General features: G+C 44.4%; 1 protein-coding gene across 4 annotated transcripts; it reads left to right on the top strand.

The window, feature by feature from the left end:
• Positions 1–11765: 11765 nt before the first annotated feature.
• ITGA7 (integrin subunit alpha 7) lies at positions 11766–220098 on the top strand. Of its 4 annotated transcripts, XM_033936974.1 has the most exons (26): positions 11767–12356; positions 120048–120175; positions 125376–125455; positions 127320–127575; positions 130518–130649; positions 149191–149398; positions 151463–151656; positions 158833–158921; positions 159759–159886; positions 165347–165442; positions 166161–166222; positions 167191–167360; positions 172656–172805; positions 177640–177755; positions 183959–184142; positions 186770–186853; positions 187912–187991; positions 189784–189861; positions 190472–190574; positions 190670–190852; positions 207745–207846; positions 208211–208324; positions 208535–208633; positions 210124–210249; positions 211142–211254; positions 218384–218523. In XM_033936974.1, the coding sequence occupies exons 1-25, from the start codon at positions 12181–12183 to the stop codon at positions 211250–211252; spliced, it is 3249 nt and encodes a 1082-aa protein (XP_033792865.1). In that variant the 5' UTR covers positions 11767–12180; the 3' UTR covers positions 211253–211254; positions 218384–218523. The 4 variants fall into 4 exon arrangements, with proteins under 4 accessions (XP_033792866.1, XP_033792865.1, XP_033792863.1 ...); XM_033936972.1 differs by lacking the exon at positions 211142–211254 and having other exon boundaries at positions 11768–12356; positions 218384–220097; XM_033936973.1 differs by lacking the exons at positions 130518–130649; positions 211142–211254 and adding an exon at positions 131065–131184 and having other exon boundaries at positions 11768–12356; positions 218384–220097.
• Positions 220099–230515: the final 10417 nt, after the last annotated feature.

A 230515-nucleotide genomic window follows, 5' to 3' on the forward strand; every position in this document is an offset into this window, starting at 1 on the left:
AAGTTCTGTCTGGGAGATCTTCATCCGGCAGGGCTTAGAGATTCCTGCCAGTTCAGGTATTCGTATTTTGAGTTTGAGGAGATGGTGGGGGGGGGAGGATTGGTGCAGATAGAAAATGTCATGCCCACCCACTTTGGGCTGAGGCCCAATCAAAATTGGCCCACCTTTGCTGAGGTCATGTAAGCCAGAATTCATCTAAGCTGGGTAGTTAGTGACAATGTGCTGGAGTGGCTGTCACAGGCCCCATCCCCCATGTGCTCAGTTTTGCATGCGTGGGGGGCTGGTAGGGATGGGGGTGGCAGCAGCTGCTTCAGGACATCGCTGCTAACTACCCAGTTTGGATTAATTCTGGCCAGGAGGTCTTCATCTGGTGGGGCTTGAGGATTTCCCCCCCTTCCCATCTCAGGTATGTGCATTTTGAGTTGGGGAAGGTGCATAGAAAATTTTATGCCCACCAACTTTCGGATCAGGCCTACCTAAAATTAGCCACTGCATACTTCTCCTTTCACTATCTCAGGTCCAACTATTTTGGTCTTTTGAGTGCTTGTTCGCCAAACATTTTGGAAATTAACTATTCCTACCTCTCCCAAACCAGTTTATTCTCTGTTTTATTCCACTGTATTATTATTTGAGATCTTAATGTTAACCGAGTTGAGCTCCATATTGGTTGATGACCCCGTTTATAAAACTAAGTTTTAGTTTAGTCATTTTCTGATTATTACATGTATTGCTTTTGTGTTTTAAATCGCCATGCTCTGAAAAGTCAGGTGGTATGGTAAATTGAGAATAAATCATAAACTGTAACTAGTTTATAAACCTAAATTAGGCAGAGCAATAATACAGGTAGTTGAATATGTAACTCACCTCAAGCTCAGAGTTGGAAAATATAAATAGCATTATTTATTTTAAATTTCTTATTTGCAATGCTTAAAGGAGATGAATGTGGTCCAGATGCTGTGGCATCCCTTCCTGCTGTTCTCATACTCTCGACTGGTAATTTCTATGCAAAAATTGGAAGATGTCCAGATGGACTGAGGTGTTCTGCCAACTGTGGAACTTCTCAAAGCCAGTAGAGTACTGGAGCAGATAAAAATAGCTGGGTAGGAAAATGTTACTACACTCTGGATCTTGTCTAAATGTATGTCACTCCATGGTCAATACTAGTGTTGCAGCTCAGAGGGTTAAGGTTCATTTTCCATGTTTTGTCATAGTCCATTCTTGGCAATACATAGCACTACACATGCTAGGGAAGAGGGGTGTTTTCTGGTTAAACTACAAAGCATACGAGAGGTACTAAATAAATCCAAATTACGAATAGACATGGTGCTGGATGCAAGGGAGCGCACAGTTCCTGCAGTCCCAACCTCTTCCAGCAGGAGACACTCTAGGGCAGTGGTTCTCAACCCTGTCCTGGGAGACCCCCCAGCCTGTCGGGTTTCTAGGATATCCCTAATGAATATGCATCAGACATATTTGCATGCCTGTCTCCTTCATTATACGCAAATATTCATTTCCTGAGAAACCGACTGGCTGAGGGTAACCCAGGACAGGGTTAAGAACCACTGCTGTAGGGAATGGTGCTAGAGCCCTAGCTGTCAGGGATCTCACAGTAGAGAATGACATGGTGACAAAATTCATCACCGTTCCCGTCCTCGCGGATAACCGTGGGAAACCATCTTCATGTCATTCTTTAAAGAGAGAGGGAAGAATCAGAGCATAATTGGGCACAACCACTGACCCGCAAGCTTTGCTTTGAAGAATGCTGGTGTAGAAGGACTGAGGTTGAAATAGACACTACAGAATGACAGTCTCTGGTATCCAAAGCAGATATTGTGATGTCATAATGCCTCATTCCACCAGTGCCTAAGAGCCAATCACATCAGTGATGTCACAATGGCTTCATTATCCTTGGCTCACATAAGAATCAGAGTATGAATGGATTTGCTTTGAAGAATGCTGGTGTAGAAAGACCGAGGTTGAAATAGACATTAGAAAATGACATGGGATTATTTCCCGCGGTTATCCGCGGGGACGGGAACAGTGATGAATTTTGTCACCGTGTCATTCTCTATCTCACAGTTCCTGCAGTTTCAACTTCTCCCGGCAGAACCACTGTTGGGAAGAGCAGGGGGTGAGGAGAGGCTTGAAGTATGTTTTATTGAAAGGAAATATAAATCCCCAGGATTTCATTCTGTGTCTCTGGTAGGAAAAGAAGCTAGCTAAGAATATCCTTGTATGTTTGTAACATCCCCCAGAGAGGACAGTTGTGGAAACAGTTTAAAATAGTTCAGTCTTTGTAGTGTAACTGACTTGCTCTGATGCCACAAGTTTGCCGGGGCTGTCTCCAGATACAGAATCGTAAAGTGTTTCAAGAACTACCAGCAGGGCTGGATGGGTCTGGCTAATTTAATCTCTTTTATGAACCTTCGGCGCTTCACTGGGACTCATCTTAGGCTGGTGTATGTTGCATGCAGAACGAGCTATGAGGTCAGCCCTGTCGTCGGGCAGATGCTCCTGTCAGTCTAACTGTCCGGTGAGCGCCGTTCCCCTCTCTTTCCTCACTAACGAGGCCTGACTACACTTTAATGCATATCTGATGTCAGCTGGAGTGCTGCAGCTGGTGTTGCTCTCGATGTGGAGAATAACACAACCTAGGCGCATTGCACTTCTTGACCCCCCCCCCTCCAAATGTAACACTCAGGCCAATGTCTTGTTTCCACGGTGCACTAACGATTAGTGCATGATAAATTCCACCAGGCCATTATATTCCAGTGGGCTGCATGGCATTTAGCACACACCCTAATTGTTAGCATGCACTAAATCCGTTACTGTGCCTTGCTAAAAGCTTCATTGGTACATGTAGAACATTTTAACAGTGAATGCATAGGGTTACAGCTTTCCAACACATATTAAACAATATGAAATCTCTTTGATACACTTTTTCTTTCATTGTTGTTGTTATTATTAATTATATTTGCCCCTTGTCCATCTGTGTTGTCCTGGGCATCTGGGACATGGAATAGCCACGTTATGCAGTTCCAAACAGCTTTTATTTTCTAGTATTTTTATTCATTAATAAGCTGTATAGCAATAAAAAGAATCACACAATGCAGCTTTGATAGGTACATTATAGAAGTGGAAACACACCGAACAGCCTCCTCTTAGCACACACATTTGTACCGTATTTTCACGCAAATAACACGCACCCGTATAAAACGCGCACACGGATATAGCGCGCAGAAATCACGATGATTTGCACAAAAACTTTGATATACCGCGCTCACGGGTATACCGCGCATGCTGCCCGACGCTCCTTTCGCCCGCCCTGACTTTCCGTGCGCTGTCCCGACTCTCCTTAACCCCCCCTGACTTCCGTGCACTGTCCCCCCTTGAAGGTCTGTCCCCATCCTGAAAGCCTGATGCCCCCCCCCCCGACGTCCGATACATCCCTCCCCCCCCCGAAGGACCGCCGACTCCCCAACAATATCGGGCCAGGAGGGAGCCCAAATCCTCCTGGCCACGGCGACCCCCTAACCCCACCCCGCACTACATTACGGGCAGGATCCCAGGCCCTCCTGCCCTCGACGCCAAACCCACCACCCCCCCAAGAACCTCCGACCGCCCCCCAGCCGACCCGCGATCCCCCTGGCGACCCCCACGACCCCCCCACCCCCCTTCCCCGTACCTTTGGTAGTTGGGCCAGAAGGGAGCCCAAACCCTCCTGGCCACGGCGACCCCCTAACCCCACCCCGCACTACATTACGGGCAGGAGGGATCCCAGGCCCTCCTGCCCTCGACGCAAACCCCCCTCCCCCCCAAGAACCTCCGACCGCCCCCCAGCCGACCCGCGATCCCCCTGGCGACCCCCACGACCCCCCCACCCCCCTTCCCCGTACCTTTAGTAGTTGGCCGGACAGACGGGAGCCAAACCCGCCTGTCCGGCAGGCAGCCAACGAAGGAATGAGGCCGGATTGGCCCATCCATCCTAAAGCTCCGCCTACTGGTGGGGCCTAAGGCGCGTGGGCCAATCAGAATAGGCCCTGGAGCCTTAGGTCCCACCTGGGGGCGCGGCCTGAGGCACATGGTCAGGTTGGGCCCATGTGCCTCAGGCCGCGCCCCCAGGTGGGACCTAAGGCTCCAGGGCCTATTCTGATTGGCCCACGCGCCTTAGGCCCCACCAGTAGGCGGAGCTTTAGGATGGATGGGCCAATCCGGCCTCATTCCTTCGTTGGCTGCCTGCCGGACAGGCGGGTTTGGCTCCCGTCTGTCCGGCCAACTACTAAAGGTACGGGGAAGGGGGGTGGGGGGGGTCGTGGGGGTCGCCAGGGGGATCGCGGGGCGGCTGGGGGGCGGTCGGAGGTTCTTGGGGGGGAGGGGGTTTGCGTCGAGGGCAGGAGGGCCTGGGATCCCTCCTGCCCGTAATGTAGTGCGGGGTGGGGTTAGGGGGTCGCCGTGGCCAGGAGGGTTTGGGCTCCCTTCTGGCCCAACTACCAAAGGTATGGGGAAGGGGGGTGGGGGGGTCGTGGGGGTCGCCAGGGGGATCGCGGGTCGGCTGGGAGGCGGTCGGAGGTTCTGAGGGGGGTTTGCGTCGAGGGCAGGAGGGCCTGGGATCCCTCCTGCCCGTAATGTAGTGCGGGGTGGGGTTTTTAGGGGGTCGCCGTGGCCAGGAGGGTTTGGGCTCCCTTCTGGCCCGATATTGTCGGGAAGTCGGCGGTCGTTCGGGGTGGGGGTGCGAGTGGTCCTGCCGGGGGGGGGGGATGTATCGGACGTCGGGGAGTCGGCCGGGCAAGAGGGCTTGGGCTCCCTCTTGCTCCGATCGTGGATGCGGGTGCGGATGGGAGCGCGTGCGAGCGGTCGTTCGGGGTGGGGGTGCGAGTGGTCCTGCCGGGGGGGGGGGGGGATGTATCGGACGTCGGGGAGTCGGCCGGGCAAGAGGGCTTGGGCTCCCTCTTGCTCCGATCGTGGATGCGGGTGCGGATGGGAGCGCGTGCGAGCGGTCGTTCGGGGTGGGGGTGCGAGCGGTCCTGCTGGGGGGGTGAATCGGGCGTCGGGCGGGGTGGGAACTATGTTTTAAAACTTTGGTATACCGCGCTCACGCATATAACGCGCGAGGGGTATGCGCGGTAGGTAAAAACGCGTATAACGCGCGCGTTATATGCGTGAAAATACGGTACTCCTCTAAAATGACTGCCAAAATCCTCTTCCCTCCTTGTATCCTTGACCACATCAAGATGCAGCAAGTAACCTGAGTCCCACATAATATCAAAGTTGACTAGTGACGGTCCAGAACCAGATCATGTATTCAATATTCTACTTCTTGTAACATGGTTCCCAAATTAGACTGAATTGCTTTCCCAGAAATGAATCAAAATGGTCAATCTTTTGGCACTCTGTCATGACCAATGTAACTATAGCAGATCTCCAATATGAAACCAACATGTTAAGACGTCCAAGTTGTAGATTCTTTTGCTCATCAGCATTGAGTGTTTTAGAAATCATCCCCCCCCCCCAAGTAAAGGATGATTAACAATGAAAAAACATCAAATAAGCTTTTTGGATTTACCACCAGCTTTTCCCAGACCACCCTTAATTTTGGTCTGAACAGACCTTTGTTGTATTTCCCTGGCCACCTGAAATTGGTGCTCTTATGAATTATACCCACCACTAGCCCAGGTACCCACTATGTAATGGCACCTGAGCCCCTTCCCATTTTACATGCCTGGTGGTGACAGCTGTCATCTGTCACTGTGCTAAAATGGAAGAATTATGAGCGGTACAGTATTTGCTCTTCCATGTTGTCTTGTGAATATGATAGATTTTTGCAATTTAAAAATGTTTAAACTTGTCATGTATGCTTTTTACATTACCTTTTGATTTGTAGGAATTGGCTGAGATAATGCTTGTAACTGTTTGTTTGAGATGGGGTTTCCTGAGGCACTTTTTTGTGAGTTGTGATCCATGTTATGGCCCTGTGGAGGGAGGGGGAACAGGGATTTGTATGCTGCTTTTTTGTGGCTTTCATATGCTGGGTGGTGGGCACTGGAGGTTTGGGTGACTTGCCCAGGGTCATGGGGAGCAGTGCTGGGATTTGATCTCATGACCTCTGGGCCCCCTTTTACAAAGCCATGGATTTATAAGATATGTTGAAACTGAGGTGGGATATTTGATATTCCTAGTCCTGACAGATATCAATTCAATAAATGTTTCGGCAACCTTCCATTTTTTAGTTCATTTTCTGCTGCTGCTGCCACCCCAGTCTTAGAGCCAACACATACACACACAAACACAGGCAGAGAGACACAGGCACACAGAAAGACTTTATACACACACAAATATACTCACAATCACACATATAGACACCCAGAGACACACATATTGATACACATAGGCATACAAACACACATGATTTGGGATGCAACTGTCAAACGCAGGACATATGTATACAATACACACACATGGCCACATATCCCACACATGTACAGCCTTTAATAATTCTAGCTGACTGCTCTACATGTTACCACAGATCCAGACCTGCTAGAAATTTTTCAAGGCATTACATAGAGTGCTCATTTGAATACCAATGAACTAATTGTAATGCATTTGCATAGTATTTTTGGTGGCTGTTACCATGAATGGTAAAAGCCACACATAACCCTTTTGTGTACTGGGGGGCTGAAATAACTTGCATGCTAAACTGGCTACAACCAGTCTAAATCAATCCTTATTGGCACGGTAAGCTTTAAGCCTTGGGGCTTTAGTGATTCAGATGTGTATTCCATCTTCTTTGTCATCAATTCCACTGTAAAACGTAATGACTGAAATCCTATAGCCTTCTTAAAAGTTGCTATGCATAGCGCCACCTAGCGCCTGAACTTTGTAATTTGCTATTCACTGCTATCTGTACTACCATCTAGAGGTCAAAATGCACAATTCTTGTTGCTATAGGACAGTAGCACCCTGTCTTTGAACTGCAAAATCCAACCTTTGAGATATGTTTATTAAAGTTTCATTATCTGCTCTACAATCAAGGCCCATAGAGTGGACCACAAAAGTGTTCTGTAATAATATGTGCAAATTTTGCTCTTAGCTTTTTTAAAAATATTAAGGATTTGTTTGATTGTCAATCTTCTTATAGTAGGGAGATTTGGAGTAGATACAATTTTTAGATGTCATATGTAAGTCTGTGTTTACTTATTGTGTATGTTGGCAAGTAAACTGGCTAAGTTCTTAGGCGGTATAAAAATGTTTTAAATAAATAAATCTGTTGACAATGAATATCTAATGGTTTAATATATTATCAAACTTGGTTTTATTTTATTATTCTTTACAAACCAACAGAATATTTGGATGCCACTCCGATTTAAACTGTCCTATACCTCGCTTCCCTAGGACAGACACACAAGACAGACAACCCCCCCTACCCATTACACACAGAGGAATTATAAAGTACTCCATGAGCTATGTTCTGCTTGCATTCCCCACTTGCCTTTTGTAAATTTTTCTGTGAAACTTAGTGATTGAACCAGTGGTTGCTGAGTCAGTGACACTTAGGGCTAGATTCACTAAGCCAATTGATCAACTTCTGACCACTTAGCGACCCCTTTATGACCCGATTTCCCTCCGACCTGATTCACTAACCTCTGTCCCGATCATCTTCTGATCTGTTCATGCAAATGAGGGGGAACGGCATTCAAATATAGGCAGAAAGCGATTCACCAAAATAAAAAAGCAACACCGACTGGGCTGACTGATCTAAAAATAAGCGACTGCTGAGGACCAGTCCCTGAGATCTTTTCCGACTGGCCTGCCTTCTGCCGCTCTGCTCTCTGCCCTGCTTCTCTGCTCCCCCAATCTCCTGTTCTCGCCCTGAATCTCTCCTGCTGCCCCAACTCTCCTGCCCTTCCCCACAGTGCAAACCCTTGGTTTTAACCCGCGGGCTTAAAACGAGTTAAAACCCTGGGCACACGAAAAAGTTAAACCCAGTTTAAAAAAAGTAAAATTTAGCTCTGCCAGGCTCAGAGGGCCAGTGCATGCGTAGGCCAGTGCATGCGCAGACCATCTACAGATGGTCTGTGCATGCATTGGGATTGCCATAGAACGATCCAGGCAGGCAGTTGGGGTGTGTGATTCCAATTGCGTGATTCATGAATCAGCACCCCCCCCCCCGGATCGGATCCCTCACGGATCGGATCCAATCCGTACCCTTAGTGAATCTAGCCCTTAATGATTGACCCATGTAGTTTGATACTGATTGCTTTGTACCCCCAACCAGTGGTGGAGAGAAACATGGTCCAATTGCTACCATGGGACAGTGAACCCCCTTAGTTAAACTGTGAAATGTCCCATCTGAAATCTATTGATAGTAATCACATGTGTTATGTCCGTATGAATCTGTGAAAGTGTATGCTTGGGTGTGTGTTTGTATATATGTACAGTGGAACCTCGGTTTGCGAGTGTTTTGCAAGACGAGCAAAACACTCAGCAAACTTTTGACTCGCAAACCGAGCACTGCCCCGATAAACAAGCACTTACAGTCCAGGAAGCGCCGCTTCGGGGGATTCCTCTTCCGTCTTCCAGCCAGCCTTCCATGTCGGGTGCCTTCCGCAAGTTGGAGGACCTCTGTCTGGGCCTGCGCGGCCGGGTGCCGTCCCGCCTGCGTGTTGCATGTGATGCGCACAGCGTCAATCATTGGCATTGTGCTTGTTGTGCGCGGCGTGCGGGTGGGGGGGCGCTCAGCTGCGTGGGATCGGGTGGGGGCTCTCCAGCATGCGAGGGGCATCTGACGTGGACGGCGGATGGAAGAGGCATCGTTCTGAAGCGGCACTGTGGGGTTCTTCTTTGGATGATGGACGGAGGAGACGGCGCTGCAGCACCTGGCACCCGACGGGTACAGACCCCGGGTTCTGGAACGAATCGTTACTGTTGCCACTATTTTCTATGGGGAACTTTGCTTTGATAAACAAGCAGTTTGGATTACGAGCATGCTCCTGGAACGGATTATGCTCGTAATCCAAGGTACCACTGTATACAGTATGTGTATGTGTTCCTCTGTGCATTTGTAATGTGTATGAGTGCCAAAGGACTAATAATCCTGCTTAACACTTGTGAAACACACTTAAATCATCCAAAAAACAGGCTGATGTTTGAGCCAAAAAAGCATATATGTATTTTGAGATTATTATTAGGATCTCAAGTGTTTGCTGCTATATTGCCAATAGAACAAATCACGGCATATAACAAACTTGTGGTTGTTTTTGTTTCCAAATGGCCGGGTTAAACTCCAGCTAAGTACCATAATGTTAATGATATTATTAATGCACTAGTATAGTAAAATACATAAAAAAGAAATGAAAAATGAAATGTTAAAATAAGAGATTAAAGGACCGGTGATAGTTCGCAAGTTTGTTATATGCCGTGATTTGTTTGATTGGCAATATAGTAGAGATCCTAATAATAATCTCAAAATACATATATGCTTTTTTGGCTCAAACACCAGCCTGTTTTTTTGGATGATTTGAGTGCCAAAGGAGCCAGCTGTTCAAAATGATTGGGGGTGCTAAACCCAATAGAAATGACCTCTCCCTAGGCACAGTCAAAGAGCTGGCTCCTACACTATGTGTGTAGACTGCTGACTGCTTTAAAGGAGCATTAAAAGCCTTTCTTTTCAAAGATGCTTTCGAACAATAAATATTTCCTTATTTTGTCACTTCTCTGACAACCGCTATTGTCCTTGATACACTGCTTCTATGTGAGCTGATTGATTACAATTTTCCAAAACCTATCCTCTCGTTTTTTCCCCTTTGCATGTTTACTTTAAACTTTTACTGCAGTTCCAACCTCCTTTTGTATCCGTGAGTCCGTTATTGTCCAAGTCATTTGCTGTTTTTGTTTTTAACTTGCATCTCATTTTTATGTACAATGCTTAGAACCTGTGATCGGTGTTCAATCAAAAATTTTAATAAACTTGAAACTTAGTTCAAAGCGCCCCACCCTCTTCCTCTCCAGGTCAGACAGACAGAATACCCCCCCAAATATGGGCAGAGATGGTTACAACTAATTCCATAAGCCCAAGTTCCACATTCAAGCACCACTTGAGTGCCTAAATGTGCCGAATGCCAGCACTTTCATGGGAAAATGTACACTAGGTCTATACTTGGTGCAGCTGCCAAAATCAGGTTATGCCAGGATTCTAGAAAGGAATCAGGATGCCCAGATGCCATTATAGAATAGGATCTCTGCACAGGGAATCAGTGTGCCTAAAAGGAGATGCATTGCTGGGAGTATATGTTTGCAGAACTAAAAGGGTAGCATTTTTGTTGGGGGGGGGGGTGTTTATCTCATTCTGTAAAATACTGGATTAGAGACAAACATCAGACCTCTCCAGTGTAAGAGGATTGAACAATATCCGGTGATGGGACTAAATCGCGCAAGACAACGGCGCACCGACAACTGAGCGCAAGGTTGACGGCGCGCCGAAGAAAAGTACTATTTTAAAGGGCTCCGATGGGGGTTGTGGGGGGGAACCCCCCACTTTACTTAACAGACATTGCGCTGGCATTGTGGGGGGTTTGGGGGGTTGTAACCCCCCACATTATACTTAAAACTGAACATTTTCCCTAAAAAACAGGCAAAAAGTTTGGTTTCAAGTATAATGAGGGGAGTTACAACCCCCCAAGCCCCCCACAATGCCAGCACGATGTCTGTTAAGTAAAATAGGGGGGGTTCCCCAACAACACCCCCGTCAGAACCCTTTAAAATAGTGCTTTTCTTCGGCACGCTGTCAACCTTGCACTCAGTTGTCTGCGCGCTGTTGTCTCGCGCGATTTTGTCTATGAACCCAATATCCAATAGTTGCTATTGTAATTTTATTAGGGGAAGGGGGCATAAAGGGCTCTTCAAGCTTTGCTTGTAGCACCTCTTTAGCCAATGTAAAACTCCCAAATACATGAAATCTCAGGCCAAGAGTGTGTATTCTATAAGCATAAGCAACTTTTTCTGTAGTTAGGAAGAATTTGAAGTTTTACTGGAGATGTTTTGCTCTTTTCAAGAAAATCATAAACTGTCTTTTCCAGGTTTACCTGTAGGGCTCATGAGCTGCAAATTCAGGTTCTCTTACAGACCTTCCAGGAAGGGGTTAAAATTAGATCATTTGCTTATAGCAGGCTTTTGAGTTCTAGGTATGTATTAGTTCTAATCAGGTAGATACTGAAGAGTGTGGGGTTGTTCAGGCTCCATCCCTCTTACTCATTGTCCCTGCCTAAGCTGATGGATGATTACATATTCTGTACCAGTATTTAATGGTATTATAGAGTTAAAAAAAAAAAACCCCCAAAAGGTAACGGGTTGGGGTCAGCAGGGTGAGGGTTCCACCTTCCTCTTAAGCTGCAGTGAGGCAAATGGAAACAAGTTTAAGAAGGTTCCAGGTTGGGGACCTCAGAGAGAACATCACCATTGGTTTCCCCCTAATTCCAGTTTGCAGTAGTTTAAAGTTGAGCCCAGGCTGCCATCATTTTAAAACTTTTGTCACATCAGTAAAATAGTCTCGCCTAGATTTGCGGATATAAATAAAAAAGGAGGTTTGAATGTATGCTTGTTTGAAGGCTATTCTGGTCCCGACTCCCTAATCCAGCCCTCCTCCCACCCCGTTTGTTTCTCTCCCTCCTTGAAAGCTCGCAGAGGGCCCAGGAGTTGCCAGCACTGCGGGTCTGCCTTGCCCTGCTGGCCAGAAGATGCTGGATCCCCCCGGCCCCGCCCCACCCGCGAGACCGAACAGCAAAAAGCGAAAGAAGCCCCGAGAAACGTGCAATGAATTATGCATTTTATAGAGCATCACAGAGATGTTGGGAAAAAAACCCCCCATAAATACTGTAGCGCGTGCGCGCAATTGCTGGCCCAGGTATTATGGGTTGAGCCGTTATTTTCTGCCTTAGGCACAGCAGCTCGTGTCTACTGGGACGTCCAGCGACCTTGGGGATCCAGTCGAGGGGGGAGGGGGGGGAGCCTCCGCTCCGGCCACGCGCAGAGAAAGGGTGTGGGATTCCTGTGCACCTGCCCGCCCCCTCCCTCGCGTAGATCCTGTGCGGGAAAGGGGGCGTGGGAGCCCTCTGAGCGCAGCCTGTCCTTGGCAGCCCAGGCACTGCGAGGGGGACGGAGCCCGGCGGGCTGCAGTGGGCGATCGCGATGGCCGGGCCACGGCTCCAGCACCTCCTGCTCGCGCTGCTGCTGCTGCCGCCGCCCCGGAGCTCGGCCTTTAACCTGGATGTCACGGACACCCTGCTGAGGGACGGCGAGAAGGGCAGCCTCTTCGGCTTCTCCGTGGCTCTGCACCGGCAGCTCCGACCCTACCCCTTCAGCTGGTGAGTCCGCGCTCAGTCTCCCTCCGCCCTTTCGGGTGCTCCGCCGAGGCACTTCCCCCCCCCCCCGGTCTCTGCTCAGGCACTCTCTTTTTACCCCTCCCCCCTCTCCCATGCTGTCTCTTATGCAGCAAATATTTGAGCCCTGCTTATAGTCTCTTAAGTACGGAAGTGCCCGGCTGGGGTGACAGCACCGGTGCAGTGGATGCTTGAGCCCACCCACCACACTGAGGAAACTTCTTAATTTCTGTCCAGTCTATTTATACGCCGATCGTGTTGGTTCCTATGCTTCCATAGCCTTAATTTATAAATTTATAGTCCTTTTTTTTGGGGGGGAGGGAGGGGTGTGTGTGTGGAGATTGTAGGGGTCTGTTGGAGTCCTGAAGACTTAGGAAAAGACGCTGTAGTACTGTTTCCCCCCTCCCCTTCCCCCTCCATATGAATATTTGTACTTCAGACAACCTTCACCTTTAGTTTCTTTGATCCATGCTGTTTACTCAGAAGCAGGGAATGGCTGCTATGTAGACAGGAGTGCTCAAACTGAAAGTCTGGACCTTAAGTGTTTTTTGGGATGAAAAGCCTCAGGGGAGAAATTCCAAAGTGCAAGTTGAACAGCTGGACAGTAGTTTGTGAATGCTTTTAATCATACACATGAGATATATATATATATATATAATCTTTATAGTCCAAATCAACTGTCGTGTTCATAGCTTATATATGGGGATCTTGATAGGGATCTTATCTGTAGCTGTTCTGAAGCAAGACCTGTCCCTAAAAAAAAACCAACTGTATGTGCCTCCTAATACGGAGGGTGGAGAGGGGTCGAAACTTTTCAAATCATGACCCATGTCAGAGCTCCCACTAAATCATAAGCTCCCAATTAAACAACAAACCCTTATAGTCCAAATCAAATGCCATGTTCACAGCTTATATACGCTATATATTCTGTTTCCCAGGGTGGGACTGAATGACTATAAATGAAGTGTAGCAAACAACTGTGCCTTTCTCTTGCTTCTGCTGGGAATGAGGGGCCCTCTCATCACTCACTCTGCTCTCATTAGTGGGGGTGAGAGGGGGGGCATCTTGCATGATATGTGCAGAAATAAAGCGAGTGGAAATTTATCTCCCTGGATCGTATGGTATCTTTTTTTAGCACTAGTTTCTTAGTGTCACAAGGAGGTGCCATTTTCAGTTCAGGGGGTGCATATGCCTCCCTGAAACTTCTGCAGTACTATAACCATTGTAGGGTGTCAGGTCAAAAGCGCGCCGGGACAAAGGCGCGCCCAGACAATTGAGCGCAGCGCGCGCCGCCGCACCGCTCTAAATTACTGTTTTTAGCGCTCTGACGGGGGGGGCGTGGGGGGAACCCCCCACTTTACTTAATAGACATCGCGGGGCGTTGTGGGGGGGTTGTAACCACCCACATTTTACTGAAAACTTAACTTTTTCCCTGTTTTTAGGGAAAAAGTTCAGTTTACAGTAAAATGTGGAGGGTTACAACCCCCCAAACCCCCATAATGCCGTCGTGATGTCTATTAAGTAAACTGGGGGGTTCCCCAACAAAACCCCCCGTCGGAGCCCCTAAAAACTGTAATTTAGAGCGGTGTGGCGGCGCGCGCTGCGCTCAATTGTCAGCGCGCGCTTTTGTCTTTCGCGCCGTTGTCTATGAACCCCATTGTAGTGGTTATAGGTTTACTGTCACAGTAGTCTGTACAATAGGAGAGTGTGGCATAGTGGTTAGAGCTACAACCTCAGCGTCCTGAGGTGGTGGATTCAAACCCTACACTGCTCCTTGTGACCCTGGGCAAGTCACTTAATACTCCACTGCTTCGGGTGCATTAGAGCAGGGGTGTCAAAGTCCCTCCTCAAGGGCCGCAATCCAGTCGGGTTTTCAGGATTTCCCCAATGAATATGCATGAGATCTATTTGCATGCACTGCTTTCATTGTATGCTAATAGATCTCAGGCATATTCATTGGGGAAATCCTGAAAACCTGACTGGATTGTGGCCCTCGAGGAGGGACTTTGACACCCCTGCATTAGAGAGCCCACCGGGACAGACAGGGACAATGCTTGAAGTACCTGCATGTAAACCATTTTGAGTGTGGTTGTAAAACTACAAAAAGGCAGTATACAAATCCCTATCCCTATTGTTGCTATACTGGGCAGATCGAAACATTTAAGTACCTCACGGGACGTGTCGAAGTGGAAGATGATATTTTCTTTCTCAAGGGACCCTCGGCCACAAGAGGGCACCCGCTCAAACTCAGGGGCGGAAAATTTCATGGCGACACCAGAAAGTATTTCTTCACAGAAAGAGTGGTTGATCATTGGAACAAGCTTCCAGTGCAGGTGATCGAGGCAGACAGTGTGCCAGACTTTAAGAATAAATGGGATACCCATGTGGGATCCCTACGAGGGTCAAGATAAGGAAATTGGGTCATTAGGGCATAGACAGGGGGTGGGTAAGCAGAGTGGGCAGACTTGATGGGCTGTAGCCCTTTTCTGCCGTCATCTTCTATGTTTCTATGTTTCTTCCTACATACAGAGAATTCTTCCCCTAACACAGGGGTAGGCAATTCCGGTCCTCGAGAGCCGGAGCCAGGTCAGGTTTTCAGGATATCCACAATGAATATATATGAGATGGATTTGCATGCACTGCCTCCTTGAGATACAAATCTATCTCATGCATATTTATTGTGGATATCCTGAAAATCTGACCTGGTTCCGGCTCTCGAGGACCGGAATTGCCTACCCCTGACCTAGGCAGAGTGTGCCCTGTTGATTTTTAGATAGTAAGAGGGTTCATGGCGGAGAGTCACTTGAACACTTCCCCAAAGGAGACCCTCCTTGTCATGAGGACTCCCAGCTGCTATCCGAGTTTCCTGTGAAATTGTCTGTTTCGAAGGATCCATCAATAGTAAGGAGGAGGAAGGAAATTCTTTGTCGTATTTCCCGTTTCCCTGTGCTTTGTCCTTCTCCATAAACCGTGTCCAGCCTCTGAAGCAAATTATAGATTATATTGCCTTCACCCCGCTTAGCAGAGGTGGGATGCTCAAGGACTCCCTTCATGTCTGCTGATCTTATACAATGATGTGGCAGAGTGCCTCCTATAGGTCACCATGATACCGTCCAGTATGGGAGGCTATAATTAGGTGTGTCTTTGGAACAGGGAAAATAAATTTAGATCAGTGTCAGCAGTTTATTTTCTAACAGTAAGGGAAATAAACTCAAAAGCAATAGAAAGCCAGGAATGCAAGAGAAAACTCATTTTACCATCCTAAGCATTCGGCTGCTTCTCTCCCATGCCTTCCTGGAGGCAGAGCTGCAACCTCTTCATTACATTGCTGTGCTTAGTTATCTCTGACCGCCAATCACTGCCTGGGGTTCCAGGCTCCCACGAGTCTCTGGCTGACACAGACCACCTGGCCCACCCTGTCACAGTAGCTTTTTTCAGCCTACCAGTGACTGCTGAATAGAAATAGGTGATGAAACATTAGCTCTCTGAGCCCCTGAGATAAAAAACAAGCCAAGTCCACTTTGTTACAATGGGAGAGGTTGGCCATCTAAGTTGTGAGGTAAAAAGAACAAACAATGCCTGAATCGGCTTATTGACCGCGTAATCAGAAGTTCAACGCGGTTTACAAAAAGTTATAAAAGTAAACATGTTACATGAAATAAGATGATTCGTTAAACAGTCAAATATTTAGAAAAAAGATAGGTATTCAATTGTTTTCTAAAATGGCCATAACCATAGGTAGTAACCAACAATATTTGGAATTCGTTGTCATGAAGAGCTGCCTGAGATGCCAAAGTATGATTTAGAAATTTCTTACTCCTGCAACCCTGGACAGATGGAAAATTAAACAAAGGATGAATTCTTCTACTATGTCTGTATGATGCTAAAGAAAATCTATTGACTAAGTAAGAAGGAGCTGTACCATAAACAGCCTTGTAACAGAAACAGCCTAGTTTAAACAATACCCGGGCCTCCATTGGCAGCCAATGCAATTTGCAATAAAAGGGTGTAACGTGATCAAATTTCTTAAGGCCATAATCATTCTGACCGCTGTATTCTGTATTATTGTAAGACTTGCTAATTCTTTCTTGGTGACTGTCAGTAGTAACGATTGAACCAGTAATCTAAAAGCAGTAAATTCAAAATAAGACCTAACTGTTTGTAATTTCCATAAGGTGAAGTGGCATTTATGCACTACAGCATCTATCTGAGCATTCATTGTAAGATGCTGGTCTAAAATAACTCCCAAAATTTTAATCGTTGGATGAATTATATACTGAGTTGAATTTATACTCATAGAAGGTTCAGAAGAAATATTACTAGCAGTCGCCACGAAAAACTTTGTTTTGCCAGAGTTTAGTTTGAGTTTAAATTTTTGCATCCAGGAATCCATCTGTTTCATTACGATTTTAACTTTGGTAATCTGGGATAGGGCTGAAGTAAAAGGTATGACAATAGTAATGTCGTCAGCGTAACTAAACAGTTCTACATCCAGGTTGCTCAAACATGAGCCCAGTGATGAAAGATAAACATTGAATAGTGTAGGTGAAAGTGGAGAACCCTGAGGAACACCGCATGGGTTATTCCAGATTGAAGAGAGGTGGGTCCTAAACCTAACTTGGTACAATCTGGACTCCAGAAAACCTTTGAACCAGGAGTAAATATTTCTTTGAAGGCCCAGAGTATCCAAACAAATTAATAAAGTAGGATAATCTGCTAAATCAAAGGTGCTGCTAAGATCGAATTGAAGCACTAGTGCGCTTTTGCCTTTACTTAGAAGGCTTGTTAAATAATCCAGTAATGCAGCTATCACCGTTTCGGTGCTGAAGTAGGATCTAAATCCTGATTGTGAATCATGGAGTAGAGTGTGTTGCTCAAGATGTTTGGTCAATTGGATATGAACCAGACCTTCCATGATTTTAACAAAAAAGGGAATAGATGCTATTGGTCTGTAATTGGTAAGCAGAGAAATAGATTCCTTCATATTTTTAATTATCGGGTAATTATTATATTACCAGCATCTGAAAGAAATTTTCCTATATCCAGGGAGTCGGTAATCCATTCAAATAACTTCAATTTAAAATTTGAGGGAGTAACAACCATCAAATCTGGAGGGCAGGAATCATGGCAGCAGTATGATCGCGCATATTTATGGAATAATTTGGAAAAATCGTGCCAATCTGTTTTATCAAGCGCAAGTTGGATGCACACCTTGCAAATCATATCGGGGGATACGGGAAATCCGGGTCTCCAACAGAAAGCACCTAACTGGGCCTCCGCGTGTGCGGATCGCCGGACTAGATGGACCTAGGTCTGATCCGGTGAAGGCGTTTCTTATGTTCTTATGTTCTAAAAGTAGACCAACACAGGTCAGCATGAACCTCTTCTTCATCATCAAAATTAAGGTTTAAGTCCACATTCAAAGGTAATACCTTGGAACTAAAGAAATTGGCTAAATCATCTGCGGATGGGAGAGGTGACCAAGAAGATTGCTTCTTTTGTGTTACATTGAATGTATTATTGACTAATTGAAATAGTTTTTTAACATTACAAGTAGTAGCACCAGCTTTAGCTGAATAATAAGTTTTTCGTTTGTCCCTTAACATAAGTTTATAATTTTTAACTTCTAGTCTCAATTTTACTTTATCCTCGGCTAGTTTAGATTTTATACATTTTTTCTCGAGGCGTCTTACAGAATGCTTCATTTCCAATAGTTCAATATCATACCACTTTTTAGCATCATCTGAATGTCTTTTTATGGAGTGCTTAGGGGCAATTTCATCTAAGATGGTGTTACAGTTGTTGTTCCGTTTAGATGGACATTCAGATGTGTTGTTTTCTAAGAATGAATCTGTGCGTTTCCAAAATTTGATGGGGTCAGGAGATTTTCTAACTAAAATTTTTTGTTTTTGTTGTGTCAAGATTGGGTTTGATTGCACAGGCCAATCTAGAAGAAAGTAGTATATGTAGTGGTCGGACCAAGGGGTCTGTGACCAACATCCTCCTCGTAATTCAATTTTAGTTGAGTAATCTGTTTTAGTAGTTATGGATATAGATAAAGATTTGCAAAAGTGCACATGGTCTGCTTTTGCTCTGAAGGGCTTGTAGGTTGCCTGCTCGTGACTAGAGAATGACACGGGGACAAAATTTTTCTGTCCCCGCGCGTTCTTTTCCTATCCCTGCCCCATTCCTGCAAGCTCTGTCCTCATCTGCACAAGCCTCGAACGCTTTAAAATCATAAGTGTTTGAGGCTTGTGCGGTTAAGGCAGAGCTTACAGGAATGGGACAGGGACAGTGACAAAACTCACGGGGACGGGACAGAGAAATTGAGTTCCTGCGGGGACAAATTTGTCCCCTTGTCATTCTCTACTCATGACCCAGTGGAATGAAGTATATATTAGGCTCCTGCTCTGGATTGAGGGCCCATGCAGAAAGCTATATAGTAGAGCTGCTAACCGCAAGGTGAGCTTTCCACAAAATATTGACCGTAGTACGCAGTACTCAAAAAGCATGCAGATTACTGCCATGTTAAAAATAGCAAAAAATATATGAAATAATCACTCAATTGTGAATAATAAGAACATAAGCACATAAGCAGTGCTTCCATCCTGCCCAGCAGTCCGCTCCCGCGGCGGCCCAAACAGGTCACGACCTGTCTGAATCACCAGAAGGGGCTCCCTTGCCACCTTGGTTTCTCATTGAAGTCCTGTCTTCCCATCGTAGTCCTAACCCTCCGGTCTTGCACATGCACGACCTGTTGGGTTTCTATACTTATTACCTGGTTAGCTTTCTATACCTGTGTTACATCCCAGCACCTCTCTCAGTATCCCACGATCCCTTTATCCCTCAGGAATCCGTCCAATCCCTGTTTGAATCCCTGTACCGTACTCTGCCTGATCACTTCCTCCGGTAGCGCATTCCAAGTGTCCACGACCCTTTGGGTGAAAAAAAACTTCCTTGCATTTGTTTTGAACCTATCTCCCTTCAGTTTCTCCGAATGCCCCCTCGCACTTGTTGTCCCCTTCAGTCTGAAGAATCTGTCCCTATCCACCCTCTCTATGCCCCTCATGATCTTGAAGGTCTCTATCCGATGCTTGTGAGTATATACAACTGTTAATGAAATTATATGCTCAGAGAAATGGAGGTGATAACAGGGAAACCCCAACACTACCACCTCACCGCCCAATCATCGCATAATTCACAAAACTAGTTGTAAGACTTGTCGCTGTTAGGAGTATTTACTTCAGTGCTCCAAACTACTACTTTTTCAAAATAATAAACAATGTGTTATAGGTCTGAAACTCAAACTTATCTTTAGTTTGCGGGTTCCGACGAACGTTTCATTCCTGCCTCAGGGAACCGAAGGAGAATTTACAGAAAATCTCAAAACGTATGGGCACGATGACACTAAAAATACGAAATGTTAAAATGTAAATGCTTTATTCAAATTCAATCAAACTTATAAATATAACTGGTTAAAATTTTTTTGTAAAAATCAAGGCTACGAATGGCACTTACCAAACATACAAATAGCTTCTACCATATCAGCTCCTCATAGTGTGTAAGCGATCATACTGACACCGTAAAGTTTTTAAAGATCCCGTGCGTCATTACGTAGTAGTGCAGGGGACTATCAGCCAATTAGGGGACCACTCAACAATACGTGATAGCTTTAAAAAACTATCGCAAAAAGATGAAAAAATGCCCCAAAATGCATCATAGAGAAGCATTATAAAAATGCATAATAAATTGCTAAATAACTGCATTATAAAAATGCTCGCCACTCAATCTCACTATTTAAACCTTTTGGGTGAAGTGTATCTAACCTAAAAATCCAGCTCTGTTCTTTAACATAGAGCCTCGCTTTCAAATTACCCCCGCGGGGTAATCTGAGAACTTCCAAAATAGAATAACGATAACACTTGATGATTTTCATTTAACCAACGCTGGGTGAGAGGAGCTTCAAGTACCTGTGTGGAAATTCTAGATATGTGTTCTCCAATACGGACACGAATGCTCCTAACAGTGTGTCCTACATATAAGGGTTTGCATGGACACTGAATCACATATACAATACCACTTGTGCTACAATCTGTGGATGTTATCAATTTACGGCGATGTACCCATCCCGGTACAGCCATATCTTATAAAGCTGCACTGTATTGACATACTTTGCATGATAAACACGGAGAATGCACACCCGTTATTGGTTAAAAATAGCAGCAGTAATTTGCAGCCGATTGAAAAATGTGGATAAAGGAGAGCCAGTTGATATTGTGTATTTAGATTTTCAAAAGGCATTTGACAGAGTACTTCATGAAAGACTTCTGAGGAATTTAGAGTCATGGGATAGGAGGTACATGTTCTATTATGGATTAAGAACTTGTTGAATGACAGAAAACAGAGAGTAGGTTTAAATGGTCAATCTTGTCAGTGGAGAAGAGCAAATAGTGGGGTTCCCCAGGGGTCTTTGCTGGGATGGCTGCTTTTTAACATATTTATCAATGATCGCAGGGGTGTCCAACCTGCGGCCCCCTGAAGTATTTTGTGCGGCCCCAGTCGAGGGCGATGCAGTGTTTTCCTCTGCTGCCCCCAGGTGTTTACCGTCTTGCCAGCTCCCTTCTCTGTTCTTGCTGCAGCGTTTGCGCGGTCCCAGAAAATTTTTTTTCGGCCAATGCAGTCCAGGGAAGCCAAAAGGTTGGACACCCCTGATAGAGATAGGAATAACTAGTGAGATAATTAAATTGGCTGATGACACAAAGTTGTTAAAAGTTGTTAAATCACAAGAGGATTGTGAAAAATTGCAAGAGGACCTTGTGAGACTGGGAGTCAAAATGGCAGATGATGTTTAATGTGAGCAAATGCAAAATGATGTGTGTGGGAAAGAGGAACCCAAACTATAGCTATGTGATGTCACTGCCAGGAATAGGATCTAGGTGTCATCGTTGAGGATTCGTTGAAACCCTCAGCTCAATGTGCAGTGGCTGCTAAGAAAGCAAATAGAATGTTAGGAATTCAGGAAAGGAATGGAAAACAAAGATGAAAATGTTATCGTAATGCCTTTGTATCACTCTATGGTACGTCCACACCTCAAATACTGTGTGCAGTTCTGGTTGCCATATCTGAAAAAAATATATAGCAGAATTAGAAAAGGTACAGAGAAGGGTAATGAAAATGATAAAAAGGCTGGGACGATTTCCCTTTGAGGAAAGGCTAAAGCAGCTAGGGCTCTTCAGCTTGGAGAAGAGAGGGCTCAAGGGTGATATCATAGAGGTCTATAAAATACTGAGTGGAAAGAGTAGATGTGAATTGCTTGTTTACTCTTTCCCAAAAATACTAGGACTAGGGGGCATATGATGAAGCTGCTAAGTAGTAGATTTAGAACAAATTGGAGAAAATGTTTCTTCATACAACGTCTAATTAAACTCTGGAATTTGTTGCTGGAGAATGTGGTGAAACCAGTTAGCTTAGCAGGGTTTAATGAAGGTTTGGATAATTTCCAAAAAGAGAAGTCCAAAGGCCATTATTGAGATGACTTGGGGGACATCCACTGCTTATTCCTAGGATGTGGTAAGAGCGGTTAACTTGGAAGGTTTGGATAAATTCATGGAGGAAAAGTCTATAGTTTGCTATTGAGAGACATGGGGGAAGCCACTGTTTGCCCTGGTATTGGTAGCATAAAATTTTGCTTCTATTTGGCTTTTGGCCAGTTACTTGTGACCTGGATTAGCCACTGTGGAAACAGGATACTGGGCTGATCCAGTATGTCTATTCTTATATTCTTACGAAGTTGTTTGACCTTACAACACCCTCCTGTCTTGCCATCTTATTTCTATCAATACAGATGTGTGAAGATAGATGAGAGTGTCTGAGTTTAGCTGTTTGTACTCGGAACCAGTGGCAACAGGTGTACAAAGCCCTTCTCTGTGCTGCTGGAAGCCCACATTTAGCTGTGTTTGAATTAGTTTCCAGTAAGCTATTGGAGAGAGCAGAAGAGATCCTTTAGGAGCATTTTTCCAGAGGGAGTGGTTGTGGTGGAGAGGGACTCACTTTTTTTTCAGTGCTGTAACATTTTCCACACCTCAAGAGTGGCTTCTCTTTTGCACCCTGAATGCATATTTAGGAGCCAGATGGTTTTGATTTATTGAACTTGACATACCACAGATTTTCTCCAATTTTGTGTCTGTGGGGAAAATGCTTAATTCATCTGGCCCTTAGAATCAGAAGCGTAGCCAGGTTTTGATATCGGGGGAGCAGACCTTTTGTAAAATAGGTGTCGGTGTGAAGCTGAAGAGCTGACCCGTTTTGGCGTTATTTTATTCCAAATCCATTTGGGGCAGCAGCCGCTCCCCTTGCACTCCACATAGCTATGCCTCTGCTTTGAATCTCACCCAGGCCTAGCAGTTCATGCCATTGGCTCTCTCTCTTTCTCCTTCTCCTGCTGGCTTTCTCACATCTTCGGTTAGCTTTCTCTCACTCATTTTCCCTGGCATCTATTTTCTCTCTACCTCACTGGGTCTCATGTCCTTTTACTCACCTAAGTCTGCATGTCTCTTCCATCTCACTCCTTTCCTATTCTTGCTCTTCCCAAAACTTTGGGCCGATCCTATTTCACAGGTTCTGCCTCCCCTTCTCATTAGCAGTTTCTGACCTGTAACATCTTAGAAGAGTCCTTGAAACCCCCACTACACCTTTGTAAAACCACTGTGTACTATTTTCCCCAAAGCCCCTCTTGAGAGCAGGGGCTGTTATTGCTCTTTCTTTTGTTCCCCTTGATCATCTGCTTAGTGATGTTGCAGTCGGTGTCTATGACATCACAATCTCCCAAAGGAAAGATGGCTGCAGTATCAACAGCATGGGAATGAATGCTCAGAGTGATGATGGTACTGGGCTCAAAATGTGCTCCTCCCTCTAACTGTGGAACATCAAATGCCAGGATATAAAATGGTTAAATGCCACAAGACTAAAGCAGAATAAATACTGATAGCGTAGCTTCAGTTCTTAGTATAGCAGATGCCCTGCAAGTTTTGCATTTCTAATAACCAGTAGAAATTATCTCCTTATTTATGCATTAAAAAATCAGCTCTTGTGGGATGCTTGCCCTCTCTGCTCTTAACCAGGCTGGTTCTAGCAGGTGCTCTGTAGCCTTGGTTTGTTGTGACTTGCTGGTCATAGATTCTCCTCTTTCTTAAGGCACCGCCTTTGCTGTGGTTTTTTTTTTTCAGGCGAGGGAGGGAATACGTTGTAAATTATTCAGAAGGTATCACAGTCCAAGTGGAGAAGCCCGATCAATATCTGTGTGGTCCACTGGGGCCCGGGTGTCTTCCCTTACCCTGTTCTTCCTTCACCCTTCCTGTCAAGGGAGCACACTAATCTTTTTTTTTTGTGTGTGTGTGTGTAAATTTTCTTTTATTAAGAATAAAAGAATACAAAGAAGTAAACCACAATCTGAATACAAAGAACTAGGAACAAATCAAAACACAAGACAAGAGGGTCTACCACGTGGTTTTTGCGCGGAGACAAAAGATACTCATCAAAAGCCAAGAACAACCCACCCCCCAAACCCCCCCCCCAACCCCACCCCTCACCCCCCAAGCACTCCAGTGTCAGAAATTCAGAAGAGCACTTCGGGCACCCGGAGACAAATTGTCCCAGACCCCGGAGCCCAAATCGCTCGGAATTTCCTCCATTGACCAGGGCCACTTTTCTTAGTATCCAAATATTCATACTTCAACAAAGTAAACAGTTCATTTTTCCACATTGTGAGGGTATGCACCTCAGCCTGCCTCCATAACAAGAGGATACATTTACGAGATAGCAAAAAAGCCTTCTTCAGCAACAGGGAATTACCCCTAGAAAGTCCCAAAGAGGTAAAGTGATAAAAAAGGACGCTAATCTTATTTAAAATTGTACTGCAGTAATAAGCAGTTTGTAGGGTACGTCCCAGCTCTTTTTCTGATTAATGTTTTTTTATTTATGGGGGCTCCCTGACACCATTTGGTTGGTATGATATGTGTGCACTGATGAAAGTGCTTTTAATAGAGTAGAATAGAGGGCTAATCAAGAATTTAGCAACTAATATTTAATGATGCTGCTGGTATCCAATCTTAGTTTTTAAGCAGTGTTTTCAATACTGTTCCATGTTGCAGACTATTGGAATTGAGAAGAAGAGGGTTGCAGTAGTTTAAAGATTGTGCCTGAGGTAGATCTGATTGTGAAACATGCATGTTGGCTACGGGTCTGACTATCAATGTACAAACTAAAATATATGGTTAATTGCATTCTTTGAAATTATTCGTTTATATATGAAAGAAGATGCATCTACTCAAAAAAGTGGGCCAATGAGGAAGCATAGCGGCGTCAACTCAAAATGTTATGTTAATCAGGTTTTCTATTTTGCCTTTACCTATTCAGTTCAAGGTCGGATTACAGTACTCCCCCCGGTCATTCGCTGTTGGTGATTCGCAGTCCTGGTCATTCGCGATATTTTCTGACCGCAAATGACCGGGACCGCGAGAGGCTGCAACCGCAAATGACCGGGCAGAAGAGGGCAGCGGAGAGGCAGGAGAGCAGCCGGAGCGCCTGCGAGTGTAGGAAATCACTCGCGATATGCTCCGACCACCTCTTCCTGCACTAAAGTCGGGCCTCACCAATCAGGAGCTGCTTTGACACGCAGCTCCTTATAGTAATGTAATGTAATGTAATTTATTTCTTATATACCGCTACATCCGTTAGGTTCTAAGCGGTTTACAGAAAATATACATTAAGATTAGAAATAAGAAAGGTACTTGAAAAATTCCCTTACTGTCCCGAAGGCTCACAATCTAACTAAAGTACCTGGAGGGTAATAGAGAAGTGAAAAGTAGAGTTAGAGGAAAAATAAAAATAAAATAAACATTTTAACAAGACAGCATTGATCTAAATACTTTGTGCAGGAAGAGGCAGTCGGAGCATACCGCGAGTGACTTCCTTCACTCGCAGGCGCTCCGGCTGCTCTCACCTGCCTCTCCGGCTGCCTTCTCCGGTCTCCCCCGCTGAAAACCATATTCGCGGTTTTTCAAGATTCGCAGTGGTTCCTGGGATGGAACCCCTGTGAATATCCGGGGAGTACTGTATATTACAAGAGGTTGGATCAGTTACCCAGGAAGTTACAATGGAGAGTTTAGTTTGAGATGGACATTCAATAGAGTTGCTAGTACAGGTAGATCAGTACCGTTATTAATATAGTTATGTCATAGTTACAAAATGAAGAACTATATTTTGAGTGCTGTTTCTGAAGATTCCTTAGTAAAAAGATAAAAAGTTTAAAAATGATTTAAAAAAAAAAATGTTTTAAGAGCAGATTTTTAAAATCTAAGTAGATTGTTTCCAGTAAAGAAGTTTATCCCAGGACAAGCAGGCAGTATATTCTTTACGCATGGGTGACGTCACCGACGGAGCCCTCGGTACGGACCTTCTTAACTAGAAGTTTCTAGTTGGCCGCACCGCGCGTGCGCGAGTGCCTTCCCGCCCGACAGAGGAGTGCGTGGTCCCCAGTTTCTTCGTTTCCGCGGAGCGAAGAAGACGTGCGTTTTTCAACTCCGATTGAAATCCTCTTTTTGCCTTCCCGCTCGCGTTCTTTTTTCGTTTTATTTACCTTCGGGTACTTTTTTCTTTCATTTCCAAAAAAAAAAAAAAAAAAAATTTTCTTTTTGTTTCGTTTTTTGTTCTTGCCCCGGCGGGGCCTGTTGTCACGATCCAGGCCTCGGGGTTTGATTTTGCGGAGGCCGTGTTCCCATTCATGCCCCCGCAGCCCGGTTTTAAGAAGTGCCAGCGGTGTGCACGCCCGATCTCCCTCACTGACCCACACAATTGGTGTTTACAGTGCTTGGGACCGGAGCATCGGGCGGACTCCTGCACCCGCTGTGCCACTCTTAAAAAACGCACTTTGAAGAATCGCCAAATCCAGCAAAGTCTGCTGTTCGGCACCGGCCCGACTATGGACTCGACTTCTTCAACTGCGGCACCGTCGAAGTCGGCACCGACCACCTCGACACCGCCTGAAATTACATCGGCGCCACCGGCGCCAGGTAAGCCGGCTAAGAAGCCTTCCACCCTTGAGCGCCCTCCCACCTCGGTGGCGACACCGGCTCTTTCGGCTCCACGCCGAACTAAAAAGCGCTCCGCTCCGATATCGGTGAGTGCCTCGTCATCGGCCTCCTCATCGCCGGAGCGTAGAGCGGCACCCATGGAACCAAAGCAGAAAAAAGTGGTTCCGGTGCCACCCCTGGATGACCGCATTGCGGCCATCCTCCAGGATAAGTTGCAGGAACAACTCCAACAGCAACTTAAGCAGCTCTTGCCCTCTATCCTGGCACCGCTGCTTTCGGTACCAGACCGGCCCGAGCCCCACACCGTCCAACCGGTATCCACGCCATCGGTACCTATGGACTCCTCCATGCCCATTCTCTCGGCACCGCATATCCATGCCCATGCCGAGGCCGTCGCCCTGACGACAACCGATCCTCCTCGGGACCGAGCGGAACACCGGTCTTCCCGCGAACCTGACCGGCACCGTTCTTCCCGGGACCGAGACAGACACAGGTCTTCATCCCCCGGTACCGTCTCGGTACGTTCAGGCAAGTCTCGGTCTAAAACTCATCATACCGAGCCTTCCACTCCAGTCTCTCGGCACGCACACACCGATGTCAGAGACCCGGACCTCTGGGAAGAATCTCCCCTCGGTACCGAGGAGGATGCATCGTCGTCGGACGAAGAGCCCTCGGCCCCCGATACCACATCTAAGCCTGAGCAATCTTCTTTTTCAAAATTCCTCAGGGAGTTATCGGGGGCCTTATCTTTGCCTCTGGAATCTGACTCCAAGAAGTCACAAGCTTTCCTGGAGGCATTAGATTTCGATCAACCTCCTAAGGAGTTCCTGAAGTTACCCGTGCATGACATCCTACGGGAAACTTTTTATAAAAATTGGGAAAATCCACTAACTGTCCCTGGGGCACCCCGTAAACTGGATAGCCTTTACAGGGTTATTCCAATCCCGGGATTTGATAAACCCCAGCTGCCCCATGAATCTCTCCTGGTTGAGTCCACTTTAAAAAAGACTCAAGGCTCCAGTGTATATGCCTCTAACCCTCCTGGCAGAGAGGGCAAAACTATGGACAAGTTTGGCAAGCGGCTCTACCAGAATGCCATGCTTGCCAACAGGGCAAACAATTACTCTTTCCATTTTTCATTCTACCTGAAACATCTGGTAATGCAACTCTCCGCCATGCAAAAGTACATGCCGGAGCACAAGGTCCCACTATTCCAGCAGCACATCTCCAGCCTGCTTCAACTAAGAAAATTTATGGTGCGCTCTATCTATGACTCCTTTGAGCTCACCTCCCGTGCATCTGCCATCGCTGTGGCCATGCGCCGCCTGGCCTGGCTCAGGGTCTCTGATCTGGATGTCAACCATCAGGACCGACTAGCCAACGCCCCATGTATGGGAGACGAATTGTTCGGAGAGTCTCTGGATACCACCACACAAAAACTCTCCGCCCATGAGACCAGATGGGATACTCTCATTAAACCAAAGAAGAAGGCCCCTCCAGCTCGGCCTTACAAACCACAGTCTTCATACCAGCGCAGGTTCTCCGCTAGGCCGCTTAACCCACCTTCACAGCAACCTAGGCGGGCTCGCCAACACCAACACAACCAGGCTCGTGCACAGTCTAATCAACCTGCCAAGCCTCTTCCTCCTGCCAAACCTTCTCAGCCCTTTTGACTCCTCTCTCCAGGGCTTAGCCAGTCTTCCACCCTCATTGCCTCTTCCTCAACCAATCGGAGGCAGGCTCCACATTTTTCTCAGCCGTTGGGAGGTCATCACATCAGACCAGTGGGTCCTCAACATCATCCGCCACGGCTACTCTCTCAACTTCCAGACTCTTCCACCAGACAATCCTCCCGTAGAGTCTGCTTCTCTTCCAACTCAAACCCCCCTCCTCCTGAGGGAGGTCCAATCCCTCCTTCTCCTCAATGCCATCGAAGAAGTACCTCTGGAACAAAGAGGCCGGGGATTCTACTCCCGTTACTTTCTGGTTCCGAAAAAGACAGGAGACCTACGTCCCATTCTCGATCTCAGGGACCTCAACAAATGTCTTGTCAAGGAGAAGTTCAGAATGCTCTCCCTTGCCACGCTTTACCCTCATCTCTCTCAGAACGACTGGCTATGTTCCCTGGACCTCAAAGAGGCCTACACTCACATACCAATCAATCCAGCTTCACGTCGCTACCTACGATTCCAGGTGCACCATCGCCATTATCAGTACAAAGTGCTACCTTTTGGCCTCGCTTCATCACCCAGGGTGTTCACCAAATGCCTCATTGTGGCGGCGGCCTTCCTCAGGTCTCACAACCTCCAGGTGTTTCCCTACTTGGACGATTGGTTGGTGAAAGCACCTACCTCTCCGCTTGTGCTACAAGCCACTCATCATACCATCTCTCTCCTCCACCTTCTGGGGTTCGAGATCAACTACCCCAAGTCGCATCTGCTTCCCACACAGCGCCTTCAGTTTTTGGAGCAGTTCTCGACACCACACTAATGAGGGCGTTTCTCCCCTCCGACCGTCAGCGGAACCTGCTCCGCCTGTGTCGTCAGGTGCTCCTTCATCACTCCATTTCTGCCAGACAGATGATGGTCCTCCTGGGCCACATGGCCTCGACGGTGCATGTGCTTCCCCTGGCACGACTCCACCTCAGGACACCTCAATGGACTCTGGCCAACCAATGGTCACAGACCTCGAATCTTCTTTCTCATCCCATCTCTGTGACATCGTCTCTTCAGCAATCTCTACAATGGTGGTTGAACTCCTCAAATCTTTCCAGGGGCCTTCTTTTTCATCTGCCCCCGCATTCCATGACCATCACCACGGATGCCTCCCCTTATGCATGGGGAGCTCACCTGGGAGACCTACGCACCCAAGGTCTTTGGACCCCACAGGAGCGTCAACATCACATCAATTTCCTAGAACTTCGAGCCATGTTCTACGCTCTCAAGGCCTTCCAGCACCTTCTTTTCCCTCAGGTTCTGCTCCTGTGCACGGACAACCAAGTCGCCATGTACTACATAAACAAACAGGGGGGCACGGGATCTCGCCTCCTTTGTCAGGAGGCTCTTCGCATTTGGACCTGGGCCACGACCCGCAGTCTCTTCCTCAAGGCTGTCTATATCCAGGGCGAGCAGAACTCCCTGGCAGACAATCTCAGTCGCATCCTGCAACCCCACGAGTGGACTTTGGATCCTCCCACGCTCCTCTCCATTTTTGCTCGCTGGGGCACGCCCCAAGTGGACCTGTTTGCAGCCCCTCACAACCATCAGCTGCCCCAGTTCTGCTCCAGACTCTTCTCTCCTCACCGTCTGGCACCGGATGCATTCCTTCTCGATTGGACGGATCGGTTCCTCTATGCCTTTCCTCCTCTACCTCTGATGTTGCGGACCTTATCCAAACTCCGCAGGGACAGAGCCACCATGATCCTCATAGCTCCCCGGTGGCCTCGTCAACACTGGTTCTCCCTCCTGCTCCAGCTCAGCTCCAGGGAGCCCATTCCTCTACCTGTGTTTCCTACTCTACTTACGCAGCAGCATCAGTCTCTACTGCATCCCAATCTGTCTTCGCTCCACCTGACAGCTTGGTTTCTCTCGGGCTGACCTCTCCAGGAAATCTATCCCAGCCTGTCCGTCTCATTTTGGACGCCTCCAGGAAACCTGCCACCCTCCAATGTTACCATCAGAAGTGGACCAGGTTCTCCTCTTGGTGCCTCCGTCATCATCTCAATCCCACCTCTTTAGCGGTGGAACCTGTTCTGGACTACTTACTCTCCTTGTCCAACGCAGGCCTCAAGTCTACCTCAATCAGAGTCCACCTCAGTGCCATCACAGCATTTCATGAGCCTATCCTGGGAAAACCCCTCACGGCTCACCCTCTGGTTTCCCGATTCATGAGGGGCCTCTTCAACATCAAACCACCTCTGAAGCCTCCTCCCGTCGTCTGGGACCTGAATGTGGTTTTGTCTGCCCTCATGAAACCTCCTTTTGAGCCACTTGCCACAACTTCGCTCAAATTTCTGACTTGGAAGGTACTTTTCCTCATTGCCATCACCTCTGCCAGGAGGGTTAGTGAGCTTCATGCACTGGTTGCCGATCCACCATTCACTATTTTTCACCATGACAAGGTGGTTCTGCGCACCCATCCAAAGTTCCTCCCCAAGGTGGTCTCAGCTTTTCACCTCAACCAGTCCATTGTGTTGCCAGTTTTCTTCCCGAAACCTCATTCACATCCCGGGGAACAGGCATTGCACAGTCTTGATTGCAAGCGTGCCCTGGCTTACTATCTTGATCGTACAAGGGCTCACCGCTTGTCCCCTCAGCTCTTCCTGACCTTCGACCCGAATCGCTTGGGTCGACCGGTCTCTAAACGGACGCTATCCAACTGGCTTGCAGCTTGCATCGCGTTCTGTTATGCTCGGGCCGGTCTGTCACTAGACGGTGCTGTCACGGCCCACAGGGTGAGAGCTATGGCCGCTTCTGTTGCTTTCCTCCGTTCCACACCCATTGAGGAAATCTGCAAGGCGGCCACCTGGTCCTCAGTTCACACGTTCACTACTCACTACTGTCTGGATGCTTTCTCCAGACGGGATGGGCACTTCGGCCAATCTGTACTTCAGAATTTATTTTCCTGATGGCCAACCATCCCTCCTCCCTCTTTGTTAGCTTGGAGGTCACCCATGAGTAAAGAATATACTGCCTGCTTGTCCTGGGATAAAGCACAGTTACTTACCGTAACAGGTGTTATCCAGGGACAGCAGGCAGATATTCTTACGTCCCACCCACCTCCCCGGGTTGGCTTCTTAGCTGGCTTATACTAACTGGGGACCACGCACTCCTCCGTCGGGCGGGAAGGCACTCGCGCACGCGCGGTGCGGCCAACTAGAAACTTCTAGTTAAGAAGGTCCGTACCGAGGGCTCCGTCGGTGACGTCACCCATGCGTAAAGAATATCTGCCTGCTGTCCCTGGATAACACCTGTTACGGTAAGTAACTGTGCTATTTCTGGCTTATTATGGACTATGATTAAATAACAGCCAGTTGTGGAAGACTGAGACCAAGGGCTCCTTTTACAAAGGTGCGTTAGGGCTTTAACGCGCGGAATAGTGCACGCTGAATTGTCACGCGCGCTAGACCTTAACGCCAGCATTGAGCTGGCGTTAGTTCTAGAAGCGTAGCGCGGGTTTAGCATGCGCTAAAATCCTGTGTGCACTAAAAATGCTAGTGCAGCTTAGTAAAAGGAGCCCCAAGTTTAAAGAGATAACCAGAGTTTATGCATGCAAGCTTTAGAAATCCAATGAGCAATACATGAAGGGGGAGCGGTGAGGTTCTGATGTACATTAAACAGGAAATCTCAGGTGTGATCTGATCTGATCTGAAGGTTGAAAAACTGGACCAGGGCCTAGACTAGGGGGTAACAAATGGGGAGGGGGGTTCAGAGAAAGCTTCCTTTCTTTCTCACCTCTGTACTTCACTCTCCCCATCCTTGGGCTACCACAGTTACCTACACTTGATTTCCCTTCCACCGTGTCCTCGAAACCCCCACTTCACCTTTGTAAAACCACTGTGTATTGTTTTCCCCAAAGCCCCTCTTTTGTTCTTGAGAGCAGGGGCTATTATTGCTTGATCATCTGCTTAGTGATGTCAGTGTCTTTGACATCACAATCTTCCAGCAGTCCAGTAGCAGGAGATACATGTACTGTACCTCATTTCCAAATGTGCCCTCACAGGTTGGAATTAAGACAGTGAGGTTAGGTTCTGCCAGTATTTTAGAAAAGGATCTGCCAAGTTAGAGCTCTTGTTATTAACTTACAAGTGTGTTCATTCTGCTGCCCCTCAATATCTCTCCTCTCTTCTTTCTCCTTATACACCTCCCAGAGAACTCTGTTCCTCAGATCAGCTGCTCTTAGCTGCACCCTTCTCCTCCACTGCCAATTCCAGACTTTGTTCCTTTCATCTAGCTGCCCCTTATGCCTGGAATAAACTACCTGAGTTTGTCCACCACACCTCTTCCCTTACCTTGTTTAAAAGGTGACTGAAAACCCACCTTTTTGATACAGCCTGAAGCACTTACCCCATCCTTGAGCTCCCCTGCACAGGGCCATCTTCAGTTGTCATCTGGTGTAATCCCCGTAGCATGTGTATCATACAGAACAGAAAATTGGGACAATTTTTTTTTTTTTTTTTAAATAACACATGTGTACTGTTCCTGTAGCTGATTATTGATCCAGTAGTTTGTAAATTGATTCTGAAAACTACTGTGTACGTATCCTTGTAACCTGTTCTGGGTTCCTGAGGAGGATAGGCTTTAAAATTAACTAATTAGATTTAAGTTGTTGGAAAGTGCCTGGTGTAATGGCTGCTAAAGTGAAAGAAGCAGTGGCAGTGACTGTGGCCGTTCTAGCAGACCCTTCATGTGTGCAACACTGGCCTAACGGAGGAGCAGCGATTTTACCTGCTCATCACATATGTCGGTGTTTCTTCCTCCTGCATGGTTCAGTGCAATGTGACTTTGGCCTGCATAAGCTGTGTGCTCTACAAAGCACACGTGGTTCAAACTTCTCACTGACCTGTGCGGGAGGAGAGAGTCTTAGCGGTCAGTCAGAAAATGGGGGAGAAAATAGCTTGCCTGAAATTGGAGTGACAAAAGAATGATGAGCCATTATTTTGCGATGCCATTCGTCACCCCGTGCTACCCTGTAGCGACACCTATACCTGGCACATAAAGGCCAATTAATCTAACTGTTAGTGATATCCAATGACCTTCACTTTTTTTTCCAGCAGAGGTCATATAAGAAAAACATTTTCAGTATAGAACTCGGGCCATTGTAGGATAATGCGCCTGGTGCCCTGGGCAAAGGAGTGAGGGGACCATTACAAGCAATGATGCAGCTGACCTGGGTGGCCAGCAGGGGGAGTGTTGCTTTCAGTGAGGCAACTGGCAGAGAGGCACTCGGGGTAATTCTTGTTAATTAAAAGTCTGCTTCTCTTCCACACATCCTCTCTAACTCTCCTAAAACGCTCTCTCCCTTCCCAGCTTGTCTATCCTGCTCATTCTCCTCCTATTCCATCTCAGTCAGACTCAACCTCTTTCCAGTAAGCATGCATTAGTCTGTTTCCACGCCCAGGTCCTTTAATCCAGCTGCTTCCCAATTTATTAAGTTCTCATTACCACTTTCAAAACACGGGTATCCTGCCCTATTGCAGCACTGCACAGCTGTCGGTGAATCTGAGCCACAAGATGGGCACACTTATTAAAAGCTATGCTATGTTGGAAAAAAACAAAATAGCTTTTCTGGAAGCAGTATTGACAGCAGCAGGTTTCTGCAGAAGGTGGGCAGAATGTCTACCAGTTAGGGGGGTGGGGAAGAAAGTCAGGGAGCCATATTTAAGGTCAATGGAATTGCTAGTAGCTCTTGTGTCTTTGTATGAAGAACACTATGAAATACATAATTCCAAAATTAGAGTGCTACTAATGAATAAATTATCTCTCTTGATGTAGTAGAAAAAGTATGTCTCAGGAAGAGACTACATAGGCTGGCTGTAGTAAATAATTATAAACTCCATTTGACAGATAGTAGATCCAGGGCCTGCTCAACTACTGGACTAAGTGAGGGGCTAGCCCAAGGCAAAATCTGTTACTTGAGCTCCTGTGCCCGAGCTGCTGAACGTCTTTGGCTTAAATCCCACACGCTTGCTGACTTCATCCATTACAAATTCATGCTGATGTCCTTCCAATCTACCCTCTCGCTTGCCAAACAGGACTACTATAACCGTTTAACTAACTCTCTTAGTGCCAACCCTCGCCGTCTCTTTGCCATGCTCAACTCTCTACTCAAAGTGCCCCCGCCTCCCATCCCCTCTTCGCTCTCCCCGTAGCCGATGGCAGAGTTCTTCCGCAACAAGATTCACAAGATCCACCTTGAATTCTTAACATGTTGCCTCTCCCACCGCCCTTTCCGACTGTCCACTCTGTCGACATCCCTCTGACAACCCTTACGACCCTTTCTTCCTTTTCTGAAGTTACGGAAGAGGAAACTGCTCACCTTCTCTCCTCCTCCAAACCTACCACCTGTTCCTCTGATCTGATTCCTACCTGCCTACTCTGATCCATTGCTCCCGTTGTGATCCTTCCCATCTGTCACATCCTCAACCTTTCGTTCTCCACTGCTACAATGCTGTAGTTACACCCCCCTTAAAAAGCTCTCGCTAGACCTTACGTCCCCTTCCAACTACCACCTTATCTCCCTCCTCCCCTTCCTATCCAAACTACTCAAACGTGCCGTTCACTGCCATTGCCTGGACTTCCTTTCTTCTCATAATATTTTTGACCTGCTTCATTGGGGCTTTTGCCCTCTCCACTCTACGGAAACTGCCCTTGCTAAAGTCTCTAACGACCTGTTCCTGGCCAAATCCAATGGACTCTACTCTATCTTCATTCTTCTTGATTTGTCTGCTGCATTTGACACTGTTGATCGCCGCCTCCTTCTCAACACGTTGTCCTTGCTGGGATTCCAGGGCTCTGCTCTCTCCTGGTTTTATTCCTCTCTCTCTCGTCGTACCTTCAGCGTATGTTACGATGGATCCTCCTCCGCCACCATCCCACTGTCTATTGGTGTACCCCAAGGCTCTGTCCTGGGCCCTCTCCTCTTTTCCCTATATACCCTCTTTCTTGATACGCTGATCTCCTCTCATGGTTTTCAAAATCACCTCTATGCTGATGACTCCCAGATCTACCTCTCTATGCCGGATATCTCTGCGGAAGTTCAGGCCCGAATTTCAGCCTGCTTGTCTGACATTGTCGCTTGGATGTCTCGCCGCCATCTCAAACTGAACTCCTTATCTTCCCCCCAAACCCGCCTCCCCCCTCTCACTGTTCTCTATCTCTGTGGATAACACTATCCTCTTTCCTGTCTCATCGGCTCGCAACCTTGGGGTGATCTTCGACTCCTCTCTCTCCTTCTCTGCTCAGATCCAACAGACCGCCAAATCCTGTCACTTCCTCCTCTATAACATTACCAAAATCTGTCCTCTGCTCTCTACACCAGGGGTGTCAAAGTCCCTCCTCGAGGGCCACAATCCAGTCGGGTTTTCAGGATTTCCCCAATGAATATGCATGAGATCTATTTGCCTGTACCGCTTTCATTGTATGCTAATAGATCTGATGCATATTCATTGGGGAAATCCTGAAAACCGACTGGATTGCGGCCCTCGAGGAGGGACTTTGACACCCCTGCTCTACACACATGACCAAAACCCTTGTCCATGCTCTCATCACCTTGCGCGTAGACTACTACAACGTACTTTTCTCGGGTCTCCCGCGCACCTGTCTCTCGCCTTTTCAGTCCATTGAAAATGCTGCTAGATAGGCATATGAGTAGGCTCTTTATGATTATGACTGGGATAGCCATGCAGGTGATCACTAAAAACTGGAAAAATTGGGACAGGCTCCATTTTACCTTTTGGTGAGAATTTTTAAGTAGGTAGGTATAAATATGAGAAAATTAATTCAGAAACATCGGGCCATAATAAGCAGTTTAAATTAACATGGGGTCCATTGACAAAATTTGTTCATAATGATTAGTTGAATTATTCCTTTAACTTCCCTTTGAGATTGCATATCCAGGATGGGTAGGAGGGAGGAAGGGGGGAGGGGTTATATACTTAACAAGTGTTGTCTGGGATTTAAATTTCATGTATAATTTAAAGCAGTGTTTTTCAACCTTTTTACACCCGTGGACCGGCAGAAATAAAAGAATTATTTTGTGGACCGGCAAACTACTAAGACTGAAAATAAAAAAACACATTTCTGCCCCGTCTCCGCAAGCTCGATTGCAAACCATCTGATCCCATCTGCACAAGCCTCAGTTATGATTTTATATTGAACGTATTCCAGCACCTCCCCTCTTTTCCCCATCTTAATCCAGCAGATACCTTCCACACCCTACTCCCTCCATTCCTTATTCAGCATCTTCTCCTTGTCTTCCTATTCTCCCTTCACCATGTCCAGCATATCCCCTCGGTCTCCCTACTCCCTCTACCCATGTCCAACATCTTACTTCTGTCTTTATACTCCACCCTCCTGTTCAGCATTTTCCATGTCTCTCTGCCCCCTGCAAGGTCCAGCATCTGTCTTTGTGTCCCTATTCTTCCAACTCCCACCTAGTTCCAATAACTATCCTCCCCCAAGGGGATCCACCATCTCCCTTCTGTCACACCAATCCCCCCCCCCCGGGTCTACCATCCCCTTCCCACAACACGTGGAAATCCAGCATCTCTTATTCCCTCCTTTGGCTGCTGGCCCCAGAGTGACTCCAGTGTCACAATGGCTGGTCTCACCATAACTGACATTAAATCAGAAGCAGCCTGGTTCTTAACTCGCATCAGTTTACTTACAGTTCCCTTGCCCAGAACTCTGGAAGCAACTTGAAAGGCTTATTCTTCATTCACAGTTAAGCCCAATAATGCTGCTGTCTGCCTCCCCTGCTCGCTGGGACTTGCCTCAGACAAGCGCTGAACTGCAATGGCAGGGGAGCCACCCATTCCATGGGGCTTAGGGATGTCTCTCCCAAACTCGATTGCTATCAGCCCTGCCTTCAATTGTGGTCCCGCTAAATCAGACGGCTAGAACGAAGACAGAAGCCATGGGACCTTTCCTTTTGCCTGCATTGCTATTTGCTATAAGCTCTGCCGGTCTCAATCCTGCCCCTCAAACACAGGAAGTCACTTCTGAGGGGGGCGGGATCAGGATCGGCAGAGCCTATAGCGATGCAGGCAAGAGGAAAAGTCCCGCAGCTTCTGTGTTTCTTTTAGGTATTCGTTGTAGCAGTACCGCAGCTGAACCTAACGCCAGCTCTGGAAGGGAAAGGGGAAGAGATCCCGACAGCCGGCCCTCTGCGGACATAGAAACATAGAAGATGACGGCAGAAAAGGGCTACAGCCCATCAAGTCTGCCCACTCTGCTTACCCACCCCCTGTCTATGCCCTAATGACCCAATTTCCTTATCTTGACCCTCGTAGGGATCCCACATGGGTATCCCATTTATTCTTAAAGTCTGGCACGCTGTCTGCGGACTGGCAAGATTATTCTGTGGACCGGCACCGGTCCGCAGACCGGCGGTTGAAGAACAGTGATTTAAAGCATTTCTTTTTGTTCTCAAACAAGGGTGGGAGGGAGGGAGAGGATAATTATTTTGTATTAATTTCTGATTGATTGTAAGTGCTACTTTGATGATAATTGTATGTATAATTTGAAAGCACAATTCTAGATTTGGAAATCAATAAAGATTAAAAAAAAAAAAAAAAAAAGACTAGGGGACAATGAAGTTGCAGGGAAATATTTTTAAAACCAAATGAGGAAATATTTTTTTCACTCGGAGAATAGTTAAGCTCTAGAATGAGTTGCTAGAGGATGTGGTAAGAGCAATTAATGTAGCTGGTTTTAAAAAAAGATTAGCCTCCGTGAAGACAGGATACTGGGTTAGATGGACCATTGGCCTGACACAGTAAGGCTATTCTTATGCTCCTTTTTATCTATCAAAAAAATGTCAAAAATATCTATCTGGTACAAAATAACCGAAAACATAATGGACTAGGATCAAATTTAGCACAATTTAACACTTCTTCTTCAGGGGTCCCATGAAACGGTGGTTTCAAAGGACATGCAACAAATTTGCCTGATCTATGTGCTATTGCGTGTCCTTTGAAACCACCATTTCATGGGACCCCTGAAGAAGACGTGTTTATCGAAACACAGACCGTGTTGGGTCCCATATTCTGTAAAAAGTGGTATATTTGTAGGCAACAAATTGTTTGGTGCAATAAACTTGCCTGCATCTTGTACATCTGTCTTCAGTCCCTTTTTCGTCCCTGAACCCTATGTCTTAATGGTTGCTATGTACAGTGATTCGCAGTGATTTAACCCTACACTTTGCTACTCATTATTGTGGGCACTGCTACATAGTAATGGAGAAGCATGGCAATACTTGTTGCCTTGGGGAAGTGGCACCCTTTAGTTTAAATGTGAAATGCATTCTTGAAATCTGTTGACAGTGGTTTCATTTTATTGTTCTTTCAAAATCAAAAGAATGTCTGGGTCTCTTCCATGTCAGAATTATATACTGAGATAGCACAAACAAGCATAGACATAGAATGAATAGTATTTGATACCCATGTGAATCGGTTATTTTGATACTCTGATCCTCTATCTGGTGTTAGGCTGGCATTCTCAGCATTTCTCACTTTATGCTCATTGGTTGGTTACCAAGGCAGAGTCTCTGAGGGCCTGATGCTCAAAAGGGTATCATAACTAAAGCACGCCGATAAACCTGCGGTGACATTTGCACCTCTGCCGCTTCTGTCAGTTTCAGGCCTTCAGGTTTGCGCTGTAAATGGGGGTTGGGGGGTTGGGGGTAACCCCCCCCAGTACACTTAGAAGTCCTAGCACTCTCGGTGGGGTGGGGTTGGGAGTAGAGAGTTGCGCGGGGACAGAAATCCTGGCCATCCCCGTCAGGATCCTCTTCATTCCCACCACCCATCCCTGCAAGGAATTACCTCCATCCCCGCCCGTCCCCATAAAAAGCATCAATTACTTCTGACGGGATCATCAGTTCCACAGTTTCTTTTGTGTTTGCGCTGCTGTTTTCCTTGTGGAATCTCTTTGGTGGAACCCTTTTTTTGTTTTCCGTTCAGGTAATTAACTTATAAACCTCCCTCTTTTACTAAGGCTGACGTGTCCATTATATTATATGGACAAACCCTGCTTCCAAAGCCTTCCATCCCCGTAGGAGTCCCGTGGGTTAGGGGGTATTCCCGCGGGACCTGTGGGATTCCCGCGATCCCCGTTCCCGTGCAGACCTCTAGTTGGGAGGAACCCCCCACTACACTGAAAACTCACTTAAAACTCAAGGACTTCTAAGTGTAGGGGGGGTTCCCCCCACACACCCCTCAAAGCGCAAACCTGGGCTGAAACCAGCAGAAGCGGCAGCGCACATTAGTCCTGCGTGCAAATGTCACCACGGGATTGTCGGCGCACCAATGTCTGGCGTGTTTTTGACGGGTCACCACTGAAAAGTTTACCGTGGAAGTAAGACTGGTTATAGCCAGTCATACTTGCAAGGCAGATCAGCCTCCGGACATGTGGCTCTGCCCCCCAGTCCTGCCCCATTCTGCTCCAGCCCTGCCTCCCAAACCTCCTTGCGCTCGGAGCCGTGTCTGGAGGGCATGTGTACGACAGCATCGCTTCACACCCGCACGTGCTGAGGCCCTCCAGATGTGGCCCCGAACTTGAAAACCCAGACAAACTGAGCACCCTGTATATGCACAGCAGGGAACGGCCACCTTTTAGCGATCAAACTTTTCTGGCAGTTCTGGAGCTGTTGGTGGTTTGAATAGTTGCTGTTTATGTGTGTGTTATGTGCGTGTGTGTCCCACGCACAACAGCTGCATCCAAATCACAAGAAAACCCCCCCCAAAAAGAAAAAAAAAAAAGATTTCTGAATGCTCTGCTATCACAGCCTTACACACAAGAGCTGCACTAGAGAATGACACGGTGACAAAATTCATCACCGTTCCGTCCCCGCGGATAACCGCGGGAAACCATCTTCATGTCATTCTTTAAAGAGAGAGGGGAGAATCAGAGTATGAATGGCCACAACCACTGACCCACAAGCTTTGCTCTGAAGAATGCTGGTGTAGAAGGACTGAAGTTGAAATAGACACTACAGATATTGTGATGTCATAATGCCTCATTCCAGCAGTGCCTAAGAGCCAATCATATCATTGATGTCACAATGGCTTCATTATCCTTGGCTCACATAAGAATCAGAGTATGAATGGCTTTGCTTTGAAGAATGCTGGTGTAGAAGGACCAAGGTTGAAATAGATACTAGAAAATGACATGGGATTATTTCCCGCGGGGACGGGAACGGTGATGAATTTTGTCACCGTGTCATTCTCTAAGCTGCACCTACCGCTCAGCTCTTGTGAGCAAGCGCCAGGCCGGATCACCGAGGTACTCGGCAGAAATAACGTGCCTATAATTTGCATGCTATTTGCCCTGAGCATAGCCCTGCAAAAGAAAATCACCCCTAACCCTGTGTTTTCCACCGGGTTGCTGGAGCTCTGTGCATCCTGCAATGAGAGTAGGGAATTCCCGATCAATGTGGAACTAGGACCATCTTATTAAATTGGTATGCCAGTGGTGATGTTGGACCATGTCTGTGTTCCTGGCTGTGAATTTTCCCTGCTGTTGCCTCTGTTTTCTCAGAGTGGATTCTATTTTCCAGGCAGGAGTAGAACTCCATAAAGCAATCATTTTCATAGGAGCTGTGACAGCAGTGGACAGTTATTGTGTGGTGAATAGTGTTGTAATTTCTGAGCCTGACTCAGTTTTACTGTGCAATGACCTTATATGAAGAAAAGGCATTTTTTGTATCAGTAAACCGAACAGCTACAGCAGAGCTTCTCAAACCTTTCCTGGAGATCCTACAGCTAGTCACAGTTTTGGGATAGTCTCAGTGAATATGCATGAGATAAATATGTGCAGTATATGGAAATGCATCTCACGCATGTTCATTGTGGATATCCTGGAAGCCCACATGGCCCCAGAAGTTTGGAAGCCTGGAGCTAGGAACTCTGAAGCACAGGCTCCCTCAATTTGTTTCCCTTGACCCTGAAGAAAGGTTTCACTTTGAAACATGCATGTCGGGAGAGGTGAAGGACGGACACACTATAAAGGCTAAGAGTGCTGTTCGGTTGATATAAAAATAATAGATATAAAAAAAAGTAGAAAGAAAGTTTAAAACTGGTTAATTAATAAAGACTGGGGATCTTTTCCAGATAAGCCCCGCCAAAAAGTTAACCCCCGCCACAGTTTTAGCTAACACCATGCTAAGTGAATACTTGGGGAAAGTGATATACAAGGGGGGGCTCTGCCCCCCCTTGAGCCCCCCTGAGTCATTATTCAAATCATGTGAATAATTTCCTCGGAGGGCTTCAATAGTTTAATAATTTATAAGGTGGCGTGGCTTAAGTTTTCGCCCGTGCACTTTTTGCATTAGTGGCGGGGCTTATCTGGAAAAGACCCAAGATTGGACCGACGAAGAGTAATACAACCGGTAGCGTTGTGCCCGGCTGTGGTTTGAAGGTCCACACAATTAAGAATAAGAACACTAAAGAATGGTTCTCTGCATTTATACTTTGGCACTATCCAGATCATGCCAGAGTGATCCAGGAATAGAATAAGGAATTGCTTAGTGGGAGATATTCCTGACCTAGGAACCCTGCACATTCACCCAATCAGCACACATAAACCACTTTAGAAGGTTCAACAAAATGTTTTATTTTGAGACATCTTCCTGAGCCTATTCCCTCATAGGCTCAGGAAAGGCAAAGATATGCTTTTAAATTTTATATCTCATGTCTAATGCAGCAGCCTGTACACTTTAGGCAGTTAGCCATATCACATTCAGTCCAGCAAACCTCAGCTTTTGGCCAATTTCCCCAGTTCTCTCAGGTTTAAAGCACCATAAGTCTGTTTCTTACTTCACTTGTTAAATAGTCCAAATAGAAGAACATTTAGGAGAAAAAAAACCCTTTTCTCTAAGAACGGTCTCAACTCGCTTCAGCTCAGCTGCCACACCCCAAACAGTCACCTTTAAACAAGCAGGTTTCAGTTTACAGAGGTCTTGAATTAGAAGCTCACCTCTCTAGTGTTTTCCTGGACGGGTTGTCGGCTAGCTTTCTCACTCCAGTCCTCCCCAGGACTTGAATGCAGCCACAGCTAGGAAATGTTTCTCTCCTTCGGGATCCTGACACTCTGGGACCTCTCTGAATGATTCTCCTCTGTGGTAGATAAACTCCTCTTCTGAGTCAGCAGGGTTACCTTGTTAAGGTGGCTCAGCATTGAGCTGTAAAGCCCAGTGCAGTCTGGGACATGTTCGCTCAGTTTTGGGTTAGCAGTCCCTGCTGGATGGAGGTGGAATGGTAGCATTAGTAGAAGATAACCCCTTACTCTTCAACACCTAGGGCTCCTTTTACTAAGGTGTGCTAGCGATTTTAGCACACGCAGGATATTACCGTGCACTATGCGGCTAGAACTAACGCCAGCTCAATGCTGGCGTTAGCATCTAGTAAGCGCAGTAATGTAGCGCGCGCTATTCCACGCGTTAATGCCCTAACGCAGCTTCGTAAAAGGAGCCCCTAGTGTGTGGCAATGTTCAGTTAAGTAACTGGGTAACTGTCTGGAAAACATTAGAATAGCAAAGCAGCTGTCCTAACTTTATTTGTGAAAGTATCTGGTAGAGGTCTGACTTTAGCTGGAACCTGTGTAAATTCTGGTGGCTCCTTTATGCCCAAATATTAAGTTCTGGTATCCAGCTACAGATTGATACTGAGTATCTGGGCTGCAGGCTAAATATTGGGGTGGGGGCAGATAAGTGGTGCCCAAGACATAGAGGGTGACTAGAATTGCACAAGGTCAGATGGAGTGTCAGCGGGATTTGAACCCTGTCTTCCCTGGTTTTCAGCCCACTGCTATTTCTCCACCACTGTGGGGCTTTACCTGAAAATCTCTTCCTCACAAGATCACATTTACTGCAGGAGGCTGCTTCAGCGCACAGAACACTAAAAACCCAAGTGAGAAGACGTAGGGTAGAGCTTTCGTCTTTTCATTGTTGTATTTCAAAAACCTGGTATTTTTGCTCTCTTTCTATCTGAATTGAAATCTGATGGATTTTTTTTTAAAATTTTCTTCACATCTGGCTATCAGGGCACTTTGACAACTGGCCAGATTCCCCTTTCTCTCTCCAAAGACAAAACACAAATGAAAATGTTCACATTCCTTAGCAATCCTGAACAAGAACAGCAGGTGGGAATACATCCAAATCCTGGGGGCTGGGTAGCTAAGGGGCATCTTTCCCTGTGCCAGCCAAGCAAAGGAATGCTTGATGTTTGGGGCCATCAGTGTGGGAGGAAGAGTTGGCAGCACAGAAACAAAGGCTTCTCTGATAAGAAGGATAAGCTCTGTGGGGAAGGGACCTCCGTTGCATGTGTACCAGGGTGACTTGTGTTTATTGATCAAAATATCCTTGAAAGCACTGATTTGGTCACTTGCTGTAGTGCTGTGCAGACTGAGCGCTGTAGAAAAACAGAAGGCGAAAGAAGGAAGAGTGCCTCAAATGAACCCAGTGCAAGCTTCACTTGTTGTTGGCTTTTGAGGACAAATGTCTCCTGGTCTCCTCTTTCTCTTCACTGCCCTGCCTTAGGGAGCTCCTGGTCCAAATAGTGTGATTGCCGTAAAAGTCGACTAGAATGTACAGAAATAAAGATTAATAAATAAAAACTTAAAAAATGATACCATCAGTGGCATAGCGAGGGTGAGAGATGCCCCTCCCCAGCCCTCTGTTTCGCCCCACCCCCTTCCACTCCTTCCCCGCCCCCTCCTTCCACGCATGCATGCGCCCCTTACCTTTCCCTGTACCTCTTTAACATTTCTGGCACAAGAAGCAGCTCCAACCTGCTTGCTCACACCAGCGTCGGCTTTTCCTCTGATGTCACTTCCTAAGCACGCATCCAGGAAATGACAGAGGAAGCACCGATGCTGGCGTGAGCAGTAGGTTAGGGTTGCTGCTCACGCCATGAACATTTAAGAGGTATGATCTGGAAATTGGAATGACGAGTGAGGTGGTTAAATTTGCAGATGACATTAAACTGCTCAAAGTTGTTAAAACGCATGTGGATTGTGAAAAATTGCAGGCGGACCGTAGGAAATTGGAAGACTGGGTGTCCAAGTAGCAGATGAAATTTAATGTGGACAAATGCAAAGTGATGCATATTGGGAAGAAAAACCTGAATCACAGTTACTAGATGCTAGTGTCTGTTCCCCTCTCTCCCCTTCCCGCTTCCATCCAGCGTCTGCTCCTCCCTCTCTCTCTACTTCCCTTCGGCGTCTTCTCCTCTCTTTCTCCTCTCCACTCCTTCCAGCATCTGTTCCCCTCTCTCTCTCCTCCCCACTTCCATGTGGCGTCTGCTCTATCCTCTCTATTTCCCTTCAACGTCTGTTCCTCTCTCCCCTCCCCTTCAGCGCCATCGACCTCTTCCCCTCATTGGGCCATCTCCCTCCCTTTCCCTTTGTGGCATTTAGACCGTTCTAAAACAGGTCTAATTTCAAAAGTATAAGTTCTGTCCAGGATGTCTTGCAAAATGTTTGATTTTTGCTGCAAGACGTCCATGTGTAACCCGCCCTTGAGACCACCTAGAGCCCCCCCATAACATGCCTCCACCACACCCATCTCATGCTCTGAACATAGAGGCAGGAACACCTTGCTAGACATACAGAAAAATGGTTTTGATCACCAGCACTTGGAGGTTAACGCCCAAGGAAAGGAGCTGGATGTCATTGTAGACAATACAATGAAACCTGCCCAATGTGTGGTGGCAGCCAAAAAAGCAAACAGGATGCTGGGAATTATTTAAAAAAGGGATGGTTAACAAAACTAAGAATGTCATAATGCTCCTGTATCGCTCCATGGTGTGACCTTATTTGGAGTATTGCGTTCAATTCTGGTCTCCTTATCTCAAGAAAGATATAGTGGTGCTAGAAAAGGTTCAAAGAAGAGCGACCAAGATGGTAAAGGGGATGGAACGCCTCTCGTAAGAGGAAAGACTAAAAAGGTTAGGGTTTTTCAGCTTGCAAAAGAGATGGCTGAGGGGAGATATGATTGAAGTCTACAAAATCCTGAGTGGAGTAGAATGGGTACAAGTGGGTTGTTTTTCACTCTGTCAAAAATTACAAAGACTAGGGGGACACTCGAAGTTACAGGGAAATACTTTTAAAACCAGGAGGAAATTTTTTTTCACTCAGAGAATAGTTAAGCTCTGGAACGTGTTGCCAGAGGATGTTGTAAGAGTGGATAGCATAGCTGGTTTTAAGAAAGGTTTGGACAAGTTACTGGATGAAAACTCCATAGTCTGTTATTGAGAACGACATGGGGGAAGCCACTGCTTGCCCTGGATCGGTAGCATGTAACATTGCTACACCTTGGGTTTAGGCCAGGTACCAGTGACCTGGATTGGCCATCATGAGAACAGGCTACTAGGCTTGATGGACCATTGGTCTGACCCAGTAAGGCTATTCTTCTGTTCTTATGTTAAGGGAAGGAGCATGTGTGGTAGTGGGGGTAGGATGGAGTAGACAGGTACACTTAATCAGCATGGTAGTTGACCACCCTGGTTTTCAGCCAATCAAAAAAAAATGTAAGCCCCTCTGCCCCCCCACCCCTTTACTATGCCACTGGATACCATTTCATGAGACTAACTTAATATATATTTTGTCATATCATCCAAATCTCAGGCGGTGGGAAAGACATCTTACAGTGGAACTTAGCAAGTAAAATGGATAATTACTGGATTGTGGGTTCAATATTGCCTTGATAATGAATGTGACTGGTGAGCAGACTGGATGGACCATGCAGGTCTTTATCAGCCCTCATTTACTATGTTACTAACCCTCCCCCCTTTTACGAAGTCACGTTAGGCCTCTCCTGCTTCATTAAATCGTTTTGAATATCGGGTGGTTTAACTTTAAAAGTCTTACAGTCTTGGCTTGTTTTAAAGTTTTCTTTGAGTATCTTGATCCTGAAAATTCTTCCCCCCCTCCCCCCTCCCCCATAGAGGTGTTATCCTAGTCTGCTTTGTGCCATCTGATCTTCTGCCTATGTGACTTGAGTCTTGTCTGTAACCACTGCATATTTGAACAATATAGTATTCTGTTTCATATGGTTTGTATTGAATACTGTATTCTGGTGGTTATTTTAGAAGCTCTCTTGTTTTGGAAGTCTAAAAACTGGCATGTAGACACCCTTATTTTACGTATGTCCAAATCCCAATTTTTACAAAAGCAGGATATAGATGTTTAAAACTCCAGTATGTCCATATGGCAAGGGGACGTAGTCTAGATATGTTTTGGGTAAAACTGGGGAGGGCTTAGCATAGTAGAACCCTGGAATATTCATATTCATACTGAAGCTCGTGTATCAAAATATCATCATAAAAACTTATAAAACGTAGCTCATGTATTGTAACACCATAACTGAAGCTCATGTACTATGTAACATCATTATATAAGCTCCTAAATTATACAAAATGTATAATAACATCATTACTGAAGCTCATGCATAGAAACGCCATCGAAGAAGCTCATGTAAACCACTCTGAATTGACTATTCAGTCATTAGTAGCAGTATAGAAGCTTTCAGTAAACAATAATCAAATTTAAATCACTATTCAACTGAATGCAAATAAAGTATTTGAGGCCAAATCAAATCAAATACGAATATTTGGTACAGTCCTAGGCCAGATGTCATAGACAAGACTCAGTTCATATAGATAGAAAATCAGATGACAACAAAGCAGACCAAGCAATGACTTTCATAATCATGATACATAAAGGAAATTAAAATAATCCTGGAACATAAACTTTTAAACTTACAATAATCCAGGCTTCCAAAAACATTAGAGCCATAAAATACTACCACTGGAGATTATGTGAAGCATGTAAGCACTATGAACTAAGATTTTCCCGTCCTGATGAAGAGATAGCGAAATGCGTTGGCAAGGAGATAGAAACCATACATACATAAAAAAGCAAAATTTGGCTTTATATATAAAAAAGTATTTATAAGTATTTATAAGATAAATTATTTATTCATTGAATATAATAAAGATATAAGAAAAAAGTAAAAAGAAAAAAGGAAAGAAAATCGTTAAAACGCCATATATGCTAGGCTGGGAGTAATGAGGATCTCACCACCATGAGTTTAATAATTTATAAGGTGGCGTGGCTTAAGTTTTCGCCCGTGCACTTTTTGCATTACTCGGGTGGCTATCTGAAAATCCCTGGATGCCTGAGTATTGATGTGTCTATAGTGATATTCTTTATCATCTGTGGAAGTAATATATTCCTAGGCTAAGCAGCATAATATTTGTTTTTACTACTTGGGATCTAGCTAGGTACTTGGAAGATACTGGGCTTGGTGGACCTTTGGTCTGTCCCAGTATGGGAATTCTTATGTACTGAATATGAAGTATTTTCTTTAAAGAAATAGGCAGGTCATTTCATACCTGAATTGCTTTGTAGGAAAAGGACTTGATTTCCAACATTCTTTTGAAACAGATTTGAAAGAGGAAAATAGTAAGGAATAGTGATCCCTTAACCAGGTGGCCTAGACTTCCAAATCATTTGATGGGCCACTGGAGGGATCATGTAAGAGGAAATTACACAGAAGCAGGGATCAGTTGCATCACTCCAGCGCTACAACAGGCTTAGGTAGGGAGATCAGGCCTGCACAATTTATTATAGACTTCTGGGTCATTTGGGGAGCATCCATTCATCTTTGTTCAAGGGGTACCATTAAAAATGATCAAATATAAACCTGATGATGAGCAATTTGGCAGTCTTACAAAGAAAAAATGCTTAACCTTCAAGAAGTAATAATTGACTATTCATATGGCAAACCTGACTGCAGGGCTTTAAGATACGTGACTCGGAGACATTTTTTGAAACAGGTAATGTTATTTGTAGAATATGCAGGAGTTAATGGAGGGTAAAGTTCAGGCAAACAAATGGAGTGAATAGAAACTGGATTATTTATATCCCATGTCTGTCGTAAAACCCACATGAACGCTGTCACAACGCTTTGAAATCTGAACTGTGAACTTTGGAAATCAGCTAACATTTAAAACAACAGAAATAATTTATTCACCAAAATAAATCAACACTGATGAAGTAAAAGATTTAATTGATAATGTCCTACTAACGGCCGTATTCTATAAACAGCGCCCTATTTAGGGGCTTCTAGGCACCTTAATTGCGACTGCCTAGCGATGCCTAAGTTCGGGAATCTGTGCCAAACTTAATTTTTTTTAAATTGGCTTCATCAGCATGGTAATTGACTACCCTGGTTTTCAGCCAATCAAAAAAAAAAAAAAAAATTAAGCAATTTAAGTTCAGTATCGAACTCTTAGGATGCTTAGCGATGACTAAGTAGAGGCACCAGCCAGTGCCTATGGATGCCTAACGATGCCTATGTTAAAAAGTACACATCCAATATTTGGCAAATATCTTTCTCTATTTATATGAGGAACTAAACAATTCACCATCTATTTACTATATCCTCATTATATATTATCAAGGAATTTCTTTAACATCAACGATCTTCCAAAGTCTTCTGATATATTATGATTTACTTGAATGTTATATTGTAATCCTTTCAAATGTCACTTTTCATTTCTCTTTATCAAGGAATTTCTTTAACATCAACGATCTTCCAAAGTCTTCTGATATATTATGATTTACTTGAATGTTATATTGTTAATCCTTTCAAATGTCACTTTTCATTTCTCTTTATCAAGGAATTTCTTTAACATCAACGATCTTCCAAAGTCTTCTGATATATTATGATTTACTTGAATGTTATATTGTTAATCCTTTCAAATGCCACTTTTCATTTCTCTTCTTCATACAGTCTTATATTCTGGTTATGGGATATGACCTCAGTGGCTACTTCTGTACAGAATAAATCTGTTGAAAGTACAGAATTTCAGTGTAGCTAGCCTCCTCATTGGTCTTATACCCCTGCCTACCACTCAAATCTATTTCTTTATCATATAAAGTGCTTTTAGTAGTCATAAATAACTTAATATATAACTTAGCTTTAAAGTGCTTGCAGTATTAAAACGGGACTCCGACAAGGACCCACGTTTCGCTAGGCTTTTTCAAGGAGATACCCTAGGAAATATAACAAAAGACAATCAAATAGTTAGAATATCAAATATTCAACAAGCGTATCTCTACTCTAGCTTCTCTTACCATCAAACAGACTCGCAGCCAGTCTCTGTTTCATTCTAACATGGCGGCGGCGTCCTACTAGCTACTTTAAATATCCTGAGATCATGTGACTTTTTGAACCAATTATAACAGGACACCCAAATAAGCCCTGGAATAACTTTGTTTATAAAACTTAGGTCAGAGACAGCCATTCAACCTCACTATTTAGTCCAGCCGGACTAACAGTGTTTAGATCAAAGATCCATCTTTGCTCATAATAATTCAGAAATTAAAAAGTAGACATGGTTATGGATGGAGAATAGGCATGTTTGACTTAAGCATTGTTAGGCATCCGACAAAGACGCCGCCAAGCTGGCCTAATGGAGCGGCACCTATGTCCAGGAGGCTTAGTGGACAACTTAGTTCATTTAGGCACCGCTAGGCGTGATTCTATAAATGGTGCCATTTTTTTGATTGACAACTCTGCCACTCAGCATCATTTATAGAATCTGGCCCCAGTGTCAAGCTAAATTCGTCCATAATATCTGTACCGGAAATCCATGATCACTTAGAGAAATATATAAAAATTCCAGGCAGCTGGAGGAGTAAACATTATGCCTTTGAATTCACTGACTTCCAAAGTCTGTACATGGCGCCTTACTTTGTGCACGCAAATCAGTGTGCAAAGCCGATTTGCATGCCCAGCTTAATTGTGAAAGCCTCATTGCAATTAAACCCTGTAATTGACACTAACTGAAAGTTGCACGCACAACTTGGTGCATTCTATAAAGTGTCGTGCACCAGTTTTAGTTCACAAATCCAAAAAGTGGGTGTGGCTAGGGGGAGGGGTGTGGGCATATTGTGGACATTCCTAGAATTTATGTGTACAGTTATGGAATATGACCGATGCACACACAGGTTAGGTGCAGGGTTTTAGATTTGGTTTACCTTGGCCTAAATGGGTGCGCCTAAAAGTTGGGACATGCACTGGCACTTAGCATAATTCTATAGAATCACGCTAAGAGCCGTTTTAGTCTGCATTGATTTTTTTTTAAAGCCAATTCAATATTATGCACAATTCTTAGAAAAGGTCAGTATCACTTGTACTATTCTGTGAAGTGTATCTTCAAACACCAACATTCATAACCTTTTCATATGTATACTATCGCCAGATCCTCAGAGACAACATACTAGGCTCAAAACTTTCATTTGCTTGGTGATTAGCTTGTCAATTTGTCACTGGATCATTATTTTTTTCTGAGATTCTTAACTTAAAATTATTTATGAATAAATATAATTTTTTTCCAAAATACTTAGCTTTGTGGTCATTTAAGGGATTGATACAGCGCCGACATGTTTCACTTCGCGTTTTCTCAAGGCTCAAATCCCTACGATAAAAAGCATATAGATTATACCCCTGCATTCGTTTAAAACTGACATACAAAGCATTTAAATAACCTCATATATACATTGGTTTATAGAACCTTGCAGCTTACCTATACCTTATACACCACCGATTCCGACCACTTTGTTCAATGAAAGATGGCGTCTTTGTCTCTAGAAGTCATATTTAAATTACCCATGGTTCAATCAGCTGAGACACATGTGCTTACGTCATCAGCGTCGGTGCCGGGGATGATTAACACTATTGGCCGAAGGCTCACCGCACATCCCCCGATTACAGTAGCGATACCCATTCTAGTTCTTCATTTAACCCATTCGGGGAAACAGTATTTAGTGTGTAAATTCACCTTTGTTCCTTGTAATTTAATCTCTCTTCCTCATTACCACCCTCCCTTCCAGCTTCTGTAGTGTCTATAATCCTCTCAACGTTGTTGGTCAATGGTATTTTGCTTCTGTTCCCAATGTTGTACAATGGGGGCTTGAATCGAGCTCGTTTTTATGCAGGACATATGTTCATTTAACCTAAGATGAATAGGGCGTTTAGTATGCCCTACATATACTAGTTTGCAAGGACACATAAGTTTAAGTTTTAAGTTTAAGTTTATTAGGATTTTATATACCGCCTATCAAGGTTTTCTAAGCGGTTTTACAATCAGTATATATACAACTCTTGCTGATTTGCAATTAGTATTAGATCTCAATATTGTGTATCTGGATTTTCAAAAGGCATTTGACAAAATACCCCATGAAAGACGCCTGAGGAAATTAGAAAGTCATGGGATAGGAGATAATGTCTTCTTGTGGATTAAGAACTGGTTAAAAGAGAAAACGGAGGGTAGGGTAAATGACCATTATTCTCAATGAAAAGATGAAATAATGGGGTTCCTCAAGGATCTGTGCTGGGACTGCTGCTTCTTAACATATTTATAAATTATCTCAAGATGGGAATAACTAGTGAGGTAATTAAATTTTCTGATGACACATATAGCTATTCTAAGTTGTTAAATTGCAAGAAGTCCTTAGGAGACTGGGCATCAAAATGGTAGCTCAGTGTGCGGTGGCAGTGGCTAAGAAAGGAAATAGAATGTTAGGAATTATCAGGAAAGGAATGGAAAACAAAAAAATGAGAGTGTTAAAATGCCTTTGTACCACTTCGTGGTGTGGCCATACCTCAGGAGTAATAAACTAAGGGCTCCTTTTACAAAGGTACGTTAGGGCCTTAACGTGTGGACTAGCGTGCTAAATTGCTGCACGCGCTAGACCTTAACGCCAGCCATTGATCTGGCGTTCTAGAAGTGTAGCATGGGTTTAGCGCGCACTAAATCCTGCGTGCGCTAAAAACGCTAGCGCACCTTAGTAAAAGAAGCCCTAAGTGGTGTATGATCTGTCTCAAATGTATTACTAATGCTTGTGCTTTGTGCTAAAGAGAGCTTCCTCCTGGACTCTAGAGTTCAAAAGATGTTACACGTACAGGCATGTATAGGTATGCTTGAAAATTCCTTTTAACCAGGCTTGTGGCTCCCAAAATGATGTAAAATATTCCTGTATCCCTCTGCTACATTTTCTTGGTACTTTTCTCCTTCTATATGATTCACAGATAAATTGTTTGGGACTGACACTTCTGTGATTATTATAGTCAAAGTACAAAACAACCAAAAAGCATAAGGGGCCTTCAAGTTCTGAGCAGCCAAACTTCCATTTATTTAAGGACCTGACACGGCCCGTGTTCTGGCGTATCTGCCTGCGTCAGGGGTCATTCAATGCACTCAAAGTCACTTAATATTTAATTCACTTGCAAGGCTGCCAAAAATCAACGTAAACCACCAGGAAATTCAGATAAGTGAAATATATTCACATTACAATCCAGAGAGTGTTTCTCAGAAAGGGCGGTATGGGACAGCAAATGTCTATAATGGTCCCGACGGCAACCAGCACGGTGTTGATTTACCTGGCTGTTGTGAAGTTGTGGGTCTGAGCACTTCACTAAATTAATTTATTATAATTCTGAATATTATATAGGGCTCCTTTTACTAAGCTGCAATAGTGGTTTTAGCGCGCGCAGAATTGCCACGCGCGCTAGAAGCTAATGCCAGCATTGAGCTGGCGTTAGTTCTAGCCGCGTAGTGCGGGTTTAGCACATGCTACAATTCTGCGCGCGCTAAAAACGCTATCGCAGCTTAGTAAAAGGAGCCCTTTGTGTGTCTGTGATTTGAATATGAATTTATACATAATATCACAGATAAAGATTAAAGGTTAGTCCTACAAATATGGAGTTCATTCAATGTAATCCATGCAAAGAATAATGGAAAGATAGCCAAAGAGATAACACAAAATATTGACTCTCTCAACAGTCAGTATTCAAAGTATAGCAAGGACACGGTCTGTGTTTCAGCATATTTGCCTGCATCAGGGGTCTACATAAAAACACATACATGTAAATCATATCAATGGACAGGTACAATATAAAATAAAAATATATAAACAACTTAAACGAAACATGTGTGTTAACTATTTGCCTATCTTTTCATTGTTCTTTGTATGGATTACATTGAATGACCCCAGATACGGATCTTTGTTGGGTCCTTCAATAAACGGAAGTTTGACTTCTCAGAACTTGAAGGCCCCTTTTGCTGCTTTTTTGTACCTCTGTGATTATTGCAATTCTGGTGGCTCTCACTTTTACCACTATGCTTGGTTTCCTAAAACTAGCTTGTAATGGGGATGTCCCATGTAGTCCTAACTTGACAAAGTTTCCAACCCAATGAGATGTGCCACCATGTTGTGCCTTTCTGTATAGACATTTTCTGGCATTGGAACTTCACAAAAAGAAAAATCTACACTTGCTATAAAGCATTTCATCCATAATCCACAGTCCAGGCTGCAACTATCTATCATTTCATAGATTTCAATTCACCTTTCCTTAACCATTGATGTGTCTGGTTTTCATTAATAAATGTTTCCAAGAGTAACATTTTGTACTTCCTGCTGTACTTATGCATTTGCCACTGTGAGGATTTTTTTTTTTTTCATTTGCTGATCTAATTCCTTGAAGAGATGTTTCTCTTTCTTCACAAGTTCTGTTTCAGTTAGAGAATGGCATGGGGACAAATTTTTCCCTGCCCCTGTGGGATCTATCTCCATTCCCATCCAACTCTTGTGAGTTCTGTCCCTGGTACTGACCCCATCCCTGCAATCTCTGTCCTCATCTGCACAAGCCTCAAACACTTATGATTTTAAAGTGTTCGACTCTTGTGCAGATGAGAACAGAGCTTGCAGGGGTGGGGAAGGGACAGAATGGAGATAGATCCTGCAGGGAAGGGGACAAATTTGTCCCCATGTCATTCTCTATGTGTTGCTTCTTTTCCTGTGTATACGAGTGCATTCTCACTCATTCCTTCTACTTGCTAGAACACTTGTCCTATTGCAGTGGTGTCAAAGTCCCTTCTCGAGGGCCACAATCCAATCGGGTTTTCAGGATTTCCCCAATGAATATGCATGAGATCTATTAGCATACAATGAAAGCAGTGCATGCAAATAGATCTCATGCATATTCATTGGGGAAATCCTGAAAATCTGACTGGATTCCAGCCCTCGAGGACCGGAGTTGGCCACCCCTGTTCTAGAAGCTAGTCAAGCACAGTGTATTGCTTTAATCCAATAAGAAGGTTTTGTTTTTGTTTTTTGCTTTTATTTATTAATATTAATGTGAATATAATGGATGGATTGTCCATCTGTTTTTCTTCTCCTGAAGCATCCTCGGATTTGTAGTTCTTTTTATCAGAAGAAGAAGTGCAACATAAAACCCTCCAGGGTCTCCGAGGTACAGGATGAGCTTGTACATATTAGGCATATGAAGGCAGATGGATGCTGTCCCACAGGAATCGGGAACCAGAACTGCATTAGATCTGACCCTCATAACCTAGAGCATGATGAGCAGTATTTACTGAAAACTTAGCTGGGTCCCCTTGATTGCAACAGGCAGCAGAGCTGATGTAGAGGTTTAGGTACTCTAGGTGAATTATCAGTGTTGACTGTGCCTCCAATCAATTACGTTTTGGGCTCCTAGCACTCCCTGAGATTTTGGTAATGAAACTCAGCAACTATAATCACCCGAATACTACCTTCTCTTAGAATGATCCTGTGAAAATTAGTAATTGGACTTCATAATTTTAAATATAAAACTTTGTACCACGTGAGTGAAATTTCCAAAAACTGGTTATTTGAAAATTGCTGTCAATCCCTTTGGGCAAAAGTAGATACTGATGGTTCTTTAAGTGTTCCATTATGGTTTTATGTTAATTGCATCTGTTTTTGCAACTCACCTCCCCATTAGAAAGAAAAGTTAAGTTGGTCTTGACAAACAGTCAGTAGTAATTTTCTGATAAAAGTTTCAGGTTAGGGCAAAGGGCCACCTTCATCTTCCACTCTAGCTGCACTGTGGTAAAGGAAGTATGTTCTCAAAGGATCCAGATTGGTGACCTTAAAGATTCCTAGTGACGAAGGACCAGTGCAATGGTATCAGGCACTGTAGACAAACCTTCAGCCTTGGGCCTTTCTTTAGTTAACTTTCAGGCCTTAGGCCCTTCACAAAGTTTTAATGAAACTTAACCGTCACGATTACATTAACATCACCATTCCCAGAATAATATTTTCAACATGCATAATTTGATGTCATATTTTTAAATACAGTATATACAACCAAATTAGTAGAAAATATAGAATTTCAGTTTTCAAGACTGATTAATTTTTTTTTTTTCATTTCATTATAATTCCATACAAACTGCGGTGTAAAAGTAGAGGGTTCAAAACAAACTACAAATGTACTCACTCAGCTGCCCCTTACTATTTCTCTTCACTTATCTCACCCTATGATCCTCCCTCCCCCCCCCAATGAGCTCCGCTCAGCTGATAAGTCCCTCCTATCTGTGCCCTTCTCTTCAACTGCCAGCTCCAGACTCCGTCCTTTCTACCTTGCTGCGCCATATGCTTGGAACAAGCTGCCCAAATCCCTATGGCGGGCTCCGTCTCTGGCAGTGTTCAAGGCCTGTTTAAAAGCCCACCTCTTTGAGAGTGCTTTTGACTCCTACCTCCTCTCACCTTGGATTCTGCATCCCCAACCCTCTATGTCATGTCTTGTTTGTCCAAGTTAGATTGTAAGCTCTTCTGAGCAGGGATCGTCTATAAATGTCAAAATGTACAGTGCTGTGTACTTTACGGTCTGTATCCCACAAATGTCAGGATGGTTAGGATAAGCTGGAATTAGCTTTGATGGTAACTCTGGTAGTGGGAACCTAAAGATGTACCAGGCCCACTTCTACGGTCTATGGCTCAGAAATGTTAAAGAAAAAAAGACAATTTAACCCTGAATGCTTAATACATGTGACTACTGGGCAGACTGGATGGACTGTTCAGGGCTTTATCAGCTGTATTACTATATTACTATATTAAATAGGTTCAGCAGAAGAGGCAAGGAAGGAGTCCAATCAGCCAAGGAAAACTGTCTTTATTCAAAAATACAAGTTCCAACAAGGATCCTAGTTTCGGCGTTCAAGCGATGCCTTCCTCAGGGGTCACAACTGGCATAGAAATTCGTGACGCGCACTTGGGAGAGCTTTTTCCTGAGCTTGCCACATTGATTCCCAAGTCCGCGTCACAAATCTTTTTGCCAGTTGTGTCCCCTGAGGAAGGTGTTGCTTGGACACCGAAACTAGGAACCTTGTTGGGACTTGTATTTTTGAATAAAGACAGTTTTCCTTGGCTGATTGGACTCCTTCCTTGCCTCTTCTGTTGTACTGTTTATAGTTTTGAGGCAAAATGTTTTCTTCTTTCTTTTTGCTGTATGTTCAATAGGTGACACTTGCAGGCATAAGGACTATTGGTGTGGTGTACAGTTGGGCCCAGTAGATTTTGGAGGGCTCACCATACAATATAAGGTGGTTATGGTGAGATGTGTACTTGGACCTTTTTATGTGAAATTCACCACAGTGCCCCTTAAGGTACGCTACTACTCTGCTGAGATAGACGTACAGAGAACAAACTTATCTGAGAAATGGACATTTTTAAAACAAAAAGACAGTTTTCTATTTTGAAATGGTCATATTTGCTACTGGATTTTTGTGCATGTTCCATAAAATGTCCAAACTCAAGATTTGGACATCGTATTGAAATTGCCCCTCAATCTCATTTGGAACATGACATGTCTCCTGATTTTTAAATGGTATTTATGGAAATATGATCCCTAGTGGTAGTACTGTGAGACTACCACTAGGGGTGCTATTTTGTCACAAGGCCCCGGCAAGAACACATGTGTCAAGGGGCAAATAACATTACTCAGAGCCTTATTACAACTTAATAACTATACCCATAAATGGGCTATTGTAAAATGACCCACCTTTCCTCTAGGTAAAAAGTACATATTCATGACTCTTTGAGTTTATGTGGCTGTCAGGATCTGTTGTTTTGCTTTGACTTCAGCTGCCCTTTGCCCTTTCCCCTTTCCCCTCCTCACTGAAGCTGCTGTTCTAGGCATCTTCCTAGTTAGCCTAATGGTTAAATTAGCTCTGCACAAATGAAAATGTTTTAGAGAAGGGATGTTTTATCTGAGGCTGAACCCTTCAATATTGCTTAAGCTTACCGCTGGCTTCCTCTCTCACAGCCCATCACATCACCTCCACCATAGGCCTGAACCTTGGCAGTAGGGATGGAAAGAAGACCTGATCCAAGCCTCTGCAGTGTCACCTTGCCCTTCTCCCATTAGTGATCGTGTCTGTCTTGCTGCTTGAATTATCAGTATTTTAGGAAAGTGAACAGGGATCAAGTTCTGGATTTCTGATTGTGTGGCTTTCTATGCATATTGATAATTTTAGCAACAGAGAAGCAGAAAAAAATTGATGGAGAAAAAAAGACCACATGGTCCATGAAGTCTGCCTATCCAGTCTATGCCATCTATTATCCTTTCTTCTCCCTTAGGGATCTATGTATTTGTCCCAAGCTTTCTTGAATTCAGATCCTGTCATGGGGTGCAGGGGGAACAGAGGGGATATGTGGCCCCCCCCCCTTTGCATTTCTTAGCCACTCACTTCTGCCTGCTACTGCTATTATTCCCTTCCACTCAAGCATTCTGTTGAGTAATGCAAAAACAACTTTTCGTTTCTAATGGGGAAGGTGAGTAGCAAAAACAGCTGCAATTAACATAAAACCATAATGGAACACTTAGAGAACCATCAGCATCTACTTTTGCCCACAGGGATTGACAGCAATTTTCCAATAACAGGTTTTTGGAAAATTCCCTCATTGTGGAGCAAAGTTTTATATTTAAAATTATGAAGTCCAATTATTAATTTTCGCAGGATCGTCCCAGGAGAGGTGGTGTTTGGGTGATCATAATTGTTGAGTTTCATTACCAAAATCTCAGGGTGTGCTAAGGGCCCACCTTAATAATTTTTTAATTTTTATTTATTTAATCATTTATATACCACTTATATCCTAAGTGGTTTACATTCAGGTAATTTATCATATTTCCCTATCTGTCCCGGTGGGCTCAAATTCTATCTAGTGTTCCTGGGGCAATGAGGAGATTAAGTGACTTGTCCAGGGTCACAAGGAACAGTGAGGGATTTGAACCCACAACCTCAGGGTTCTAAGGCTGTAGTTCTAACCACTGTGCCACACAAAACTGATAATTCACCTAGAGTACCTAAACCTCTGCCCCAGCCCTGCTTTGCCTGTTCCAATCAAGCGGGTATAGACTATACCCCAGCTTTCAGCAGATGCTGCTCATCAAGCCCTAGAATGTGAGGGTCAAATCTAATGCAGCTCTGGTTCCTGATTCCTGCGGGACAGCATCCATCTGCCTCCATATGTACGAGTTCATCCTCTACCTTGGAGAGCCTGGAGGGATTTATGTTGCACTTCTCTACACTACTGTCCATTGCAATTTCCATGTAGAAATCTTACGCCTGAGTCTGTCCTCTTTCACCTTTATCCTATGCCCCTCATCCCAGAGCTTCCTTTCAGATGAAACAGAATTGCCTCCTGTCCATTTGTGCCACAAAGATATCTGTACCATATTTCCCCTCTCCCACCTTTCTTCCGAAGTATACCCATTGAGATCAATAAGTCTGTCCCCATATCCTTTATGATGAAAACCACTGACCATTTTTGTAGCCACCCTCTGAACCGACTCCATCCTGTTTATATTTTTTTGGAGGTGCAATCTTCAGAAGTTTATGCAGTGTTCTAAATGGGGTCTCACCAATGACTTATACAGAGGCACTATCACCAATGTTTTCCTCCTCCTCCTAAGCATCCAAGCATCCTTCTGGTCTTTGCTGTTGGCTTTTCTACCTGTTTGGCCACCTTAAGATTGTCAGATACAATCAACCCCAAATCCTGCTCTTCCTTTATACGCAGGGGTACTTCATCCCCTATAAACTTTTCTCTGGAGCAGTGTCCCGCAAACCTTTCAGCCCAGTGCCCCAGCTGGAAGGCAACTGGAAGTGCGCGCATGCATGATGTCATCATGTCGACGTCTACGCATGTGTGGAAGCTCTCCGGCCGTGACCCTGAACCTATCATTTCTCCAGTGGGGGATCCAGGAGGAGGAGAGGTGCAGGGAGAGGAGGACAGACGCCAGCAAGGAGGAGAGTCATCGCTGCTGGCTGATTGCCTGCAGGACATGCCTCTTTGCCATTAGTCATGTCCTGTAAGTAGTAGGCCGATGCCAGTGCACCTCCTCCTTACTGGTGCCTTGTCGGGACACACCTGGAATGTGCTGCGGTACACAATTTGCGATACACTGCTCTAGAGCATTGGAGCCCGTGAGGGGAGGGTGAAAAGCTCAGTGCATTGGTATCCAGAGAGAGATTCCTTTCCCTAATCTTAGTGCCACAGAATCTGTAACCCCCTAATAGGGCAAAGAGAGAGAGTGCAGTGGATCATGTGCATGGCATCTACTGACTCACCTGCAGGGGAAAGGGCTGAATAATAGTAAAGTCATGAAGTGGGAATCACCATGAAATCTCCTTCCCGGATCATACTGTCCCAGCTAGGGTTTAATTTCATCCCTTGGCTATTGCCTCTCATGGCTATTACTGTATTACATGCAGACTGGCATCTTGTACCAGCCAAGGAAACAGCTGTTAGTGTCATTGTGCTGTGCTGAAAGGAGGGGGGTGAATTTCCCCCCACAGTGGTGTTATACCAGCATCCTGCTGCAGGAGAAGCCTAAACAGCAGGCCGAGAGCCAGGGAAGTCAGGGTTGAAATTATTTTATATTTTATTTATTACAATGGCTCTGGAAAGCAGTTTACAAATTTTAGGAGGCGAGGACAGAGAGCAAGGTCTGAAAGTACAGCAGAGGAAGGATGAGGAAAGACAAAGGGACATGGAAAGTATAAACGGAGATGAAGACGAGTGAGAAAGGAACAGGGGGTTAGTTCAAGTTTCAAGTTTCAAGTTTATTTGGATTTGATTAATCGCTTTATCTTATTTCAAAGCGATGTACAAAGTAAAATTACAAATTAAAATAATACAGATTAAGAATGTGGACAAAACAGACAAAACTTATTTAACATTACTAGAAACAATTATGGTAAAGGAGGGAATGAAGTTACATTTTCATAAAAAGAAGGGTAAAACATTTAGGGAAAGTACATAAGGCTGGGGGGAAAACCTATTCTTGAAGTTATTTAATCGTGAAATTATTGTTGACTTATAAAGGCATCAATAAATAAAAAAGATTTCAGATTACTTTTAAATTTTTCTAGGTTAGATTCTTGTCTTAGATAGTAAGGTAATGAATTCCAGGTTTGTGGTGCGGTAACAGAGAAAATGTATTGACGTCGTGTATTTATAATTTTAAGAGATGGAATTGTTAACAGATGTTGATCAGTTGATCTGAGAGTCCTATTCGTTATGTATGGGATTAGAAGATTATAGATAAAGGCTGGAGTTTTAAAAGATAAAGATTTGAAAGTAAGTAGGCTAAGTTTATAGATGATTCTATGAGCAACGGGAAGCCAATGAGCTTCCTTAAGGAGTGGAGTTACGTGATCAAATTTTTTTGCTTTGAAGATAAGCTTAACGGCAGTGTTTTGTATTATCTGTAAGCGTTTAATTTAGTTATTAGTTAGTTATACACAGTGCATTTTTTTCTAGCAAAGAAAGGTGCCAGTTCCTAAATACCAGTCCCTATTCAATAGTAGCCAGGCCCCCTGCAACTAGCCATGGAATCCATGAAAAGGCAGCACCGAAGCCCTGATTGGTGCACCTAGCCAATCTACAAGTAGATGCCTAACTTAATATTTTTTAATTGGCTTGATTGGCGCTGATAATTGAAAGCACCATTTAAAAAAACCCAATTATTTAGCCAGTAGGCATCTACACTGAGGTGCCCTACTGGCAGGTAGGCATGGTTAGGGGTGGATTGAGTTAGGCAATTCCGGTCCTTGAGATCTGGAGCCAGGTCAGGTTTTCAGGATATCCACAGTGAATATGTAAGAAATGGATTTGCATGTGCTGCCTCCTTGAGATGCAAATCTATCTCATGAATATTCATTGTGGATATCCTGAAAACCTGACCTGGCTCCGGCTCTCGAGGACTGGAATGGCCTACCCCTGAGTTAGGCGCTAGTATTTTAGGCCAAGAAACCCCTGGCTTAATATACCGGCAACTAAGTCACCTAGGTGCCGCTAGATTCTACAAATGGTGCCTAACTTTGATTGACATGCAGTAGATGCTGCTTTTTTATACACCGTTATACCCTGAGTTCTTTTATTAATACTTGGGGACTAAGGGTCATTTTTTATCAAGCAGTGGAAAAGGTGCTGGTATTCTGTACTTCTGAATACCCCCTCCTCAAAAAAAGCCCTGGTAAGTTGAAAAACCATGATGAGTTTATTTTTTTCCCTTGAATCCTGCTGTTCCTTTTGCCCATGTGTAAGTCACTCTGTGCTCCATTGGCTGAGGTACAGACTTAGAATGTAAAGAGAGCCGTATCCGAGGCATTGTATTTTAGAGGGCACCAGAATGCAATGGACCAAAGTCCATTCCACAAGGAGTCCCAACAGAAGAGAAACCCACGATAACAACAGGAAACAAGCAAAAAGTAGGATGGGACAAAGAGTGGGATGGGACAACAGACTTTCTGCAATAGAAGGAGCCAAAAGGATTATGTAAAATGAACAGTTATTATATCCATCCACAATAGTCGTGACAGCACTGTGTTTCGGCGTAAAATATGCCTTCCTCAGGGATCACATAAGCTACAATAAATACCAAACAGACAATAAGATTATGAATAAACGGACACTACATAAAAACATTATAAAAAATGAAATTAGAAAACACATAGCGAAACCTGAGCAAAAATGTAACAAATAGAATCAACACCACTCATGGAAAAGAGCCTTTGTGGATCTATAAGAGCAAAAAGACATTTTCCTGAGTGAAAATCAAAATAACACACAGATCACCTCATTATTATGTATATGAACAGGATGACATTCCCATAAATTGATATCATGTTGCACTAGTTTGAGACCAAAAGGCTCTTTTTAATGAGCGATATTGATTCTGTTCTCTGCTCCTCCCTTCCCCAATACCTCTGTTAAAGATGGTAATACGCACCCTGAACACACTCTAGGATGTTACAGAGGAGGTTTATAACAGGGCATTGCAATTTATGTGTTTATATGTTCATTCCTTCAGCTTATTCTTATGCAAAAAATGAACATATAAACTCGGAGTGGTTAAATGTTTGTGTTTATTAGTATAATCTTCGAGTAAATATAGCATATAGTTAATAGACCATCTAAGAAGGAATGGAGTACTTTTCACAGGCAGCATGCCTGTTCTAGAGGAATACTGTACTTATACACAGGGCTGGCTCAGCCTATGAACCAGGTGGGACACTGGTGATAAAGGGAGCCAAAATCCCAGTTTCGCCTACCTTCAGATTCCTAAATAATACAAAACAGGCCTATATACCAATTAAATTGGCTTCTGCTTACAATTACAAAACCCAAATATATAAGAAGCCTAATGTTCAATTTCTAATATTTTCTTAACAACCAGTCCATTTTTATAAATAACACACATTTATAAATGTGAAAACAAACCACACTAAGCACCTAAATGTACACTTTCACATATTCTGCATAAAAAACTCAGGGGGAAAATTCCCTGATGAGACTGAAAACCTGGAATGGATTTAAACTCTCAGCCACTGCTCCTTTTAGAGTATTATTTTCAGTTCTTTCAAAGTCTCAATATTGTTTGCTGTATTCCACATCAAAAACTGAATTCTCAACAGCTGCAAGTGATGACTTCTGGTTCCTCCACCGCCAACTATGATCTTCTACATCAGTTTTACCCAGCCAGCCCGACACTGCACTGTGTTTCACTGAACGAGCGTCTTCAGGAGCCGCGACTGCTTCAAGTTTTCATTGCACTATTATTCCATCTATGTAATAAATATCAATTTACCATTTTTACTTAATACATCCCTCTAACACATCAACCAATTTATTCATAAACAAAACATATATTATATTTACCATATCATCCTGTGTTTTATCATACAGCGACAAAAGCATGAGCCTCAAAGTTTCCACTTCATCTTCCCACTAAGGACCAAAGACCAATCTAAACCATAAAACTGCCCTGGGATGTATTAAGTGACTCCTTGCATTGATGCATCTTGTATATATCTTGCCTTGTTAACATTTATTGTACTTTTATATGCTAAAATCAATAAAAACTTTTGAACTTTAAAAAAAATGGTAAATTGATATTTATTACATATTACATATGGACAAGGGAGATGCATTTTATTTCAAAAGGCATGTATGATTGGTCATAAATGTATTTTTCAATATTGGTTACAGAAAGAACATCCTAGTTTTTGGCATTGAAGGAACCATCTTCATCGTTTACTTTTATTTGAGGTTTGGGAGGTTCGTAGATTTCCTAGACAAACTCGTCTCTTTATGAAAATATGGAACCCCTATATTCAAAATCTTTCCTCTAGAGCATGAAGTATGATTCTTAATGTTTTACATTGAAGCTTTGTAAACATTCATTGGATCCCAATACCTGGCAATTTGTGTCACTTTCCATTTGGGAGGGGGGGAGGGAATGGGGGTGGGGGTGTAGGGGTAGGATGGAATAGGTCAAATGGAAATATTTTTTGGAGGGAAGATAGTAATATGTATGGAAATATCTGAATTGTGAAATATTGGTAATGGAATTTCTTTGTCTATTGTATGTTTGCTTAATTCCTTCAATAGAAACATAGAGTATGATGGCAGAAAAGGGCCGACGGCCCAACAAGTCTGCCCACTCAAGAACCCTCCCTCCTCCCTCCCTCCTTCGGGAATCCATCTTTTAAGCATTCCTCTGGAGCAACCCCACCTGTCTGTCCCATCGTCCCTTGAAGTCAATGTTATAAATTGGAAATAAAAAGAATGGGGGGAAGGGAACAAGGGGAGGTGTAGGGGTGGGATGAAATAGGTCATATGGAAATATATTTTGGAGGAATGATAGAAATATGTATGGAAATATCATAATTGTGAATCTAATTGTAATGAATATCTCTTTGTATTATATTATTGTATACTAGTCTTTAAGCCCGTTACATTAACGGGTGCTAGAACATATGTGTGTGTGTCTGTCTTTTTTTCTCTCTCTCTCCTTAGCCGCTTTCTTTCTTTCTGCCTTTATTTTTCCTTGGCTGTCCATCACCACCCCTTGCCTGCTCCCCCTGTCCATTTTCCCTTCCTTTTCCCTCCACTGTGTCCACCACCACCCCTTCACTGCTCTCCTTATGCAGCAGCAGCCCTTCTCCCTTTGTTTTACCTCCCCCCTGTCCAGCAGCACCTCTTTCCTTCTCCGTCTGTCCAACATTAGTCCTCCGTTCCTTTTTCTTCACCTCCCCTGTCCATCAGCATCTCTTTCCTTCTCCCCCTGTCCAGCAGTAGGCATCCCTTCCTTTTTTATCCTCCCTCCTCCTTCTTATCCCTATGATACTCTTACCTTGCTCTGCCCCTGATCAAAGGTTCCCGACAGCTGCCCAGTTGCACCCATTGGAAAAGTTCCCACTGCCGCATCCCGCACCCCTCCTGACGCGGCTTCCGCTGTCCTTTCTGTCTGTCTCTGTCCCTGGCCTCCTTTGCCTGTCTGTCTTTCTGTGTATCTCCCTGACTCTGTGTCTTTCTTCTTTCCTTTCTGTCTCCTTTCCTCCCTCTGTCTGTCTGTCCAAAGCAGCATTCCATCCCCCTCCATTTCCCTCCCCCCACAACAGTTCCCTGTGCACCTGCCCCTGTGTCTTTCTTATTTTCTTTGTGTTTCCCTTCCTCTCTCTGTCTGTCCAAAGCAGCATTCCATCCCCCTCCATTTCCCTCCCCCCACACTAATTCCCTGAGCACCTGCCCCTTTGTATTTCTTATTTTCTTTGTGTTTCCCTTCCTCTCTCTGTCTGTCTGTCCGTCCAAAGCAGCATTCCCTTCCCCTCCATTTCCCTCCCCCCCCACCAGTTCCCTGTGCAGCAGCATTAGCGTTTCCTCTACCCCCCCCCTTTCCCTTCCCGCGGGCCGGACTACAAAGGTGGTGATTCCAGCAGCGCTTGCATCAGTCTCCACACGCTGCTTCGGGCCCTTCTACTGCCCTGATTTACTCTGGCACGTCCCTGATGACATCATCAGAGACGCGGCAGAGCAAATCAGGGCAGTAGAAGGGCCCGAAGCAGCGTGTGGAGACTGATGAACACGCTGCTGGAATCGCCATTCGGGCCCGCGGGAAAAGAAGGGGGTGGGCGGCAAAGGAGAAACGGAGATCGGCGGCGGCAGGAGAAACGGAGAACGTCGTCTGGCTGCGGTCCGGCTTGTGGAGGCGATAGGCTGGTGACGTATTAGCGCGCATGCGCACTCCTTAGGCCACAGACCTACAGCGCACGGAACACGCAAATAGGAATGCGCATGCGCGAGTTAGCCTTTTATTATATAGGATTTATTTAGTTCCTTCAATAAAATGTTATAAATTAAGCACGCAAATGGGGCTTTACATTTAGACGATCTGTTATAGAATGAGGGTGTGTGTGCCAAAAAAACAAACCAACCCAAAATGGTACACCAGAATAATGCAGCATATTAAACAGAAGAGTATTGGCAGTATTAGGGAAATATATGTACATATTTTAACACTTAACTCCAAGCCAGCCTTCTCCCCAGTCCAGCATTTCCCTTTTGGCCATGTGCACAGTGGTGTTCAGCAGCTTTATAACAGAAACCCTAGGGTTACCAGCTATCAGAAAAGGGATTTGCCTAGCAATTTTTTTGTGTGTCAGATTGTCCAGGGTATTCTTTTCAAATCTGCTGGCCTTTAGTTTACTGTTGAGTTACAAAACTTGCTTGGAAAATGTATTATCTTTACCTAATGGTTAGAGCTGCAGGCAGAGAACCAGGGTTCAAATCCCACTTAACCCTTCACTGCCTAGGTACAAAAATTACCCTCCCCCCTTTTACAAAACCATAGTATGGTTTTTAGCTTTTTTTTTTTTTTTTTTTTACTATGAATTATGTTATACCCCTTTGTTATTTTTAAATTTAATTATTAGATGTACACCGCCTTGAAGCTTGATTTGGCGGTATAACAAACTTAATAAACTTGAAATTTGAAACTTAGCAGGGTATCAGCTCCAACACTCACAGAATTCCTACGAGCGTCAGAGCTGATATCTCTGTGGCTGGCACTATAAAACCGCACTATAGTTTTGTAAAAAAAGGGAGGGGAATAAATTGTAAGTCCTCCAGGAAAACACCTACTGTACCTGAATGTAACTTGTCTTGAGCTGCTACTGAGAAAAGCATGAGCAAAATCCAGTACCAGGCAATGTTGTAAAGAAATACAAAGCCCTACAAAAGTCACTCAGGATCTATAAAACAATTTTTCCATACCATAATAATAGCACTAACATCCAGGGGTCACATAACAGGGGCTTGCCGGGGGGAAGGCAGCACCATAAATATTGCACTGTGTAGCAGAACATCAATATTCCTTTCTGGAAAACTAAACAAGCCAGATTAGTATGGATCGATCCTGCACAGACATTCAGCGTTAAGAGAATACCTGGTCTTTCTAAGACACGAACACAGATAGACCCTCACTAAGTATAGAATAAGTAACCACACACATAAAAATAGAAATAAGTAGACATAAATCGAATTGAAACTACTCTGCATTGAGTGCAACACCAAAGAAATGGAAACAGTGATGCACATTATACTCTACTTTGCAAAATATAAAGACAGCAGATATAAATTTCAAAAACCTGCAAATTTTACTCACTGAGGGGGCTTTTTACTAAAGATTAGCTCATGTTATCTGCCACAGGACCCATTTTATTCCTATGGGCCTTGCTGCAGATAACATGAGCTAATCTTTAACAAAATTTAAAACAAGAATGGAAAATAATGTGATCCCTTGTTTGTGTTAATTTAATACATTTGTTTAACTATTTTTTTCAACCAACTAAAAGGTTTTGGCCTTCAAAAACTAGCCAAAAAACATACTAAATTAAATCCATTAAAACCTATTACCTTATTTTCTGTTGTTTAATTTTTATTTATTAACTTTAAAGTGGCCTAATAAGGCTACTATAGTACTTTACCCAAATTAAAATTCTTTTCTACCATTGCTGTCACGTCATGTAATTTTTCTAATTGTGTAGGTCCCAATCTCTGGTTACTGTTTTTCTGCCTTCTCTTAACTCTCCAGGGACTCCTGTTCAATTGCCATTTATCTCTCATATGTCATCTTCATCTCTTCCACTATAGCCATCTGAAATATTGGTCTTTCCCTTTTAGCTTTCCTTCATTTTTGTGTCTCTCTCTCTCAATGGCATACTAAGGGTGGGGCTGCTCATTTGTATGTCTCTCTTTTTAACCTTTCTACCCCAGCTTACTCACTCGCCAGCACCTCTGCTAGACCTACTTCTTGGGCAGAAATGGTTGCAACAATAAATAGAGACCAAACGCTGGATTATTACCTTATATACAGTGCTATTGGTCAGGGCAGGATTAATTCTTCAGTGGGCCCCCTAGACCTGCCCCTCCAACCCTCTTATGTCCCCCCAGCTCCAGAAATCTAAGTAGCACCTTCTCCTTACTTCATTATTCAGTGCACCTGAATATGCAGTCCTCGAAAGGCCATGAGCAGTAGTTCTTTTGAGTGGGCAGACGTATTGGGCCGACAGCCCTTTTCTGCCGTCATATTCTATGTTTCTATGTGTCTCTTAACGCAAAATCCCAGCATCAGAGGAATGGCTTCTGGGTCAGCTGCGGGCAGCATGTGGGAACCAATGCCCACAGCCTTTTGAAGACTGCGAGTTCAGCTGCGCTGAATAATGAAGGCGGCAGGAGGAGGCAATACTTGGATGCCTGAAGCTGGACACAGAGGCAGGCACACTGACATCATCAGAGCAGGCAGCATTCTGGGTCCCCCCTGAACTCTTTGGGCCCGAGGCACGTGCCTACTTGGCCTTCCCTTTAATCCTGCCATGCTACTGGCTTTGCCATCCCACCTCTCCTGCACAGGAAGTCTATAAAAGGGAGTGGAACCAGCAGAATTAGGAGTGGTGCATGCAAGATAACAGCCCTGTGCATGTTTTTTTCTATTTGTTGTTTGCCACTGCCATCACAAACCCGGGAAGTCAGTGGCCCAGCAGGTTGGGGTTGGAAGGCTGGAGATTTTTTGGCCAGTCCTGGTTTTGAACTCACATCCCATAATAGTGTGGGATTTGTAGTGACTGATCTTGTCCATTGAAATCAGTTCTGCAAGTCCCATAATGCACCAGGATGGAGGTATTCAGAAGCAGAGAATTTATCATTCCCGTGGGATCTCAATATCTCCATCCTGTCCCCATGAGTTTTGTCCCTGTCCCATTCCTGAAAGCTCTGCCTTAACCACACAAGCCTCAAACACATGATTTTAAAGTGTTTGAGGCTTGTGCAGATGAGGACAGAGCTTGCAGGAGTGGGACAGGAACAGATTGCGAGGACAGGATGGGGAGATAGTTCCCGTGGGAATGGGTACAAATTTGTCCCAGTGTCATTCTTTACTTAGAAGTCCAGCAGTGGATAACTTGGTATCTTTGGGGGTTTGGAGGAGGATTAACCAATTATAATATCTTCAAAGATTCAGTCCTTTTAAAAGGACCACCCAAAAGATATTACAGTATATAAGTTTTTTTAGGCAACTGAAGAATAGTCCCTTGTTTGAATATGAGACTCAAACAATGAATTTTTGTTGGCACATAAATCTTCACATACCCTTGGAAACAGGGCAGGGGCCTTAGTCCAGCGTTCAGCCTTGTATCTTCCACACTCCCCAACAAAATTTTCAGGCTCTGAGACTTTCCTCTCAGATTTTCTTAATTAAACTCAACAATCATGATTGCTCCAGTCAATGCCATTCCTAGCAGAACATTGTCATAAATCTGCATGATTGTACATCAGTCTTTTAAATATTAAATGTTTCCATCTCTGTCTATATTTGGGTAAATGACTATCTGAAAACTGCTCACCCTTCCCATGGGTAAAAGTATATAATGAGGATCCTTTGGGTTTGGTTCAGGATCAATTGTTATCTGTAGCTGTAAAAATGGTTTTAGGAAACTGGAAAACTTTGTGGCCTGGGTGTACATTTCTGTTTCAAAGTAGTAGCAGTTAAAACCATTAGAATAGGTAAATGATTAAAAATTTGGAGCCTGCTGGTCTTTTACATAGTGCCTTTTCTCAGAGCTGCCAAATTACCCACTTCTAGTGGGGAGATCTTAGACCAGTCCTGGATTTCAGGTAACCTTATCTTGATACATTATGGGACCTTCAGCACTGTTTTCATTAGGTAGAATCAGGGACTTTAAGTTTCACACTGCATTTGAGATGTGGATTAAGAACTAGGGCTAGCCAAAAATCTCCCTTCTGGAACTGGGTAGCTTTTTGATCTATTTCCAAGTCAATGGTTGCATATAGGTGAAATCCTGCTTTGTATTTTTTCTTTGCTGTTGCATTATCTATCATAATAAAACTCTAAGCGCGCATGCGCACTTCAAACGCCGTGATCCCTGCCTCCGTGATCCGTGCTTCCGTGGCGCTGCATGTGCTGTAGGACCCTGTGGCGGTTTCTCTATGGCCAATGGCTTCCCGCCTCCCATACCCCAGCCACCCTGTGCCTCGACGAACGGCGCACAGAAAGGGACTAGTGGCGTTTCCCCAGCCCAAGGCTGGACCAGTAGCTCAAGCAGCCGCGGGTCATTTGCTAGGCCGGCCCACTTCGATAATGCGAGGCGGGCCGGCCTAGCAAAAGCCCCAAGGCTGTCCAGGCTAGCGGATGCTGGACAGGGGGAGCAGGTAAGGGAGAAGGGGTATTACTGGACTGGGGGGAGGTAAAAGGGGAGCAGGGAAAGGGTGCTGCTTGACAGGGGGAGATAAAAGTAAGGGAGAAGGGCTACTGCTTAACGGGGAGCAGGGAAGGGGTGCTGCTGGACAGGGGGGATGTAAAAGGAAGGGAGAAGGGCTACTACTGGACAGGGGGAGCAGGGAATGGGTGCTGCTGGACAGGGGAGAGGTAAAAGTAAGGGAGAAGGGCTGCTAGCACCCGTTAATGTAACGGGCTAAAAAACTAGTAATTTATATGAATAATGAAACCTGGTCTAAAAAAGGAGCTTACTGAAGAAGCCTGTGAGGTCTCTAAAACTAAATTTTGTTTTCTTTTACTTTGTTATGATCAGCTTAAGGCAGGGGTTCTCAATCCACTTCTCAGGACACACCTATCCAGTCAGATTTTCAAGCTATCCATAATGAATATTCATGAGTTAAATTTGCATGTCTTACCTCCACTGTATGTAAATCTATTTCATACATATTAATTGTGAGTATCCTGGAAACCTGACTAGCTAGTTGCGTCCCGAGGACTGGATTGGCTTAAAGTCATAGTACGAGGGTCATTTCATAAATAATGCACACTATTTTTTTAAATTTACATGTTTTATTTTTTTCAAGTATTTCTTTACAATCCTTCAATATAGTCTCCCTGCTTTGCAATGACCGAGTCCCAACATCCGGGAAGCTTCATTATTCCATCCAAGACACTGTTTTTTGTTCAGTTGCCGAATGGCTCGGGTACCGGCAGAAGAAAGCTCTTCCAGAGATGCAAAACAATGTCCACGCATAGGTTGTTTCAACTTTGGAAAAAGGTCAAAGTCTGGTGGATTCATGTCTGGACTGTAGGGAGTATGAGGTAACACCTCCCAGCCGTATTCGTATTAATTTCAAAATCTAGTAAAATCTTACTTTGCTAAAGGAACAGGGGAAACCCCACCAGAACGGGAAGGAAATCACAGACTGAGCACCCATTAATCCAAACTTATTAACTCTGGGGGTGCTGACGTCAAATGTACTACTGACAGGCATAGTATTATGGAGTCACAGATGTTCTGTTTGCTGCCTCAGTCCAGAACACTTTCAACAGACATGTCATATATTCAACAGAAAGCTAAACCTTAGCCGACAAATACACACCCAGAAAGTCCTTATAATTTTCTGAAATATACTTTATAGATTAAATAAAGTAGATGTACTCACAGTTGGTAGATTTTAAATATTGCAGCTGGAGGTGACAATTCAAAGAACAGAAGTTTTGTGACCGAGGTGAGAGAATAGTTAGATAGTAAGGTATTCCTACCGTGTTTCCCCAAAAATAAGACAGTGTCATATTAATTTTGGGTCCAAAAAAGGCATTAGGGCTTATTTTCAGAGGATGTCTTATTTTTTTTTTCATGTACAACAATCATCTTTCCCTTCTTTTCCTCCACCCAAATTCTTCTTCTTTCCTTTCTCCTGCCCCCCATGTGTAGCATCTTTCCTCCCATCCCTCCCCTCCCCCTGTGTAGCAGAACCCCACCGACCCTCCCACCCTGAGACTGAAATATCTCTCCGAGGCCTCCAAAAATAGCAGCGGTGGCAGCTCTCTGAATGGGCTATTTCGGGGCCTTCCCTCTGCATCGATCTTAACTAGGGCTCATTTTGTGGGTAGGGCTTATATTAGGAGCATCTTTAAAAATCATGCTAAGGCTTATTTTTGGGATAGGTCTTATTTTCAGGGAAACAGGGTAGTAGTTAGCATTTTCTTTGTCAAAGAAGTATTCCTCAAAAGTGGTCAGAATGATACAGTTCACTGGTTAAAATGCTACCTATTAGTAGTTGTAGTAGTAATAGTATCAAGTTATCCTAGTATGTCTAGAGTTGTAGTAATCGGTCCATGGCATAACAAATGCATGGACTATATTGTTTTGCGATATAAGCTGAAAACCAGGACTGGCCAAAAAGTCTCCAGCATGGAACTGGTTAACTTAGCATCTCTGTGGAGTTGAAGTATCATGTGGATTATTATAGTATGTTATATCTAGCAAAACATGTGTGATAGTGACATTCCATTGTAAAACAGAAGAAAATAGAGTTGCATTTTGCTTATTTCTAATGTGTGATTTACTTCTTAGAGTTTTTCCAAGGTACTCTTGGTGTGGTGCTCCCCCTCCCCTCCCATGGACTTGCAGCATGGTGTGAACTTTCCCCCAACTCATGTCCTACAGGTTCTCAATCTCATCAAAAGACCACAAAGAGACCATCCTCTGTACTCAATTCAGATTTTTGCTTAATCTTGGCAGGAAAATGCTGGTTGGTCTTCTTGACACCTGTAAAACTATCACACACTATAAAGATGCACTTTTCTTGCCCTGCTATGCCACCTTCAAAGGAAGGGATTTTTTTTTTGCACAATGGTGGAATCATGGAATGTTTTGCCAGCAGGTGGAATTATAACTGTGGCACTAAATCAGTTCAACAGCAAATTGGACACATTGTTAGAAGAAAAGCTGTTGGTGGCTCAGATTATAGTGCTTCACGCCTGGTGAAGTGTGAATCCAGTGATTGTGACCTGATCACTATCTATGGAATCGGGATGGAATTTTTTCACTAGTGTAGAACTGTCGACAGATTCTCAAAGTTCTGCCTTTCTTTGCCCTGGATTTTCATCACTTGGGTGAGGGCAGATGTTAGGCCATCAGAAGCTGGGCAGGTTTGATGGACTTCCTGGTCTTCTTTCAATCTCACTAACAATGGAACATTATCACTTGTGAGCATATGCGCCAGCTCTGTGGGTGCTAGAGCACCCCCAATATTCTTTCCAGCACTGCCCAGAGATCAGTGAGTCCAGTGGTATGGCCCTTTAATGGCAGTGCACAATCTGTACTGCATAGCCTGTGTTTACCTGACCCAGGGGAATGGCACACCCTGGGTTTTGAGCCTCAGTGGTTCTGCACTGTGGCAGAACTCTGAATGTGTGCAAATGCCATGTCGGGGGAATTCCAGGAATTTGCCTATCCACAGTGGGAGTTAAAAGCTGGGAGCTGAAGAGAATGCAGCTTTTGTCTGCAGCAGTCCTACGTAGCGCACAAGGCACCAGTGTTTTCATCCCACTTCTGGCAAAGGATTAACTGGGAAAAGCGTTTGCCCATGTCTGTCTACCTGATGTCTGCCTGAGTATGTGCTGGGGCGTCTGTCTACCTGTCTGTAGCCTGGCATCTCTCTGCTTGTGTATTTCAATCACTAATTCTCTCTCTTTTGTGGATAAGTCCATGTGCCCACAGTATTTTATTTGCTTTTAACACTGAAGCTTTTAGCTGGTTGTATGTAACACTGTGTACAGGAAGGATCTTGGATGATCAAAAAAACAGGTCGTCCAAGTACCGATCAAACATGATTTTAGACTTATCTAAAATCAGCTTAGGCCTTTTCCTTGCCTCTGTGCACCCAGAGTGAAAAGGGGCGTTTTTGGAGGAGTGGGTAAGGCGAGATGTGGACCGACATACACTTAGTCATCCGGCAGCCTTAATTGAAAAGTTTGACAGGTTGCCTGGATGGAACTTACACATTTTGACTTAGACCAAGTCAAAACAGGTATAAGTTCTGGATCGGACCACTGAGCTGATCGCGGCTGCCATGATCAGCTCAGTGGCCCAGGCAACCTGTCTCCCAATATCTGTAATGATTATGGCAGGAGGGATGCCCAGTCCCTCCTGACCGAAGCTGGCATGATTCTCCCTCTTAACCTGGTTTCGCTGGCAGGCCGGATGGCTCCTTCCTGCGTCCGGCCGGCTGGCCTGCCTTTGAAGAAATGGCGGGGCTTACCCCCTTCCCAGTGCATCTTGGAATGCATCAGGGAGGGGCTATTGGCCAGATCCCACATGGACTAATGCATCTGGCCAATCGGAGTCGTAGGCCACTCCCAGTGCATCCCAGAGTGCACTGAGAGAAGGGCCTAACTTTCCGGTTGGCTCAGGTGCCTAAAACCCCTCCTAGGGCCTTAGACCAAAAGGGGACATAGACAGGTTTGTTTTTGTTTTTTTTATTATGCCCCTCCACGTATATAAAATCAAACATTGACAAACCCAACACATATGCCAGCAAATGTGATATCTGTGTTGATGCGATTTGTATGCATTATTTTGTATCTAAAGGTGTAACTTGCCCTGGATAAGGGCGAGGATAAACAAACAAATCTACCATATGTAAAACACATGCACTACCTAGTTCTTTCTATGTTACTTCAACATATCTTTAAGATTTCATGTTAAAAGTCCGAGTAAAGAGATGTGCTTTTAGCAGTTTTCTGAACATTTCCTAAGACATATGCAAAGTATTCCATAATTCGTACAGACAGGTATTTATAGTATATGCCTGGTTTTATATTTCTTTGGTTTCTGGACAAGATCCTTGTATGCTTGAATCCCACAGATCTTTCTGGGGTTCCCACCTTAATCCCATTTTCATGCATCCTGTACAGACATCTGACATTCCTGATCTCTACTCCCATCTCCATACTCGCACCCAAATTCTTCAACATGTCCCTCCTTCACCCATCCCTGCACACATTTGAAACCCTTAATCCCAACCCTCGTACACTTCAGATCCCCAGTCCAACCCCAGGAAGGCAGCATGTTTTCAGATGTACGTCTTGAAACTCTTTTTCTCCTTGAGTCCTTGTTTTCTTCAGGAAGGAGAGAGGAGGCACTGATTTAATATGGCAACACTTTCAGATGAGAAATGTGTCTCCCTTGGATTTCAGGATCAGAGCTCTTGTCCTGCTACTGCTTGTGGCAGAACACTGAACCTATCCCTGTCCCATCCTTGTTTGGGTCTGACCCTTCCAATCAGCCAAATACCCCCAAGTCCCATCCTCTTCTAATGAGTGAGACTCTTACATAAAGATTTCACCAGCCCTCCTTTTTTGGTCATGTAGATTGGCTGAGTTATTTGAAGAGAATTCCAGTTTATTTTTACCAGCTCTACTTCTGTCTCCAAGTATAAGGCTAGCTCTCTCTCCCTCCCTCCCTTCTCTCTGAGCAGCAGTTTCATTATGGAAGAATAATACTGGAGGGCTGAAAGCTCCATCAGTTCCTCCCTTCCCCAGCAGGAGGCACTGTAGATAAGGTGCAGGAATGCTGGTTCTAAAAGTTGGAGGGAGAGGCTTACAATTCCTGCAATTTCAACATCTTCCAGCAGGAGGCACTGTAGGAAAAGTTGCAGGAATGCTGGTTGTAAAGGGGAGGGCTCCAGCAGTTCCAGTCTCCCCTAGCAGGAAGCATTGTGGGGAATGATGCAGGTGCGCTGACAGCTCCTGCAACCATCTTTCACATAGCCATGCTTTCCTGTACAATGTTATATTGCTTCCATAATCTGTTAATACTTCTATTTGTGTATTAAATAAACATGCTTAGAATAAGCTTCCAGATGGATTTTGTAAACGTTAGAAGAGGGTGTCCTGGCTCCTTTCCTTTGCTAGATTGCTGTTTTCAGTGAACGAGTGCCCCAAGCATCTTATTACACCTAGAACTCAATATTTGATCCAACCAGTAATTGTTACAGAATGCTAGAACTAAATGAAAGATCCTTTTCATGCACAGGAAACTACAGGGAGTGTGGTGTTGAAACACTGTGTGAGGGAGCTCAGTGCTCATGCAATGCCAGCCTCTCCCAGCAGGAGGTGCTGTAGGAAGTGTTTCTCAGCTAGTGTGTCATGTAGTGCTGTTTTGATGAAGTTCAGATCTGACCTGCTGTACTATGGAAACAATCACGATTGCCGCATGTTTAGATCTAGAGCAGCAAATGGGTTCTGCTCTCAGCAGCTTGAAGCAACAACTAGCGATGACCTTTAAATCTGCAGGTCCTCCTTCCCCTGACGAAATAACAGAAATGAATCAAAAACTCAACCAAATCTCAACCAAATCAGCCTCTGGCTTCAGCATAATAAACTATTACTGAACATTCTTAAAACTACTAGTGTCCTTTTCTCGCCTTCTCCGAATGAACAGTAATGTCTACCCATCAGTATCGACTCCTCCCCAATTCAAACGGATAGCAAACTTAAACTCCTTGGAGTCATCCTAGACAGGGATCTTACCTTTCATCAACAAGTTAGTGCAGTTATGCAGAAATGTTTCCATAAGCTTAGGCTCATCTGTTCTATTTCCTCTTTTCTTGATCACTCCTCCATTAATATCCTGATTCACTCCCTAGCAATTTCAACCATAGATTACTGTAATGCCCTTTATCAAAGCATAACCCAGAAAGAAATTTGCCGTCAACAACTCTTGCAAAACACTGCTGTTAAATTAATCTATCATGCAAAAAAAAATTTGACCATGTCACCCCTCTCCTCCGTAAAGCACATTGGCTACCTGTTACTCATCGTGTTTCCTATAAAATACTCCTCCTCACTTTTAAAACAAAAAACTCTAACCAACCGGCATTCATAGATAAACTTTTGATCCCTTACTCATCATCAAGGGCCCTCCGATCAAATAATCAAAATTTATTCTCTATACTGTCAATACGGGAATTGTTTTACGACACTACTCGCAAATCCATCTTTTCAGTTACAGCCCCCTCTCTGTGGAATTCTCTTCCACTAGATATTCAATTAGAGAACTCATTCGGAAAATTTAAAACCAAACTTAAAACTTTCCTCTTTAAAGATGTTTTTACTCTTTAGCATCAGCCTCTGCCTTTTAGTTCCCTGATTCATGTGTAGCTTTGAAACATCTAATACTTCTTTTGAAGTGATTCCCCCCTAATGTCTTTACCACTCCTCACTTACCGTCCTTTTTTATTAATTTTACTTTGTTGTAATTTAAACAACCTCTCCCTCCCCTACTTTCCTTCCGTTTCATGTAATCTGAATTTGTCCAGTATTTTTAATATTTGATAAATTATTGTTTTACTTTATTTTAACAATTTCCTATAATTTTTTTATAATGTATACTGTCTAGATATGTATTTTGATAGACGGTATATCAAAAATAAATAAACTTGAGAAACTTGTCATGCATGTCTCTCTCCCTTTAAGATACAGTATGAGCCCTGAAATATGGAATTAACAGGTAGCATGGAGAAAAGGACTGTGGGTAATGTTTTGTGCAATACACACATTGTACACAGTTCTTCCTTGAAGTCATTCCAGCCTCTGGTGGGGTATTATTGCTTCCTTGGCTTTTCTTTTGGCCATATGTAATCTCCTATGTTCATGCTGCCTGCATTGCAGAGGTTGTTGTATCTTACAGCAATTTTGAAAATACAGGATACCTTAGGTGGCCTTGAAAAAGTTGGAGGCCTCAGTTCCTGCCATCTCTGGATCTCCCAGCAGGGGATGCTGTAGGAAATGGTGTAGAAGTGTTTGTTCTGACTGGGGCTGGCATAACCATTAGGCAGACTACTTAGTTGTAGCATCCTCCAAGAGACAGCACAGAACAGCTGCATTCAGAGCAAAAAGAACAGATCCCGAGAGGCATACAGGATCATCGGCAGAGAGACTGGGAAATCTCAAATAGCCCATTTACCTGGGTAAATGATAATTTGCAAATTGCGTTCATTACATGTATATTCAAAATACAAACACAGCTTAATAATTTAAAGGTGATGCATTTAATTGCAATTTTGTTCCGAGAGGGTTGACGTTGGGCTGATCCTGATTGTTCACTTTAATTATTAAATTCTTAGGGCTTGAAAGATAATTGAAGGAGGTGCAAAGCTAAAAGTTTGCCTAGGGCACCTAATATTGTATTGACCGTCACTCTGGGGGAGCTCACAGTTCTGAAGTCTCACTCTCTTGTAGAAGGAGGCGCTTTACAGCATGGTGCAGGACAGCTGCCTATTGGGGTATTATTATTTTTCCCTGTCTGCACTTGTGGGGGTGCTGGATTTTCTTCCTGGATGCAGCACAGCCATTGGGTTTACTGTCCAGGAGAGTGGTGAGCTGGAGCACTTGCACTTCACTTTTTGCTGCAGTCTCCCAGCCCTGAGCTCAGGCTTTTTCTCTGCAAGATTTATGGACTCGTAATCATTAAACGGCTGCCTGGCTGGCATCCTGCTGCCATCAAATGCAGATGTTTGAAGAACATTTTGCTTCTCACACACTTTGAGAGGGTTTTTCTTTTCCCTCCGTACCATCTCTTCTCATCTTTTATTTAAGCAATTCCCCTAAAAGTCACATACCACAGCCAGATCTGAGCTGCATGTGTAGCTCTGTCCTTGGGCACACTTGAGGAGAGTGTGGCACAGTGGTTAAATCTATAGCCTCAGCACCCTGGGGTTGTGGGTTCAAACCCACATTGCTCCTTGTGACTCTGGGCAAGTCACTTAATCCTCACATTGCCCCAGGTACATTAGATAGATTGTGGGCCCACCAGGACAGACAGGGAAAATGCTTGAGTACCTGAATAAACTCATGTAAATCATTCTGAGCTCTTCTGGGAGAACAGTATAAAAAATTGAATAAATAAATTCATATGAGATTTCCATGTGGTTCTCTCTGTGCACATCAAAACCGTGGAACCCTCACACCAGAACCCTAAAAAGGCCAAGAAGAGAATGTCCACAGCTTGTTTGGCCTTTAACAGGAAAATGCTAGTTGACATTTAAGACCCTTATAAAGCTATTACACCCTATAACAGAGGTCTCCAAAGTCCCTCCTCGAGGGCCGAATCCAGTCAGATTTTCCCCAATGAATATACATTGAAAGCAGTACATGCACATAGATCTCATGCATATTCATTGGGGAAATCCCGAAAACCTGACTGGATTCGGCCCTCGAGGAGGTACTTTGGAGACCTCTGTCCTATAAAGAGGAAGAGTTTTCCTATAATACTACACCACCTTCAAAGGAAAGGATTTTCTACACAGCGTGGTGGAATTATGGCATTTTGGGGGACACATTTCTAAAGGAAAAGATATCGGTGTGTAGGGTCAAGAGCTCCCCTGTAAGGAAAAGCATGCAAACCCTGAGGTTCTTACCTAATCACAGACTGTAGGGGTTAGGGAAGAATTTTCCAGGGTGCTGTTGAACTGGCTATAGATTTCATGTAGAGAGAGCTATTAGAAACATAGAAAAAAAGCAGCAGAAAAGGGCTATAGCCCACCAAGTCTGCCCATTCCAAGTATCCCCTCCCCTGAATTTACTCCCTTAAAGATCCCATGTGAGTATCCCATTTTCTCTTAAAATCCGTCACGCTGCTGGCCTTTATCACCTGGAGTGGGAGTCTGTTCCAATGATCCACTACTCTTTCGGTGAAGAAGTACTTCCTGGAGTCGCCATGAAACTTCCCTCCCCTGATTTTCAGCGGATGCCCTCTGGTGGTCGAGGGTCCCATGAGCCAGAAGATATCATCTTCTGACTCGATGCGTCCCGTGATGTACTTATATGTTTCAATCATATCTCCCCGTTCTCTTCTTTCTTCAAGTGAGTACAGCCGCAATTTTTTAAATCTTTCTTCATACGTTAGATCCTTGAGCCCCAAGACCATCCTGGTGGCCGTTCGCTGAACTCATGGGACCCTCGACCACCAGAGGGCATCCGCTGAAGATCAGGGGTGGGAAGTTTCATGGCGACTCCAGGAAGTACTTCTTCACCGAAAGAGTAGTGGATCATTGGAACAGACTCCCACTCCAGGTGATAAAGGCCAGCAGCGTGACGGATTTTAAGAGAAAATGGGATACTCACGTGGGATCTTTAAGGGAGTAAATTCAGGGGAGGGGATACTTGGAATGGGCAGACTTGGTGGGCTATAGCCCTTTTCTGCTGCTTTTTTCTATGTTTCTAGCATATGACCTTGACCCAGTTCTCTGGTCACCCAATCAAAAAATTCAATCAGGTTCGTTTGGCATGATTTACCTTTAGTAAAGCCATGTTGCTTCGGATCCTGTAACCCATTAGATTATAGGAAGTTCACTATTCTTTCTTTCAGCAACACTTCCATTATTTTTCCAACCACCGAAGTGAGGCTTACCGGCCTATAGTTTCCCGCTTCATCCCTGTGACCACTTTTGTGACTAGGGACCACATCCGCTCTTCTCCTGTCTCCAGGAACCACTCCCATCTCCAGAGATTTGTTGAACAAGTCTTTAATAGAACCTACCAGAACCTCTCTGAGCTCCTTCAGTATCCTGGGATGGACCCCTTCTGGTCCCATTGTTTGTACACCTTCAGTTTTTCAAGTTGTTCATAAAAACTTTCCTCCGTGAACGGCACAGAATCTACTCCATTTTCTTGTGGAACTTTGCCAGACAATCTCAGTCCTTCTCCAGGTTTTTCTTCCGTGAACACAGAGCAGAAGTATTTGTTTAACACATTTGCTTTTCCTCATCACTTTCCACATATCGGTTCCTAGCATCTTTTAGTTTATCAATTCCATTTTTCATATTCCTCCTTTCACTGATATATCTGAAAAAAGTTTTGTCTCCCTTTTTGACATTTTTAGCCATTTGCTCTTCCGCCTGCGCTTTCGCTAGGCGTATCTCTCCTGGTGATGCAGGATCGTTGAATCACCAAGGGGTACTACCAAGAGGTTCTGCATCGCCTTCGTAATGCTGTGAGACCTGTGAGCAGCGGACAATTGGCAGCTCCATCACGATAATGCACCTGCCCAATCTTCACATTTGATATGGAGTTTCCTGGTCAAACACAACATACCTGTGATTCCTCAGGCTCCCTACTCTCCCGACATGGCTCCGTGTGACTTCTGGCTTTTCCCAAAGCTGAAAATGCCCCTGAAAAGGACCAGATTTCAGTCAAGAGAGAAGACATCATGCAGAATGTGATGGACCAGTTGCGAGCAATCTCAAAAGAGGCGTTCCAGCACTGCTTCCGACAGTGGCAGAACCGTTGGAAGAAGTATGTGGCAGCCCAAGGGGACTACTTTAAAGGAGATTAGTATAAGATTGTTGTATCTGAATATGAGTATTTTTTATGAATAAAGATCTGATACTTTTTGAACAGCCCTCGTATATTTTAATTATTATTTTTTTTTAATCTTAATTAATTTTCAAAATGAATACAAAGTGCCAGGAATTATACAGACATTAATAATCAACGTAAGCATTTAAATTCCATCAATAACAATGCAGAAAAAAATATCCCTCCCCTCCCATCCAACAGTTTAATCAAGAAATAAACCAAAAAGATTTTCTCTCCCCCCCCCCGCCCCGTCGTGGATATGGATAGAAATAAATAAAATAAAAGACAACTATATTGAAGTAACAAAGGATATCAACGGGCCCCAAACCAAATTTAAAGAATTGCTATGCCCCAACATATCAGCATTCATCTTTTCATATATGTAACCTAAACATAAACTGGCCCACCAAAAAGGAAAATTGAGGCGGTCGCACTTTTTCCAATTGCGGGTTATCATTTGCATAGCTATCCCTTTCATAATTAGGAAAAGCCTGCATTTGTAGCGATCCATTGGAGGCTTTATATGCAGCAATGTTCCACATATAATTGCCTCATACATCACAGGGATTGTTGATTCCAGTATGAGGTTAATCTGTCCCCATATTGACTTCCAGAAGTTGAGTATCAAAGGACAATAGAACAACAGATGATCCAGTGTCCCAATGTCTAAATTTTGAAGTATTGTCTGAAGTTGTTCTGTTAAGTTGAAGGCTAATTCATGCTGCTGATCAGTTATGGCTCTCCTTGAAAGAGGCAGTTGTTGGTACTTTAAAACATTATCGGGGTCTAAGCATCATACAACTTCGACAATGCATTCTTTCACAACTTCTACATCACTGAATGACTTCCCTTTTTACCCGAGTATGTAAGCTACTTTATAAGTTACTTCAGTGGCTTTATTTCCAGGTCTTATTGCTGCTTGAAATAATTGTGTTTGCTTTTCATCTTTAATTTCTGCATTACAACCTTTCATGCCTCTTCCTCTAATTTAAAACAGTTGTGGTTCTTAAGAGTGTTATAATGATGATGAGCATTGACTTTCTTTAATGTGGATATTGCAGTATCACAAAGGAAGCAAATCCATCTTTAGCAGAAACAAGATAATATTGCAATCTCCAATCCTCATTTTTAAAAAAATCTGTTTTCTTCCTTCAGCGTTCTCTTGGTTTTCTTTGACATGAGGGGCTGTTAAGCAGACAGAATTTAAAAAAATACTGTTGAGCTGTGCAACTATTCACAAATTCCACTTCAAACAGAATCATAGTGCACCATTGTCAAGAGCTGAGAATGGACCGGAATACTCGGTTCCCATATACTCTCTCCAGCCAGCCTTGTGTGGTGGTCAGGGGAAGTTAGAACTAAATCATCAGCATTGCAGCCGTCAATGTAGCCCTTATGTTCTAATTGTGCTCGCCAGCCTGGGATTATTTCATTGGAATGTATTTTATTCTTTGGTATTTTAGATACGTTCATTTTAAAAATAAAAAAGATGAACAAAAATGTATTAATAAAAAATAAAAGAATTTGTTCTGTAAAATTTGGATTCAGTCAAAAGGCTGTACTTAAGGACCTAGAAGGCCACATGTGGCCTTAAGGCCGCAGGTTCCCCACCCCTGAGATAGTGGATGCTGGGACGGGCCATTTGGCCTTTATCTGCCATTACGTTTCTATGTTACAACCATCCTTGGGACCAGTGCAGAAATCTTGCATTAGAGCTGCATACTGATATGTTGTGGCGGGCTTCTAAAAGCAAAATGTAGCCCACTCTCTCATGAGTGATACCTAACGTGACCATTTATTTTTTTACTCAAAACAGAACAGGACACCCTGACTCCGGACCCCCGGAACCTTTTTTTAAATCCCGACGGCTGCCTCCTGTCCTGATGTCTTCTGGCAGCGGCAGAGCGGCGCACAAGGCAGGTGTGAGCTTTTCGCATGCCTGCCTGGTCACTGAATAGCTGCTGTCAGTTCTCACGGGACTCACGAGAACTGATGGCAGCCATTCAGTGAGCGGCATGGGACCAGGCAGGTGTGCCACTGCCAGAAGACATCAGGACAGGAGGCAGCCACCAGGATTAAAAATGGTACCGGGGAGGCGGGGGTGGGTGGGAGGGGCTGTATTCGCTACGGTACTTGTTTCTTCAGCGGGCCCCCGAAAATGGGAGATTTCGGCATCCTAAAGCTGTACTTGGAGACAACGGGACAGGCTACCTAAACACAGGATGGTCCCGTTCAAAACGGGACATATGATCACGTTAGTGATGCCCTGTCTTTCTAAAAATATGTAATCATGTGTAAACCCAGGTAAGTATTAAGCTGCAGAAGGCAATATTCTCTCCCCCAGAACCAGGGGAAAATTATAATTTAAAAGAGATTGGAATATACAGAGGAATCAATATATGTTACAACTTCTAGATACAGAAACCACATCAGTATGAAGTGCATTACTACATTTGACTAGTCAAGTACACCCTACTGGCCAGTGCTACAGACTGAGTTACATTAATTTATTAGTTGCATAAAGTATTAAATTCAACTCTAACAAATAACATAAGCAATTTTTTCTTTTCAGCTAGTCACTGCTCAAATTATAGTTAAAATGTTTTTTCCTCTTGGACTGTTCCTGAGCATAGTCATAATAAACTGGTAACCTTGCAAAATAAAATTAAAAAAAAAAAAAAGTCCCAGAGTACAGTACTTATCTTCCTGCTCTCTTACATTTTTTTCCAGCTCTTCTCCTTTCTTGACTTTGATTCCCCTGACCTTCGCCCTAAACTTAGTTTAATAAAATTAAAAAGAGGGAAACTTCCCTTCCTGTTCACCGACAGATCCAGTTAAATAATAGACTTATCCCAATGTTCACTATATGGATGCTTTATCTATCGGTGAACAACTCCTCCATCTATCCCCCCTTGAAACACTTTACACTTATGCTGATGACATCCTTGTCATCCTCGAGACCGACTCGAACCTCACTAACCTCTCCGAGAACATATCCTCATGTATAACGAACCTCCAATCCTGGGCCCTCACTGTACAAATGAAATTAAACGAGTCCAAAACAAAACTACTTTGGCTCGGTCCAATATTAGACCATTTACCCACCTCCATTCCATTGTCCTCTGGCCCCACACTTCAAGCAAAGTTCTGGGCATCCTCATGGACTCCTCACTATCCTTCAATGACCATCTCCACTCCTTGGTAAAAAAATGCTTCTTTAGCCTTCATATGCTGAGGGAAGTGAGATCCTGTTTCCATCAAAAACACTTTGCCGTCCTTGTACAATCCATCATCCTTTCCAGATTAGACTATTGCAAATCTATCTACTTAAGCCTAACTAAGAAAAGCCTCCACAGACTCCAGCAGATTCAGAATGCCGCGGCTAAGCTTATTTTCGCAAAAAGTAAATTTGATCACGTCTCACCACTTCTGTCCAAGCTTCACTGGCTTCCAGTAATCTCCAGGGTCCACTTCAAGTGTGCCCTGCCTAACTTTCAAGATCCTTCACGGCATCCTTCCTCCCGTTATTCCACTGTCTTAGAATTCCTCTAATCCTAATTCCACCAGATCCTTCCCTTCTATAAAAGGGACATCCCTTCCCTTCTAGAAAACTAGGGACATCCCTCCCCTTTAGAATCACTGAGCTCTGAAACAACCTTACATCCCCTCTCCGAAACTCAAGCTCCCTCCAACTCTTCCGAAAACATCTGAAAACTTGGCTTTTCTCAAAAATGTAACACTTCCCCCCTCTCTGGTACCCTAATACCCTCTTTATCTTCTTTACACTTAATCCTATAACCCTCCTTTGGAGTTCCTTTCTATCTTAGCCCTGTAAACCGTGCCGAGCTCTACGATTGCGGAGAAGATGCGGTATACAAACCTAAGGTTTAGTTTAGTTTAGTATAAGGAGACTATCTCCCTTTTCTATGAAACCGCACTAGTAGTTTCTAGCGCAGGGAGCCACGCTAAATGGTCTGTGCTGCTCCCGACTCTCATTGAGTTCCTATGAGCATCAGGATCAGTACAGGCCATTCAGCGTGGCTCCCCGCGCTAGAAACCGCTAGCATGGTTTCGTAGAAGAGGGGGTATGTGAAAAGAGGGTTTTTAAAAAAATTATAGGAGGGTTCTAATGGGGTGGTTATAAGAACAGTGTATTAGGTAAATAATAAGTGTGTATTTAAAAAAAATGTATAATACATACATGTTATAATTTACGTATAATATAAGAATTTGATGCAATTTATGACACAGTTGAGTGGCTTTATTACACTAGTCAACAAAAAAAGTTTTTCTTTGCTACTGAGAACTTAAGAAGTGTTCTTAGTTAATTCAATGATGATTTCAGATCTGTAATTGAAATTCAGCTAGCACATCAGGTTTCTGAGAAACACGTTACTGATTTTTTAGACAGTTTGCCATATTGGCACAGTATTGCGAGTATGAATTGTGTCCCACCAAACTTGTGTTAAGGAGTTTACTCTGAAAACAAACACGAAGACAATAAAGAGACCTTGCACGCATTTGACTTGCCACCGTTACAGCATATATTTACTCCTTTCTTAACTCACACAAAAGTGATGTCCGCATGTTCATAAATGTTTAAGACACTTGCTTTTACTCTTATACTGTACATTTGTCTCTCTTTGCAAGAACCAACAATAGTCTCCCATTATACTGGGATTGAACTTTCCCTGATATCTGCTTTCCATCACCTTGATATCTTTATGAAATCTTTCCCCATGCTCATCACTGACATCACCAAGATTGGGTAGGAAGAAGTCGAGGTGAGAATGTAGGAAGTTCATTTATGGCACCCATTAGCTGATATGCTATAAGCATGTTCTCCACAAGCTCAGTGTAATTCTCTGATCTGTGATTACCAAGAAAATTCTGAACAACTAGCACGAATGCTTCCCATGCTGTTGATTCAGCTGGATTCAGCTTCTGTTTGAATGCATCATCAAGGATCAGTTCACGGATTTTGGGTCCAATAAAAACACCTTTGATTTTGGCTTCACTTTTCTTGAAACCAATCGTACTTCTTAGGTGCTGATTGTGCAGTAAATTGTCTTCAGACATAACAGAAATGATCAGGATGGTTAACACAACCTCATCTGTTCATAATTATAATATCTTAGACAAAAACAAACAAAATATAAAAATTCACAGGTAGGAAAAGCAGCACAATCACTTTTTAGTATAAACTTTCAAATTACTGGTATATGTGATTGATGAGCTGTCCTAAAATGCAATATTGTATTACAGAAACAGTAAAATACCGACGCTTCACGGTAGCATTATTGACAAAAATGATATAAACAGAAACTGACGCATAACTTAAAAACAGGATGTGATAAACAAAAACTGTTTTCAGATTTAGTCAGCACGTGGTCCTTGTTAAGGTACAGGTGACAGTGTTATACATAGAATCTGGGGATAACATGTATGGTGCTGTATACATTTCTCGTAGCTCTATATAAATGACTAGTAATAATAGTAATAATCATAGCAAGTCACTCAGATCTTATGATTTAAAAAATTAAATTTTTTTAAGCATTTTGCAATATATATTACAAATGGCAATAAAGAAAACAAAAGAGAAAAAAAATTCAAGGAAACCAAAGAAATCAAGTTTCAAGTTTATTGTATTTTGATTAAACGCTTAATCCAAATTCTAAGCGATTTACAAATTACTAAAATTACAGTTTTGAGGGAAAAATACATTAAAAGACAAGATACGTAAGGAAAAATATGGGGAAGAGTTACAATATGTTTAAAAAGTAAGGAACAAATAAGGGAAGCACAAAAGGGGAAAGGGAAAGACTTAAAGCTTCAATAAAGCTTATGAATAAATAATATACTGTGATAAAAATTAGATGGTTAATTAGCAAAAGCATCGTTAAAGAGAAAACTCTTTAGTTTACCTTTGAATTTTTCTATATTGGATTCTTCCCTTAAATAGATAGGGAGAGAATTCCAAAGTTGGGGAGCTGATACAGAGAAAATTACCTGCCGACGGGTGCTTATGATTTTTAGAGATGGGATTGATAATAAATGTTGTTCTGTGGATCTTAATGTTCGGTTGGTGGAGTATGGAATCAACATTTACATACTGGAAAAGAGTTTAAATAAGAAGAAAAACGTCATCATACTAGTCCCTAGTCAAGGATTTATCTTTTTGCCAAATTATCCAAAGAGAAATGACTAAAGGAATATAGAACAATAAAAAGAAACAAAATAATCCATCAGACACACTTTATTGGACAGTCACGGCTTCACTACTGCTAGAACAGAGACTTGAGTACCTATATATATAACAACTAATTTGGTTGTATCACAGAAAAGTGGTGTACCAAATATGAGTACCGTATTTCCCCATGTATAGGCAGCGACCTATACATCGATTTTGCAAACCAGCTTAGTGGGTGTGGCTTGCTTAAATGGGGCGGCCTATACATCATCATCCCCCCCTTAAATATCTCTCTCGCTGGTAAATACCTCCTAGACGGCTGCCAGCTGCCTCCTTCAATCACGCTGTGCAGGGTAGGAGCGATATTTGCAATCTCAAGGCTCGCCCCGCACTGCTTCCTGATTGGCTTCCTTCATGAGAAATCAGGAAGTAGTGAGGGGCGAGGCTTGAGATCGCAAACATCGCTACTGCCCTGCACAATGTGATTGGAGGAGGCAGCCGGCAACCGTCCTGGAGGTATTTACTGGTGAGGGAAGTATTTAAGGGGAGGATGATGATGGATAGGCCGCCCCATTGTATAGGCTGATGTAGGTTTTAAAAATCTTAAATAAGCCACGGCTAGTAACATGGGGCAGCTTATCTTAGAGTTTTTAAACATACATCAGCATGACCTGCGGCTTATACATGGGGAAATATGGTACATGTATTTATTTTATTTATAGTATTTATATCCCGCTTACAATAGGGTAACAAACATACATAAAATTAGCAGAGACAGCACAAACAGTATAAAAGCAACCACAAACAGGAAAATTCTCTATCATCAGCTAGCCAGTGCATCAGGTGTATGCCAAGCAAATACTGTGCAGTTCTAGTCACCGTATCTCAAAAAAGGTATAGCAGAATTAGAAAAGGTACAGAGAAGGGCGACTAAAATGGTAAAAGGGATGGGATGATTTTCCTATGAGAAAAGGCTAAAGTGGCTAGGGCTCTTCAGCTTGGAGAAGAGCTTGCTCAGGGGCGATATGATAAAGGTCTATAAAATAATGAGTGGAGTGGAAAAGGTAGATGTGAATCGCTTGTTTACTCTTTCCAAAAATACTAGGACTAGGGGGCATGCAATGAAGCTACTAAGTATTAGATTTAAAACAAACCAGAGAAAATATTTCTTCGCACAATGTGTAATTAAACTCTAGAATTCGTTGCTGGAAAATGTGGTAAAAATAGTTAGCTTAGCAGGGTTTAAAAAAGGTTTAGATAATTTCCTAAAAGAGAAGTCCATAAGTCATTATTGAGATGGCTTGGGGAAATCCATTGGTTATTCCTAGGATAAGCAGCATAAAAATATGTTGTGCTACTTGGTATCTAGCTAGGTACTTGGGACCTGGGTTTGCCACTGTTGGAAACAGGATACCGGGCTTGATGGACCTTTGGTCTGTCCCAGTATGGCAATTCTTATGCTCTTCTAATAGGGTGGGGCTACATACCCATCCTAAGATTTGCCTCAGGTAGTGATGGATTTATACTTTAATCATTCAGTCATTCTTCCTACATTCTTTCCACATCAAATGAAGAATCTCATGCTGTGGATTGCTAGAGAGTTGTCATCTTCTGAATGGAGTGGATCAAAGCTGTTAATTTCACCTAGCTTTTTGCTTTCTTGACTGCCAGAGGGCTAGATCTTGTAGTGACAGAGGCTATTACATTTCTTACTGTTCTACCTTAGAGGCAAGGGAAGCGGGGGTAGGGATTGGGACTTTTATACCACCTATTTTTGTTTTTCCAACCACATTCAAAGCAGTTTGTTTTCAAATACTTCAAGCATTTCCCCCGTCTGTCCCAGAGGGCTCACAATCTGTCTAATGTATCTATGGCAGTGGAGGATTAATTGACTTGCCTAGGTCTTGTCAGTGACACCTGAAAACTTGGCTATTTTCAAAAATGTTAATTTCCGCTTCCCCCTACCACCAACTCCCACTGTACTTCCCTTTTAATTTTTGTAAACTGTGTTGAGCCCTTAGACTTTGCCATTTGAGAAACACACAAAGATATGTTAGCCTTCCCTTCCTTTAAGGGAATTAAATCTGCTGGGAAACTCAGTCGATCTTTTGTTTTCAGGTTTGTAGAGATCTAAAATGAACTTCCTGACTCCATTAGGCTTTTAGGCCAGCTGCAATTATTTCATAAATTCCTGAAAACTTTGTTGTTCTCGCAATCTCTTTAGTTTTTAATTAGTTCTTCCTTCTCCTATGTTTTCTGCTATGTACTCTAGTCTTAATTACATGTGAACCAAGTCGAGCTCCACTGGGAGATGACCCGGTATATAAACCAAAGATTAGATTAGATTTATAGAGAAGATGGGGTATATAAGCTTGGAGGGGCATAATCAAAAGAAATGTCTAAGTCCATTTTGGCCTAAGTCGCCCAAAGTCAGACACGGGAAAAGGTCCATTTTCGAAAAATACATCCAGCATATTTTTTTTCTTTGAAAATCATCCAACTGTGCATCCAGCTGTCTGATTGCCCAGACCGTTAAGTTGTCCATCTTTATACCCCATTTTCGTCCAAAAACTAGGCCAAGTCACAAACGCCTAGAAAAAGACCTTTTGGGCGTGGGAGGGGCCAGAAAAATGATGGACTGGACACTCAGACATGGCACCAGAGTAGTGGGATACCTTACAGGGAACTGCTATGAACCTCACAATAAGGGTGCCACATAAACATCTCACTACAGCTACCTTATAGGTCATGGTGAAAACATAAGAACATAAGAATTGCTTCTGTTGGGTCAGACCAGTGGTCCATCGTGCCCAGCAGTCCGCTCACGCGGCGGCCCCCAGGTCAAAGACCAGTACTCTAAATGAAACCAGCCTCATCTGCGTATGTTCCAGTTTAGAAGGAACTTGTCCAACTTTGTCTTGAATCCCTGGAGGGTGTTTTCCCCTATAACAGACTCTGGAAGAGTGTTCCAGTTTTCTACCACTCTCTGGGTGAAGAACTTCCTTATGTTTGTACGGAATCTATCCCCCCAAAACACCCTAGAACCTACTAGACCCACCTATCTACCATCCCAGTAGCCTTTATGGCTGCAGGAGCCACTTATATGGCAGTACAAAAGGAATTGGGGAGGTTTTAGGGGGGTGCACAGTTTTCACCATGAATGTAGTGATTAGAGTGGCTTATGGGCCTGAGTCCTCCACTCCATGGTTCACTAACTCACCCCCAAGTCCACTTAAGCCATCTCTGGCATCTCTACTAGGCTTTCCTATGCCAGGCTGCCAGGTGCTGATGTTCTGGAGACAGATATGTAAAGTTGTTATGATTTTTATGGGGGTGGGGGGGGTCAGTGATCTCTGGGGGAGTGTGTTGGGGTCTGTACTTTGTCCCTACAGTAGTTATCTGGTCACTTTGGATACCTTCTTGTGACTTAGACCTGGTTTTAGATGGCCTAAGTCACTACGTCCAAGTTCCGTCTAGGCATTGTTGTAAAACTTTTGGTTACACATGCAGTACAACTAAGTCTAGGACGGCCCACATCCCGCCCAAATCCCACCCTCACCACTCCTCCTATAACGCCCTTTTTAGCTCTGGTCAGCAGCACTGTGAAGGCCTAAGTCATTTTTAAATATGTCTAATACCCAGTTCGATTATCGGAACTTGGACGACTTTTGTTACTGATCGTCCAAGTGCTGATTTAAACCGGTTTTTAGACGTTTTTCTGTTTCGATTATGAGCCCCTTAAGGTTTAGTTTAATTAATTTAGTTTAGTTTATACACGCACGGGTATTTAATTATAGCAATAACATTGTAAATGGATTCAAATAAAGATACTTTATAGTGGTGAATGGAAGTATTTTTTTACAGCTTAATAAAAAGTACAATATTCAAATTATAATGTGAAATATTTGACAAAATGAATACAATACAACTAACGCAAAACGTGATTATAAACAACAATTTTAGTTTCACCTCCTGGAGCAAGAACATATAAATTCTTGGGTGAACCCACCCTTGAGCAAGCAACATAGAGTTGTGGGCCACGAGACCCCCAGAACATATCACCCCAGGTAGTGAGGGATCTGCATACCAAGTTTCGTTCAAATCGGTCAAGCCGTTTTTGAATTACTGTGAGAATAGCAGCTTTTTACATTTTTTCCATTGACATGAATGGGTGAAATCTGATTTTCTGTTTGTAGCTCCGCCCATGTGTGCAGGTGGGCCGCGAGACCCCCAGAACATATCACCCCAGGTAGTGAGGGATCTGCATACCAAGTTTCGTTCAAATCGGTCAAGCCGTTTTTGAATTACAGTGAGAATGGCAGCTTTTTACATATTTTCCATTGACATGAATGGGTGAAATCTGATTTTCTGTTTGTAGCTCTGCCCACGTGTGCAGGTGGGCCGCGAGAACCCCAGAACATATCAGCCCAGGTAGTGAGGGACCTGCATACAAAGTTTCGTTCAAATCGGTCAAGCCGTTTTTGAATTACAGTGAGAATGGCAGCTTTTTACATTTTTTCCATTGACATGAATGGGTGAAATCAGATGTTCTGTTTGTAGCTCCGCCCACGTGTGCAGTTGGGCCGCGAGACCCCCAGAACATATCACCCCAGGTAGTGAAGGATCAGCATACCAAGTTTCGTTCAAATCGGTCAAGCCGGTTTTGATTTACTGTGCGAATGGCAGCTGTTTACATTTTTTCCATTGACATGAATGGGTGAAATCTGATTTTCTGTTTGTAGCTCCGCCCACGTGTGCAGGTGGGCCGCGAGACCCCCAGAACATATCACCCCAGGTAGTTGGAATTGCTGTGAGAATGGCAGCTTTTTAAATTTTTTCCATTGACATGAATGGGTGAAATCTGATTTTCTGTTTGTAGCTATGCCCACGTGTGCAGGTGGGCCGCGAGACCCCCAGAACATATCATCCCAGGTAGTGAGGGATCTGCATACCAAGGTTCGTTCAAATCGGTCAAGCCGTTTTTGAATTACTGTGAGAATGGCAGCTTTTTACTTTTTTTCCATTGACATGAATGGGTGAAATCTGATGTTCTGTTTGAAGCTCCGCCCACATGTGCAGGTGGGCCGCAAGACCCCCAGAACATATCATCCCAGGTAGTGAGGGATCTTCATACCAAGTTTCGTTCAAATCGGTCAAGCCGTTTTTGCGTGATCGCGACACATACACACATACATACACACATACCTCCGATTTTATATATATAGATTCTTGAGTAATATGTTGTACTTTTATAATTTGCATATTGTAATTCACCGATTGTCCAGCTCTCTTCGGTGTGAACCGGCTAGAAGTCGTCTGATTATGGCGGTATAGAAGAATAAAGTTATGTTATGTTATGTTATGTTATAAGAAAAAATTAAAAAGGGTTTTTTTGTTGTTGTTTTTTTGCAAATGACTGTATGATCCAAAATCGGCAGTTTTTGCTGATTCATCTGATACAGACTGAATGTGCAAGAGGCTCGGTATTCTGAGGCTTTTTTCCCCCATATTAAAATTATAGAAATACTGATAAACTTGTTTTTGTAATAATAGTTTAAACATTTTATTGAAGGAACAAAAGAAAATACATTCAGATAATATATAAAGACTAGTGTTTAAGCCCGTTACATTAATGGGTGCTAGAATAGATGTGTAGACTTGGGCATTTCTTTCTTTCTGTATGTCTTTCTTTCTCTCTCCCTGCCCCCTTTCTTTTTTTCTGTCTCTTTCCCTGGCCCCCTGTCTTTCTGTCTCTCTCCTTGGCTGCTGTCTGTCTATCTTTCTTTCTGTCTCTCTCCTTGGCTGCTGTCTGTCTATCTTTCTTTATCCCAGGACAAGCAGGCAGCATATTCTTAACGCATGGGTGACGTCACCGACGGAGCCCCGGTACGGACATTTTTAACTAGAAAGTTCTAGTTGGCCGCACCGCGCATGCGCGAGTGCCTTCCCGCCCGACGGAGGAGAACGTGGTCCCCAGTTTCTTCGTTTCCGCAGAGCGAAGAAGACGCATGTGTTTTCAATGGCCGTTGAAAAACTACTTTTTGCCTTCCCGCTCGCGTATTTTCTCACTTTTTTCCTTTTTTCTTATCGGATTCCCTTTATTTTTGTTTTAAAAAAAAAAAAACTCGTCGAGTTTTCTTTATTTTTTCAGGCCAGCCCCGGCGGGGCCTGTTGCCACCATACAGGCCTCCGGATTCAATTTTGCGGAGGCTGTGTTTCCCTTCATGCCCCCTCAACCGGGTTTTAAGAAGTGCCAGCGGTGTGCACGCCCGATCTCCCTCACCGACCCACACAATTGGTGCCTCCAGTGCTTGGGTCCAGAGCATCGGGCTGACACCTGCACCCGCTGTGCTACGCTTAAAAAGTGTACTTTGAAAAATCGGCAGATCCAGCAAAATATTTTGTTTGGTACCGGATCTGCCATAGAATCGGCTGCGACGTCGACGGCACCACAAAAGTCGGCACTGACGACATCGACACCACCGGACCCTTCCTCGGGGTCGTTGGGCCCAGGTAAGCCGGCTAAGAAGCCTCCTTCTTCCCTTGAGCGCCTTCCGGCCACGGTTGCGACACCGGCCCTCCCAGCGCTGCACTGGTCCCGCAAACGCTCCGCTCCGATCTCGGTGAGTGCCTCATCATCGGCCTCCTCATCGCCGGAGCGTAGAGCGGCACCTACGGTACCGAAGAAGAAAAAAGCGGTACCGGTGCCTCCCCTGGACGACCACATCGCGGTCATACTCCAAACACAGTTACAGGAGCAGCTGCAACAACAGCTCCAACAACTGTTGCCGGCGTTGCTGGCACCGCACCTTCCGGTACAGGACCGGTCCGAGCCTCACACTGTCCCATCGGTGTCGACCCCCTCGGTACCGATTAATACTTCCATGCCGGTGCTCTTGGCACAAACACCTACAGTACGTACCCGTGATACTGCCAATCCTGTCCGGTCCCAGGAACGACGTCGGTCTTCCTCACCCGGTACCGCCTCTGTGCGCTCAGGCAAATCTCTTTCAAAGACCCGCCATGCCGAACCCTCCACACCGATGTCCAAACGTACGCACCCCGACGTTAGGGACCCAGATTTGTGGGAAGACTCCCCTCACGGTACCGAGGAGGACGCTTCATCAACCGATGAAGAACCCTCCATGACCGACACCGTCTCCAAACCAGAGCAATCCTCTTTCTCCAAATTCCTTAGGGAGATGTCAGCAGCTCTTTCCATTCCCTTGGAGTCCGACTCTAAAAAGTCTCAGGCTTTCCTCGATGCCCTAGACTTTGAGCAACCTCCCAAAGAATTTTTGAAGTTGCCCGTCCACGACATCTTACGGGAAACTTTCTATAAAAACTGGGAAGCTCCCCTCACGGTTCCTGGAGCCCCTCATAAATTGGATAGCTTGTACCGGGTTATTCCAATCCCAGGGTTTGATAAACCTCAATTGCCCCATGAGTCCCTCCTGGTGGAATCTACTTTGAAAAAATCTCAGGGTTCCAGTGTATATGCCTCCACCCCTCCTGGCAGAGAGGGAAAAACCATGGATAAATTTGGTAAGCGCCTTTTCCAAAATGCCATGTTAGCCAATAGAGCCAACAACTACACCTTCCACTTCTCCTTCTACATGAAGCATCTGGTGCAACAGCTCTCCTCTTTACAGAAATACCTTCCTGAACGTAAGGTCCCTCTTTTCCAGCAACATATTTCCAGCCTCCTCCAACTCAGGAAATTCATGGTTCGCTCCATGTACGACTCATTTGAGCTCACCTCTCGCGCATCTGCCCTGGCGGTGGCCATGCGACGTTTAGCATGGCTGAGAGTCTCTGACCTGGACATTAACCACCAGGACCGCCTGGCTAACGCACCTTGTCTGGGTGATGAACTCTTCGGAGAGTCCCTGGACTCAACAACCCAGAAACTCTCAGCACATGAGACCAGGTGGGACACTCTGATTAAACCTAAAAAGAAGACTCCACCTGCTCGCACCTACAGACAGCAGTCTTCATACCAGAACAGGTTCTCGGCCAGACCTCTCAACCCGCCTCAACAGCAGCCTCGCCGACCTCGTCAACAGCATCAATCTCAGGCTCGCTCACAGTCTCACCAACTTGCCAAGCCTCTCCCTCCGTCAAAACCATCTCAGCCCTTTTAACTTTTTCCTCCAGGGCATAGCCAGTCTCCCATCATCATTGCCTCTTCCTCAGCCTATCGGAGGTCGCCTCCAAATCTTCCTCAGCCGTTGGGAGGTCATCACATCAGACCAATGGGTCCTCAACATTATTCGCCACGGCTACTCTCTCAACTTCCAGACTCTTCCACCAGACAATCCTCCCGTAGAGTCTGCTTCTCACTCTTCCCAAACCCCCTCCTCCTGAGGGAGGTCCAATCCCTCCTTCTTCTCAATGCCATCGAAGAGGTGCCTCCGGACCAAAGGGGTCAGGGATTCTACTCCCGCTACTTCCTGGTTCCCAAGAAGACAGGAGACCTTCGTCCCATCCTCGATCTCAGGGACCTCAACAAGTGTCTGGTCAAGGAGAAGTTCAGAATGCTCTCCCTTGCCACGCTTTACCCTCTTCTCTCTCAACACGACTGGCTATGTTCCCTGGACCTCAAAGAGGCCTACACTCACATCCCAATCAATCCGACTTCATGTCGCTACCTACTGTTTCAGATACAGCACCGTCACTATCAGTACAAGGTGCTACCTTTTGGCCTCGCTTCATCGCCCAGGGTGTTCACCAAGTGCCTTATTGTGGTGGCGGCCTTCCTCAGGTCTCACAACCTCCAGGTGTTCCCCTACTTGGACGATTGGTTGGTGAAAGCACCTACGTCTCCACTGGTGCTACAAGCCACTCATCACACCATCTCTTTCCTCCATCTCCTGGGGTTCGAGATCAACTACCCCAAGTCACATCTGCTTCCCACACAGCGACTTCAGTTCATTGGAGCAGTTCTCGACACCACACTAATGAGGGCGTTTCTCCCCTCCGACAGTCAACGGACCCTGCTCCATCTCTGTCGTCAGGTGCTCCTTCATCACTCCATTCCTGCCCGACAGATGATGGTCCTCCTGGGCCACATGGCCTCGACGGTCCAGGTGCTTCCTCTGGCGCGACTCCACCTCAGGACACCTCAATGGACTCTTGCCAACCAATGGTCACAGACCACGGATCTTCTTTCTCATCCCATCTCTGTGACATCGTCTCTTCAGCAATCTCTTCAATGGTGGTTGCACTCCTCAAATCTTTCCAGGGGTCTACTCTTTCATCTACCCCCTCACTCCATGATCATAACCACGGATGCCTCCCCCTATGCGTGGGGAGCTCACCTGGGAGATCTACGCACCCAGGGACTCTGGACCCCTCAGGAGCGTCAACATCACATCAATTTCCTGGAACTCAGAGCCATGTTCTATGCTCTCAGGGCCTTCCAGCACCTCCTCTGCCCTCAGGTCCTTCTCCTGTGCACAGACAATCAAGTCGCCATGTACTACATAAACAAGCAAGGCGGCACCGGATCTCGCCTCCTTTGTCAGGAGGCTCTCAGCATCTGGACCTGGGCCACAGCCCGCAATCTCTTCCTCAAGGCTGTCTATATCCAGGGCGAACAGAACTCCCTGGCCGACAATCTCAGCCGCATCCTTCAACCTCACGAGTGGACTCTGGACCCTTCAACACTCCACTCCATCTTTGCTCGCTGGGGCACTCCGCAGGTGGACCTCTTTGCAGCGCCTCACAACCATCAGCTACCCCAGTTCTGTTCCAGACTCTTCTCTCCTCATCATCTGACCCCAGATGCATTCCTGCTCGACTGGACGGATCGGTTCCTCTATGCCTTTCCTCCACTACCTCTGATGTTGCGGACGTTATCCAAACTCCGCAGGGACAGGGCCACCATGATTCTCATCGCTCCTCGGTGGCCTCGCCAACACTGGTTCTCCCTCCTGCTTCAGCTCAGCTCCAGGGAGCCCATTCCTCTTCCTGTGTTTCCTACTCTACTTACGCAGCAACGTCAGTCTCTACTGCATCCCAATCTGTCTTCGCTCCACCTGACAGCTTGGTTTCTCTCGGGCTGACCTCTCCAGAGAATCTGTCTCAGCCTGTCCGTCGCATTTTGAATGCCTCCAGGAAACCGGCCACCCTCCAATGTTACCATCAGAAGTGGACCAGGTTCTCCTCTTAGTGTCTACTGCATCATCACGATCCCACCTCATTAGCGGTGGAAACTGTACTGGACTATTTGCTCTCTCTGTCCGACACTGGCCTCAAGTCTACCTCAATCAGAGTCCACCTCAGTGCCATCACTGCCTTTCGTGAGCCTATCCTCGGAAAACCTCTCACGGCTCATCCACTGGTTTCCCGGTTCATGAGAGGCCTCTTCAATGTCAAACCACCTCTGAAGCCTCCTCCTGTCGTCTGGGACCTGAATGTGGTTTTATCAGCCCTCATGAAACCCCCTTTTGAGCCTCTTGCCACAACTTCACTCAAACTTCTAACATGGAAGGTGCTTTTCCTCATTGCCATCACCTCTGCCAGGAGGGTTAGTGAGCTGCAAGCACTGGTCGCCGATCCACCGTTCACTGTTTTTCACCATGACAAGGTGGTTCTGCGTACCCATCCTACATTCCTTCCCAAGGTGGTCTTGGCTTTTCACCTCAACCAGTCCATTGTGTTGCCTGTCTTTTTCCCTAAACCCCATTCTCATCCTGGGGAACAGGCGTTGCACACGCTGGATTGTAAGCGTGCCCTTGCATACTACCTTGACCGTACCAGGGCTCACCGCTCGTCCCCTCAGCTCTTTCTGACCTTCGATCCTAACCGTCTAGGTCGTCCTGTCTCTAAATGGACGCTTTCCAATTGGCTTGCTGCCTGTATTGCGTTCTGTTATGCTCGGGCCGGTCTCTCACTGGAAGGTGCTGTCACGGCCCACAGGGTCAGAGCTATGGCTGCTTCTGTGGCTTTCCTCCGTTCCACGCCCATCGAGGAAATCTGCAAGGCTGCCACTTGGTCCTCAGTTCACACGTTCACTACTCACTACTGTCTGGATGCCTTCTCCAGACGGGATGGACACTTCGGCCAATCTGTGTTACAAAATTTATTTTCCTAATGGCCAACCATCCCTCCTCCCTCTCTGTTAGCTTGGAGGTCACCCATGCGTTAAGAATATGCTGCCTGCTTGTCTTGGGATAAAGCACAGTTACTTACCGTAACAGGTGTTATCCAGGGACAGCAGGCAGATATTCTTACGTCCCACCCTCCTCCCCGGGTTGGCTTCTTAGCTGGCTTATCTTAACTGGGGACCACGCTCTCCTCCGTCGGGCGGGAAGGCACTCGCGCATGCGCGGTGCGGCCAACTAGAACTTTCTAGTTAAAAAGGTCCGTACCGGGGCTCCGTCGGTGACGTCACCCATGCGTTAAGAATATCTGCCTGCTGTCCCTGGATAACACCTGTTACGGTAAGTAACTGTGCTTTCTGTCTCTCTCCCTGGCCGCTGTCTCTCTGTCTTTCTTTCTCTCTCCTTGGCCGCTGTCTATCTGTCTTTCTTTCTTTCTGTCTCTCTCCTTGGCCTCTGTCTGTCTTTCTTTCTTTCTCTCTCCTTGGCCGCTGTCTGTCTGTCTTTCTTTCTTTCTGTCTCTCTCCTTGGCCGCTGACTGTTACACGCAAAAGGCCACAGGCTCCTTCTGCGCATGTGGAGACACGGAGCGACGGATTACGGACACAGGGATCACGGAGTTTGAAGTGCACATGCACGCTAAGGGTTTTATTATGATAGATATTCCTTACAAATGAAATAAAAAAAAAAAAATTCCATTCAGTATAATACATATTATCAAATATTATCATTCCTTCAAACATTTTATATTATAAACCATAATCCCTCATTATCACTCCCCCCTCTCTGTGATAAACAAGGATTGGCTCTGCTCACTAGTGGCCATGTCTGGGTGGCCAGTCCATCACTTTTCTGGCCCCCTCCCACATCTAAAAAGTCTTGTTCTAGGCATTTGGGACTTGAATGATTTTTTGGACAAGAATGTAGTATAAAGGTAGATGTACTAACAATCTGGACAATCAAACAGCTGGACTTAGAAGTAGAAGATTTTCGGGAAAAAACCCCAAAAAATTTGGGATGTATTTTTTGAGAATGGACTTTGGACGCTGCCTACTTTGGGCGACTAGCACCCTGGGCCCAAAACGGACTTAGATGTTTGTTTTGATTAAGCCCCTCCACGTCTATCGTTCTATGTTTGCCATGCTATGCTTGTACCGTATACAGTATATAATACTATGGTTGTCATGCTATGTTAGCCACACTTGTAATGTTATGTTTGTCATGCAATGTGTGCTATGTTATATTTTTGTCATACAGTGCTCGTAATGCTATGTCTCACCAAACCATGTTTGTCATGTTATATTTTATCATGCTTTGCTAACTATGTTTTGCCATCCCTGTCAGACAGTGTCCTGCCATGCCATGTTTGCCATCACCTTGTATAAATACACTTTAATATGTTTATAACTTCTAACCCGTTCAGAGCTCTTCTGGGAGAACAAGCTAAATAAATGAAATGGAGCCATGTGAGCTATGTGTGTAGCCTCGTGGTACCTATTTCCTAACCGCTGTAACTTGGTACTCCAGCGCTCCAATGCTTCTCTCTACAGAGTTAATTTCCCTCAAAGTTGCCCCTTTCATATGTGTCGCATTGTGTTTTCTTCTCCTTCTTGAGGTGGGAGCAATGTCTCATGTTTAAACGTGAAGTCCCCAGCCTGTTGTTATTAGTTAACCTGTTCTTGAAACTCTGAATTGTACAATAATCATAGCTACCTGGTCTCTACATGAAAAGGCAGCGTATGGCACCACATTTCCAGGTTGTATCCTGTATGTGCGCTCTGCTCCATCTGCGTGTGAGAGATACGCTTCTGTCATGCAGTAATATCCACAATGCATTGCTTATGACATCACAGTTCTTTTCATGGTAATGAATTGTGGAACCAGTGACATCACTGTAGATCCTTTCATGTTGAGTGATGATAGGAAAGGATGGCCTTAGGTAAAACAAGTTAGACTGTGTCTGCCTGCTGTAGGTTGCAGAGTTTTTGCTTTCTTGGGAACAGAGTGGAATCTCAAAACTTCAAAGAGAAGTTTTACTGTTTAAATTAAATGTCAATATTTATTCGAGGAAGGGTAGAACATGTTCTAACAGTTTTGTGGCTAGTACCCTGCTCCCTCCCCATCCTCAGCAGCAGCAACAGATGACTTATATGGTAAGATATGAGGCCCAAGGCTGCAGCATTGGCCCAAAGTTTCAATTGCTGAAAAAGGGAAATTATTCTATAAGACAGGATTTATGGCTGCCCATTGCCTGCTGTGTGACACATGCTTCAGCTGGGTGAAGAGAAGGCATGGACTTCTAAATAGGAACTGACTCTGCAAGTGCTGTGGGTGCTTGAACATCCCCAGTATTGAGCAAACTCTTTTGATTGTGTTCAGTGGGTTTAGCACCCTCAATCATTCTCAAAAGTTGGCTCCTATGGTATGCTGTATTTCAGAGAGGCTGCCTTTCTGTTGGTACATTGTCCAGGCCTCTAGAGCTGCCTTTTGGATAGCATAAGGCACAAGATGAATCTGGTCAGCCATTTCTTCATGATGCTAAATAAACTGGAACCACATACACGGCTTCTTGATTCAGTCTATACCTGAATTGTTCATTCCTAGGCATTTAATAGTAGCAGGCATGAAACTGCTGAAGTGTGTTTGTGTCTGGTATGTTTGTGTCTGAACCGGCAACTCGCCAATCTGCTGACTTCAACCACAGACTACAAAACTTTCAAAAAAGAAATAAAAACCTTACTCTTCAAAAAACACATAAAACCAATTATAACTTTACCAACAAATTTCCAAACTCCACCGACACCTACATCCTACGACTTAGCAAATTCTTACCATATAAGCTTTGCATTAAGATCATAACAATTCTTATGTAATCCGCCTTGAACCCCAAGGTAAAGGCGGATAGAAGTCACTTATGTAATGTAATGTAATATTTTTGGCTTGGGTATATAGTTAATGTGGTTGTGTCTGTAGCAAGGTATATTGCCTTACAATGGCAGAATGGGGGGGGGGGGGGAGGAAAGAGAGGGAGAAACATGTTGGGGCCAATATTCAGACCATGGGAGTTAGCTGGGTTGATTCCTATGGTTGGCACTGAGCCCGGATATTTCTGGTGACCGGTGTTGAATATCTGGTTTATTTTTGGATGGCTAAGTCGATATTCAGTGCTGGACAGCTGAGTTTATAGCGGCCAAAGATTGAACATCTATGTGTGCATCTTGATTTGGATGCTAAACTTAGCCAGCTAGTGCCGCTTTAAATTATGCAGATAGCTGGCCTAGTCATGCAACAAAACCAGCTGTCCACTATATGTTATGCACTAATATTCAGCAGCCATCTTGTGCTGAATATTAACGCTAAGCTGGCTAAAAGTTATTTAACTGTCCAGGAGAGAGGAGAGATACCGAGGAGCTGCAGAGGAGTTTGAACTGTATGTGGAAGCGAATAGGGAGCCAATGGAGTGCCTTGACGAGTGGGGTAGCGTGAGCATTGGCAGAACAGTGGCAGAATATAAGCTGTGCAGCAGATTTCTGAACAGACTGAAAGGAAGAGAAGATGGCTCAGGGGAAGACCTGTGAGAAGCAGGTTACAGTAGTATAAGCAAGAGATGAGAATGTGGATAAGGGTTTTGGAAGTGTGAATAAACAGGAAAAGTCAGATTTTGATGATATTATAGAGAAAGAAATGATAGGCTTTAGCGGTCTGTTGGATCTGTGCAGAGGAGAGAGATGAGTTAAAGATGACCCCAGGGTTGCGAGCTGACAAAACAGGGAGGATAAGAGTGTTATTCATAGGAAGAGAGAATGGGGGAAGAGGGGAGGTCAGTTTAGGACAGTGGTCTCAATCTTGCCCATCAGGTACTATTTTGAGGCCCTCGGTATGTTTATCATAATCACAAAAGTAAAATAAAACGGTTTCTTGATCATATGTCTCTATAGCTATAAATTACAATATTATTATTAAGGCAGCCAAAAGGAAAGATTTATAAACTATGAAGAGTTTTACCTCATGCAAAATTGTAATTTCTTTAAAAAGACATTAACTGGTTTTTTTTCTGAGGCCCTCCAAGTATCGACAAATCCAAAATGTGGCCCTGCAAAGGGTTGGAATTTGAGACCACTGGTTTAGGAGGAAAGATAAGAAGCTCAGTCTTGGTCATATTTAGCTTTAAATGGCGGAAAGATATTCAAGCAGCGATGTCGGACAGGCAGGATGAGACTCGTGTCTGGATACCTATAGCAATGTCAGGTGTAGAGATGTAAATCTGTGAGTCATCAGCATAGAGGTGATATTGAAATCCATGGGTCCAGTGAGGGTTTTTTAAGGAAGGCATCAGGAAAATTTGCAGTGAAAAGTGAAAGACTGAGGATGTGATAGATAGTTAGGATGACAGTAAGAGAGAGAGAGCACTAAGTGGATGGGTGGGAATAGGGTCAGAAGAAAAAGTAGGAAGCTTAGTGGTGGAAAGAAAATGTACAGTTTCCTCTTCGGTAATTTCAGAAAAGGAGGAAAAAGCAGCAGGCTTTCAAGGGATGTTGACAGAATAGACTGGGGGAGGTGGAGGTGAGCCAGTAGAGAACTCAAATCTAATCTTTTGAACCTTGTTGAAGTACTCAGCCATAGTGAAGGGGAGGTAGAAGATGAGGGCATTTTGAGTAGGGGGTTCAGTGTGGCAAAGAGTTGGCGGGGGTTGGATCCAAGAAAATTGGTCAAATGGGTATAGTAGTCTTTGTTTGCAAGTGAAAGAGCAGACTGGAAGGAGATCAGCAGGAATTTGAAATGCATGAAGTCAGCATGAATATGCGACTTTAGCCAGAGATGTTCAGCAGATTGAGCACAGAAGCATAAGTAGCAGATTTTAGAGTTCAGCCAGGGCTGAGGCTTGGTATGACTCACAGAATGTGAGATGGGAGGAGTGAGGGTATCTAGAGCAGAAGAAATAATAGTATTATAGGAAGAGGCAGCCTTGTCGACAGACTTTCAAAACATAGTGTTTGAGAGGAGGGATAATGAGACAGTGATGGAGAGAGTGCAAGGATGAATAGCCTGAAGATCCCTCAATGTATTGGTTGAGATTGGGCAGGTCTGGGGAGGGTGATTAGTTGTGAAGGTTATCGGATGATGGTCATAGAGGGAAAGAACTGAGGAGGAGAAATTGGGGATTGAGTAGTTGGAGAAGTAGGAGAAGATCAAAGGAGTGGCCACTCTGGTGTGTAGGGGTGATGGAGCACATTTGAAGTCTGACTGACTGAGGATATTAAAGCAAGGAACCTAGAGGGGTTATTAGCATGAATGTTGAAATCACCAAGAACGAGAGAAGGAGATGAAGGTTTGAGAGAGAAGGAAAGCCAGGAGTCAAAATCAGTGAAAAAGGAAGAAATATGCTTATCAGGAGATTGATAAATGGCCGCTACTCAGAGAAGTAGGGGAGCGAATAAGTGGATGGAGTGGACTTCGAAGGAAGAAAAGCAGTGAGACTGAGGCCGAAGGAGAGGCTGAAACGTATAAGAAGGTGAGAGTAACAGCCCAACACCACCTCCACAACCAACTGGGTGAGGCTTATTGGAGAAGAGGTAAACTCCATGACATAGGGCAACAACTGAAGCGAGATTTTCAGGGGAGAGCCATGTCTCATTAGTGCAAGCAGATGGAGAGAACAAGAGATAAAGAGGTCCTGGATGTAAGCAAGCTTGATGGAAACAGAGTGGACATTCCACAGGATGCATGAGAAAGGCAGAAAAGAATGGGGGGGGGGGGAGGGAGGAGAGGAACAGAGATAAGGTTGGAGACATTGTGGTGTGACCTGCATGGGTAGATAGAGGATTGATTAGGAGGACCAGGATTGGAATTGATGTCCCCAGCAGAAGGAGATGTAAGAGGTGCACTCAGACAGAATAAGGATGGTTGAATGGGAGGAAGAACATAATAGCCATACCGCCCCTACCCTTTCTTCCCCTAGAGGTCTGGCATCTTTCTTTCCTCCCCATCCCCGCGGCCCATCATCTCTTACCCTGCCCATGCTATTCCTCCCCACCCCCAGCCCCCACTACAGGATCCGGTGCGTACTCACCGTTCTTCCCAGCAGCGCTGCTCTAACTCTTTTGGGTGCAGGCAGCGTGAGTGAAGTAAACACGTTGCATCCGGTGTCCTGGAAGTTTCCTCTCTGCTACTGATTCCCGCCTTTGTGGGGACAAGAAGCAGTAGCAGAGGAAAAGCTTCCGGGTTGCTGAAGGCAGCATATTTACTTCACTCACACTGCTGGCGGCCGAAGAGTTAGAGCAGCGCTCCTTGGAGAATGGTGAGCCAGCACTGGACCTCACTGGTGGGGAGCAGCAGGAGACTTCAGATAGGTGCGCAGGCCTTCCAAGTTTATTTAAAATTTTCTGTCCCGCCCTATGGAGAACCTTCAGGGCGGCTTACAATCTAAAACAAATTATAATAGCAATACATTGTAAACCGTAATAAACCAACATAATATATAAAATTAAGGTTCAGGGGACAGAAATACAAAAATGTTTGCCACATGTCCAGTTTCCCCGGACAAAAATAGCAAAATAGAAAAGCCGCGACTCCCTATAGTCCTCAAAAAGAGGACATGTAGCCCTATATACACTGCCTCTGTTAGGTGGAGATCTCTTTCTTGTATATTCATTATGGATACCTGAAAACCTAACTAGCAAAGGGTTGCTCCAGGACTGACTTCTGAAATTTGTGGGTATGACTATTTAGCCCAGTCTCGGCTCTATTAAGTTATTAGTATTCTGATTCAGTTCTTGCATTTCCCTGGTACATAGCTAATCTCTGGTGGTGGGAAGGAGGGGGGGGGGGGATGACAGGATAGAGGTTGTACAGAACTGGACCCCCCTTCTTTTCATCCATCATGATCTCTCTGCCTGTGGATGCAGCTTCAACTCCATGCAAGGTCCTGCCCAGAATACAAAGAAGGATATTAGAGAGCAAAGCTGCCTGAATTGGGAAAAGAAATAGAAATCTCTTAAGCTTGTGCTGTTATGATTCTCAGAGTCATAAAAGTTATAATTAATGGAACAAGCCTAGAAAAGTGTGCAGGGTTCAAGGGTCAAGAGTTATTCTCTCTGTGTATGGTTGTGTTTGTGTCTCTTTGTTTTGTATCTCTTTACATTGTGCTTTCTCACCTCTCCATTTTTTCCATGTGTCCCTCTTCCTCAATTGCCCTAAATATCTGTCTCTCACTCTTCAGTTTTTCTCTTTCATACAATCTCTCTTCCCTTCTGCGCCAAGAAACCTATAGAATTAGTAGATAATGCAGTAAAAAAGAGAGATTTGAAAAGGACAGAAGTAACAGAGAAAATTGCAGGGCTTTTCTTCTCTCTTATTTATATTCTGGAAACTTTATTGGTATGCTAGAGTAATATATGCTATTGACAGTGTCCCTGCGTTTCCTTCAGAAAAGCTGCATGACACCTGGGAACAACTGCTCGCAGGAATTGCCTCGTTGTCGTTTAAATAAAATCGTTACAGTGGTTGCTGGCAGGTCAGTGTCTGCCCTTCTCTCCCCTCCCTTCTCATGCAGGGGCAGCTGTTTATTAGACAGCTCCAATTAGGACTGACGCGGCCAGGATTATATTGTGGCAATTAGTGTCTTCCTTCAAGCACCAGGGGCTAGCACAGAGCTGGCAAATGGCAAACCTCCATCTATCACACCCTGTGTGACCTCCAGTGTTCTCCCATCTGCCACACCCTAACAGACCTCCAGGGGGAGAGTGTGGCGCAGTGGTTAAAGCTACAGCCTCAGCACCATGAGGATGTGGGTTGAAACCCACGCTGCTCCTTGTGACCCAGGGCAAGTCACTTAATCCCCCCATTGCCCCAGGTACATTAGATAGATTGTGAGTCCATCGGGACAGACGGGGGGAAATGCTTGAGTACCTGAATAAATTAATGTAAACCAGTGGTTCCCAAACCTGTCCTGGGGGACCCCCAGCCAGTCAGGTTTTCAAGATATCCCTAATGAATATGCATGAGAGAGATTTGCATACCTGTCACTTCCATTATATGCAAATCTCTCTCATGCATATTCATTAGGAATATCTTGAAAACCTGACTGGCTGGGGGTCCCCCAGGACAGGTTTGGGAACCACTGATGTAAACCGTTCTGAACTCCCTTGGGTATAGAAAATTAAATAAATAAATAAATAAATAAATATACCCTCCCCTCCCCCCACTGATCATACCCAGGGCAGACCTCCATCAAACTCCCACTAACCACACCCTAGCAGACCTCCAGCATACCCCCCTACTGACCACACCCTTGTGACTTCTTCCAGCATACTCCCATCAGCCACACACTGTCAGAACCTCAACGTGTTCCTTTTGGCCATGCCTTGCCAGGCTCCAGATGTGAGGCTAATTGGTCTCTGTGGCAGCTTTCCCCGGGCTAATTCTTCAGTTTCATCCTAGTATAGCCTTCTGTCGCTGATGTCACTGGGGCAAGGGATTTGCTTCTTGCAGATGTCTATAACTATGATGGGCATTCTGTTTTCAGTTCCAAATAGTATAGCCTCAGGTTTCTCACAGCCTCCTTGCTCTTGACACATGCCTTTCCTCGCTGTCCTCTGACACCTCTCTGTCTGGGTGCTACTTTGTCTCTTTTCTTTCATATCTCTTTTTTTTCTCTCATTCCTTTCCCCTTCTCTCTTTCTCCTCTCTTGCTAGTGCTTTGCAGCTGTCCCTTTCTATCTTCCCATCAGAGTTGCTCCCAGAGGATCCCCAGTATAGTGTTCTCAGCAGGAAATAGGACCCCCCCCTTCAAACCCCTAACCCCTGCCTTGGCCGCAGTGATGGAAAAATCTCTGGCCAAATTCTGGTAAGAGTGGTGAGAAAGACAGCCCCGCTGACTAAACTCTAAAGGGTTCGGATGAAGGAATTTCAGTGGCTGACCATCCCCCCATCCCTGTCATTCCTCCCTTCATTTTTGCTTTGAATATCTCAACTAGAAAGTTCATGGTATTTAAGCTTACTGTGTGACACATTATTTGGTGTGAGTTTTGATGCCAGACATAACTGTCAGTCACATCACTGGAGGAAGTCTAGCGGTGTGTACTAGAAAGTCAGTGCTGGGAGGGGGACCAGCAGGATGGGGAGCAAGAGAGATCCAGGTTCATGGAGTAATCCATGACCTGACTTCAAAGAGAGTGATGCTTTGTGGCACAGTGTCGGGGACACTGATAGGTAAATCTGCTTACTAGAGGCAGTTTTGAGAATAGTTCAAGTTTTAACAGGCACAGAGCAGAGAAAAGCAATTGGATCAGTATTTAAAGGATTCAATTAATCAGTGAATTCAAATATTTATTATTGGTTTTATCTTGCTCTCAACTTGCCATTTTTGGGGGGTTTGGGGAAGGGGACAGTGGCTTGGGGTGCCTGGTGAAGGAGGGAGGGCAATTTTCTCTCATGCCGCGTTTGTTGGGGGTCATCGGGGAGGGCCATCATCGGCGGTGGGGGACTTTTTTCACTTTTTTTTTACAAGACAGATATTTTGTGTGTGTAACACATGCAAAATATCTGTGCCATTGACAATAACTAGGCAGACCTATCAGTAACACAGGTCTAGTAATCAGTTTTTCCAATCGCTAAAACATCTTTTTTTTATTGGGGGGATAAATAGCCAAGCATTCATTATCAAAAATTTTAGACTCTACAGCTATTAACATACTAATACACTCACTTGTAATCTCCAGTCTCAACTACTGTAATGCTCTCTACAAGGCATTACACAGAAAGAGCTCCGTCGCCTCCAAATCATTCAAAACACATAAATAAAAATCATCACCAACTCTAAAAAAATACGATCATGTTACCCCATTATTGAAAAGGGTACACTGGTTACCAATAGGACACAGGATAACATATAAAATTCTTCTTTTGACATTTAAAACGTGTACTACTAACTGTCCTGAATTCATAAATAGACTTTTGATCCCCTATAATCCCTCAAGAGCCCTACGTTCTTCTTCAACTCACCTTCTATCAGTTCCCTCTCTTAACCATATATATATATTACGTACATCTATCTTCTCGGTTACTGCCCCATCTCTTTGGAAAGCTGCTCCACTGAATCTAAGAGAAGAACCATCAGTGGATTGGTTCAAATCTAAATTAAAAACTTTTTTATTTAGAGACACATTTAATGCTTGAGTGTCCTTTTCAGGACGTCATAGGAATTTTTAACTCTTTGAGCATAATTTTAAAGTTTCAAGTTTATTAGGATTTTATATACCGCCTATCAAGGTTATCTAAGCAGTTTTACAATCAGGTACTCAAGCATTTTCCCTCTCTGTCCCGGTGGGCTCACAATCTATCTAACGTACCAGGGGCTATGGAGGACTGAGTGACTTGCCCAGGGTCACAAGGAACAGCGCGGGGTTTGAACCCACAACTCCAGGGTGCTGAGGCTGTAGATCCAACCACTGCACCACACACTCCTCCACCAAACACTATTTGCTCCCTTTCCTTCTGTTATTTTTCCCCTTTTATGTTCTTTCCTATTCTTATATTGTAATTCTTCCCTTTATTACCCTATTGTAACAGTAAGTCTCCATTGGTTGTATTTTATTGTTCATCGCCTTGAAACTTTGTTTAAGCAATTAATCAAATTTTTCATAAAACTTGAAACTATCAATCACTTGGCTACTTTGCCTAGGGTTTTAGCTAATTTGCATGGCTGGATTGGAAAATGGGTGATCGAGGGGAAAAATATGCAGTGGGCTGTTTTCTGCATTGTGTCGGTAAAAGTGATTGTCACTAAAGCTGTGAAAACAGGTTTAGCGACGATCACTGTCTTTAGTACATAGTTCTCAGACTGGGAGAAAGTGACTAGCAGTGTGCCCCAGGGCTCGGTACTTGGGCCCATCTTATTTAATATTTTCATCAATGACCTAGAAGAAGGAACATCCAGTGAGATCATCCAGTTTGCAGACGACACAAAGCTATGCCAGGCAATCAGATCGCAGAAGGATAGCGAGGAACTCTAGAGTGACTTGTGTCAGTTAGAGAAATGGCAGATGAAGTTTAATGTGGAAAAGTGCAAAGTAATGGATTTAATCAGAAAGAACAAGGAACACGAGTATAGAATGTCAGGTGCAACTCTGGGTAAGAGCGAACAAGAAGAGGACCTGGGTGTACTGATAGATAGGACCCTGAAACCGTCAGCACAATGCACGGCAGCGGCAAAGAAAGCAAATAGAATGTTAGGCATGATAAAGAAAGGAATCACGAGTAGATCAGAGAAAGCTACAATGCCGCTTTATAGGGCGATGGTCAGACCACACTTGGAATACTGTGTCCAATATTGGTCTCCCAACCTACAGAAGGATATAAAACTGCTGGAGAGGGTGCAGAGACGAGCCAAGAAGCTAATAAAAGGTATGGAGAACTTGGAATATGAGGAACGACTTAAGAGACTGGGATTGTTCTCTCTTGAGAAAAGGAGACTGCGAAGGGATATGATCGATACTTTCAAAAATACTGAAAGGAATCGACAAAATAGAGCAGGAAAAAAAAATTTTTTTACAATGTCCAATGTGTCACAGACAAGAGGACATGGACTGAAGCTAAGGGGGGACAAGTCCAGGACAAATATCAGGAAGTTCTGCTTCACGCAACGAGTGGTGGACACCTGGAATGTTCTCCCTGGAATGCTCTCCCAGAGGAGGTTATTGCGGAATCCACCGTTCTAGGATTTAAAAGCAAACTAGATGCACATCTCCTTACGAGAGGCATAGAGGGATATGGGTGACTAAAATTACGCCAGGTGTACACCTGGCTGGGCTTCCGCATGTGCGGATCGCAGTACTTGATGGACCGAAGGTCTGATCCGGAGATGGCACATTGTACATTTTGCAGGCATTCAGAAGAATTTTTCCAGACTACGTATAGTTCAGGACACTGCCATTCGTTTAATTTTTGACCTGAAAAAGTATGACCGTGTCAACCCTTTTTTTTTCGTGAACTTAATTGGTTGCCCATCGAGGCTTGCATTAAATTTAAATTTGGCTGTATTTGTTATAAAGTTCTAACCGGTTTGGCACCTAATCATTTACTAAATTAATTTTCTATTACTAAGGGCTCCTTTTACTAAGGTGCACTAGGGCTTTAATGCGCGGAATAGCGCGGGCTACTTTGCCCCGTGAGCTAGACCTTAATACCAGCATTGAGCTGGTGTTAGTTCTAGAAGCGCAGCGTGCGGTAATTTCCTGCGTGCGCTAAAAACACTAGTACACTGTAGTAAAAGGAGCCCTAAGTCAATGTGTTCCTGAAGTTCCCATTCTTTTTTCCCTTTTCTTGGACTTTTTTTATGACATTGTGCCCTTCTACATCAGTAAATATCACTGGTTGATTTTGACATATTGCTTGCCTTTTTTCTTGTTTGCTTGTTGTATATTGAGGAAAGTTTCTTCTTTCGTTTCACTTTTCCATCAGTTGAGGTTGCCAGTTTTAAAAATATCAACGCCTTTTCTTCTTTCAAGCAGCTTCCTGGGATAAAGATTTAAAGTATTATCACAAGAGAATCTGACTCAATTTAACATTATAACAAGAATTTATTTAATCAATATTACTGCATTTAAATCACAATATAATCATAAAATTCATAAAACATTGAAAACAGTAACAATTTTACGAAAATCAAGGATTTAATATATAACATTCAATCTTCCAATTTTGTCAACAATCAGTGAAGGAATTAAAAAAAAAAAAAAAGAATGTTCAAGATAAAGTAAAAACTTCAAAGTCCAGATGTTCTCAATCCCAATCCGTGAACAACTAGTCCATAAGATGCAAGTGCAGATGTTTCATAAGTGCTTCACAAAGTGACCAATTCAAAGTCCACATATTTGAATCCAACTTCAAATATGAACAGATACTCCAAAACAGATACAACTCCCCATGATATTCAGCTCTATGTCCCACCAACGTTTTAGGAAGCAATTGAAAACTTATTTTCTAAATTTTAGGATACTGATTCTTAATTTTGTTAACCGCATAGAACTTAACGATTATGCGGTATTAAAAAAATTGATTTTTTAATGTTATGTTTAAGTTATTCTACTCTTTGCATTCTTTTTCTGTGAATGTGTATAATGTAATTGCAAGTGATACAGTTATGATCTTGCATAGTAGTTTATGTAGTAAACAGAGTGCTCTAAAATAAATGCTTTTGATACAAAAGTTTAGCACAAATTTAAGTCTGTAAATTTGGGATGATAAGCAGTGACGTAGCAAGGCTGAAAGGTGCTGTGGGGTGGTGGCGCCCCTCCCCTGCCTTCATATCCATCCAAATTCCTTCCCCAATCCCTCCTGCCAGGTGCCCCCCCTCCGCTCCTTCCCCGATCCTGCCTGCCACGCGCGCCCCCTTTCCCTTCCCTTGAAATTGTTGCTCATGACGGTCAAAAAAGTGCTCCTCATGACTCCATTGGCTCTCCCTCTGATATCACTTCCTTTGTGCAGCGCCCGGAAGTGACATCAGTGGGAGAGCTGATGGGGTCGCGAAGAACAGGTTGTTGACCGCAGTGAACAATTTATTTATTTATTTAAAAAAATGTATATATCGCATATATACGTATACGTGTCTGGACAACATCATAAACATCCTCCCAATATAAAATACAGTATCAGTAAATCAAAGCAAAACAACATTCACTAATTAAAGAAACAAAAAAACGTCAGATCAAATTATTAATTTTATAGGTATGGGGAAGAGATGGGGTGCGTGTGTGGAGGGGAGGAATGGGAAGAGGCCAGGATGGGGGACGCAGAGAGGAGGAAGGGAACTGGTGCCCACACCAACATGGCACACAGGGTGGACCACCCCCTTACTCCCCCCTTACTATGTCACTGATGTTAACCTCTTTAGTACAGTACCCCCCCAAAAAAAAAATTCACAGGGGTTACATTCGCGGAGTGACCGCGAATGTTGAAAAACGGTGAATATCGCACCCCCCCTCCTCCTCTCTTGTTTCGGCTCGAGCTGCGCCGCTTACCTGGTCACCTTAGTTGGCAACGTTTCACCTTCCCCGTTGCCAGTTCCTGTGCACTCAACCTTCTCCTCCTGCACAACCCCGCATGGGAAGCGCATTCCAGGTTTCCGTGAGAAGAGGGTGATGTCGGGTGTGATGCGAGCACCATGTTGGTGGTGGGAGGAGGGAATTTGTAGTTCTGCTTTCCCCTCTCACTGCATTGTGGGGGGGTGCACGGGAGATGTGTGGCCAGGGAAAACAGAGAGCTTCTCCATTGGTCAGTCATTCGCATTATTTTCTGACCGGAAGAGGCGGTCGGAAAATACCGTGAATGACTGTGTCCGCGAATCGCCAACTGTGAATTTGCAGGGGTGTACTGTAATTAGTTTGTCTGTAGAGAGATGGCATCAGCTGTCATTCGAAATATCTGCAAAGTCAGGCATTGTAAAAGCACTCTGACTTTAGTTTCAGTTTTCATTAGCTGAGGTTCATACGTGTGGAAGCCATTTTGCTTGGCGGTAAAATACAGTCTTACATTATTTAAATTATTATAAATATTCTGGCTTGGATACTATTTAGATTATTCTAAAGCAGTGTATCTCAAAGTGTGTGCCTCCTGAGATTTTAGGTGTGTCATGGCACTCTGGGGAGGAGGAGAGGCACCGGCTGACTGATTACAGGACATGCTTCTTGCGGTGAGAGTCACATCCTGTAGGCAATCAGCCAGTGCCTCTTCAGCCTTCTTCCCTGCTGGCACCCCCTACTGGCGTCTTGGGGCCTGTCTGAAGTGCCTTCATGCATGCTCGTACATCGAAATGATGATGTCACACATGCGCGTGACATCATCACGGCGACACCCATGCACTTCCATGCGCCTTGAGCTGCGGTCACTACCTTTAGTGTGCCGCAGCTCGAGAAAGTTTGCAGGACACTATTCTAAAGAATGTCCAGGCTTCGTAGGGTATGATGAAGATGCAGCATTTTAATCAAACTTGTAGTATGCAGAAGCTAGATTCTTTTTTTTTATTATTATTTATTTATACAAATTTAACAATTTTAATATCATGATTCTATAAGAAAGGAATCATTATTTTTTTTTATATACGTTCTCACAAAGTTCCTGTCTCAGAGGATGTTAAACTACATCTGCATTGACTTGGGAACCTAAATATGTCAGACTTGTTGAGAAGTGTTTCTTAAAATGATTCTCCCAGCCTGTGCTTGCAGTTCCTAGGATTGGAGAGTAAATCTCCTGTGGGTTTAGCAGAGGGCTGCCAACTGAAAGCTCTGACAATCCCTAGTGGGCCTCATTGGTTCACATTCACACAACCAAACTTAAGCTTTGCCTGAAACCAGGTGATAAGTTTCAGCAGCAGATTCAGTTTAGCCCAGCGGTCTCAAACTCAAACCCTTTGCAGGGCCATGTTTTGGAGTTGTAGGTACTTGAAGGGCTGCATGAAAATTAGTTTCTTATTAAAGAAATGACAACTTTGCATGAGGTAAAATTTGTTATAGTTTTTTAAATCTTTCCTTAATTGCTTCTGATAATTTCAGCTATACACAGCTGAAAGAAGTGCAACATATAGGAAAGCGCTTGTGTGAGGTTACAGCAGTGAGGCGGACAACATTCCAGAACGATGGTAACATACCGAGGGCCTCAAAATAGTACCTGGCGGGCCGCGAGTTTGATACCACTGGTTTAGACAGTTTCGGGGGCAGTTTTGGTTTGGGCTGAAACTAAAAAAGAGCCATTTTGGTCAGCCTCTAATTTGAACTATACAGGGCACCTTAATATGAAGATAAATTTGCATGCGTTGCCTCTGTTGTATGCAAATCTGCCTCATGCATATTCATTGACGGTATCCTGAAAATATGACTTGGCTTGGTGTGTCTTGAGGACTGGTTGAGACCCACTGGCCTAATCCTTTGTATGGCTCAGGATTGCCGGTATCAGGTAGCTGTCAAGATCTCTTCAGACAACTGCTTGGTCTGATTCTGACACTTAGGGGCAGACAGTGGTGTAGTAAGGGGTGGGGAGGGTCAGTCCACCCTGGGAACCATGTTGGAGGTGCCGGCACCCTTTCTCCTCCCTGCTTCCCGCCTTGTCCCATCTTACCCCTTAGCACGTGCGTGCACAACTTCCCTTCCCCGTACCTCTAGTTGTTCACCACTGCAAGCAACAAGAGCTTCAACATGCTCCTCACAACCGTACCATGTCTTCTGTTGATGTCACTTCCGTCATAGGAAGTGACATGAGAGGTAGAGCCGATGAAGTCGTTTGGAGCACGTTGAAGTTCTCGTTGCTCACGGCAGTGAACAACTAGAGGTATGGAGGAAGGGAAGAGGGGGGGCGCAGCAGGAGGTTATCGGGGAAGGAGGGGGAGCAGAGATGTAGGCAGGAGAGGGGTGCCATCACCCCGGGTTCCTCTCACCCTTGCAACACTACTGGGGGGGCAGATGCACAAAATTCTTGATGCTGTTCCTTCACAGTAAAACACCAGTTTGTTTTTAGTGATCATAAAAACAATAAGATTTGCCGCTGCTGGGTCAGACCAGTGGTCCATCGTGTCCAGCAGTCCGCTCACGCGGCAGCCCTTAGGTCAAAGACCAGTGCCCTATTTGAGTCTATCCTTACTTGCGTAAGTTCTGTTCCAGTAGGAACTTGTCCAACTTTGTCTCGAATCCCTGGAGGGTGTTTTCCCCTATAACAGCCTCCGGGAGAGTGTTCCAATTTTCCACCACTCTCTGGGTGAAGAAGAACTTCCTTATGTTTGTACGGAATCTTTTCCCTTCTAACTTTAGCGAGTGCCCTCTCATTCTCTTCACCTTGGACCAGGTGAACAGTCTCTCTCTACTAAGTCAATTTCCTTCAATATCTTGAATGTTTCGATCATGTCCCCTCTTAGTCTTCTCTTCTCAAGGGAGAAGAGGCCCAGTTTCTCGTTGTACGGCAACTCCCCCATTCCCTTAACCGTTTTTGTCACTCTTCTCTTTCGAGTAGTACTATGTCCTTTTTCATGTACATAAGAACATAAGAAACGCCTTCACCGGATCAGACCGAGGTCCATCTAGTCCGGTGCTCTGCACATGCGGCGGCCCATTTAGGTACTCCTTTTTGGAGACCCGACTTTACCGTATCCCTCAATATGATATGCAAGAAGGTGTGTATCCAACTTGCGTTTGAATCCCAGTACAGTAGTCTCCGCCACAACCTCCTCCGGGAGTGCATTCCAAGCACCCACCACTCGCTGTGTGAAACAGAACTTCCTGACATTTGTCCTGAACCTGCTGCCACTCAGTTTCAGGCTATGACCTCTTGTCCGTGTCACATCCGAAAAGGTTAGCAATGCTGCTTCTTGGTCTATTTTATCAAATCCTTTTAATATTTTAAAAGTCTCTATCAAATCCCCTCTGTCTTCTCTTCTCGAGGGTAAACAGTCCCAGTTTCCTCAGTCGTTCTTTGTAGCTCAAATGCTCCATTCCTTTGACAAGTGGCTCGCCTCTGCACTTTCTCCAGTATTGGTCGCAGTATTCCAGGTGGGGTCATACCATGGCCCAGTACAGCTGCATGATAACCTTCTCCGATCTGTTTGTTGATCCCCTTCTTAATCATTCCTAGCATTCTCTTTGCCCTTTTTACCGCTGCCGCACATTGCACGAACGGTTTCAGTGACTTGTCTACAAGTACTACCAAGTCTCTTTCCTGCGGCCTCTCTCCAAGTATAGCACCCGAAATCCTGTATTTGTGCTCAACGCTAGCAGCATGCAAATTATATGCACATTGCACACTTTTACTGCTGAGCATTGGTCACTAAAGGCATCAGAATTTCCTGGGGCATGCTCACAAAAGCTATGTGGTAGGCACAACTCTTACATGCACATCCAGGGAACCCCGAACCCACCCTAAAAAAAAAAAAAATCTCTGATGGAATTAATTGGGCCAATGGGGCATTGAGGACTTCATGAATGAGTCAAGGTTGAAGGAGGACGCTTTGAACACAAACTGTGAATTAACTAAGGACAAAACCCATCATAAATGCAAGGGTTCTCAAACCAGTTCTCGGGATACACCCAGCTAGTCTGGTTGTTGGGATACCCTAATGAATATGGATGAGAGAGATCTGCATGCACTGCTTATGTTGTATGCAAATTTCTCTCATGCGTAGGTTTCCTTAAGAGATTCAGGTGGCAAAGCTTCCACAGACAAATAAAGATATAGCTCTTTGCCGGCATTTATGCCACCTGAAATCTGGTGTAAATGCTGGCGCCCAGTGGCATGTGATAAGGGCTTTCAGAGGATTCAGTGAATCCCCAGCTCTACATGAGACATCCGGGTTTTACTTCTGTTGAAAGCAATAGCAGTAAGGAGGACAGATTGAGACGTTACTTCCACTGAAAGCAATGGAAGTAAAACCCGGATGTCTTAATCTATTCTCCTTTTTTTGGAGCTATATGGTAACCCTAGCTCTATAGCCCTGCTTTTTTTTTTTTTATTTTTTTGTTTACTTTTTTGCCTGATACAGATTGATTTGTTGAGTAGGTAGTCTGTTCAACCAGTCAAACTGTATCAAACAAAAAGTAAAAAAAGTAAACCAGAACTCTTGGGCTCTGAACCCCCCTGAGGCCTTGGGTTATCCAAATCCACTGAAGGCCCTGACAGTACTGATCTGAATTTGATTGGCTGAGCAGTATCTGCCAGTTGCCTGCTCAACCAATAAAATTCAAAGCAGTGCCAGCAGTGCTTTTAGAGGGCGGGGTGAATCCCATGAAGGCCCTGACCACATGCCATTGCCAGCGCCCAACTCGGCATTAGAATGGTACTCTTTTACATCAACGTATGCATTTTTGGGGAACAGCTCTACCATGGCACAGTAGTGAATTTGAGTGTTCGGTGTTATAGAATAGCATGCAAGAAGATGCATGTACACATTCCAGTTACTTCCAATTAAAGGCAATAATTGATTGACATTTATTTATTTATTTATTGGGATTTACTGCCTTGTCATGAAGAGATTCACCTAAAGTGGTATACAATACATTGAATGATAAATACTCTTAAGTATTTTTTCCAATCTGTCCCAGCAGGCCCACAATCTGACTGTGGTACCTAGGGCAAGTTGATGCTCATTAGCTAATTAATTTGCGTGCACATCTTTGATCCACATGGAAATTTTGGCACAGATTTTTCAGTACTACTACTTACCAATTTTTATAACACTGCTAGACATATGCAGCACTGTGCATTAAATTATAAGAGACAGCCCTGCTCAATATATCTTACAATCTCATTAAAACAGACAACAGGACAAATAGGGGTTAGGGAATTTCTCAGAGAGGGAATGATAAAACAGACTTTACGAGTTAGTAGGAGTTAAAAGCAGCCTTGAAAAATTGGGCTTTTCTGTTGGGAGTAAGAATAGAAGGTTTAACATTTTCTCGATCTAAACCTTTGGACTTGGCATTCATAGCTGCTAGGCTATGGCGTATGTTAAATATACCTACTTTGAGAGATGTGAGAGAACGTATAGGAATAGGAAAAATATAGACTTTTGGCCCTTTTAACTAACCAACAGGCAAAATTTAATGACATATGGGAGAGTTATATTGAATTGGAAAAATAAGCTTTATGAAAAAACCAGGTCTCTTGGGGGGGGATGAGATAGGGAATGGGAATGTTCTAATTGTAGCATTGATAAGGTGTATTATTCTTATTAGTTTATTAACTTTACAAAGTATATTCAATGCTAATTGTGTTCTGCACTGAGTTTATTGTATTAAAATTATTAAATAAAGAATTATTAAATAAAGAATTTTAAAAAATTGGGCTTTTAGCCTAGATTTGAAAACTGCCAGAGACAGAGGTTGACATACTGGCTCGGGCAGTCTGTTCTATGCATATAGTGTAGCAAGATAGAAGGGAGGAAGTCGGCAGGAGAGGAGAAGGGTACAAATAAGAGAGACTTACCCAATGAACTGAATTCCTAGGGAGGAGTATAAGGAGAGATGAGAGATATTAAACTAAACTAAACCTTAGGTTTATATACCGCATCATCTCCACAGATGTTGTGGAGCTCGGCACATTTTACAAGAACTTAAAATATAGGAAGAGAAGGAAAAAAAAAGGTTTACATGAACTGAGGAGCTGCATAGTGAATAAGAGGAGTTTGAACTGTATGCGGAAATGGATAGGGAGTCAATGAAGTGGCTTGAGGAGAGGGGTAATGTGAGCATAGCGACATTGGCAAAATATGAGCCGTGCAGCAGAATCTTGAATGGATTGAAGGGGAGAGAGATGGTTTAGTGGAAGACCTGTGAGAAGGGAGTTGCAGTAATCTAGGCGAGAGGTGATGAGTGTGGATAATGCCATATATAGAATCTAGAAAATAGTACATTTCAGACTCTTTACCTTAGGGATTGGGCAAGTTGGGTCTCGCCTTCGGGATGATCTGCAAGCACAGGGCAGCTTCTGCTGTGCATGAAATTGAAAGCTCCCCACTGTGCCCCCTCCATACACATATATTCGACTGTCCAGCTGAGCTGCTGGTTTTGCTGTCAGGACGAGGTTTCCAGAGAACTAAGACACATTTTGGTGTTCTGAAAAAACAAATGTGTCTTTATGTGAGTGAAATCTGTCTAGGCAGGGGCAGCAGAACCCGGTTGGAGAGACCAAACAAATCAATCTCCAGCCCTGCTCCCCCTTCTCTAGTTGCCCGAGGGGTGTGTTGGTCAGTTTTTGGTTATGTACAGTCCGCCCAATATTCGGGAGAGGCAGGAGGTGGCCACCTCGCCAATGATATTCGGCAGCACTTAACTAGACAGTGTCACCGAATATCGGCACAATCCATCCCTGCGCTATCCAGTTAGTGCCAGAGCTGGCCGTGCCTGGAACCTAGGAGGAGCCTGTATGCTTTGATATTCAAACTACTTCCATGCAGTAAAATTCAGGTTCATAGACAAAATTGTGCGAGACAACGGCGCGCCGACAACTGAGTGCAAGCTTGATGGCGCGCCGAAGAAAAGCACTATTTTAAAGGGTTCCGACAGGGGGTGTTGGTGGGGAACCCCCCCTATTTTAATTAACAGACATCGCGCTGGTGTTGTGGGGGGTTTGGGGGGTTGTAAACCCCCTCATTATACTTGAAACCAAACTTTTTGCCTGTTTTTTAGGGAAAAAGATCAGTTTTAAGTATAATGTAGGGGGTTACAACCCCCCAAACCCCCCACAACGCCAGCGCAATGTCTGTGCCACACCCCCCGTCGGAGCCCTTTAAAATAGTGCTTTTCTTTGGTGCGCCGTCAACCTTGCGCTCAGTTGTCTGCGCGCCGTTGTCTCGCGCGATTTAGTCCCGTCACCAAAATTCAGACAGCAAAAAGGCTCTCTTAGCTTTAGCTGCTGAGCTAACTGGGCACTGGTCTAAATATTGGCCGGTACCTGGTTAACTTCCAGGTAGCAGCATCGGGGACCTGTGGTATGGGACCTGCATAAGCTCCAGTGGTCAGCCCATGTTGCATTAGCCTGGATATTCAGTGCAGATGCTTGGACGTAGCCAGGCATTGAATATCCTGGGCTAATTTTGCCAATGGTGAGCGGTGTTTAAAAAAAGGCGCTACAGGCTGAACATTGACCAAAGTAACGTTTTAGTTTATAGACCTGACTAGTGTACTGTTCTCTCTGTGATAATGTCCTTGTAAGTCATGCTTTATCGGAGCTAAATGTGTTTACAATTTTCCAGGATTTTGGTGGGTGCCCCCCAGGCTTTGGCCATGGACGATCAGGGAGCAAATCGGACGGGGGGCTTGTTCGCCTGCCCCCTCAACAGCGAGAGCCATGACTGTTACCGGCTGCTGATCGACAACGGAGGTAACAATAGGCGGGAAGAGGAGGGTCAGAGGTCACTAGTGATTAACCAATTTGAATCTGCACAGTGGGACAAAAGGCCATGGGGTCACTGAGCTCTCATGTCTAGGCTGATCAGGTGTCTGGTTTTATCAGGACTTTAATTGGTTTTAAGAAATAGTCCTGGGGCGGCCTAGTTTGATCCCCGGACAAAACTTCTTTGTCACCAGTCAGCCAGGGTTGGCGATTATAGCACAGTCAGTGCTCTCAGTACCTGGGTCGAGAAGGGGGTATGGTAAGAGCCACTCTACAACAGTCACACCTAGTAGTGCTTGGATTTGGATCAATGATTGAAGAGTTTGAGAAGGGGCTCCAGCGCATGGCTTCTGGCCAAGCACTGGCGTGGGGGAAGAGGCTACTGTATAAAATGGAGTTAAACCCCCCTGAGGGGAGGGGTGTAACTGAAGACTCCTGATGCCAGAATCTCAGCCCTGGTTCCAGATGAGCAGGAGGAAGCTGCCAGGTGAAAAAAAAAAACCTGTCCTATGCCCTACTTATGCGAGAAGAGGGCTTACCGATTGTCTTGATTTTCCAATTTGACTGAATTTCATTTGTACTGTCATCCAAACAGGTAGATCCAAAATTACAAAAAGAGACGGGAGGAGTTGGGGGAGTTACAGATAGGTAGAGCATCATCCCCTCCCCTTTCTTCTTTGTCCTTCTCCTTTTGTGATTTCTTCCCCTCTCCCCCTCCTGTTTGCTCCTTCTCCAAATAGCATCTTCTCCTTCTACCACCCATTTCTCTCTGTTTCTGCCAAAATTTTCTCCATTTTCTATCACCATTAAATTAATCTGTTTTCCCCCTAATGTTCATTTTGGTTTTATACCCCCCCACACACACACACACTGTTAAGGTTTCCTTCAGTTTCTTATAGAGCCGTACCAAAGATCATATTATTCGGCCAAATACAAATAATGAAAAATATTATTTATCTGAATACGAATACCGAATATGATTGATGAGCATTGAGCTTTAACATAACAAATAATAAAAGAATCAATGTGAAATCAGAGATCAAGTATTTATTTCAGGAGGATACAGCACAGCAGAGCTCTGGATTATTTGTATTGAGCTGAATAGTGAATCTCTTCATAAAGGCGGTTAATAAATCCCAATAAATAAATACAACTATTGTATTCGGGGCTGAATCGGATCAAATATGAATATTCAGTGCAGCCCTAATTTCCTCCCTTTGTGGCCCCCAGGTTCTTCTCCATGTCTAACCCTCCAGCCATGCCCTCCCTTAATTTTCTTCTGGTTGTCCTAAAAGGTTCATTTGTAGGAAGTGGCGTAGCGAGGATGAGAGGTGCCTGGGGCGGTAGTGCCTCTCCCTCGCCCTCTTCTCCATCTTCTGCCCCCCCCCGCCACATGCGCAAACTCCCTCCCTTTCTCGTACCTCTTTTAACTTCCCCGGTGCAAGCAGCATCACCAACTCGCCGCCCTTTCCGGTGTCGGCTCTCCCTCTTGATGTCACTTCCTAGGTGTGGGGCACGGAAGTGACATCAGAGGGAGAGCCGACGCTGGTGCGAACAGTAGGTCGGAGTTGCTGTTCATGCCGGGGAAGAGCTAGAGTTATGGTGGGGGAGAGGGGGGCAGAGAGCAGGAGGAGTCCGTTTCCCCCACCAAGACATTGCCCAAGGTGGATCGCCCCCCCCTCCTACTACGCTACTGTTTGCAGGTTAGGACCAAGGCAGCTTCCTATCTCTAGAGCAGGGGTGTCCAACCTGCGGCCCCGTGAAGTATTTTGGGTGGCTGCGGTCGAGGGCGATGCAGTGTTTTCCTCTGCTGCCCCCAGGTCTTTACCGTCTTGCCGGCTCTCTCCTCCATCTTGCTGCAACGTTTGTGCATTTCTGTGGCCCCAGAAAATTTTTTTTCGGCCAGTGCAGCCCAGGGAAGCCAAAAGGTTGGACACCCCTGCTCTAGAGGCTTATGGGATGGTAAAATGGGCTGGAGTGAGCTTTGACGGAGACTCCAGTAGATGGAACCTAAGCACACTACCGGGCAGGGCTCTGGGTTTCTGGTCCAGAAATATCTAAGAAAAAGGACCATTTAAACTAAATAATTAATTTATGGAGCATGTGTGGTTGGGCAGACTGGATGGACCACTCGGGTCTTTATCTGCCGTCATTACTATGTTATATTTTTGGATGCCTCTTTTGTTATATATTTCATTTCATTAAAAAGAGGAAAAGGACAAAAGGCTGTCAGATCTCGGAAACACATTTTTTCTTGGTTTTACCTGCAGGCGACAGTTCATGTTTTCTTGCCAATGTATTTATTTATTTGCTATATTGTCCGTGCAACAAGGCACGATCCAAGCAATATATAAATTCAAAGCAAATGCTTGAATTAAACAGCAATAACCTAATCTAAACATAAAAATCCTAACAATATAAATAGTATAGTAATAAATAAATTAGTTTAAGACCTTTAACCTTTAGCTGGGAAGACCTATGTGTGTCACTCTATTGACTTCCTGTTACCAGAGAAAGCAAAATTGTGCTCCGTTGACAGTAGTGCAGGGGAGCCGTACAACCTACCCTGTCCCCACTGAGAAGCTAAGAATTTGGAGGCCCATGGGAAAATACTATGCATGCCTAAAAAGCTCTGAGAAAGCTTCCACACCCTTATGAAATGGAGCCATGTGAACCATCTGTGTGCCTAGTTGTACCTCTTATTTCCCAGCAACCCCCATGAGATCTATCTCAGGACCCCGAAGAGCCTCTCTATAGAACCAGCTCTATTAGTAGAGTATTCTTTATGTTTCATATACAATGATGATTTCATTTTTACTTTGGGTTGGAATAGGATATCTCCCTACTGCAAGATTTGTTCCTTTTTTTCCCTCCTTTTCCCAGTGCTGTATTTTCAGACATCTTTGCCTTTTTATTTAACCCCTCCCCCCCTTTTACAAAACTGCACAAGCGTTTTTTAGCACCAGCGGGTGCGCTTAATGCTCTGTACTGCTGTATGAGCATTGGGAGCAGTGCGGAGCATTCAGCGTGCCGGCTGGCGCTAAAAACTGCTTTTGCGGTTTTGTAAAGGGGGGTAAGTTAGTCTTGAATTTGTAATGTAGAATTGCATAAATAAATAGTTTAAAAATATAGTCACCCTAGATCAAGGCCTAGTAGGTCTGTCTATAATTCCAAGCCTGAGTCACATGAGTCAAATCTTCAGGTGCAGGTAGAGAAAGCACAGCACAGGCCCAGTGTACTTTCTGCTGCATCTCAGGCACCTTCTGACTGACATTTGGGGAAATGCATTCTGGGTGTCCCACAGCAGGAAGCCTATGGCATCTTTCCATCCCTCAAGTACCTGAAGTAGCAAAGGCACAGCAGTGAAAATTCATGGCCTGGGTATAGAGGACGGGCATTCAGTGGCAATCAATCAGACAGACCAGGAGGAGAAAATAGTATGTCCCTGATGAAGACCACGAGATGGGGGCATGAGTTGACAACTTATTCAAGGAGGAAAATATTCCTTTTCCTTTCCTTACTCCGCACACTGCCTCACACCCCCCTTCCCCCCACTCAATCCCTCTCAAACTTTCTTCTAGTTTTCCCTTGCTGATCTCATTCCTAAGTCCCCTTTCTTTTCTGTCATGTATTTTTTTCTCCCACTTTTATTTCTCTTTATCTTACCTAATATTTACTAAACTCTTCCATTCCCTCCCCAATATATATATCTCTTTTTCTCATTCATACTGCAGTTAAGCTCATTTTGGGGAAACAAAAGTATGATCATGTTTCCCCTTTGTTGATAAAGCTTCACTGGCTCCCAGTTCGCTTTAGGATCCAGTTTAAATGCACATGCATAATCTTCAAGCTTCTCTGTGGAATATTTGATTCTTTTGTCCCCTTATGTTGGAATACCCTTAGACTTTGCTATTTGAGAAACACACAAAGATATAAGTTAGCCTTCCCTTCTTTTAAGGGAATTAAATCTGCTGGGAAGCTCAGTCGATCTTTTGTTTTCGAGTTTGTAGAGATCTGGAATGAACTTCCTGACTCCATTAGGATTTTAGGCCAGCTGCAATTATTTCATAAATTCCTGAAAACTTTGTTGTTCTCGCAATTTTTAAATGGTTTAACTACAGCCTCAACTAAATGATAATATTATAGTTATTTTTCTTATGCTTTTCTTATGTACTTTAGTTTTTAATTAGTTTTTTCTTCTCCTATATTTTCTGCTAAGTACTCTAGTCTTAATTACATGTGAACCGAGTTGAGCTCCACTGGGAGATGACCCGGTATATAAACCAAAGATTAGATTAGATTCACAGCCATCTTTCCTGGTTCTAGGACTCGTATATCCTGTCTTCTCCTCTTTCACTGTTTTTCCCATCTCACTCATACTGCCTTCATCTCCTTTTTTTTTTTTTCTAATCTATCACATCTACCTTTTAAGCTGCCCTCCAAGTACTGTATTATGTTTCCTCATTCTGATTCTCTCTCCTTTATTCTTTCTTTGTAAAACCCCCTAGTGGTGATGTGGTACAATTACATCACAATTAAATGTATGAGATGTTATAATCATAGATGTTTCAATAGATTTCCCCTTCATTTCATATCAACAGAGGCTAAACATTTAAATATTTGTATTTATTTGTTGCAACTTAAAAAAACCCAATAACAATTGAGGGTGAAATAAAACTAAAAGGTATGTTCAACAATTGTTGTTATCAGATGTTGTTTAAACAAGGTAAATTAAATTTAAATATAAATGAATAGCAAAACTAATTTACCATTCATGTGTGGTCAAATTTACATTGATTATACCATTTTAGTTATTGATAATAATCAAATCCCAAACAACTATGGGCACTTCTTGAAAAGCACATTTCTGCTAGTAATGCACTGATTTATTAGCAGAAATGGTGTAAAACTGCCCTTCCTGTGGCTAACCACATTTATTTTCCAAAATCATAACACCATCCATGTGTTCCATTTCCTCATCTGGCATTAACCCTGAATCCCATTCCCTCCCTGACACTGCATTAATAACTCAACTATGGACAAGACTCAGGTCTCATTCTGCAACATCAGCTCCCCACACCTCTCCTACTCCCTAAATCTATCCCTGATGGAGCAAGGACAGTTAAAGTCATATATATTTGAATTTCCTCTGGTGTTGACTCAGCTTTTGTCTCTTTTTCTTCTGCAGTGGATGACAGTAAGGAGAGCAAGGAGAATCAATGGTTGGGAGTCACTGTGAAGAGCCAGGGGGCCGGTGGCAAGATTGTGGTCAGTTTGGGCACTGGGGCTTTTGGGCAGAGAGAGGTGCAGGAGCTTGATCTGTGCAGGGTTTTGATTGCAAGGGGGCTTGGAATTGTAGTTGTCTGGAAGATCAGCAGCAGAGCTGATGGGTGGGCTGGGTTTTATTTTTTGATTCTATATTATGTTTGTTTATTTATTTTAATTAATTTTCTATCCCATTCTCCCCAAAGAGATCAGAACGGATTACAGGTTGATGTACATAATATACAGTTAAATCCAACATGAAAACCACCAATGTAAACCAAAATGACACTGAAGATAATTTGTTATATATGTAAGGGAACGAGCCTCAGGTTATGGAGTTTCACCCATTCCGGGTTTTCTCAAAGAGACAAGGAATTCTTTTCTCTTACTCCTGCTTACATCACCGGCTCAGGACCGGCAGGAGTATGTTTACAGTCCAGAGAAGCGTTGCTAGAGAGACTTTTCCCTGACGCAGCGTGGGTGTAATTGTATCCCGCAAAACGCGGGCCGCGTTGGATGACTGAAAGTAATAAGCAACGGCCTTGGTTTTCTAGAGCAGGAGCTAAGCACTTTAAGATCTAAGAATTGGAAATGAACTGAAGCAGTTTACAGCACAAATGCACTTTTCAATACAGCACAGCACTTTAAAGCATCAGTGCACTTTAAGATAAGTACACTTCTCCGTCCGGATTCGCGTGGGATAGGGGCAGAGCCGGACTGTGAATGGCGAAAAATTGCTATGAGTTCCTGTAGTCTCTCAAGACTATGACGGGAACTCCCTACAGCTATTTCCTAATGGCGATCTGCACGGGGCAGGAGCGTAGGAAGATCGCTCTTGCCCCGAAAACCCGCTAGACCACCAGGTAAGGCCGGGATGCCGGGGGGAAGACTTAACGATGTTTTTTTTTTCTTTTTTCCCCCTCCCCAAAAAAATCGCGAATATGTGAAATCGTGATTGCCGAAACCGCGAATGGGGAGGGGGAAGTGTACAACTTCTTTTTCTGTCGGTTCTGAGTTCTGAAATGAACTGTGAGGTCCCTTAGTATTAAGTATCTAAACAGTTGATCTTAGTATAAATTAAGGGCTCCTTTTACGAAGGTGCGCTAGCATTTTTAGCGCACACTGAAGATTAGCGCACGCTAACCCATCGCGCTACACAGAAAATACTAACACAAGCTCTATGAAGGCGTTAGCGTGTAGCTCCTAAGAGATCAAACTAGATGAATTAGATGAATTTTAATCTAAGAGATGAAAGAGTTATGAATTAAAGGAATAAATTAATTGTTGGAGTTAAGGTAGGGAGGATGGGTTCAAGCCGGTGATGTAAGCAGGAGTAAGAGAAAAGAATTCCTTGTCTCTTTGACAACCCGGAATGGATGAAAACCCGGAATGGATGAAACTCCATAACCTGAGGCTCGTTCCCTTACATATATAAAAAATTATCTTCAGTGTCATTTTGGTTTCCATTGATGGTTTTTATGTTGGATTTAATCAATAGGTAGCCACCAGGTTTTCTTTAATTTATTGTTGCATAATATACAGTTAACAGGTTATAATTTGCCATAGTTGCAGTACAAGTTTTTTTGATACAAGTTTTTATCCTAATTCGATACATACTAGGGATCTAATGCCAATATACGTAGCATGCAGTTTATTTTCATTTGTTTGTATCATATTGTCTGTTTGCAGTTCTGATTTTGTGCATTGAGTTTGAGAACTGCCTAAACTTTTGTAATTGTGCAGGATAAACTTTTTTTTTTTTTTTTAAATAAATAAATAATTATTAAAATAAATAAATGGCGGCAGGGGAAAAAGAATTGTTGCCTGGCATTGCAAGTTACATTGTGGCCTGCTTCTCTTCTTTCAGACCTGTGCCCATCTATATGAAGCACGGCAAAGAGTGCGTCAGTTCTCAGAGACCCGGGATGTCATCGGCCGCTGTTACGTCCTGAGTGAGGACCTGCAAATCAATGACGAGCTGGATGGGGGAGAGTGGAAGTTTTGTGAGGGTCGACCTCAGGGACACGAGCGCTTCGGCTTCTGCCAACAGGGAATGTCTGCTGGCTTTACCTCCGACAGTCACTACATCATGTTTGGGGCTCCTGGAACATACAACTGGAAAGGTGGGCCCTGCTAATATGGGGGGACAAAGGAGGTGGGTAGCGGGTGTCACAGCAGCAGAATGTGACTTTTGAGAAGGCATGAAGACAGGTACGGCAGATGATATCTGCTCTGTTTTTCATTCCCCTACAATCTAGGGAGATGAAAGCAGTGATGGCGGGAAGAGGTCTCATGGAATCTCTGGTTAAATAATGTTTCTAAACCAGCCACCCATACATAGGGCTACTATATTTGTGAGGACAAAAAAGAGGATATGTTCTGCCCACACCCCACCCCTGTCCCACCCCATCCCACCACGCCCCTGTCCCAACCCCACCATGCCCTCAACACATAGTGCACAGTCACCTTGCCCTGCCTCCCACACAGCCATCAACTGTCCTATTCACTCTTTCTCCTTCTCCCTACCAGAGGAGAAAAAGAGTGACTTGCAGCCTGCTTCCTCCTCCTGTTCCTGCCTAGAGAATTGGTTACTCTTGGGAACCACGGAAGGCTGTAGATAACCCTGCAGTTCATGAGCAATTGCCTCTAGACTAGAGAATGACACGGGGACAGAATTTGTCCCCGTCCCTGTGGTTAACTGTGGGAAACTATTCCTGTGTCATTCTTAAGGAGAGGGAAGAATCAGAGTATGAATGGGCACAGCCACTGACCCTCAAGCCTTGCATTGAAGAATGCTGGTGTAGAAGGCACTAAAGAATGACAGTCTCTGATATCTAGAGCAGATATTGTGATGTCATGATGCCTCATTCCACCAATGCCTAAGAGCCAACCTTATCAGTGATGTCACGATGGCTTCATTGTCCTATACTTGGCTCATATAAGAATCAGAGTATGAATGGGCACAGCCACTGACCCTAAAGCCTTGGATTGAAGAATGTTGGTGTAGAAGGACTGAGGTTGAGATGGACACTAAAGAATGACAAGAGATGGTTTCCCATGGTTATCCACAGGGAAAGGGACATGGACATGGACAAATTCTGTCCCCATGTCATTCTCTACTCTAAGCTGCTAGGCAGACATGAGAGGAGGAAGCAGCCCAATAGGCAGCTGTTCACTCTCCTCCTTTTGTAGTGTGACTTCAGCAGGGAAGAAGGAAAGAGAGTTAACAGTGCAGCTTCTGTGTATGACAGTATGTCTGCTTGGGGTTGGACTCAGTCTGGGGACTTATCAGCTCTGTCATTGGTCACGGGGTGAGCAGGCACATCTCCAGGTACTGGTAGTCTCTTCTAGCCCAGCATATGTTCCCTCTTTCTTTCCTCCCCATCCTCATAGCCTTTTATCTCCCTGTCCCTTCTCTTTTCTCTCCTGTGCTCTCTCCCATAGTTCAACATTCTTCCTCTCTTCCCTCACTCCCATTGTCTGGCATCACTTCCTTCTGGATCCAACATCTTCTTTTTTCTCCCCTCTCCATCTCCTATGTATCTCTCCCTTCCTCTCATTCACTCCCATGTCCAACATCTCTCTTTCTCTTCCTCCCTTGTGCCCTGGGTCCAACATCTCTCTTCCCACATCTCCCATGCATCATCTGTCCCTCCCTTCCTTCCACCATCTTATCCAATATTTCTTCCTCTCTCCCCCATGCACCATCTCTCCCTCCCCTCCACCATCTTAGGCAATATTTCTCCCACTCTCTTCCATGCACCATCTCTCCCTTCCCCCCTCTACCATGTTATCCAATATCTCTCCCTCCCCTCCCCCATGTCCAACATTTTTTCTCTCTCCAAGCAGCATCTCTCCTTCCGCTCCACCCCATTGCTGCCTTTCCCTTTCTTCACAGCCCCCTTCCTCACCCCATATCAAGCATCTCTCCTTCCTTCGCTCATTGTCCCATTCCTATAAACTTTCCTCTTGCTTGTCAGTGGGTCAGCAGCAGCTGGCAGTGATTCTCACAAGCTGCCTGCCACTAACCCAGAAGCCTCCTCTCTGCCGCAAAGAAACAGAAAATTTCTGGGAGGGGGGAGCAGTGGAACATGGCAGAGGGGAGGCTTCCATGTTAGTGGCAGGCAGCCTAAGAGAATCACTGCCGGCCTACCACTAACCCATTGAAGAGAGCGTTGCAGGAGCTTAGCCTATTTCTCTACAACTGACGGAATGCCTGACAGTTACAGAAAAGGAGGACATGACCAGGGAAATCCAGACATATGGTAACCCTACCCATACAGCAATGAGCTCCTGTTCTATTTTTCTGTGAGCACAGATCAGTGGTGCCTTTGTAACATGCCACCAATGAACTTTAGTTTCTGTAATGTGATGATAATAGAATTCCATCTGAAGTAGAGTTACCAGACATCTGGGAAAACCCGAACAAGTCTTCTTTTTAGAGGACTGTTCGGGTACCCGGAGGAATTTCCAAAACCCAGCAATTTGTCCAGTTTTGGAAGTCCCCAACCTCAGGGCTGCATCTAGAGGGTGCCTGCGCATGTGCAGACATTGGCGTGATAACGTCATACACATGCACCCATGCGTGTGACATCATCGCGTCGATGTATGCGCAGACGCGGCCCCAAGCTCGGGGAGGTTCGTGTGGGGGTGGGGGTGGAACGGGGAGGCAGAACGGGGGAGGGGGGGGGCAGGTGTCCACTTTTTTTCATAGAGGGAATCTGTCAACCCTAAATCTGAAGTGATGCTGAAGATGTAGCAAAGGTCTGGAGCAGTGACCTTAACAAGTGAAAGCAGGTATGGGTGTGCCTCTTGCCACAATATCTTGCTTGTCTCTGAATCTGGTGGGCTGGGGGGAGAGGCAGGTGAAACAGAGTGTATGATCACTTTTCAGGTGCGTGCCTGTGCCAGTGTGGTGTCTTGGTAAGTGCCTGGCCAGGCTGTATGAGAAGAGGTGATCAGTCGCACCCAGTTGAGCTGCATGGTCACAAGAGGCCTGCCCAAGGCACTGATCCTCCAGCCTTCCTTTGCATCTGGCCACGAGTTATTACCTTGTTTGTTGCAGGGAACGTGAGAGTGGAGGTCTTTAACCAGACCTCTTTGGAGTTGGTGAATTACGACGATGGGCCGTACGAAGCTGGGGGCGAGAAGGAGCAGGACCCTTCGCTTATTCCGGTCCCTTCCAACAGTTACTTCGGTACGGTACTACTGAGGAGCAGGCTGAGAGGGAGTCTCCTGGGCTTGAGCGTGTGGGATGGTACGGTTGCTGAAGGGATTCTGACTGCAGGCAGCAACCTGATCTCAAAAAGATGAGAGTAGAAAGAGCCCATTTAATATAAACCAATTGTTAACGACTGAAACTCAGGAATCGATTTTGATTTGGGAACTTTTTTTTAATCTTAAAATGTTATTAGTTAACCTTCTGTTGTGCAATTTTACAAAAGAATATTGTAGAGGTAATTGGTTCATTTTTCAAAAATCTGCCTGAGAGCCCTTCAGCACCCCACCTCCCTTCCTCTTCCCTGGCTCCCTCCGCCTGCAGTTCTTTTTCCCTTTGCTTTCTAACTTTCTCCCTTTTCTTTGTCTCTTTCCTTTTGCTCTGGAATGTACAGGAATTTTGTTTGTGACAAACATTAATAAGTCAGACCATGACCAGCTGGTCTATAAAACTCCGGAGCCCACGGAAAGGGTGGCGGGACATGCAGGAGACGTGGCACAGAATAGCTACTTAGGTTTGTAACCGGTGCCGTGTGCGGTGCCAGGCAGTGTGCGGCTGTCTGTTCCCCATGCCTCCCCCACGCTCCTCACGTCAGTGCTGGAAGCCCCTTTTCCTCCCCTCTCACCCCCCAGTCTGTGTTGGTGCCTCCCCTCTGGTGAAGGACAATTTGTCACGAAAGCTTCAGATCACTGCACAGGTCTGTCATCACTGCATCTTCGGACATGGCAAGCAGAATGACTGCTGAATAGAAATTGCACATTGATCTCTTGCAGTAGGGATGAAAGTATGGGTGGGGGTGGGGTGGGGAGGGAGGGAGGGGAGGGGAAATGGGAGTCTGGTTAGGATGATTCAAAATGAAGCCAGAGAAAAAGACTAAGATTAAAAATCTGCATAGAGCTCACACCTCTGGTAGTTCAGTGTGAGTTGCACAGGCACAGTAGGTATTTTTCTGTCCCAGAAGCAGTGGCATAGCCAGAAGTCCATTTTTTGGAGGGGGGGTCCCAAAGGTGGACTGAAGGGGACCAGGTATTCTCTCCCCCATCCGCCTCCCTCCTGCTGCCATCCCCACTTTAAAATATACCTTTGCTGGCAGGGATGGCAAGCTCAACCAGCCAAATTTGTCTTTTATGTGAGTTCTGTCTGTGCTTCCAAAGTTCTCAAATTAGCAGCGCACTTCAGCCACTGATGTTGGGAACACCCGTGCTTGCTCAGATCAATTATTGAACTTGTATAGGAGATGTCTTTGGCTGGCAGGGCTTAACATCCCCACCAGCTATTAAAGCAGAGGGGTTCTGAACCAAAGTTAAGAGGATCCAAGCCACCAAACACCCCCCCTTCTTTGGCTACACTATTGCCCAGAGGGATTATAGTCTTTTTATACCTCGGGCAATGGAGGGTTAAGTGACCTACCCAGTGCCACAAGCAGTGTCAGTGGATTTGAACCAGACTTCCTGGCTCTCAGCTCAGTCTAGGACAATTCATTGCGGGCCGTTTTAGTGCGATGAACTGGCTGCAGTGATCGTCTCGTTCTGAGTCTGGGTCTTTAAGATTCATCATTTGGGGGGAGGGCGATGCCCCTACACCCCACCAAATTATACCCTTCCCTTCTCCTTCCCCTTCCGAGCCCCCTTCAGCCATCAGCACCTTGGTGCCCTGGCCCAGCTTGTCCTCTCCCATCACCTCAGCTCATCAAACAGGCACCTTGGACTTTGGGCCTTTTGTTTCAGGCACCTTCTGTCCACCTTTCTGTTCTGCTTTGCTCCTCTGGTGCAGGGTAGGATGGGGCCGGGCGCTCAACAGACCCTTTGCACCATCCTGCTCTATTGCTGCCAGTGTGGTATGCCACAGTGCACCCTCCTCAGCGGCACTGGTACTGCCAACCCCACCCACCAGTGACTCTGGGACTCATAGTGATTAGGGCTTTGTGCAGTCCCAGTGCTGCGTCTCCTCAGCTTTGCGCTGCCAGACTTCCATCGCTGCCCAGTTGTCATTCCCTCCCAGGACAGGACCGAGTGACCGTCAGGCCTCTGGAACTGTGAAATAGGACAATTCGGCGTGGCCATTTCAGCACAGTTGTGCTAAAACATCCCACGATGAATTATCCCATTCCGCTCAACCTGCTCTGTGGTACTGCAGCAGGAAGTGGGCAGAGTGGAAGAACCTTGCAGTCCTTGTTTGAGGCAAGGGGTGGGGGAGGCAGTTCTGAATAGACCACAGGGTTGCCAGTGCATATGGACACTTTTAATACACACATGTACCTGGTAGGCGGGTTTCAAAGAGAAACTGCCCATCACTAGCTCCTGTGTACGTTTGCAGCTCTTGTGTGTGTAGGTGACCAATCAGGCTAAAATGGCTAGGGGTCTGCAGCCCAAAAAGTTTTGTTTTAGTTTGCTTTCTGTGTCATTTATAGGAGTTTTTTTCCCCTTAGTTCAGAGGCAATGCAAATAGTGTGCTCTATGGTATGCACTATAATCACTAGTGTGTGCACATGTGAAAAGTGTCCAATATTTACAACATAGGGAAAAAAAAAGCTAGTTCTGGGAGGTGTTTCGGCCCCCCCCCCCCCCCCCATTCATTTCTGGCTGAAAAATACATGAAGTGATGTGGGAAATGTCATTTTGAATGAATGCAAAACAAAAAAAAATCCAAAATAGCACCAAAAGATTCCACAAAAGAAATGAAACAGCAAAACAACAAAAAGATTGTGGAACAGAAGATTGGGTGTACCAGTTTGTAGTTTAATACGCGTCCAAATAGCTTAAAAACAACCCACAAAGGATGTATGTAGTCGCAAGTGGCCCATGAGATAAAAACCAAATAATGTATAAAATACAGATGAACCAACACGGGCCATGTTTCAGCAAAATAAAAATGTCTTTGTCAGGGGTCTTATGAGGCCTTGGCTGTATTAAATATAAAATGAATGCACATCCCTAAAAATAGCACCTGTGATTTTGGAAATCATTAAGTAGATAAGGTATTTTCTGTTCTGTCATAACCCCAATATCCTTCCCCTTATCCAGCAACTCCTCTGTTCGTATGTGCAGTGTGAAAACCAGTATGTTTTAGCTTGGTAGGGAGAGCATCTTTCAGACAGGCCAGGCAGTGAGTTCTCCTCCCTATGTCTCTATGGGTATTCAACTCTAGGGGTGTGTAAAGCCTAGGTACTGGGGCACAATGGTGGCAGTATTGTAGGGATTACTGGGTCATGGTTAAGTTGCCCATGTTTGTGGGATGCAGTGATGCCCTCCCTTGCAGATGTGTGCTCAGAATGCAGTGTGACCACCTCGTGGAATTTTAAACGTTACTAAAACACGCTGTTACTTGGCCAGAACTTGTGGAGGGTCTTTGAGATGCAGAGGTTTCCTCGACCCTCCGGACTCTGTGCTGGGAGGGGGCACTGTGGCCTGAGTCTTCCAGTCTTTTTGTAGGATGGTGGTGTGACTGATAATAGTCGACTCTTATTGCTGGGTGGTGGGGACAGTCTCTCAGGCCTGGAAGACTCTGAGCCATGCTGCTGTTGAGGGGACCTGGCCTGCCCCGTCTTCTGTCTGTGTTTTTGTGTGGTTTCTGTTTCATGTATTTGCATGATCACCTCCCAGATGCATGGTGGTGGGAGAGTGGTTTGGTTTGTCTTGTTTAACTTTTAAAGTTACATCTGTGAAATGTCATGACTTGCTGTGTCCTTGCTCCCCCACCCACCCCATCTGTGGATATTTCCAGACTGCAGAGCTGCCAAATTACCCAATTCCAGGAGAGAGATTTTGAGTCCAGTCCTGGATTTCAGGCACCCCTATCCTGATGCATTATGGGGCTGCAGCACTGATTCTGATCAGGGAATACAAAGATTATAGTGTTCCTGGGGTACAAGTTGAAAAGGTGTCTCACCTGGAAGTAGGTAATTGGCATCTCTGAGACTGAGCTGCCTCAGGCCTCAGTGTAAGGAACCTGACATGCATATACTAGCAACCCCTCAAGCACCTGGGATGTTGTCTCCTGCAGACCTGGTATTTTATTCTGGTCGGGGTGGCAGGCTCATGGTAGCACCGGGGAAGTTGCACGATGTCAGAGAGCTGGGCCTCTGAGATTATTTCTTCATAATGTTTTCTCACAGTGATTTTGCTTCTGTTTCTCATCTTTATTATAGTCTGAGAGTGGGCTAGAATAGTCTGCCCTCCTCATGCTGAGTTTATTTGAAACTGAAAAATTTTCAGTGCTGGAAAGATTGCTAGGAATACATCCAAGAGACTGAGATTGCACCTAACATGGCCAGGCTTCCTGCCCTGAGATGTGCCAAGGAAACTCCAATTCCTCAGCTCTGGGTATCCTGGAGGGTGGCTGTAGTGTCCCAGGTGAGCTGTGTAGAGGGGGGGACATAAGGAGTCATTCTCTCTCCCTCACTTCTGCGTTCTCTGTTCTCGCCGATCTACTCAGGGTTTCCTTAGTGTCTCTTAAGCTATTAACTTAAAACGCATTAATGTGTCGGGAATTCCCCTGATCAGACTGGGTCCCCATGAGCACCCAAGGAATCTGCTGCATATAATAACAAAAGGGCTATCATTTTTTGGGGGAAAGGGGATAATAGACACAAACACCATGGACCTTGCACCGTGAAGAGGTCATTTGCTGGTACAGGAGCTTCACCCCCAGCACTCTATATTTATCAACATCACCAGCGTTAAACCCGGGAATTTAGTGCTGGAATTTTTGGGTTTCCAGAGCTGGCTAACACATACTATACTATTTGTAACTTATATCCCACCTATTTTCAGAGAGAATATTAAGTGGATTACAAAAGAGATTCCTTTAATACTTGTAGGGAGCAATGACATAATTAAAATACAATTTACGAAACTGTTAAGTATGAAGGTAAAAATCTAATTTGCAGTGGGAGTCTATTTCAGACTTTTGCACTAAAAACAGTAAGTTTTCACCAGATGGTTTTTTTTTTAATCTAATATTTTTTGCCCACAAAACACCCAGCTTTAACATAACCAATTTGGTGGTAATAAAATATATTTAATAAGACCTTCTGGTAAAAGTCCAAAGAAGGCTTTAACACACAGTCGATTTAAGTGTGATATTCAGCACTTAAGTGGTTATGAGTCCCTGGATAAAGATAGGATTGATTTTTATGTGGTTAAACTAGGGTTACCAGAGTTCCTCTTTAAAAAAAGAGGACACCTGACCCCACTTGAACCTCATGTCTCCATTTCTGAGTTTGGGGCCATGTCCTGAGGGCCTCTGCACATGTGACATCAACGCGATGATGTCACATGCATGCGTGCGATGTCATCATGTCAACATCCACACATGCGCAGAAGCCCTCCAGATGCGGCCCCAAGTTTGGAGTCTTCCAAACCCTGGACAAACTGCCAGGTTTTGGGAAATCCCTCCAGGCATCTGGACAGTCTTCTAAAAAGAGGACCTGTCCGGGTTTTCCTGGACATCCGCTGATCCTAGGTTAAACTGTCCTATTTATTACATGCTGAATATCGGTACCTGATCAGTCAAGTACCGAATCTTCCCCTGGACACCCCCTCCCCCCGCCTCCAAATGATCAGTTTTCAGTTCAGCTCTAACCAGACATTTTCAGTAGCACTAATTGGTTAAGTGCTGCTGAAAATTAGTGGTTAGCCACCAGGAGCTGTTTCTGGACGGCTGAATCGCTTTGAATATCGACCAGTGTTATTTATATTCCATCTTTCCCAACATTTAATTTTTTTTAACAATCCGATCATCATAAAACATAGAACTGTGTATCAATTTTAGGGAAAATGCAGTATGAATAACCAGGCTTTACGTTATTTTCGAGATGCTCCCACAGATCAGCTCCATTACAGGAAAAAAAGCTCTTTGCTTTGTAGCCGCAAGAAAGATCCTCTCCAGTTTGTGTAGCAGAGCTCACTGGAATGAGCATAAATATTGTCCAGGGATAATTTTTGATTTGAGATGAGAGACAGATTAGTACATTTTGCAGAATAATTTTGTGCAATAAAAACGGAACCTTGTTGAAATCAGCATGTTTCTTGATGGGAAACCAGTGCAAAAAAAGTTCCTATGAGCTGGTTGAGTACTGGTGCCTGAGTGGGCGTGCTTCTTCCTGAGTCCAGAGAGGAGTAAACCCTAGAAAAGGGGTGAAACTGAAGCTGAGGCTTGATTGTGCCAGCCTATCTCCAGGTCACCATGGGAGAGTAGTCCAGTCCTGGTTTGCTGACCTATCCCACTGTAGCCTGGAATTAATTAATTATTTTGTTTTGATTTCCCACCTTTCCTGTGTATCTCAGAGCCATGGACTGGACTGCCACCATGATGTGGAGTCAGGTGGGCACTCCACCTTCCCTGCCCTGCCTTTGTATCCTGGGCATGTTTCTCCTATTTCTCTGCCCTCCCTTACCCTGATCCTCTTCCTAACTGTGGCTTGGCTGAGGCTGCACCTATGGAGGCTGAAGAGGAACCTGCCTTTTAATGTGTGTCAGCAAATAGCCAGGAAGCACGTGACCCACACCCAACATTCACTCCCCCCTTCAGCTCGGTGTACACCTTCAACTCTCCCTACCCCCACCCGCCCAAGAGATGAACTGCGACCTCTTCTCTTATAGGGACAGTGCCATCATTTTCTGAGTCAGTAGCACAAGCGACCTCTGTGAGAGTTTTGAAATAGGATTTCTTTAAAGAGCCGTCATGTTGTAAGGGACGGGCAAATCTAACCATAGGTGTGATACCCATGTCATCAAATTTTGTTTTCAAATGATCAATGATAGTAAGAAAAACATTTAAAAATTTGTGTTTTTTTAATGTGTTGCTAATAGTGCACATTGTTTCAAAAGGGTGCACTTTTTTTTGACGAATACATGCTGTTTGCAAAGAGTACAGTCTTTATCTTGACTACATGCATGCATAAACCGTACTATTACTCATCATCATTTCTACAGCGGTGCTAGATGTGCCATCATGATTACAAGGCTGTAGCAAGCTATAATTGCATCTTGTGAATCTTGCTCACCATGGCTCCCCCCTCAACTCTCCTGAGAGGGAAGTAGGAGGTCTTTGAGAGGGCGGTGGATGCTCCAGGGTGGATGTACTTGAGGGGGTGGGGGCAGTGTAAGGCAGACCTCGACAAATTTTAATTAAATATAGGAGCCAGCAGCTGAGACCTTTTTTTTTTCTCCTTCCCTACCCCTTTGACATTGTCCCCAGTGAATTTTGAGGATGGGGTTGGAGGAGATCCCTACCCAGAGCAGCAGTATATCTTTCAGAAACTGATTTACTAAGGCTGTTTCCCTATTCTATGTCTGTGAGTAAAGAAACTTAAGTAAATGAGTCCCTCAAGGTGTCTTTGGAAATTATTGGCTGAAGCCAGCAATTCTTCCTTCCAAAAGCAGGCTGTCAACTGTGTGACAACAGGGCCTTGATAGGAAAAGCAAAGAGACAATTGCCTTTGGTTTACCTATCACCATGGCTTGGGTTAGGGTTACCAGATTTCTTCATGAGTAAAAAAGAGGACACGTGGCCCTGCCCTGTTCCTCCCCCACACAAACCTCATCTCTTTTTCCCCTGAGTCTGAACCATGTCTGGAGGGCCTCCAAGTATGCATGAATGAGATGCGATGATGTCACACGCATACGTACATGTCATTGTGTCGCATCCATGCAAGCTCGGAGGCCCTCCAGATGCAACCCTGAGCTTGGGGCCTTATAAAACCTAGACAAACTGCCGAGTTTTGAAAATCCATCCGGGCACCCGGACAGTCCTCTAAAAAGAGGACGTCCAGATTTCCCAGACATCTGGTAACTCTAGCTTTGTTCCCCTCCTGTCTCTCTTTCTCTTTCATATCCCCTCCCCAGCCTTCACTCAGTCTCTCTCCTTTTCATACCCCTTCATAGAGTTACCATATTTATGAAGATGAAAAAAAAAGAGGACACATGACTCCACCCACATTCCACCCATTTCCTTGGTTCCCCTTCCCATTTTCTGTATCCTTTTAGTGGTTCTTTTTCCCTTTCTCCAACCCTCCATCCCATTGGGTGCTTCTTTCTCTCTCCTTCCAACCAACCCTCTCCTGTGGATGCTTCTTTCTTTTTCTCTCTCTTTCTCCTTCCAACTTCCAACCCCCTCTGATGGGTGCCCTTCTCTCTTCTTCCAACCTCCTCTTCTGCTCTTTGTCTCTCCCCTCCCTTCATGTTCTTTTTTTCAGCACTTTCTCCTTTCCATAATACTTCTCCAGCCTTCCTTCCCTCCATGCCGTTTCTCTAGCCTCCCTCCATGCTGTTTCTCCAGCCCCTACCCTCTCTTCTCCAATGCTGCTACCCTTCATGATCTCTCTAGCTCCTGACTCCCCCACCTACCTCATCCTTGAGTATGGCTGCTGTAATTTAATCTTCGGTCAGCAGGCAGCAGCAACTAGGTGAGCCTTCTGCCGCTGGCCTACCCCGGAAGCTGCCTCTCTGCAACGACTTCCTGTTCCCAAGTAGGTAAGACCTGCAGAGAGGCGGCTTCTGGGGTAGGCCGGCAGCAGCAGGCTCACCTCATTTCTGTCACTGGCTGCCCGAACATTAAATTACAGTGGCCGATCCCAGGGAGGAGGTAGATAGGAAAATCAAAAGTGCCGACTAAATCCAGACAGACTCCCCTCATTTTTAAACAAATGTCCGGATACCTGGACAGTCTTCTAAAAAAGGGGAAATGTCTGGGTTTTCCCAGACATCTAGTAACCCTGCATCTTCACCCTCTATCTCTCTCTCCCTTTTGTTAGTTGCCTTAGAAACAGTGCCTCTCCCTTGTGTGCACTGTGATTTGGCTCTAAGGTTGAGCCACACAGCGTGATGCAGGAAGTTTGGGAAGTCTCACAGGACTTGTGACCATAAACCCAGCCCAAACTTCCTGCACTGTCAAGCTTAGGGCTGAATCACTGTGTTTAAAATGGAGAGGCGCTCTTTCTAAGGTAGCTCAACAAACAGTTGGGGCATGAAATCCCAGATACCAGGATAGGGAATGGGCGGGGCACAATTTTGGAGCTCCTGCCTCCCTTGTACCCTGTCTGAAAATAAAAGGAAAGAAGAGGACTTCCTAATTATATAAACATCCAACCCATAATAAGATATAATATAGAACAAAATAGGGTTCAACGTGGATGTCTCTGTAATAATTTTTTGGGAATCTATAAGGTGTCTGACACAGGCAAGTTTCAATATTTCTACCCTCAATATTATCAATTCCCAAACAAAGTCACTATAAGACACTATCTTTTTTTCTAAACAATAAATTTATTTTTGGTAAGAGACAGGCGTATCATAACTATGGGATAATATCTTATAGTGATTTTGTATGAGAATTGATAATATTGAGAGTAGAAGTATTGAAATTTGCCTTTGTCAGGCACTTTACAGATTTCCAAAAAATTCTTACGGAGACATTCACATTGGACCCTATTTTGTTCTATATTATCCTTTGTACCTTGGGCAGCCCGCACATACCTCGCTACAGCCTTGTATTCATGTGCAATAAGTATGTGCATGGATGTACTATCAGGAAACAGTCTGCCCTCTTTGTGAATAGTGTACAGTTTCAAGGTCAGTCATCCACTAATCTGTGGCTTAAATTCACCTCTCGGTTTTGACAGGAAGCCAAAACTGAATCTATCGCCTCAATCCCACCTCCATCCCCACTGAAAATCCATTCCCCAGGCCAGCCTTCCCCCAGGTGGCCCACCAACTCCACTCTATGCCTTTCCTGGACCTACCTTTGAAAAGCACTGGTGGTCTAGTGGTTCCTTTGGGGCAGGATCGATCCCAAGTTGCTGCTGCCCCCCACTGGTTCCACAGTCAAAATGGCTGCTACAACTGCCCACTCACTAGAGTTATGCAGGAGGTTATGACAGCCATTTTGAGATTGGAACTGGCATGGGAAGAAGCTATGGAACTCACTCTAAGTCAGGCGTGTCAAAGTCCCTCCTCGAGGATCGCAATCCAGTCGGGTTTTCAGGATTTCCCCAATGAATATGCATGAGATCTATTTGCATGCACTGTTTTCATTGTATGCTAATAGATCTCATGTATATTCATTGGGGAAATCCTGAAAATACGACTGGATTGTGGCCCTCAAGGAGGGATTTTGACACCTCTGCTCTAAGTGGATGGCCCTAGCCTAGGGGGACAGATTTTCTGCTGGAATGTCCTGGGGACAGACTTTTGGCAGTGGCAACCGGGTTGTTTTGGCTTATGAGTGGGGGATGGCAGCACAAAGTGGTCATGGGGGCAGGGAGTTACAGTTTTAGTTGAAAATGCGCCTGCATTTTTGGCTGGATCCAGATTTGTAGTCTTGATTGTATCCACTGAAATTAGAACTGCAAGTCCCATAATGCACCAGGATGGGATGATCAGAAATCCCGGGCTGTCCCAAAATCTTCCTCCTGGAACTGCGTAAGTTGGCATCTTCATGCATTTATCTCAAGGACTTGGTTGAGAACCACTGTAAAAGAACCGTGTTAGGTGGCATTACTGTCCCTTTAAGAGATGGTGTGCAATTAACTATGCATGCTGGGTAAACAGATACCCAGCCTCCTGGCATTGCTAACAGTAATCAGCTAGTCACCTTTAGGGCAGTGAAGATGAGGGGGAGGGAAAGAGGCATCAATGCAGGCCAGAGGCAAATACAGGGTGCTGAGTTTCAGAGGGTCTTCCAAAAATATCTCCACAAACAGCAGCAACATCCATCATACAAAACTTCCCTTGAAAAATCTTCCCTTCCCTCTGGACACTGAGAATGCAGTCTTATTTTTAGGAATGTTCTCACCACGCCCCTCCTCCAGGATATTTACAGGGTGTAAATTGAACTGAACTTTCTTCTCCTGAACCCTGTGGCAGACTAGAGATCCCTTACAAGTTGCAAGCATCCTTGCCATTTCCTTGAGACAACTTTGCCAGCAATTTGTTGAGAGGGCCTCACTGCTATCCTGGCAGTAGTGCAGAGGCTTCCTGCTAGGGACCTGGGAGTGGAGGGTGACCTGGGTGGGGTAGTCCTCCCAAGAAGACCCATATTGAAAAAAAGGAGACAATTGTTTCTTGGGTGGCCCTGAAGCTCAGAGAAGACAAGAGATTTTTTCATTTCCAAATAAAACGCCACAACCTGCCAGACAGGAGAGATGCTTCTGATGACCTTTGCTAAAACTGCATTGATCTTCTACCTCTTTATTACTAAACCCTCCAGAAACCCAACACTGCTGCTAGATTGTATTCCTGCTGGCTGCGCAAAGGCACACTTGACAGGAAGGGGAGATGGGCCCATTTGTAGAAAATGGAATGGGATGGAGGGGAGGGGCTGTTTTCCCTGTGGGCATCTGGGAGCTAAACTGTGCTCAGTACTTTTCTGTAACCTGACTTCAGCACTGAGAAAAGCCTTCAAGTACTAGGTACTGAAAATCAAGCAAAGGAATGAGAAAAAGAAATGTCCAGATGCAGAGAGAATGCTTCTTTCGGTTATACTACCGCTATGCTGATTCTTTCCTGTATGACACATTTGAATTGCTCTTAGCATTTTAAAAAAAGGGAATTTTCAGCAGTATAGTGATTTGTATGGGCCGAATGCTCACCGTTTATGCATGTCTTGGTTCTGTGTGTGTATGTGTATATATTGGTTCTGTTTCTTCTCACTCACTCATTTGCACGATTCCTTGTCTTGTAGCCCCTCTCCTTGTCTTTCCTGCCTGTTTCCTAGGACTCAAACAGGGCACAATAGCTCTTGTGATTGCTGCACATCTGAGAGAGAGCTCTGTGTGTGGTATTAATGTTGTGTGGGATTGGGTGTGTATTCATTTTTTTTGTTTAGTTGGAGATCTGGGAATCTCGCTTAGGGCAGGATTAACCCTTTGGTTGTCCCTAGTCAAACAAGAAAGACTCTCGTAGAAATGTAAATATAATTCTAAAATGCCCACAAAAGGTGCCCTCATGGCTTTGATTTACAGAGGGAAATCAGCAGAGGAGAAAGCAACAGGTAAGAAAGAATGCCTGCCAGCCCCTGACCACTGGAGGATAATGCATAGGAGGTTGAAAGAATAGACAGACCTGTACCGCTAGCACTACTGGGTCCCACTTTCCAAATTATGAATCTTAAGAGGGCCTCTACTAAACATTTTGGCCTTAGGCATATGCCTAGTCTGCCTGTGTCCTAATCCTGCCCCAATTTCACGGCAGAGATAGGAGTCTAGATCCCAGTGTGGTCTGAGTGGCTGAATGTAATTTGGCAGTAGAGCTGTATTTCCCTGCTGATAAAGGAGGCATTCTGAGGGGGTGTTTGGGACGAGGAAGGGGTGAATGAATGTTTTATTTTCTGACCCAGCAGTTTCCTCTTAGTCCATCCCAGGTGAATCAGAACTAGAGCTGGGATCTGGCACCAGGAGTCTTCATTTATAACTCCTGAGATGAAGACTGCTAATTAATATCTAGGAATTTCTTTTCCTGTAGATATCCTCTCCCAGCTTACTATAGTCAGTGGCGTAGTAAAGGGGGTGCGGTTCGCCCCAGGCACGGTCTTCCTCTAGGGCGCGGCACCCCTCCTCCTCTCTGTGCCGCACGCCCCTTGTCTTCCCCTGTACCTTTTTTACTTTCCTGGCATGAGGTTGCTGCTCTCTCTGATGTCACTTCTGGGACCTGCGCCTAGACAGTGACATCAAAGGGCGTGCTGACACCGATGTGGGCATGATGCTTACGCCGGAGAAGTTACAAAGGAATGGGGAAAGGGGTGGGGGAGGAGCACCGCCACCTCGGGGGCCGCTCACCCTTACCACGCCACTGACTTCAGGAATTACATGAATGTCTTCCGCTGGGGAACAGGCACCAGGGCTCATGGTAAATCCAGTCACTAGGTGCCACTATTGCACAATGTCTCGGATTCTCTTCCCCTAGTGCAGTATGTTGCAAAATTTTTAAGCTGCTGGCACACTAATCTCGGGGCTGGAGGGCACCCAGAAATGTGCAGACGTCGACGTGATGATGTCATGTGCATGCATGACATCATCACATCAATACCGCTCATGCACTGATGTCCTCCAGCAGCAGCCTGCAGAAGGAGAGGTGTGGAGAAGGAGCAGAGGCGCAGGTACTGGCTACAGAACGTGCCTCTCGCCGCGAGAGGCACGTCCTGTAAGCAGTCAGCTGGCACCTCTCCTCTTTGCTGGCGTCGCGGGGCACACCTGGAATCCTCCGGGGCAAACTAGTGTGCCGCGGCACACAGTTTGCGATACACTGCCCTAGATCTGGCTAATCAAGGTTGGATCCTTCTAGAAGGCAGCCTGCAGTACTGACACTGAGCCACCGGACCAACCCTTCAATTGAATTTTCATTATATGTCCGTGCTCTGAGATGGAGGCAAGGCGCCGGCTGACTGTTTACAGAACGTGCCTCTCGTTGTGAGAGGCACGTCCTGTAGGCAGTCAGCTGGTTACAACGTCTCTTCTCCTCTCCCTACACCCCACCTCATGCAGGATCTCCTCCCCCCCCCCCCCCCCCCCCCCCCCCCCCCCGGTAAAGTGACAGGTTCAGGGTCGCAGCTGGAGGGCCTCCGTGCATGCGTGGACTTTGACATGATGATGTCATGCATGCGTGTGACATCATCCCATTGATATTCGCGCACTTCTGGATGCTTTCCGGCCAGGGCACCGGGGTTTAGTGTGCCACGACACCGAAAGTTTGCGGGACACTGGCCTAGAACAGTACACCAAGCCTATCTAGGCACCTAACGTAGGGCTCCTTCTACTAAAGCGAGGTAAATGCTCCGATGCTCATAGGACTTCTATGAGTGTTGGAGCATTGACTTCACTGGCCCGCAGTAAAAACCTGTACCGCAGCCTTGTAAAAGACAGCGGTTTTGGGGTTTTTTTTGTAAATCTTTATTGATTTTTAAACTTTGATAGTGCAATACAAATGGTAAATCATACAAACTGCATAAAAACACACTATTAACTATTACATTAAACAATCATTTTCTCCCCTTATCTTAATTATTAAAACAATAATACATATGATATGATTTCAGTATTATTATGAAATAATTTAACTCCTCAAAATAAGTTTTCCACTCTCCCTGGATGTGCAAGGATTCTAATGGAAAAAGAAAGAAAGAAACATCACCCTAATTATAATGCAATAAAATTAGTTAATGAACTCCATACATCATTAAAAGACTTATTGGTCCCCAAACATTCCACCATCATCCTTTCATACTTATACATAGTACACACAGTTACCCACCAAAAAGTAAAATTAATCCTATCATGGTTTTTCCAATTATGAGTAATCAGTTGAACCCCTATTCCTGTCAAGATCATGAAAAGGCGACTTTTATATTTATCTAAAGTAGGTTTAATATGAAGTAATGTACCACATATCGCCTCATATGACAAGGGGATAGATGATTTAAGAATGAGATTAATTTGTCCCTAAATTGACTTCCAGAAACCAAGTATCAATGGACAAAACTATAACAGATGATCCAAAGCCCCTATATTAATATGACAAAATGCCAGCATCTATTAGATTTAGAATTGTCTATTTTTTGTAAACGAACTGGGGTCCAAAAAAATCCCATGCAATAAAAATAACCATGTTTGTCGTATAGATGCTGACGCTGTACATTTCAACCTCCGAGTCCAAATTCGTGGCCAACGAGATACAGAAATATACTGTTTTATCTCGATGCTCCAAATATCCCTTAAGACTATTTTTTGGCTTCTTATTTAAAAATTCAGAAATCAATTTGTACCAGGCCTGGTGCCCTACTTGATCTGTCTGATAGCAGAGGATCTGCAAGCTGAAATAAGTTTTTAAGTTTTTCCATTCAGGGAACCCACTCTGAATAGCCTGCTTGCATCTACACCGAGACGCCTACCAGCAAATAGGCATGGTTCCGCCCCCAGCTGCATTGCTACCACTAGGGGGTGGAATATTTTCAGTCGCTAAGGACAGGTATGTTCCCTGGAGTCCTGCAGAACTTGCCTGTCCCTCACAATTGAAAAATGTGACAGTAAAACAGCACCCTCTATTGGTGAGACTGTGGGTGGAGGACTCCTGCTCAGCTTAGAGGGAACTGGATTTTGGGCGTGGTTCCACTTAGGCACACTCATTTAGGCCAAGAAGACCCTAACCTAAATGGCAGTGCACCTAAGGTTTTAATGCCTACTGGCACCTAAGAACACAATGCCGCTAGGTGCGATCCTATAAACGGTGCCTGGCAGATGATTGACAGCCACACTTAATAACACCTACGAGTTAGGTGCCGTTTAAACAATCAAGCCCGTAGTGTCTCCCCAGACATTCAGCCAAACAAATAGCAGTGGCAAACATCCAATAACTTGTAGAGATGCAAGTTCAGTGGGTATTTTTACTGCATCTACTCAATGGTGCAACGAGGTTGAACGGCACCCCAGGGCGGTGGCGCCCCTCCTCCACCCGCACGGCCCCCCCTTCCCTGTACCTTTTTAACGTCGGCGCAAGCAGCCATCAACTTACTGCCCATGTAGGCTTCAGCATTCTCTCCTGTCATCATTTCCTAGGTGCGAATCCCGGAAGTGATGGCAGAGAAAGCGCCAAAGTAGAGGGAGGGGTAAATTTTCCAAATTTCTATAGGTATCATCAATCCTATATTATGCGCCAAGGTATAAGAACATAAGAACATAAGAAGTTGCCTCCGCTGAGGCAGACCAGAGGTCCATCTCGCCCAGCGTTCCGCTCCCGCGGCGGCCCATCAGGCCCATTGCCTGAGCAATGGTCCCAGACTATCCCTATAACCTACCGCTACTCTTATCTGTACCCTTCAATTCCTTTATCCTCTAGGAACCTATCCAAACCTTCTTTGAAGCCTTGTAACGTGCTCCGGCCTATCACAGCCTCCGGAAGCGCGTTCCATGTGTCCACCACCCTCTGGGTGAAAAAGAACTTTCTGGCATTTGTTTTAAACCTGTCTCCTTTTAATTTTTCCGAGTGCCCCCTTGTACTTGTGGTTCCCCGTAATCTGAAAAATCTGTCCCTGTATTGGGTCCTCCCAGATCTCATGGAAAAATTACCAGATTGGTTAAGATTGGAATGGCAACTCATTTCTCCTATAAGGCTGTGTCATATTATTAGTACTAAAATGCTTAGGTTGTACAAAGATAATAAAATATTAATTGACACCTGGAAAACTTTAAAATTGATAGATAATTTAACTTCTAATCCAATTCATAAATCGACAAATCAAACAATATGGCTTAACTCCAAGATTCAAATTGGCGGATTTAAGCTTATTTGGAAGCAATAGATAATTTAGGAGGAATACGTATTCTTGATGATATAATGTCTAATGGTAAACTGCTTGAGTTTTCACAGTTGCAACAAAAATTTGGCTTGAATAAATCACAAAGTTATAAATGGCTGCAACTGAAGCAGGCCATTCAGGCGAGGTTCCCTGAATGGAAAAATCTTAATAATCATTTTAGTTTAGAATTCCTATGCTTTCAGGCAGACTTTCTGGGTCACCAGGCCGCTCAGTGGTACAAATTAATATCTGGATTATTGAAAAAACAAAACAAAACAAGGAATGGTCTTAGAGACATTTGGAGCATTGAGATTAAGCACAAAATTACGGCATCTCAATGGTCATGTATTTGGTCTTGGAGGATGAGATGTACAGTACAATGTCTGCATCTATGAGACAAACATGGTTTTTCTTGCTGCATAGAGCTTTCTGGACCCCTGTTCGTTTAAAAAAATTAGATAGCTCTAAATCTGATAAATGCTGGCATTGTCATCTTGAAGCAGGGACTTTAGATCATTTGTTATTCTATTGTCCATATATATTAGAATTTTGGAAATCAATCTGGAATCAAATTAATTCCCTATTAGAAAATCATGTGGCATTATCATATGACACAGTTTTATTTGGTATAGAAATGAGGGCTAAGAAACAAATCTCATCTAATAATAACAAGTTATTGCTAATTTTAACTGGAGTTGCCATTCAACAGATCACTTATAATTGGAAGAGTTGGAATAGATTGAATTATTGTTTTTGGTGGAACTCTGTATGCCATATTTATAAAATGGAAAGGACACTAGCTGTCCAAAAAGGAAATTATAACAAATTTCAAGATGTGTGGAGGCCATTAATAGAATATTGTAAAAATTAAAAATTATTCTTCCCTGAATAAAAATTTTAAGACATTAAGTGGGGGTGGGGGGAGGGAATTTGGTTTTGATTATTAATAAAATAAATCATTTTCATAACTGAATAAGGGAGGGGATATTATTCTATAATATGAGGACAAATTGTAAGATTTCAAGTGTATTTGAAAGTTAAACAAAATGTATCTTTCTTTGCACCTGCCATATGTGAGGTTAGTGTTTTGAGGAAGGAGGGGCATAAAATGATGATGTGCATATTTAAAAAAAAAAATTCTCATACCTTCTGATTTTCTTTCCTTGCTCTGAAAACACCCCTGTAAGAGATGTATTTAAACTTGGCTAAATAAACACACTCTGGGAAAGCTGCTACCTACCTTTAGCCACGCTGGGCAAAACAGTTTTCCTACAGACCATTTGACATGGCTTTGAAAATTTCCCTGAAGATGTACAATATGGGGCACTGTGACATTCCCGACTTACGCATAGGAGTACGTGGTGGTCTTAGGGCTGAACTGGGCCTCTGCCACTGCTCTTTGCAGGGAGCAGACCCTGGGTTGTGTCCTGGCTGAGGTGCCGTCCCGGCCTCATGTCTCCCATAAGAACCTTGTGTTTTCCTTTCCTTTCCTCCTGTAATCCTCAGACCTCTCAATGTTCTCTCCTGTCAATGTGTGGAACAAGGGATTCTGGAGAAAGGGCAGTAGAAAGCAGTTGATGCCTGTTGCTTGAGTTCACACTGGCAGAGGATTCAGTTGTGAGGCGGGGAACTGTGAGAGGAGTGAATAGATAGGGAGCACTTGCAAGAGTTGGTGGTGAAGGTCCATGCCCAGGAGCGTGAGGTTGGAGGCTACACTTCTGTAACATTTCCTGTGCTCATCTGAGCATATAAAGGTCTTGCCACGGTAGGCCTGTAGTCTAATAAGCTAGCATATGTGAGAATGGGGGAGAGTGTGGCGCAGTGGTTAAAGTTATAGCCTGAACACACAGGTTGTGGGTTCAAACTCACACTGTGCCTTGTGACCATGGGCAAGTCACTTAATCCCTCCATTGCCCCAGGTAAATTGTAAGCCCACCGGAGCAGACAGGGAAAATGCTTAAGTACCTGAATAAATTAATATAAACCTTTCTGAGCTCCCCTGGGAGGACAGTATAGAAAATTGAATAAATAAATAATGCAGCTTGTAAAGGGGACACAGAGGTGAGGCAGGGTGGGAGGGAGCTCTGAGTGGTTCCCCACAGTGAGAGGGGAGAGAAAATTGAGAGCCTGGAGTGTCTTCTTGTTGCCATGTCTGTGATCAAGAAGAGTACCAATTGTGAATCTAACCTTGGCATATCCCATAAAATACTTCTGCTTGCATGACTGCTTTCAGGATTCTCCGTAGACTCCGGGAAAGCCATCACCCGGAAGCATGAACTGAGTTTTGTCACCGGTGCTCCACGAGCCAATCACACTGGAGCAGTGGTCATTCTGAAGAAGGACAATGTGAATCGCCTAGTGCCAGAGTTCACGCTGTGGGGAGAGAGTCTGGCCTCCTCATTTGGATACTCCGTGGCTGTGGCAGACCTGAACAGTGATGAGTGAGTCAAGAACACGTGGAATCTAACACATAGGTTAGGGCAGGGGTGTCCAAATGGTCGATTGTGATTGACCAGTAGATCGCAAAGGCAATGCGAGTCGATCGTGTTGCCTTTGCGATCTTTTTCTCCCTGCTGCTTCCTCAAGCCAGGCCTGGTGCGTACAAGCGCCGGACTTACAAAACTTCACCTCCGACGTCAATTGGAGAGGAAGTTCTGGGCCAGCCAATTGCTGCCTGGTTGGCCTGGAACTTCCTCCCTGACGTTAGAATTGATGTCAGAAGTGAAGTTTTGTGGGCTCGACGCTTGTACGTGTCAGGCCTGGCTCGGGGAAGCAGCAGGGAGAAATTGCATTGGTGGCTTGGGGGTAGGGAAAGAATCAGGGAAGTGGAGAAATCAGCATGATGGCTTGTGGGGGACAGGGGGAGAGAGAAAGAAAGGCAGAAATAAAGAGGGGAGTCGGGGAGAGAGAAAGAAAGGCAGAAAGAAAGGGGGGGCCAGGGGGAGAGAGAAAGAAAGAGGGGGCAGGGGGAGAGAGAAAGAAAGGCAGAAAGAAAGAAATATTGGCTTTACAGAAGAAGGAAGTGCAACCAGAGACTCATGAAATCACCAGACAAAAAGGTAGGAAAAATGATTTTTTTTCAATTTAGTGATCAAAATGTGTCCGTTTTGAGAATTTATATCTGCTGTCTATATTTTACACTATGGCCCCCTTTTACTAAACCGCAATAGCGGTTTTTAGCGCAGGGAGTCTATGAGCATCGAGAGCAGCGCAGGGTATTCAGCGCAGCTTCCTGTGCTAAAAATCGCTATCGCGGTTTAGTAAAAGGGGAGGGGATATATTTGTCTATTTTTGTATAGTTGTTACTGAGGTGACAGTGCATATTTTAAACTCATCTGCCTTGACCTCTGATAAAACCCCCAAATATAAATGATAATTAACATTTTCTCTGCGTACAATGTGCTTTGTGTTTTTTTAAAATTTTATTGTTGGTAGATCATTTTGACTTGGTCATTTTAAAAGTAGCTCACAATCAAAAAAAGTGTGGGCACCCCTGGGTTAGGGTCTTATCACATGGTTTCTGGGTTTTATCTTCCACTGCAGGCAAAAGGGGCCTGATATTCAAAATGATTTAATTGAGCAGGAGCAGCTCCTTTCTGCTTAAATCCTGAGCAGGTCAGGATGGATATTCAACAGCATTTAACTGGGTAATGCTGCTGAATATTTGAATTTAACTTTTCAGTAATAGCTCAAGATGAGTTTCCGGATATTTATTTATTTAAAATAGTTATAAGCTACATTGTCTGCAAATTCTAAGCAGTGTACAGAACCAACAAACGTTAAAAAAAAAGGAATACATAATGAAAAACAAATTCAATATACATACAAGTCAGATAAAAAAATAGACCATAAACTTGGGCAAATAAGACTTGAACTGTAAGACTGAGCTTATACATCTGACCTCGTAAAGGAGAGAGATTTGATTCTGGTGGGGCACTGAATCTACTGTAGCTAGCTGACTGCTGCTGGCTGAACAATAATCTGTAGGAGTTTACCACATGATATAGGGGATCATTTTCAACACACTCGGGCACGCACCATAGGTTACTATGGTACTTTGTGTATCCAAGGGCTCCTTTTACTAAGCTGCGCTAGCAGTTTTAGTGCGTACTACATACACGCTAATACCGCCATAAAGCTGGCGTTAGTATTTTCCACGTAGCTAAAAATGCTAGTGCAGCTTAGTAAAAGGAGCCCTAAGTGCTTTGAAAATGAACCTCTTAGTGGCTTTTTATAGAGGCTTATGGAGTATTCTAGGGGGTTATTCTGCATTATTAGACTGTTTTTCAGTCCTCTTCTTCCTTCCAGACCCTTAAGATCAGTTTTTAGCAGCACCAGGCAGATGTAAAGAAATCACCTGGCTGGCTCCTTGATTATAAAAAGTTTTCTTCTCACTAACAGGAAGCATCAGTGAGCAGGCCCTAAGTAGCTCAGTAACAAACTGGACGCAGGGTTTGGGCTTGACAAACAACATTCCCTCTCTGGTCTTTACTCTTCTTCCCCAGGTGGATGGACCTGGTTGTCGGGGCTCCCAACTTTTTTGACCGCAGAGAAGAGATTGGAGGGGCAGTGTATGTGTACATCAACCAGGCAGGGCAATGGGGCAGCACAAAGCCTCTCCGACTAAATGGCACTTATGAGTCCATGTTTGGGATTGCAGTCAGCTGTCTGGATGATATCAACCAAGATGGATTCCAAGGTGAGACATGCAGACCATGGGAGGGGGGGCGGGGGTGGAGGTGACGGTGTGAAGGGTCAGAATGTATACTCTCTGAAGTTTGAGGGCAGTTGGCGTGGCTGGTCCTCAGGCCCTGGTTTGGCCCAGCCCTAAAACTGGGATGAGATGAGTATGATTGCATCACAGAGTGCTGAAGTGTATATATATATATATATATATAAGAGCTTACCGTATTCGTTCTTTATCTACCAAATTGCACTCTTTTATCCAGTTGTATACCAAATGGTTCTCTAGAATGTGGTTTTAATACCTTTAGGGCCCTTGAGGAATGAGTGTTTTTTGAAACACGGACTGTGTCAGGTCCTGGTTTATAACCCTATGTGGACCATATTCTTTGAATACAAACTGCTTACTTATTGATTAAAGACTTGGCATTTTGTATATCATCTCTGTAGTTCTGTTAGATTTTTTTTTTTTTTGCTTGTAGAGCATTTTATATACATGTAAAGCATGTTTTATACATGGAACAAGAATCTTATCACCTGGCTGAATATGCGTGTAAAATTACATAGGATGACGAGATGGTGTACTTTTCTACATGCACTGTGCAAAAGTGTTCCTGCGGGTAGAATTTAAGAATATAAGAATGTAAAAATAGCCATGCTGGTTCAGACCAATGGTCCATCTTGCCCAGTATTCTGTTTCCAACAGTGGCCAATCCAAGTTGCAAGTATCTGGCACATACCCAAATAATAGTAACATTCCTTGCTATCAATTCCAGGACAAGCAGTAGCTTCCCCTGTGTCTGACTCAATAGCAGACAATGGACTTTTCCTCCAGGAACTTGTCCAAACTTTTTTTTTAAACCTGGATATGCTAACTGCTGTTACCATACCCTCTGGCAACAAATTCCAGAGCTTTACTATTCTTTGAGTGAAAAAATAGTTCCTCCTATTTGTTTTACTGTGTTTCCCCGAAAATAAGACCTAGTGCATTTTTTGGGGCCCAAATTAATATAAGACAGTGTCTTATTTTCGGGGAAACACGGTACATGGAAATACTTTTAACTTGTCCCCCTAATATTTGTAATTTTTGAAAGAGTGAAAAATCAATTCACTTTTACTCATTCTATACCACTCAGGATTTTTTAGACCTTGGACAGAGGAGGGGCAGAGTTGTGATGTTTGCATGTGTTTTATTTCCTATTGAATTAGGGCTCTTTTTATGAAGCCGCATTAGCGGTTTAATATGCGTAATAGCGCACGCTAAACTGCCGGCTGCACCGCCAGCTGGTGTTAGTTCTAGCCGCTTAGTACAGGTTTAGCGCGCTAAAAAGATGCGTGCGCTAAAACCGCTAACGTGGCTTAGTAAAAGGAGCTCATAGCCTAAAAAAACTTACAAGATTCCAATAAAATAACCCTACCAATAGTAAGTATATACCACTCGCGTGTTATTACAAAGAAATATTTTAAAGGAAGGAAAAGATCTCATGTTCACCTGTTATCAGGTAAACCTAAGCCATCCAGCACATAGTCATTGATCAGAAAAACCTTCCTTGTATTAATATTAATTTATTTCTTGCACCTTGTGTGATTATAGTTCTAGTTTAACCTATAGTTTTTACTAGCAGATATGAAATTGTTTCATGCACCTTGTGTGCTTGTAGTGCTATTTTAACTGTTATTTACTAATAGAACTGAAACAGTAACAGTAGAGAATGACACGGGGAAAAAATCTGTCCCCGTCACTAGACTACTGTCCCGTCCCTGCCGTCCCTTTCACAGCTCCGTCCCCGCAGCATCCACCCTTCCCTCTTGCTACCTTACTGTCTTTCGGCACCCCTCGCGTGGTCCGTGCATCTCCCTCCCTCCCCCTTACCTTCTCAGTGAGTTTTAAGGTTTCAGACGTGTTAAAAGCCGCCGGAGTGTTTGTGCAGTCGCATGCGTGTGTGGGCGGAAGCTTCTCCTCTGATGCAACCGGAAGTTGCATCAGAGGAGAAGCTTCTGCCCACACACGCACGCGACTGCACGTACGCTCCGGCGGCTTTCAACAAGTCTGAAACCTTAAAACACACCGAGAAGGTAAGGGGGAGAGAGATAGATAGATTTGGGTGGGTAGATAGGAAGGAGGGAGAGGGGCCACGCGCAATCAGTGACCGCGCACGTTCCCTCCGTTAACTGCGTGGACAAGGCCATTCAGTGCTCCACAGGGTGGTGGATGGCCTTGTCCCTGTACCTGCGGTGAGCACCTTTCCCCCCTCCACCATTTTGGCGGGTTACCCACGGCTACTCGCGGCTAGCCGCGGGTAACATCCACCCTGTCATTCTCTAAGTAACAGTTCAAGCCGACATCTTAAAAAAAACAGCAGTTATTTATCTGGCTCTCAGTTCACCAAAGATTCATTCCAGTTATCTGGGGATGAAGTAAAAATAGACCCCCCCCCACCCCCCATCCACCTAGAGAACACAAACTCAAGAAGCAAAACACTTATCTAACTATACCCACACAAATACTTGCTCATGAAGAAAAGACCATCTGCAGCAATAAGGGGGTCCACAGAGCAGAGGGAGCTGGAGCAAGCTTCCTAGGTGTGGAAGGTTACTTTGCCTTCTACACTCCCTCCCCCTCCCCGCCGCTCACATCATCAGATGTCACCCAGCTGACGGAGCCCAGAGGGGCAGCACCTCTACCATCAGGTGCTACCCATAAAGAAAAGACCATCTGCAGCAGTAAGGAGGTCCTTAGAGCAGAGGAAGCTAGATCAAGCTCCCTGGATGTAGGAGGTCTCTCCATCCCCCAATGTCATCGGACATCACCTATTGGGCCGTTGCTATTTAATATATTCATAAATGATCTAGAAACAGGGACGAAGTGTGAGATAATAAAATTTGCGGACGACACAAAACTATTTAGTGGAGCTCGGACTAAAGAGGACTGCGAAGAATTGCAAAGAGACTTGAACAAACTAGGGGAATGGGCGACGAGATGGCAGATGAAGTTCAACGTTGAGAAATGTAAAGTACTACATGTGGGTAGCAGAAACCCAAGGTGCAGCTATACGATGGGAGGGATATTATTGAAGGAGAGTACCCAAGAAAGGGACTTGGGGGTAATGGTGGACATGACAATGAAGCCGACGGCACAGTGCACAGCGGCCGCTAAGAAGGCGAATAGAATGCTAGGCATAATCAAGAAGGGTATTACAACCAGAACAAAAGAAGTTATCCTGCCGTTGTATCGGGCGATGGTGCGTCCTCATCTGGAGTACTGCGTCCAATATTGGTCGCCGTACCTTAAGAAAGATATGGCGTTACTCGAGAGGGTTCAGAGAAGAGCGACACGTCTAATAAAAGGGATAGAAAACCTTTCATACGCTGAGAGATTAGAAAAACTGGGACTCTTTTCCCTGGAGAAGAGGAGACTTAGAGGGGATATGATAGAGACTTACAAGATCATGAAGGGCATAGAGAGAGTGGAGAGGGACAGATTCTTCAAACTTTCGAATAATAAAAGAGCAAGAGGGCACTCGGAAAAGTTGAAAGGGGACAGATTCAGAACGAATGCTAGGAAGTTCTTCTTTACCCAACGTGTGGTGGACACCTGGAATGCGCTTCCAGAGGACGTAATAGGGCAGAGTACGGTACTGGGGTTCAAGAAAGGATTGGACAATTTCCTGTTGGAAAAGGGGATAGAGGGGTATAGATAGAGGATTACAGTCCAGGTCCTGGACCTGTTGGGCCACCGCGTGTGCGGACTGCTGGGCACGATGGACCTCTGGTCTGACCCAGCGGAGGCACTGCTTATGTTCTTATGTTCTTAAGCCAAAGGCGCACTTCTTTGAGCAGCAGCGGAAATCCTGACAGAACACCAATTCCCTGAGTGGTCTCTTCAATAATGAAACACTCCCAATGTGAATAGTATAAAAATGTGCTCTTATAATTTACTGCATGTTATATACCTGAGAGAGATGACTTGATGGAAGGCAATAGAGGTGAAGGAAAGAATGAGGAGGTGGAAGGATAGAGGGAGACAGTATGAGAAAGGTCATAGAGATGGATAGGAGGGAAAAGGATAAGGGATTAAGGGACTGAAGTAGAAAGCACTTAGAGACAGATGGAAGAAACAACATGCATATTATAACAAACAAACAAATAAAATAAATGAAAATACTACTCAGATATGATTGGGGTAGAGAAACCAAACTTAAGGAAGTTGTTCAAAATTCTAACAAAACCGACAGACTGCACAGCAACGACTGTCTCAAACATATCTCCCCCTACACCCAACTCATTAGTATCATAACTTTGAGAATAAGATAGAAGATATATTTAACTATTTGATAATATTGCAGACAAACTAGAGGATACTATTTCTGAAAGCAGTTCATTAGATATACCAGTGGATAGAACAGGGATCTCAAAGTCCCTACTTGAGGGCCGCACTCCAGTCGGATTTTCAGGATTTCCCCAATGAATATGCATTGAAAGCAGTGCATGCACATAATTCTCATGCATATTCATTGGGGAAATCCTGAAAACCCGACTGGATTGTGGCCCTCAAGGAGGGACTTTGAGACCCCTGGGATAGAACATAGACCAGGGGTGGGCAACTCTGGTCCTCAAGGGCCGGAATCCAGTCGGGTTTTCAGGATTTCATGCATATTCATCGGGGAAATCCTGAAACCTGGCTGGATTCCGGCCCTCGAGGACCAGGGTTGCCCACCCCTGACATAGACAGTGTTTAATATTGCCACAACAACAGAATTAAGACTTCTGGTGAATAGGGTATCTGAAACAAAATGCCAACCGGATCTATGTCCATCCCACCTATACTGAGATATGCTGGAAGAAGTACTGAATTGGTTAGTTGAGATGATTAATTCTACACTAGGGCTAGGATGGTTCTTAGAGGAATTTGGGGAAATTCGACTTACACCTATCCCTAAAGAAGCAGACCTAGACCTATCCCAAGCTGTAAACTACAAACCTGTAGCAAGCATAGCATTCATTGTAGTCGCCAATCAACTAAAAGATTATATTTCAAAATGGAATTTACTATTAGTAAATTTACTATTAGTAAATAGTAAAAAAGGGCTTTTACACACTTAGATCATTATATACAGTAAGACGCTTATTCAATAATAATAATTTACATACATTGATACATGCATTTTTAATGTCAAAATTGGACTACTGTAATATTATTTATGTGCTGGCATTACTAAATTTAATCTTAGACATCTTCATACCCTGCAAAATATGTCAATTAAGTTACTGGGATTTAAAAGTAAATTTGATAATGTCACTCCACTCTATTTACATTATTATTGGTTACCGATTTTTTTTTTTTTAATTATATAATTCAGTTTAAGATTTTAGTGTTGACACATAAATCATTTAATACTATGGAACCTAGTTATCTGAACTCTCTTACTGTTCAATATAGTCCAAAATGAGTACAAAGATCATTTCAAGATATTAGATTAGTTTTATCTTCAGTTCAGATGATTAAATGGAGATTTACAAGATCTAAAGCTTAATTTTTTTTTATCTGGCACCAAATCTGTGGAATCAATTACCTAGTTATCCCCCCCTTTTACAAAACTGTAGCACGATTTTTAGCACCGGTGGTGGTAGTAACAGGAAAGGCTAAAGCAGCCTAGGCTTTTCAGCCTGGAGAAGAGATGGCTCAGGGGAAATATGATGAGGTCTATAAAATACTGAGTGAAGTGGAAAGGTTAGATGTGAATTGCTTGTTTATTCTTTCTAAAAATATTAGGACTAGGGGGCATGCAATGAAGCTGCTAAGTAGTAGATTTAAAACAAACTAGAGAAAATATTTCTTCAGTTAACTTGTAATTAAACTCTGGAATATGTTGCCAGAGAATGTGGTGAAATCAGTTAGTTTAGCAGGGTTTTAAAAAGTTTGGGTAATTTCCTAAAAGAGAAGTCCATAAGCCATTATTAAGATGGACTTGGGGAAATCCACTGTTTATTCCTAGGATAAGTGGCATAAAATCTGTTTTACTCCTTGGGATCTTGCCAGGTACTTGTGAACTGGGTTGGCCACTGTTGGAAACAGGATATTGGTCTTGATGGACCTTCAGTCTTTCCCAGTATGGTAACTCTTATGTTCTTATGTAACTGCCTTAAAGATGACTCTGATTGCTGCATTCTGAACTTTTTTGCAATTTGCCTAATAATGATTTTGAACAAACTGCATAAACAATTTTAGCATAATAAAACTGTGAAAATAAAAGAGCTTGAACCATGTCTAGGACGATTCTACACGGCCATTTCAGCGTGACCAGTTCAGTGCTGAAGTAACCACAATGAATCTTCCTACACCCAGCTGTCAGCTTAGGGGCATCATAGTAGCACCTGACCTTATTTAGGGGGGCAGTGCCCCCCCACACCACTCCAAACTAGGGATACCCCCTTATCTTCCCCACTGCTTGAGTGCCCCACCACTGCCGCAACTGCTGCTGCCACGCACCTCTTGAAAATTTCACCGGTGCAAGCAGCATCTTCCTCTTCTTGCTCGCCTTGGCTCCCCTCTGATATGACATCATTGCTCAGTAGCTGGGCCCAGAGAGTGGCACTTATCTGGGTTGGAGCCGCTCCTACCTGGATAAATCCCACTGATTGTTGAACCCTTAGCTTTCATGAAGGTGGATATATTCTGGTTCCCTCCCTTTGACTGTCTGTCCCTCAGCAGCAGAGGCGTAGTGAGGGTAAGAGGCGCCAGGGTGGTGTTGCCCCTCCCCTGCCCTCGTCTCTGTCCCATGATCCCCCCCACCATGCGCACATGTGCACCCCTTCCCTTCCCCTGTACCTCTTTAACTTTCCCAGCACAAGCAGCATTACCAACTTTCTGTCGGCGTCGGCTCTCCCTCTGATGTCACTTCCTAGGTGCAGGACCACAAAGAGACATCAGAGGGTGAGCCAACATTGACGTGGCAGCAAGTTGGCGAAGAGCTAGAGGTACGGTGGGGGGGGGGAAGTGAAGGCATGTGGTAGGAGGAGGTAGGAGAAAGCTGGGGGGGAGTGCAGAGGAGGTGAGGTGCCGGTGCCCCCACAAAGACAGCACCTGGGGCGGACCGCCTCTCCATCCTCCACCTTACTACACCACTGCTCAACGGAATTATATTCACACTGTGAGTCTGGGTCCAAAGTTGCTGCTGCTTTTCTTTTGCAGATATTGCAGTGGGTGCCCCTTTCGATGGAGCAGGAAAAGTTTATATTTATCATGGGAGCAGCATAGGAATCGTCCCTAAACCAGCTCAGGTAAGAGCAGGATGAGAGGAGAGTGGACAGAGGGATGGAAGAGGAAAAATGGAGGTGTGGATGGAGTGAGGAGGAGAGAGGGGCTGAGGGATAGCTGACAGGGGAGAAGGCCCAATGGATTTGTCAAAAGGAGGGACAGAGAAGTGGATGAGTAAAGACAGATCTTTGGATTCATTCATTAAGATCTCAAATTACCACCATCCTTAAATCCCCTAAAATGCCAAAATTGAGAGGCTGCGGTGCCCCATGCATTCCAATGGCACTTTCAAATATTTGTGTTCACTTTTCTATCACAAATCTATCAGCAGAAAAAGCAGGTGTACCTGGGTCTGCAGTGCATACCATGTACCTTTACTAAATTTTGAAAAAAAAGATACATGTGTACTGCTTCGACATGTAGAGCAAAGCCAACTTGGATATGTACTGACTGACTTTGTCCCAATGTGGATAGTATAAAAATGTGCTCTTATAATTTACTGCATGTTATATACCTGAGAGAGATGACTTGATGGAAGGCAATAGAGGTGAAGGAAAGAATGAGGAGGTGGAAGGATAGAGGGAGACAGTATGAGAAAGGTCATAGAGATGGATAGGAGGGAAAAGGATAAGGGATTAAGGGACTGAAGTAGAAAGAAATAATGTATGTGTGTAAGCAGATAGAAAGGAAACTATGACCTGTCTCAGAGTTGAGAGAAGAATGGAGAGGTGTGAGTGGAAGAAGTGACAGAGAGATGGACGGGGTAAGAAAGAAAGGATATCTACTTGAGTTGGCGGAAGTTCTAGCAATCTTGTGCAGGTTGGGTTATGTAACTCCTTTCCTTCTCCTGACTGTTCTAGATATTGGATGGCGTAGGCGTTGGAGTGAAGACTTTTGGTTACTCAATCTCAGGGGGCCTTGATATTGATGGAAATTCATATCCCGATCTTCTTGTAGGGTCACTCTCAGACACTGTGGTTCTATACAGGTGAGAGCAGTGAAATGTGTTCTCTACCTTCTCTGTGGAAAAGCACATGCCCTTATCGTAAGGTTTCTCAGCAGTTTTCATAAAATAGCTGTAGCGGAACAGGGATTCCTTGCATGTTCCAACATTTGCCTGTTCTTTATAAATATTTATCACACCATTAGGTGGCAGCAGTACAATGATGTGCTTTGTAATCACCGACTGTTAGAACTGAAAGGGTTAACTCCTGTTGTTTTAAGGCAGTGACCTCACCTTGCCACCTGAAAAAAAGAGGCAGTTTTAAAGTTACTGGTCCTTTTTGCTTTTTATCCTGTAAATTTTTCTGAACTTTTCTCTAAACTTAGAGTATGATTGACTGTCTCTGTCCTATCGATAAACGCAGTCCTTTTCTTAGTTCTCTTTTTTTTTTTCTTTCTTTTTTTTAGTATATAAACTGCTTAGTTCTGTGAGTAAGTAAGGGAGGTAAAGCCATTTTTAATAAACTATGACCTGTCCCAGCTGGAGAGAAACAACTGAGTATTGCCTGGAACAAATCTGACAGGGAGATATATCGCTGATGTGCGTCTGTTCTCAGTTCAGTTTGCCCAACAGGCTCTGGAAACAAATTAACGTAAAGTTAGCATTTCTGTAAAATCCATTTTCTTTTGCCTGCATGTCTCATCTTCTGTTCATTATTTATCCTTTTTTTTATAAAACACTTAGCAGCTTGTTAATTTTGCCACACTGATAGTGTCCAAGGTCGGTGAGACACTACAGTCCTTTCTCTTTTACTAGATTTCCAATGAAAAGGGACTAAATTATACAAATATTGCATCCAATGTTCCATGATGTCTGAATATCGCCGGCACTTGGATAAGTGCTGATGGCCAAGTTATAGACTAATATTCAGCACTGATACTAGTACTGAATGTCTGGCTATAAAAATCCTGTAGTAGCCAGCAGTTTAAAAAGTGCTGAATACCAAAAGCTGAATATTAGAGAAACACTGTTAGGAAAACCAAAACCAATTGCTATTACAAAGTATAGAGAAAAAAAAAAAACCAAAACCCCAGCTCCCATATCGAACAAAAAAATTCTGAAAGTGAATTGGCTCATAGAAGATACCTATTCCCATGGAAAGTCACCATACATTGATGGAGGAACTATTAAGGGTCACTCCCAGATTCCCCACTCTGCTGTAGCTGTAGAAAAGATTTCCTCTTCTTCCACTCTATCCTAGCCACATCAGAGAACACGCAACCCCTCTGTCCCCAAAACAAGGAAATCCAATTCATAAAGAAACCCTTGAAGACCAAGCCGTTCTCAGACTTAGATGCCAGGATGACCACTAGAAAATGACAAAGGGACAAATTTTTCCCCATCCCTGCAGGAACTCATTTTCCCATCTCGTTCCCGTGAGTTCTTTTCCTGTCTCTGCCCCATTCTTGCAAGCTCCATAGTCATCTGCACAAACCTCAAACACTTTAATATTATAAGTGTTCGAGGCTTGTGTGGTTAAGGTTAGAACTTACAGGAATGGGACAGGGACAAAACTTGCGGGGATGGGATGGGGAAATTGAGTTCCTGCAGGGACGGGGACAAACTTGTCCCCCAAGTCATTCTCTAGTCACCACTAAAGTGGTTGTAGTGGGAATGTTGTCCAGAGAGGACTCCAGGAAGGTAGAGATGTCCAAGATGACAACAGACACCTAGGGTTCCACCTCACCCTCTTTTCCCTCCCTTCCATTCTCCCAGGTGGCACATAAAGTATATCTGATAGAAGCAAATCCTCTCCATATGGAATTTTCAATACTGTATATCTCTCACTGGGGTTACCAGATTCGCTGAAGCAAAAACGAGGACAAATTACAAAGACTAGGGGGACACTCAATGAAGTTACAGGGAAATACTTTTAAAACCAATAGGAGGAAATATTTTTTTCGCTCAGAGAATAGTTAAGCTCTTTGCCACTTTGCCAGAGGATGTGGTAAGAGCGGATAGCTTAGCTGGCTTTAAAAAAGGTTTGGACAAGTTCCTGGAGGAAAAGTCCATAGTCTGTTATTGAGAAAGACTTGGGGGATGCTACTGCTTGCCCTGGATCGGTAGCATGAATATTGTAATGTAATGTAATGTAATTTATTTCTTATATACCGCTACATCCGTTAGGTTCTAAGCGGTTTGAAGAAAATATACATTAAGATTATAAATGAGAAGTAAGAAGGTACTTAAAAAATTCCCTTACTGTCCCGAAGGCTCACAATCTAACTAAAGTACCTGGAAATTAATAAAGAAGAGAAAATAAAGATGGTTGAAAAAAGAAAAATTCTATGTGAACTTATAGGATGAAGAACTGTATAAAAAATACATATGGAATGCAGTTAGAGAGGGTAGGTTACAATCTATTTATGGTATTGCTACTCCTTTGGTTTTGGCCAGGTACCAGGGACCTGGATTGACCACTGTGAGAATGGGTTACTGGGCTTGATGGACTATTGGTTTGACCCAGTAAGGCTATTCTTAGGTTCTTATGACATGTGGCCCCCCCACCCTATTCCACCCCATTCTGCCCTAGCCCTACCCCCACATGAACCTCGTTTCTTCTTCCCTGAGCTCAGGGCTGCATCTAGAGGGCCTCTGAGCATGCACTGATTCGACACGTTGACATCACACATGATGTATGATGTCATCGCATTGCATCCATGGATGCTCAGAGGCCCTTCAGATGCTGCCCTGAGCTCTTGTCAGCACTGGGGTCTTCGAACACCCAGACAAACTGCTGGGTTTTTAAAAATCTGTCTGGACACTCAGACAATCCTCTAAATCTGGACATCTGGTAACCCTATCTCTCATGTATATCTTCCAACCTATTTTTAGGGAACTTTAGTAATCTGAGATTCTTCCCCCTCACCATGTTTTCCATTGCTTCTATTTTATTGTGTAACTCGGGTGTGGGATAAAGGTACACAAAATATTTGTTTATTTTTGGGCCTTGGGCTGGAACCAACTTTGCGCTGGCAAACTGCAGCAAGCATACTCCACACAGTCTCTCACTTCTCCAGAAAAAAAAGAGGACGGATTGAGACATCCGGGTTTTACTTTCATTGCTTCAATGGGCATCTCAATGTATCCTCCTTACTTCCATTGTATTCAGTGAAAGTAAAACCCGGATGTCTCAATCTATCCTGGTTTTTCTGGAGCCATATAGTAACCCTATCCTAGGGAAACCTTCTTAGGGCCATCCAGAATTGCCACTAAAGCAAATACTTTAGGCAATGGGACTCTCTGAGTACTAAAGGCTGTCACATTCTCCTGGGTTTCAAGACTCTTCTTGCCTTCTCCCAGTGCTGTTGCTATAGAGACAACATCTCTTAGTTCTCTGCTTCCCCCAATGTGTGACATATTTGCTGGGCAACCCCCTTCCTCAGTAGCTGGTCTATTGGCTTTGGTAATCCCATCAAGGCCATTTCCTTATTACCATCCATGCATGTCATTAGATCAGTGTATCTCAAACTGTGTACCAGTGTGCCTCCTGAGATTCCAAGTGTGCCATGGAACACTGAGGAGGAAGAGAGGTGCCTGCCAGCACACTTCCCTATGCGGTACAGCACCAGCGCTGCCCAATTCGCTGAAGGCCTGCATGTTTCCCCCTTCTCTCTAACGTCCTCCGGCTTCCCCCCTGGCCTCCCGGTCTCACCTTTAAAGCTAATTACAGCAGCCTGCAGAGGATCGCCAGTAGGTAAAATGATTTTATTTTCAATATAGTGATTGAAATGTGTCAGTTTTGAGAATTTATATCTGCTGTGCAATGAAAACTGAATGGAAAAAAAATTACATTACAATTAGTAAAGGGGATAGGACCTGGGGCAGAGCTTGGGTGGGCCTAGGGAGGTCTGTGGTTGGAGTACTCAGTTGATATTTCTTAGACTTAGGGGGTAGTTAGCTTGAAGTAGTTGAGAAACACTGCTGTAAGCAATCAGCCGGTGCCAGCACCTCTCCTTCTCTCCGGTCCTCTTCCCTGCTGGCACCCCCTACTGGTGTCTCAGGGCCCATCTGGCGGGCCTCTGCACATGCGCAGATGTTGAAGTGACGATGTCATGCATTTGCGTGATGTGTGATGTAAATGCATATGTGTGATGCGTGCACTTCTGGGTGTCTTAAGCCGTGGCCACTACCTTTAATATGCCTTGGCTCGAGAAAGTTTGAGAGACACTGCGTTAGATGGAAGGGGAGTGCAGCGGCAGCTCAGTCAACAGACAGCTCCATGGGATCATTCACAATGCTCCAAGCTCAACAGAACTTTCAGGGATGTGTAGCAAAGACACTGGTGAAGTAAAGTGGGTGTGAGGGGGGAGCGGTCCGCCCCGAGCACCATGTTTGTGGGGGCGCTGGCACCCCTCTTCCTCTCCATCCCCCTGCCTCTTCCCACCCACACCTCCTTGCCATGCGTGCGCCCCCCCTCCCCTTCCCCTGTACCTCTAGTTTGGGTTGTTGCTAGTAGCAGTCAACAACGTGCTCCTCACGACCCCGCAGCTCTCCTGCTGATGTCACTTCCGGCTGCCACACACAAGAAGCAACATCAGAGGGAGAGCTGACGGGATCACGAGGAGCACGTTGTTGACCGCCACTAGCAACAACTTGAGCTAGAAGTACAGGGGAAGGGAGGGGGGCAGGGAAGAAGCAGGGGGAGCAGAGACGAGGGGAAGGCCGCCTCTCACCCTTGCTACGCCACTGAGCAAAGCTGTTATGTGGTAGTCCAGGCCCCGGATCATTGCCAGTACTGTGCTTGAACCAGGATGCAGCTTCATCTTCTCCCAAATGTGGAGAACAAGAACAGAGGCGACAAAACTTAGGAGAAGAGTGGAACAAACTGCCTATATATCTTCACAGTGCCTTCTTGCCACACATCCTCCAGGATCTCGACACTTTTTGAACAAATTATCTGTGAATGCCTTTCTTTCTGAGGCATCAGAGGTCTTGGCATCCCCAAAAACCTATGAGTTTCAAGTTTCAAGTTTATTGATTCTTAATGAATCGCCTATTATAAATTACTAGGCGATGTACAAAACCATAAAACATGTAAAATAAACAATGGTGATAATATAAAAACTGATTTTTGTTATAGATTAAAACAAAACAAAACAAAACAAAAAAAAAAAAAAATGACAAATAAAAATACTTATATATTAAAACAAATATTAGTTTTAGACGCAATACATACAAGAATTGTGAGGAAAAATGGGGGAGAAATTACAATATTATAGCAAGAAAAAGAGGGTTACAACTATGGTAAAAAACAAATAGGAGGGGAAGTTAAATTTGGTAAAAAAAAAAAAAAAAAAAAAAACTTTAAGAATCATACGCATCTTTAAAGAAGAAAGTTTCTCGAGGGCTAGTAGTGCCGGGGTTGTCGGGGCCTGCACAGTGCTGTAGGCTGGAGGGAGTGACGCCGAGGCATTACGTGATGACTGCTTTTTTACCTTGCAGAGCCCGACCAGTTATACACGTCGCTTATAATATCAGTATCCATCCCCACACCATCGATCTGGAGCACAAGAACTGTCAGCACTCCACTGGAGTCTGGTAAGAAGATGTCCCAGTCATATATTTAGTTTCAGCTGAACGATAGTTGGGAAGCCCATCAAGTTCTCTTTCTTCTGAAGTGACTACACTTCTCCCTCCATATTCACGGTTTCAGTAATCGCGATTTCGATTATTCATGGTTTTTAGTTTGCTGGCTCCTCCCCCCAAAATTACATCAGCTTGCATAGAGAAATTGCTGATTCGAAGCGTTTACAGAGAAAATCGTTGATTCCCAGCACTTTCGTCACCATGTTTTGCCTCTCCTTCAAGAACAGGCCAGGTCTCCCACCATGTTGTTCACAGTTTCACCATATTCATGATGGTTTTTAATAGAAAACAGTGAATAACATATGAAAAAGTTATTTGCGGTTTTTCTGTATTTGCGGTTCTGTTAATCCCCTATCACAGCGAATACGGAGGGAGAAGTGTACAGCAAAAAATAAAAAAATCATTTTGGAACAATTGTGGGGCTCCAGTGGCAAAACTCCATTCTAAGCCCAGAAGAAAGAAACTAGAGCAAATCCTTTGGGTGCTGTAACATAGGACCTTGTATAATCGTGGCCCTGGCCTTCACTCACACCTCCTGCTTTTCAGCTGTAAGACTGTGGAAGGTCCCAGCCATATTTGCCTGTTCCCAGAAGTGTCTCATCCTGAGGCCAGAGCCAGAATTGAGTAAACATTCATCTGACCTTACTGTCCTCTCTTTTCTTCTCTGCAGTGTGGATTTGAAAGCCTGCTTTAGCTACACAGCCAGCCCTGGCAGCTATACCCCGAAGATAAGTGAGTACTGCATTAATTCTCTTATTGTCGGAGGACGGCACCTTGAAAGTGTGCAGTGCTGCATGCTACAATCATCGTGAGGGCTATTCATCCAATTCTGTGGCGTGGTGTGATGTCTGTGCCCTGCAGTCTTTCCACCCCTTCTTCCTCCCATGCAGTGGCATAGCGAGGGTGAGAGGTGCCCCCCGCCTGCCCCACCCCGCAGCGTACGCACTCCCTTCCCTTCCCTTGTACCTTTAGGTGTTCACTGCTGCGAGTAACAACTTCGGTGTGCTCCTCGCAACCCCGGTATCTCTTCCTCTGATGCCACTTCTTATGCGTGGCACACAAAAGTGACATCAGCGGGAGAGCTGACGTGGTCGTGAGGAACGCGTTGAAGTTGTTGCTCGTAGTGGTGAACAACTAGAGGAAGGGAAGTGGGGGTGCGCGTGTGGCGAGGGGAGGAATGGGAAGAGGCGGAGGGGGCGGAGAGGAGAAGGGATGCTGGTGCCCCCATCGACATGGCGCTCAGGGCGGACCGCCCCCCCCCTTGCCCCTCCCCCTTACAATGCCACTGCTCCCATGCTTATTCTCATCCTGGAAAGTCATCCTTGGAGGACCACACTTTGCACTCAGCGTGTAGTGCAGTGGTTAGAGCTTCAGCCTCGGCACCCTGAAGCTGTGGGTTCAAATCCCGCACTGATCCTTGTGACCCTGGGCAAGTCACTTAATCTCCATTGCCCCAGGTATGTTAGATAGAGTGGGAGCCCACCGGGACAGTTAGGGAAAAATGCTCGAGTACCTGAATAATTTGTAATCCGCATAGAATTGTAGGATATGCAGAATGTAAATTATAAGAGAAAAGAAAAGGCTTCTTCCTGAGACTGCCAGTTCTGTGGCCATGTCGTTTGTGATGCCCAGTTCTCATAGTCTATATGGCACTTTTCCAAGGCTTCTTGTGGTTATGCTTCATTCTTGTCCTGTTCTAGTTCTGGAATATGTCTTTGATGCCGACGTGGATAGGAGAAAACTTGGAAAGCTCCCTAGGGTCTTGTTCTTGAATAGGAAGCCCACAGATTCAGATTACCAGTACTCGAGTGTGGTGGAATTACTGCGCCAGAAAGTGCGTTCCTGTGTGAAGGCCAGCTTCCAGCTTCAGGTATGGGCCATCAGCCGCATTTGGCCAGCCAAAATTTATTTTCCTGATAAGTCAGCCGCATTCCTCATCTTCACACTGGCTGCAGGTGTGGCTGGGTGAACTTTCTGAAAAAGTGTTCCCGTACTAATTCAAAACCTTTCTGTAATAGCTGTGAGGGTGAACCTAGGATGCAATAATATAGGATTTCAGTTCCAATGATAGAACCTCAAGTCAGTCTGCAGGCACTTGAATCAAACTCAAGTGTTTTCCACGGCCCTGTTTTGCCAAAACAAGTTTCAAGTTTATTATGGCTTGATATACTGTTTTTCATTTCCAAAGCGGTTCACATTACAAATGAAAAACTTGTTTCTTTTTGAAAACATGGGACACATATATTCAAAAACTTTCACCTAGAGCAAGAAGTTTTATTCTTAATGAATTGCATTGAAGCTATGGTTGTCTTCATTGTATTCCAAAACCTGGCTGTTTTTGTCACCTTTCATCCTGGGAAGGAAGGAGGGAGGGGGGGGGACTACGGTTTGTCATATAAAATGTTTGGAGGAATGATAGTATTTTATAGATTATTTGGATTAGAATTTTAAAATATGTAAAATCATTTGTAAGGAATATCGTTAGGTATTATATGAATGCATTTTTACATTATTCCTTCAATAAAAAAATGTTTGAACATAAAAATTAAAAACAACAGAACTGTAGGAATTACAAACGCAGATACATAGGCAGACAAATCTCATGAACAACTTCAAAGCACACAAGGGGGAAAAGGGAAGGGTTACATTGCTAAAATAAAAAGGTGGTAGGAAAGGGCAAGCTGGGATGTATAGTAGAGAATGACACAGGGAAAAATTCTGTCCCCATCACTGCCCCGTCCCCGGACCACCATCCTCTTCACCGCCCTGTCCCCTTCACCGCCCTGTCCCTATCTCTGCCATCCCCTTCACCACCCCAACACCATCCCCGCTGTCCCTTTCACCGCCCCATCCCCGTCTTCAGCGTCTTCTCCTCTCCATCCCCCTACCCCCAGCACCCTTCACGCGGTCCAGCAGCTCCTTCCTGCCGGCCAGCCGTGCATTTCCCTCCCTCCCTTTCCCTTACCTTCTTTTGTGGCAAAACTGGCAATTTGTATAAGGCTATGCACTGTATTACAGCCAGAGCCTTGAAGTCGCGTCGGGTTGCCTGCTAGAAAAGTCTCCTCCGATGCAACTGGAAACAGGAAGTTGTGTCAGAGGAGACTTTTCCAGCAGGCAACGCGGCGCAACTTCAAGGCTACGGCTGTAATACAGCTCATAGCCTTATAGAAATCGCCAGTTTCAACAAGAAAAGGTAAGGGAAAAGAAAGGAGGGAGGGCGGGAGATGTATGGCCGGCCGGCGGGAGAGAGGGGGCTGCTGGATCGAACACTCATTCACCGCGCGTGCTAACCATTCACCGCTCCACGAGGCGGTGAATGGCCTTGTCCCCGATCTTGCGGTGACCTTTTTTTTTGGTCACCGTTTTGGCGGGTTACCCGGCTAGCTGCGGGTAACAACCACCGTGTCATTCTCTAATATATAGGTTAAGTTCAAGGTCTAGGTCTCATATGCTTTTTTAAAGAGAGGTTTTGAGCATTATTTGAATTTGGAAAGATTGGATTCACGCCTAAGAGCAAGTGGCAGTGCATTCCACAATGTTGGGGTTACCACTGTAAAAACTGTTTTTCGAGTGGTGTCATAAAATAATTGCCTAATGGAGGGAACTGCAAGAAGAGATTGTTGGGTGGATCAAAGTGGTCTTGATGTTGTATACGGAATTAGAAGTCTATCAATGAAAACAGGCGAATGATTGGAAAGCACCTTAAAGGTTAGGAAAAGAATTTTAAATGTAATTTGATGGGAAATTAGAAGCCAGTGTGCCTTTTTTTTTTTTTTTTTGTAAATCAGCCCATGTTGGATTATAGGGAAAGGTGACTTCTTCAGTGGAATACAAGATGGACTCCATTTTTTTTTTTTTAGGTCAGTCCTCAGATTTGCTGCACTTTATCTATGCTTCTCCTTTTGGTCATGGAAACTAGTTCTACTATGTTTAGAGTCGATAATCAGAAATGTTAATGTTTATTGAACATAAGAACATAAGTAATGCCTCTGCTGGGTCAGACCAGAGGTCCATCATGCCCAGCAGTCCGCTCATGCGGCGGCCCATCAGGTCCAGGACCTGTATAGTAATCCTCTATCTATACCCTTCTATCCCATTTTCCTTCAGGAAATCATCCAATCCCTTCTTGAACCCCAAAATCGTACTCTGTCCTATCACGCCCTCTGGAAGCGCATTCCAGGTGTCCACCACCCTCTGGGTGAAGAAGAACTTCCTAGTATTGGTTTTGAATCTGTCCCCTTTTAATTTTCAGAATGCCCTCTTGTTCTTGTAGTCTTCAAAAGTTTGAAGAATCTGTCCCTCTCCACTTTCTCTATGCTCTTCATGATCTTGTAAGTCTCTATCATATCCCCTCTTATATTCCGCCCCCTCATAAAAATATCAAGGTGGTTTACAATCTAATAGGATTGTAAGAACTACAATCATAATAGGAAAGATATGCACACACAAAGAGGAATAACCCTCCCCCCCAAAATAAAAAAAAAGAAAAACCACCACGGTACCTGCATACCAGCCAGCAAACCTAATCCCCACAGCCGAAGGCCTGAGCAAATAAATGAGCCTTTAGAAGGGCACGAAATTTCAAATATGAGGGTTCCCAATGAATCAGGGAATTAGCCAGATAACCTTTGCTCAAACACTGCAACCAAAACTTTAGCAGCCTGGGAAATTTAATTAAATAAAATTATTAAGCATGAGACAGGGACATGTTTAAACTTTAGCTGGGTAGTGACAACATTTGGCCACTATCAGGTCACAGATTAGTTGGACACAAGTCTAACTGGCTGTATTTAGTGACGCTGACTTACCAAAGTGTCTTTTTTAAATATCCAGATATTTAGCTACCCAGATATCTTTCAGCTGAATATTGGCTCCTCTGTCTTTATGGGTACTGATCATCATATCCTGTGTGGTTGTGTTCCATCCCTGCATGGTTGCCCTGTGTCAGTATAGCTGCACTTAAACTATTTTTTAGCTTTAGTTCTACACTTCTCCCTCCGTATTTACGGTTTCAGCATTCACGGTTTTGATTATTTGTGGTTTTTAGTTTGCTGGCTCTCCCCCCCCCCCCCCATTACATCAGTTTGCATAGAGAAATTGCTGATTCCAAGCATTTACAGAGAAAATTGTTGAGTCCCAGCACTTTCTTCACTGTGTTTTGCCTCTCGTTCAGGAACAGGCCAGGTCTCCCACCATGTTATTTGCGGTTTCACCATATTTACAATGGTTTTTAATAGAAAACAACGAATGCCATATGAAAAAGTTATTCACAGTTTTTCTGTAATCGCGGGTCTGTTAATCCCCTATCACAGCAAATACGGAGGGAGAAATGTATAAGGAGTCGAGGTTTATCAGATCATTCAGTAGACAAGTGAGCATATGTCACCATGTATATGTGCCCCCCCCCCCCTTCTTTCCTTTCCAATTTGTAAATGACTTAGGAGTGGGTTAAACCAGTGGTTCCCAACCCTGTCCTGGAGGACCAGAAGGCCAATCGGGTTTTCAGGCTAGCCCTAATGCATATGCATGGAGCAGATTTGCATGCCTGTCACTTCCATTATATGCAAATCTCTTTCATGCAAATTCGTTAGGGCTAGCCTGAAAACCCGATTGGCCTGCTGGTCCTCCAGGACAGGGTTAGGAACCACTGGGTTAAACAGTCTGTGTGGAGTTAAGCACCTAGGGCTGTGTTCTTTATTATAAGGCTCAGGGACCAGGGGCAGCCTCTATTTATGCCAAGCAGGGTCCTGACTCTTCCTCCAGTATTCACGCCCTCTATCTATCTAAGGGGAGTGTATGGAGTGTATGGCGCAGTGGTTAAAGCTATAGCCTCAGCACCTTGGGGTTGTGGGTTCAAACCCAACCTGCTCCTTGTGACCCTGGGCAAGTCGCTTAATCTCCCCATTGCCCCAGATTGTGAGCCCGCTGTGACAGACAGGGAAAAATGCTTGAGTCCCTGAATAAATTCATGTAAACCATTCTGAGCTCCCCTGGGAGAACGGTATAGAATAAATAAATCTTTTGCAACTTGCTGCTGGCATCACCTATGTAACAGCTGTTCAGTTCTCTACTTGCACCAACATGGCTTTCACCGAGTTTGAGGTGTGTGCTGGTCAAGTTCCCACATGAGGGCGGCATGGATGTTCGGGCTCGCTGCAAGCCATCGGGCACCAGAAGAAAAGAGACTAGCTGTTCCAAAAGTGGTGCTGCCAACAGGTCTCCAGGGAAATTATAGGGGGCTTAAATCTGAAAGGGGAGAGGAGGCTGATAGAGGCTAACTGATGGGAACTGAGATTAGAAAGGATAGTGTGGGATGAGAAGGTGTATTTTGAAAATAATGTGGAGGTGGGGAAAGAGAGGGCACTGGGGGGAGAAGGCTAGAATCGGTGTTAATTATCTCAATTGCTCAAAATGCACATGGTCAACCAAGCCAGCACATCATCAGAGGGAAAATTCCTACAAGCTGGCGATGTCATCAGAAGAGGACTTTTTTTTTTGCTCACAGGGCTGGCTACTTTGTCTGGCCAACGGTCTTGGCTCTCAGCTATTGACCTGAGTTTGAAGGATTTAGCTCCCTTGAGATTTTATTGTTACATTATCCACTAGGTGCATTCAACTGTTTTTGCCAAAGCGGGCCATGCTTGAAAAATAGTAAAGATCACTCACTTCTTTATACCTTTCAGAGTTTATTCACCTCCAGTACACCCTCTACACCTGCAAAGTCAGAGGTTTCCCAATAAGAAACACATGACAGACAAATTCAGTTCATAATTTAAGAACCATCAGGCTGATTATAACAAACCAATTGCTGGACAGAGGATATTAGGAACTTTTAGTTGGATAGAATGAAAATTTGGTTGATTATATGGCAAAAATAATATTTTCTCCCATATATTTTTGAAATGATCTGAATGGGCTGAATCAAATTTTGTGCAAAGCAGGGGCCACAGGGGAACTTCTTTTTTAAAAAAATAATTGTTAGTGAAGGTGGCAAAGAGCGCATACACACATCGTATCAATACATTAGGAAAACAAAGCAGTTCAACTAGACAATATAGAAAAACTGGCCATAACTTCTAATCTTTGTAATTCTGGGGGGATGCTGAAGGAAGCAAATTCAGAAATGTTCTCTTCATCTCAGGCTTTTGCTTTACTCTGATCTCAGGAGAATGTGAGGGACAAACTCCACCCTATTCCTGTGATTCTCACGTACAACATCAAGCACTCAAGGCACAAGCGACAAACGGACAAGGAGACCCTGGCACCCCTCATGCCTGTATTAAATGCGCAAGTGCCCAATACCTACAGGGCAGAGGTAAGACAAATTTTGTTATTAGAAAGTAATTCCCCCTCTTCCCTCATTCCTCCTCCACAATCCTGACTGCTTTCTCCCCTCACTTCATTACTCCTCTTATAGTTCTTTCCTATCCCCTTGTCCACTCATCCCTCCTTCGTCCTGTCCCCCCATATTTTCTCCCTTTCTTTGAATCTACTCCCGTCTTCTTTCCCCGTTCCTTCCTTTCTCATCCTGTGTGCTATTATCTTCTCGCCTTATTTTCACTTACCCCCTCAATTTCTCATCCTGTTTATTTACATTTGATGAATTGTCCAACTAGGGTTGCCATATTGCTGAAGCCAAAAAAAGAGGACATTTGGCCCCACCCTTTTCCCTGCCCCTCACCTAGGCGGTTGTCTGCTGTGTGCAGTCAGGGTTGTAGCAAGTTATAATTGCATTCCATGCAACTTGCCCTCCATGGCACCCCCATCCTTTCTTGTGCTGCTCCCATGAAATATATCAGATTTTCAGATGTGAGTCTATAAAATACCGAGTGGAGTGAATCAATCCTTGAGTTGATAACCATGTGGAAACAACATTAAACAGTTCTCCAGTTGTAACAGATCTGAAGCGTCAGGGGCAATTGAAAACACCAACCAAATACCAAAATAGCAAGTTCTGTGGGCTTTATTTCAAAGCCAAGCCAGGGAAACTAGCTCTCTTTCCTGACCATAGTCAGGCTCAGTACCTGTCCCTCCCAACTTTTTAGAAGCATTCAGCAAATGGTAACATATAGCAAACTGCCCCAGAGGTCTCAGTAACACATGCAGAGCACAAGCTACAGACTGCCAAACCCATGCCTCCCCCCCAAAAAAAAATCCCCTATTTGTCTTAAATCCATAGCATCCATTTCATTGGAGTTTATTTCATGAGGACCTGGCAGACAATCTATAGCATTTTCTTTTTCTCTTTCCTAGGGAACAGGCAATTGGGAGGAACTTCCTGACACATCCTCCTTTCGGTTGCCTCTAGTCTTAGGACAGAGAGCATTATTTTATTTTGTTCCAACTTCAGGCTAATTTAGGCAGCAGAACCACTGGTGCACCTGCACTATCTCTGCAGTAAGTCCCTCCCATATCCCGGCTGGCCTCTTGAATCTTTCCTTCTCTCCTCGGGCCTTGGCGGCTGCTGGCTACGTACAGTGCAAAAGATTGGAGGAGAAAGGAGGCTCTTTTTGCTTGCTGCATAGCATGCATCAGAAGATAAGGTGATCAGTGTGACCTGAGCTGACTTCTACTGGTGCATGCTGTGCATCTATGATAACTGTCGGTGCTGACCGCTGCAGCATAGGGTCTGGAACTCCGAGTCCATCCATCAGTGGCATACCTAGCATATTGGACACCCAGGGTCAATCATTTTTAAACACCCTCTCCTCTAAATGAATATATATATATATATTTTTAGTAGTAATTCACAAGTCACACCTAGGAAAAGACAGCATCTTAACCTTTGCAGTGAGCACTAGAACATCAATACAGTACTCCCCTGAAATTTGCGGGGGTTCTGTTCTGGTTTTTAGGCAGGGGAGACAGAAGAGGGCAGCTGGAGAGGCAGGAGAGGGCAGCCGGAGCGCCAACGAGTGAAGAAAATCACTCACTGTATGCTCCGACCGCCTCTTCCTGTACTAAAGAAGGATTGGATAAATTCCTGAAGGATGCGGGGATTGAGGGATACAGATAGAGGTAGAGATAGGATTATGAAAGGGTATAGATAGAAGCATAAAAGGGGAATACAGGTCATGGACTGCTGGGCACGATGGACCTCTGGTCTGACCCAGCGGAGGCAACTTCTTATGTTCTTAAAGTTGGGCCTCACCAATCAGGAGCTGCTTTGACATGCAGCTCCTGATTGGTAAGTCCTGACTTTAGTACAGGAAGTGATTTTCTTCACTCGCTGGCGCTCCAACTTCCCTCTCCTGCCTCCCCTGCCTGGTCATTCGCGGTCAGAAAATACCACGAATGACCGGGACTGCGAACTGCCGACTGCAAATTCACGGAGGAGCACTGTACACCCATTGTTAAACTAAACAAGCCAGATTAGTACAGATTGATTCTGCACAGTCAATGCCAACAGAAAAGCATGTCTCTTTTTTGCACGCACAGAACACAGATATACTCTCATCCAGTATAGAATAAGTAACCGCAGACTAAAAATAGAATATGTAGACAGCAATGAAACTGTACCCTAAGAAGCCAGATTCTGCATAGAATGCAGCACCACAGAAACAGTGATGCAGGTCCTCTAGTACTGTGCAAAATATAAAGAGAGCAGATGTAAATTTGAAAAGACTGACAAATACCAATCACTACGTAGAAACAAAACAAAAATGGAAAATAAGATACCATGTTATTGGACAGATCCATTTTTCTATTAGCTTTCAGAGACCAAAATCTCCTTCCTCGGGTCAGTATTCCTCCTTTTCTGAGTAAGGGGATTTTGGTATCTTAAAGCTAGTCAAAAATCAGCTATTAAATTCCTCTGCTGCTCTAGGATTTTCATACAGTAGGGGTAAACATAGAAACATAGAAACATAGAAATAGACGGCAGATAAGGGCCCACGGCCCATCTAGTCTGCCCACCTTAATGTCCCTCCCCTACCTTTGCCCTGTGAATAGATCCCATGTGCCGATCCCATTTGGCCTTAAAATCAGGCACGCTGCTGGCCTCAATCACCTGTAGTGGAAGACTATTCCAGCGATCAACCACTCTTTCAGTGAAAAAGAATTTCCTGGTGTCACCTCGTAGTTTCCCGCCCCTAATTTTCAACGGATGCCCTCTTGTTGTCGTGGGACCCTTGAAAAAGAAGATATCTTCCTCCGCCTCGATGCGGCCCGTAAGATACTTGAACGTCTCGATCATGTCCCCCCTCTCTCTGCACTCCTCGAGCGAGTATAGCTGTAATTTGTCAAGCCGTTTTTCGTATGGTAGATCCTTGAGTCCCGAGACCATCCGGGTGGCCATTCTTTGCACCGACTCCAGTCTCAGCACATCCTTGCGATAATGCGGCCTCCAGAATTGCACACAGTATTCCAGGTGGGGCCTCACCATGGATCTATACAATGGCATAATGACTTCCGCCTTACGACTGACGAAACCCCTTCGTATGCAGCCCATGATAGATCTTTTTTGATCTATCTGCGTAATATGTTAGTACATGATTATAAAATCTATTGTAATAAGAGGACAAAATATAAAATTAAAGAATATCAATTAATTAATTAATTTAAAAAAAATAAAAATTAGTCTAATAAAAAGATCACCTTATTTTCATTTTCAAATTATAAACATTTATTAACACAGCTATAATACTATTTTATCCTCAAGCAGAAAAACAACTTTTATCTACCTTGGATGTCTCTGGGTTTCTGCTTTCCTCATCTTCTCTTCACTCTCTCATTCTTTCCAATGTCTGCCCTCTTTCTGTGCCCCTTCCCTATGGCTTGGCCCTCTTTCTCCTCATTCCATCCAGCCTGAGCCCCCATCTCTCCTTTATCCAGCATTTCCCTTCTGTGTCTGTCAGAGTCACCATTCCACCTCTTTTCCAGCATCACCCTTCTGTGTGCCCATCTCACCAATGTCCCTCTTTTCCAGAATCTTCATTGTGTCCCTTTTCTTATCGTCGCCCCATGTTCACTATCTGCCATCTCAATGTCCTTATCTTCCCCTTTTTTCAGCATTGCTTCTTTTTGTCTCTTATTTCACCTCCCCTTTTCCAGCACTATCCACCTTCAGCATTGCTCCCTCTGTGTTTCTCTACCACCTCTCCCCCTTTTCAGCATTGCTCCATCTATATCCCAATCAACCCTCCATTTCAATATTATCCCCCTCTGTGTGACAGTCTAGCCTCTTTTAGCATTGCCTCCCTCTGTAAATCTATCTACTCCCTTTCAGCATTTCCCCTCTGTATCCCTATCATGATAGTTCATGCTTGTCCCTTCACTATGTCACTATCTGTCTCCATTTTCATCGTATCCCTCTCTTCCTTTGTTCCTGCACCCTGTAGTCAGCATCTTTCCACCCTCCCTCCACTCCAGCCCAGCTTGTTATGACATCTTTCCTTTTGTTTCCCTCCCCCTCTCTCTTTCTCCCCCCTCACCCACGAGTTTTGCATGTGGCCCTCTCCCTTCCAACTACATCCCCTTTGCGGCCCTCTTCAGTGTCTCGGCAGTGACAGCAATCAAGACTGGCGTTGGGGCCTTCCTTCCGCAAAATCCACCTATGTGAAAACAGGAAGTTGAAACAAAGAGGCAGGACTCGCAGAGGGGAGGCCCCGACGCAGGCAACCTGTAGAACCAATGTCTTGATCGCCGCTGCTGCCAAGTCGCCAAAGAGGGCTGCCGGGAAGAGGGTGTGGGTGCAGGAGGATGGAAGAGCAAGGAGCTCCGGAGCACGAAGCCGACCTGGGCTGGCATTTCTTTTTCAGTGCTGCCACCACTGCCCCCTCCCAAAAAGGCAAAAACCGGACTAAAGCGGTAAATTAAAAAAAGCTGCCCAGATGCCCGAGGGAGTCCTCAAAAAGAGGACATGTCCAGAGAAACCCGGACATCTGGCAACCCTGTGCCCAACCATTCAGCTGAGGGCAATGTCCAAAATGCATTCCTTTCCTCCTTCAGTCCCCTTTCACTGCTTTTGTTCTCTCACCCCATCCCTCTTTCTCCTCCCCTCTCCCTGAAACTTCCTCTCCCTGTTGCTGGCCCCTTCATTCTGGTTGGTGGTCCTGGATTTTTCCTGTCTGTCATTAGCCTCCCTGGCTCTGGCTAGACTCCCTACTGAGCCCTCCCCCATCCTTTCACTTTGACTTGCTTCCCTGCAGGTGAACTTCTTGAAAGAGGGCTGTGGAGAAGACAAGATTTGCCAAAGCAACCTTCAGATCAGTTACCATTTTTGTTCCCGTGTCGGCAAAACTGACCAGTTCTCAAGGCTGCCAAGGTAAGATGCTGTCTGCCTCCTCCATGAAAACATCTATATACATGTGCCTGGGAGGAAAAGGCTGTGTAATAGCTTGGGAAAACTTTTTCTTCTTAGTAGTAGTAACCTTACTGCACACTCCACTAGGGTTACCATACGGCTCTAGAACAGGGGTGTCTAACCCACGGCCCACGGGCTGCATGCGACCCCACTCGCGCTCGAGGACAATGCAGTATTTTCCTTCTGCTGCCCCCAGCTGTTTAACGTCTTGCCGGCTCCCTCCTCTGTCTTGCAGCGTTCACTCAAAACCACGGGCAGCAGCTCTTACGTGCCTCCTACGGCTGACCTGGAAGCATTCCCTCTGATGTCATGACATCAGAGGGAACACTTCCAGATCAGCCGTAGGAGGCACGTAGGAGCCGCTGCCCGCGGCTTTGAGTGAATGCTGCAAGACGGAGGAGGGAGCAGAAAAAGTTAAAATCCGTGGCCCAGAAGGGAGAAAGGGAGGCGGGCGTGTTGAGGGAACGCTTCCAGATCAGCTGCGGGAGACGCGTGGGAGCCACTGCCTGTGACTTTGAGTGAACGCTGCAAGACGGAGGAGGGAGCAGGGAAAAAGTTAAAATCCGTGGCCCAGAAGGGAGAAAGGGAGGCGGGCGTGTTGAGGGAACGCTTCCAGATCAGCTGCAGGAGGCGCGTGGGAGCTGCTGCCTAAGGCTTTGAGTGAACGCTGCAAGACGGAGGAGGGAGCAGGAAAAAGGTAAACACCCACGGCCCAGAAGGGAGAAAGGGAGAAGGGCGTGAGACTTCAGAGGGAAGGAGCATAAACTTAGGAAAAATGATGGAAGGAAGGAAGGAAGGAGGGGCATGAACTTAGGACACAGAATGAAGGGAAAAGATAGAGGGGAGCATGAGCCATAAGATGGAAGAATGGAGGGAGTGAGGGAAAGAGATGCAGAGGTGAGGGAGATAATAGAAAGGGAGAATTGGGTGTCAGAGAGGGAAAGAGATGGTGCAATTGGGGAAATAAAGAAAGAGGAGAACTGTTGGGCAGAGAGAGGAGGGACGGAGACAGAGAGAGAATTATTGGACATGTTGGAGGGAGAGGAGTGAGGTAGAGATGCATGGGTGCAAAGAGAAGGGGGAGAACATGCTGGGCCGAGGAAGCCTCCTAGATGTTAGGTTTTTTTGGGGGGAGGGTATTAAAAGAAGTGCCAGATTGGGCCTGGGGGGAGAGCTTATGGGGCCAGAAACAGAGGACAGAGAGAGAGATGGTGGGCAATGGTCTGAAGGGAGAGAAGTTGGACCTGGGGTGGTGTGGAGGAAGAGGGAAAGAGATACTTGAAGGGAGAACTGTTGGCAAGAGAAAGGAAGAAATGGTGGACCTGGGGAAGGGAGGCAGGCAGACATGGGGAGAGATGGGATGGGAGCAGTTGGGAAGAGAAAGGGAGAGAAGTTGGATGTAGGGATGGGAGGGAGGGAGAAATGTTAGGCTTGTGGATGGAAGGCAGAGGATAGAAGGCAGAGAGAAGCAGCATCTCTCTTTTTTTCTCCATTTCATTGTTCAGCATCAAGGGGGGAGAGAAGAAGAAAAACAGAAAAGAGAGGGAGCAAAATGTTGGACCATGGAGATAGAGGAGGAGAGATGGAACCATGGAAGGGCAGGAGGGAAGAGAGCTGGGATAAGATGATGCTAGGGATGGAAAGAAAGGGACAGGGAATTATAGCCTGACCAGTGGAGAGAGGGACAGGGAGTTATAACCTGACCAGTGGAAAGAGGGAGGGGGATTCTGAAAGTGGTGAACCTTGTGGATGAGATCAAAACGATCCTCCACGTGTGCTGCTGACAGCTGATTCAGCATCCCCGCTCTGACGAGGCTCACCTCTGAAGACGCTCACCGTAGCTGTAATAGAAGTGAACGGGAGAACCAGGAGCGCGCATCCCTGCTCATCAGAGTGGGAATGCGGAAGCCTGTGGCTGCTCCCACTGTCAGCGATGCACATGGAGGGCTCACTCAGTCAGGGTAAGTATTACTGCTATTTTGGGTTCCTCTCCACAGTGTTCCTTTAATGAAGGTTTGTTATTAGATATATACATCTTCTATATTAGTGATTGCAGATTTGGGACCTGCTCAACCTTTTTTTTGTTCATCGGCTAGTGTTAGTGTTTGTGTGGCCCCCAGAAAAAATGTTTTCAGCCAATGCGGTCCAGGGAAGCCAAAGGGTTGGACACCCCTGCTCTAGAAAATGGACGATGGATTGAGACATCTAGGTTTTACTTTCAATGAAAGCAATGGAAATAAAACCCAGATGTCTCAATCCATCCATCCAGAAAGAGTGCCACCGAGTGGTTAGGGAAGCAAAAAGAGAATACGAAGAGAAGCTGGCTGGGGAGGCGAGAAACTTCAAACCGTTCTTTAGGTACGTGAAGGGGAGGCAACCGGCAAGGGAGGAAGTGGGACAGTTGGATGATGGAAACAGAAAGGGAGTGGTAAGAGAGGAAATAGAGGTAGCAGACAGGTTAAACAAGTTTTTCTCGTCGGTTTTCACAAGCGAGGACACATCCAATGTACCAGAACCTGAGGAGATTATAAGTGGGGATCTAGATGAAAAGTTGGAGCAAATAGAAGTAAGCCATGAGGACGTCCTACGACAGATAGATAGATTAAAAAGCGACAAATCACCGGGCCCGGATGGAATCCACCCAAGGGTACTAAAAGAACTGAGAAAGGAAATAGCGGAAAACTCCGGCAAATATGTAATCTATCATTGAAAACTGGGGAGATCCCGGAGGACTGGAAAATAGCAAATGTCACGCCTATCTTTAAGAAAGGATCAAGAGGAGACCCGGGAAACTACAGGCCGGTGAGCTTGACTTTGGTTCCGGGTAAGATGATGGAAGCACTGATTAAGGACAGCATCTGCGAGCACATGGAAAAAAATGGGCAGCTGAGGGAGAGCCAACATGGCTTCTGCAAGGGAAGGTCTTGCCTCACAAACTTACTACATTTCTTTGAGGGAATAAATAGCCAGATAGACAAAGGGGAACCCGTCCAAAAAGCTTTCGACAAGGTACCCCACGAACGGCTGCTTAAGAAGCTGTGGAACCACGGAGTGGAGGGGGATGTATACCGATGGATTAAACACTGGTTGGCGGGCAGAAAACAGAGGGTTGGAGTGAAGGGCAAATACTCAGACTGGCAACGGGTCACGAGCGGAGTTCTGCAGGGATCGGTGTTGGGACCGCTCCTGTTCAATATATTTATAAACGATCTGGAGACAGGGACAAAATGTGAGGTTATCAAATTTGCAGATGACACCAAACTCTGCAGCAGGGTTAGAACCACGGAAGACTGTGAAAACCTGCAAAGGGATCTAACGAAGCTGGAAGAGTGGGCCAAAAAGTGGCAGATGTGTTTTAATATAGAGAAATGCAAGGTCATGCATGTTGGGAAAAAGAACCCGATGTTCAGCTATACAATGGGGGGAACATTGCTAGATGTAAGTACCCTTGAAAGAGACCTGGGTGTGCTGGTGGATACAACAATGAAAGCATCAGCACAATGCGCGACAGCCTCAAAGAAAGCAAACAGAATGCTGGGTATCATCAAGAAGGGTATCACGACCAGGACAAAGGAAGTCATCATGCCACTGTACCGTGCAATGGTGCGCCCGCATCTGGAGTACTGTGTCCAGTATTGGTCGCCGTACCTCAAGAAGGACATAGCATTGCTTGAGGGGGTCCAGAGAAGAGCGACGAAAATGGTAAGAGGTATGGAAAACCTTTCGTATGCCGACAGGCTAGAACAGCTGGGGCTGTTCTCCCTGGAAAAGAGGAGACTTAGAGGAGACATGATACAAACTTTCAAGATCCTGAAAGGCATAGATAAGGTAGACAGGGACAGATTCTTCAGACTGTGGGGAACAACAAGTACAAGGGGGCACTCGGAGAAACTGAAAGTGGATAGGTTTAGAACCAATGCCAGGAAGTTCTTCTTCACCCAAAGAGTGGTGGACACATGGAACGCACTCCCGGAGGTTGTGGTGGGGCAGAAGACACTACAGGGATTCAAAGAAGGTTTGGATAAATTCCTGAAGGAAAAGGGGATTGAGGGATACGGATAGAAGTAAGGATAGGTTTTTTAGGGCAGGGAACACTTGACAGGTCATGGACCTGATGGGCCGCCGCGGATGCGGACCACTGGGCGCGATGGACCTCTGGTCTGATCCCGGTGGAGGCAACTTCTTATGTTCTTATGTTTTTCTGGAGCCATGTGGTCAGTGATGTAATAAGGGTGCCTCTCCCCTGTCCTCTTCCCCCCCCTGCCATGCATGTGCCCTCGTCCCTTTCCCTGTACCTTTTTAACTTTTCCGGTGTGAGCAGCATGCCCATGTCGGTGTCGGTTCACCCTTTGACATTATTTCCTAGGCATGAATCCCGGAAGTGATGTCAGAGAGAGCACTGATGCTGAAACGGGTGGCAACTTTGAGCCGGGGAAGTATAAAAAGTACGGGGGGGAGGCAAGGGGAATGCCCCCCCTTACTATACCACTGCTTATGGTAACTCTACGGAGTCCAAACTACATTTCTACATAGAGCTACCAGGTATATGTGATGCTGGACAGAGACACAGAAGGGATGGTCACTGCTTCATCTTACAGTGTACAGTAAACCCCCGTGAATTTGCGGTTTGCAAATAGCGGACTCAGTAATTCGCGTTATTTTCCGATGGCCTCTTCCTGGTTACACCAATCAGAAGCTACTTTGACACACTATCTGGCGTATCAAAGCAGCTCCTGATTGGTGTAACCATGACTTTAGTACCAGGAAGAGGTGGTCGGAAAATGTGCCCGACTTCGTAAGTACAATTTAAGCACCCGCAGGCGTCGCAGCTACCCTCTCCTACCTTCGATCAGCTGAAAAACTATATTTGCGTTTTTTTCAAAATTCACGGGTGTTCATAGAACGGAACCCCCGCGAATTTCGAGGGAGTACTGTATTTGAAACACTGGCAGGACCAGTTTAGGGCTTTCTAAAGTCTAAAGGGCTTAGGTAGGAATTGGAGATGTGAGGAGAGATGCTGTGTGGTATGTGAGAATTTCAGGTCATGGTGTGTTGGGATAAGGTGAGTTAGGAGGGAGGTAGATTGTGGGATGGGATGTGGGAATTAGGAGTTACTGGAGAAAAGGAAAGGTGGGGTTTGAAAAGACTGATGAGGCATCTTTCATCTCTCCTGTGGTATTGCCCAGACAGGAGGGAAGCAGAAGAGAAGCTATAAATGTCAAAGAGCTGACGTGTGTTTTGCTCTGTGCCAGACTGGTGCAAAGTAGAGTCAGTGAATATATGTTTGGGAGCAGAACTTGAATTTGTGAAAATCTGGGGGGAGGGTTATTGCCTTTCTAAGTCCTGTAGGGTCAATGGTACAGCAGTACAGAAAAGGGAAAAGAGAGGATATAGGGTTAATATATATAGTACTCAAGGGTTGAGATTGGCATGTCCAAACAGCAATTGGCTTGAGTTGGAGGGAGATAGTACCCTTGAGAGGGGAAACAATTCTAAATCGAATCCTTATGCAACACAGGACCTGATACGAGGGGTATCTGGTGGGGGTGGGAGGGAAACTTGTCAGTAGTGACCATAATGAAATCAAATTGTATATAATTATTAGAAGGAGAACATTACGAAAGAATACTGCAGTCACTCGTTAACTTTACAAAGGGAAATTATGAAAAAACTAAGGGCATTAGTTAGAAACAAACTAAAAGGAGGAGTTGCAAAGGTTAAAGGGTTGCATTTAGTGTAACTGTTTGAAAATAACATTTTGAAAGCCCAGATCAAATGTATACAATAAATTTGAAAAGCTTAAAAAAGGCAAAAGGGATAATTCTATAAGTGGATGACTCATTTAGGTGTCTCAGTGCTACATGGTGAGATCTTATTCTGTAATGGCATCTGAGTGCTCAGATTGTATTATACAATATTAGCATAACCTGACATTGGTGTGCCTTATATTATATACCCTCAGTTACACCAACAATAGACCTGGTATAACTGCAGGCACCTAAATGTGGCAAGGGAGCATGTAACTTATTGTATTCTCCACCTATGGGGCTTTTATTTGGAAAAAACAGATGTGTGAAAACAATGTTGAACATAGAGAGAAAATAGCAGAACAAAACAACTGTATGTCACAAGCCCAGAATCTCTTTGCTGTCCTCTGTCCACAGTGGGGATGATGGAAATGCCATCTTCGCTCTGACAGACCAGAAGGATATTGCCCTGGAGATCACCATCACAAACATACCATCTGACCCGTCACACCCCGAGAGGGATGGAGACGATGCCCACGAGGCCCAGCTCACGGCCAGCTTCCCAGACACGCTGTTCTACTCTACGTATCGACCCCTGGTGGTAAGAGCGGGGCCAGGACACACCAATGTGGGCAGTGTGAAAAATGCTCTCCTGAAGGGTTATTTTGGAATAGGGTCGGCACAAAGGGTTCAATATAAGATCTTTTTATGGGTAAGCACCATGCTATTTGCAACAGGCATTGTCCCTATATATTACATTGCATTACGTTACATTACAGATTTCTATTCCGCCATTACCTTTCGGTTCAAAGCGGATTACAAAAAGAGTTATGGAAGAAGGGTTACAATGTTAGATCAGAGAAGGTTTCCAAGAGAGAAAAAAGTAGGATCTGGGGTTAGGGAGGGGATGGTAAGAGGGGGGTTAAGCTTTATCATGGTATTAAGCTTTATGCCGAATAGATCAAAATCTGAAACAATTGCTGGGAGATTCAGTCCATTATGTGTCAACAAGCCAAACTGCATTCCCAGCTTGCCAGGTAGATTATGAATATGTAAAAATGCAGAGCAATTCAGGCGATTGCTTAAAACAGGGGTGTCGAAGTCGGTCCTCGAGGGCCGCAATCCAGTCGGGTTTTCAAGATTTCCCCAATGAATATGCATGAGATCTATGTGCATGCACTGCTTTCAATGCATATTCATTGGGGAAATTCTGAAAACCCGACTGGATTGCGGCCCTCGAGGACCGACTTCGACACCTGTGGCTTAAAACGTATCTGTTTGTGCACGAGTTCTACTGTTGAGTTGTTGATAATAGAAAAGAGGGATGATGTGTGATACTGTTTTTACGTTTGTTGATGAATTATGTATGTTTAGTGGGAAAGAAATTTGTAAAATAAATGAATGAATGAATAAATAAATATGATGTGTCTAGTATCAAGGACCCCTGTGTTCCTTTTCAGAATTACCCCAGGGAAAGCAGGTTCACACATTTTGCATCTACTCTGAGACATATACCTGTATGTGCTGATAAGAATAGGAAATGTTTAAATACCTGCAGGGCATAAATGCGCAGGAGGCGAGTCTCTTTCACTTGAGCGGCAGAGGAAGCCCCCAAAGCCACTGGTGGCTTAGGGAAGTCCTGCGACTCAGCTAATTGGGGCTGCTGCTCTGGAGCCATGATCAGCTGAGCTGACAGGGAGAGCAGGGGCTGCCAGCTCAGCTGCAAAGGACTTTTTTGGGGGGAGGGGGTGTTATAGGCGCAGCTGTTGTGCGTGTGTTGTGTGCGTCACACAACACACACACAACAGCTACCAGCAGGTCCAGACCTACCGGAAATTTTTGACCCATAAAAGGGGAGCATTCCCTTTTGTGTATCACAAGGAGAGCTCATTTAAATACTAATGAACGCCTTGTGATGCACTTGCATAGGATCAGTAACAGCCCCCGAGAACCCTTTTGAACATTGGCAGGAGAGCTTCCATGCCAGTAAGACTGCTTTAATGAGTCTTACTGGCACAGAAAGTTTTTGAGCATCAGGGCCTGAGTCAGGAGGGTTGGGCTCAGTCAGGGTGGAGGTTAAAAGCCCTAGAACAGAACCGATTGGGGAGGCCGCTGGTAAGGAATTTGCCAAGGAAGTGGAAAGTGGGAAGCTTGTGAGGGTTGCCAGAGAAGAAAGACTGTCCCGAGGAAAGCTTGTTCAAGCTAGGCTACAGTACCTGATGGAAGTCCTAGGGAAGTGGAGTAGCAGTAGCTCAGTTGTTTTCCCTGTGATGGAAAGCAGTCCTCAAATCTTGGCTTCCAGGACTATATATACAAGTATTGAAGAAAATTGCCAAGGTAGGAAAATGATTCTGTGATTTTGGGGGATTATCCCCGATTTCAGACCCATGTCCCTGATTCTTCCTTGATTGGCAAACATCTGTCCCTGGTTTTGGTAATGGGGACAGAGGCACCATAATATTTTGCATTGCCCCTCCTGCCCCTCTTCATGTGATCCAGCATCTCCCACTCTTGCCACCACCCACCGCCAGCGTCGACTCCTTCCCTTGTGCTCCCAGCTCCTTCCTTCCAGTCACAGAATTAGAAAGCACAGCTATGTGATGATGATGCAGCTCTGGCAGTTCCCACTCCCATGACAACAGGTGGGATCTGGCAGAGATACACAGTGAGAAAAGGGAAAGAAATATATTTTGGGCTAGAGGGAGGAAGAAAGAGCAGAGAGAAGTGGAAATGGTTGGGCTGGAAGGTGAGGCGAGAGAGAGAGAGAGAGAGAGAGAGGAATGGAGATACTGTGAGGAGAAAGAGAGGTGAAGATTATAATTTTTATGGTGGAAAATTGCCATGGGAAGACCAACGTCCTGCTCCTCCCACCTGACCCTGCCCAGGTGTCTCAGATTTGCAAGCCAAAAATCTGGTAATCTTATCTGGACAGGACCCAACATTATGTTAGTACATGGCTGTTCTAAACTGCTACAACTGTGTTTTGGCCTGGCCAGAAGCCTGCCTTATTAAGACTTTTTCTAGTGACTGTACAAGCAACAAGCATCTATATGTACTATATATGATTGCACAAATAAAGCATTTTTGTTTTATTTGCAAACCTGTGTGTGCCAGTATTCTTTGAGGCCCTGCAGCTGGTCACCACCCATGCTACCACCCTGAATATTAGACTGACTTTCTTCCTGGGTCTCTGTAATTGCGGTTCTCTGGGGTTTTTTTTCTGTCCAGGATAAAGTGGTCGAGTGTGTCTCCAATCCCAACGGATCCGAGGTGGTGTGTGAGCTGGGAAACCCCATGAAACGAGGAGCTCAGGTCAGGATTACTGGAAACCCCACCACGGAGAGTCTTTTCCCATGTCACTTTGAGGGGAAGATTCTCAAAATAACGTTCTGAGCTTGCTATGTCTCTATTTCATTGATAGATGGTTTTTAAACATAAATGTTAACCGCTTTGGTATACCAAAGAAAGGTGGTGTATCAAATCCATGACCCTTTGCCCTTACTTCTAATTATATGTGTGAGTGTGTTATAGATTTTAAGCACTACCTGCTTAATTTAGGTGCCAGAATGACGGCTCCCTGCTATACTACTGCCCTCATTGTGGTATCGCTATACAGATAAATCCTTTTGAATATTGACTGGAGAGAGGCTAATTAATGCATCTTATCTGTTCGGAAGAGGATCTTACTCTGATAACCTCTGAGGGTCACCGATTTGAATCTATTTGTTTATCGCCAAAATCGGACTTGCTGATTCAATTAACAGCTCCCTCCCCGCCACAAGGCCTGACATACCTCCAGGGCCTCCTAAAGCAGCAGTGGTGGTGGACAACTAGCAAATATAGGCTCTAAACAGGCTTTCACTGATGACATGGCAGAGGGAAGTCCTGGCGGGGCAGGCTGCAAACAAGCCTGTTCAGAGCCTACGTCTGTTAGAGCTTTTTATAAGTAAGAAGATATTGGTAGTTCTTTCATAAGGACCAAAGTTGATCTGGGGCACTGATATTTTACATGATTTTAAATTTAAATTGTGCGTAGATATTTGAACTTTTACTTTTTTAAGGATGTCTTTTATATTATTTATGTGAACTTGTAATCTGCCTAGTTCAGGGGTAGGCAATTCTGGTCCTCGAGAGCCGGAGCCAGGTCAGGTTTTCAGGATATCCACAATAAATATGCATGAGATAGATTTGCATCTCAAGGAGGTAGTGAATGCAGATCCATCTCATACATATTCGTTGTGGATATCCTGAAAACCTGACCTGGCTACGGAATTGCCTACCCCTGGCCTAGTTGATAGGCAGACTAGAAATTTTTAAAATAAATAGAATTCTGTTTTCTCTTTGCTCATTTCCCTCCTTGGCTCCCACAGGTCACATTCTACCTTGTCATCAGCACCTCAGGGATCACCATTGAAACTACGGAGCTGGATGTGGTGTTGCTTCTGTCCACGTAAGTGCGAAGGCGCCCTGCTTTGGGTCTTTTGAGACTCCAGGGGAGGTGGATAACTTGCTGCTGTTGTCCTTGTGTATATACAACTAGTGACAACACCAGAGACGGAGTCATACACTACTGCTGAGAAAGTATTGGATGATCCTAAGAGCTACTTGGTCTACCAACTCTTTCACCCAATCTGGCTCTTCTGGGGCTGTGTTTTATGTGCCGAGAGAGCTAGGCAGAGCTGTGGTTCTGTTGACACTGCTGTGATGAGGTCCTGTGTAGCCCTACTGACCCTTGGGTCAGTAGCGTAGTAAGGGTGAGTGGCGCCCGGGATGGCAGCACCCCCCCTCCCCCGCCCCCCCATGCGGTGTGCGCAAACGCCCCCTTCCATTTCCCCGTACCTTTTAAACTTCTCTAGTGTGAGCAGCGTGCCCACGTTGGTGTCGACTCACCCTTTGATGCCACTTCCTAGGCGTGGGGCCCGGAAGTGATGTCAGAGAGAGCGCCGATGCCAACGTAGGCAGCAACCTCGCGCCTTGGAAGTAAAAAAGGTGTGGGAGAAGGCAAGGGGCGCACGTGCGCGGCAAGGAGAGGAGCGGGGGGGGGGGGGCAGAAAGGAGGGGTGCCTTGCCTATAGAAAGACGGTGCCCGGGGCGAACCCGCCCTCTCCTTACTATGCCACTGACTTGGGTCAGTATTCAGCTGTTGCAGTCAGTGTTTGTTTAAAATGCCAGCTGCACCAGTTTTTGGGTTTTTTCCAGTTTATGAATTATTTTAAATTTTATTCCATTGTTTTTATCCCTATTGTTTTTATTTTATTAATTGAATTTCCCTGAATTCTATTGTTTAACGGTTCCTCCCTTCTATTCCTTTTTACATATTACTTTAATTCATTTAGATATCATTTACATAGATGGTGCTCCTGTCTTTAAAGTTAGGAATTTCTATGAAATATTCCACATGCTTCTCTCCTCTCCACTCCTTCCTGCCCTCCATAGTCCTCCCTACCCTCTTCTAACCCCTTCCTCTGTAATGTTGCCTAGAGCTTGTATAGGTATGTGCGACGCACAAATGGAATAAATAAATAAATAATTGGGCTTCTTCGATAACATTACCAACGAGCATGCCTGCATCTCTCCTGCTTGTCTACAGAGAACTAGATGCATCACTTTATAGAATGGCCCCCTTTCCAGACAGCACCGCTCAATAACACTATCCCAGTCGGCAGCATCCACTTCACTTATTTATTTATTAGGATTTATGTACTACCTTTTTGAAGAAGTTCACTCAAGGCTGCATACAGCAAGAATAAAAGTTTGAACATAAGCAACAATGACAGCAGTAAAAATATTCAAATAACAATACAAAATGTGGCATAGTATCCTACATTACAATGTCAACACAATACACAGTTCTAATAGCATATGGTGTGAGCAACGATGGAGCATATAGATAGATGAGATAGACTCGGTGTTTCCCAGTTCGGTCCTGGAGTACCCCCTTGTCAGTCAGGTTTTCACTGCCTCCATTCTATGCAAATGTCTTTCATGCGTATTCATTGTGGATATCTTGAAAACTTGACTGGCAAAGGAGGTACTCCAGGACTGAAGAGTAATAGGAGGCAGAAAGTAAAGGGCCTAATTTTAATGAAAGTTGCACATGAGGTCAGAAAGGTGCTTGAATATAATCTCAGCTAGGGTAGCAGGTGCTGTTATCGAGATAACTGGTTTTGGAAATTGACCCTACTGTGCTTTGTAAAGGGGAGCTGGGAGCTCTGCTGAAAATATCCTAAATTCTCTTTCAGGATCAGTGAACAGCCGGACCTGCAACCAATACTGGCCCGAGCTCATGTGGTCATTGAACTTCCCCTTTCGGTCTCAGGGTAAGCCCCATCTCCCACACTGATCCAGAGATCCTAGGACTGAGTAGTTGATATGTTAGAGGTGGAGGGAGAGTGCTGTGAGCAGGGCTATAATTGCGCCCCTTGCAAATTGCCCATCATGGCATCCCTCCCATCCTTTCTTGCTCTGCCCCTCTATCTCCCCATCCCTCCATCCAGCATCTCCCTTCTCTCCCTACCCTCCCATCCAGCTGTCCCTCTCCTCCTCCTGGGTTACCTTTGTCTTCAATCTGTTCCCTCCTGCAGCTACTTTCGATCTGCAGTGGTAACAGAAAAACACAAAGAAACACACGCACTGTCAACTCTGCTGGTCCTCTGCTCTGGAACAGGAATTGACATCAGAGGACTGCACTATGGCCCTGCGCATTTTTCTTCTGTTTTGCCATTATTTCTGCAAGTCAGAAGCAGCAGCAGCAGCAGCAGAGGTGAAACTGGTGGTTGGGAAATGAGCGTCCCTAGAGAATCGTGCCCTGTACGACTGTACCGCTTGCACAGCCCTTGGGACAGCCCTTTCTGTGAGGCTCTTAGGTTCACCTCTTCCTTCCTCAACATTCTGAAGGGTCTCGGTGGTAATGGAAACTCTTTTTTTCAGGGCAGTAAAACCCCACCAGCTCTTTTACAGTGGCTCAGTGCTGGGTGAAAGCGCCATGGAAAGAGAAGAGAGCATTGGCAGTCTGGTAGAGTACGAAGTGACGGTAAGGCCCTGTTATCCTCCATCTGCTCCATGCTTAGATCTATCTAGACATCTGTAGGTTCTGCACAGTCCTGCTCTCTGGATCTTTTCTCCTAGGTCTCCAACAAAGGCCAGTCACTGAAGACCCTGGGCTCGGCTTTCCTGAACCTGATGTGGCCACTAGAGGCCAACAATGGCAAGTGGCTGCTGTACCCGCTGAGGATCCACCTGGAGGAGAAACAGCGCTCTGGGTTGGACACCCGTTGCAGCCCCTCCCAGGCTATTGACCCACTCAGACTGGTTTGTAACTGATGGCATGGGGAGGTGGGAGAGGTCTGATGTAATTGATGATATTGCAGCAGGGTGAGGGGAGACACTTATTATAACATGCAGGGTCAGTCTTAGGTAGGGGCGAGAGGGGCTGCCACACAGGGCCCTGCATGGTCAGGTCATATAGAGAATCACACAGGCTGGTGAGTTTTCCTATGTTCGGCAGTGATTTATATGGACCAGCTCCATGGCCTTCCTTCTGCCATGTTCTGCCCTCTCTAATACAAGGAGGGGTGACTGGAGGGAAGGGGAGAAGAGCTGGAGCCATGGAAGGAGGAGGGAAGGGAGAATGGGGCTGGAGCCATAGGAGAGGAGGGAGAGAAATGCTGGACCTTTTGTTGGGGGGAAAGGGATGAGATGAGATGCTGGATCAAAGGGATGAAGGAAGAGAGAGTCAAATACTGAACCACAGCATGAAGGAGAAAAGGAAGGAGGGCATGCAGGTGAGCCCAGCGGTGAAAGGAGGAAAGGAGGGAAAGAAGCTGGCTGGAGAAGAGAGAGGCACATTGGTGAGGAAGAGTTGGGAGAGGCTAGACACAGGGAGGTGACCGAAACAGAGGCAGCATGGATTCACTAGAGGTAGGCTTTGCCAAACACATCTGATCAATTTTTGTGACTCGTTGACCAGAGAATTGGATAGAGAGCGCTAGAAAGCCTTTGACAGTGTTCTACACAGTCGTCTAATAAATAAACTATGTGCCTTCAGTATGGGCTCCAAAGTAACCGACTGGATCAGGCAGGGCAGGATTAATTTGTCGAGGGCCCCTAGGCACACAAGTCCACTGGGCCCCCTCCCCTGCCCAAACCCGCCCCCATCATGCCCCGCCCCCATTTATTTACCCATTTTCTTATTTACTTTTTTATTTCCACTTTATTTCTTTTATTTTAAAATTCAAAACAAATAACAAAGATTACCAGTGCCAGTGTACAGTTTTTCTTCTATGCAACCTCCAAACATCTCTGGATAAATCCCCCCTTTAAGGAAGAGATCTTCAGCTGGCACGGCTTTGGGAAGCCCACCAATTTATATTTTGCATTTGGGTAGGAGGCAAGAGGCATAGCAGGAAGAAAATATAGTGCCTGTCATTTTATTGGACTAATACATTTCTCAATTAGCTTTCAGAGGTTAAAACCTCTTTCTTCAGGTCAGTAAACTATACTGCTGTTACAATATCCCTATCCTGACCTGAGGAAAGAAGTTATGGTCTCTGAATTAGTAAAAAAATGTGTTAAAATTAGTCCAATAAACAGGATCACCTTATTTCCATTTTCTATTAATAAACAATTATCAACACAGCTACAATAACACTTTATCCTTAAGCAAAAATAAATAAATAAATAAAACAGAAAATTTTTTTTCTACCTTTGTCTGGTTTCTGCTTTCTTCATCTTCTCATCATTCTCTTCTTTCCATCCACTGTCTGCCCTCTCTCTGCCTCTTCCATAAGGCATTTGCTCTCTTTCTATTCTTCTTCCAGAAACCGTATGCTTTTCCTTTCATCTCTTCCTCGCCCCCCCCCCCCCACATTGGTGTGGCATCCATCTACTTCTCTCCGCCCCCCCCCCCTTCATGGTGTGGCAACTGCCTTCTTCCCTTCCATCTCTCCCTCCTTCCCAGAAGATTTTAGCATCTCTCTCTCCTCCTTTCCTCCTCTCCTTCCCCCTGCTCTGGCATCTCTCCAATCCCTTCCTCCTGTTCTTCCATCTCAATTTATTTTCTGCCGCTAAGGACTGACTACTAAGAGAGAATATAGATGATTTCCCTCTTTCATTGTGTCTACCTATAGCTTGCCACCTCTTTCCCTCACCCCTTCCAGTATCTAACTCTATCCTCTTCCCCCCAATCCAGCACTTATCCTTTTTTCTTTCTCCTCTGCACTTCCTTCCAGCGTCTGCTACCCTCTCTCACCCCCCTTCCATTCAATGTCTGCCCCCTCCCACACACTTCCATTCAGTGTCTGCCCCCCTCTCCCCTACAGTTCCATCTACTGTTCACCCTCTGTATCACCCCTTCCATCCACTGCCCTCTCTGCCCTTTCCATCCAGTGTTCACCCTCTCTCTCTTCCATATGGCATTTTCTGTCTTTCTATGTCCCTTCAATTAGAGAATGACACGGTGAAAAAATTGGTCCCCGTCACCGCCCCGTCCCCGTCTCACCATCCCCGTCACCGCCCCGTCCCCGTCTCACCATCCCCGTCACCGCCCCGTCCCCGTCTCACCATCCTCTTCACCGCCCCGTCACCGCCACTGCCACCCCATTCACCGCCCCGTCACCGCCACTGCAATCCCATTCACTTTTCTTTATTTACGTATAAAGGAAACATTCTTTAAAACTTTAAAACTTAGTTAAATATTTGTTAATAACTATACAAAAACAAAACACGCAGAGAAAAAATTAATTAATATAAATTCCCTGACTTCCCTGCACTGTCCCCCCTTGAAGGTCTGTCCCCATCCTGAAAGCCTGATGCCCCCCCCCCCGACGTCCGATACATCCCTCCCCCCGAAGGACCGCCGACTCCCCAACAATATCGGGCCAGGAGGGAGCCCAAATCCTCCTGGCCACGGCGACCCCCTAACCCCACCCCGCACTACATTACGGGCAGGAGGGATCCCAGGCCCTCCTGCCCTCGACGCAAACCCCCCCCCCCCCAACGGCCGCCCCCCCCAGCCGACCCGCGACCCCCCTGGCGACCCCCACGACCCCCCCACCCCCCTTCCCCGTACCTTTGGTAGTTGGCCGGACAGACGGGAGCCAAAACCGCCTGTCCGGCAGGCAGCCAACGAAGGAATGAGGCCGGATTGGCCCATCCATCCTAAAGCTCCGCCTACTGGTGGGGCCTAAGGCGCGTGGGCCAATCAGAATAGGCCCTGGAGCCTTAGGTCCCACCTGGGGGCGCGGCCTGAGGCACATGGTCGGGTTGGGCCCATGTGCCTCAGGCCGCGCCCCCAGGTGGGACCTAAGGCTCCAGGGCCTATTCTGATTTGCCCACGCGCCTTAGGCCCCACCAGTAGGCGGAGCTTTAGGATGGATGGGCCAATCCGGCCTCATTCCTTCGTTGGCTGCCTGCCGGACAGGCGGGTTTGGCTCCCGTCTGTCCGGCCCACTACCAAAGGTACGGGGAAGGGGGGGGGGGGGGTCGTGGGGGTCGCCAGGGGGATCGCGGGTCGGCTGGGGGGGCGGTCGGAGGTTCTTGGGGGGGGCGGTCGTTGGGGGGGAGGGGGGTTTGCGTCGAGGGCAGGAGGGCCTGGGATCCCTCCTGCCCGTAATGTAGTGCGGGGTGGGGTTAGGGGGTCGCCGTGGCCAGGAGGGTTTGGGCTCCCTTCTGGCCCGATATTGTCGGGAAGTCGGCGGTCCTTCGGGGTGGGGGTGCGAGTGGTCCTGCCGGCGGGGGGGATGTATCGGACGTCGGGGAGTCGGCCGGGCAAGAGGGCTTGGGCTCCCTCTTGCTCCGATCGCGGGTGCGGGTGGGAGCGCGTGCGAGCGGTCGTTCGGGGTGGGGGTGCGAGCGGTCCTGCTGGGGGGGTGAATCGGGCGTCGGGCGGTAAATAGCGGTTCCTAGAAGGGGGTACATTGGCCCGCGGGGACAAACCTGTTCACCGTTTCCGCGGTCGGTGAATGGCCTTGTCCCCGTCACCGCAGCGACTGCTAGTTTTCTTCCCCGTTTTCGGCGGTGACCCGCGGCTTAAATGCGGTGGCCGCGGGTAAACCGTCACCGTGTCATTCTCTACCTTCAATAGACTGTCTGTCCTGTGCCCCTTTCATTTCAGCTTCACCCCCTCTCCATTTTTCTGTCTCCACCCCTTCCCCTATGCTCTGGCATCTCTCTCTTCTCCTTTCCTTCCTACTCAACCCCATAGCCTTCCTACTCAATCCCATGGCATCTCTCTCCTTTCTTTCTCTTCTATCTCTTTCTTCCCTCTCCATTAGCTGGCATTTTCTCTCCTTCCTTCCCTTTTCTCTCACTCCATGGTCTGGTATCTCTTTTCCTACCCCTCCCTTCCATGATCTTGGCATTTCTCTTCCTTCTCCCTCCTTTCCTCTCTCTCCCCAATTGGGTGCATCAACATTTCTCTCCCCCTCCCCCCAAATCTGTCATAGTCCTTGCACTACACAATGAATCGCTTCAACGGTTAATCTTAGACACAAACACAAGGCCAAGCACAAGTCTTGCAATAGGAAAAACTCAGAGAACCTTTTCTGCACATTGCATTCCTTGATGCAATATAGCACAAGGCATTCAACGGTGGGCATCTGCTGGCAGTCCGCGAGCAACTTGAGCCTTCTCTGTCTCTGGGGAGCAAAGCGAGTGGGAGAGGAAGGAGAGGAGAAAGGGGTGGGGAGAGTGGCACTCACGCATTTATGTTCAGCGGTGCACTCCTCGGGGGCAGACATGGAGAGGAAAGGCGATGGCTCAGAGCAGGGCTCCTTTGACTTTCCGGATATGTGCCGCTGTGGCCGTGCGAGGGAGTTGTGCGGGACGTGTCTGCTGCTGCAGCTGCCAAAAGAGTCTCGTGCTCAGGGGCCGGAGCGTGCCAGGTGCTAGTGTTGGAGTGAACTGAACTCAGGCCGCGAGGCTCTAATGCTGTGCGTACCGGCTTCCCTTCTCCTCCGAAACAGGGATGACATCACTTCCCTGTTTCGGAGAAGGGAAGCCGGCATGCGCAGCATTAGAGCCCTGCGGCCTGAGCTCAGTTCTCAGGGAAGGGAGGGAGGGAAGCTGACCTCACCAGGCAGTTGGGGCCCCCTGCCTGGTTGCTCCTCCCCTAAAGCTGGCCCTGGGGCCTCCATGATATTTTTGGGCCCTAGGCATGTGCCTAATGGGCCTACCCTTTAATCCGGCCCTGGGATCAGGAACTGGTTGAATGGGAGGTAATAAAGGGTAGTAGTCAATGGAGATTTCTCTGAGGAAAGGGATGTTCCAGTGCAATAGGTGAGACATTCTAGAGACAGATGGGTTATTTCCCCATAGCCGCATGCTGCTGCAGAAGGAATCCACTCCAGATTTTTCATTCTGCCTCTGCTATACTTCACTGGGTTTTCTAGCTCCACCTACAGTTCATCCCTTCTGCATCCGTGCCTGAAGGAGTGTTCTGCTCTCCCCATTTTATTATTTTTAATTCAATGTAATTTTGTCCCTTTTTTGGGGTAATTTGGTGCTTGGAGAGATTTTGAAGCTCTGTCTGCTTGAGAATTCACAGACTTTGGTCTGTTGCTGACAGGCTGATCCCACTGGGTACCTGTTAGCCAGCCTGCATAGTTTTCTCTGGAGCTCAGGCCATCCCTGATGTGGTCTCACCTACTGTTATAAAATGAAACACTCCCTCCATACTGCTAACCAGACTCCAACTTCAACTTTAAAGTCTAGCTATTAATAACATGTGCGCTTATTCTGATTCACATATGTTCAGAGATATAATACTCTGTGGGAAACTTGTCCCCATCGAGGAGCTTACCTCCCAATCATTTCATATGACTTTTCATTATGATTCATTGTGATTTTTACTACTGAAATAAGAAAAAATCCACTTATCTCCAACAAAGTTCAGGACACGGACCATGTTTCGATATCTTGCTCAGGAAACCCAAAAAAGATTCAAAAGAACTTGTATCTTTTTATATATATGGTAGGGTTTCATTCAGAAAAGGGCCTCTGATGTTATCATAAAGATTCCTGGTGCACTCCACTTTAACTATCCTCGATATTCAGTCTTTGTCATGAATGCCGGGATCCAAGACTGCTCAACATTTTCAACTGGCGCTTCTTAGTTGTAACACCAGTTAAGTACCAGTAAAAGGTTGGAAGACAGGGAAAGGAGAATAAGAAGAAAGTCCATGGGCAGGTGAGAGGGGGATTAACAAAAACAATGGAGATGGACAAAGAATGAAGTTAAAGGTGGGATGACAAGAGACTTCTCAAAGGGAAAGAGAAACTTGCATGCCCACTGTTAAAGGAATAAAAGCTAATGGCCAATTTTTGTCGATCATTTTCTTTTTTATTCGTAAAAGTTTGGAATGGCCTTCCTTATATAATTAGAGTTCTCTCTCATCTACCCACTTTTGGCAAAGCATTGAAGACACATTTATTTCAGAAATTTACTAATGATTCTTCTTTTTCAATCAACCATAAAAGATAAAAAAAATCTTGGCCTAAAAGATATACGGCCTGTTTACATGCTAGTGGCCCCGAAGCCCATAGAGATTTAAAGGGCTTCGGGGCTGTTACCGCGCAGCAGCTATTAGAGCGGCTTTGTAAAACAGGCCCATAGTTTCTGTTCTAATCTTATTAATCTAGTCGAGCCCTCCTGTTGGAATGAATCAGTATATAAAATCAAAGATTAGATTAGATTAGCCACACAGTACCAGTATGTACCTACCTCAGTTGTAGGAGAGTATAAGAATTTAAAAAGAGGATGACGGAGCAGATAGGAAGAGAGGCAGGTGGCAGAAAAGAGTAGGGAGAGTGGCCTAGGATAAAGATGGTGAAGACTTCTTGTTTCCAAGTTTCCAAATTTATTAAAATTTTTATATACCATCTGAGCGGTCTGCAATAAAATTAAAATTAAGGGTAGAAAGTAAAAGAGAGATTGAAAAAGGAGTAATAAGTGAGGGTGGAGAGAGAACTACAATATAAATAGGATAGTACAGTATAATCCATCTTTTTGATTTAGCTTTCAATCCTTAACCCTACTCCTCTGCCCTCCAACCGAGCCCACTGATTAACTGTTCCCCGTAACTGTATCCATGACATCCTGTTTGTCTGTTTTGCCTGTTTAGATTGTAAACTCTTTCGAACAGGGACTGTTTCCTTCATGACTCTGTACAGTGCTGCGAATAGATAATAATTAACAGTAGTAGTAGTAGTAGTATAATCAAAAATAGTGGATAAGGAGGAATGAGCTGTTTCAGTAACATTACAAGTTGTGTACCTGCAGCTTTGATACTTTTTTTCTTCTCTTCATACGTTTTAAAGCATCCTAGTCAAACAAAAGAATTCATAGATATGGATCTTCAACAAATTCAAGTGCAATTAAATAATAGACCTATTGTTCATAAACCCCTCAGATCAATCCCAAGCACACTCCTACCTATTTCTACTCTCTCTCATCTCTCAACTGATTTAATACCACAATCTATCCTATCTTCTCAAACACTCACCCATACCAAATCTCTTAATTTAAAATTAGGCTTAATCAATACAAGATCTCTTAAAACTAAATATCATCTCATTAAAGACGCCATTCTCCAACAAAACTTTCACATTCTTTGTATAACTGAAACATGGTTATCTGACGGAGAGGAAGCCTATCTTTCTTTTTGCTGTCCCCCTAACTACGATTTTGTATGGAACCACCGCCATAAACGTAAAGGCGGTGGATTAGCCATAATCTTTCTTAAAAACCTAATTAAACTACAGGAGCAATCAACTATCAATTCCACTATTGAATACCTCCATTTTAAATTAAATTCTGCCAATAAAACTGACTTTCTTTTACTATATATCCCCCCTCCAATAGACAACTTAAAATTATCATTACTTCATAATCTTCTCTTTGAATTTTGCTCAACAGCTAACTGTCCAATCATACTGGGTGACTTTAATATTCATTTTGATAATCGCAATAACCCACAAACTTTAGATACTATCAAACTGTTCAAAGATCTAGACTTGCAAACACTGATTCATGAACCTACTCATCAAGCCAAACACACACTAGATATGATTCTAATCCCTTTATCTCAATCTTTATCCCACTCTACTCCGAATATTCTTTCTATTCCCTGGTCTGATCACTGTCTAATCTCTTTAAATCTTTATTTCCCCCATCAAAAGCTATTAAACCATTCCTCCAAAACCAAAACGTTCTCATACAGGGATTTCTCTCAATTAGAAAGTTCTGATATTTCGTCTACATTCAGCCCTTCTATTATTATTCCATCATTTGAAACTATTGAAGATCAACTCCAATATTGGAACTCAAATCTAGAATCCATATTAAATACCAAAACACCATTAATCAATAAAACAATAATCAACAGAAGAATAAAAAATCCGTGGTACTCTAAAAATCTCTCTCTAATAAAAACTCAACTTCGTGCTACTGAAAGGAAATGGCGCATTTCTAAAACCCCTACCAACCTTCAAAAATTTAAGGAGACTTCTCTTTACTATAAAAGTGAAATTACTCAAGCTAAAAAATCTTACTATAATAATAAAATCCAAAAGGCAACAAATTCTGCCGTCCTCTTTAATATCCTTAAATCAGTTAACCCGGAAAAAAATAAAAACACATCAAAGCAAAAATCAACATTAACATCACAAGAACTTGCAGACTATTTCTGCCAAAAGATATCAAAAATAAGACAAACATTCTCGACCAACACATCTACCTCTTCTGTTTTTGAAAACTTATCCACAAATAACTTTATTCCAACAGCCAAATGTATAAATTTCAGAATTCCAACAATAAGCGACATTGAAAGACATCTTAAGTCAATCAACTTAAAAGGTTCTCCTACGGAACTTATTCCACCGTTCTATCTAAAGAAATATTTCTCTTATTTTGGTCCATTTATGCTATCACTCATACAAAAAAGTTTTTCTTCTTCTACTGTTCCTACCACTTGGAAATCCTCTATTGTTATACCAATCTTAAAAAACTTCAAATCCAGTCCAGATGACTCATCTAATTACCGCCCCATTTCAAACCTACCATTCCTAATGAAACTAACTGAAAAACTGGTTTTTGAACGCTGTTGGAGGAAAAACAAGAATCAAACTAATTTAGAAAAATTTAAAAATCACTCCAATATGTATAAGGAAAAAATAAATCAAGCCAAAAAGAAATACTATTCGAACCAAATTTCAAAAACAAAAAATGTTTCCACTCTATATAAAATATTAAAAACAATTACCTCATCTTGTGAAAAACCAACATGCTCTGTAAATCAGTTACCAACAGCTCAAGAACTTGCAACTCATTTTGTTGAAAAAATTATAAAAATTAGAGAAAAATTTGATACTAATGACAAAGAGATCATTGAACAAAACGACATAGCTACCCTCTCTGAGTTATCTGCTAAATGTACACAATTTCATCTTCCCTCCCTTGAAGAATTAAAATCAATAATCAGGACAATCAACAGCAAAGGTATGCAAAATGAAATTATTCCTCCTTTTTTTCTTAAACAACATTTCGAATTTTTCGGACCTTTAATACTTTTTATGATCAAGGAAAGTCTACAACACAACGCTATGCCATTGGCCTGGAAAACATCTACTATCTATCCCATTATCAAGGATCACAAATTAAGCATCGAAGATGAAACAAATTATAGACCAATTGCTAATATCCCATTTCTCGCAAAAATAATAGAGAAAATTGTTTTTACTCAGATATCAAATTATATAGAGCAAACAAACATCTTACACCCCAATCAAACTGGTTTCAGGCAAAATCATTCCACCGAACATTCCCTGATAGGTATGACATCTTCAATACTCTATCATTTGGACCACCACTCTTCTGTACTTTTGATCTCATTAGACCTCTCGGCAGCATTTGATACAATCGATCATAACCTATTATTAAATAGATTAGAATCTATTGGTATCTCCGAACAAGTTCTTCAATGGTTTAGGTCATACTTGGACAATCGAACTTCTATTGTTTCTTTCAACGATACTGTTTCTGCAAGTTTTTCTAATCCATATGGTATTCCCCAAGGCTCTATTTTATCCCCTCTTCTTTTCAACATTTTTCTTTCACCCCTTTTGACTCTTTGTCAATCCATCGGTTTTACAGTATTCGCATATGCAGACGATGTCCAACTTTTACATCCTATCGACCCCAATAATCAATCTGAAATCATGAATATCAATGACAAACTCAATCAGATTCATTTATGGTTGGACAACAATAGACTCTCCCTAAATATTAATAAAACCAACACGTTACTCTTCCCTTGGAAAGAAAATCATAAAATATCTGTTCCTATTGAAATCCAAGGAGTAACGCTCAAACAAATTAACAAAATTCGGATCTTAGGCGTCATCCTTGATGAAAACTTAACATATCATGACCACATCAGTTATGTAGTCAAAGCCTCTTTTTACAGACTGCGTCAAATCCGTTCTATTTCAAAATTTCTCTGTGCAAAATCTTTAAATATATTAATTCATTCATTAATTATTGCAAAACTCGATTATTGTAATGCTTTATTCAAAGGAATGGCCCAAAAAGAAGTCCGAAGATTACAGATCATACAAAATACTTCAATTAAATTAATTACTGGGGCCAAAAAATTTGACCATGTAACCCCTTTATTACAAAAAGCACATTGGCTCCCAGTGGGACATCGAATTTTATATAAGTTATCGTTACTCACCTTTAAATCTTTATCATCCAAAACTCCATCATTCATTTATAAAGTTCTAATTCCATACACTTCTCAAAAAACCTTACGATCTAATCAGCAACTTTTATTAGTTGTTCCCTCTCTCAAAATCATAAATACCAGAAGACAGTATATTTTCTCAGTCACAGCACCACAAACATGGAATTCTCTCCCACTTTATTTAAGGGAGGAGAAAAACCTCGACAAATTTAAAAGCCAACTTAAGAGTTTTCTTTTTATAGACGCTTTTAACTCTTAATTGAATTGCTAATCACTCTACACAATTCCCTTTTTACTTCAGTCAGCTATATATTTATTTTGTTTTCCCATCCATTCTGTGTATTTACCCTTATTTATCCCCCCTTTCCTATTATAAATTGTATTTCTTCCCCTTCTTTCCCAATGTTTCCTGTCCAAATTTGTCTAGTTTGTTTTAAATTGATTTTAATATTTTATTATATTCTTGTTAATCTTTTATTATGTATTTTCTGTAAATGTAAATCGCTTAGTAGTTACGATAGGCGATTAATCAAATATTGAATAAACCTTGAAACCTTGAAACCTTTCTGAATTCATCGAATCCTCTAACGCATTACATCCCAACCAAACAGGTTTTCGAAAATATCACAGCACTGAATATTCTATGATTGGTCTTGTTACAAATATTCATTACTTTCTTGACCATCATAAATCTGTAGCACTCTTTTCTCTAGATCTATCCGCAGCTTTCGATACCATTGATCATGAAATTCTTCTTAATCGACTGCAATCATTAGGGATAGATGGCCAAGTCTTACAGTGGTTATCATCCTTTCTATCGAACCGAATCTCGAGAGTTAAATTTAATGAGTCCTATTCTGAAAACTTCTCTTTATCTTCTGGAGTTCCACAAGGATCAATATTATCCCCTCTTCTGTTTAACATTTTTTTATCCCCATTTATCACCATGTCACAGTCACTAGGATTTACAACTTTCTCATACGCTGATGACATTCAACTACTGCACCCTTTCAACCCAGAAAACATAGAAGAAATAAAAATCATCACTGACAAATTAGAAAAAATGAAAACCTGGTTAAACAATAACAAACTGGCTTTAAATACCCAAAAAACAAAAACCATGCTTTTCACTTGGAAAGGAGACATAATTCAAAAAATACCATTCATACTTGATAACACTCCTTTAGAATCGGTATCTAAGCTGAAAATCCTCGGTGTAATAATTGATGTTGATTTATCTTTCCACGACCATATCAGCGCAATAGTTAAATCCTGCTTTTTTAGATTACGTTCAATTTCTAATTTTTTGGATGCTAAATCACTCAATATTTTAGTTCACTCTCTTATTATCTCTAAACTAGATTATTGTAATGCTCTCCTAATTAACATAACTCAAAAAGAAAATAGACGTCTCCAAATCATCCAAAATACTGCAGTCAAATTAATTTACAATGCAAAGAAATTTGATCATGTTACCCCCTTATTAATTAAATCACACTGGCTCCCCATAACCCATCGAATTACCTTTAAAATATTATTTTTGGTTTACAAAACATTGAGCTTCAAGGAACCCCAATATATTGCAAAAATGATAGTTCCACACAAATCTTCTCGTTCTTTAAGATCCTCTTCATTAAATTTGCTTTCAGTCCCTTCACTAAGAATCATAGGCACAAGACGCAATGACATGTTCTCTGTGAAAGCACCCACACTGTGGAACTCCCTTCCTAATTTTATCAAAAACGAAACAGACTTTGTTGCGTTTAAGAAAATTTTAAAAACATATTTATTTCAGGACGCATTTGACTTATAAAACATAGTCATTTTAGGTTCCTGTATTCTTCTTTTTTCATCTTATCCCATTACTACCCAATGTGTTTTACCCTTTGATGTCAAACTCTAACAGATAATAAAATTGTAACTTCTTTCCTTCTTTCCCACCCCTTCTTGTTCGTCAACCTCTGTCGGTCTCTTAAGTGATTTTTGTAAATTAAATGTATGTCTGTCTCTTAAGTGAAGTTTGAAAACTAAATGTATTACCACACTCTGATGGTTTTTAACTGTACATCGCTTAGATATTGTGATAAGCGATTCATCAAATAAATAAATAAATAAAGGTAAACTTGAAATATGAGGCAAAATTAACAAATGAAAGATTTATAGGCATCATTCTTGAAAGTGTGAGGAACTGAGTGAGTGCAGAACATGTGAAAGAAGCTCACTTCTACCCCCCCTTGCACAGCCACTATGTATCTATCTCCCCTCCAACACAAACTTCCTCATGGACAGAGAAAGCCCTAAGCCTACTGGAAGCTGAAGATGACACGGGCTAGTAATGGGCTTTGGGGGTCCCCTCCTAAATTTCTGCCCTGGACTCTACCCATGTCTAACACCAGCACTGGCAGGATAATCATTTCAGTTCTCATATATTCTAATCACAAAATAGAAAATAAAATTATTTTTCTACCTTTTGTTGTCTGGTCAACTTATTTTTCAAGTCGTGTTGGTCCCAGGCACTGGTTTCTGTTTCCTTCTGTCATCTCTTAACTCACTCATCAGGGTCTCCTGCCCATTTGACATTTCTTCTTCTCTGTACTCACCATCCACCTTCCATCTTTGTGTACCTATCTTTTCCTTCTTTATGTCCCCTGTACTTCCCAATCCAGAATCTCCCCTGTGCCCATCTCCCTGTATTTATCATCACTACTTTATGTCCTGCAGTACTAATCTCCCTTCTGTGTTCCTATTCTCTCCCATAAGAACATAAGCAGTGCCTCTGCTGAGTTAGGTCCATCATGCCCAGCAGTCCGCTCATGCGACGGCCCATCAGGCTCAGGACCTATATATAGTAATCCTCTATCTATACCCTTCTATTCCCTTTTCCTTCAGGAAATTGTCTAATCCCTTCTTGAACCCCAATACCGTACTCTGTCCTATCATACCCTCTGGAAGCGCATTCCAGGTGTCCACCATCCTCTGGGTAAAGAAGAACTTCCTAGCATTGGTTCTGAATCTGTTCCCTCTTAACTTTTCCAAATGCCCTCTTGTTCTCAAAAGTTTGAAGAATCTGTCCCTCTCCACTTTCTCTATGCCCTTCATGATCTTGTAAGTCTCTATCATGTCCCCTCCAAGTTTCCATATCTGGTACTTTCCCTCTGGGTCAATATACCCCCTCCCATGTCTGGCATTGACCCTCTCCATACATGTACCATTTCCATGCAGCATCTCCCTTTGTGTCCCTGTCCCTATTCTCCTCTCCATGGAGAAAGAGACTATGTCTGAATTCAGGAAGGCGTGGGATAGGCACGTGGGATCTCTTAGAGATAATGGTTACTGCGGATGGGCAGACTAGATGGGCCATTTAGCCTTTATCTGCCATCATGTTTCTATTATTTTCCCTCTGTTTCTGATACCTCCCTGTGTCTTTCCCTCTCTCTGCTGTGTTCAGTATTTCATTCCCTCTTCCTTCATCTGCTTAGTATGGCATCTCTTTTTCCCTTCAGCCTCTCCCCCAACAGGTCCAGCATCTCTCTATCTTCCTTCCAGCAGTTCCCCTTCCACAGGTGCAGCACCAATCCCCCTTCCCTCCAGCTCCCCTCCTGCAGGTCCTGTAGCTGTCTCCCTTCCCTTCAGTTCCAGCCCTCCCCTCCATAGGTCAAACTCCTCTCTCTCCCTTACCTTCAGCCCCAGCCCCCTCCTGTGCCCTTACTTCCTGCCCATCTGCTTTGCCTTGCATTCCCTTCCTCTGTTCCTCGGGGCCGACAGCTCCAGCTTCCCCCTCTCACGGGTCCGGTATTTAATAATTCATCATCTAACATGTACTGTAACAATCACGGGATTCCACAAGGATCTATACTTTCACTACTTCTGTTCAACATATTTTTTGCACCATTATTGACATAATCCAGTCCATCGGTTTCTCAGTATTTGCCTATACTGATGACATTCAGCTCCTCCACCCTTTCGATCCAACAAATACTAGCGAAATAGACGATATCAACCAAAACTTAGGGAGTATTAGTCACTGGTTAAATGTGAACATGCAGTCTTTGAGTGTCCCTAAGACCAAAACTATCCTCTTTCCATAGAAAGATGGTATCTCCCTATCCTCTCCGTTATGCATCAACAATACTCCACTCCAAATGGTTATTTCTGTAAACGTTTTAGGCGTTATTATCAACCACAAATTAAGTTTTCACAAACAAATCAGTGCTGTGGTTAAAAGCAGTTTTTATAAATTAGGAATGATTCATTCTCTAGCAAACTTCCTTGAACCTTCCTCTAAATATTCTGGTTCATTCGCTTGTAATATCTAAACTCGACTATTGTAACTTTCTATACAAAGGTATCTTGCGGAAAGAACTAAGACAGATCCAAATGATTCAAAACACCGCAATTAAAATCATTACCAAATCCATGAAATTTGACCATTTCACCCCCTTCTTGAAAAAAGCTCATTGGCTTCCTATTTCGCATAGGATAACCTATAAAATAGCACTGTTAATTTTAAAGTTCAAATCGCAAAGGAGCCAACTTTTATCGACAAAATTCTTATACCTCATACATCAATAAGACCACTCGGATCTACTGCTCAAAGTTTATCCGTTCCCTCATTAAAAGTTATTAATACACATCACACGGCTATTTTTTCAGTAACAGCACATTTAATATGGAATTCGCTACCGGCTTACTTGAGGGAAGAAAAAAACCTAAACAAGTTCAAAGGATACTTAAAAAGCTTTTTATTCAAAGATGCTTTTGAGCTGTAAACCATAGCTAACCATCCTTGTCTCCTAGAATTAGCTTGCTTAAATTTTTTGCCTTGCTCTTAAAGAATCCTATATAAACTCCCCCTTTTTTGTTTACTTTTCTTTACATATTGTAGTTCATCCTTCTCCAACCATGTTTTTAGTACATCTGTTATCGTCTTCGTCTGTTGCACATTTGTTTACCAAAAAATATATGTATTCCCATAATTTTTATTGTACATTGCCTAGAAGTCTCGATAAGCGATTAATCATATTTTTAATAAACTTGAAACTTGTCTGACCCCCCCCTCTCCCTCGCGGGTCTGACAGGTCCAGACTGCCTCCCTTCCTCCTTCCTGTTGGCACACACCTTCAAGAGCAAGCTGATCTCTGCACACACACGCCTGCTCGATGGTGCTTGCGGTTTTCCCTCTGCCAGGCTCCTCCTTATGATACAACTTCATCTCTTTGCGAAAAGAGGAAGTTACATCATAAGGAGAGGTCCAGCAGAGGGAAGGCCACGAGCACCGTCAATCAGCTGTGTGTACAGATTGGTTCGCTCTTCAAGGTGTGTGCTAGCAGTAGGGATGGAGGGAAGCCGGCTAGAGCCACTGGACCAATGAGTGAGGGGGGAGGATGGAACCAACGGATCCGCGAGTGAGGGAGTGGGGCTGGAGCTGCCGGACATGCGAGGAGGGAGGGATGGCTGGAGCCGTAAGGGGGGCTATGATTGTGGGTGGGGTTTCCTGTGGAATCGAAGCTTTTTTACCATTCCTGTGGAGCTTTGTTCCCACACTTGTGGTAAACAGTACAAAAGTTTACCCGTTCCCGTGGTTTTGTTGCGGTTTACCACGGGAATGGGTCACCATGTCATTCTCTAATGCTAGGTTTCCTAAGATAGCATTGTGCTTATCTGAACCAGTTTTTCTGTGTAAGTTTTGCTGGATTGGACTTAATTTGAAATATCATAAATAAAATTAAAAAAAAAAAAAATCAAATCTTGTCAGCAGGGAGCAGGGCTAGGTGGGGACACAACTAGGAAGGGCAGGGAGCCCCATCAAACTGATCTGCACAGGGCTCTGCCATTACTAAGACTGGCCCTGCAATGTAGTATCACAGTAGAGAATGTCGTGGCAAGAGAAGAGAGACATTGTGATCCTGTAATAGTATGGTGAGGGTGAGCAAAGGGTCTGATTTGGAAGGAGGGTCTGTGGTCCTTCTCTGTCCTTAGATTTACAGGGATAGCGGGAAATCATCAGAAATTTCTCTTCAATTGGGATCTCAGTGTTTCCCAGAGAAGCTAACTGAGAACAGATGTTCTGAGCATTACCGTTCTGCCTGGGAGCTGCTCGCTGTGCTTGTTCCCAGCTGCAGGGAACAGCTGGAGCCACAGACATGCTAACATCTGGTAGGAAAGCAGTGTCAGATTCTCCCACTCAGAGGCATTAACAGCTTGTAAAGGATGACAATAGGGAAAAACTATAAGGAGTTGGCCCTTTCCCCAGCAAAGATACAGTGATGTCCTGTAAACCCCTTTCTATCCCCCCCCAATTCATTGCATTATTAGTGGTAGTGGATTTGCATGGCACCCTCTGCTGGTGGAAGGTTTTCAACTCAGTGTTTGCCTGCCTCTATAATCTCTACCTTCTTGTTGAACTGTCTTCTCCTTCTTTCTCTTTCATGTTCTCTGTCCATCTTTCATTCTTATCCACAGGCTGTTGGCGGCCACAGGAGGCTGAGGCGTGATGCTGAGATTAGCAGTGCTGGATCTCGGAGGCTGGTTGCCTTTGCTGCCAGAAAGAAGGAGGTGCCTCTGGTAAGTACGATACCGTGTTACAGAACTGGCACATCTCTTCTGCCTTTATGAGATAAAAAAAATAAGAACCACCACAGTGGGTCAGAACAGTGATCAGTCCAGGTCACCAATACCTGGTAGGATCCCTAAGGACTAACAGTATTTTTTTCTTCACAGAGACTTAGGTTCAGGGGTGCAGTATTCCCTACTTAGGAATGTGTGGGCAGTGTGACAAATAAGTGATGTGACAGATCTAACTGCCCCAGCTATACAGGGCACAAAACTCCTGCACTTCTGGCAAATGTGTTTGTGGTGCCTGCCGTGTGAATCCATTCCCTGCTTTGTTCGTGTCTTTGCTTTCACTCTCTCTCCATCTCTCTGCCAGGACTGTGCCAGAGGAACAGCCAGATGTCTTGTTTTCCAGTGCCCTCTGTATAGCTTCGACAGTCAAGCTGTGCTGAAGGTCCGCGCCAGACTCTGGAACAGCACTTTCTTAGAGGTAACCGGATACAGAGTCAAAGGAACAGAGGCTCTCCCTCTCCCAGGGAACACGGGGCTGGGAATTTCTCACACTAACAGATAGAACTAACAGGAGCACAGGCTCGCAGCAACAGAGCCCCTCCCTCAGTGAGGAAACATGGACACAGATGTACAGGGACCTGAGAGATGTGCTAATGCCTCTGTTTTTTCTCTCTCTTCCCCTCTGCAGGATTATCCGCCTATCAGCTCTGTGGAACTGATTGTCCGCGCGAATATCACTGTGAAATCCACAATTAAGAACCTGGTGCTGAAGGATGCCACAACACAGGTACTACCTGAGCCTGATGGGTCTGCAGTCATCTTCTGGCCATGCCAAGGAGCCTGCAAAAAGATGTTTGCAGGGCCTGAAACTGAGAACAGGCATTCTTCAGGCTCCTGAGTCTTATTTAAGAATCTGTCAGGGGGTCTGAGAGCAGATGCCAGCCAGGATTCTGAAAGAGAATTCTAGAAGTCTGTACATCTCAGTGTGCTGGGGCCTGATTAGCTGATGAGAAATGGCCACAGCATTACAGGGGTCGATATTCAAAAAGGTTTAACCAGGCAGGTGAGGCTGTTGTCCAGTTAAAACTCACTGAGCTCTCCTTCCAGCAATATTCAGTGGCACTTAAGCAGGTTGTGAATTTTGCCTGAGACTGCCCAGTCCCTGTCTGGTTAGTGCTGGGCCAATCTGTGGGTAGAGTTTCGCTGGAGCTAATACTTGATTGGTTAGTGGTGATATTCGGTCTGCTATCCATTTAAATAAGTTGTTCCCACTGGGACCTGGTCTGAATATTGGTCGATACATATAGGGTTACTAGATGTCCGGATTTACCCGCACATGTCCTCTTTTAAGAGGACTGTCCAGGCATCTGGATGTGTTTTCAAAACCTGGAAGTCTTTTCCGGGGTTTGAAAACCATTGAGCTCGGGGCCACATCTGGAGGGCATCTGCACATGCATGGATGTGACGTGATGACGTCACATGCATCCGTGTAAGCGCAGGTGCCCTCCAGACACAGTCCCGAAGAGACAAGGTTTATATGGGGCAGGACTGTAGGTGGAACAGGGCGGGGCTGTGGCCATAATGGGGTGGGGCCGAGGGCGGAACAAGGCAAGGCCACACACCCTCTTTTTTTTTTTTCAAAGATTTATTAAGAAAATGAAAATACAAAGAAGTATACCACAATCTGGAAACAGAAACAACCAGAAACTAGCCAAAGCACAAGACAAAAGGGTCTACCGCGTGGTGTCTGCACGGAGACAAAAGATACCCACCAAAAACCAAATGTCAACCCACCCCCTATAACCCCATCCTCTTTTTTTTTTAATGCAAAATTTGGTAACCCTAGATATATGACTACCTTCCAAGTGATCACTGTAACCTGGGTGTGGTATTCAGAGCCTTGATATGGCCTGACATTGAATATTTGGGCTCAGTTCAGCCCATGGCTGTAAGCGGCTCAAAAACCACTGATCACCACTGGCTGAAAATGTATTTCTAGCCACCACTTCAAATCCTGTCTAAGGTGGCTTTTGGGAAATGAGGTGGTTGCCTCAGTCCAGTTGAGTTTCTGGACCTATCTTAAAAGCATTTACATAGTGGGGATGTGATAATTCTGCCACACACCTTGCTGTTAACTTAAACCAAAGACATGATGAAAAAGAAAGTTGGTGTCCAAAAGAGATCACATAGTCCCATGTTCAGGCTGTGTATCACTGCACTTAAGATGACACAAGAGCCCAGGTGGAGTAAAACTCACTGTAATGCTTTCTTTCTCAGATCCCCGTGGTGATTTATTCCGATCCTGATGCTGCGGAGTATGGTGGCATCCCGTGGTGGATCATACTGATCGCAATCTTGGCAGGAATGCTGATGCTGGCGCTGCTGGTCTTACTCCTGTGGAAGGTGAGGAGCCTCAGGCCCCCATATTGGGGCCTCTGTATCAGGGATAAATTGAGAATTTGGAGTTGAGGCTCTAACATGGTCCTGTGAGTCAAACCAGGGATATGATAGGGCTACCATATGGCTCAAGAAAAAAGAGGATAGATTGAGATATCCGGGTTTTACTTCCGTTGAAAGCAATGGAAGTAAAATCCGGATGTCTCAATCTGTGCTTCTTTTTCTGGAGCCTTATGGTAACCCTAATATGGGAGAGAGCATATCCAAAACTAGACAAGGACAGGGTGGAGGAGGTGTAATCCAAACCACACAGACTGGTACCTGGTACTTGGGAATCTGGTTTGGGCTCTCAGCTGAGAAGATATTATCCTGGCATCCTGAAACCTTTGGGATAGTCTCTGCTGGTGTAGGAATTCTTTTGCCTCAACCCTCTCCTCCCCCCCCCCAGGGTTCAGATAGCTACCACATCCCATTACTGGGCAGCTGGGAAGGTCTGAAAAGTTATTCTAGGAGTTGGGAGCTTGGAATTCCTCCTCTTTAATCTCAGGACACAACTGCGGGAGAGACGAATCATCAAGTTTCAAGTTTATTTAGGGTTTGTTATACCACCTATCTTACATTTTATTGGTACAAATTAATGTTTACAAGAAGGAACTAGGAGGTAAGAGGGGGAACTCCATTAAATGTAAAGGAAAGCGAGACACCTAATGGTAACACAAAGGGAAGGGGAATCCTGCCTGAGTGAGCCTAGAAGGCATAGTTTTAGATTTCAAAAGCATCCTGATATTCCTGCTCTGGAAGTGCTTTTACCAGCTGAACTGGGCCTCATTTCTGTTACAATACTGTTGTTACTGCCATGAGCTGCAGCTGTTGATGTTGCTGTGACCCTTCCTCCTAGTGTGGGTTCTTCAAGAGGAGCACCAAAGAGTCCAAATATGCCACTAATTATTACAGAGCCCACCTAGTCCTGCAGCCCTCGGAAGTGGAGAAGCAGGCTGAGGAAGCCTAGTGGTAACCCTGGCAGCTTGCACACGCCTGTTTGCTGTGGGAACTGAATTGGCATGGGGCAAAGAATCGTGTGCAGTGTACTGCCAACCAGTGTGAACACCGGGGTACCTGCACGCACGTGTGTCTGTATGCGCATGTGGGAGAGCTCACGAGGGGATATGGAGCCGAATGCAGACGTGTTTAAGGGCCCCTGTAGAGCATTTGCATGACCATTAATAATTCCATGTAAGAGCATTTCTTTGTGGGTGTGTCGAGCACATGTACTAACAGGCTTGAGCACATGTGTGCGTTCAGAAGAGTGCAGGTGTGTTGGAGGCTTTGCGTGGTGGGTGCATATGGTACATGAGGACATTGGTAGCCCTGGGCAGGAGTTTGCATGGACTGTGAAAAGAGACTGAACCAACTATCTAAAATGGAACATTGAAGTTTGTTCCTAGGGTTCATGTTTTAGCCTGTTTTTTTTTTTGAGGGGGGGGGAGAGGGGCATTACCATATTTAGTGGGAAACCAAAGAGCTCCCCCATCAGGGTTTAAATTCCATTCTCTCCTCACTACTGGTTCTGCATCACCTCACTTTCACTGTTGATTGCTAATCCCTGCTTGTTCATCAGCCCGATTCCTTCAGTGACCTCTTAATCCAGTCATGGTGATATCATAGACATCAGTGCGATGCAAGGATATTAGGCATTTTATGAACCTGTAGCCTTGCATTCCCTCAATTAACTTTAGGCCTTTCCCAGTCTTGACAAAGAAACTCGACAGTTATGATGATCATTCTCATCCCACCCCTCCTATACAGACCAATAGAAATGCAAGTATGCACTGAGGGTTGTTTGAGTTTGTCTGGCTGTCAGGACCTAATCCTGATAGTCATTCATGCAGAATTAAAGAGATTGTGTTATCTTGTTTTTAGTGCATTCACAATAATTTTTTTTTGCGCAGTTTCTAGATATAGACATTATTGTTTATTGTATTTACAGTCCCTAATCCAAAATATTCTTGCAAAGCTTGTTCATTTTCATTTACCCGTCAGTGAAGGATTGCAAATTTAAAAGATATCATGAACGTACACTGTCATATCAGGCAGCTCTTTGGGATAAAGATTTTAGGCAACTGTTCTTTGTATCTATGTCATACTTGGAGTTCAGAAGGCATTTGAAGATTTATTTTCTAGATTTTTGGGTAATTAATTTTCTTCATTCTTCTATGTGTGATATAAATTAATCTTTTGTAAACCGCATAGATCCTCACGGTTTTGCGGTCTCTAAGTCGATGTTATGTTTGTTATTGAAAGCTTTTATACCACTACTAATGACTGGAGAGTTAATTCAGAGCGGTTTACATAAGCTTCTGCAATGACGGAACAGTACATGAGCTGTAATGGTGATGCATTCCCAGAAGACTAAGCTGTAACTGACTCTAGGATAAACTGTATAGGTTGTGTATTTCAGAAGACCTGTAAGATGGTTCCACTGTTCTAATATTTTTTGCTCTTTTTTTCAGCAGGAGCCACTTCGGCAAATTTCAGTGTGAGAGCCAGGATTGTCACTAGACAAAGTGGTCAGTACCACTCGGCGCCCAAGCTCTTGCCCAATCACACAGTCTCTTGAGACCGTTGAAGAAGTTCACGCACAGAGTGGCTCACGCTCACTGACAGCTGCATAGTGCCAGAAGAGAGCAGAACAGCTGTGTTGACTAATGAGTGGGGTACCACAGTTAGACAGGGGATAATTGTTTAACCTTTCAAACAACACTAAAGCCAGAGGATGCTCTGTGAAACTAACAACCAGCAGATTTGAAAACAAATCATAGAAAATGTTTTATCAGGCAGCACATCATTAAACTACGGAATGTGTTGCTAGAGGATGTGGTCAAGATGACCAATGTAGAAGGTTCAGAATAGGTTCAGACATGCTCTTGAAGTAGGGTTACCATATGACTCCAGAAAAGGGAGGACGGATTGAGACATCCAGGTTTTGCTTCCATTGAAAGGTCTCAAGAGACTGTGTGATTGGGCAGGAGTTTGGGAACCGAGTGGCCATTTTGTCTAGTGACAATCCTGGCTCTCACACAGAAATTTGCCAAATTGGGAACTTGTCCTAACCTTTTTTAAACCCAGCTAGCTACGTTAACCACTGTTACCATGTCATCTGGCAACGAGCTTAAATATTCTTTGAGTGAAAAAAAAAATTCCTTCTATTGTTTTTAAAAGTATTTCCCTGTAACTTCATTGAGTATCCCTTAGTCTTTGTAATTTTTGATGTAGCAAAAAAAACAATTAACTTTTTCCTGTTCTACACCTCTAAAGATTTGTAGACTTCAATCACCAAGCTGAAGAGCCTCAGCCTTTTTAATCTTTCCTCAAATGAGAGGAATTCCATCCCCTTTATCACTTTGATCGCTCTTCTTTTAACCTTGCCTAATTCTACTATATCTTTTTGGGGATATGGTGACCAGAACTATGCACAATACTCAAGGTGCAAGAGTTACACTGGCTCCCGATTGAAAGCAGAGTGAAATTCAAGATCATGTTTCTGACACACAAAACAATTCATCTTTCAGAACCGCAATACTTAGCAAACAGAATTAACAACTATAAACCAACTCACGCCCTACGCTTGAGCCTAGAATACCTACTGGAAATACCTTCTTTCAAAGACATTAAATACAAAAGCGTCAGGAAAAGAATGTTCTCAGTGATGGCTCCGATGTGGTGGAACTCTCTTCCAAGGGAATTAAAACTAGAAAAGGACACCAAAAAGTTCAAGAAAGGTATAAAGACGATATTCTTCACAAAACACTTTGGTAAATAAAGAAACAATTAGGGGGAATAGCAACATGGAGGAAACAGCAAGCTACTACCCACTTGGAACATGAAAGGATGAACTCATGAATAATACAAAGATAAATATATGATATACAGAAATTATAATAGTATATGTACATAGATAATATAAATAAGTAAGATATACATATATTTAACTCATGTATTGTAACACCATTATTGAAGCTCGTGTATTGTAACACCTTAACCGAAGCTCATGCATTGTAACGCCTTTACTGAAGCTCGTGAAAACCTCTCTGAATCGACTCCCCAGTCATTAATAGCGGTATAGAAGCTTCCAATAAACATAAATTATAATATCCATGATCTTATTTACTATCTCGTTCCTAATAATTCCTAACATCCTGTTTGCTTTTTGGGTCGCTGACATACACTGGGTGAAAGATTTCAGGGTAGCGTTTACAGATCTTTTTCTTGGGTCCTGACTCTTAAGGTGGACCCTAGCATCAGTTAAGTATGAAAAAAAAAATCAAACTGTAGTCTTAGTTAGGGTTACTTGTTGCCTCATCTCAGTATTCTTTATCTCCTTCTGTACACACAGGTGGTTTGTTTTCTGAAATAAAATTAATATAACTTAGCTCTTAAGAATCCTCAAAAGTTTTGGCCGTATTATTTATAGTGATTTTCATCATTGCAGGATAGAATAATCCAGACTTTGCTTTCAAAGTTCTTGCCTGCTCTCATCTTGTCCTGTGACTTTATTTAGATCTGTGAAAATCAAAATGCTTTTTCCTGCTCATAGTACAGGTGCCGATATTGGTTTTTGTTATGAACTCTTTTAATCTCTGCTTTTGGCAGAAGCGTATGTATACATTTCTCTGAATCATCTCTTCCCATCTTTGAAAACCATAAAATTGTGAGATTATTCCGCTGACTCCTGTTAGCATGTGTAAATTATCTTTAAATTCAATCATAATAGCGTCAGTGGCAGTGTGTCTTCTGACAAGGAAGTCTTTTGTTTCAGTTCATCCAATCTTGATATAATGCTAATAAGAAATAAATTTAAACCTATCTGTGCCAGCTAAAAGTTTCCATTGCCAGACTACTTGAGTGGATGAGAAAGAATACAGAGTTCAGAAGCAGACTGTTATTAAGAACATAAGAATATAAGAAATGCCTCTGCTGGGTCAGACCCGAGGTCCATCGTGCCCAGCAGTCCGCTCATGCGGTGGCCCAACAGGTCCAGGACCTGTGCAGTAATCCTCTATCTATACCCCTCTATCCCCCTTTCCAGTAGGAAATTGTCCAATCCTTTCTTAAACCCCTGTATCGTACTCTGCCCTATCACATCCTCTGGAAGCGCATTCCAGGTGTCCACCACACATTGGGTGAAAAAGAACTTCCTAGTATTCGTTTTGAATCTGTCCCCTATCAACTTTTCTGAGTGCCCTTTTGTTCTTTTATTATTCGAAAGTTTGAAGAATCTGTCCCTCTCTACTCTCTCTATGCCCTTCATGATCTTATAAGTCTCTATCATATCCCCTCTAAGTCTCCTCTTCTCCAGGGAAAAGAGATCCAGCTTCTCCAATCTCTCAGTGTATGACAGGTTTTCCATACCTTTTATCAGACGTGTCGCTCTCCTCTGAACCCTCTCGACTAACGCCATATCCTTCTTAAGGTACGGCGACCAATATTGGACGCAGTACTCCAAATGCGGGCGCACCATTGCCCGATACAACGGCAGGATAACTTCTTTCGTTCTGGCTGTAATACCCTTTTTGATTATACCAAGCATTCTATTACAGACATGGCAAGGCACAATTTTTAATGTTAAGATAATGAAAGTTCCTTGGCTTTCGACTAGACCAGTGTCTCTCAAACTTTTTTTTTTAGCTCTGGCACACTAATGGAGCAAATGTTTTTCGTGGCACATTATAATTGAAATTATAAAATTGCTAAACCAACAAAAAATTAAATTTGAGAGTTATTTATTCAAAATTTTTTAAGCTATATATGAGTAACATAGTAGATGACGGCAGATAAAGCCTGAATGGTCCATCCAGTCTGCCCAACCTTATTCAATTTAATTTTTTTTTCTTCTTCTTAGCTATTTCTGGGCAAGAATCCAAATCTCTGCCTGGTACTGTGCTTAAGTTCCAACTACTGAAGTCCGGCAAAGCTCACTCTAGCTCATCTACACCATCCCAGCCATTGAAGTCCTCCCCAGCCCATCCTCCACCAAACACCCATATACCGGCAACAGACTGTGCAAGTCTGCCCAGTACTGACCTTAGTTCTTCAATATTTACTATTATTTTCTGATTCTAGATCCTCTGTGTTCATCCCATGCTTTTTTGAACTCCGTCACCATTTTCCTCTCCATCAACTTTCTTGGGTCCACCACCCTCTCCATAAAGAGGAATTTCCTTACATTGCTCTTGAGTCTACCACCCCTCAGCCTCAAATTATGCCCTGTGGTTTTACCATTTTCCTTTCTCTTTAAAATATTTTGTTCTACATTAATACCTTCCACGTACTTAAACGTCTGAATCATATCTCCCCTGTCCCTCCTTTCCTCTAGGGTATACATATGTGAAACGAACTCCCTCCTTTACTGATGCGTGGCACGGGTTTTAGCGCCGGCAGCAGCAGAATTCTATGAGCATTGAAGCAGTTACTGCCGCTGGTGGCGCTAAAACCCATGCTACGCATTAGTAAAGGAGGGGGTAAAGTAGATAGAATAGAATTGCTAATTAATGCAATGGATGTGCTTGTTTTTGAGTGCAAATTAACTCAAAACGTGGCTTGATAGTGGATAAACAAACAGGCATTTCATCATCCACCATCTACAGTGGTTCTCTTTTTTTTTCAAACAAAGCAAAAAACTGCAGACCTTGTACACGATGCAGGCAGGCTTTATTATGACAAGTAAATTTAGGTTAAAAACCTTTTACCAGGTGAGGGACCCAACACGGGCTCGGGCGGTTTTTTCAGCATGTCACCTATCGGCTAATCACCCAAGGCTTTTTTCTTTTGATAATTTTCTGCTTTACCAAAATTGGACCCCTGACGAAGGTTAGTCCGAAACACGGACCGTGTTGGGTCCCTCACCTGGTAAAAGGTTTTTAACCTAAATTTACTTGTCATAATAAAGCCTGCCTGCATCGTGTACAAGGTCTGCAGTTTTTTGCTTTGTTTGTTCTGGATTGTTTTTCACTGCAGACAGTTGAACCTTGTTTTCCTCCTTGGATTTGGTTTTTTTCTCTTTTTTTTTCAACTTAATTTCTGTCAGAGCTGAAAATCCAAATTCGTAAAGATAGGAAGATCCAAACGGTAACAAAGCCTTGATTGGTCAAGTTGGGATAACTACTGCATAAAAAATAAAATTACTTGCTGTTAATTTTCAAGGACCAATCATGTCAAAGAATGATGCTTGTCTGGGTGATTGTATCCTTATGCACACAGGCACTCATAACATTGTGACGTATCTGTCATCTTATTCTAGTGTATACTTATGAAGGGAATTTTTAAAAAATAAAGTAAGATTCTGGAATCTCTCGTGGCACACCCAGAATCTGTTCAGGGCACACCACTGTGCTGTGGCACACAGTTTGAGATGCATTGAGCTAGACAACAGCATCTATCAAATCTACTTCTGTGCCTGGGAAAGGCGAGCAAGCAACTTCCCTTCTCACATGCATCCTTATCCCTTCTTATTCTTTTCCCAGCTAATAAAAAGTTAGTCACTTCTAGTTCTCCTCAATTTCTCTATGATTTTCTAACTTACAAATTAACCCTTGAGCTACTTATGAAAATTGAAATCCAGATTTACATACCCAAGAGGCTTGTACTGTAAGGGAAGCCACCAGGATTCTCAGTCATTCTCTCTCCATGACAGCGCTTTATGATCATGGTTAGGGAGGTTTCTGGTTCCTTACCTGTAACCTTTATTTCTTTTTTACAGTGATGGAGGATCCTGTTTGGACCTTACCACATCTTCCAAAAACTGTGAAAACTGCTGTATGATGACCTCAGAAATATTATGCAGGATCAGATGTGTTACCATATTTTTATTGCATTCATAAGAGTTGAGCTGCTTGTCTGAAAGTGCCTCCAGCGTACCTTGCAGGGTTTATTGCTTAGATATCTGGCAGTGACCTCTCTAGCATCTCCTGCTTAAAAGAGTTGGACTATGATGTCTTAGGTACCAGACAGTGAGATCACAGAATGGATCAGGCGGGAGGGGGGGGGAATGCTGTTTATTACTTCAAATACAAGAACGTATTGTCTTTTGCTTTCCTCTTCTTACATATGATTTTTGTTTTCCCGTCCTTCCTTTTCTCTCCAGTGTGGCTTCTTCAAGCGGACCCGTTACCATGAGAACAAAGTCCCACAGTACCATGCAGTGAAGATCCCACGTGAAGACCGCCAGTTGTACAAGGAAGAGAAGACAGGGACCATTCAGAGGAAAGAATGGGTGACAAACTGGAATGAGAATGACGGGTACACCCACAATGCTTCGTAGACTGTCGACCCCTGGGACACAGGCTGGGGCTCCTGTGGGGGATTTCTCTCTTTTTTTTTTTTTTTAAGGAGGGCAAACTTTAAATGAAGATTCCTGGGGGTCACCTTGGATTTTACCTCTGTGCCCAGTCTAATGGAGAGTTGACAGTCAACTGTTGCCATGCTGAAATGGGAAACAGGGGAAGAGGAATGTGGGCACCTTGTGCTGATGTGGCTGAGGGCTTCTGAGTTGACTGGGCCACAGCCGGACACTGTGCCTAAATCTCAAGGACCTACCAAAGCAATTCAGCCAGGGAATCCAGAGCAAATCCTCACCCAGGGCAACCATCACTGCCTGCCATCCTCTCACTGTTCACATTCTCACGTTTGATGTGTTGCGTGCTAGTCAACAAAAGCAAATTGCCGCCTACTTTCTACACTAAAAAGGACTGCACTTTTTGTCTTTGCTTGTGATGTGCTTTGGGATACCGCTGCTATAAAAGATAAATTTTGTCCTTCTCCCCCACAGTATAAGAAATGCATCCTTCCCTAGTATAAGATGGGCACCCTTCATCACAGCCAGCACCAGAGCTGCGACTCGTGGCTGCGTTCAACATGCAAATTACCCTCTTGCTTACTGCCTCTCAGACTTGAGTTACAGTGTTTAAAAAAAGCCATATGTAGGAGCCGTCCGTGTTGAAGGGAACGGTGCTAAGTGCATTTCCTTCTCTGAGCAGCAGTAGATCCCAGCCCTGGCCCAGTCTTCTCTCAAAACCTTTGCAACGTTTCGTTTTAAGGTTGGGGGTTTGGAAGAATCTCCTCCTCTGTGGTCCCTCTGCAGCTGTTCATGCTGTGACTGTACTCTGCATGGCCAGCTGCTGTTAGTACGGGAGTCTAGGGACGAACAGCCCCACAGCATCTGGATTACTTTGTCTGAGTATTTGCTTGGGTGGGAAGAGGGGGGAGCTTTCCAAATTTTAACATGCTTATTTTGCCTGAAGCTATGCATACTGCAATGGGTGCTTTGCATTTCTATGTCACTGCTAGATGTACACAGAACTGGAGATGGTGTACAAGCTGGAAGCACAGCGGGGATACCCATGTTTTCTTCCAGTTGGCCTCTTGTCTAGGAGAATCCTCCTCAGAGGTATTACCATTGGCATTCACAGCTGCAGAGCTTCAGACTGCCAAAAGGTGGCAGCATAGGAAGACTAAAGTAAACCAGCAAAAAGGAAAAGCTGATGGCAAAGAAAGAGGTGAGGGAGCAGGTCAAGAGCAGTTAGAGAAGGGGGAGTTCAGGGAGAGCGACTGAGGGGGGACTGCCAAAGGAGATGGGAAAGGTCCGAGCTGACTAAGAGATGATTAAACACACTGGAATGGAAAGCTTTTTCTCTGTTTATTTACTGTGTGTTTGTGGTCCCTCTCTGGCATGCAGTAAGGATTCCTACAGGCTGCATCCTAACTAGGAAAAGTATCTTCGGGTGCCACTACTTGGGGCTTTGTGTTGGTGTGATGTGCTCTGGCTTCTTCATTCTGACCGCACTTGGGAAAACACAACAGTTCTTTGCTGTTAGACAGTGCCTTACCCTCAGCTAGGGTTACCATATTTGTGAAGACAAAAAAAAAAAAAAGGATGCATGACCCCGCCCTGCCCCAGCTCCACCCACCCACATAAAATAGTAGGAGCACAAAGTTTGGTTTTTGTGCACAGCCTCTCTCTCTCTCTAGCCTCCCCTCCCCCGAGCTGACCTGCATGCCCACCCAGTTTTGTAAGGCCAACGTACACAGAGTCCAGTGGCTCTCCCCCCCTCTTAACTCCTCGGCGCTGCTATTCAGTTTTTCTTCAGGCCCGTGGCAGCTCAGCAAGGTGAGCCTTCGTCCTGCCCCAGAAGCCTTCTTTCTGCAGTGACTTCCTGTTCCTGAGTAGGTGGGACACTGCAGAGAGAAGGCTTCCAGGGCAGGCCAAAGGCAACAGGCTCAGGTTGTTGAGCTGCTGGTCACCTGAAGAAAACTGAATTGCAGCGCCAAGAAGGTAAGAGGGGGAGAGCCACTGGGCTCTGTGTAAATTGGCCCTGCCAAACCTGGATAGATTCCCCCCAGTTTAAAAAACCCTTCCGGATACTGAGCCAGTCCTCTAAAAAGAAGACATATCCAGGTTTTCCCAGACATATGGTAGCCCTACCCCCAGCGATCTCATTCCCGAGCATTTGTGCAATACTGGTGTATTGATGGCACCAATGCATTGGTGCTATGCTTCCCCATGGCATGAAGCTGCTGTAAATTCAAATTACTGACAATTAGTGCCACAGCTAATCAGCACTAATTAACTCATTAATTAAATTACACATGCAAATTGGGGACGTCCATATTTGCATGCACAATCTGGAGTGTCATCTACAGAATTCGGGTGATTTTTTAAACCGCTTTGGTAGGGTTCTCAAAAGCAATATATCAAATAATAAACTTGGTAAAGGCCCAGGGAAAAGATGAAGGAAACAGAGAAGGGATTTAGTAAAGGTCTGAATGGAAGATAAAACACCTAATCTAGAGACTGATCCTGCAGCACAGGAAATCCAGGCTGTGATCGTCCATCTGATGATGGTTAGTCATTCCTAGGCACACTAAGAGGTGGCAAATACAGAAGGTCCAATCTAAGAGCTGGCAAGGATGACCACTCTGGGCATCAACATAGGGCTGGCTCTGCCGCTAGGTAGATTAGGCATCCACCCAGAGAAGCAGCATTTAGGAGGCAGTATAGTCTAATCTCTGCTTCCTTACTCCTGAGTAGAGAATGACATGGGGACAAATTTTTCCCTGTCTCTGCGAATTCTTTTCCTGTCCCTGCCCCATTTCTGCAAGCTCCATCCTCATCAGCATTAACCTCAAACACTTTAAAATCATAAGTGTTCGAGGATTGTGCGGTTAAGGCAGAGCTTACAGGAATGGGACAGGGACAGTGACAAAACTCACGGGGACGGGATGGGGAAATTGAGTTCCTGTGGGGATGGGGACAAATTTGTCCCCTTGTCATTCTCTACTTCTGAGTCGAGCATACTCTCCCCCTGCTGTCTTTCCTCCTGGACTTCTTCAAAGGTACCTTATTTTGATGTAAAGGGGATGGAGCTTGATATACCACTTTCTCTGTGTGGTTACAGGTATTTGTTATGTACTTGCGGTAATGAAGTGTTAAGTGACTTGCCCAGAGTCACAAAAAGCTACAGAGGGAATCAAACTCACAACCTCAGGATACTGAGGACTAGATGCACTAAAGTCCTGGTAAGGGGCCTAAGACTTTGATTGGCCTAGGTACCTAAGGCTCCTCACTTAGGAGGGGCTTAAAGTATCCAGGCCAATCAGGGCCTTAAGCCCCTCCCCAGGATGCACTGGGAAGGGGAAGGCCTGCCATTTTAAAGAGGTAAGCCTGCTGACAAGAAGAAATGGGCATCCCTCTTGCTGACTTCTAAAATGAGGTATGGGGGAGGGGTTCTGAGCTGACCCCACCAGCCCACTAGGCCTGATTTTTGGGGTCCTGGTGGGGTGGTGGGAGGGGGGATCCTTGTGTAGGATGGGGGATGATGGGGTAGTGTCGGGGGGTACGGGTGACCCAGATGCATAACCAGGTTGCTGAAGTAGGAAGGAGTGGGAATCCCTCTTGTCTCTCTGGGTGCGTCGCTGTCACGGGGTGGCTGTCGTCATCTGGGGGTATGTGGATGGTATCGGGGATATTGGTTGTCATCTGGGGGTGGGGTGCGGCAGCTGTGGTTGGGAGGGGGGCCGGCCTTTACTACTTTTTTTTTTTTAATGGAGACAGATATTGCACCTAGTTAACACTACGCACAACATCTGTGCCCATAAAAAAAAGAAGAAAAAAAAGGTTTCCAGCCCCGAACAGCTGAGGCAGGAGGCTGCTTCGGAGCTTCCCCTGCCTTTTAGTTGTTCAGGCTTCCCCTACTGGCTCTGCACATGTGCGAAAGTCACTTTTTCAGCAACTGGTGGGATGGGATTACATCCAGCCTCCGCAAAACTAATTTGTACAGAAAGTCCATCCTACATCAGTCACTGTTTTAAAATCGCTCAATGAATCGGTCAACTTCAACCCACTCAGCTAGAGCAACAATTTTTAGTGCATCTAGCCCTCAGACTGGAAAAAGGGAGAAGAGAGAGTGAGCTGGATAGGAGGAATGGGATGAGAAGGAGGGTGTGGGATTGTAGATGAAGATGGGCCTGGAGCCCTGATAATCAGAGAAGGTTAAAGGTGAACTTAAACGACTTTATTAATGTGTTGGGGAGAATCCTGTTCACTTCACAGGTAAGAAGAAAGTAAGTACAAACAGCCAGTTCTTAGACTCAGGATTTGTCCTCCTGTGGCCTGCTTTGCCAAGGCCACAACATGCACTACTGTCTCTCAACAAAAACAGTATATCCAGCTTGTCTCAGGCCAGGACCCAGAGATAAAAGTTCAATCTCCTGCCAGATAATAATCACTGGCTAGCCACTGGTTACATTTTCACATACACAGATCTACAAGGCTCCAAGATGAACATGGTTTGCTTGAATGCAGTGACTGGGAGTCACAGGTAGGTGGTGGAGACATAGGCAGTAGGGCTCCAATTCTACCCTCTGGGCCTTTTCAACCTACCGTAGCTGTGGCCTGAACTTTTATACTTCCTCAACCACATACTCCCAATTCCACCTTTCCTATGTCACCTCGTTCTGGGTGGGAGTCTGAGAGTTAAAATGGTTTCTGCAACTGTGAGGGAGTATCATTAAAGGGGAACAGCAGCTTCCTAAGAGAATCCCTCACAGGGGGAAATACTATCAAGATAGAATGAGAGAAGTAGAGGAAAGAATTGAGGGAAAGGGTGATAATGGATCAGAATGGAAGGAAGAAGTGAGAAAAGTGGTGAGAAGGGGTCAGAATATGCTGGAGAGGTGGTGAGAATGGGGAAGACTGGACTGAGAAGATCAGAGTGGAAGGAGGAAGAATTCTGAGTGGTTTGTGTTACTGCACACCAAGTAGTAATGGAAAATATTCTAGGTCTGGAAATGCAAGATGTGTTCACAGAACTAGATCTGCAGGGTTTACACCAAGGTTGGGTCCCATTCTGTTTAGATCCCAGACTTCACTCTCATATAGGGGTAAGTGAAACATCATGCTTCAGAATGCATCTGTTCTGGCTCTTTGACACTAGAGAGTTGCGCGGGGACAGAAATCCCACCTGTCCCTGCCACAATTCCACCCGTCCCCGTGAGGAATCCCTACCCGTCCCCGCGAGGAATCCCTCTGTCCCCACCCGTCCCTGCGAGGAAACCCCTCCGTCCCACCGTCTCAGTAAACTTCAGAAATAGTTATTTCATTTAATTATGCTACTGAATTAAAGGCTCTGGTAGAGACCCATTTACAAATAAGCAAAGAGACTTTATTAATTTGGAAATATTAATTGTGAAGAATACATACTTTGTAAACAGGTTTCTACCAGAGCCTCTAATGTAAATATAAAATCTAAGCTGATGAGAACCCCCAAGCTGTCAGCTGAGGACTTCCTTTGCAGTTGGCAGGGGGTCCCTTTTGCCAAGCTTGGCAGGCAGCAGTAGAGTCCCTGAGTCACAGATGCTGGCACCTCAGTGGCTCATGGATGTTGCCAGCGACTGCTGTGCTTGGTGGATGGGAGTTCTGGCCGTCTCTAGAGGAGGTCTCTGCTGGTGGTGCTTGGGGATCCCCACCAGTCACAGCAAGGGTCAGCAAGTACTTCAACACTGTAGAAATAAAACCAGAAATGCATTTCCTTTTCTTTTGAACACAATACAGACATCTGCTATATACATTTCCCAAAGCTAACATATTTTAGTCAATAAATTCCGTTTTTTACCTTTGTTGTCTGGAGACTTATTTTTCCATAAAGTTGGTCCCAGTTTCTTTTTTCCGCTTTCCCATCTTCTGTAAATTCTTCTGTTGCTGTCCATTGGTTCCTCCTACCATGGTCCAGCATTTATCCCTTTCTCATCTTTCGTGCCTGCCCACCAGCCCCATGTCCAACATTTCTCCTTCTATCACCCCTCTCCAGCACCATGCCACATCTCTCCCTCCATTCCCTTCACCACTATGTCCAACATTCCTCCCTCTTGCATCCATTTCAATCTGTCCCACTTTTCCCTTTCCACCACAATATTTCTCCCTCTCATCTGTACACTTCCTCCCTATGACCAAAATTACTCCTTTCTTCCATTCCTGTGTACACAACCATCTCTTTCCCTCCCTTCCTCCATCCTCTTTCCCAAGTTCATGCCTTAGATATGTCACTACTTGTGCCTCATCTTGGGTGATCTATGTCATCGTCTGTCCATGCCACAAGATATATGTGGGCCTTACTAGCAGACAGATTAAGATCCGCCTTGCTGAGTGCAAAAGCAGGATTAATACTTATGCCTTGACATCCCCAATGGTGAATCGCTGTACTGAATATCAATATGGATTCACTGACCTTAGATGGTTGGTGATCGAACAGATCCCCAGTAACTTCCAAGGAGATAAAATGGCTCGCATACAATTGCGTGAGCAGTTTTGGATCTTCGAACTGCAGGCAGTTAAACCATTGGGGTTGAGTGACATGATTAAGTGGAACTCTCTTATCTGAGATTTTCTTACCTTTTATCTGCTTTCGGGTGAACTTTGTAACCGCTGCTTATTACGGTCCTTTTCATCTGCCGTTTTCGTTTTGCTTAATCGGTGTATCAGTTGTATCCTGTCTTCTGGCATCATGGTTGGCATGAGAATGAAAGAAAGGCTTGGTGTTTCTCTGGCTCCTCCCCCTTTTTGCCTAGCCAACTCGTAGATTTTCGACCCATGGTGGCTTTTTCGCTGGGATCCAGTTCCTGAAGAAGGGGCCTCCTGCCTGCACTGCCCCAGCACACATAACCGACCGGAAGTCTTCCCCGATGTCAGCGCTGACGTTGGAGGAAGGGAGGGCTTTGCTTAAGCCCTCCCTCCGACGTCAGTGCTGACATCGAGGAAGACTTCCAGTCGGCTTTGTGCTGCAGCAGAGCAGGTAAGAAAAAGAAGATGAGCCTCATGGCTCGAGTTGCTTCGAACCCCGCAGGATCCCCGCAACCCTAGAAAGCGTCCCCATGGGATCCCCGTGACCCTAGGGGGCATCCCCACGGGATCCCCGTGACCTGAAGGGGGAACCCGCGGGATCCCCGTCGTCCCCGTTCCTGTGCAGCTCTCTATTTGACACCTCTAGATTTGAAGAAAGGAAGAGTGTACACAAAAAAATCCCCACCTGAATTCTGTGTTAAAAAGTATATTTATTGACTTTTAGGTGATGACACAGACTCCAACATGTTTCACCAACAGGTTGATACACAAATTAAAAAAAAAAAATAATGAAAATACTGATTAAAATATGAATATACTAGCATACAGGAGACACAGTTGAAAAGGGCGATGAGGAGAAGTGTAGGGAGGGGTTAAGTGTCTCGGTTGTAAAATGCACTAGTCTTGTAATGTTCCACTAGCATGTTATATTCATACGAGGAGATGCCGAAAAATTCTCAGCCCAACCAACCAGCTTCCTAAATTCTGAGTGTTATTTTGCCACTGTAGCTGAAAAGAATGTTATCTTATATTGTTAAATACCAATTTGCAGAAACAAAAATCTCTGTTTTTGACATTGTTTCAGATCATAGCTTGAACTATATCCACGTAATTCTCGGGCTGAGAACTTTTCAGCACACCCCTCGTACACAGGAGCAAGACTTAGGGGTTGCTTATGAATACAATGGGAAAAGAGTCTGAGATACATGCTCAAAATATCAGTAGCTTGTAACCTTGTAGAAAATTGCTACACAATTCTGTACAGATGGTACAACACCCCAAAGCGGATAGTTCCAATATTTGGACATGGCTCGGGATTATGGCGGAGACTCTGGGGCTTGATTGGAGACATGTATCACATTTGGTGGACATGCTCCAAAGTCCAAGATTTTGGAAGGAAATACTTCAATTAGCTCAACAGTGATTTACCCAACCAAGGCCGGCAAAAGGCCGGACACTGCTTACTCCATTTCAGACTGTATGGAGTGAAAGCGCATATACATATGCTAGCAATTAATCTTTTTACAGTGAGTAAACGTGCCATAACGATGACTTGGAAACAGCCTAATCTTCTCCCAATGTCACTGGTGGTGTGTAAATTAGATTGTGTGTATGTACTATGTACTGTTCTATGGAATAAACGTCTTATTAAATTCCAGAGTATGGGAAGTTTACCAGGTTTGGATGATACAGTATAAAAAAAAAACAACAACATTGCTAAAGGTTGTTGATACCATATGTAGGTTGGAATCATGCAACCAATGTTTAATATCCCACCTGTTTGGGTCCATAGGACTATAATAATGGGAGGATTGCTTTTAGTTCTTGATATACTAAATAATTGGCATAAGATTGTATAAGTTTGATACCGTATTTTGTTTTTTAATTTAATAAGTAAAAAAAATAGTCCTTAATTAGGAGGTGGCTAAAAATAAGCTAATAATATTATCAGGGTATTTGTATGAGATATGTTCTCATTATTTATTTGATAATTGTGGGATGTAGTGCAGACTCTCCCCAGCTAATGAGGGCTACATTCTCAGTTATTTCTTGATAGATATTGATATATTTCCTTTTTTGTTGGTCTATGATTACTTATTTTAATGTATACTGGGGTTTGTATATTTAAAAAATTGCTCAATACAAAAGAATCTAAACCAATAATTAAAAAAAAAAAAAAAAATGAACACACACATTAATGTTAAAATAGAAATACGTAAAAACCATGCAAAACATGCATTATAAGGCACATTGAAATATTTAATATAGCACATATTTTCCACAAAAACGAAACATTTAACTCCATTCAATAATAAAGGACATGGGAGGGGCCAGCATTGTGATGGAATGGCCACCCAGACATGGCAACAGAGCAGTGGGGCACCTTACAGGGCACTGCTCTGAACTTCACAGAAAGGGTGCCACATAAACATCTCACCAGAACTCCCTTATAGGTTATGGTGAGCCCCCACAAAACACCCTCTAAACCCACTATCTACACCTGTCTACAACCCCAATAGCCCTTATGGTTGCAGGTGGCACCTATATGGCAATACAGTAGGGTTTGGGGGGGGGGGGGTTTGTTGGGCGCACATGTTCCACCATAAATATAGTGGTTAGAGTGGCTTATGGGCCTGGGTCTTCTTCTCTATGGTTCACTAGCCGACCCCTCAGGCTATTTAAGAGACCTGTGTGCAGCTCTACTAGGCGTTCCTATACTAGTTCCTGATGTTCTAGAGACAGGTATGTACATTTTTTATTCCAATCTTTGCGGGGGTGTGAGAGGGTTAGTGAACACTGGGGGAGTGTGTGTGGCTCTTTACTTTGTCTCTGCAGTGGTTATCTGGTCACTTTTGATACCTTTTGGGCACTTATACCTGTCTTTACATTGTCTAACTCACAACGTATAAGTTTCGCCTAAGCAGTTTTGTCAAACATTTGATTATCCCTGCAGGACAAATAAGTCTAGGTCGGCTCACATCCCACTCTAACCACTTCAGAGGCTTAAAATGTCCCTGGATAAGTCCAAAAAGCTGTTTCGATTATCAGCACTTGGACGACTTGTCTTTTAGATCGTCCAAGTGACGACTTGGGTGGGTTTTTAGACATATTTAAGTTTCAATTAGCGCCACAGTATATAGTGCTAATAGTATTGTGTTCGTTCTTTTTTTATTTCAAATATTTTTTTATTATAGAAACTAGAAAACCAATACAGTGGTGCCTCACACAACGAACTTAATTGGTTCCAGGAGCAAGTTTGTTATGCGAAAAGTTCGTTATGTGAAACGCGTTTTCCCATAACAATACATGTTAAAAAAAATAATTCGTTCTGCAGCATAAAATATGCTAAGATGACATAAAAAAAGATAAATTTTGTCAAAATGGTGCAAATGGTGGTCTTGCTGAGGCCAAACTCTTTGACGAGGTCACACTGTTTTACCCCACATTCACTCCTTCTAATTATTTCCCGTTTCATTTCAACAGAAATCACCTTCCTGCTTTTTTTAGAAGCCATGATATATAAAAAATATTGAGTTTATCTTAAAAGGACGACTGTATACAGTGAGAGAGGGCAGAGTCTCAGCGGCAAAAACTGGGACTTAACTTTTCTTTTTTTTTTTTTTTCCTAGCATCGGGGAAGCGGCGAGAGTAGCTCCGCCCCCCCCCAACGCATCAGCAGTAGGCGCCGGGCCCCTCCATAAAAGGAGGCGAGCCGACGGTCCGCCACTGCACAGGGAGCCAGGCGAAGGGCTTTGAGAGAGGGCAGTTAAGCGCAGTGACTAACGACTGCCTGCAGTGCCTGCGCGGAAGGATGCAATACATCGGCAGCTCGGGCGACTTCGTTGTGTGAAACGAAGTTCGTTGTGTGAATCAAGACATGAAGTTCGTTGTGTGAGTCGTTCGTTATGCGAGGCACCACTGTAATGTCATATGATAAACAACTGCAAAGAATCCATATGAATGCACACAAAATCAGTAAATTTAGGTTGCTATATATAGCAAAAGATTCATCATAGATATTTGGCTCCTTTTACGAAGGCGCTTTAGCGGGTTTAACGCGCGTGACTTTTCATCACGCGCTAACCCCCCGCACTAGCCAGAAAACTACTGCCTGTTTAAGAGGAGGCGGTAGCGGCTAGCACGGCTGGCGGTTTAGCGCGCGCTATTACGTGCGTTAAACCGCTAACACGACTTCGTAAAAGAGCCCATAGGAACCAACAATATAACCAGTGAAATAATGCAGAAATTGAACTAACCAGAGATAAATGGTATACTGAGGAGGAGAATTTCATCGTAATTCACAAATATTCAAAAATTATATTGGAATATTATGTGGAGGGATATTTTTGATAATACATCCAAATCCGAGTTTGGATATTTTGAAGAACACACACAAAAATCCAGTAGCAAACATGACCATTTTTGAAACAGAAAAACACCTTTTTGTTTAATAAATGTCCGTTTCTCAGATGTGCTTGTCCTCTATCTTTTTGAACCATTTTTGAAAAAAAAAAACACATCCAAAAGAAAACACACAAAACAAGCCATTGAGGTGTAGGAGAGGCCAGCATTTTCAGTAGATTAGAGTTGCCTGATTCTCGATTTGAATCAATTCACCGATTCACTTCGGCTGAATCAATTTATTCTCAGAAAAAATCAGCCTCACTGATTCAGTGCAGTCCCATAAGGGGATACTCCCAGGGCTGGTGTCATCATGGTTCGGGAACTTCTCCGCAATGACAGCCTTCACAACATGTTGCTCTTGCTGGCGTTAGGCCTTCCTCTCTGCAGGGTCCTGTCTTCATGGAAAAAGGAAGTAGGCGACACCCAGCAGAGAGGAAGGCCCAACACCTACTTGAGCAGTGAGTTGTGAAGGCTGTGCTGCCGACAGTGTGTGTGCTGGGAGGGGATGACAAAAAAAAAGAGAGCAAGGGAGGAGGGAGGGGAAAGGGAATAGGTGGGCATGGTTGGAGGGTGCTGGATCTCAGGGGAGGAAGATGCCTTACTACAGGGCAGGCAGGGAAGAAAATGGCCTGGAGACAAGAGAAAGATTAGATAAGGCAGTGGGAAAGAGTGGGAGAGGCTGAATCACAGAGGGAGGAAAAGAGAGAGAGAGAGAGAGAGATGCTGGGATGGGGGAGTTAGAAGAGCAGAGGGAAGAGAGAGAAATGAGGAGAGAAGAGTGGTAAAGATGCTAAAACCACAAATGGAGAGAGAAAAAAAAGATGCTTGCCTGGGATGAGGGATGTAGGAGGAGAAAGGGAACAAAGGGAAAAAGCTGGATAGAAGGAGAGGCAGGCCCACAGGTGGAAGGATGGAGACACAGTGGATGGAAGGGGCAGAGAGAGAGAGGGCAGATGCATGGAAGGAAGAAAGAAAGAG

Source organism: Geotrypetes seraphini, chromosome 3, assembly GCF_902459505.1.
Source record: "Geotrypetes seraphini chromosome 3, aGeoSer1.1, whole genome shotgun sequence".
NCBI lineage: Eukaryota > Metazoa > Chordata > Amphibia > Gymnophiona > Dermophiidae > Geotrypetes > Geotrypetes seraphini.

Excerpts from the sequence above, each read along its gene's own strand:
- ITGA7 (XM_033936972.1), top strand. The coding sequence starts at position 12,181 with ATGGCCGGGCCACGGCTCCAGCACCTCCTGCTCGCGCTGCTGCTGCTG. Across the intron at positions 12,357-120,047 it reads CGACCCTACCCCTTCAGCTG|GATTTTGGTGGGTGCCCCCC; the intron begins GTGAGTCCGCGC and ends ACAATTTTCCAG. Across the intron at positions 125,456-127,319 it reads GGGCCGGTGGCAAGATTGTG|ACCTGTGCCCATCTATATGA; the intron begins GTCAGTTTGGGC and ends CTCTTCTTTCAG.